This window comes from Artemia franciscana, chromosome 1 (assembly GCF_032884065.1).
Source record: "Artemia franciscana chromosome 1, ASM3288406v1, whole genome shotgun sequence".
NCBI classification, from domain to species: Eukaryota; Metazoa; Arthropoda; class Branchiopoda; order Anostraca; family Artemiidae; genus Artemia; species Artemia franciscana.
In genome coordinates this window covers 51,430,277-51,718,634 of record NC_088863.1, presented here as the reverse complement: position 1 = coordinate 51,718,634, position 288,358 = coordinate 51,430,277, and the positions used below count along the sequence as shown (strand labels likewise).

The 288,358-nt window shown below is 35.7% G+C and overlaps 5 protein-coding genes, 1 long non-coding RNA gene and 1 other non-coding gene across 15 annotated transcripts in view; 3 read left to right on the top strand and 4 right to left on the bottom strand.

Annotated features, from left to right (window-relative positions):
- Nucleotides 1-28,304, top strand: part of LOC136031160 (twitchin-like) — a 60,756-nt gene extending 32,452 nt beyond the window's left edge. Inside the window, exons 5-11 of the mRNA XM_065710499.1 lie at nucleotides 3,235-3,838; nucleotides 5,292-5,600; nucleotides 9,762-10,658; nucleotides 12,118-12,263; nucleotides 18,216-18,340; nucleotides 24,133-24,336; nucleotides 28,076-28,304. Coding sequence (XP_065566571.1) covers nucleotides 3,235-3,838; nucleotides 5,292-5,600; nucleotides 9,762-10,658; nucleotides 12,118-12,263; nucleotides 18,216-18,340; nucleotides 24,133-24,336; nucleotides 28,076-28,157 — 2,367 coding nt within the window. The 3' untranslated portion in view covers nucleotides 28,158-28,304. The remainder of the gene's footprint in view (nucleotides 1-3,234; nucleotides 3,839-5,291; nucleotides 5,601-9,761; nucleotides 10,659-12,117; nucleotides 12,264-18,215; nucleotides 18,341-24,132; nucleotides 24,337-28,075) is intronic.
- A 25,161-nt stretch (nucleotides 28,305-53,465) lies between these two features.
- LOC136031132 (NADH dehydrogenase [ubiquinone] 1 beta subcomplex subunit 10-like) lies at nucleotides 53,466-174,005 on the top strand. Of its 7 annotated transcripts, XR_010618439.1 has the most exons (5): nucleotides 53,466-53,595; nucleotides 62,392-62,557; nucleotides 101,009-101,147; nucleotides 110,389-110,525; nucleotides 120,269-120,477. XR_010618439.1 is itself a non-coding variant. In XM_065710455.1 (4 exons), the coding sequence occupies exons 2-4, from the start codon at nucleotides 62,520-62,522 to the stop codon at nucleotides 120,382-120,384; spliced, it is 291 nt and encodes a 96-aa protein (XP_065566527.1). In that variant the 5' UTR covers nucleotides 53,466-53,595; nucleotides 62,392-62,519; the 3' UTR covers nucleotides 120,385-120,477. The 7 variants fall into 7 exon arrangements, 3 of the variants coding, with proteins under 3 accessions (XP_065566527.1, XP_065566541.1, XP_065566535.1); XR_010618438.1 differs by lacking the exon at nucleotides 110,389-110,525; XM_065710455.1 differs by lacking the exon at nucleotides 101,009-101,147.
- Nucleotides 95,766-95,965, bottom strand: LOC136033821 (U2 spliceosomal RNA). Its single transcript, XR_010619028.1, has one exon. It is a non-coding gene; the product is annotated as a U2 spliceosomal RNA (small nuclear RNA).
- Nucleotides 174,006-174,841: 836 nt separating the features above from the next.
- LOC136031114 (early growth response protein 1-like) lies at nucleotides 174,842-220,812 on the top strand. Of its 3 annotated transcripts, none has more exons than XM_065710427.1 (3): nucleotides 174,842-175,258; nucleotides 193,888-194,037; nucleotides 214,745-220,812. In XM_065710427.1, the coding sequence occupies exons 1-3, from the start codon at nucleotides 174,979-174,981 to the stop codon at nucleotides 215,875-215,877; spliced, it is 1,563 nt and encodes a 520-aa protein (XP_065566499.1). In that variant the 5' UTR covers nucleotides 174,842-174,978; the 3' UTR covers nucleotides 215,878-220,812. The 3 variants fall into 3 exon arrangements, with proteins under 3 accessions (XP_065566499.1, XP_065566508.1, XP_065566515.1); XM_065710443.1 differs by lacking the exon at nucleotides 174,842-175,258 and adding an exon at nucleotides 184,781-184,927; XM_065710436.1 differs by lacking the exon at nucleotides 193,888-194,037.
- LOC136031110 (uncharacterized) lies at nucleotides 199,544-210,882 on the bottom strand. The gene is made up of 3 exons (XR_010618431.1): nucleotides 210,753-210,882; nucleotides 202,106-202,253; nucleotides 199,544-199,818 (listed from the first exon to the last, which is right to left on the bottom strand). It is a non-coding gene; the product is annotated as an uncharacterized LOC136031110 (long non-coding RNA).
- Nucleotides 220,813-233,455: 12,643 nt separating the features above from the next.
- LOC136033801 (uncharacterized) lies at nucleotides 233,456-234,145 on the bottom strand. The gene has a single exon (XM_065714751.1). The coding sequence runs from the start codon at nucleotides 234,143-234,145 to the stop codon at nucleotides 233,456-233,458; it is 690 nt and encodes a 229-aa protein (XP_065570823.1).
- A 26,991-nt stretch (nucleotides 234,146-261,136) lies between these two features.
- Nucleotides 261,137-261,589, bottom strand: LOC136033594 (uncharacterized). Its single transcript, XM_065714403.1, has one exon. The coding sequence runs from the start codon at nucleotides 261,587-261,589 to the stop codon at nucleotides 261,137-261,139; it is 453 nt and encodes a 150-aa protein (XP_065570475.1).
- Nucleotides 261,590-288,358: the final 26,769 nt, after the last annotated feature.

The following is a 288,358-nucleotide window of genomic DNA, read 5'->3' as shown; positions in this document are numbered from 1 at the left end:
TCCAGTTGAAAAGTGGGGTATTGTTAAAAGTATTAAGGGTTTAAAATCAAAATCTTTGGATATTGATGGGATTAGTGTTTTGAATCTTGTTCCGAATTCTTTTGAACTGGTATCTCATCTCCAACTGTTTTTTCAAATGTGTTTTAGTAGTTCGTGTGTGCCCGACTCGTTCTTATGCGGTAGCGTTACGTCACTTCTAAAAAAAGGAAAAGATCCGGTTTCTTGTAGTTCTTATAGGCCAATAACGGTAGCTTGTACTCTTAGCAAGCTTTTTGAACACCTCCTACTACCTTATATCACTAAGCTTGCTCTAAATGGTGATAATCAATTTGGTTTTAGATCGGGGCTAGGCTGTCAGCATGCTCACCGTGCTTTGACTTCTTTATTAAAAGATGCCCATCGCACTCGTCGTGTACTTCATTTCGCAACCCTAGACTTGTCTAAAGCATTTGACAGTGTTTGTAATACTCAAGCATGGACAGCATTATGCCAGAGAGGAGTAAATCCGTCGGTAATTCACGTGCTTTGTTTTTGGTACTCCCATTCTTACCTTCGCCTTAAGTCATTAGATAATTCTTATTTTGGTCATATCCCTGTTCGTTGCGGTGTAAGACAAGGGGGAGTTCTTTCGCCGTATTTTTTAACGCTTGTATTGAAAATGTACTATCAAAAATATCGACTACGTGCCTACTAGGACCATCTGATATCTCATATCTGGCTTATGCGGATGACCTTCTTCTGATTAGTCAAACTGAGTCTGGTCTTGCCCGTTCAGTGAAGTCAGTTACTTCTGGTTTCCGCGATATCGGCCTGTACCTAAATATTGACAAGTGCGAGTTTCTTGTTTTCAACGGTAATAATTGTTCAGATTCACTACACTGCAGTGGTTTTAGTATTCCTCGTGTTAAATCGTTTTGTTGGCTTGGTATAACAGTTTGCGATTCTATGAATGCTCTCCGGTCTCGTGCTGTCAAAGATATTAGTGATAAGCTGAGGCTCGGTTACTCTAAGATTGTAGCAAATCGTGGACACTATAGGAGAAGAGCGCTAACTCGGCTTTACTCAAATTTTTGCGATCATTCTGTACTCTTCTGTTCTGGTATTAGGCCACTTCTATTGACTGGTGATCTGAAACGTATTCGTGTAAATTATTACCGGTACTGCAAATTTCTTTTATATCTACCTCGTTCTTACCGGAATACAAAACTGGTTAAAAAGTTTTGTGCGACAGATATTACTGGTGCTTTCGAAAAATTATCTGCCAATCTAGCTATTGAAGCGATTTATAGGCTAGGATGTTTTCATCGCCTTTTCCGTCTTTTTTCTGTATGTGATTAAATTTGTTTCTTGTATTACTTTTGCTGTTTTTCTTTTGTATATTACTCCACTTAACCTCTGTTTTTGTAAAGTGGGTGATAAATAAATTATTATTATTATTATTATTATTATTATTATTATTATACAATAAAAATACAAGCACAAAAAAAAAAAAAAAAAATGGAACAAGACAAGGACATTTATCATATAGGAATTATAGAAGGAAAATTAAACATATAACTGAAAAAGAATTCAAAAACATTTTAGAATCTGGAAAATATATTAAATAAAGAGAAGAGAGACATATAAATTAGGGTAAAACAATAATAATAATAATAATAAAAAAACCCATTAAACTGGAAATATTAGACGAGAAACTGTATTTACAGAGAGGAATAGAGGTGCATCAGGAGGGATGGATTTCCATAGTAGAACTGATTGATAAATAGGAGACCTCTGAGCTGCTGTTGATGATCGTTTTTGTAAAATAAATCAGCGAGAATAACTTCGTAAAGAAGAAGAGTACCTAAATCTGGAAAATATATTAAATAAAGAGAAGAGAGACATATAAATTAGGGTAAAACAATAATAATAATAATAATAATAAAAAACCCATTAAACTGGAAATATTAGACGAGAAACTGTATTTACAGAGAGAAATAGAGGTACATCAGGAGGGATGGATTTCCATAGTAGAACTGATTGATAAATAGGAGACCTCCGAGCTGCTGTTGATGATCGTTTGTGTAAAATAAATCAGCGAGAATAACTTCGTAAAGAAGAAGAGTACCTACCTGAGTCTGTAAGTAAAAAAAAAGCTGCTGCAGAGACGGTGAAAGTGTACGTAGAAAAGCAGAATGCACTAAATAAAGATTACTTTTACCTACCGTACGATCCAGCAGAGCTATTCCAATATCATTATAAAGATCAGAAGAAGGGTAAAGCCGAGGGAAAAGAAAAGTAGCCTTCACTGCCCTATTTTGGGCACTTAGAAGGGAGCAAAGAAGAGATTTATTAATACTACCCCAGACAGAGCAGCAATAAGAAAGGTAAGGAAAACTAAAAGCATAATAAAGAGAAAGCATAGCATCTGGAAGAATAAATGAGTTAACCCGGTGTAACATAAAAGACTGGCGGAGGATGAGGGAACGGGTGTGAGTTATATGCGGTTCAAAAGAAAGAAAACAGTCAAGATACACACCAAGAAATTTCACCATAGTAGCTTGTGGTATAAAATCGTTCCCATAAGTCAAGGTGATTGGCTCCTGTACGTCTCTCATACGGTAAGGGGTCCTGAAATAAATAAATAAAGGCGTACTCTGTATTGTATTCGCCTCACAGAGAAAAGATCGTCGTCAAGGGTTAAATTAAAAAAAAAAACCTTATGAAAAAATAATTTATAACTTTGCCAGATGGTTTACGGAAAAGTATAAGGGTAACTCAAAAGTGTGAAAACTGATGCTAGTGTCAACTAAAAAAGCCCATTACCGCCATCTAGTGTTTTGTGACACTTGACATTTTTTTTTCAATGTAAAGTTTTTTCAGTGATTTTTTTTTTCAGTGTTAGTAAAGATAATTAATTTAATTTTTAGTTGGTGAAGTTACTTTATTGTTTAATTTCAGTTCCTGGCGAGAAAAAAAAGATTACAAACTAAAAAACTGTTAAGTGTCACCAAACGCTAGATGGTGTTGACAGTTTTTTTTTGCCGTCACTAATGCCTGTTTTTACTCTTATAAGTTACCCATACTCTTTTGTCTACGGGTGAAGTGTTCTGCTCAGTACTGAAGACTTGATGGCTCAATTTTCACATTGATCAAGATTTTTTCTACCTTTTCCTTCTTTAAAACTGGTATCATTTTGTATGTGTTTTATTCTAAAGTGCTTTGACTCACGAAACCATGTTTTTGTCGTTTTAGGGGAGTCGAACTGCACCACAGCTACGTGAAGCTGCCAAAGTTAACGCTACAACGAATACCTTAGAAGTCAAAACTGCAGATGTTTCTACAGATACAGCAGATCTAGAAGAAGCCAGGTTGGATAAATATTTGTGCCAGTCAGGCAGTCTTTCTTCTGCAAATCGAACCAATGCTGATAGTATGTGTTGTCGATTATTAGATGAAGTGACGTGTTCTCATCAATTGTCAAACCATCAAGTTGTTTTAAATAGTGTTAGTGATATTGAAACCAAAAAAAGTATGACGCTAACTGATATTAATTCAAGGAAAAATGATACACTCAATAATGTTAATCTTAGTGAAAGGACGTTTTCACCAGTCTATGATTTAGATCAACTAGGTAATAAGGAAAGTGATTTAATCATAGATTCGGAAATGGATAAATTACTTTGCATGAATGGGCTTAGAAAGCAGAATGACGAAATTAAAACTGAGCTTTTTACACCTTCAACTCCAAATTCAACTGTGAGATGGAAAAGAAGTTTATCGAAGGCTGCACGGCGCAATGGTGTAATGAAAAAACTGTTTATTGAAGAAAATAAAATATCCCCACCTGTGCCAAAAGGTATTTGGAAATTTAGTGGTTTCCCTCTAATTTTCTGTAGTTTTTAGTCGCCTGTTTCTTGCTGTATTTACTCAATGCCCTCTCTCATCAACATAAATTGTGATGTACATCCCTGAGTTATGTCGTTGAAAATTATATTCCAGTATGTGTACATTTAAGGCGACTTTAAAATTTTAGTGTGAAAATTTGTTTACCAGTGGGATATGAATCCATCACATCTTATATGTCATATAGGTGTCATGTAACTGCTTTATTATGTCGTGTCAAAAAAACATAAGATATTGCGAGAAACATGCTAAGCAAAGCACAACTAATAAAAAGTATAAAAGATTAATACAGCTAATGGTACTTGTTAATTGAACGAGACACAGTCAAGAATTACGCTTAGGTTAGATCTCAGAAAACCAGTTACATAGCAGCAAAGATAATTGATAGGTAATAGAATGTATCGGACTTGTATATTTTGGACTATATATTTGCACATTAGGGGTGGGGTGTGGGGGGTTATGTTATGTTACGACAAATTAGGGACGCTGTCCAAATACTTTTTATTTTATAAATTTATAAATAAAAACGGGTCCGGCATGTTTCCCCAGACAATCCCCCCCCCCCGGAAAATTCTCCTGGCACGTAAAATTGGGCAGCCAAAGGGAAAGTTAGACCAATAAAAACAGGGAAGAAAAGAAGGAACTCTTGAAATTTCTACCTATATTCAGAAATACAGGTAGACTATGTGGTGTAGAATGTCCTATTGGATTTATTTTTGTATTTTATATATTTCAGTTCTTATTTTCATATTTTTGGGGACTAGGGGTTGAGTTACCATAGAAGTGTAAGATAAAGGTTAAAAAAAATTATTTTGCTTGCTTATTTTAAATACCAAGGGAGCGAGCTTCACTCGGGGAAAACTGAACCGTCAGATTGACAGCTAATTTAACCAGACACAATCAACCATAAGCAGGTATGATTAACCCTTAGATTGATCTTTGATTCTGGTTAGCTAATTTCAGCCATCAGACGGTGAATGAAATTTATGTTTAGGGGGATGGGAGGGCAAAATTTTTTTTTCAAAGCCGTGATCTATCTGGATTGTTTTCACCCTGAAAATGTTAGTACGCCAATTCTCAGAACAAAATATATTTCTGTTGACGAGAAAAGTATATAATCACTCATATACAATTATTGCCCGTTTAATAAGATAGATATATTAAGATAATATACATCTTGAGATAATATATTAAGATAAACGTTCGGAAAAGGACATTTTACTTACCTGATATTTCTTGAAGGACTTGAAAAATACCCACGCGACGTGAAGAATTCTCACGCTTTTTCTGAGGACTAAGCCTACTTTGCAAATATAGTAGGATCCTCAAAATTGTTAGGCTAACAATTTCCAGCTCGTATTCTATCCTCCTCTGTATACAGCTAATGCTATATTTTGAATTTTCAGATGTACCGTCGCCACCTGGTATACCTCATGCATCCGAAGTTGGCGAAGATTATGTTAGTCTTTCTTGGAATAGCCCCAGTGACGATGGGGGTGCTCCTATCATAGGCTTTTGGATAGAAAAGTGTGAAATTGGCTCATTTGTCTGGGAAAGAATCAATACAACAGTATGTATAACGAATCAAATCACGATTTCTTGCCTTATGGAAGACAGAGAATATGATTTTCGTGTTTTGGCCGAGAATGAGCTCGGTACAAGCCTGCCATCTACGACGTTGTCGCCAGTGAGGATATTTGACCCCAAAGGTTCATGTATATATATGTTTATATATATTTTCACTAGAACTTTTTTACACCCCATTCCATTTAATGGTGGAAATGTCTTTATATACGATAAATGTTTTAACTTTTTATTTTTATAAATACCCTCGTAACAAAATGAATGTCTTGCTACCCGGTTGAAGTAGTTATTTAAATAGGAAAAAATAGCGATAATCAAACAATGAACTGGATAGTAAGACGCCTAATAAAAGAAAGTACTGCAATTAATGCAATAAAACCTAGTATTTAAACATCCAATACTATAATGTGAATAAATATTCCTAATAACAACAAGTCATTATGGCATAAAGTCGCGTCATTTTCTTGTCTCTACTTATTGCGAGGGTCATTGCTCCTCGAGGAAGATTTCCTTGTGACAGGCAGGTGTAGTGTAAGGAGGGTAGTGAAGGAGGGGCTATTGATGGCTATTACTGTACTATTGTGTTTTGATTCCCTCCCTACCAAGGCAGTTCTGAAAACATCAATCTTAGATAAAAACGAACTACTATGGAGGCTAAAAAAAACTATTACCACGCCATTTACCTATTTTGCATGTTTTTAAAATTTGTAAACCTTATTAGGAAGATTTGACCAATTCCCCTCCCATCCATAGAAAGGTCATGCTTGAATCACGTTCCATAGAATTATAGGTGCCGTCTTTATCGATTGTACTCTCACTGTTTTTAACAAAAATACTAATAATAATATTGGTTAAAGAAAATAACACAAACTTGGCAAAAGATGATATCATATCATAACCTCAAAAAATTGTATCATGTAGAATAGAGCAGTAAACGATAGTTCTACAGAATGGTATCACAAGATTTAATTATTGTAGGGGGAGGGGGGAACATTAGCTACTGATAGCTTACATAATCCTTTAGGGTTATTTTTTGGGGGGAGGGGGGGTGAGTGAGGGATTAATTTTAACAAGGCCACCATCAACCTTATAATAGTCCTGCTTTCTGAGGTTGCTGATTTTCAAATCGTCACCTTCTTTTCAATGAACTACCCACTGTAGAGTCAATTTAAACCCAGGACTATTTTTAATCATAATTCAGACTTTTTAACTACGTCTTTCAAATTACTAACCATCTTAGAAATACAAAAGGAAACAGATGGCACGAGACGCAACGTATCTTCGACGTTTTTAATACAAATGACGTCAAACAAAAACATTAACTTGTTAACTAGTTTAGCTAAGCATATGCTAGTTTAGCTAGGATATAGGCAGCGAATCCATAAAATACCCGTTCTCAGTTAACTCATCTGCTATTACAACTACAGTTAACTCATTTTGATATGTAACGGGGTAAATAATGTTTGACAGTCTTTAGTTCTAAAGGAAGGGCTGCTAAACTAGTTTTGTCTCTGTCAAATATTTTATATTACTATGCGGTAAATAAGGTTATCTTAAGAAACTTCCATACTTCTTTTCTTCATTGGCCCGTCAGTGTGGACTTTTAATCAATGTAAACTTGGCGTGCGAAACTAGTTTTGTGTCTGTCAAAGATTTTATATTAGATCTACGTTGTATGGGCAACGTGAGGTGTCAAGGCAACGTTTGTTTGGCTTCGCCGAGCAAAGTGCTGCGAGAGCAACACTTTGGTTTTGTTTCCTCGCTTCGATTAAACGCTGAAGTTGTTAATCTGTAAGGATCTTAAAATAAACAAGTCCACTACATGTCTTACCACTGAAACCAAATTGGTCTTACCATCAGATACACCGGAAACAAATAATAAGTACACCAACTAGCAAAAGTTGCGAACCGCTCATTGCCGAAGATGATTATGAGCTAACAGCCGACTGTTGCTTAAAACTCCCCTATGTGTCTCACAATTGGTATCGGCCTATTTTTGGTTTCAGTGTGTACCTTACTACTGACGTTGTCAACCCCTTTAAACTTTCAAACTGGTATTGATCAGCTCATCAAGAGCTATCGATTGCCGTCGAAAAAAAAAAATCTATCTGTCTTACTTCAAAAGTCGACTTTTTTGCCGTAGGCCAAGTTTCTAACGTCATCACTTAGAAAGGAGCAAAGGATAAACTCTAATTTCTTGAGCAATGAGAGAACTTTTAAAGTTTAAGAGGCACATCTGATACCATTTCTCTTATGCAATCCCAAGTGCGAAAAACCGAATGATAAACTCAGCTGAAATGACGAACAGAAATTGGTAGAAACAATAGATAACAGCACTTTCGGACCCGTGGGAAAATGCCACTCTTTTGTTTCTGTAAATTTTTCTATTTATCACTCAAAGAAGATATATTGGCTGTGGGGCCGGGTAACTGCCGCATATATTTAACATTTATAGATTTTAGTCTATCTTCAATTTGAAAGTGGTGCCTGCCTGCTTGCCTGCTAGAACGGAGTTTTCCACTCGAAAGCAGAAACACGGTTTGATAAAACGAAAGCTTGACTGCATAGCTTCAGATAGTTCTCTCTGACATAGGCTATAAAACTCCAATTCACTTCACACGCTATAGGCTCTGGCTCAAGGACAAGCAAAAACCATCCTTTTTCGCCCAAGGCAAGATTTCTACGAAGCTTTCCAAAATGCAAAGTCATATTTATCAATCCGGCCTAAGGTCCACATTTTTCCGTATAAACCGCAGAGGTTAGACCCTTACCACTTTTTAGGAATAAGCTGAAATCGGGGTTCTAGGAAAAAAAAAAAAAAAAAAAAAAAAAAAAAAAAAAAAAAAAAATCTCATACTTCTATTCATCGGGCGAAAAAAAAAACCAATCACTGTAAATTTAAGAAGATGTATCTTTTATTCGTTTCTATTATACTAATATCTGTTCACCATTAAATGGAAAGGGTTTCAAAAGCTCAATCTGTTGAATATCTGATATATTTGGAGATTTTTTTCAGGGTGTTTTTGTTGTTTTTAACGTACTAGACAAACTGATCTGATGTCAGCGTGTTGTCGAAAGTCTATTGGATCAATTCCTACGCTGATTGGGATTTTCTATTTGTACTTTTCTTTTACTACAGTTCTCATACATTTGCGAAACGCCCTAACTAGGGGGGGGGGGGGGAATAGAAATAAAATTCAACCAAAGTTCATTTTAATGCTTCTTAAATGTGTTTGGTGAAGCTCAAAGATCAGGAATGACCTTCTTAACTTTTGTTAGGCTTTCTTTTGTCACTTGTGTGGTATCATCCATTTTCATTTGCCGAGAAACTTGGGAACGAGTGCAAACTTATATTTCTTGAATGTGCTTGTCAAGGCTGTATCCAGGGGGGCTAGGGTTCCCCCCCCCCCCCCGAAATATTTGTCTGAGTCGTAAAAACGTAACAAAAATGCACACACACAAATTATTGGTGCGTTTTTTAATTTTTTTTTGTCTCACCTTCCTAAAAAAAATACCCCTCCCCATGAACAAAATGCTGGATACGGCCCTGATGCGCCTTGGCAAATTGGCTTGTCTTTAGTGCGATCATGATCAAAACAGTGAAAATGAAGGCAGATTCACTGTCAGTGAAACGTTTAAGAAAGCATGAATATTTTAGCACAAATCTCTGCTAAGTTATAATGTGAGGGGTACAAATAAACAACAACAAGATAAACCGCAAGAAGTGAAAGAAAACTTTGAAAATAAAAACAGTCTTAATAAGATTAAGTAAAAGATGTGGTAGAAAGAAATGAGAACTAAAAAGGCAAAGGTTAAAACTGAAGATTCTGCTATCAATCATACATGCTAGCCGGTATGATCATAGTGATGTTGCTTGGTCATTTACATCCTCTTTCAAGACTTACTCAAAATTAGCGAAAAACATGTCAATTGTGGTGCAAAGATAAGAAAATGCGCAATAAATCGTAAACATAAAGAATTAAGTAAGCGAAAAAGCTCCAGGCCGCATATTTTTAGAGTATTTTCCTATTGTTTCCTATTTCCTTAAATTATCACCAAATTGACTCCTGCGACTAAGAATAGATGTTGTGGGTAAAAGATAAAGTCGATTTTCCTTCTAAAGGAAAATGAATTTTCTTCTTATTTTCAATGAATTCTTATATTTTTTTCTAAATATTCCGTAATTACTGAGGATGGGGAAAGGACGACATAGCTTATATGCTGGTAGTGAAAATTTCGCCTAGAATCATTCAGTTTCAACTGTTGTATCAGTTTTTTTTTTTTTTTTTCAGTTTGTCCTCCGGAAGTAGCTCAACCGATGGTAGATTTTCTTGCACTAGGATGCAAGAATGTTAGTTTTACCTGTCAAATTCTTGGGCACCCCCCTCCTTTTATTACATGGCATAAAGGTGATAGAGAGCTCTGGGAAAGTGATAAATATAAAATTAAAAGTAATGATAATATATATTCTCTAGAAATAGACGACGTTTGCATAAAAGATGGAGATGAATATTCGTGTTGGGCTGTGAATAAGCGGGGCCAGACATCAACTAGTGCTCGTTTATTCGTTAGAGTTCCACCAAAAATCAGTTTGCCTCCAATATTCCGTGAAACCGCATATTTTAATAAAGGTGACAGTGTTGTTCTTGCTATTCCTTTTGCTGGGATCCCTGAGCCGATTATAACCTGGTTACGTGACAGTGAGCAAATTCTGAGTGACGTTTATTATGATGTAAAAACTCAAGACGGTAGCGCCATTCTGACGATTCGTGATGCTACCCCGTTTGATACAGCATCCTATAGAATGGTGGCTGAAAATGAACATGGAGTAGATTCTGTGACTGTTAAGATTCAGATTCGGGATAGACCAGATCCACCCTCCTCTCTCAAAGTTGAGGATGTCACGTATGATAGTCTCATTCTTAGCTGGCAACCGCCCTCTTGGGATGGTGGATCTGCTATTATGAATTATACTGTTGAGAAAAGGGACTCTCCAACATCGTCTTGGGAGTTGGCGTGCTCAACAGCTTTTCCCATCGCAAGCATAGAAGAGCTCAGTCCTTCACGAAGTTATCACTTTCGTGTTTATGCCGAAAATATTCATGGATCAAGTGATGCTAGCGAAATAGCTTCCACGGTCACATCAAAGTCAATGTCAGAAACTAGAGAGGTCGAAAAGGAAACGAAAGGTATTTATCAGGCTTATTACAGCTCACCATTATTTCTGTAGGCTCATTCGTATATACGCACGGGGGGTTGCAGTTTTTTTTTAGGGGATGTTAACCCCTAGTCTATAATAAAACCAATATCGCTAAGAAAAAGTGTTTTGCTCAGATTGAAGTTGTTTTTCTGCTTTAAATTGATTTATTTAAAGAACACCTAGTTTTTACAAATGTATACCTTTTATTTCCTAGGAGGCTGAGGGGGTGGGGTGTCAAAGCCTGATTTGGATTTTAGCATTTCTGTTTCATTGTTGGCCTAATCCCTCAGATACTAGGCTGATATGGATATGGCTTGAGTAGGAAACGTGTCTATAGAGACTATTTAAAGAGATAAAAAGGACTAAAAAGGCGAGGTTTAAGGCCTTAATTTTTCAAATTTCAGCCAGGCCCTTCAGAACCTGCTTGTTAGACATTCTCTCTTTACCTATCGCCTCCCCTCCCTTCGGCACAGTTATGCCTTCAACTGCGTGTAATAAATTTATGGAATGGGTTAACATTTACAATAAAGATCTCGTAAGTCAAAATATCCATACACGCAGGGTAATGTCTTCTTTAACAACTCGTTTGGTGCTATGACAAAAAGAATTTTTAGGCTGTAGCAGGAAATTTACGTGCTTAAGCAGGTGTATTATTCGCTAAGTTGGGTGAAGAGGGTGAGAACTCATTTGGTGGTGTGACTTCCATCAGGTGAACACAAGTGAAATTTTGGATAACAAAATTGAAATACCACGAGGGGGGGGCATCGGGGTTTTAGAAATGCCCCGGTGACACATGGCCCAAAACATCCGTGTGTTTTTTCTATCTAGTGCAGGAACACCCATATAAGCTGGGGGCAGAATCCTGATTAAACTGTGTTATAAGGATTTGACTTCACTTTCTTTTTCATTCATTATTTATATTTTTGTCAGTTGGAGTATCCTCTTGTATGTGATGCTTTAATATTTAGGTTTGTGTTCTTTTCCTTGTCTGCACATTTTTTGTGTGCTGAGCGATCTTTTAAAAGTATGTTTCAGTATAATATTTCAGTATTAACAATGGAATGATCTCTTTCCTTTTTCGTGCTTATCTTATTCGTGTTCGTTAAATTTAATGTGGTCCATTAGGTTCCCATGTGTAGCCTATTACTCACATTGTGCTCCTTTAAGTTTCGTCTGTGAATAATATATTTTTCTACAATGTTTTTTTTTTAGTTTTCGGTTGCGTAATTATGTGGTCCCAATAAGATACAATTGTAGGATAGTTTATTTGTGGGGTATGCAATCTCAAGGTTTTTGAATTCACATGGTAAATTCAAATGTTTGAATTTAGATTATTGATTACTCTATTAATACACTGAAACCAGAGTTATGAAAACGAGTCCGATGACTTGATGAGGTATATGGAAGACAACACTTTTTTCATCACAGAAAATTATTTTAACTTCTAGCATCTATTCTTCCAAAACAAGTGTGTTATATCGATTCAGAGATGATCCCAGAAGATTCTGATCTACTATTAGTTAAAGACTCTTACTATATTGCCTGTGTCCCCAAACAAGCTACAGTGGACTGTACGTTAGAATTCTCTGTTGAGGTAAGTCTTTTTGTGTTTATACAAGTTTCAATATTTTTTCTTTTAATATCATTTTGCCATTTCTTTAGAGCAGGGATGTGAATAATACAAGAACAACATTCCCACTAAAATTCACAAAATATAAAAAAGATGCATCTTCATGATTTTTTTATATTTTTTTTTATACCAAAACCAATTTTCAATTTTTTGGAGGATGTACGATGGCAAACAGTCATTTTAGAGTATTTGCGTTATTTTATCCTTCTTTTTGGTGTCTTGTCTCTTTTTGGTTATCATAATTTTTTTTATGATCTTTTACTGTAATTTTTTCATAATTCGGAACTGACATCTAGGATGGTCACTGCTGGTTTAAGAAGAAAGACACTAAATTCACAAGTGCATCAAAGCATTTTTTTTTCGTTTCTCAATTTAGTCTGTGATCCAGGTGCCTGTATCTTTCAAGGGAGGAACAAATTTGTTACAGTTGGTTTGGTAGTGATTTCTAGGGTAGGCTATTCAATGGTGCTGATTCCAAATATCGGGATGCACTGGTTCCCAAGCGTGTAGAACAGCTCGATTTGCCTATAAATACATTGTTGCACAGTTGTTTTTTTTTTCTGAAGCTCAGAAATTGACACCGGAATACAGCAAACTGTACTTATTCTGAATTATATAAAAAAGTACTTTTAGGTTATATTTTGTTTTTAGCTAGAACAAATCTAGCACAAAGAGCATACTCTTCAAATTGTTTGTATTATTTTTAATTTTGCTTAAAATTCTTCTAGAAAGCTCTAATTTTTTATTTTAGTTTCAGATGTTTAATATTATTTTGAAAAATTTGGTATATGTATGATGACAACATTCTATTTTTTAGGGATTTAAATATTTATTAAGTGTCATTTTAAATTGAATTAGTTTACTTATGTATATATATATATATATATATATATATATATATATATATATATATATATATATATATATATATATATATATTATACATACGTATTATATATAAATATATTATATAAATATAAATCTATATATATATATATTTATATATATATATATTATTTATATATATATATAGATATATATATGTATATATATATATATATATATATATATATATATATATATATATATATATATATATATATATATACATATATATATATATATATATATATATATATATATATTTTATATATTTATATATATACATATTGGAGTTATGCAAGAAGAACAGGGAGGTTTTAGAAAAGGTTATAGTACTACGGATAGAGTGTTTATTTTAAGTGGATTAATTGAAAGTATGGACCAGGAAAAAATAAGTTCTATATGGCATTTTTGGACTTAAAAAAAGCGTTTGAAAATGTCAATAGAGTTCTGCTTAGAAAAGCCTACATGATGTGGGGCTACCTTCATGTTTCATTCGTTTGGTTGTAAATATGTATTTTGAAACTAGTGCAATAGTAAGAGTATGTGGGTCGGGTATTTCGAGGCCTTTTAAAGTCAAGAAAGGAGTAAAGCAGGGCAGCGCCTTGTCACCTCGACTTTTTGGTCTTTTTATTAATGATATTGTTAATTTTTAGCAAAAAATGGGCTCCAACAGTGAGATTAGGTAATATAAACTTCTCAGTGTTGTTGTTTGTGGATGACATTGCTCTCGTGGCGAATTCGGCAAATATTTTACAGAAGCTCCTGGATTTAACAGAAGATTAAATAAAAAAAAACAAGTTTTTTTAACGGAAAGTAAGAAGCGACATTAAAACTTAAAACGAACAGAAATTACTTCGTATATGAAAGGAGATGCTTCCTCATCAACGCCCCGCTCTTTACGCTAAAGTTTGACTCTTCTTCTTAACTCTACTTTTTAAAACAGTAAAAAACTTTAGCTTAAAGAGCGGGGCGTTGATGAGGAAGCATCTCCTTTCATATACGAAGTAATTTCCGTTCGTTTTAAGTTTTAATGTCGCTTCTTACTTTCCGTTAAAAAAACTTGTTTTTTTTATTTAATTTCTGAACGTTTTTGAATCAATGCATGTTTTGATTTTGGCTCTCTGCAGATGAATAATTAAAACGAAATTTGCATATTTATTTTTTTTTGCTAAATGACTTTCTCATAGTTTTGATCGAATGATTTTGAGAAAAAAAGGAGCGGGGGGGGGAGGCCTAGTTGCCCTCCGATTTTTGGTTACTTAAAAAGGCAACAGGAACTTTTAATTTTTTTACGAATGTTTTTATTAGTAAAAGATATACGTAACTTACAAATTAGCTTACGTAGCGAACTTCTGTATTCTCATGTTTTTGTTACGTTTACAAAGGGATTCACCCCTTCGTCTGAACCTCGCTCTTTATACTAAAGCTTAAATTTTGTTCTAATTTCTTACTTAAGAATGACCCCTGAATCACAAAAGCCGTAGAATAAATAGTTGAAATTACTAAAAATACTTTAGCTTTAAAAGGAGCGAGGTATTAGGAGGAGGTGAACCCATCATATGCGTAATAATTTCTGTTCGTTTTAAATTTTAATGCTTCTCCTTACTTTCAGTTGAAAAAACTTGTTCAGATTTATTTTTTCATTGTATTTTTTTAAATAATGCTAGGTAATCTTGCGCTCCCTTCATGAAAATTTTCTTCCCCCATGACAAATTCCTCTAAGAAAAGTTCCCCCAACATATCCCCCTCTTATCAACTTCTCCCTCAACCTAAAAATCCCCCTGAAAACGTCTGTACACTTCCAAATAACCATTACTATATGTAAGCACTGGTCAAAGTTTGTAACTTGTGGCCCCTCCCACGGGGACTGAGGGGGAGTAAGTCGTCCCCAAAGACATAGTTCTAAGGTTGTTTGACTACGCTGAATAAAATGGCTATCACAGAATTTTGATCTGGTGACTTTGGGAAAATAATTACCGTGGGAGAGGGCCTAGGTGCCCTCCAATTTTTTGGTCACTTAAAAAGGGCACTAGAACTTTTCATTTCCGTTGGAATGAGCCCTCTCGCAAGGTTCTAGGACTACTGGGTCGATACGGTCACCCCTGGGGAAAAAAACAAAAAAAAACAAACAAATAAACACGCATCCGTGACCTGCCTTCTGGCAAAAAATACAAAATTCCACATTTTTGTAGATAGGAGCTTGAAACTTCTACAAGTTTCAAGCTCCTATTGATACGCTTTGAGGGTTCTCTGATACGCTGAATCTGATGGTGTGATTTGTGTTAAGATTCTATGACTTTTAGGGGTTGTTTTCCCCTATTTTCTAAAATAAGGCAAGTTTTCTCAGGCTCGTAACTTTTGATGGGTAAGACTAAACTTGATTAAAATTATATATTTAAAATCAGCATTAAAATGCGATTCTTTTGATGTAGCTATTGAGATCAAAATTCCACTTTTTAGAGTTTTGGTTACTATTGAGCCGGGTTGCTCCTTACTACAGTTCGTTACCACGAACTGTTTGATTATCTAAAGATGAAGGGCCTGCAGTTAAATGTTCTGAAATCAAAAGTGATTACATTTAATAAGAGGAATGGTAAATGTGAAAGTAAATTTTGGTTTAAGGGGGAGGAGATACAAGTTGTGGATAAAATTAAGTATCTTGGATATATTTTTCAAAGTAATGGAAGATGGAATTCTCAAATAAAGGAAACGTTAAACTAGGGAAGAGCAGCAATGTTTACGATTTTCCAGAATAATGTAATGGGAATAAAAAATTTGTCGTTACATTAAAGGGTCTTTTCATCGAGAATAATGCCCATTCTACATTACGGAGCAGAGATTTGAGGACATGAGAGAGCGGCTCAGATAGAGAGTATTCAATTAGGGTACTTTAAGAGATTGTTTGGGCTGCATAGAACAACTCATTCCCAGTTTTTAAATGGTGATTTAGGTATATGGCCACTAATCAATTACAGACTAGTCCCAATGATTAAATTTTGGTTGAAAGTCGTCCAGTTACCGAGTGACAGGTTGCTTAAGGCAGCTTATGAAGATTTACTCTCGCAGGGAGAAAAAGATCATGGCCACTAAAAATTGAAGACATTTTAGGCAAAACGGAGAATGAGATTAAGATAGTACTAGAGAATCAAATGATTCAAAAATGGAGTGAGGAGATAAAAAAAAAAAATCAGAAACATTAAAGTTTTATAAGGAGGTTAAGGTGGTTTATGGGCAAGAGTTCTACTTTAAGCTGAATTCACCAGCTAGATATTTGACGTTATGGATGCAGCTCAGGGCTAACTGTCTGCCAACTAGTGCAACATTTATAAAATATTCTAAAGAAAAATGTTTCAATGAAGACAGATATACTTGTTCGCTTTGCAGAGCTAAAGAGAATTATTTAGTGCATTGCTTAAGCCGGTGCCAGGGGCTCTCTACGATAAGGGAAGGGATATTTGGAAATAATAAGTTGATGCTTCCAGGTGTCTTAAATAGTATGTCGCCTCAGTTTATTTGTAGACTAGCAAGGTATCTGGAAATTTTGTAAAATAAAACAAAGATAATAATAAATAAATAATAAAAAAAAATCTCAGTATAAAGTAAATGTAATGTTTTATTTATGTCTTTTTCCGAGTGTTAAGCGTTCTTTTCAATGACCTTTTTTTTCAAGTATTAAGTACTAATATTAGATTAATGCAGTGTTTCATTTAAGCGTTTTATGATGATTGCTGATCAAAGTTTATGTTATTTGTGTCTTTCGTTTATGTTATTGTACTGTGTTCATGGCTGTATATTTGGCTTTAAAATACACTGATATATATATATATATATATATATATATATATATATATATATATATATATATATATATATATATATATATATATATATATATATATATATATATATATATATATATATATATATATATATATATATATATATATATATATAATTCAGTGGGTTTGGAATTGTCAGGGGAATTTTTCAGTGGTGGGAGGAGGAATGATTTTCTGCGGGACAAATTATCCACGGAGAATTTTTACAGAAGATATTCTCTATGGCGGAATTATGCTGCTTGGAATTAACTCCATGCTGAGGGAGGGTGATTTCTGGGAAAATATCCACAGAAGGAGATTTCCAGAGTGATTAGAAATAAACCACGAGAGGTCTTTTTCAAATGTATGTTAAATAAATTTTTTATCGCTAAATAATCCGCAAGAAATTTGATGGGGGGGGGGAGGATTCAGCTAGGGCGGAATTATCCGGGCAGAATTTTACGGGGGGGGGGGATTTTTGTGAGATTAACTTTCTGAGGAGGAGTCTCCTGTAAAGGGAAGAATTTTTCATGTAGGGGGAGGCAGATTTACTCGCAGTACTTTGAAAAACAATCAGAAATAAAATTTTAAAATGGCTAGTTTTTTTCAGCTCAAAGTAAGAAGGAACATTGAAACTCGAAACTACATAAATTATTCAGTATATGAGATCGCTGCCCCCCTCCTTGATACCTCACTCTTTACGCTGAAGTTTGACTGTTTGTCCCAATTTTTATAAGAACAACTTCTGAAACACAAGAGCCGTTTAATTAGAATAAGGAGCTTTTCTAAGAGTGCATAAAAATTTCAGCGTGAAGAGTATGGTATCAAGCAGGGGACAACCTCCTCATATACGGGAAATTTTCTGTTCCTTTTTGGAACATTCCTTTTTGGAATGTTGCTCCCTACTTTCAGCTTAAACATTCTTTTATTTAATTAATGAAAATTTCTACCTGTTGTTGCTTGTTTTCAGCTTGTGAATCCATCGAAATTTTTTTAATTGTTGTGGTATGTACCAATTTATATTCATGTAGTTATTAACAATAAAAAGTGTGTATTGTAAAAAAAAAATGTATTTTTTTGTCTCAGTGTCTTATAGTTGTAGTCTACAATATATGTACCAAATGAGGTTAGCTCTGCAAAGATGTCGCCCTTTACAGATATTAAAAAGTACCTTAATAGAAACGCTGATTTTAAAAGTGTTTATGTTTTTTAGGTTCCTACATCTAAAATTCATGTTTTTTTGCCTATTCATTCCATAGACGGAATTGAACCATTAAGTGAAGAAGTTTTCTTGAACAGACACGCAAAATACGATGCTGATGAGAAGAAACGAAAAAGGTTTGATTTGTCTATGATCTCCAATCCCTTACCTTAGTTCTTCCATGGCTAGGCGTAGCACATAGGGACATAGGATGATCTCCGATAGGAAATATAAAAATTAAATCTAATATGACTTTATGGGTCCTGTTTTCTTACTAGCTTCTAAAGTAGCTTGTTGGAAACCCATAGCGTTTACCTGGGTTGTTGTTCGAGTATTTTACATGTCAAATTAATATATTTTTGAGTTATATATTAAAAACAATAAGGTGCATTTGAGTTTATATTTTTAACAACTGTTAATTGAAAAAGTTTAGTTAACGACCAGAAACTACTAACATAAAGAAATACATGAATACCCAGCGCAGACTTTGAAAAACGGTTCTAGGTATTTACCCTAGAAACCTTTTAAGTGCTAAGGAAAGTGAAAGAGATACTTTTTTGGGGGGGGGGGAGGTACAAAAGAAACTTAAAAAAACGTATCAAAAATATAAGATTTATATCTACTCCCTTATGTGGTCTGGGAATATTTCTGGTTTACGCTGTTATTATGAAAGTAAAGAGCAACATGAAACCCCAAAATGAGCAGAACTTATTCCGTATCGGAGGGGAATAAGTACCTCTACTTTATTAGTACCTCCAGCTCATGGTTGCAGAAACTTCGAAGTGTGCTCATTAGATCAGAAATTGAGAATTTTATACCTTTTTTTAAGTCTAGTGATGGGAGACCAGCCACCCACGCCGGGTTGGCATTTTAAATCCCCTGTCTTGTAAATTTTTGACTAAAACAGAATTTTTTCAATTCACTTTTCAAACACAAGATGATATAACACACGAATTACGGCATTCATGGTAGGTTACAACCATAAATGACGTCATAATAAAACAGAAGATTATTATGTTAAATATTCCTTTTGGATGACGTCATGTTTCTAATAAAAAGGGATACAAAAAGTCTAGGGATCTCAGTACAATATTAGCACAACCTAGTGACGACTTAGATGAAGTAAATTTGGAATGAATCTTAAGGCGATAAGAAGAAATATTAAAAATAGAGTAGCAAGCTATAGCTCAGCGGAGATATTAGCAAGAGAAGCTACATTTAACGATGAAAACGACCCATCAACTGAATTGAAGGCTGAGCTGGCCCGACTTGCTCATGATTCTATTAAAATGCTCGAAATAATGAAAGTAATCAGAATTTGACTGGATGATTTCAATCATCCGCGGCATGCACACAAGACGATAAAATTACTCGATTACTTGTTTCGTTATGGTGGCAAAGGTGCTATTGAAATAACCAATGAGTGGTTTTTTCAATAACACCTTTAATTAGAACCAAGGCTGAGATATTGTTTCAGCAGCTCCAAGCATGGAGAAATAGGAATAAACTACTGCATTTGCAGTCGCTAATTAAATCTGAAGTGGACATTCAGTCGTCACACAAGAGTCTTGAAGTGAAGGTCGCCGAGTCTGAAACTTCAAGCAAGTGTGAATTTTCATCTGGACAAGAATTAATAAAAAAAAATGATCTTCAAAATACTTTTTTTTTTATCCTTTTCTATTCTTTTTTGTTGGTATCGATTAGACGATAATGGCGACAATAAAAACATTTGCAAAACACAAAGTGAAAATTTTGCAGATATAGTCAGTTTGGAGCGTAAAGTGAATAGTGAAAGTGATTTGAACTCTGCTCAAAAAACACCGAGAAAGGACATTGGTCACTTAGTGAAAAATATTGTTGAAGAATGGGCGATACATTGGACAAGACTGAACAAAGATGTACAGACCATGACTATATTAATATGTATGTATTGATTTGATCTTTATTAATGTATTATATGACAATTCGATTGAATGAATGAACATGAGTCAACGGTAGTCGATGTGGCTGGAGTATTAGAGAAGTGAAGAGGAAGGACAAGAAAAAGAGAGGCAAAATAAAAGTTACATGGGATGACGATCGAAAAAGCAGAATTGTCAGTTTAAAAAAGAAGTAAAAGAAAGCCAAATAGCTTACATTGAAGATGAGTTTAAATTCGATAATGAAGAGAGAAGTGGAAAACGAGGTGAAGAGTTATTGTAGAATCTGCAGTATATTTTGTTAAAAAATCAAAGAGCAAAGCTGACATTAGCAATGGACTTCAAACCAAGTTTCAAAACCAATTCAAAACCAAGTTTCAGCAAAACCATCGTTAAAAGATTTACCTGTTAGTAATTACGGCTGGAAAATTTTTTGTTAGTAGTGTGTTGGGTGGTCGGCGTTTACCCCCCTCCAGAAAATACCCCCCGCGGAAAACGCCCTCCGGAAGATACCCCCGGGAAATACCCCCGCGGAAAATACTCCCCGGTAAATACCCCCTCCCCAGTGGATAATAAGGCTTTTCAAATTTGAGAATTTTATTTGAGTTTTTTTTTTTATTTCCGTAGGAGAAGAAATCTTGATACTTGTGTATTATGCGCCACTCACTCAAGTTTGCGCCGTGTGTAAAACTCGAGAACAACCCGGTTTTTTCGCTAGTTTCTTCGTTTCTTTAGAAACAAATTTGGGCTATAGATTTGCACATTAGGGGAGGAGGGAGTAAAGTATAGCGGCTCTGCATGCAAAATATGCTTGGTACAATTATTATGCATATTATAAAGTAAGAATTGGTTTCTGACGCCCAACTGTCCAAATCCTTTACCCCCCCCCCTTATGTTCAAATATATAGCCCAAACTATATATATTTCCCATATATTTTGTCACTTGTCTTCGTCTTGTCTCGCGCTAAGCTGAAAGAAACTATCGAAGAAACCGGTTTGTTCTCGAGCTTTATACAGTGTGAACATGATTGAGTGGCGCATAATATACAAGTACCAAAATTCCTTGCCCCTACGGAAATAAAAAAAAAAAATCTCAAATAAAATCCTTAAATTTGGAAAGCCTTATTTTCCACATGGAGTATTTTACGGGGGGAGGGGGTATTTACCGGGAGGGTAGTATGCCTAGAACCAATATATAGACATAATAAAATTTCACGCATGCCTATCAAATAGTTCGTGGTAACGAAATGAATTAAGGAGCGACCCGGCTCAATAGTCAACAAAAATAAAAAAACGGAATTTTGATACTAAGAGAATCGCATTTTCATGCTGATTTTAAATATATAAGTTTCATCAAGTTTAGTCTTACCCATCAAAAGTTACGAGCCTGAGAAAATTTTGCCTTGTTTTCGAAAAAATATGGCAACATCCCCCTAAAAGTCATAGGATCTTAATAAAAACATCACCATCAGATTCAGCGTATCAGAAAACCCTATTGTAGGGGTTTCAAGCTCCTATCTGCAAAAATGTATAATTTTGTATTTTTTTTTTGCTAGAAGAAAGATCATGGATGCGCGTTTATTTAGGTTTAGGGGTCATCGCAGAGACCCAGTGGTCCTAGTATGTCGCGAGAGGGCTCATTCTAAGGGAAATTAAAAGTTCTAGTGCCCTTTTTAAGTGACAAAAAATGGAGGGCAACTAGACCCCTTCCCACGCTCATTTTTTCCCAAATTCACCGGATCAAAATTTTGAGATAGCTATTTTGTTTGGCATAATCGAAAAATCTAATAACAGTGTCTTTGAGGACGGCTTAATCCTTTACGGTTCCAGGGGGATTGGCTGCAATTTATCAACTTTGCCCATTGTTTACATATAGTATTGGTTATTGGGAAATATACAGACTTTTTCGTGGATGATTTTTCTGGTGGGGGGGGAGGGTAGGGGCTACGTGATAGGTTCTTTTCACGAAGGAATTTATCATGGGAAAAAGAATTTCCATGAAGAGGGTGCTGGATTTTCCAGTATTGTTTAAAAAAAAAAATCGGGAAATTAAATAAAAAAAACAAGTTTTTTCAACTGAAAGTAAGGAGCAACGTTATGACTTAAAACGAACAGAAATTATTACGTATATGAAGGGGCTCGTCATCTCCTCAAAACCTCGCTCTCTACGCTAAAGTATTTTTAGTAATTTCAAAAGAGCTATTTATTCTAATTAAACGGCTTGGGTAATCCAGGGGTCATTCTTAAAGAATTGGAACAAAATTTGTACTTTAGTGTAAAGAGCGAGGTATTGACGAGGGGACGAACCCCCTTATATACGTAATAAAAATATACGAATGTAGAAGTTCGTTACGTAGGTTAAGTCGTAAGTTACACATGTTTATTACTAATAGAAACAATCGTAAAAAACTTTAAAGTTCTAGTGGCCTTCTAAGTAATCAAAAAAATTGGAGGGCAACTAGGCCCCCTCCCCGCCCTTTTTTTCTCAAAATTGTTTGATCGAAACTTTGGGAAAGCCATTTAGCGAAAAAAAGCAAAAATTAATGTGCAAATTTCGTTTTAATTATTCATGTACGATGAGCCAAAATCAAACCTGCATTAATTCAAAAACGTTCAGAAATTAAACTTAAAAAAACAAGTTTTTTTTAACTCAAAGTAAGGAGTGATATTAAAACTTAAAATGAACAGAAAATATGTCGTATATGAAAGGGGCTGTCCCCTCCTCATCGCCCCGCTCTTTACGCTAAAGTTTGGCTCTTTGTCACAGTTCTACTTTTTAAAACAATAACAAACTTTAACAATAACAAACTTTTTTTTTATTTAATAGCACCAGGAACCGGTCAATTCTCACGTATCGTATTTAGAAAACTCCCCATTTGGATTGGTAAAAGTGGATGTCCAAGGATAGTCAGAATATCTTCAAATCTGATTTTGAAGTCATCATGCAGGGCAATTAAATCTTGAACGCATGTCTAAATATCCTCTTAAAGGCATTCTACCTGTGGCAAGTTTCAAAACGGGGAAAATGCGCTCCGACCAAAGTTTTGCTTCATTAATTTCAGTTTTCCACGAAAAGCTGAAATTACATTTTTTTTCTTTTTTTCATATATAGAGGTTGCCACCTCGTAATTATAGGTTAAAATCATTAATTTTTTGAAAAAAATACCTGTCAAATGTGTGATATCGGCTTTTACTTTGATCAGGTTTCCTTTTAAATCTATACCTTTACTTTCCAGATACTCTAAAACTGAATCAAAATTTAGTAAAATCTTTTTCAACTCGCACCTTTCGACAATCAGCCCACTTAAGTATGTACGGGCAATTTTTGGAAGTCTTGATCATTTTCATTGCACAATTGCGCAAAGCAACACATTCACTTTGTTGCTTCACATTTTGTTGACTACATTAATCACAAATACAATCTATCTCTCAAATTTTTTGCCACCTAAGTACTAAATATTGTCGAGAGATGATACAGCTAATTACGGTTAGCCTCTTTAGAAGTGACAGTTATTTTGATAAAAGAATTTTATCAGAAAGTATTTTCCTAATAAAAGGGCCAAAGGGTCCCAACAATACCCGAATAGTACTTTTTTTCACTTAGGCTAAGCTGATTATCTAAGAATGCAAACAGAAAAACCGGTTTTAAGCAGATCAAGCTTCTTGAGTGTGGTCAGGATAACATGCAAGTACCTAAAAGTTGTGTAAAAAACTATACAATGGATGAATGGATGATAGACTTATCTATCAACAAGTGAAATGACATAATTCCTATGCAATCTTAAAAAGGGCTTATGCCAGATTTCCCTCTCACTCACTTGGACTGTCTTGTATTGGCTTTCTATACAATTAGCCCATGGCTTGATGCCAGTAACTACTTGATTTACACTAAAATAAACGGAGCATGTAATGTTGTTATGTAACCAAGACTTAATTCTGCCTTTTTTGGTATTTGGCCCGTTCCCGGGAAATATTCATAAAACTATGGCTACATTTTATTTTATTTTCAGGTGGGACAATCAGCGCTTACGAGAACAGCTGGAATATGTTCGGCTCCGATCGAGATACGAGAGTGAAGAAGAGGATGCAGTAGGAAGTAAAGCTCAACCAGTGAAAACTTTTCTTCCAAACCTTGATCACGTTGAAAAAATTAATATCTATCCTAGTCTTCCAGTCAATTTGTTTGGCACACCCTTGCATAGATTAGAAAAAAGGTAAATTTTACAGTTACTGTTTTAACTCGGTGGTTCTTAAAATATTAAATGGTGTTTATTTTTGCTCATATTCACGTCATTGGTTAGCAGATGCAGGCTGTTCGAAAATGCAGAATGAAAAAAGAGAAAAATGGAAAAATGCTTTTCCTGGGTAAAAAATAAAAAGTCAATTTTGGTAAGATTGGTCACACCCTGCAGTAGCCATTATAGTTTGATATTCTTCACAACTTTTGATGCTTAAATTATTTTGTTTTGGTCTGAAAGAAGTTGATCGATTAGTTTTTATGCATTACTTATGCTGGATGCCATTTTTGTACGATAATCGACTACTGGATGGAGACTCTTTTTATTTACCTGTCTTCAATTTTCCCCATTTTCTTAGGAGGTATTTTGAGGGAACTATTCAGTGTAACCTCTGCCAGAGCAAAGTTGATGATAGCAGCCTATCTCTTGCAATTATAACCATTTGGAATTTGGATGGGAGAAATGCTTACCGAATAGCTGCACTTGGTTATTAATTACCATATAGGTCTCAACTTTTTTGAAAGGAATTTCTAGTCTATTCAGACTGTCGCCAAGTTTAGCAGCCTGTGAATGCCACCAAAAGCGTGGCAAACTACAAACATTTTTTCCTAAAACAGAATTAATGCCAAAAACACGGTGCTTAGTATCTTGTCGTAAGAAACGGACTTGCTGAATGTCATTCGGCTATTAAGAGGCCACCTTCTTTTTCGGTTTCCAGCTCATAACGTACTTTTAACAGCCTTAGTCATATGATCCAAGATTTAGATTCCCTAAGTAACAAATCTATTTGTTCAAACTGACTAACTATCAACAATTTTGTAAAAAAAATTAAATAAATAATTTACCTTGTGCTTCTAATTTTTGAACCTAGATAAAGTTCAATAAAATAGATAAAAGTTTGCTTTTTTACGATTTTAATTTGATTTCCTATTTCAGTTGAATAATTTGAATAAAATTTTATTGTTTTATATATTTTTTTTCTCACTGTTTCATGTTAACTCAATTCGTCACTAAAAAAAAAAACAAAAGAAAACTAATCTCTAATCCATGAACCCCAGAAACTAGGCTTGAACGGCAGAAAAGATAGAAACTGAGAAATAAATCCATTGTTTGTAGCAAAAGAAAATTAAAAAAAAAAAGGAGAAACAAGTAAATTTATAGCTTCCAATAGAAAAGAAACAAAATTGGAGAATAGGCGTGGTGAAGAATGAACAGCGGAGATGGTTCTAGAACATTTTTCTAGTTTAATTCGAAAGATGTAAAATACCAATATCAAATGGTTTGTAAGGAGCGACCTCTGAAAAAAAAACCTAAACTATGAAAAGCTAAAGTTTAATAAAACTATAGACACATCAAAAGAATCGGCTTTTCAAAATATGTAAAAATCCTCACGCCTAAGGCGTCTTACCGTAGGCTATTAACGTTATAAATGTGTAAAATTCTTCAAAGAAAAAGAGGAGAGAACAACCCCCAAAAAGCTTACACTCGAGATGAAAAAAAAAATTGGCAAATTTAAAGTTTTCCTATCTACATATACATTTATGGAAAAGCACGAAATTTAAAATTTTGTGTGATATTATTGGACTGGATGCTCGTACCCCATTTAATACTTTGTCTCTGCTTGATTATCTTTTTATTTATTTCTTTTCTGAGAGTTTAATCCACCTTCGTTCCGTGAGTTGATGAAAAGTGATGGGAAGTCTAGATTCAAAAAGCGAAAATTATTTACTGATTTTTTTTGTCGTTTTTTTTTCTAATGTGCATTAGTACAAAGCATTTGTTTTTTATGTCGCAATTTTATTGTTTTATCGTCTTGATTTTTCTTTTTTCTCAATTTTTAAAACAACTTGCGATCAAATATATCGTTGAATTTTTATCAGCTATAAATTTATGATGAGCTAGTCACAAACCAAAATATATTTTAACAGTTTCAAAAGTTGAGTGGTTAAGCTTCGTTGGAAAATGCCCACGTTAGAAAAAAAGGAGTTTCTAGTCAATGTATCTTAAAGTTAAAACATGTCACAGTAAAAGCTGAGATCGAGATTTTATAGTATGCGGCCTTCTCATTAAATCGTTCCTGTTCATCCTTAAAAGCTTATAATACCAGATGATAGTGTCACAAAAACGTTGCAAGAACAGTTTTTTTTTCAGGCAAATACGTGAGTAGTGCAGGGGGAGATTGCCCCACATGACTGGGCAACTCGTCTTCCACGGGAGATGAGTTGAATGAAAGGTAATGAAACTTGGAAATTTGACTATATTAGTGAGTTGTGGAGTCTGGAAAAGTGAATTGCTTATTGCTTTTTTATGGCACTTGGTATTAACCAAAGAGACATATAGCAATCGCAAATTCTGTCGGTCTGTCTGTCGGTCTTTCCCGGTTTTGCTACTTTAGGCACTTCCAGGTAAGCTAGGACGAAATTTGGCAGGCGTATCAGGAATCAGATCAGATTAAATTAGAAATTGTCGTTTCACCGATTCGACCATATGGGGGTGGGGGGTGGGGGGAAGGTTAAATCGGAAAAATTAGAAAAAAGGAGGTATTTTTAACGTCGATCTTAATGAAATTTGATGTTGGGAAGGATATCGTGTCTCAGAGCTCTTATTTTAAATCCCGATTGGATCTGGTGACATTAGGGGGAACCTAAAATTTTGGAAAACACTTAGCGTGGAGGGATTGGGATGGAACTTGATGGAAAAATAAGCACAAGTCCTAGATACGTGATTGAAATAACCGGAACGGATCCGCTCTCTTTGGAGGAGTTGGGGGGGGGGGGGGTTAATTCTAAAACATTAAAAAAATAAGGTATTTTTAACTTACGAAGAAATGATCGGATCTTTATGAAATTCCATATTTAGAAGGACCTCGTAAATCAGATCTCTTATTTTAAATCCTGACCGGATTTCTAATACCTTGTGCTTCTAATTTTTGAACCTAGATAAAGTTCAATAAAATAGATTAAAGTTTGCTTTTTTTTATTTTAATTTGATTTCCTATTTCAGTTGAATAATTTGAATATAATTTTATTGTTTTATATATTTTTTTCTCACTGTTTCATGTTAACTCAATTCGTCAATAAAAAAAAAAAACAAAAGAAAACTAATCTCTAATCCATGAACCCCAGAAACTAGGCTTGAACGGCAGAAAAGATAGAAACTGAGAAATAAATCCATGGTTTATAACAAAAGAAAATCAAAAAAAGGAGAAACAAGTAAATTTATAGCTTCCAATAGAAAAGAAATCAAATTGGAGAATAGGCGTGGTGAAGAATGAACAACGGAGATAGTTCTAGAACATTTTTCTAGTTTAATTCGAAAGATGTAAAATATCAATATCAAATGGTTTGTAAGGAGCGACCTCTGAAAAAAAAACCTAAACTATGAAAAGCTAAAGTTTAATAAAACTATAGACACATCAAAAGAATCGGCTTTTCAAAATATGTAAAAATCCTCACGCCTAAGGCGTCTTACCGTAGGCTATTAACGTTATAAATGTGTAAAATTCTTCAAAGAAAAAGAGGAGAGAACAACCCCCAAAAAGCTTACACTCGAGATGAAAAAAAGAAACTGGCAAATTTAAAGTTTTTCTATCTACAAATTCATTTATGGAAAAGCACGAAATTTAAAATTTTGTGTGATATTATTGGACTGGATGTTCGTACCCCATTTAATACTTTGTCTCTGCTTGATTATCTTTTTGTTTATTTCTTTTCAGAGAGTTTAGTCCACCTTCGTTCCCTGAGTTGACGAAAAGTGATGGGAAGTCTAGATTCAAAAAGCGAAAATTTATTTACTGATTTTTTTTTTTGTCGTTTTTTTTTCTAATGTGCATTAGTACAAAGCATTTGTTTTTTATGCCGCAATTTTATTGTTTTATCGTCTTGATTTTTCTTTTTTCTCAATTTTTAAAACAACTTGCGATCAAATATATCGTTGAATTTTTATCAGCTGTAAATTTATGATGAGCTAGTCACAAACCAAAATATATTTTAACAGTTTCAAAAGTTGAATGGTTAAGCTTCGTGGGAAAATGCCCACGTTAGAAAAAAAGGAGTTTCTAGTTAATGTATCTTAAGGTTAAAACATGTCACAGTAAAAGCTGAGATCGAGATTTTATAGTATGCGGCCTTCTCATTAAATCGTTCCTGTTCATCCTTAAAAGCTTATAATACCAGATAATAGTGTCACAAAAACGTTGCAAAAACATTTTTTTTTTCAGGCAAATACGTGAGTAGTGCAGGGGGAGATTGCCCCACACGACTGGGCAACTCGTCTTCCACGGGAGATGAGTTGAATGAAAGGTAATGAAACTTGGACATTTGATTATATTAGTTAGTTGTGGAGTCTGGAAAAGTGAATTGCTTATTGCTTTTTTATGGCACTTGGTATTAACCAAAGAGACATATAGCAATCGCAAATTTTGTCTTCTGTCTGTCGGTCTTTCCCGGTTTTGCTACTTTAGGCACTTCCAGGTAAGCTAGGACGATGAAATTTGGCAGGCGTATCAGGAACCAGATCAGATTAAATTGGAAATTGTCGTTTCCCTGATTCGACCATCCGGGGGGGAGTGGGGGGACGGTTAAATCGGAAAAATTAGAAAAAAGGAGGAATTTTTAACTTCGATCTTAATGAAATTTGATGTTGGGAAGGATATCGTGTCTCAGAGCTCTTATTTTGAATCCCGATTGGATCTGGTGACATTAGGGGGAACCTAAAATTTTGGAAAACACTTAGCGTGGAGGGATTGGGATGGAACTTGATGGGAAAAATAAGCACAAGTCCTAGATACGTGATTGAAATAACCGGAACGGATCCGCTCTCTTTGGGGGAGTTGGGGGGGAGGGGGTTAATTCTAAAACATTAAAAAAATGAGGTATTTTTAACTTACGAAGAAATGATCGGATCTTTATGAAATTCCATATATAGAAGGACCTCGTAAATCAGATCTCTTACTTTAAATCCTGACCGGATTCAGTGCCATTGGGGGGGGGGACCAGAAATCTTGGAAAACGCTTAAGGCGGAGAGATCAGGATGAAAGTTGTTGGGAAGAATAAGCACAAGTCCAAGATAAGTGACTGACATAATCGGACCGGATTCGCTCTCATTGGTGGATGGTAGGGGGGGGGGGGTAATTCGGAAAAATTAGAAAAAATTAGGTATTTGTAACTTAGGAACGGGTGATCAGATCTTAATGAAATTTGATATCTAGAAGGATTTTGTGCTTTAACCAGATCCGGTGACATTGAAGGGAGTTGGAGGGGGAAGCCGGAATTCTTGGAAACCGGAAATCTTGGAAAACGCTTAGAGTGGAGAGATCGGGATGAAACTTGATGGGAAGAATAAGCACAAGTTATAGATACGTTATTGACATAATTAGAACGGATCAGTTCTCTTTGGGAGAGCTGGGGGGGGGTGTTAATTCGGAAAAATTAGAAAAATTGAGTTATTTTTAACTTAAGAACGGGTGATCGGATCTTAATGAAATTTGATATTTAGAAGGAACTCATGTTTCAGAGCTCTTATTTCAAATCCCGACCAGATCTGTTGAGATTGGGGGGTGCTGGAGGGGGAAACCGGAAATCTCGGAAAATGCTTATAAATGTTGTAGATTCATGATTGACGTAACCGGGCTGGATCCGCTCTCTTTTGGGGAGTTAGGGGGTAGGATTCAGTGCTTTGGCGAGTTTAGTGCTTCTGGACGTGCTAGGACGATGAAAATTGGTAGGTGTGTCAGGGAGCTGCACAAATTGACTTGATAAAGTCGTTTTCCCTGATTCGACCATCTGGGGGACCGAAGGGAAAGGAAAAATTAGAAAAATTGAGGTATTTTTAACTTACGAGTGGGTGATCAGATCTTGATGGATTTTGACATTTAGAAGGACCTCGTGACTTAGAGCTCTTATTTTAAATCGCGACCGGCATTAAGCCTCTGATTTTCCTTTTAAAGCAATCTATTGATTCTTAGAATTTTGCTAGAGCTCATACCATATGAGCTCTTGGCTCTTCTGACCTCGTCACAAGTGTCATATGAGCTCTTAGCTCTTGTTTTATTCTATGTCGGAGGGCTATCTTAAGTAATGCACCCAAGCTTTCGTTCCACCTAGCCATGTTTCTGCTTTCAACTGGAAAGCTCTGCTGTATTTGGCAAGTAGGATGGCCCCAGATTCAAAAGGAAGTGAGACGAAAATCGAATGAAGTCCTTAAAATTCGTGACGGTTACCTAGCCTCATTCCCAAAGATAATAGAGCTTTCCCTGTCCTGTCTATGTAATGATATTAGAAAGTTTTGCCGCGGCAAGAAAATCAACTTTTGAACCAAGAGAGCTACATTTTTTAGCGCCAATTTATACTTTGTCATGAGCTGACCTATGTATATGACATCAGTTTCTTCATACAGAAGTTCTTTCATGTGCTACACCATTTTAAATTTTGAGGGGTAGACAGCTTGATTGTTATGGAACACATTAGAAAAAAATCTTGTTTAAATTTTAAGAAAAGGGAGGGACTTCTAAATAAAAATTGACTGTTGTGCCGTAGTTATCTTTCTGATGAAGGGATGACACCTTTTGCCAGCTGGTGTACTCATTATTCGTTTCTAAAGCATTTGAAGATACGAGCAATTTGGTTTCATATCCACGGGAAAGTGCGTGAAAGTGAGAATGGATTTGTTAGAGCAACGTCCTCTTCTTGGCTAAGGGACTAGAAGCTTCTCTATGCTATTTTACGTTTTATTTGATCAGAAAAATCATGAATACAATGACAAGTGAGGAAGTTTTAACTAGAATATGGTGTTGACAGCTGTCATCTTCATGATGAGGGGCTATGTACTGCTACAAATTGGTACAACTTTCTGTTATTTTTAACCCCGTCTATCTATAATAGTGTCATGGTTGCCCTCTTAGGGTAAACCTTAGTAAAGAGCAACTCTAGTCCATAGTAACCAAAAATTTAAAAACGTGTTTAAAAAAAAAATTAAGTGAGGAAGAGTCGTGATTTGAACCTGATTTAGGAATGGTAACTATTAATTCAATTAGCCTTAAAAACTAAATTCTATTGCGAAAACAAATTTTTGTTATTTAAAAATATAGCCTAGAATCCCCGCGATAATAGCTTCAAATTGAAATTAAAAACTGCACCATTGGGAACAACATAGCCGAGAATAGTATTTCGAGGTATTACAGTCCCCCATTTTAAGTAATATGAAAAATTATCTTAACCTCTGGAAAGGCCGTATCCAAGGGGGGGGGGGCTAGGGGGATTGAACCCGAAATATTCGACTCGTAAAAAGGTAACAAAAACGGATATAAACCAATTTTTTATGCGTTTTATTTGTGTACACCCCCCACTCCCGAAAAAAATTCTTGTGTAAAATATCCCCCGAAAAAAAATCCTGGATACGGCCCTGACCTCTGGTCAATATTTTTCTCATTTGTACCGTTTTTGCCTTTGATGCTAGAAACCTTGTTTTGTTTTTTCACCATTGGCAAGGAACAAAGAAGATACAGTTTTTTAGTGAATTGCTTTCTTGTAATAAGCTGTGTCTTCAATTTGAAACCCACTAAGCAAGCAGAAGGGTACGGCTTCCAAAGGGAGATATGCTGCTTGAACACATTGTCGCACATACTGAATAGCTTTATATTGATAAAATCCACCAAGCAATCGCGTTCCCCCTTCCATTTGAACCTGTATATTTGTAGCTAGTTGGCTATCATTTAAGTGTAAACTTGCAGCTGCTTTCTCTCCATAAGATTTCATATTGCTGTTCGAAAAGGTGAGGGATCGGTAGTTGACAGATCTCACAGCATTCCCCCTTTTCCATCACAAGGTTTAAACAATCTTTTATTCTTTTCTTTAAGATAATAGTTTGTCTACAAATTCGTGACCATGTTATTGAACAGACCTATGACAGCACTGAATAGCAAATTCAGTCTTTCTTGTGATGACTTTAAAAACTTCAAAGACTGTTTGAAAATTCTTTTTTCCTATTTCCACATCTAGATCTTCTTGTTCTGACGATCTCATTCCATGATTAGCCAGGTTGGCCACCTTTGCTACACAAGTCAGCCTCTTATCCAACACTTGTCAATATTTTTCTTTTATGTATTGTTTTCATTCTTAATGCTAGAGAAGTTCTTTGCTTTTACTATTAGAGAGGAGCGAAGAAGATTCAATATTTTGAGTGAACTAGCTCCATGTAATGTTTCTTTTTTTTGGAATTCCACCAACCAAGCAAAGGGGCGTGGTTTTCAAAGGTAGATATGCCACATGAACACATCGTCGCACATCCTGAATAGTACTTGGAATGTACCGAAGTACCAAACAGTCTTCCTTCTTGCAGTCGAATCTATATATTTGTCGCTAGTTGACCATCATTTAAAAGTGTAGAATTACACCTCCTTTCTCTTCATAAGTCAAATTTAAAACCGCCCAAATATACCACGAAGAGAAGTAAGGATAACGCCCCGGGTGCCTTTTAAAGACGAGAACGTAATCTTCACTGTATTGAAAACAATTTTTTTGTCAAAATATATGTTTTCATTTCTCACACTATCAAATACTAAAAATTACCATTATAACCAAGTTTATTGAAAAGAACAACTGAATGTAGATTGAAAGTCTAATATATGCTGTTTTCCATTCCTGAAAGTCTCAATAACTTTGGGTTTATAAAAGTTACAAGAGACAAAATATTTATAGTTTATTTTATTTTCAAGAAAGTACAAATTGCGTTCTGGTCTATAGAGCATTTTGATTTAGTTCAGTTACCACTCAAATTGTACTGATAATTTTAATTTAATACCTTTAGCTATTCCTGATACATCGTAGATATGCCCTTTATAAAAATTAGGTGTACATAGTGAATTTGATTTTATTTAGCATCCCCAAAAATATACCCTGAAGCTCCAATATAATAAACTGAGTTTTTCCTGAAATGTCGCCCCCTTTTTACAACCTCGATATACATAGTTTATTTTGATTTAGTTTTACATCTTCCTAAAATTTTCCGGAAAGTTTCAACTTAATATCTTATTATAATAATCGTAATTTATTGACACCCTCTGTACAAAAAATGCATCATTAAAAAAAAATACTCACGTAACAATTCAAAAAGAGAAAAAACATGAACTATAGGTCGAACACTAATGATATATACTTAGTTCAGAATGCACGCAAGAGGAAAATCAACAATTCTGTCCCAACGCTCTCGGAATTTGGTGGCGAGGATATCCATTTTTTCACATATTTCAAACACTCCATAGCGCCTTGAAATGTAACTGTTTCGTATCCAAATGGGTATACATAGAAAATATTTGCAAAACCGAAAAAATGCTGAACGGATATGTTTACGTTCACTCTGAGAAAATAATCGCCACACTGGTATTAGGAAAAATACATGCGGTGCAAAAAATGAATTGTATAGCCGACCCAGTGTTCGTTTATCAAATTGGCCTTTTACCCTAGCAAGCAACCCATAGGATTTTCTCAGTTTCTCCTTCAGCGAGTTTATAATAAGTGTTCTAGAACCTTTAATAGAGCTCCCAAATGGGAGACCAAGATACTTGAGTGAAGAAGATGCTAATACAGTAATAGGACAAACTTGAATAGCCGCGTTTGGGGATTGCTGGGAACCCGAACCGAAAACAAGAAATTCTGTTTTAGAAGTGGCAACTGAAAGTTCGATTCCGTTCAAAGCAGTGCAGACACTGTCTACGGCCTTCTGTAATCCTTGGAGGTCATCAGACAAAAGAAGACGTTCCTGAGATATTGCAAGTGTGCCATTTGACAACCTGGATGAACTTAAACTCTTTTGGTTAGTTATATAGTAGTTTTAATAGTAGTAGTCGTAGTAGCAGCAGCATTAGCAGTAGTAGTAGTAACACTAGTAGTACTAGCAGTAGCAGTACTAGGGACAGTAGTTGCAGTAATTCTATTAGTAGCAGTCGGAAGAAGTCGCAGTTACAGCTACAAGCAGTCGCAGACACGTCTCGTAGTTGTAGTATTCCATTCTTCTTTTTCTGAGATTTCTTTTTTCTCTTTGTTTTTTATCATGGCTGGCAAGTTGGGGTTTATATCTTTATGACCATGGTGCCTTTTGGTTGGTTTAACACCAAAAGGTGTTAAACCAACCTTTTGGTGTTAAACCAAAAGGTTTAACCTTTTGGTTAAAACATGTTCCTTCAACATGTCCTGAAACTGTTAATTTAATACTCTGAGCCGTTCCCAAGATATTGCTCATACACCATTTTGGCAAAATGACTGCACATAATGTCTTTTGATTTAGTTCATTTTCCCCCTAAACATTCTCTGAAAGTTTCACATTAGTCCCATTTGCCTCAGTAGTAGCAGTAGTAGTTGTAGTCAGGGGCGTAATTTGCTGTGGGACAGGGGGGCAACTTCCCCTTTTAGACCTTGTTCTGCCCCCCCCCCCCCCCCTAGATTCCAGCTGAAATAAACCTGCATAATTCAATCATCAACAGAAACAGATCTGTTTTTTTGCACATATTTGACAATTGTTCAAATGACAATTGTTTCTCACACGACAGTTTGTTTTTCATAAATTATTTTTAAATTTGTGATTACTATGGGATTATATTTATTCTTTACTAAGTCATTGTAATCATGGAAAGCGAGACTACTTTCCTATAATTCCATGGAAAAAAGTCTGATTTATTTTATTTGATAACATTTCTGAGGTATTGTCATAAGCCAATTACTTTGTCCTGTATTTCTGAAGGGGCGAACAGGTCAACTCTATGTCTGCGCTCAGACTCTTAGGGGCGATGAGGGGTCATCAGGATTTTTTCCATAGTAAAATACTTAAAAAATGCGCTATTTATTTATCATTAGATTTACTTGATGAATGACTTTTTGTTCAATAGAATTTCTGAAAAACTCACTTCAGTCGGGCTAAGAATTTTACCAATTTCCTTCCTTATTTGAACACCTCCTGATCATATATCCAGCTTCTGATTGTCAAGTTAATCCTCATTTACTCCTCATACGGTTACTAAGATGTGAGTGAATAAAGGGCGTGAAAATGAAACGAAATTATCTCAGTTCTATCACCTTTTGCCTTTCCATAAACTTGACGAAGGAAAATTGTGCTCCTTTGAGACAAATTAGTCATTTCTGCGAGATGGACTTGGGACATGGATATTTTTATACCCCAGGATATGTAAGTATTAATATCTTGTAACATCGATCATTTACGTTTGGTTCAGAATGAAATTAAATTTTCAGAACTTCTGTTTAATGAAAGTAAAGAGGGCCACTTAAGGTGAAGAAAAATTACCTTGTACATGAAAGGGACTACTGCTCCTCTTTACCCAGCTCCTGTCTCACGAACTAATGTCTTACCAGTGGCTGACTGAAAGCTCCTCATTGATCCTCGTTAGCTAATTTCAAGCATATTGTTTATTGCCTTTCTAGCATTTTGATCGAACCTTTCTTGTTCAAAACAAATACGAATCAATAAGCTCTATAATACTCATAACATTGTGAGAGAATGCTTTTAAGTACACAGCTTTGGTCTTATAGCATTACCTTGAGGTATTACTACTACTATTACTACAACTCACTGCAGCACTAAGCCACCTGAGGCCAATACACCTACGCACTTTCCTCTTCCATCCCAATATATTCAAAATCTCTCTATTCACATCCTTCCAGAAAGTTTGCATTTGACCTTTCCTTACGACATCCCCCCCCCGCTCCAACTGGGGACTACTTGCTTTTCGTTTGGCCCTAGACAGTTAGACAAAAAAGATACTCTTTGGCAATCTATCATCCTTCATCCGCAGAACGTGCTCTAGCCATCACAGCCTGTTTCTTATTATAGACCTAGAAAGCAGGATTGAACCACACCTTTTGTATAGCCTTTTGTTTGAGATTAAATAAAAAAACAAGTTTTTTTAAATGAAAGTAAGGAGCAACATCAAAACTTAAAACGAACAGAAATTACTCCGTATATGAAAGGGGCTTTTTCTCCTCAACGCATCGCTCTTTACGCTAAAGTTTGACTCTTTCTCTTGACTCTATTTTTAAAACAGTAAGAAACTTTAGCGTAAAGAGCGGGGCGTAGAGGAGGAAAAGCCCCTTTCATATACGGAGTAATTTCTCTTCGTTTTAAGTTTTGATGTTGCTCCTTACTTTCATTTAAAAAAACTTGTTTTTTTATTTAATTTCTGGACGTCTTTGATATGCATGTTTTAATCTTGGCTCTCCGCACATATATAATTAAAACGAAATTTGCGTATTAATTAATTGCAATTAATCGAAAGATTTCGAAAAAAAAGATCAAGGGAAGAGGAGGCCTAGTTGCCCTCCAATTTTTTGATTAGTTAAAAAAGCAACTAGAACTTTTAATTTTTTACAAACGTTTTCATTGGTAAAAAAAATATACGTTACTTACGAATTAATTTACGTAATGAACTTCTATATTTGTATGTTTTTATTACGTGTATGAGGGGGTTCCACCCTCGTCGATACCTCGCTCTTTAGCCTAAAGCTTAAATTTTGTCCCAATTCCTTAAGAATGAGTTCTGAATCACAAAGGCCGTAGAATAAATAGTTGAAATTACTAAAAATACTTTAGCGTAAAGAATGAGGAATAACGAGTAGGTAAGCCCCTCATTTGTTTTTTGTATAAACTATAACCCCTTAGTCAGCAAAGAATAGACTGAAGTATCAATTCAGTTGATTTGCATAAGCATTTTCCTCTTCTAGTCAATGTTGACTAAACCAATGAATGAATATAATATGACAGCTGATTGCATCCATAGTCCAGAGATAGTGCAGAGACACTAATTGGAGGGGAATTTGCGCCTCCTCTACATTTAGGAAAAAGGCACATTTTGATAACTCATTGACCAATAATGATTCTTAAGCATTTTCATCAAAAATATATAGAAGATCTAAGTTACCCATGCTGAATTTTCAAAAAAATGTTTTGTCCCCCCCCCTCAAACATTTTCATGGATTGGAACCACTGAGTGCCTTCATGCCCTCCATGTTGGATGCACATCGGATTTACCAAAGCATTTTTACTTTTTCTTAAGTAAAAGCTCTTTACTTAAAAAAAGTAAAGAGCTAAACAAGTGGAAATTTCCCAAGACGCTAGGGACTGGTGGGTTACCAATCATCGCAACTTTTCCCTCTTTGCGCTAGAGCTATGATGCTTTTTATTACATGGTTTAACCCCAAACTGATGAACTAATCATAAGAAATCTAGGTGCGTGTGTTCTAGAGTACACCCACATCGCTATTATTATTATTTTTTTTCAATTTTAGTTTGATCGAAAATCTGCGTCATTGAATTGTAAGTTTCTGAAAAGAGCTAAGGCTACAAATGGTTGAATGATGTTCGCTTAAGAATGGCAGGTTTAATCACTGAACTGGCCAGTTCAGGTTTATCCTCAATTGTGCATCCCTGGTTAGAAGCAACACCTAACTAACCTCTGTCTCTCTCTCTCTCTCTCTCTCTCTCTCTCTCTCTCTCTCTCTCTCCATACTATCTATCTGTCTCAAACTCAGTCTCCCCTCCTCTGTCTGTTAGCTTCCTTATTACAGAGGCTTCCACTCGTTTGTTCAACTCCTGGTGCTTCTAGTGACTTTCAAATAAAACACTGCTCCAATGCTGTTCGTCTGACTGGGCATTGTTGTCCAATATGTGGTGAGTATCTATAGACTGGTGATTCTTACTTTTCCTTTTGTGGCCACCCAAATTGTTTCTCTTTTGAGTATTCATTTTAGTCAGTTACCATTTTATGAGTTTGGATGAGCGTTTTGTCAAATTGGTTGAAAGAAAAGACAGGAAGCCAGAAAATTGAATTTTGTTTAGCCATAATTTGGTTTTAAAAGGACTATATTTAGAAAATAAAGTTTAAAACAAACAAAAATGTAGCATAAATAGTTTGAACCAAAAGATATTGTAATAAAATTAGCGTCAAATAAACATTGTGTGTGACAGTGCTGTTGACACTGGTTCCTCTAATATGACAATGTCGTGTTTCAAAATACCCGAGCCCATATAGGTTATTAGTGTATCTTTGAAGAGCCCTACGTAATAACTTAGTCTTTAGCTATTTTATTTGGCTGTATTCTTTTCTTTGTATCTTATTTAAGTTTCTATTAATTGTAATATTATTTAAAGGATGCTGAGATAATTACTTTCTATAATGTGGTATTAGGTTTTGACATTTATTATTAAATAGAAGGCTAAGAATAAATGTTGTGTTTAAATTTTTCTATATATACATATATATATATATATATATATATATATATATATATATATATATATATATATATATATATATATATATATATTGGGAGCGACTTACTCCCCCACATTCCCAGTGGGAGGGGCTACAAGTTACAAACTTTGACCAGTGCTTACATATAGTAATGGTTATTTGGAAGTGTACAGACGTTTTCAGGGGGATTTTTAGGTTGGGGGGGGGTTGAGAAGAGGGAGATATGTTGGGGGAACTTTCCTTGGAGGAATTTGTCGTGGGGGAAGAAAATTTTCATGAAGGGAGCACTGGATTTTTTAGTATTATTTAAAAAAAACAATGAAAAAATAAATATGAAAGAGTTTTTTGAACTGAAAGTAAGGAGAAGCATTAAAACTTAAAGCGAACAGAAATTATTACGCATATGATGGGCTCACCTCCTCCTAATACCCCGCTCTTTACGCTAAAGTATTTTTAGTAATTTCAACTATTTATTCTACGGCTTTTATGATTCAGGGGTCATTCTTAAGAAATTGGGACGAAATTTAAGCTTTAGTGTAAAGAGCGAGGTACTGACGAAGAGGGTGAACAAGAGGATACAGAAATTCGCTACGTAAGCTAATTTGTAAGTTACGTATATCTTTTACTAGTGAAAACATTCAAATTTAGTCTTTGTTATCTATCAAATTTAGTTTTTGTCATCAAAAGCTACGAGCCTGAGAAAATTTGCATCATTTTAGAAAATATGGGGAAACACCCTCTAAAAGTCATACAATCTTAACGAAAATCACACCATAAGATTCAGCGTATCAGAGAACTTTATTGTAGAAATTTCAAGCTCCTATCTACAAAAATGTGGAATTTCGCATTTTTTGCCAGAAGACAGATCACGGATGCGTGTTTATTTGTTTGTTTTTTTTCCCAGGGGTCATCGTATCGACCCAGGGATCCTAGAATCTTGCGAGAGGGCTCATTCTAACGGAAATTAAAAGTTCTAGTGCCCTTTTTATGTGACCAAAAAAATTGGAGGGCACCTAGGCCCCCACTCACGCTCATTTTTTCCCAAAAGTTACCGGATCAAAATTCTGAGATAGCCATTTTATTCACCGTAGTCGAAAAACCTTATAACTATCTCTTTGGGAGCAACTTACTCCCCCACATTCCCAGTGGGAGGGGCTACAAGTTACAAACTTTGACCAGTGCTTACATATAGTAATGGTTATTTGGAAGTGTACAGACGTTTTCAGGGGGATTTTTAGGTTGTGGGGGGGGTTGAGAAGAGGGAGATATGTATGGGGAACTTTCCTTGGAGGAATTTGTCGTGGGGGAAGAAAATTTTCATGTAGGGAGCACTGGATTTTTTAGTATTATTTAAAAAAAAATAATGAAAAAATAAATATGAAAAAGTTTTTTCAACTGAAAGTAAGGAGAAGCATTAAAACTTAAAGCGAACAGAAATTATTACGCATATGATGGGCTCACCTCCTCCTAATACCCCGCTCTTTACGCTAAAGTATTTTTAGTAATTTCAACTATTTATTCTACGGCTTTTATGATTCAAGGGTCATTCTTAAGAAATTGGGACAAAATTTAAGCTTTAGTGTAAAGAGCGAGGTACTGACGAAGAGGGTGAAACAGAAATTCGCTACGTAAGCTAATTTGTAAATTACGTATATCTTTTACTAGTGAAAACATTCAAATTTAGTCTTTATTATCTATCAAATTTAGTTTTTGTCATCAAAAGTTACGAGCCTGAGAAAATTTGCCTTATTTTGAAAAATAGGGGGAAACACCCCATAAAAGTCATAGAATCTCAACGAAAATCACACCATCGCATTCAGCATATCAGAGAACCCTACAACAAAAATCTCAAGCTCCTATCTACAAAAATGTGGAATTTCGTATTTTTTGCCAGAATACACATCACGGGTGCGTGTTTATTTGTTTTATTTGTTTTTGTTTTTTTTCCCCAGGGGTCATCGTATCGACCAAGTAGTCCTAGAATATTGCAAGAGGGCTCATTCTAACGGGAATGAAAAGTTCTAGTGGCCTTTTTAAGTGACCAAAAAATTGGAGGGCACCTAGGCCCCCTCCCACGCTCATTTTTTCCCAAAGTCAACGCATCAAAGTTTTGAGATAGCTATGTGCAAAGATTTGAGAGGGGGCTATGTGGGAGGATCTTTCCTTGGAGGAATATGTCATGGGGGAAGAGAAATTCAACGAAAAGGTCGTGGGATTTTCTAGCATTACTATAAAAAAAAACAATGAAAAAATAAACATGAAAAAGTTTTTTCAATTGAAAGTAAGGAGTAGCATTAAAACTTAAAACGAACAGAGATTATTACGCATAAAAGGGGTTCTAAAAATGCTTTAGCGTAAAGAGCGAGGTATTTAGGAGAAGATAAATACCTCGCTCTTCATGCTAAAGTATTTTTAGTAATTTCAACTATTTATTCTACGGCCTTTCTGATTCAGAGGTCATTCTTAAAGAATTGGAATAAAACTTAAGATTTAGCATAAAGAGCGAGGTATTAACGAGGGGACAAACCCCCTCACATACATATTAAAAATATAAGAATATAAAAGTTTGTTACGTAAGTTAATTCTTAAGTTACGTATATTTTTTACTAAAAAAACGTTCGTTAAAAATTAAAAGTTCTAGTTGCCTTTTTAAGTAACCGAAAAACTGGAGGGCGACTAGGCCTCCTTCCCCACCCCTTATTTCTCAATATCGTCTGATCGAAACTAAGAGAAAGCCATATAGACAAAAAAAAGAATTAATATGCAAATTTCATATTTATGTGCGGAGAGCCAAAATCAAACATGCATTAATTCAAAAACGTTCAGAAATTAAATATAAAAATAATTAGTTTTTTTAACTGAAAGTAAGGAGCGACATTAAAACCTAAAACGAACAGAAATTACTCCGTATATGAAATGGGTTGTCCCCTCCGCAATCCCTCGCTCTTTACGCCAAAGTTTGACTCTTTGCCACAGTTCTACTTTTTAAAACAATTAAAAACTTTAGCGTAAAGAGCAAGGGATTGCGGAGGGGACAACCCATTTCATATACGGAGTAATTTCTGTTCGTTTTAGGTTTTAATGTCGCTCCTTACTTTCAGTTAAAAAAACTAGTTTTTTTTATTTATACTTAAATAAGATTCAATGGTAATTTGTATAAGGAAATTGTGGGAATTCCCATGGGGTGGAATGCCAGCCCATTTATAGCTGACTTGTTTTTAAGTCAACTTGAATATAAATATATGATGGATAAGAATAATCCAAATAATTTAAAACATGTTTTGTCAAATTATAAAAGATGTTTATATAATATTTTGGTTTTAAACTGTGAGGAATTTATTGTTATTTCTAAAAATATATATCCATCAGAGCCGATTCTTGAACCTAGTCATGGCACAGGTCTAGAAGATCATTGCTTAGATTTGAATATTAATGTTTCTGATAATATTATATTCGGTTTTAAAATGTATAATAAAACGGATGATTTTGATTTTGAAGTGATTAATTTCCCGTTCCCTGAAAGTAATATACACTCAAATATCACATATTCAGCGTTTTACTCACAGTTACTTAGATATGCAAGGATTTATAGAATTATATTGATTTAAAAATTAATGTAAAATTTTAAGCCATAAATTAACTTGGCAATTTAAAAAATTTTGTTTTCATTATAACGAACTTATAATGAACGAACTTATTATAACATTATAACGAACTTATAATAAATACCGAAAGAATTATCTTGAAATACTTAGCGAAATCTTTGGTTGAGTTTGATTTTCCTTTTTACTGAGTTTGGCATGTCCTTAATTTTTGACAGTGGATTTCCGAAGGATTTTGCATATGTTGTATTTTCAAATGGTCTTAATTTGCCTTCATTTCCTTGAATTTTGTTTAATTCACATTCCCATCAATAGAGACGATTTGATATAGTGTAAAATTTTTAGTAATTTTTCAGTATTAGTATAGATTGTGGACAGGTATAATCATTTAGATTAACATAAATGCACGAGGGCCAAAACCAAGGTATGATAAGCTAGTCATAGTTACTTGGTTGTTTTACATCTGTTTTTTGCATAGGCATATATTTTGGGGATGGTACCTAGCACGGGTATACCATAGGGAATTTATAGTAGGCACACCACTTGCCTGGGTAGGGAATCTAAAGTGCCGAAACCCTATAGGCAAGTGTGTATTCTCCTGATGAACCATTGTGTTGGGTTGTCACCTCTGAATTATTTGTGTTTTTTTAAATGTTTTGCAGGGCATATTGTGGCTACTGTGTGCATACACCGTATGATGGAAAAATCAAATTGTTCAGGAGACGGTAAAAACTGAGTTTTTAGTCCGATGTTTTAGATAATTAAATAAAAAACAAGTTTTTTTTTTAACTGAAAGTAAGGAGCGACATTAAAACTTAAAACGAACAGAAATTACTCCGTACATGAAAGGGGTAAGGCAACTAGAACTTTTAATTTTTTACGAACGTTTTCATTAGTACAAAATATGCGTAACTTACGAATTTACTTACGTAACGAACTTCTGTATTCGTATGTTCTTATTACGAACATGAGGGGATTCACCACCTCGTCAATACCTCACTCTTTACACTAAAACTTGAATTTTGTCCCAATTCCTTAAGAATGACCCCTGAATCACAAAGGCCGTAGAATAAATGGTTGAAATTACTAAAAATACTTTGGCGTAAAGAGCGGTGTATTACGAAGAGGCGAACCCCTCATATGCGTAATAATTTATGTTCGTTTTAAACTTTAAGCTGCTCCTTACTTTCAGTTGAAAACACTTCATATTTATTTTTTTATTGTTTTTTTTTAAATAATTTTAGAAAGTCCTGCCCCCTTCATTGAAATTTTCTTCCCCCATGGCAAATTCCTCCATGGAAAGATCCTTCCACGTAACCCCCGCCCCTCAGCTTCCGTCCAAAACCAAAAAATCCCCTGAAAACGTCTGTACACTTCCCAATAGCCATTAGTATATGTAAACAATGGACAAAGTTTGTAGCTTGCAGCCCCTCCCACGGGGAGTGTGGGGAAGTAAGTCGTCCCCACAGACATAGTTATTAGGTTTTTCGACTGTATGTAACAACGCAAACAACTATATGTAACAAATGTAAACAATGGTCAAAGTTTGTAGCTTGCAGCCCCTCCCACGGGGACTGTGGGGAAATAAGTCGTCCCCAAAGACATATTTATTAGGTTTTTCGACTATGGTGAATAAAATGGCTATCTCAGAATTTTGACCCGGTGACCTTTGGGAAAAAATTAGCGTGGGAGGGGGCCTAGGTGCCCTCTAATTTTTTTTGTTACTAAAAAGGGCACTAGAACCTTTAATTTCCGTTAAAATCAGCTCTCTTGCGACATTCTTGGACCACTGAGTCGATACGATCACCCCTGGAAAAAAAAAACAAAAAAAATAAAAAATAAACACGCATCGGTTACCTGTCTTCTGGCAAAAAATGCGAAATTCCACATTTTTGTAGATATGAGCTTGAAACCTCTACACTAGGGTTCTCTGATACGCTGAATCTGACGGTGCGATTTTCATTAAGATTGTATTACTTTTAGGGGGTGTTATCCCCTATTTTCTAAAATACGGCAAATTTTCTCAGGCTCGTAACTTTTGATGGGTAGGACTAAACTTGATGAAACTTATATGTTTAAAATCAACATTAAAATGTAAGTCTTTTGATATAACTATTGATATCAATATTCCGTTTTTTAGAGTTTCGTTTACTATTGAGCCAGGTCGCTCCTTACTACAGTTCGTGGTATACCAAAAAATTTCAAATTCAAAAAAAAATCTTTTATGCGTAGATGTAAATTTTAACTACCATAAGCAATTTGAAATTGTATAAACACCTCATGCAAGGTGTTAAGGGCTCTGATTTCCTTTTAACGTTGTGTGATAACCAACTTTCTACAAAAATACAAATATACGAGGTGTGCATTAGCTTAAAAACTGTTTCAAGGTGTGCACAGGTTCTAAAGGGTTGGAAATCTGCTTACAAGGTAGCACGGGTATAATAACATTGTAGGCTATTGGCTACAGATTTAAGATAGGTTATTTTTATTTAAAATAGAATCATTCTGGGCGTGATAGGAAAAAAAATTCCTTGTAATCGAATATGATAAAGATGCATCACTTAACTTTAATACCCTTGTTGATAGCATGATTGTCTTTTGGCAACCACATTTAGCAGTCTCATGAGGTCATTTACTTTAAGTGCATCAAGTCTAAGAGTTCCTTCATGAAGTGGAAGTATTTGAAGTTTCGGCTCTTTCACAGCCTGTCTTGACAGAATGGTCCATTTTTCCGTATGTCTGAGCTTTTATTAAGGCCTAGCGGAAGTCCAAGCATTTTACTCCCTAGTCAATTCTTTTTTAGGGGTGGCAACTCGGTCAAAGACAAAGTTATCAGTTTTCTCTGTTGTTTCAACCAGATAAACATGAGAAGGTTGAACTTAAGGGGTTTTTCTCTCAAAATTACGATTAGGCGCAGGTTATCCTTAACAATTCTTCTTTTAATTATTTATACAACATAATTTTTTATATATATTTATTAACCGGCAGTCTGGTATCTGCACGCTACTTATTCTCCAGACTCTATTTAAACCGGTTACAACTATCTAATACTTCACTAAATCGCTCAGAAACAATCCGAGTGGTTAGTCTCTTGGTCTAATTTATGTATTCTCACGCGCTCCGAATACAGGTGCATCTAGTCTTTTGAGGGGAATTTTTTACTTCGTAACAAAAATATGTGGAGTATTTCAAGGGACTGCAGCCAGTAAGTATATATTATAGAAAGAATATATATTATAGAAATAATTATAGAAATTATTATTGAATAGAATATTCTCTGCTCTATTTTTTGATGCCCCACAACAACAGTGCCAAGTGTAGCAATCTAGAATGCAAACCCGAAACAGGTTTTATAATTATTTTGGAATTATAAAAAAAAATTGTCGGCTTTAAGATTTGATTAGATCAAAATATTCACCAGATTATTTTTTATATCTGTTAAAATAAAAACCGCCAAAATCACTAATTCAGGAACGTCAGGCAAACTCCAAATGTTTAACATGGGAGGTATAGGAAAATTCCTTGAGAGTCCGTCCTGCCTTAAACAGATTTATCGAGACTATTTATAGGCATCAGTCATGGTGATAGTCGGTATCTCTTTTTACATCCAGGTCCGTAAACAAGGTAATTCTTCAATCCTGTGTAGTCCTTGAAAAGCGTACGATTTACTTGTTTTACTCGGGAAGGATAATGGGTGTGTTCCAGGGACTTACTGTAGTAACCGAATGGTTACTATTTCCGTTCCTAGCGGGAAAATGGTTACTGCCCAACCCACTGGGAACGAGAATAGTTACTGCCAGCAGTAACCGCAGTAAGTGATTTTCTTACCGTGCTCAAAAGAATGGTTAGCGCAGTAAGTACATAATTCACCTTCTTCAATAAAAATCTCATTCAACAAAAAATAAATATGGACAAGAATGAAGTAATGGAATATGAAGTTATTTGCTTGGAAGAAGGTGGGACAGTGATTTTGCAAAAGAAAGAGGGATCTGACCCAGGTTAGTAAATCACCATATTTTCGGATCAACATTAAAGGACACCCTGAGTAGTAGGCTATCTATTAGCAAGTAGGTTAAATCAATGAAAAACTTATTATTTAATTTAAAGATTTCCATGTTTTCTGGCATATCCAGGCATAATTATTACCTTAAATTGCCATTTGGAATCATTCTAAGGATTGACTTCTTCCAGGTAACATTGAGGCTCCATTAAATTGCCACATGGTAGCATTTTAAGCATTAACTCCTTTTAGGCTCTGTAAACAGGCCTAGGTGAAGTATTACAGATAAGTTGAGGATTTATGGGCTGCCAAATCATTATTCTGAGACTGTCTTTAATCCTATTGAAGAAGTAGGCTAGAGTAGACTATTCAGAGTCTATTCCAAAGGATGGTAATTTTATCCAGTAAAATTCTAGTTGATTGACTTCTTGCTATCACTGAAATGGGTTAGGTTAGGAAAATGAAACTTTCAGGGATGGGTCTAAAGGCTAAAGTATGTCCTGGGAAGGTATTTCAAAGTACACATCTCTACTCATTCTTGCTCTAGAGGGCATTGACCTTTGATGACCTCCAAAAATATTTATAGCTGAAGTTACATGTTTCCCATTGATTCTGCCAATCTATCCCTCAACCTTTAACTCCCTGTTAATTGAAGCAACTGTAAACAAAGCAAGAATGGGGGAAAAGGTAACAGGTGACAGAATACATTGGAACTACATAATTTTGGCTATATATTTGCACATTAGGCAGGTTGGAGGTAAATTATAGTATAGAGATGCCTGCTTTTCCCTTGTGTATGTAGGCTAAGTAGAAGGTCACTTGTACCTGATTCTGTCTGTGTTGTTTTTAGTTGGGTGTGAAACATCCAAAGAAAGTTTCCTTTGAAAAGGAAAGGTGAGAATGCCCAAAAGTGAGATTGAATTTGTCAAAGCTTGGAGGTTTGCCCCTTCAGTCTGTTTAAAGGAAAATGGATTCATAATTGAAGCTTTGTTCATTTCAATCTTAAGGGTGACCTATATTTGTGACAATTCATTAAATGGTTGTAAAGGGGTTACTTTTGTTTATTCATTTGTCTTCTTTGTTTTCTAACAATTTTTTAATCTTTAAATTGATATCCATTTCTTACAAATTTTTATTGATACCAGAGGCTCATTTGCAAGTTTTCACCTACTTTGTAATCCCTGGTCTCACAATTACATTTAAATTTACTGAAGCTAGGAAACATAGAGCTACTATCTATTTAAAGAAAATTAATGGATATAAGTAGGTTGTATTGTATTTAAGCCCTAGGGCCATGGCAATTAAAGACAAATTAAAGAAGATTAACTTTAAAATACTGGATATTAAATAAGCATGATAGTCACAAAGAAAAACAAATAACAAAATTATACTTCTGTGTTCAGTTGCCAACCTGAGCAACAGTCATAAATTTTCTAAATCTTGCAGAACATTCACCCTAATTACATTCACAAGCTATCTCTCATGACCCACACTCTTGTCCATACATCCACATTTCAGGGAAATAGAAGGACCATCATACTGGTATTCTTCATTTTTACTTATATTTAATGGGTTTGAAAGAAAGTTTCTATGGCTAAGTCAGTAGGCCAGTAAAGGACCTGGTGGTCCTTTAGCCAGGTAGTGCAATAGGAAGCTAGGGACCAGTCAGCCTATGCTCTTGCATGCCCTTCCTTCTTACTGTCCCTAGATTTCCATCTGTACTCATTTAAAGTTCATTAAAAGGCCAATTCTAGAAACTCAATTTAAAACTCATTTAAAGGCCAATTCTAGCTGAGATTAGTCATATCACCAACCCCTATCCAAAACAAAATAAACTTACAATGCCAGGAATTAAACCTGTACCCCTTGGACAAAGCTTTCCAGTCCAGAGTGCCTACCACTTAGCAAGGAACACAAATTTGACCAGAGAATAATAATTATTTAAAAAAAAGTAGAATATTGAAAAAAAACTTGCTATAGTTGTCCCACTACTATCCTGTAAATGCCATAGGCCCATTTTATTTAGACAAATCAATTTAAGACAGGTATCAACAAAACTCCATCAGGGATTGTATATGCTTAAGATACAATCAAGCTATTTGAATGCTTAGTTATGTGATATTCTAGTCTTCAAATAATAAAAAAAGAGAAAAACTATGTGATCTATTTATTTTTCACTAGCTCATTTGAGCAAAATCATTTGTGACAGCCAAATGCCCATGGTTGGCTTAGAACCTCTCTAAATGCTATGAAACAGAAGGAATAAAAAAATTATACTAATCAGCATTAAACTGTCCCTTAAATTTAAACACGTTCATTTAATTCGAAAATGACGCTACTGCTAGTCAGCTTACTGTGCCGTTCCCACTGGCTCTACCGCAGTTAGAAATGGGCAGTTACCGCGCAGTTACTGCAGTTACTGAAAAACCGTCAGCTGGAACACACCCAATGATTACACCTACCCCATGTTCTTTTACTTGTCCAATGGGATTTCCACTTACCGCGGTTTAACCCCTAAAAGATAACAACAAATACTTATCTGGCCACGTGTCACTTGAAACGGCATGAAACATTTTTCACATGTAAAATAGCCTATATTATTGCTTTAATGCTATGTGAAGTTCTGACAAGGAAGAGGCTAGGGCTTCGGGCCTGTATCTAATTTTACAGGCAAATACACCTTCAGCAATTATTTTAGAGCTGGGTAGCCTAACACAGTTTGTGTGGCAAGAAGTTTAATTGTAAGATAGCAAATTGTGGTTGTCATTTGCCTCTTTTAGTCGTTCCATTCAAGATGCTTTGGATATTTTTTATTGTGATAAATTGTCTTAATGCTCTGAAAAGGGAAAAATATTTCAATTGCATAGGATAGGAAAATTTCAGTGGGCTAATCAATTTAAAGTCCTAAATTAGCCAGGGAAGTGTTTTTTTTCACTAAATAATCACCATCTTCTTTGAACCAATGATATAGCCCTGTTTTTGGTCCCCTTGAGCCAGTACCCAGTTCCTGATTGTCATTTATACTAAATTTCACTTTTTCTGTTACTCACTTCTTGTCAATATTACTAAGGGGTCATAGTTAAGCACTAGAGAAGTCATTGTTAATTAACATGTGCTTGTGTATATATAGCTTTTTGCTACTTATTCTTCTCTGGTTATATAATGCTTAATGTGGTATAAGCCAAGAGAAGGACCTGTAGACCTATAGAAGAAAACCTGTTAAAAAAAGATGATTCTTTGTACTTTACATAATAATTATAGCTAACACACCTTACATGCAGCCCTGCTCTACTTTATCCCCAACCCTCCTAAAGTGGAAATCTATAACTGAAATTACATATTTTCTATTGATTCTGCCAATCTATCCCTCAACCCTAGTACCTGTTAATAGAAGCAACTGTGGCAAAACAAGAACTGGAAAAACAAGTAAAAGGTGACAGAAAACATTGGAAATATGTAATTTGGGCTATATATTTGCAAATTAGGCATGTTAGGGATAAATTTAGCGTTGTTCATATTTTGACTTACAAACAAAGTGAATATACCACTTGATGCCTTTTTGTATGTTCTTTACAAATATAATAATTGCTTATATTGCTAGTTCAAGTTTAAGTACTTTTTGACCTTACTTAACCTAACAAATTTTGGCAGTGAATAACATGCATTATGTTGTCAAAAATGACCAAAAACGCATACTTTTATTGAAAATTTAGCATCAAAGAAGAAGAAAAACAGCATAATATTCTATAATTTATTAATCCAACTTAATTGTGGAAAATCAGTGCTCATAGATTATACAACATTTAAAAATGGATTAATAATGAAACATTACGTTTGAGACCAATGTTTTAAGCTTTTTTATACCCAAAAACTATTTGGGTATATTTTGGTCATTTTCAAGAGCTCAAAAACTTGCAATTGAAGCACTTATTATGTTTGTAAAGAACATAAAAAAGGCATCAAGGGGTATGTTCACTTTATTTGTAAATCAAAAATATGAACAACAAAAAATTTACCAATTATTAGTAAAGCTGCACGATTTTCCCCTGGGTATGTAGGCTAAGTGGAAGGTCACTTATACCTGATCCTGTCCCTACTGTTTTTACTTGGTTGAAAAAAATTCAAAGAAAGTTTCCATTGAAAAGGAAAGAGACCAAAAGTGAGATTGAATTTGTCATAGCTTGGAGGTTTGCCCCTTCAGTCTGTTTAAAGAAAACAGATTCATAATTGAAGCTTTGTTCATTTCAATCTTAGGGATGATCTACATTGGTTACACTTCATTAAATGGTTGTAAAGGGATACTTTTATTTATTTGTCTTGTTTGTTTTCTACACGATTTTTTTAAATATTTAAATTGATATACATCTGTTACAAATTAATTAGTCATACCACAGTTACATTTGCAAGTTTTGACCTACTTCGTAACCCTGATCTCAAAATTGTACAGAAGTTTATTGAAGCTAGGAAACATTGAACTCCTCTCTGTGTTAAGGGGGTTTGGTGAAATAGAATTTATGAGGGAAGTTGTTGCGTGTTTGCTTAAGGGGGGATTTTTGCTAGTGGTACTTGGGATTTTTCTAAATCTTGGTAGCTTAATTAATGTGAAATATGGGAGCTAAAATGCTAACAGAATAAAAAGTAACCTGGGAGACAGAATCATCTCAGTGATGTTCGAGGTCTCCTGAAATAGTATAGATTCCCTTGGGACCGTACCTGAAGACTAGAGGAACTGTACCTGATGCCCTAGTATTTAGACAAAAGATGATTAAAGACATTGAGTTTTATTTTCTTACTTGCATACAACTTTGGACAAAACACTTCCAATAATTTATAACATGAAAGGGTGCACGTGAACACTGGAACTTGACTATCATAAGACTCTCTTCCCCACTGCCTTTGTTGAGCTAATATAAGCCTAAGACGCGGTTTCTAAAACAAGAACTTGGCGGACAAGCTTGGTGACCTGGGCAGTTGACCTCTCCTGAAGATGTCGCAATACGACTGATATTCTCAATCGTGAAGCAACCAGTTTCCACTCCCAAGAGACAAAAAGGAAGTATTTTCTCTTTGAGTTCAAAGGTTCATATGAATCATTAATAGACTTGATTTTGATTGGTTGAAAAAAGAAACATTTCTACTCTTTGTTTGACTTGTGTTTAAAGGCACGTAGCCCATAAAGTATTGAATAACTGCTAAATTCCAGATGCAATAAGAATTAACTTTAAATCTTTTTCTAATTTGAAATTTACTAAAGGGGTATGAATGAGAAATTTAGTCCTGAATTTAAGAATTTCCAAGGGGGTATGAATTTTATAAAGGGGCGGGTGCTGGCCTATATGTTACATATCCCCTTTTCCGTTGTAAATTGATGCCCTCATCAATTAGATTAATCCCTATCTTTAAACATTGCATTTTTAATTTTTATTGTCTAAAAAAAATTTTGTTCTAATTCCATAACCTTATAATGATTATTTAAAATTTATAGAAATAATTTCCTACACCTTGTATATATCCTGCACCTAACACTTATAAAAAAAATTAAATAACTACAGCACTTGACATTAACTGTGTTTACACATGAATACGTGGTTCCAATTGTTTGTTATAATTTGAATTATAAACAATTTTATCTGTTATATTTAATTCTCAACTGATCTCAGGTATTTTAACAATAAAGTGTAAAATATACAACATTATATAAAAAATCACCACTAGTACTGTTATTTAATTTAAACTATTAATTCACTATTTGGCACTTTTAATTGTTCATCACTTATTATTTTGGTATATTATTTTCACACCAATCACAATTTCGTGTCCTTACCCTATTTTCTGATTGAACAAATATAATGTCATTTTCTAATCTATCACCTTTAAGTGTTTTTGTTGCTTAAAAATTTAGCAATTGTAAAATCTGTCTTGTTTTTACGCTTTTACAAAATGGGAAGCGCGGGACCAGGAACACCTATCCCCAGCAGTTTAAATACAAAAGTACCGCCGGTACTATGGCTCTTCCGTCCCGTTCCCGCTCTCTTCTGCATTTTAAGCGTTATTTTTATTGTCTTTAATTCAATCGACTGAGGTAGTATTTAAGACCTTACTTTGTAGTTGATTCCTAAGTTTATAAAATTAGGATTTAGGATGTTCTGTTCTAAATCTTCATCTAGGTCTGTGACTTTGCTGATATAGGGTTTCCACATTGAATTAGATTATCATCTATGGTGTCTTCGTGGTTATGTTGTGGTTGTACCCGCTGGCTGGATGTTACGTCTTCTCTAGTCTAGGGTGTTCAGTCAGAAAGATGAAAATGATTGTAGTACAATAGATGGCGCTATTTGAGGTGTTACTTGGGTGATAGCTGTCTGGTTGAATCAGATGTGTTTTTCTGGCATTCTTCGGCGGCTGATAAATCATGATAGGTGTTTTCCAGTTTTCGACCATGACGTATCTTCGGCCAATGTCAAGAGTATGCCAAATTCTGTAATAAAAAGTTTCCAAGCAGAATCATGTTGTCAACACATAAAATGATACTAACGATACGATACTATGAAGCATTATTATAACATAAAATTGCATAATAATAACATAAAATTGCATATAAGTAATATTATTTAAAAATTCAAAGGGAAATTGAATGTATAATAATTTTTGAGGTACATTCGAAGTAACGTGAGGTATATGAGGTTATATAGTAATTAAGAATATTTTTATGTGCATTACACTAATAGTATACCATTATGGTGACATGTAAATATAAAAACACTGAACAAAAGGGGTGGTTAAATATAAGATTACATAGAGGTCTTAATTTAATTTTTAATTAATTAATTAATTTTTAATTAATTCTTAATTAATTTTTTGTTTTTCTCATTAAGTTTTTCCATATATAAAACCTTTAGGTTAGTAAGGAAATAGGTAAGTGTGTTATTTTCAATTTGATCGAATAAAGAAAAAAAACGTATTTTTCCATTAGGTAGAAATACTTTCCAAACGCAATTACCTAGTCTGTTGAAGTTGTGCACTATAAATACGGCATCTTCGATAAATCTTTATTTTTGAAGCGCTTATTATTTAGGTAAGATCTGAACATTATTCAAGTTTTTTTTGTTAATTACGCGGATGCCATGTTACAGACAAGTATGGATGCGACTGGTCTTCCGGGTTTTTTCGTGTTGTCGTTGGCAATGACTTATATAAGAAAACTAGAATTTAATCCTTGATTGTTCATATAAATATTTTGGATGTGCGCGTTTAATTATCAGATGCATGTTTGACATCTTAGGGGTGACTAATTTAATCCTTGATTATTCATATATATATTCTGGATGTTTGCGTTTAATTATCAGATGCATGTCTGAAATCTTAGATATGATTTAGCGTAAGTTTTAATCCTTATTCTAATTTAATTTTTTTTAATTTACCCTTTATTATCTCGCCATTTTTTTTAAAAGTAGAATTTAGTTCTTTAAGGTAAGTTGAATTATCTCGTGGGGGGGGGGGTTGTCGAAGGTTTTATTTATTTACGTCATGAAATTTCACCTTGTTCTAAAAGTGGCTATTTTATTCATATTTATAGATCTTTTTGGATTCTGAAATAATTAGGAATATTCGATTTTACTGTTTATCGCGAGAATCGTTAAATTTATTTTATTTTTTATTTTTTTAAGAGTATGCAGGAACTATGGTTAATTTATTTGCTTAAGATTATGCACGTGAAATATAATTAAAGTTAAAAAGGATTAACTTTGATTATTTTTACAATTTTTGCTTACATTGCTTTATGCTTTTGCCAAGTTTGCTTAGGTATTGGGCCAATAATAAGCTATAAAACAGAGGAAATAAGCAGAGGTATAGTTACTGCATCTCATATTTTTTCTTTATATTAAAGAATTCTTATTTTTTTTTTCTTTTTCATATTATAGAATTCTTATTATTATTTTATTTTATTTTTTTTTGAGAAAGTTAGAGCACTACAGCCAATTTTTAGTTTTCAAACATATTGGTTTTCGAATTATTTCAGATTTCAATGACTTAAATAGACAGGTTTTGTTTGCGAATACCAGCGATAAGTTGTATGGGGTTAAAAGTGGTTAAAAATAAGAATCTCTATACCGACACCCTTTGTGTAACGATTATATAGCAAATGCGTGATTTAAATGTATATTTTTTTTAATTAGGGGTTTTCAATATCTGCGTTGGACTTTTCGAATTGGTTCAAAAGTTTGGCGTCCCTCAAACTTTACACAGTTTTTATCTAGTTTTTATCAGTTTTAAACTTGTTTTTTTATATTTAATCTCCTAGAAGGGCCAAGATCAGCCTTCTTGAAATCCTCACAATCCTCGTAAGTGAAATAAAAAAAGTTTTTTTTTAAATGAAAGTAAGGAGCAACATTAAAACTTAAAACGAACAGAAATTACTCCGTATATGAAAGGGGCTTTTCCTCCTCAACGGCCCGCTCTTATGCTAAAGTTTGACTCTTTCTCTTAACTCTATTTTCAAAACAGTAAGAAACTTTAGCGTAAAGAGCGGGCCGTTGAGGATGAAAAAGCCCCTTTCATATACTTAGTAATTTCTGTTCGTTTTAAGTTTTAATGTTGCTCCTTACTTTCATTTAAAAAACTTATTTTTTTATTTAATTTCTGGATGTTTTTGAATTAATGCATGTTTTGATCTTGGCTCTCCGCACATAAATAATTAAAACGAAATTTACATATCAATTAATTGCAATTCATCGGAAGATTTTGAGAAAAAGGAGCGAGGGAGAAGGCCTAGTTGCCCTCCAATTTTTTGATTACTTAAAAAAGCAACTACAACTTTACATTTTTTACAAAAGTTTTCATTGGTAAAAAATATACGTAACTTACGATTTAATTTATGTAACGAACTTCTATTTTGTATGTTGTTATTGCGTGTATGAGGGGGTTCAACCCTCTTCGATACCTCGCTCTTTACCCTAAAGCTTAAATTTTGTCCCAATTCCTTATGAATGACCTCTGAATCACAAAGGTCGTAGAATAAATAGTTGAAATTACTAAAAATACTTTAGCGTAAAGAGTGAGGTATAACGAAGAGATAAACCCTTCATATGTGTAATAATTTTTGTTCGTTTTAAGTTTTAATGCTGCTCAAAAACTTTTATATATTTTTTTATTGTTTTTTCAAATAATGCTAGAAAACCCTGCGCCCCTTCATTGAAATTCTCTTCCCCCATGACAAGTTTCTCCATGGAAATATCCTCCTACGTAACCCCGCCCTCATATCTCCCCCTAAACAAAAAAATCCCCCTGAAAACGTCTGTACACTTCCCAGTAACCATTACTATATATAAACACAGGTCAAAGTTTGTAACTTGCAGCCCCTCCCACAGGGACTGCGGGGGAGTAAGTTGTGCCTAAAGACATAGTTATTAGGTTTTTCGACTATGGTGAATAAAATGGCCATCTCAGAATTTTGATCCGGTGACTTTTGGGAAAAATGAGCGTTGGAGGGGGTCTAGGTGCCCTCCAATTTTTTTGGTCACTTAAAAAGGGCACTAGAACTTTTAATTTCCGTTAAAATGAGCCCTCTTGTGACGTTCTAGGACCACTCAGTCGATAAGAACACCCCTGGGAAAAAACCCAAAAAAAACAAAAAAACAAACAAAAAAACAAATAAACACGCATCCGTGATCTGTCTTCTGGCAAAAAATGCAAAATTCCACATTTTTGCAGATAGGAGCTTGAAGCTTCTACAATAAGGTTCTCTGATACGTTGAATCTGATTGTGTGATTTTAGTTAAGATTGCATAACTTTTAGGGGATGTTTTTCCCTATTTTCTGAAATGAGGAAAAATTTTCTCAGGCTCTTAACTTTTGCTGGGTATAATTGATCTTGATGAAACTTATATATTTAAAATCAGTATTAAAATGCGATTCTTTTGATGTAACTATTGGTATCAAAATTCAATTTTTCAGAATTTCGGTTACTATTGAGCCGGGTCACTTCTTACTACAGTTGGTTACCACGAACTGTTTGATAAGTGATAGCTATATTCTTTCTTTTGTTCCCAGAACTTTTTTGTCAAAAAGCTACCAAACAAACTCTGCCTCTCACTTTCAGCAATGGTTATTTACTTCCAATAACTGTACGTAAACTCAGACCATCTTTATTACAACGGATTTGTATTACTACATTTGTATTGAGATCCAGCTTTTAGGTCAGAATTTGAATCTGACCTAACTCAGATTCGAAAAAAATTTTTTTTAATCGAATTCTCTTTGCTTTGATCTGCCTTTGTTCTTTTTTTTTTAATGATGTTGAACTGTTCATCATTGAGCTGTCTATTTCTGAATCCCTGTTCCCTGTTTATTCTTTGAGTTTACATCAGTAAATAAAACTGTCTGTCAATTCATTCAGCAATTAGTTACTCTAATGCATTAAAAGCTCCATCTGTTTGCTATGGAAGTCAAAGATTAACACAGACTTTTGTAAGTGAAGCAGTGTATAATCTGACATCTGGAAGAACGAGTACAAGCAAGACAAAGACATAAGACTCATATGTTGTATTTTCAGTCCTGCTTGCTTCTTCCCTGACACCTACTCATTTCTGGCTGGCTTAGTTACGTTAGAGTTTGGAACCCATTCTGTCACTCTGCTGAAGTATTCTGCAATGACTCAACCTGATATTTAGTTAGAGTGTTCTGACGTTTTTAAGTTCTCGCTTTACTGTTTTTCTTTCTTCTTTGATCAAAACAAAAGTGTAATAGAACACCATTTTAAACAACAAATAATCTATAAGCACTGAGACCCTCTCGTTGGTAAGTGTGGCATATTAAATTCAAGGGTCTGAGCTCTTTTCCAAACGAAGCTGTCAGAGGGTCTTAGTATCTGTAGAGGGGTAGCATAGTATTATCAAAGTGGATATTGTAAAAGAATAGAATCCTAGTGCTCCAACACCTGGGTAATGTAACCTTCACTGGTCTTAAACCAGTAGACCATGAAATGACTATAATTTGCATCGCTGTAATAAGATGAGTTTTTTCATCAAAAAATATGGTACATAGATTGAACTACCAGGTGCTACTCTACCATGATGTGAAATGATGTGACTACAGTAAGGCATTATCTGCTAAGTGAAAGCCTTCAGATAAGAGATCACACAGTCTAAAGGCCATTGCAACGGCTGAGTGATTAATAAAAGGGCTGCATGCTAGTGAGCCCGTTGCTGGATAGAATCACTAAGCCACTGTGAAGTCACTGAATGCTGACAACACAGAATCAGATTGTTTTCAATGACTAGAAAACAAAAGACAACCGTCTAAAGTGTACTTAGACAAAAAGAGCGCGTTTTATTTACAAACCTCATCGATAGACCTGTTTTCTTCTTTCTAGTCCATTACGAGAGCTTATGGAATCAAACCCGAACTATTTGGACCAACAACTGACAGTAATAGTTGTCAATCTACCCTTTAAACATAGTTTAAATACATAATTCCGCAAAAGAAGATTAAAATTCCCCTACATAGCTTAAATAATGGTTTGAAATCTTGATTGACACAGGTATTGGAACTAACTTATATCACAGATTAATTTGAATCGTTTGCAATTACCTTAGACCTTAGCTCCTCGAGTGCCTCCAGAGGTAAAACGGGTGTCAGCGAATAGCCTCCAATCTTCCTTCAAGTGGACTGCTGCGTAGATGGCCTCCCACTCTAGGATAAGACTCGTCTGGTGAGCTCTTCTGTCATGCTTGCACGTTCTACAGAGCATGTTCTTTGGTCTTCCTCGGTGATCAATCCCCTCCGGTTTCCAATGGAGGTGTATTTTGGGATGTCTATGAGCTGCTGTACAAAGGATGCGTCCAAGGTATCAGCCTCTTAGTTGCCTTGCAACGGAGGCGATGTCTAGTTGGTATCTACGAGCACAATCCTCGTCGTTGCTAACATGATCTCTCCAGCTGATCCTTAGGATCTGACAAAGAGAGTTATTTTCAAAGGCAGTAAGATTCTTCTCCTGTTCTACAGTTCCTCTCCTGTATGACATTCCATACAGCAAGTTAAAAGAGAGAAGACATTACTCGGGAAAAGTCTAAGCTTCAGTTTCTTTAAGCACACTGAAATTATGGACTTCATTCTTAAATCCTGCTGTTGAAAATATTTGAAGGCAATATATTTGAAGAGCCTGATTTATGGGAAATTTTGATACCGTTTTTGTTTGCGTAGATTAAGTACTAGCTCTTCTTTTGTCCTGAGATCCAACATAGCGTGTGATCCAAACTTCATCCACCACCTGCACATTTTTTACCGCCCATACGGAGTTACACACGTCCCAGATTTCAGGGGGTATCTGATGAATAGCCCTTCCAAGTAGGGCTCGTGAACATTTAGCAACAAGGCAGAATATTTATTCAGTATCTGAGTACCCTGGAGAGTTTTGCTTGGTTGTTAGTTATTCCTGCACTATGATTAGGAGACAAGACTTGGCACACAAATTCTAACACCTACGTCATCTAACACCTAGCCTAACCATGAAAAAAAATAGTATGCTAGACTGCTTAAACAGAGGGATGAGTAAATTCCAGTTTTTTTTTACTACTAAAATCGTCAGCAATATGAGCTTTAACTTGCAAATCTATTATCGATATAAAGCAAAGCTTTAAACATTTTTCGCCATCATACGGATCGTAAGATCATAATTTCTTCTTGTATACGACGATGATGCCGGTGAAAGTACATGAAAAAATTGCCGGCACAACTCGTATCCTTGGCATAGAGAAGACTTGACTTGAAAACACAGCACGTATAAAGTGAAGCGTTCAGATAGGACTAAGCGCACATCTGTCTCAGTTCACCACAACTATGTGTTTACGGATTAGAATTATCAAATCTCTTACGAGATGTCCTTTTCTTTTTTGGCTAAAAAAGAATTAAAGATGGAATTTTATCCGTTGTCACCCGATAACGCAGCTTGAAAAACTGCATCGGACGGCTGTAGAAAGTGATTTTCGGTAAAAATCGATTATACAAGGTGTGCACGCAGCAGCCGCGATATGGTTCAATTTTAAGCGACTAGATCACATAATATGTAAAGAAACTTTCGATGATGCCATAATTTATTTGGATATTTGTTAATCGTTTGCACTAACCGGAGCGCTAATGCATCTTGAAGTCCCTCGTGCAAAATTTCTTCTGTCAATTTTTGAGAAGCTAGTTGTCAAGCATTTGTCTAAGTCTCAAGGTGAAAATTTCGTTCAAACTTATGTAGGGATTACATGCTTGAACAATTCATTTGCACATCTTCAAGTCATTTTTATATATCATGAAGATGCATCAAAAAGTATTATAGTGGCAAAAGAAATAGAATCTTTTTGAAAGAAGGTAGATATAGTTTAATATTGTTAGTGGGAAAGAACCCTAAAAAGGCTCAATGGTAGTTCGAAGTGCCACTATATCATCGAAAAATATAAACCTCTGCTTATCCCTGGAAAGCTTGAAGCTTAGACGTTAGAAGTTAGGAAAACTACGCACGCCATCTTCTGAGTTGTCGGCCACTCATCAGTTGAGGCAGTGTCACCCATTGGTGAAAAGTAACTATTCGATTTGATAAAATCTTCTTTGCAAATGTAACGAAAATTATTGACTCTAAATGTAGAGATATTTTAGCATGATTTCATGTAGAATAATCATGGCTGTTCCTTTAGGGGAAACAGTAAAGAATAAACTCTAGTCAATAGTAACTAAAATTTAAAAAATAACATTTGAAAATGACTTGTAGGTGAGGAATTGCTATTTGAAGCTGATTCAGGAATAGTAGCTATTATTTTAGTTAATAATAATTATAGAGGAAAGCTGATGTGTGGCTATTGGAAAAAATCGGATGACCCCCCCCCAAAAAAAAAATCTGAAGTAATGATAAACGAAATGAAACATTCAGAAATCTACGGATAGATGATGTGCAACAACGAGCTCAAAATGAATCACATATAAAAATGAGGCACGGCAACATCTGAGATAGGAAGCCAAGTAGTAGCTAGAATCACATCCGAATTTCTTAATTAAGTGTAAGAATTTCTTAACTATATTGAAATTGCTAATTTGTTCCCTATCGACTTAAAGCTAAAGAAAAACACAATATTTGTGTTAATGTGTAATTTCACTGGTTATATGTAATGAAATATGCCTCGTTGTTAGTGAATGATGCAACAACATAATTAAAGCAAGAATAATAACTAGGGGAAAAGCAGTAAAAAAGTTCACATTAATCTGCGGTTGGAAGACAAGTGACAGCGATATTCACATATATACAGGCCGGCCGTGTGCCGAATACCAGGGATCGCGCTGAGCTCGGTCTCCTGGTACTAAACTTATTTATGGCAAGAGAGGAAGCTAAACGAAAAAAAAGTATCAAAGCAGAGCAACTGAAGTATCTATTGCAAGAAAACCCCACGACGTGAGCTAACTTCTTTACTCGTTAGTTACTATGTTTTTTCGTTAACAAGCTATTTTAGCTATAGAGCTAATGGGAGAAGACAACTCTTATTATCTCTCTGTTGGACATGATCAGTGCACAAGATGCAAGGATATAAAATAGATAAAGCGGTTATCTATCTGGGTCAGCAAGGTTTTGGAAAAGGTCAATCATACATAACATTGGGCAGACCGCGTTCTTCAGAAGTATTATTTCTGTTTTCTTCATAATAAAGAACACTCCTTCCGACCCTTCGATTTTGTTTTTTGCATAAATTAATTTATTTAACCCAAATAGGCCATTTTCCTATTAAACATAGAACAGAACTTGGCGACGTTCTGAAGAGTAGGATAGAATACTCGGTTGTTGATGTTCAAGCAAATGTAGATGTTCATTCTAAGTTTTCACTACTACGTAAGTAGTAGAGTTTCACTACTTACAGACTTTGATTAGGCACGTGCCAGGTGTGAAGAAAGTTACATCAGGATAATTAACGTCTCTTGAATCCAGTGCTGGTTTCCATAGACTTAACAAGAAATAGTACCCGTATTTAACGAACTTAGCTGCACAAAGATAAATCCTTCATTTGGTAGAATTAAACGTCATTTCTTGCGTTGTGAGTGTTAAGCAGGAGGTACACCTCTTAAGCACTACCTTTTGTAGATTTTAGGTGCTCTCATTACTGGGAAATCAGTAGGAGCTGGTGGGGTTTCTTATATGGCCTCTTTAACCTGTGAAATGACACAGATTGACATGCCCAAGGCGTCACAAACTAGTCAAAAACCAACAAAATTACAGCTGCAATTGAAGGTGAGAAAAATATTAACTTACCCATAGATTCACGACGGACAGATTTACATGCCCAACGCCTCACAAACTAGTTGAAAACCACCAAGTTTACAGCTGCAATACATATTGAAAATATATCAGAAGAGGAAAGAGGGCTGATGGGTAAAACATTTTATACTTATCTTATAGAAGAACAAACAGAATTACATAATGTCATTCACTGTTTTGCTCACGGGACAAACTGCAAAAAGACCTGCTAAAGGATATATTGATCAGCTTCAAAGAGATGACGAGCGATTTATAAATGGTTACTATCCTGAATTGTCGTTAGCTTATCTAGCAAATATTTATGTATATTTTATTGGCCACTTGAGTACAAAATTACCGTATTACATCACCAATTATACAACAAAACGGAAAACAATGAAGGAGATACCATGTAGGTGGAAATGAACACTCTTTGAAAGAGTCTTAGTCAACGAACTATATGCTATTAGTTGAAGTCCGTAAAACTCGTGAAATTGGAGCAGTTGAAGTTACCAAGATGCTTCTTGGTACAAAGCTTCACTGTCTTTCATGTTAATTTTACTTTAAATTTTTTTTTTTAGGTAAGAGTGAAACAATGTAATTTTTTCTTTACTAGCACTTGCCATCAAAAATATGAAGTCTTTTTCCCTTGTGTGATACATATTTAAATGAAAAACAAGTTTTTTATCAAATGAAACTGTAGATTAAACAATTCGTAGTGACAAACTGTAAGTACAAATATATTTCAAAAATGAAATTTTAGTATTAAGATTAATAGAATTAATAATTACCTCAAACTGTTGATTTTCTATAATTTTTTCTCTATGGTTGGAAAATTTGACACCATGCAGTGTATTTCCCTGACAAATTAAATTTAAATTAACAAAGTTAATTTAAAAATGAATATTTTAGATATGGAAAATTGAAATATCTACTGTATCTATAAATTTAATGCACACTACTCAGAGATTGCTTATAGTGGATATTCTGGAGAAACTCTTCTATTGCTATTCTTTCTGCTGGTTCTTCTCTCTGTTTTCATGTATGGCGTCATGATGATTTTTATAAAGGCAAATAGGTAAGGTATTGTCTGTCTTTGAGCTTTTCTTTTATACTAATTTCAAGTCTCTTCTTGTATAATAGTACCGACATATGTTTATTTAAATCATTTTTTAATCAGAAACATTGGTTTTGAATGTTAAAGAATTCTTGTAAAGAGTTAGATATAAGTATAAAAAGCATGGGCTTGATGGAGGTGAATAAAGAGGATAAAAACTGCGATGTCCATTAATGTTCGGAAAAAAATATGGTGCTGCTATTTCAAAAATAACCCCCCCCCCCCTTAAAAAAAACCCAATAGGTTTAGTTCAAGAGATATGTAAACGAAAATGATATCGTTTAAGAATGGATTGCAAAGAGCTACATCGGTTGTCTTGAAAAAATTCAAAATTTTGTTCAAAGATTACAAGAAATTATCACCAGAAAACATTAAAGGGAGGATGTCTCTTTCTTTTCTCTTTTGTGAATGTTTAGAAATAGGTGAGTACAAGAAAAATTTGAATGAGGAGTAAAACTGGTTTAAAAACAAAATAGTAAAATGGTGTTATAATTCCGGAGCCGAAAGAATTATACAATGATTTTTTCTTCTTTTCACAATTTCATGGGCTTTAAGCTTCTTCACAGAATTATATTTAGTCCTAGTTTGGCATCACCTCTAATTATGTTTATGAGCGTTATTGTCTATCTGTGGTTCACAGTTAGGGTTGTGGATTCTAAAATAATGCTGACGCTCGAGTTGCTTCAGAAACATTTTGACGAGGCAATTATTTCCATGATCTAATAGTATTTGCTGTACTCTTCACTTGATGAGAGTTCCAGTAAGGTTATTTCCAGAATTAAAGGGAAAGATAAATAGTTTTCAAACCAATCACTCTAATGAAAAATAATACCAATAGTAGAATGCTCTTGTATGTTGTTGAAGGGAAAGGTATATGTCAATTCTAGAAAATAAAAAAAAAATATTTTAGGTTAAATGTTGTATTCTTTTAATTACAAATAAACACTAAATGTAGTGATTCCCTTTAAAATGAGCTGTTAAACAGCTCTCTATGAGTTCCAGTACCTAGCTAACAACACGAAATGTAAAAGGACACACAAGTGCTCCTCATGCAAAAAAGTTATTGTCCTTGGGGTTCAGGCAAAAAGACTGTAAGGTTCATATAGAAGGTTTTTGGCCAAGAAGACCCCAGCACTAAAATTTTCTAGCACTATAATTCGATTTGATTTCAAAATAATTAATTTGGGTTACTACTGGCCGAGGTTTGACGTTAACTAGGTTACAGCTGCCGCTGCAAGCACGATTAACTGTTCAGTTATTTTGCTTTAGAGTATAATAAGCTGGAATTCATTCTTTTACTCGCAAAACAATCTTGGATTATTTATCTATCAGAATAAATAAACAATATTTTTGATTACTTTCAAAACTTCTAGGGGATGGCCTTATTTATTTTTTTTCTCTTTTTTTTTGTAAGAAATTCATTTTGATATCCAATCTGTATTTAATATTTCACAATAATTTCGCCTATTTAATAAACTGTTGCAATTAGCCCTAACGCAGGACTGTTTTTGGGAAAAGATGTCCCTGATGGGTGGTATTCGTTGGTTGTCATTTTAGTGGCAACGACGGTGAGGCAAATCAGCTTATCCAGGATTTCATAAAAATTTGCTGCGTTTGGTAGTGTCCTGCTAGCAGTGGAGAAAAAAAAAACGGAAATCATCTTTCAATACAGCTGCTGAACAAACTCAAAACGCAATGTTTAAGCAATTCCTTTTCCCTCTGATAAATAAAAGAACATTTATGCTACAAATCACTTTTTCTTAAGTTATGAATACAATTATAGGTATCAGAAATGGTAGCTCTCCTGCGTTCGACAGGTCTTCAGCTCTTGAATTAAAAAATATCTTTTGGCGTAATTTTTCACCTTTTTTCTGCATACATTCAGTAGTATTTTGACAGAACGTTGCTTGAGCTACTCCTTGCTACAAGAAAGGAGATGTAACAAATATATGGATACGTTAAGATTGGTGTTCAAAAGCCTTTCCATGTTACCCCTATTTCTAGTAATATTAGTTCACAGGTTGAATGGTGTGAGGTGGCAGATAAATGCTCTACTCCAAACCCGACTTGCCCTTGGAAATCCATTCGGACATGTTTGCAGTAGCTCACTGAAACATGCGAGGTTTCAGAACTAGATCTGACTAGTTCTTATACTTGGTAAATTCCGTCAAATTATCTATTATATGCATTACTGAGACCAACCTCAGCCACAAGATGCCGAAGAGTGAGGTTACCATGAAATGGTACACACTCCTCAGGCGAGGTCAAGCATGCACTGATGGTGTGACTTATTTAGAAAAAGTTGCTCTCTATACACAGAGCCATCTACCATGCCCATATTTGAATTCTTCACACCTGGCAGGTGAAGAGGCTCGCTAGGCTAGGGTAACCATTTTAATTCAGTCTTTGATCATTGGGTTTATATAAAAACCCTTCAATTTGCAAGATTACTAGCAACCCTGAAAATTCTATTATTGAGGTTGGTTCAAGTCTGCAATCATTCTTCATGGAAATCTCATTTTCCATGGACCACGGTTTGTCTTAATCTGTTATGATTACCTGGTCTCCTTGAATATTGGCGCTCATAACTTAACAAGTAACCATGTTGCCGTCATTGTGCTTGGAAATCTTCTTATTCCTCCCCTAATAAAGCATAGATAAGAAATAATGGACGCAAAAGAGAAGGTTGAGATGCCTTTAGAAACGCATTTGCTTCCCTTTCCTCTTTGAAGAGCCCAAGAATGCTCAAGAAAAGTATTAGAAGATCATAGTTAACTGTATTGCAAGATATATCCCATCAAAGTGCATCCAGCAACGATAAGCCTTTTTCACTGTCCTCTGTAAAAAGGCCATCCGAGAAAAAAAACGGCACACAAGCGACAGCTACTTTCAAAAAAACAAAAAATAAAAATTGATTTCATAAAAGCCCGTAAAGATACAGTTTGCACGATTTGAAAATCGTAGGCTCAGTACAGAAATGAATTTGATGCTAACCATCAAAATTCTTTTGCTAAGAGATGCTAAAAAATTGCCAAAGAGGTTTTACCATCGTCTGAGGGAACTTTAATTCCATCCAAAAAATTAATGACAGGTTCTTACTAAGGCGTTTGCCGAATTCTCAAATCCAGGCGACGACGGTAAAGAAGTTACCAGCTTCCCTGATCCAGCCAATACTGACCTTGATCGTACGAACTATTCCACTCCTAAGATTCTTTCCATTCTGCAGCGTCTTGATGTGACCAAGTTCACGGGTCCTGGTAGCATACCTAATTTTGTCTTAATATCTTAGAATAATAAATTAGTCCGACCTTTATCATCACTTTTCTGGCTTTTTTTTTTAATATCTATAAACTTTCACCATATTTACAAATCTGCCCATTGCATTGATATACCTAAGTCAGACGGCGTTACAATGAGCGTAGGCTCATACAGGTCTATTATCCTCTTCTTCCGCATTATGAAGTAAACGAAAGCGTTTATAATCATGCACTTTGTTCCACTATCAACCTGGAGCTAAATGAATTTAAATTCAACCTAGAGAAAATGACTTTTCTGGAAACCGCTAATTAGAGTTTTACCGGAAGCGTTGAAGGCTTGACTGCTTATTGACACAACACCAGGAGTGGATCGAACTTCTAGCATCAGGTTGTTTTAATTTGACATTGCTAAGGCTTTTGACGAAGTATGGAAGCATGTCCTACCAAAAAGACTCCCGTATATGGTTTCAGATGACATTTATTAAAAGTAATTGAAACCTTTCTATCTGATCGTTTACTGCCGGGTTGTTCTTGACGAGTGCACTTCCACCGAACATACAATAATGGCAAGTGGTCCCAAGGGAAATACATTGCAACGTAAGCTTTTTGTTCAGAACATAAATTGCATGGGAGAAAGCCTTGTAATATCTCTGCATGACTTTGCAGACGACATCGTGATAAACATAATCATCCCAAAACATAAAGGCCAAATCCAAGCCTCTCTGCCTCTCAGTTTCGATGCATAAGAAATAAAGGAGATAAATATCTCCCAATCGAAAGTACCACGCATACACCCCAACTTCATCCTGATGGACGAAGCTACAACAAAGTCGACGAGCTTTGTCTCCTAGGAATCCACTTGTTTATAGGTCTCTCTTGGAGATTTCACCTTAATCAGATGAGGCTGTCTGTGCAAGAAAGCTGGGGATCACTCATCACTGCATAAATATTGTACTGCTCAATTCAATTATCCCACTTTACAAGGTTTTGCATCAAACCCATTGCCAAGTGGCGTACGGGTGCTCGCTGTATGCTGATACTCCATAAATTCTGTTGGAAACGCTTCAAAAGATCAAGAATATGACTAATACGGCAAGTTCGGTTGTTGTCATTGACTCTCTCCAGTCTTTTAGCAAGTGGATTAATGCAGCGTCAATGGCGGCTCTCTACGAGTACTTAAATTACCCTAATTCTTCAGAGCTTCCTCGCATTATCCCCCCCCCGTTTGTCCATCCGGCAAGACAAACACAAAGACAGACAATTCAGTCCAATTGTCTTAAGGTTAGAATAAGAAGATTTGAAGAATAGCTTCATTCGACTTTGCGCTCCAATTTGGAATATTCTTCCTAGGAAGTATTCCTGAATGTTTTTTCGACTCTTGTAAAAGATGGTTCAACGGTCATCTAAAACCTTACAAAACGACTAGTGGCAAATCAGATAAAAACTGTTCTGAAAATGAAGGCTGTGTGGATATGACTGTTGAAAGTCACCCCAAGGTCTCTGTCAGTAAATCTGCCCTGAGCATTAGCACTGATTCATCTGTAGTCACTATGCCACCTAGTGTGTCACCGCTGGACGAAAGACCTTGTTTAGAGTATATACGAAAACAATGGCGTCAATTGTCAATTTTCTCTCAGAATTTTATAAATCCTTTGTTTGGTAATGTTGCAGCTGAGATGAGTCTTTTTTAATTTAATAATATTGTAATTTTTGTCGGTTGGGGGAGGAGCACTCATCAATTTTTAATATTAAATCTAAACATAAAACTTTGTATAGTTTTGAATAGTCCCATGGGAAACTGCTTTCCCTCCAGGCCCACGAGGAAAAAAGCTTACTTAAGACCCTTTTCATGACTTTTTGATAGCTTTTTTTTGTCTCCACCCTTCACCTTTTACCCCTCCTGAAAGCTTGGCCCTTCGTTCTTGATCATTGACTCTTGATTTGCTCCCAAAGAACATCTGATTTGTTTTCTAGTCTCCACTCAATTATTGTTTTATTTGAAAATATACAAATTAACCCTTAACTGGAAGGAAGGGTTCTCTGTGAAATGTCATGATCATTGTCAAATATTTGAACGCCTCGAACTGCAACATTACAGCCGGCAGCTGGTTCGTGTCCATAGGCAGCTGGTTCATGTCATACAAGGGATCCCAACTCATCCAAAGGAAAAAAAGCAATCACTTCTGCTTTGTTAATCCAACTTTCATCAGCGGTTGAACACAAGAGTCGTACACCAGAGATCACCTTGACGTGTATCGCAACGGAAAGTGGAGTGGACTCTCTAGACCAAAAGTACAAGAAGCACGTGAAGATGGTCCACGGCGGTGTGGCTTACGATCATGGACAGAGCTGGAGTTAATAACAACGTCACTCTCAGATACTTAACACCCCAGAAAAATGACTTGACCTGAAGAAAAATGCAAATAAAGCTGAGACGGTCATTCATCGACCCGTATTTTAGGACCAGAGCAACCCTTCAAACGATCCCACGAGTACTGCATGATTTTATTGACAACCTTACGTAATTTTCAGCTGAGAATGATCCCAATGTGTCAATAAGGTTTCAATGACCGAAAAGCTCGTTGTATCATTTGCCCCAGTAGAAAGAACAGAAAATCCATCCATACTTGCAGTTCGTGCCAAAAAAATGTGTGCAAAGAACATGCCAAATACCTGTGTCCCAAGGGTAATTAATGGAAGGGTTTTTGTGGTTTAGCGTTTCAAACTGATGCATCAGAATGTGTTGTGAATGAAATTGCAATAAATTTAAAACAACACTTTTCTCGCATTTTTGATAACTGGGGCCCCACAGACGGATCCAACCCTACAGCTGGTGTGTAACTTTGTTTCATCTTTCCAGTTAAGAGTTAAACTAATTCCTTTGCTAAAGGTAAGAAACGTAAGGAAATTTTTCTGTTATTTTTTTTTCGTGGATATAATTGACTCGGTAGTAATATTCCTTAATGATTGTTCTTCAACGTAAATCCTACAAAAGAGTGCAAAAACTTGAAGTCCATTTTTACTTTTTAGACTGTTAGTAGCGCCCAAAATGTATTCTGGAAAAAGTGACAAGTGAGAAATAACAAGCTTAAGAGAATTAACTATAAACCAAAGTTTCATGAAATATAGAAGTAATAGATTATTTTTACTCGCTTCGACAAAACAAAACGAATTAAATATGCGATGCGGTAATCAGATTTGACAGTCTATACCGGCAGTGTAGGCGTAGATCTTTGTTTCATCGCTCTTGTACCTAGAAACACAACAGATTTCGAGACATTTTTTCCTCTTTTTGATTATTTACTTTGATAGTTTTCAGCTAAAACCTACATCAATTCTGTGTTATAAGCTAAATTAAGCAATTATTTGATACTTCGTGTAGGCTATCCCATAGGGCAGTGCCGAAGGAATTCAGACCTACAGAGATCTAAGAACCTAAAATCCTGATTATTGAATGGTATTACGCTTTTGTTGCTATTGAAACTAGTTCTAGTGGTTCCAATCAGGGGGGGGGTGTATTTGCCTCCTGGATTTCCCCCAGTCCCCTGATTTCAAAAATTGTCCCTCCTGGATTTCAAAGATATAACAAAGAGCGGACAGAAAATAAAAAGATTGGTCACATTAAACGCAAAGATAACAGATAAAAAAGTAAATAAATAAATAAATCTTAAAACAAGCAAAATTTAAATTGAATAATCGACCAAAGATTAAAACGAACAAAAATTACTACAAACAAGAGTTTGGCTGCTGCCCCCTCCCCTGAAGTAAAAGCTCAAAAGCCTGTTGCGCTATTTGTGTTGTATCGAAAACTATGCACACATTAAACAGTGTGTTTTGGTTTTTATAAATATAGACAACAAGTAAAAAAATAAATCAAATTAACCATTCAGGATTGAAAAGAACTGATGAAATAAACTGAATACCTAATGTATAGTGGTATTAGTTCCTGAAAATTTCGGCAATTCAAGATTTTATTCCACTATGTGTTTTTTTTAATCTTTAATGCTATAACATAGAAAAAAACTTTATAATAGATTTTTTTAAATAAAAAGTAAACGACGCAATAGGCTTTAGGACTTTTGTCAAACAATTCGTGGTAACGAACTGCAGTAAGGAGTGACTTGGTTCAATAGTAAACGAAACTCTAAAAAACAGAATTTTGATACGAAGAGATACATCAAAAGAATCGGATTCTTATGCTGATTTTGAGTATATAGTCTTACCCATCAAAAGTTACGAGCCTGAGAAAATTTGTCTTATTTTGAAAAGAGGGGGAAACACCTCCTAAAAGTCATAGAATATTAACAGAAATCACACCATCGTATTCAGTGTATAAGAGAACCCTACTGTACAGAAGACAGATCACGGGTGCGTGTTTATTTGTTTGTTTGTTTTGTTTTTTTCCCAGGGGTGATCGTATCGACCCAGTGGTCCTAGAACATCACAAGAGGGCTCATTCTAACGCAAATTAAAATATCGAGTGCCCTTTTCAAATGACTAGAAAATTGGAGGGCACCTAGGCCCCCTCCCACGCTCATTTTTCCCAAAGTCAACGAATCAAAATTTTGAGATAACCATTTTGTTCAGCATAGTCGAAAAACATAATAACTTTGTCTTTGGGGATGACTTACTCCCCTAAAGTCCCCGGGGGAGAGGCTGCAAGTTACAAACTTTGACCAGTGTTTTCATACAGTAGTGGTTATTGGGAAGTGTACAGACGTTTTCAGGGGATTTTTTTGGGGGGAGGGTGAGGGGAGTTGGCTACGTAGGAGGATCTTTCCTTGGAGGAATTTGTCATGGGGGAAGAGAAATTCCATGAAGGGGGCGCAAGATTTTCTAGTACTGTTTAGAAAAACAATTAAAAAATAAATATGAAAAAGTTTTTCAACTGAAAGTAAGGAGCAGCATTAAAACTTAAAACTAACATAAATTATTACGCATGTGAGGGTTCATCTCTTCCTAAATACCTCGCTCTTTACGCAAAAGTGTTTTTAGTAGTTTGAACTATTTATTCTACGGCCTTTGTGATTCAGGGGTCATTCTTAAAGAATTGGTACAAAATTTAAGCTCTAGTGTAAAGTGCGAGGTATTAAAGAGGGGGCAAACCTTGTCATATACGTAATTAAGATATACTAATATAGAAGTTCGTTACGTAAGTTAATTCGTAAGTTACATATATTTTTGACTAATAACAACGCTCGTAAAAATTAAAAGTTCTGGTAGCCGATTTAAGTAACGAAAATATTGGAGGGCAACTAGGCCTCTTTCCCCACCCTTTTTTCTCAAAATCGTCCGATCAAAACCAAGAGAAAGCCATTTAGCCAAAAAAATTAATATGCAAATTTTGTTTTAATTACTCATGTTCGCAGAGCCAAAATCGAACATGCATTAATTCAAAAACGTTCAGAAACTAAATTTTAAAAAAGTTTTTTTTTTAACTGCAAGCAGGGAGCGACATTTAAACTTAAAACGAACAGAAATTATTCCGTATATAAGGGGTTGTCCCCTCTTTAACGTCTCGCTCTTTGCGCTAAAGTTTGACTCTTTGTAGCAGTTCTACTTTTAAAACAATAAAAACTTTAGCGTAAAGAGCGAGAAATTGAGGAGGGGACAACTACTTTCATATACGGAATAATTTCTGTTCGTTTTAAGTTTTAATGTCGCTCCTTACTTGCAGTTAAAAAAAACTTGTTTTCTTATTTAATTATAGTTAAGGAATGAGTAAATAGACAGTAGCCAATTTCCTGTATGCAATAATTTTGTTCGTTTTTTTCAATTTAGTTTTCATTTCAAGTTCAAGTTCCTTTTATTATCAATATCCATCCATTTATAAACAAAAAATATTCCAAAGGGCTCAATGGCCTGTTATTTGGAAAAAAAACAACAACAAAACAAAATATAAATAACTATTAAATACATTCACACTTAAAATATATTTAGAGTCTACTCACCAATCCTCACCCGAGTACAACCGGCCTCCGCACCAACTACTTACAAAAAAAATTAAAAAACGTAATAAAAAAAAAAATATACATCGAGGATCCAACACTCACACCACCCAAATCTAAATAATTAAACAATATGAATAGCTGATCAATATTATAATTTAAATAATTCTTAATTAATTAAAACATTCTTCAACCGTTCAAAATTCGTTTTAAAATTTATTGATTCAGCTGTATCAGTATCTATTAACTTTAAGTTTGATATGATTATAAATTTTAGTTTTCGTGCTTTTACATCTTACATAATCATACAAATTATGCATACATTCATCATACAAATTATAGTTTTTCTTCAAATTATAGGGAAGGACAACTATCCTCCCCCCTTTCTCCCCTCCCCCGAAACGACGCCACTGATAGCCTATGTGTTCATAGTGTTTTAATTTAGTTCAACCTCTCCTTTAACTTTTCCTAAAATTTTCGTTTTAATAGCCTTAGCGTCAGTAGTAGTTGCAACAGTGGTAGTAGTTATAGTAGTAGCAGTAGTAGTAGCATTAGAAGTAGGATTAGTATGAGCAGTAGTAGCCTATAGTGCGCTTATAGCCTTTTGGTCAATTAATCTTCCCCTTTAATCATTCCCTGAGAAGGCTCCAACTTAATACCCTAATCCATTCCCGGAATAGGCCCTTTTATCAATCTCCATGCACAAAATGGGGTTTGATTTATGTCAAAATTTCCCTCAATATTCTCTCAGATTCTCGCCTTCATACCCTTTTTCTTCACAGTACTAGTATCATAGTAGTAGTGGTAGTTGGAGCAATAGTAGCAGTAGTAGTGCTGTTTTACTAGCAATAGTTGCAGTAATAGTGTTGTATTACTAGCAGTAGCATCAGTAGTAGCACCAGTAATTATAGCGGTAGTAGTTTGTAGATGTTTCCTTTAAGTCAATTGAACGACCCCCTCATGTTACCTTGGTAATTTCGGCTTGATACGCTAAGCTGTTCCAAAGATTATGCTGATAAGCCCTTTTGACAATCTGTATGAACGTAGTGTTTTTTATTTAGTTCAACTTCTCCTCAACATTTCCTCAAGTTTTCATTTTAAAATCCCCAGCGTTGGTCAATCGCTACAGAAGCAGGAGTTGTAGTGGTAGTAGTGGCTGATCATCCCTCATCATTTTCTAAAAATTCCAAATTAATACACTCAGTCACTCCTAAGCTATGCGATTATGGCAACCAGTATGCACATATCGTGTTTTGATTTAGTTAAACCCTCCCCTTTACATTCTCTGAAAGGTTCACCTGAATTCCCTTTCTCTCTTCGGCTACTAAAGGCCAAACATGCCCGCCTTTCTCAATAACAAATACTATAGAAAAGAATGGCAAATTCAACAACTTATAGCCCTTGCTCTGAGGGCTGTAGGGGGGGGGTTGACATCCACAAACCCATAGTTATTGAACCTTTCAACTATGCTAAATAGAATAGCTATCTAAACATTTTGCTTGGGTGTCTTTAGGCAATTGATGGGCGTGGGAGGGACCATTGGACCGCCAGTCTCTCTGGAAGCTCCTTCGCCACTATGGTATCCCTGACATCGTAGCAAATCTCATCATGGCGAGGTATGATGATACAACAAGTTGTGTGAAGACTGCAGAGGGAAATTCACGTAAATTTCCCATCCTCTCCGGGGTGAAACAAGGGGGCGTGCTATCTCCACTACTGTTCGAAGTCGTCATCGACTTCGTATTGAGGAGCGTCGACTCAACTGGGCTACGCCTAAATGATAACCCGCTGAGCGATCTAGATTTTGCTGACGATATTACCATGCTCGAAACCTGCAAATCACGGCTTCAAGCGCTGCTCACGAGCGTTCAACAAAAAGCAGAAGGTTTTGGACTCAATATCAGCGCCAGTAAAACCAAAGGCATGGCAACTGGTGGTTAACCTATGAGCATCAAATGTAATGACAAGGACTTGGAACAAGTGGTCCATTTCAAATATCTTGGCAGCACCATCGAGAACACGGGATCCAGAGCCAAAGAAGTCATCGCCCGAATTGGACAGGCTAGCAGCACCTTCAGCAGGTTCAAAAAAGTTTGGAGGTCGAGTACTTTCTCTCTCCTGCTTAAGCTCCACCTGTTCAACAGCATCGTCCTGCCCGTCCTCCTCTATGCGTCTAAAACATGGCATCTCAACTAAAAACAAGAGAGGATAATTCAGTCTTTTGAAAACATGTACGTAAACTTCTCGGCATCCACTGGACTCAGAACGTAGCGAACGAGCACATTAGAAATATCACAGGTCAACCGTCCCTCACTGAGACTATACGACGGCTTAGATGGAGCTACCTCAGACACGTGCTGCGCATGGATGATTCCAGGATACCCAAATCTACATTTTTCTGGTAACCTGAAGGCACCCGCCGCTGAGGAAGACCCAAAAATACACTCTGTCGTACCTATAGCAACTACATGTGGCACCTTCACGCCTCAATATAGCCGGAGTGGGAATATTTCATCGCAGCCTCAAGTTTCAGAGACGACTGGAGACTCTTCTTGGACGCCCTGGGTGCCTCTGGAGCTATAGGAGGATGTAAGGTAAGGTAAGGGAGGGGGCTGGTTACTCTCCAATCACTCTTGACTTTTAGAAAGAGCACCAGAACTTTCAATTTCTAATCGAATGCGATCCTTCCGAAGTTATTACGACAGCTCCTTCGATATGAAGTCCCTTGGTAAAAAAAAAGAAAAAAAAACAAAACATTGTGTCCATATTAAAAAAAAACATGTTATAAAAACAAACATGGTATCGTTCTTTACTTAGGCACCGCTATCTCGTTGTCTATGATATTTGAGCATCTCGAGACAAAGAGCACTACCCTAATTTATAGACTATAGAGCAACTATGGGGATCAGTGCCTTGTATTTGTTGTCTAATTTTTATTTGGCGTTTGTGAATAAATCTGAACTATTTTACCCACCAAACTAAAAAGTCACTTGAAAGACATGTTTTAACTTTCAACCATTCAGTGATTGATGTTAGAAAAAAAGGAGAAGATTAGGAAGAGTAACCGCAAAGTAAACTTAACCAAAGATTAAGAGTCATCTTCGAATCTTCAATCACCTTATGGACGTCTGATCCTCTTTTATTGTTCTCTGTTGACATATCCACTGGATTATTTGGGCACTGGATTTCAAAGGGACTAGACAATATTCATCTGTCAATCCCTGCTCTTGTACAGTCTTATAAAATGGATTCTCTTCTGTTCGTGAATCCTTTGTCAAAGCAGACAAGAACACAGGAGAAGAAAAATCCTGATGTAAGAAACCCACATTAGAAGCATTTAATTTATGTGTCTTGATGTAATTACCTTGAAGGGGAATAAACCTCCCAGGAAAATTTTGACCCACATATGTACTTTTTTTTCATAGCTTAATGTCAAATAAATTCATAATTTTAGCCTGTAAATTATTGCCTAGAATTTCTTTTTTTACAGGAATTAAGTAAATCTTTCTATTTTTTGGATTTTTGCCGTTGTTGTGTTATTGTTTTTACTGTGAAGTAGTTTTCTTTCGCTTATCAACATCCTGGTTTTAGCTGAAAACTATCAAAGCCAATAATCAAAAAGAGGAAAAAGTGTCTCGAAATCGGTTGCGTTTCTAGGCACAAGAGCGATGAAACAAAGTTCTACGCCTACACTGCCGGTACAGACTGTTAAATCTGACACCGCGCCGCATCTTCACTTCGTTTTTTTTTTTGGCGAAGCCAGTAAAAATAATCTATTACTTTTATGTTTCATGAAACTTCGGTTTATAGTTAATTCTCTTAAGCTTGTTATTTCTCTTCGTCCTATTTTACTCTCAGGCTGTTAATTTGTCACTGCTTTTTTTCGTCACTTTTTCCAAAACACTTTCTGAGCGCTACTAACAGTCTAAAAAGTAAAAACGGACTTCAAGTTTTTGCACTCTTTTGTAGGATTTACGTCGAAGAACAAACATTAAGGAATATTACTACCGAGTCAATTATATCCATGAAAAAATAACAGAAAAATTTCCTTAAGTTTCTTTATGAAAATTTTCTTAAGTTAAGTGTGCAACTTTTATTACTACCGAGTCAATTATATCCATGAAAAAATAACAGAAAAATTTCCTTAAGTTTCTTTATGAAAATTTTCTTAAGTTAAGTGTGTAACTTTTATGTGTAAAAGTTGCACACCAACTGTAGGGTGGTATCCGTCTGTGGGGCCCCAGTTATCTAAAATGCGTGAAAAGTGTTGTTTTAAATTTATTGCAATTTCATTCACAACACATTCTGATTCATCAGTTTGAAACGCTAAACCGCAAAAACCCTTCCATTATTTGCCCTTGGGACACAGGTATTTGGCGTGTTCTTTGCACACATTTTTCTGGCACGAACTGCAAGTATGGATGGATTTTCTGTCCTTTCTTCTGGGGCAAATGATACAACAACCTTATCGGTCATTGAAACCTTATTGACACATTGGGATCATTCTCAGCTGAAAATTACGTAAGGTTGTCAATAAAATCACGCAGTACTCGTGGGATCGTTTGAAGGGTTGCCCTGGTCCTAAAATACGGGTCGATGAATGACCGTCTCAGCTCTATATGCATTTTTCTTCAGGTCAAGTCATTTTTCTGGGATGTTAAGTATCTGAGAGTGACGTTGTCATTAACTCCAACTATGTCTATGATCGTAAGCGACACCACCGTGGACCATCTTCATGTGCCTCTCGTACTTTTGGTCTAGAGAGTCCACTCCACTTTCCGTTGCGATCCACGTCATGGTGATCTCTGGTTTACGATTCTTCTGCTCAATCGCTGATGAAAGTTGGATTAACAAAGCAGAAATGATTGTTTTTTTCCTTTGGATGAGTTGGGATCCCTTGTATGACATGAACCAGCTGCCTATGGACATGAACCAGCTGCCGGGTGTAATGTTGCAGTTCGAGCCGTTCAAATATTTGACAATGATCATAACATTTCATGGAGACCCCTTCCTGCCAGTTAAGAGTTTATTTGTATATTTTCAAAAAAAAACAAAAAATTGAGTGGGGACTAGAAAACAAATCAGACGTTCTTTGGAAGGAAATCAAGAGTCAATGATCAAGAACAAAGGGCCGAGCTTTCAGGAGGGGTAAAAGGTGAAGGGTGGAGACAAAAAAAATTATCAAAAAGACATGAAAAGAGTCTAAAGTAAGCTTTTTTCCACGTGGGCCTGGAGGGACAGCAGTTTCCCACGGGACTATTCAAAACTATAAAAAGTTTTAGGTTTAGATTTAATATTGAAAATTGATGAGTGCTCCTCCCCCCCCCAAACAAAAAAATTGCAATTTTATTAAATTATAAAAAGACTCACCTCAGCTGCAACATTACCAAACAACGGATTCATAAAATTCTGAGAGAAAGTTGACAGTTGACGCCATTGTTTTCGTATATACTCTAAACGTCAAGTGGTGACACACTAGGTGACATAGTGACTACAGATGAATCAGTGCTAATGCTCAGGGTAGATATACTAACAGAGACCTTGGGGTGACATTCAACAGTCATATCCACACAGCCTTCATTTTCAGAAAAGTTTTTGTCTGATTTGCCGTTATTCGTTTTGTAAGGTTTTAGATGACCGTTGAACCATCTTTTGGAAGAGTCGAAAAAACATTCAGGAATACTTCCTAGGAAGAATATTCCAAATTGGAGCGCAAAGTCGAATGAAGCTATTCTTCAAATGTTCTTATTCTAACCTTAAGATAATTGGACTGAATTGTCTGTCTTCGTGTTTGTCTTGCCGGATGGACAAACGGGGGGGGGGATAATGTGAGGAAGCTCTGAAGAATTAGGGGAATTTATGTTGAGAGACCTATAAACAAGTAGATTCCTAGGAGACGAAAATCGTCGACTTTGTTGTAGCTTCGTCCATAAGGATGAAGTTGGGGTGTATGCGTGGTACTTTCGATTAGGAGATATTTATCTCCTTTATTTCTTATGCATCGAAACTGAGAAGAAGAGAGGCTTGGATTGGGCCTTTATGTTTTGGGATGATTATGTTTATCATGATGTCGTCGGCAAAGTCATGCAGAGAGAATCCAAGGCTTTCTCCCATGCAATTTATGTTCTAAACAAAAAGCATAGGTTGCAATATATTTCTCTTGGGACCGCTTGCCATTATTGGATGTTCGGTGGAAGTGCACTCGTCAAGAACAACCCGCAGTAAACGATCAGATAGAAAGGTATCAATTACTTTTAATAAAAGTCACCTGAAACCATATACAGGAGTCTATTTAGTAGGCCATGCTGCCATACTTCGTCAAAAACCTTAGCAATGTCAAATTAAAACAACCTGATTCTAGAAGTTCGATCCACTCCTGGTGTTGTGTCAATAAGCAGTCAAGCCTTCAACGCTTCCGGTAAAACTCTAATTAGCGGTTTCCAGAAAAGTAATTTTCTCTAGGTAGACTTTAAATTCATTTAGCTCCAGGTTGATAGTGGAACAAAGTGCATGATTATAAACGCTTTCGTAAACTTCTTAATGCGGAAGAGGAGGATAATAGACCTGGATGAGCCTACGATCATTGTAACGCCGTCTGACTTAGGTATATCAATGCAATGGGCAAGATATTAAGACATAATTAGGTATGCTGCCAGGACCCGTAAACTTGGTCACATCAAGACGCTCCAGAATGGAAAGAATTTTAGGAGTGGAATAGTTCGCACGATCAAGGTCAGTATTGGCTGGATTAGGGAAGCTGGTAACTTCTTTACCGTCGTCGTCCGGATTTGAGAATTCGGCAAACGCCTTAGTAAAGAACCTGTCATTAATTTTTTGGATGGAATTAAAGTTCCCTTAGACGACGATAAAACCTCTTTGGCAATTTTTTAGCAGCTCTTAGCAAAAGAATTTTGATGGTTAGCATCAAATTCATTTTGTACTGAGCCTACGATTTTCGAATCATGCAAACTGTATCTTTACGGGCTTTTATGAAATCAATTTTTAATTTTTTTTTTTGAAAGTAGCTGTCGCTTGTGTGCCGTTTTTTTTTTTGCTCGGATGGCCTTTTTACAGAGGATACTGAAAAAGGCTTGTCGTTGCTGGATGCACTTTGATGGGATATATCTTGTAATACAGTTAACTATGATCTTCTAATACTTTTCTTGAGCATTCTTGGGCTCTTCAAAGAGGAAAGGGAAGCAAGTGCGTTTCTAAAGGCATCTCAAACTTCTCTTATTTCTCATCTATGCTTTATTAGGGGAGGAATAAGAAGATTTCCAAGGACAATGACGGCAACATGGTTACTTGTGAAGTTATGAGCGCCAATATTCAAGGAGACCAGGTGATCGTAAAAGATTAAGATAAACCGTGCTCCATGGAAAATGAGATTTCCATGAAGGATGATTGCAGACTTGAACCAACCTCAATAATAAAACTTTCATTTAGCAAAAAAAAAGAACAAAGAGATAGAAATATACATAACTCATTTAACACGAGGGTTTTAACTATGGGCAATAAAGCATTAATTTAAAACCCTTACCATTTTTTAAAATAGAGTTTTAATAAACAGTTTCAACTTGGACGAAATCTTAAAAATTTTCGAATCAAAATTTCACTTTTCTTAACAGCGTAGTGTATCTTTCAACTTTTAAAAGCTTGATGTATTTTGCTTAAATTATAAAAATTACAATTTTATCAGAAAAAGTCTGTTTCTTTATTTCCATTGCTACCATATCTATTTTTTACACAGTCGATGTCTACCTCAATATTTCGGTGAACGTTCATAATGGCTAGTCTTGTTAGTTTAGAGCTCTTCGTTAGTATTTCCTCTTCTATTCATCCTAAAACATTTGAATAAAGACAAAAATTGTCAGAAAAATATGAACTTTAGTAAGGATGCATGTAGGTATGTGCTTCAAACTAAGTATATGAGTCGAAATATCCATAAAAAAATAATTATGTGTTGGTTATTTTGTATTTGAAAGGTATAAGTTGGTGATTTAAATTCTCAGGGTTTCAAGCTGTGGTAGATTTCTAAATAATTTTGTTTTAATATTGAGATTTTTGGATATTCAGTTCAAATGTTTAAATCTCAATATGTCTATCGAGCAAAAAAAATACAACTTTGAAACTCTTTTAGCATTAGGCAATAAGAAATTCCTTTAGAAAGAAATTCTTTTGTTAGAAATTCTTTTAGCATTTAGCATTATGTAAGAGATTTGTCCTGTAAAATTTTTGATTTACTAACAACTATTTGTAGAAACATGATTGGATGGCATGTATCAAAATAAGTATAAACATCCTGAGCTGCATATGTAGCAGTTTATACAATTTTTGGACACATATATGAAACCTCTATAAAAAACATAGCTATATTTTGTGACTGTTTGGTATTGAGAAGGAGAGAAACTCTGAAGTAATATTCTTGTTGCATTCCATTTATGTGGTTAACTAAAGTTGTGTGAATTTTCACTTTTTTTCATCATTTTGTTTGTGAATATTAAAACAGAATGCTATTCTGCAAATTCAAACTGAGAATTCAGAGAAACATCTATACCAGCTTGATAAAAAAATAAACACATAATTATTTCCCTTCTTTTACAAACAATTTTTCAAAAATCTAGTTATCTTAAAAGATTACTCCAACCTTTGAAGGAGTATTTCGACTCATATACTTAGTTTTAAGTGGATACTTATATGAATGTTTATTAAAGTTCAGATATTTCTAAGGACTTTGGCCTTTATTTTAATGTTTTAGGATGAACAGAGGAGGCAATATGTCATATAATGCAAAGCTTTATATAGATGGAAATAGGCAGTAAAGTGGTCACCATTCGCTCACTGAAATCCAAAACGTAAACTAATAATATCTTCGCACTTCTAATAGTGCACTTCACATGCTCGTCTTTAATTTAATTTTGTGCATAATTTGGTCCTGGAAACTTCTAATGAGTTTTACCATCTCAGAAGTTCTGTTCATAACCATGATACAAGAAGATATAATAACTTGGTTGTGGAAATTGAAAGTAGTGTGAGATCTGGTTTTACTTTGAAATATCCTGGCCCTTTCATATAGAATTCACTTCCAGTGACAGTTAGGGTGGCTGAGCCCCCCCTCCACAGTTTAAAAGAAAAGTTAAAGGAGTATTTCCTGGAGAATTAGTTTTTTTCATTTTTATTTTAGTTTTTCTTTTTTGGAGGTGGGGGGTGTGAGTGGGCTATAGGTCTGGAGAGAGGAGCGGGTTGAAGGAGTTGTGGTGGATGAAGTGGCACTTTGATGGTGGTTTTTACCCTAGGGTTGTTTAAGAGAAGGTGATTGTCTTTTTTTTTATTATTATTATTATTATTATTATTATTATTACTGTTAATTTAGGATGCCTTTAGGAATGTTCATATAGTAAATCGCTATGCATTAGCAAAATTTTAAGTTTTCCCTAGCATAGTGATTTATATATGTAATTGTTTATATTTTTGTTTATTATGTTAATAAAAGTCAAAGTCAAGTCAAAAAAGTCAAAGTCAACAAATTAAAGATATCAATTTCTTTGCCTCTGTGCCAAAGAAAGACTTGAAAAAAAATTTTAACAGTAAAAGTAGTTTAAAGATTGTGACAGAAGAATTCTGAATTATCATTTCGATAGCCTAAAGAAGCTAGGATTTTAAATTTCCCCTCTTTGTTGTTATGAAATGAACACTTTTGCCGCCCAGTTGGCTTTTGTGGTAATATGGAAAGATTCCCTTGATAAATCTTAATTTAATTAAATACTTTTAGGCAGTATGCGTCATCAGTAATATCTGATAGAGACCAAACAAAGTAACTGAAACTTTATTTCAAACTTGTTTGCAAAAAGAAACAGTCTTAACAATTAAAAACTTATAAGTAACTCCCCAGCCCCCAAACCATCACTACGTTAAGGGGGCGCGCGCCCCCTGCACCCTCCACCTGGATCCATCACTGACACTAAGGATTTTCTATTCTTGTACTGCTTTGTTAATTAAATCATTTAAAAATTTACCATTTCTTAGCCTTCCAATCTATTTTATTTACAATTGCTTTGCATGGGCTTTCATATTATCATTACATTAAAGAGGCTAAGCTCTTGTATCTGGTTACCTAGACCTAATTATTTTTCTTTAGACTTCTTATTAGTTCCCTAGTTGGTTATTTCCTTATTATGGCCAGGTTTACTCAAACATAATTTGCCTAATTTATTTATTGTGTCAAGATCAGCACCCATGGTGTGTTGGCTAACAAGTGGGAGTTTTGCCAAAACTTAATTGTAGATGGATGTTATCTTACATTCTTTAAAATAGGGTAAATATATGACTGTTCATATTATTGACTTATCAATAAAGTGAATATACAACTCAATGCCTTTTTTATGCTCTTATGAATCTAATAATCGCTTCTATTGCAAATTCAAATTTAAGCACTTTTGACCTGACCTAACCTAACCTTATTATAAATAATTTTAGCACTGAGGAAATGTAGTATTATTTTGTCAAAAACAACTAAGAAAATGGTGCTAAGAAAACATAGTATTATTTTGTTGGAAAATAACTGATAACGCATACTTTAATTGAAAATTTGTCATTTTTAAGAGCTCAAAAAGTGCTTATGTTAAAATTTGTGATAGAAGCAATTATTATATTTGTAAAGAGCATAAAAAAGGTATCAAGTGGTATATTCACTTGAATGGTAAGGCAATAGTAGGAACAGTCATATATTTACCCAAAATAATACTACATTTTCTTAGTGCCAAAATTACTTATAATAAGGTTAGTTTAGGTCAAAAAGTGCTTAAACTTGAATTTCCAATAAAAGCTATTATTATATTTACAAAAGAATATTAAAGAAGGCATCAAATGGTAAGTTCACTTTATTGGTAAGTCAATAATATGAACTGTCATACATTTACCTTATTTTGTCAAAAATGACAAAGAAAACAGTACTGTGAAAATGTAGTATTATTTTATCAGGAAACAACTGATGGTAATTGTTTAGTTTCATCACAAGCTGTCTAAATTGGAAACTAAGCTGCAGAAGAGCATAGTTTCCATACTATAGCACTTAGAAATGCTAACTCTAGAAGCGCATCCATTTGTGGTTGACCCTCCTTCTCCATGGGGCAAACTAAAAATGAATAAAGTGGGCAGAGTTTTGGGTAAATTTATAGCAAACCATATAACTGGCTTTTGTTTAAAGTGAATATACCACTCAATGCCTTTTTTTGTGTTCTTTACGAATATAATAATCGCTTCTACCTCAAATTTATATTTCAGCACTTTTTGAGCTCTCAAAAATGATGAATTTTCAAAAAATTCTGACAGTTAATATAACTGACTTACCAATAAAGCGAACATACCACTTGATGCCTTTTTTTATGTTCTTTACGAATATAATAATTGCTTCTACCACAAATTTAAGCACTTTTTCAGCTCTTAAAAATGACGAATTTTCAATTAAAGTATAAGTTATCCATTGTTTCTGACAAAATAATACTACGTTTTCTCTGCACCATTTTTGACAAAATGATACTACATTTTCTCAGTGCAAAGAAGAAAAGGCCACAACATTGGTATAAATTAATTTATCCAAATTAATATTCGAAAATCAGTGCTTGTGGATTATATAACATTTAAAAAATGGATTTATAATGCAATAGTAAGTTTGAGATCAATGTTTCAATGTTTGAGACCAATGTTTTTAGCCTTTTTTATACCCCATATTTAAGTCATTTTTAAGAGCTCAAAAAGTGCTTAAATCTGAATTTGAGATAGAAGCGCTTATTGTATTTGTAAATAGCATTAAAAAAGGCATCAAGTGGTATATTCACTTTATACAAAAGCCAGTTATACAGTTTGCTATAATTTTACCGAGTTTTGAAGCTGAGGGAAAAGTTGGGGTTGTACAATATGAATGAAATTATATTTTAAATACTAATTCAAGTTATCACTGGTTATTTCTGCATAGTAGGAAGTCAAAAGATAATTAAAAAACTCACACATCCATTAATGTTCATATCCAAGATGGTTCACTTTCACTTTTGAGTTTAAACTAGCCAGCTGTTTGTGAGTAAAACAAATGTCAGATTTTGCTTACAGGTAAAATTACCTATAGAGCAAAGTGTATTAGTCCACGAGCCCTGCTGTCTACAGGGCTTATGGACTAATATGCTTTTCTCTATAGGTAATGTTACCTGTAAGCAAGCCCACATTAGGCATCTTTAATTTGCCCCATGGAGGAGGAGGGTCATCCAGAAATGGATGTGCTTCTAGAATTAGTCTAAGTTCTATAGTATGGCAACTATGCTGCCTTGAAGCATAGTTTCCAGTTTAGGCAGCTTGTGATGAAACTAAACAATTGCCCGACCAATAACTCATACTTTAATTGAAAATTCGTCATTTTTAAGAGCTCAAAATGTGCTTAAATTTGAATTTGCAATATAAGCAATTGTTATATTCGTAAAGAGCATAAAAAAAGACACTAATTGGTATGTTCACTTTATTGGTAAGTCAATAATATAAACTGTCATACATTTACTTATTTTGGATTTCCATTGGCTATACAATTTCTAACAGTCTATTTCATTGGGATTTTAAGCCTTACATTTTAGTGTGTGTAACACAGAGGTTATAATAAGTCATTTGCCATTAGGAGGGGAAATGAGAAGAGAGGTGCACTTCAAAATCCTCTTTCATGGTAATTTTGAGGCCCTTGATTTGCTCCTGGAAGTTTCATTTTCCTAGCCTAATTAAAGGAGACCTACTTTCCAAGATAGTAAGAAGCCCCTAATCTAGATTTCAAAAAATGGATATTTTAGGTTTAGAGCAAGAAGGAAAAAGACTTATGAGAAAGAATAAGAATTCTACCTTTAATTAAGTTTGTGGCTAAATGTGATGTGGCAAGGACATGTTCCGCTTTTTTTTTTACAATTTTTGTCATTTTGTAATTTTTTATTTCCAGTTCGTGGCATCTATTATAAATGTATGCTGTCGACAAGAAATATTTCAATAAATCAAAAGGGATTAAAGATCAATTTCAAATTTTTGATGTGTGTTTTGAAGTCTCTTTTTTACCCTCTCCCCAAAAAACAAAAGTCCTGTTTACGGCCCCCGGGGATTATACATCATTTTTACCTCCGTCCTCCCCTCATCTCTCACTTAGAACTCATTCTGTAATTATCTGAAGGCTCCTTGAGAGCTTGCTCCTTACTTTGAGTTGAAAAAAACTTGCTTTTTTTAAGTTTAATTTATCTGAAGGCTCAATGAGAGCTGGGATGTTTGGGGATTAAAATACAAGCTTTGAAGTATCTCCCTCCCTCCGTAACTACAAAACTATCTGAAAACCCCGTTGTAGAAGTTTAAGTGCCTTTTTACTTTTTGGAATTTGTCCATTGTTTACAGATAACTATCTGTTATTGGGAAGCATACGGATATTTTTCGCAGGGGATTTTTCTGTGGAGGGGAGATTATCTGGAGAAATTTTCTAAGCGGAGAAACTTTTTCGAAAGAATTACCCTGAATCCTTCAGTAAAATTCTATTTAGTTGTCTTTCTTCCTCTTTACATGCATAATTTTGCATTTGGAGAGAGTGTTACGGCAGAATTGTCCAGGGGAAATTCTCAGCGGGGACCAAATTTTCTGGCAAGATTTTTCCTTTGAAAAATGTGGCTAGTGTCCACAAAGATGCTGCAAGGTGACAACTCCATTCTTATTGTACAGAAAATGTTTCTGGTGTTTATTTTAATTCGTCATTGCTACTTTTCCCCCTACTCCCCCCTTAAAACCAACAATAAAGGTGTAGCCTGAATGTATACATGGGAACTAGAATGAATTAGACAACAATTCCCAAAAACTCATCTAGTTTTCATTTGATGGGTCAGTGAGGCTATGAAAACAGGCGATTAGAACTTCCTCTTTTTGGTAGCTTACCAAACGTTACCTTTGCTATCTTACAGTATTCCTACATTATGAAGCAAATCACTTTAGATAAAGGATAAAAATAAACGCTAGAAACATTTTTGTGCAATAAGAAGGGAGATGTCACCTTGCAGCACCCTTGTGGACATTACCTACATTTTACCACGAACAAATCTATTTAGACAATTTGATTCCCGTTGAAAGAAAATTCTTCCCAGAAATTTTCTCCCCAAGGGAAATTCCCCTGGACAATTTTTCATCCCCCTGCAGAAAAAAAAATCGCGAAAAATGTTCGTATGTATGTAAGAGCAAATACTATCCGTAAGCAATGGGCAAATTAAAAAACTCTAAAAGGCAATTAAATATCTGTAATACGGTTATTTGATTGTTTTGTAGTTAGTTAGGGAAGGAAATACCTCAAAGGGTGCATTTTAATGCCAAAAGAACCCAGCTTTCATTGAAGCTTCGGATAAATACCTAATTAGTTTTAAGGGAGAGACGAGGGGAGAGTGGAGGTAAAAATTGATATATAACCCTAAAGGGCCCTAACCAAGACTTTTGTTCAAGGAGGGTTATTATTTCAGGCGGGGAGGGGGGGGGGGGGTACAAAAACCTTTAAAATCGCATCAAAAATTCATAATTTATATTACCCCCCTATGATTTCTTAGAATATTTCTGCTCTGGGCTGCTATTAACATGGTTGCAGCTGGGGCTGCAATCCAGTAAAGAGCGAACCACAGCCCATAGTAACCAAAAGTTAAGAAACGTGTTTTGAAAAAAGCTGTCTAGTGAAAAAAATTGCCATCTAATAATGACTTAGGAATGGTAACTACTATTTCGATTGGTCTTAAAAGTAAAATTTTATTACGAAAAGAAATTGATGGTGACTTCGAAAAAAAGTTTAAAGCCCTCAAAAATGGCGTCAGATTAAAATGAAAAGTGTACCATTGGAATCAGCATGGTCGAAAAGCTTAAACGGGGAATATAAAGTCCCCCTCCTTGAACAACAAGGAAAATCCCTTTTTTGCATGGGTAGCACTGATCTGTCTCCCGTTTTTTTTTCTTTTTTTTTCAGCTGGCCTAGCGGACTACCAGAACATCATATGCTTAATGGCTCATTCAAAAGCTATTTCTCATATCTACGTGCTTTTTATAGATTACATAAAAAAAACTAGTTTTTTAACTGAAAGTAAGGAACGACATTAAAACTTAAAACGAACAGAAATTACTCCGTATGAAATGGGTTGTCCCCTCCGCAATCCCTCGCTCTTTACGCTAAAGCTTTTAATTGTTTTAAAAAGCAGAATTGTGGCAAAGAGTCAAACTTTAGCATAAAGAGCGAGGGATTGTGGAGGGGACAACCCATTTCATATACGGAGTAATTTCTGTTCGTTTTAAGTTTTAATGTCGCTCCTTACTTTCAGTTAAAAAAACTAGTTTCTTTATGTAATTTCTGAACGTTTTTGAATTAATGCATGTTTGATTTTGGCTCTCCACACACAAATTATTAAAATGAAATTTGCGTATTAATTCATTTTTTGGCTAAATGGCTTTCTCTTAGTTTTGATCAGGCAATTTTGAGAAATAAGGGATGGGGAAGGAGGCCTAGTTACCATGCAATTTTTCGGTTACATAAAAAGGCAACTATAAATTTTAATTTTTCACGAATTTTTTATTAGTAAAAAATATACGTAACTTAAGAACTAACTTAGGTAACAAACTTTTATATTCTTTAATTCTTATTACGTATATGAGGGGGTTTGTACCCTCGTTAATACCTCGTTCTTTACACTAAATCGTAAGTTTTGTCCCAATTCTTTAAGAATGACCCCTGAATCAGAAAGGCCGTAGAATAAATAGTTGAAATTACTAAAAATACTATAGCATAAAGAGCGAGGTATTTATCTCCTCCTAATACCTCACTCTTTATGCTAAAGTATTTTTAGAACCCCTCATATGCGTAATCATCTCTGTTCGTTTCAAGTTTCAATGCTGCTCTTTACTTTCAATTGAAAAAATCTTTTCCATGTTTATTTTTTCATTGTTTTTTTTAGTAATTTTAGAAAATCCTGCGCCCTTTTCATTGAATTTCTATTCCCCCATGATATATTTCTCCAAGGAAAGATCCACCCACATAGCCCCCTCCCCTAATACCCACCCCCAAAACCAAAAAAAAATCCCCTGAAAACGACTGTACACTTCCCAATAACCATTATTATATGTAAACACTGGTCGAAGTTTGTAACTTGCATCCCCTCCTCCAGGGACTGTGGGGGAGTAAGTCATTCCCCAAGACATAGTTATTATGGTTTTTGAATATGCAGAACAAAATGGCTATCTCAAAATTTTGATGTGTTGATTTAGAGAAAAATGAGCGTGGGAGGGGGCCTAGGTGCCCTCCAATTTTTTTGGTCACTAAAAAAGGGCACTAGAACTTTTCATTTCCGTTAGAATGAGCCCTCTTGCGACATTCTAGGACCACTTGGTCGATACGATGACCCCTGAAAAAAAAAAAAAAAAACACGCACCCGTGATTTGTCTTCCGGCAAAAAATGCGAAATCCCACATTTTTATAGATTGGACCTTGAAATTTTTTCTACAGGGTTCTCTGATACGCTGAATGCGATGGTGTGATTTTCGTTAAGATCATATGACTTTTAGGGGGTGTTTCCCCCTATTTTCCAAAATAAGGCAAATTTTCTCAGGCACGTAACTTTTGATGACAAAGACTAAATATGATGAAACTTATATGTTTAAAATCAGCATGAAAATCTGATTCTTTTGATATATCTTTTAGCATCGAAGCTCCGTTTTTTAGAGTTTCGTTTACTATTGAGCCGGGTCGCTCCTTACTACAGTTCGTTACCACGAACTGTTTGATTAAATAATTTTTATTCTCTTTACGAATATAATAATTGCTTCTACAATAAATTAAATAAAAAACAAGTTTTTTTTTAACGGAAAGTAAGGAGTGACATTAAAACTTAAAACAAACAGAAATTACTCCGTGTATGAAAGGGGCTGTTCCCTTCTCAACGCCCCGTTCTTTAGGCTAAAGTTTGACTCTTTCTCTCAATTCGACATTATTAAACAGTAAAAAGCTTTAGCGTAAAGAGCGGGGCGTTGAGGTTGGAACAGCCCCTTTCATACACGGAGTAATTTCTCTTCGTTTTAAGATTTAATGTCGCTCGTTACTTTCAGTAAAAAAAACTAGTTTCTTATTTTATTTCTGAACGTTTTTGAATTAATGCATGTTTGATTTTGGCTCTCTGCACATAAATTATTAAAATCAAATTTGCATATTAATTCTTTTTTTGGCTAAATGCCTTTTTCTTAGTTTTGATCAGACGATTTTGAGAAAAAAGGGGTGGAGGAGGAGGCCTAGTTGCCCTCCCATTTTTTGGTTACTTGAAAAGGTAACTAGAACTTTTAATTTTTAACGAACGTAACTTAACTTAAGAATTAACTTACGTAACGAACTATTAGATTCTTATATTTTTATTATGGATACAAGCGGGTTTGTCCCCTTGTTAATACCTCACTCTTTACACTAAAGCTTAAATTTTTTCCCAAATCTTTAAGAATGACCCCTGAATCAAAAAGGCCGTAAAATAAATAGTTGAAATTACTAAAAATACTTTAGCGTAAAGAGTGAGGTATTTAGGAGGAGCTAAACCCCTCATATGCGTAATAATCTCTGTTGGTTTTAAGTTTTAATGCTGCTCCTTACTTTCGGTTGAAAAAACTTTTTCATATTTATTTTTTCATTGTCTTTTTTATAATAATGCTAGAAAACCCAACGCCCCCTTCATTGAATTTCTCTTCCCCCATGACGTATTCCTCCAAGGAAAGGTCCTCCCATACAGCCTCCTCCCCTCAACCCCCAAATCCAAAATAATCCCCCTGAAAAACGTCTGTACACTTCCCAATAACCATTACTGTATTTTTTCCATTACTGTAATTTGACTGGTCAAAGTTTGTAACTTGCAACCCCTCCCCTGGGGACTTTTGGGGAGTAAGTCATCCCAAAGACATAGTAACTATGGTTTTCGACTATGCTGAACAAAATGGCTATTTTAAAATTTTGATCTGTTGACTTCGGGAAAAAAATGAGTGTGGGAGGGGGCCCAGGTGCCCTCCAATTTTTTTGGTCACTTAAAAAGGACACTAGAACTCTTCATTTCTGTTAGAATGAGCCCTCTTGTGACATTCTAGGGCCAATCGGTCGATACGATGACCGCTGGAAAAAAAAAACAACAAATAAACACGCACCGGTGATCGGTCTTCTGGCAAAAAATACGAAGTTCCACATTTTTGTTGATGGGAGCTTGAAACTTTTACAGTAGGGTTCTCTGATACGCCGAATGTGGTGGTGTGATTTTCGTTCAGATTCTATGATTTTTAGGAGGTGCTTACCCCTATTTTCCAAAATGAGGAAAATTTTCTCTGGCTCGTAACTTTTGATAACAAAGACTAAATTTGATGAAACTTATATATTTAAAATCAGCATAATAATCCGATTTTATGTATCTTTTAGTATCAAAATTCCGTTTTTTTGACACTTGGCATTAACCAAGTGACATATCGCAATCGCAAATTCTGACGGTCTGTCTGTCGGTCCCGGGTTTGCTACTTTAGGCACTTCCAGGTAAACTAGGACAATAAAAGTTGACAGGCGTATCAGGGACCGGACGAAATTAAATTAGAAATAGTCGTTTTCTCTATATGACCATCTGGGGAGAGTGGGGGGCCGGTTAATTTGGAAAAATAGAAAAAATGAAGTATTTTCATCTTACGAACGGTTGATCAGTTCTTAGTGAAACTTCATATTTGGAAGGATATCGTGTCTCAGAGCTCTTATTTAAAATTTCGACCGGATCTGGTTACATTGGGGGGGGGGGGGGAGTTGGGAGGAGGAAACCTAAAATCTTGGAAAACACATACAGTGGAGGGATCTGGATGAAACTTGGTGGGAAAAATACGCACAAGTCCTAGATACATGATTGACATAACTGGAACGGATCCACTGTCCTTGGGGTAGTTGGGGGGGGGGGTAATTCTGAAAAATTTGAAAAATTGAGGTATTTTCAACTTACGAACGAGTGATCGGATCTCAATGAAATTTAATATTTAGAAGGATATCGTGTCTCAAAGCTCTTATCTCAAATCCCGACCGGATCTCGTGATATTGGGGGCAGTTTGGGGGGGCCTAAAATAATGGAAAACGCTTAGAGTGGAGGGATCGCGATGAAACTTGGTGGGGAAAATAAGCAGAAGTCTTAGATACGTGATTGACATAATTGGAACGAACCCGCTCTTTTTGGGTGAATTGGGGGGGGGGTTAATTCTGAAAAATTAGAAAAAATGACGTATTTTTAATTTACGAAGGAGTGATCAGATCTTCATAAAACTTCATATTTAGAAGGACTTTGTAACTCAGATCTCTTATTTTAAATCTCAACCAGATCCAGCGTCATTGGGGCGGGGAACCGGAAATCTTAGAAAATACTTAAAGAGGAGAGATCAGGATGAAACTGAATTGGAAGAATAAAAATAAGTCTAAGATACGTGACTGACACAACCGGACCGGATCCGCTCTCTTTGGTGGAGTTGGAGGGGGGGGTGGTATTTCGGAAAAATGAGGTATTCGTTTCTTACGATTGGGTGATAAGATCTTAATGAAATTTGATATTTAGAAGGATCTTGCGCTTTAAAGCTCTTATTTTAAATTCTGACCCGATTCTGTGACATTGGGGGAGTTGGAGAGGGAAACCGGAATTCTTGGAAAACGTGAAAATTGGGGTATTTTTATCTTATCAATAGGTGATTGGATCTTAATGCAACTTGATATATAGAAGGATCTTATGTCTCAGACGCTCGATTTTCGACTCGAATTGGATCCGGGGACATAGGGGGGTGGAAGAGGGAAACAGAAATCTTGGAAAACGCTTAGAGTGTGGAGATCGGGATAAAACTTGATGGAAAGGATAAGCACAAGCTCTAGATACGTGATTGACATAATTGGAATGGATCCGTTCTCTTTCGAGGAGCTGGGGGGGGGGTGTTAATTTGGAAAAATTAGAAAAATTAAGGTATTTTTAGCTTAAGAACGGGTGACCGGATCTTAATGAAATTTGATATTTAGAAGGAATTCATGCCTCATAGCTCTTATTTCAAATCCCGTCCAGATCTTTTGACAGTGGGGGAAGCTGGAGGGGGAAATCGGAAATCTTAGAAAACGCTTAGAGTGGAGAAATCGGGATGAAGCTTGGAGGATAGAATATCCACATGCTGTAGATACGTAATTGACGTAACCGTAGTGGATTCGCTCTCTTTGGGGGAGTTGGGGGAAGGAATTCAGCACTTTGGCGAGTTTGGTGCTTCTGGACGTGCTAGGACGATCAAAATTGGTAGGCGTGTCAGGGAGCTGCACAAATTGACTTAAAAAAGTCGTTTTCCCAGATTTGACCATTTGGGGGGCTAAAAGGAGAGGAAAAATTAGAAAAAAGAGGTATTTATAATTTACGAGTGGGTGATCGGATCTTAATGAATTTGGATATTTAGAAGGACATCACGACTCAGAGCTCTTATTTTAAATCCCGACCGGCATTAAGCCTCTGATTTTCCTTTCAAATCAATCTATTGATTCTTAGAATTTTGTTAGAGCTGATACCATATCAGCTCTTGGGTCTTAGCTCTTCTGGCCTCGTCACAAGTGCCATAAGAGCTCTTAGCTCTTGTTTAGAGTTTCGTTTACTATTGAGCCGGGTCACTCCTTACTACAGTTCGTTACCACGAACTGTTTGATTCCACCATCTGCAAGTGCAATATCGCCCCGAAATTGCACTTTTTGTGACGAAGCTCAACTTTTGCGACCAGGGGGAGGGGAGGAAATAAAAATGCCTGATAAAGGAACTGAACTTTTGCCATTCTGATTCAAAGTCTGACGCATTAGTAACTGAACTACGGTGGCTGATGATCGAATTCAATCTATTTATTCTTGTAGGACCAAGTTTCTTAACTTACTAACCTTTCCCCAAAGACTATGGAGAGCTATGTCATCACCAAAAGCATAGTTATTGGACCTTATTCAGCAAATACGTTTGTAGTTGGCTATTATAAAACGTTGGATTAATAAAAGTTTCTATTATAAAGAGTCAGAGCACTAAACTATATTTGGAGAAGCTCAACTTTAGCGAACTGAAGGAGGGGAGTCGGTACGTCAAGGAATAGTTATTTGAAATTTTGACATTCAATTATTCGTTCTTCTAGGAATTTCTTCCTCTTAAAAACATTCGATATTTTAAAAATAATTTTACGAGCCCCAACGTCGGCTGACCGTCTTAAAGAGTTCATAGTGAATTCTCCCAACGGACTAATGAGACTTACTACAGGGGCTGGAAGGGGGAGTATACTGGAGGGGTTCTTATAATTCTCCAGTTAAGAGTTTTGAACCATAACCATTACAATGGTACCGTTTCATACTTCCGAGCTTTTCCACTTAAGAAGTGGCACCAAAAGTGCCGTCTTTATTGCTATATGGCACTTACGGATTGTAGAACTGATAAGTATTATTGAAAAAAATATGCGAGGGAGAGGCCCCCTCCCATATCCATTTTCTCTAAAAAATAGCCCCCCCGAGAGATTTTAGTTGCCCTTTAATATTTCACGTCACTTAAAAAGTGCACTAGAAGTTTTAGTTTCTGTTCAAATGCACTCTCTAAAAATCTTCTATGACTCTTATTTCGCTATGGTCAACTCTGGAAAAGAAAAAAATGAAAATAAACACGCAACCGTTATTTTTCTTCTGGCCAAAAAAAAACACAAAACACAATTCTACATTTTGCTATATAGAAGCTTGAAACTTGTACAGTAGAGTTCTCTGGTAGCAAAATCTGATTGTAAAACTTTTATTAAGACTTCTTAACTTTTAGGGGATGTTTAACCCCTTTTTCGAAAATAGTGCAAATTTTCTCAGGCTCTTAACTTTTGATGGGTAACAGTAAAAATAAATTTTATGATTTATGATCAATAACAAAATTCTTGATAAAATTATATATTTGAAATCAACATGATAAGACGATTCTTTTGATGTGTCTATAGATATGAAAATTCCGTTTTTTAGAGTTTTGGTTACTATATAGCTGAGTCGCTCCTCCCTGACAGCATGAACTGTTTGATACAGAATTAGTTCTAGCGGAGATACGAGGGGAGGGCGGAGGTAGAGACCGAGGTATAATCCCCAGGGCCTTAACCATATTTTTTTTGGGGTGGGTTGTTTTTCCATGGGGGGGGAATATAAAAAAAAAACTTTAAAACCCACATCAGAGTGAGAAATTGATATTTAATCCCTCTTGATTTCTGAGAATATTTCTGTACTACGCTGTTATTATGGATCCCTTCTCTTAGATCTATTGGATCTCTATAAAGATTAGCATCTTAATATTTCTTTATAGCCGCCAACGAAGCAGTTAGGTCAAGCCGTAATAAAACATCCCCATCAGGAATAGACTTCCGCATGTCAATTTCGACCAGCCTGTTGGTCAAAGTTGCGATAGATGAAGGGTTTTGACAAAAACTGGACGTAGCCATTGAAAAAACAAAGGAAACACATATGATTTTCTTATGTGGTAAGAAAGTCAATAATTAGATAGCTTAATTTAGATAACTAAGCTGTCTGAAACTGCATGTCATTTATAATTTTTTTTCTATCATCTTGAAATAGAGCTTTTTAGACATTAGAGTGCATGCAACAGTTTATTTTTATTTAATTACCAATGGTATTTTTGGAAAAAAACACTTCGTACCTATTTTTGGCCATTTTTAGGAAGCATAAACATGGAATTTCTCACTGAAAATACCAATTCCCGGGAAAGATATTGGGCGTTGTTTAAGATAGGAAAATAGCATCAGATCAAAATGGAGTTGATTTCTGTTGAATTATAGAAAACAACTAAGTTAATGACAATGTTCTTATGTTCTGCATGACTATTTTTCATACAGCCCCTTCTTTTGTGTTTAAAACACAAAATACCTTGACAAAGATAGACTGGGTATAAAAAGTTGGAGCTGTTCCAGCGTTTTGAGGTGGTTTGGGGACTCAAATAAACTACAACTTTCATTCAACTGGATGCCATCTATGAAGTTACACGTCTGCTGTATGAAGTCAATGAGTATTATAAACAACACTGGGGATACAATGCATCCCTGTCGAACGCCATAATTGACTTTGAACCACTCAGTCAGGTCCCAATTGTTGGTCCAAACAGCACTCATTTGTTCATCAGGTAAGTACCGTGTATACCCCCGATTTTTCGATATTTTTTTCTGTTATGTTTTTTTTTAGTTTTGTCAAACGTTAAGTAACTTATCAATATCGCTATCTTTATTGATGCTCAAGTAATGAGATTCTTGTCGCTTTAAAAAGAAAGATCGAAATTCAAAAAGGGTGTCATTATAATTAAAGTTGAGTGACAGTTTTGCAAGGTTGCCATTTTCCAAAAATAGAACCTGATTTGACCATTCAAAATCATTTGTGATTTTGACTACTCTTTCAAATCTACCTAGCCAAATTGGCTTTTTATTGTTCAATTCCTCAGTTTTGTCGTATTTGAAAATAGCAATGTCATATATCATTTTCCAATGCAACCGTCTTCATGGTTTGAATGTACATTTACCTTTCTGAGAAAAGAGTCTCACTCTGTTATCACATGACAGAATAGACTAAACTTAAATATCTGTGTTCTAGTGGCCATTTTACTGATTATAGCAACTATTTTATCGTTAACAGCCAAAGGGGGCTAGTCATTATTGCTGCTACTAACAACTCACCTCACCACCAAGCGGTTTGAGGCCAAAAATTCTTTCAGCAATTCTATTCGAATCTTAGTTTAATTAACATTTCAGTATTTGATAATTACGAACTTTTTTCAAAAAAGATGAATCAGGAATTCAATCCAGCTGGGGTGCTTTCTGTATCAGAGTTGAAATACTTGATAGTATAAATCAAATTGGGGGCATGAGCATCGGGTTTTTCCTGGACAGAATTGTACCGATCCCGGAGATACTGCAATACCGGGCCAACGTGTGAAATGAGCGAAACGGGCCCCGACATCCCTCCGATTTCCTAAAATTAGCTTAATATTCTGGGCCCCAATAAGAGGCCATATCAGAAATTAAGCTGATTAGAACAGATGCTATATTTTGATCTTAGATAAAAGGCCGACAGCCCAAGAACCAATAATTGCATAAGGGTTGTCAAAGGGTTTGTAAGAATACGAGTAACAAAGTTTGTCACAAATTTAGTTTCGATTACGATGTTCCAATAACATTTAATTAAGTTGTCAGTTTGTCTTTAGATTTTTCTAAGCAGTGTAAAAAATTCCTCACCATCTCAAAGTTCCTTTTAAAATTTCGGTTGTACACCGAAAATATTCTGATCAAGACTTTGAAAAAATTATAATCTTTGAAACTAGATTGCATATAAGTTATAGTCTAGCTCAGAGACTAAATTGGAAAAGACCAAGTCAGAGAAGGCTTCAATCAGAGATATATGATCTTGGCATTTTAGCTGACAATAAAATAAAAATAAAGTTTTTTAACTGAAAGTAATGAGCGACATTAAAACTTAATACGAACAGAAATTATTCTATATATGAAAGGGGCTGTCCCCTCGTCAACGCCCCAGCCTTTACGCTGAAGTTTTTGTTGTATTAAAAACTAGAATTTTGTCAGAAAGTCAAGCTTTAGCGTAAAGAGTGACGCGGTGAGGAGGAGACATCCCTTTTCATATACATAATAATTTCTGCAGAGGCGCCATTTGGGGGGGGGGGCAGGGCTGGGCAAATGCCCACCTTAGATTTTCCAGGGGGCCCAAGCTTCCACCACAAAGGGCCCTTTGCCGGCTATAATAATCCATTATGTCGAACATAATCCATTCTGTCCAGTTGATTTGAAATTACTGCATGCCTATTAACCAAAGAGCGTAATTACCTGATGACCCTTGGGGTAATTGCGCTATTTGATATTAATCATTGTAAACTTTGAAAGTAGATTAGATACATAATAAAATTCTTGAGTTCTGTCAAAATGCCCAGTTCCTAGATGATTATATATATATTATAAATTCTGATTTTTATAGTAATTCCTCTAAGTTGATAGATTAAAATAGGTCAGTTCCTGTCAAATGTTTCGATGTTTATTTCCTTGTCTTAGTGAATATAAGCCACCCTTTTAGATTACTCGAGTCAGTTCTTATTCTGTTTCTGTCCTCGTCTTATGTACATTTACTGTGTCATTTGTGTAAATAAACATTTTTATGCTCGACACATAAACCTTATGAAAGTTAGAGACGCTTGACATCCTCTACTGGTCGAACCCCAGATTGTAGGCCAACGCTACAATAAGACTCTAAAGACGAGAGCACAGAGAGAAGTAGAAGACTTTACATCATTAAGCCTATTAACTTTTTAGTTAGGTAAATATAAAGGTATTAATAGCCATTAGCATTAGAACTCAAAATATCACCAAGCATCTGAAACAATTTGTGACAACTTTGACGCTAGGAAAGAACTTCGTCCAATCTGGAAATCGGATTATTTCTTTGGCGGATGAAATGAAGCGAGAGCACTCCGAGACTTTAGAACGTCTACTAGCCAAATTTGACAGAAGGTTCACAGATAACTTGTCAGCACTGAGCACACTCGAAGCCTTGGATCCAAGCTTGACAAAGTTTATGGACACAGAGTTGCTCAAGCGTTTCTCTGCTCTTTACGCCGAGCTGGATATCGACGATATTCTTCTCGAATGTCAAGCTGGTATTGCCAAGCGTTTCTTGCTCGATGAGGAGAAAAAACCGGAAAACTTCCTAGACATTGTCGATCATCTTCAGGCATTACCAGTGGCTTACTCAGAAGTAACTAAAGTACTTCGTATTGCTGCCACACTTCCTGTGACAACAGCAAGCAATGAGCGTTTGTTTTCTCGCTTAGAAATCGTGAAAAACTACCTGCGTTATACAAAAGGAGACGATTGTCTCAGTCACCTCGTTTTGATGTTTGCAGAGTAGGAATTAGTAAAAAATTAGACCACAACCAGCTTGTTGATGATTTTACAAAGATGAAACCTCAGCGGTTCCCCTTGTTACCTTGAGTGTTGTAATATTTTATTTCTCTTCTTATGTTTTTCCTTTTTGTAAATATATTTGATCTGAAAGAACTCTGCTGAAGGAAAACCGAGATTTTGGTTGCAACCCTCAGCATGCTAATGAAGATTACTTTCATCGACGTATTGTCTACTTAAATAAAAAAGTTTTTTCGCTGAGGAACGCCAACCTGTAGTCTGGTTGAATTTTCCACTTTCAGTTTAATCACTTAACCTCGTTGATTGTGATCTTCGATGTTAGAATTAATCTTAGAGGTCAGTGTGGCTGAGTTCCAAATTCGGTTACAGTACATTTCCAAGCAACACACGGGTGCTGAAAATGCGTTTTTACTTAGAATATTCGATCGATGTGCTGCCAAAACCCGCATTTTTTCTTACGCGACACGAAGTGAGTCGGGGGGGGGGGGGGGCAAGATGGAGTTCATGCCCACCCTAAGATTTGGTCTAAATGGCGCCTCTGAATTTCTGTTTGTTTTAAGTTTTAATGTCACTCCGTACTTACAGTTTAAAAAAAATCATTTAATTTCTGAATGTTTTTCAAATAATGCAGGTCCAAATTTGGCTCACCGTACAAGAAAAATATAAAACAAAATTTGCATATTAATTTCGGCTTATTGTGTTGCGAGAGCAACACTTTAGTTTTGTCGTGTTTTTTTTCCTAGCCCCCCGATTTTAGCTTTTTCCTAGAAAGTGGTAAGGGTCTAACCTCTGCGGTTTTTACGGAAAGTGTGGACCTTAGGTCGGATTGATGAATATGACTTTGCATTTTGGAAAGCTTTGTAGAACCTTTTTCCTGGGGCCAAAAAGGATGGTTTTTGCTTGTGTTTGATCGGATTTCCAGGTGAATAATATTAATTGATAGGATATCTTTGGGGAACAATCGTTGTGGGAGGGGGCCAAGTTCCCTCCAATTTTTCGGTCACATAAAAAGGGCAATAGAAATTTGATATCCGTTCGAATGAACTGTCTCCCAGTCTTCTATGGCCATTGATTTAATAGGATCAACCCTGGAAAAAAAAACAACTAACAAACAGAAACAAATGAACACGCATCCGTGATCTTTCTTCTGCCAAAAAAACAACAAATTTCCATTTTTTTGTGGAAAAGAGCTTGAAACCTCAATGAGAGAGTTCTATGATACGCTGAATCGATGGTATAATTTTGTTTAGAACAATGGATTTGTTGAGGGTGCTTTTTCCCTTTTTCGGAAATAAGGCGAATTTTCTCCTAATCATAGCTCATGAGTGGTAACATTAAACTTAAAGACCTTTGCATATTTGTGATCAGCATAAAATTTCAATACGTCTGATGTTTCCGTTGTTATCAAAATTCTGGTTTTAGAGTTTCAGGTAATATCTGGCTGAGTTTATCCTTACTTTCTTTTTTTTTACCATGAAATCTTTGATAAAACGCACTGATCTTAGCATGACAAATTGTATCCCTCGAACTTTTCGAGCTTACGCTATTTAATTCATTTAAGAGAGTTTTTTTAAAGTTCTAGAACATGTCACGAAAAAAGCAATAATCTTCGATCTGTTGACTTTTTAGGAGTTTTTCCCCCTTTTTTGAAAATTGGGCTAATTTTCTCTGGCCATATAATATCCTTCATCTTTGTGAGATGTCTTAAATCAGGACCTTAATTGAATATTCAATCTTTTATTCGTGGAAATTGTGAGACCTGATAACACCGTTATTTCAGTCATCTTGGATCTCGGTTGGTCTTGTGATGGGCTTTTCGCAAAAGATTTTGAGTCTTCTTTGGTTATCTCATCTCTCCTTGTATTTGGCAGCAACAGAGAGGTAAACACTTGCATGTACGCTTTCCTTGAACGCTGTAAGGCTAAACTTTCACATCCTCTTTCGTTTAGACATGGATTGTTATTACACTAATGTTTTATATAGCAGTCATTAATGAAATTGCACACGGATATAGGTGTTTAGAAAGAATACTACATTGAACAGGTCTAGAAGAGGAATTATCAGACTGTGACTTGTCATCCTGAGTGCTTTTGAATGAAGTTTTCATCAATTTGTTCCATTATGCCACCAATTTTCGTTTTTCCCATTCAGATATATCACTTTGTCAAAATAATTGATGCACTTAAAGCAGGTATAGAAGATGAATGATCAGGCTGTGATTTGTCATCGTTGATGTTTTTGAATGAAGTTTTCTCCAATTTTTGCCATGTTTTTCCATTATGCTGCCAAATACGCTGCCTTGCTCCTATTCAGATATATCACCATGTCAGAATATCTTCACGCACTTAAAACAGGCCTAGAAGAGGAACTATCAATTGGAGTCATGTCATGTTTTTAAGAGTCGACAAAACTTCTGGGAGGGGGGTCAAACCCCATAACCCCGGAAATGTTTTATAAACCTTAAAGTTGATAGTTGGTATAAAAAGATATAATCCACCCCAAACAGACATAATTAACCTTCAGTTTGGCCCTGTTGAGCAAATTTAAGTTAGTATACGATTTAAGAAGAATATATTAATGGGGTTGGAAGGGAGCGACAAGGTTTCCTAAATTCGTAACCTATAATTTTCCAGTGTAATTGTTTTTCAATTATACTGAAAAATTTTGTATGCCAATTTTCAGAAGAAAAACAATATATTTCTTACTTTTGCCCTATTTGCGGAAGTTTGAATGAAAGTGTTTATCACTTGATGTACTACTGTGAGGAACTGACTTATTGGAGAATTGAAGTCTTTGGTAGCAAGAATTTCAGTTTTGAGTGGTTGGTGAGTGTGTGCTCGGATGAATGTTTTATGGGTGTCGCAAGTTTGGCACGATTCCTCTGTCTTACGATCCATCTAGGTTTCTGTATGATTATTTTAGGTTTTTTTGTAGTTTCTGTGTAATTCTTCTTGGTTTTATATATTTTGCCATGGACTTTAAGTGCAAATAAATTCTATTCTATAGTGCCGTCTTTGAAAAAAAAATGTATTTACGCATATACAGTTGTTGCTTGTTAAATAAGATGAATATATATTTTACAGGGAGTGGGATGACTGATAACTCTGGAACTTTTCTTCTTTTTTTTGGGGGGGGAGGGGAGGGGGCTTTGGGTTTATATCAATAGTTGTCCATGCTTCTAATTCTATATTGCTTTATTTCAGAGAGCATTGTAGAGCCAAGCCGAAAAAAGGACACTGTATGGTACCATTGTACTTTTAGAAGGGTCCCCACTATTGATGAGTGTTATACAGATGATTATATTTATCGCTATGAAGCTTATGAACAATTTAAAAGAAATAGGTATGCTTTATTAGATAGAAAAATATCGTTACTTTACTTATTGATGGATAACCTATGCTGAGAACGCATGGTATTTTCAATATCGATGAACTTGAATGTACATTGGTATAACTTAAGATAGTACCAGAAAAATTCTCTAGGACAGGGGGGAGGGATTATTTACATTTGCAATAAAACATTTTAGCATGTCTAGAAATCTACTTGTTTGCCTTGAGTCAAATTAACTGACCAATCTATGTCCATTAACAATAAAAGGAATTATTGGAAATAAATCGCAAAAGTAATAAACATAGATAATATCCGAATGTACTGTCTGGAACCTTTATTAATAAATTTTTTCTGTTTATTTATCCGCCTGTCATGTCCAGATGCACAGCAAAATTATGCAAAATTGACTTGGGTTTTACCATTTTCAGTTTATTTTGGATATATATATATATATATATATATATATATATATATATATATATATATATATATATATATATATATATATATATATATATATATATATATATATATATATATATATATATATATATATATATATATATATATATAACCTGTCAGAATATAGCTTCATGGCTAGTGCGATTTTTCTTATTACCTCTTAAAAAGAAACGAAAGAAAAACGTAGGTACATTACCGGATCGCTATAGGCTCCTTTTAAAAGGATACTTGAAAAGCAAATAGTTAGTAATTAATTAAGAAAATTAATAATGTATAATTGTAAAGACATTTTTAAACAATTTTGAATTCAAATTGGTGTTTAAGTCTCAAAATAATATGCAAAAATGGAAACTCTGCGTTCGGCTTGGTAAAACAGATTCCACTGCTGAATCAAGACAATGACAAAGCAAAAACATAATTTATTAATTCATATTCAGATTTCACAAATGACCGACCTCGGTATCATTTCTGAATGGTAACGGGCTTGAATTTTCTAAAATTCATTGGTTTTCAGCAACACAAGTTTGTTTTTGTTTTATCATATGTTGTACGCTAGGGTTTATTCCGGGTTAAGTAGATTCTAAATAGATGCAAGTGTCACTTTCACTTTAGTTTCTGGGGTATTTTATCATTTTATCATTTTCTGGGAATATCTTGTGGGTTTCGTTTGGGTATATGTCAGTTTGGGTATATATAGATAAGGGGAGTGATTTCATCAGTGCAGTTGAATTTCGAGTTCAGTTGAGTAAACTATGTTGAGTATATTTTGATGTATTTATGTTTCTAGTTTAGTTATGTAAAATAAAATATAGTAGTAGCCAAGCTCTCGCTTCCGTTCAGGCGTAGGATTGAGAACCAACCAAAGGTACTATATTACCAATAAGATTATAGTACATAATACATAAGTTGCTTCTCACAGGGCTGCCACAAAGTCCCTAAAGTCCCTGGAAGTCTCTAAATCTGGCTTTGATCCCTATTAGTCCCTAAATCAGTGCTCAGGTCCCTTAAGATTTTTTCCTGATCTACATTCTTTTATATTAGTTGAATATGTTATCTCTAAGTAATGGAAGCCACAAGGTATTGTATTTTAGTTATGGTTTCATGTAAGTCATTTTCAACATGTGGCCTTGTAATCATAATCCTGTTTCACGACTACCAGGGTTGCCAAAGGGACACTTTTAGTGCTTTTTTGACACTTTTTCACTCTGGATGACACCGTGCTACTATTGGGTGAAAAAAGGCAACTTTTTGGAAAAAAGGACACGTTTTGGCATTTTTTCAAAATCAACACCATATGTATTTATTTTCAGTTCTTTCTTAACTGCAACTGCTTTTAATTAGTGCTTTGTGTTTTTCAGGTTTGTGTTCGTCTTAGGGATTTTTTTAATCGTCTCTGCACTACTTTCCTTTTCAAAAGCACGAAAATTCAAACGTGGTGAAACATTTGACTTGCTCAAGAGAGTTTAGAAAAAGTTTTTTGATAAAAAACTGAAGCAAGCATATAACTGCTGGTTAGTAAAAGCTTAAGGTGTTTTATGACTTGTAGTCTACATGAGTATGCAAAGGTGCGGCCTGGATAGTAGTTAGTAGCAAACTATCTGATCCTGATCTGATTTGCTGCTGCTTAATCATTTTTTTGACAACGGTGAACCTCAGTTGATTTCCTGAATTAAGACATTAGGCTTTTAGTAAATATGCAGTTTAGGTCCACTTGCATTTGAGAGTGTGGACCCTGTTCCATATGGGTACAGTCTAACCCACTAGAAAATTCTCTGGTAACTGTCAAGAACATGTAATACCGTCATAGACTGAACATCACATCGAGTGTACCAAGTGCTAACTAACGAAATGTGCTTTTTGCCTAAAGTGATGAAAGGATACAAGAACGGCAGTTAAAATTGTTTCGCTTTACATGCTGTAACCTGGTGTACTGTTTAAAGAAGAAACAGAAGACTATTATTGAAACCAACCAAGCTTTCCAAGATTATGCACACAAAACAAGTTATGAAGCGTCTAAAATCGACCACAGATATGTAAACAAGCAGGTTGGCTGAAGGCAATGCTAACTTGATCAACTTGCGGTTTTTCTTCATTTCACAGTTTGATGCATCTCTACATGAGGGCATAGGCCAGATGTTCATTCTATGAGTATTGTAGATTCTATACCTATAAACCTAGTAGTTAACCAAGATGTGGTCACCCTTTTTTTAGCATATTGTTTACACAGTTATTTCAGTTAGGACAGCTTTTCAGCTTTAAGTAGTTGTGTAACCACTCAGTGTCTCAGTTGTGATTCTCTGATACCCCTAAACATAAGAAGTTCAAATGTGAAAAGACTCTTAATTGACCTCTTTATACCATTGTCATGAAGATGTGAAAAAGTGAGGTTTCTATTTTGCCAAGGAAGGCCTGCTAGTTCGACTGCAAAATCTGACATATTAACAGTATTTTTTTTCGTGGTTATTGCTGACCTAATGATACATTGGTTTTTCTCGTCTTTCTGACAATGGTTATAACAATTTATGACTCTTGTGCCATTGTTTAAATCTATCCTCAAGGCACATAATTTCATATCTAACCTTATGGACTATCTTAACAAATTTTTGTGAACTGGAAACATCACTATGTACTGTATAAACAGTCTTTGGGGATAAACTGAGTGTTAATTGACAGCCAATGTCTGGTGATCTGCCATTTTGCTTGGTAAGGTAAATACCTTGAACTTACAGTTCCAGTCTGGGGACACAATGATCCACACTTTGATAAAAAGCTGCAGATCGACATTGAAAGCCATCAAGAGCTTCGTGAAACTAGAAATCCTGAACAGAAGTTATGCTTTTGAGTTGCCTCTTGAGCCCCAAAACTACATCACACAGAAGCTTATCTGAATGAAAAAGGAGCATCAGGAAAAGCTGTTGAACAGTTTAGGCTGACATGCTTGGGATTCTACTTTGAACTGGTGAAGCAGATGAGAAGGCGGTCAATCATAAAGATAAGATGTTGCAAGCTCTCGAGTACTTAGACCCGAAAGTTGCCGTGAATGGAACTGTTGAAACGATTAGTCCTTTGACCAGCAGATTTAGCGAACTCCTGGGGGATAGTAAGAACGAGATAGAGTCTGCTAGAGACACTCTCAAAAACCAGTGGCTAAGCCTGCCAGATTTCAAAGAAGAAATGATCCTGAAGTCTGGTGGTGAAGAGTTAGTGTCCTCACCACCTTATATTTGAAAGCTCTTGTTAGACGTGAAGAATCCTGGCGGCACTCCCAAATTCTTTGAAATATCAAACTTTTTGTTGAACTTATGCGCGTTACCTCACTCAAGTCCTGGTGCCGAAAGACAGTTGTCTCAACCAAAAACATTAAAACTAAGTTGCGAAATCGGTTGGAAGTGAAAACTGTGGATTCCCTCATCCATATAAAACAGATGGTTACTCGTAGCGCTGCGTCAGTGGATCGGTGGCAGATTCCGCCAATAACACTTAACAACTTTTCGAGGTGGTATTGCAATGCTGACGACAAGGATGAGCAAATAGAGAATGAATCTGAACCTGACCTATTTGACTGACCAATCAGAAAACCAAATAACTGAAATCAGATTGCAGTAGCCGAAGTTTTTTTCTCCCAAATGGCTAACCACTAAAAATAGATTTTTTTTTAACGAAAGCTGAAGCTTTAAACAGATTTCTTGTAAAGGATTTCTGCATCAGAGTTTCTCTTCATATTCTCACATTCTTGAAACTTTATCTGTTCTTTCTTGAAAAACTTGGCCTTTTCTGAACCTAGGGTGTGGCTGGACCTCTGTATAACGCTTCTGAATTGAAATCCGATTCATTCTGTATCTGCTCACTTTTCGTAAGCCTTAATAACATGAAATGCAGCGTATGTGAAATCCAGCACATTCTTTCCCTTATAAAGGTCTTTTCATGCTGTCTAGGTTTTTCGGTTCAATCTATCTTGAGCCGCGAAGATAGTGAAGGGCTAGCGCAAAATATTTCGGATTTACTTAGACATTTGTTGTGCACCATTCTGCTTTTGATGAAAAGGATTGCGATTAAATAAGCCTTTCCATAGTCTCTTACAGACGCGGTCGACCTCTTTTCAGAAGAAAGAGATTGGGCAGAGAGAAACGGATTTTCCTCGAGAAATCATAGCTATTCCAAACACCAAAAGGTTTTATCTTTGGTTTTCTGTGCTTTTTCTTTTTTATTTCAACATTTGATTGAGCACATGTGATTTTTGTCTTGTCACTATTTGCAAAGAATTTGACATTTCTTTGTTTTTTGAAGAATAAATTAGCTTTATACAGAACAAGTGATATTTGTCTTGTCATTATTTCTCTCCTTATCAAGTTTGATCTCCTAGTTAATTGATCTCATGAATACATTAATGTTTGGATAAAATGACGATGTGGTTGTGTATTTTTGCGAGAGCAGCGTTACCCAACGCGTTGGCAAAAGCTAGGTGAAAAGGATGTAAAGCACGCTCCAAGCCAAGCGCCTTTCACTCGCTTTTCGATATCAGCCTGCAGGAAATGGTCGACAAGCTTTTGCAGAAGATCTCATATGCTACTGAAGGAAAAGAGGGAGCAAGGGCAATTAAGCCGTGTAGGCAGCGACAGACATCGTATCTGTGGTCTGCTGGTTCTAATCTTTTAAGCCCTGTCTTCATTATGGCATTTCCTGGCCGAGACGGCTGGGGTGGCTCACAGTGAAAACAGGTTTTATTGCCGTAGAGAGCAGACATTTTGCCTGAAAACGTAAAAACTAAACAATACATTTTGTCATTCATCTTAGTTGTACTCCAACTTTTCTTTACGTTCCTGTAACACTGCAAACGCAGTACAAATGATTCAGAATCTTCATGAAGTAAGACTGTGCTTTCGAATTTTTTACCAAAAACGACGAAAATGAAAACTGTCTTCCAAAAAGGGCAAAGCCAGCTTTGGTGCCGGAAAACGCCATAATAAAAACAGGGCTTTACTGAGTTTTTGGAAGGAGAATAACTAGTACAACCGAAGGCTCGAGAGAACCCGAGAAATTGTACTGAATTCTTTTTCTTCTTCGCGTATTAGGCGATTTGAGGTTTTACATGGGATTTTACTTATTTGAAGATCCGCTTTGCTTTTACTTGAAAAAGAAGAACGTAACTATGGCCCTGGAGTTGCGAAAAAGCTATTTAAAGCCTTTTTTGTCAACTTTTAAAGTATATTGGCTAATTTTCTAGGGGGACACTAAAAGTGTCCTTTTTTGTTCAATTGGACACTTTAGTCCCAAAAAGTTTTGGCAACCCTGACGACTACAGCGTTACTGTCTGAATGAAAGAGATTATAAAGTAGCGAAAAGGATTGACACACTTTGCCTCTGGTGTCACCTTAGGGCTTTTTTTATCCTAGTTTCAGGAGATTTAATTATTTTGTCGGTGTTATGCTAGATACGTGGGCCTACCTAGCCTTGAATTCTAAGGGGCTGATTATTATGTCAGTATTGTGCTAAATTCGTTTTTTTATCCTAGCTTCCAGGAGAGTTAATTATTTTGTCAGTTTTTTGCCAGATATATCGGCCAGCCTTGGATTTTAGGGAGTTGAGGGGTAATAGCCTCTTGGCATAACTGCTCTTAACTTCTCTTCTTTTTTCAGGTTTAACGGTTAACTGCTTATAACTGAATTTAAATGGGAAAGTGCAAATTTAAGAATGTTTGGCTTGAGGAGAAAGACGAAACAGGGCACCAGATGAAAGAGTGGTGCAGAGCAGTCCCAGGAGATGTACGCTTGTTCTACTGTGTCATTTGCAATTCATCACTTGCTTGTCAGAAAGGTTGTTACTCTCTACTGCAGCACTCTCGAACTGGAGAACATAAGAAAAACGTCAAGACTAAGCTGAAATCCGATCAACTTCGCTTGACTTCAGCCTCCAGCTGGGCCCTGGAATGTAATTAAACTGGGAATTACACTTACTCAGTAAATTTGCAAACAGTGATAGCTGAAATTACATGGGCTCCAAAGATGATTGAATCTGACAATTCTGGTAATTCGGCAGACAGAATAGCAGAATTCTTCAAGAGAATGTTCAAGGACCTAGTTCTTAATAATTTTTCCATCGGGTGAACCGTGTTTACATACCTTTTGAACGAACTGCTTGGACCACATTTTCAGAAGATTACATTGAAGAAAATTGGTAATAGTTATTATATGATAGAACTTGATGAAACTACCAACAGCGGAAGCAAAAAGTTGTTGCAAATTTGAACCCGTTTCTAGTCTGAAAAGATGAATCAGGTGGTAGAGAGGCATCTGAAGACTTGTTTCTTAGGTCATGCCACTGCAGAGGACCTAATATCGGAAATTCTGAACGCAATTGATGGTAGCAGTTTGTCCCTCTCTAAGCTGCTTACTTTGAGTAGTGACGGCCCGAATGTGAATAAAAAACTGTTCAGACTGATGGACAGTGAGAAACGTAAAGTAACAAATGGCGATAAACTTTCAGACATTGGCACCTGTAGAATCCACATTGTACACAACGCCTTTCGCAAAAGCCTAAACGAGGCTGGGGAGACTTGCTCTGATCTCATTATGAAGATGTATTACTTTTTTTCGTACGTGGCCTGCGCGGCTGGAAGACTATTCAAAATCCATCAGAAAACTGGCGTTCCTTGGTCGAACTTTGTCAAACATGTACCAAACCGATGGCTATCGATTGGTCCGCTGCTGCTAGGCTGATTGAGCAGTGGCCAGCTGTTGTCGAATATTTTACCGTATTCATTCCGAAGACAAATGCTAGTTTGGTGAGGTCGAACGTATATAAAGAGATTGTAGAACTCCTGAAGTAATCCACTTTGAAAGCAGAGTTTTAGTTCATTGTTGACAATTCTAGTCTTTTTACTCGGTTTGCTTTGAAGTTCCAGCGCAAAGAACCGTCGGTACATGAAATATTTATGAAACTGGAGCTTCTTGTTCGGAGGCTTGCTGGGCGTATCTTAAAAGCGAAAGCAGCTCAGAAATTATTAGAAGATTCGAGTCCAAGACTGTTCGAAGATGACGAAAATATGCTTCCTCTGTTGGAAGTTGCTGCCTCTCTAAGTGACTAAGTTCAGACCTGTCTGAGAGCTACTGACGAGCTATCAAAACATGTGTTTTTTCTGATTGTACAGAAGCATTACTCGTCAGCTGCAAAGTACATTTTAAAGTAAGCTTTGAACGAAGAATCTTTGTTGTTCTTGAAAAGCTTGTCTTTCTGGTACCCAAGCCAGTTTTCGAAGACAAATTCTACTCAGGATTTGTTGTATGTCGCCCGAAAACTGGCCATCCCAGTAAAAACTGAGCTGCTGCTAGACAAGTTTAAGCTAGTGCAGATGAGTGAGTTCCCATCTGCGCCGGCAAGGATAGATGAACGATGGAATAGACTCATTGAAGATGGGAAGTATCCAAATTCGGCTGTTGTGGCAAAGAATAAGTTGTTATTTCTCATGTTTTGACTAGTGTTGAGCGCAGTTTTTCACTGTCTGTGAGGATCCTCAGTGAGCAGAAAGCATCCATGAATGAGCGCACATAGAATTTCAAGTGTTTTGTTGCTGACTGGTATGCGTCGAGCTGGTGGGAGTGCTCAAAGGTTTGTATTATTGAAGATTTGATAAAGCTTGCCAAGTCAGCGTGGAAGAGCTATCAAATTTTACTGGAACGGGAGAAAGAGTTGAGAAAAAATGGCGAAGAAGAACGGCACAAGTTGGAAAGAGAAGAACAGCAGAAGCAGCAGCTAATCACTGAAATGTCGTCGAACAAAGAAATGATAAAGACTCTTGAGGAGACTTTGAAAGAGAAAAAGGAAGCATTCAGGACAATGCTATGGAAAAAGCAACTGATCAGATGCTTCAAGAAGCAAGGAACCAACTAAAGAAAGGAATTCAGAAGAACAATATGGTAGAAATCCAGCTTGCTCAGGCAATACTAGATGGATCATTAGCACTCCGCGATGAACAAAAAAAAAAAATTCCGCAGATCTTGAAAGCCCGCAGAAGGCAATCCAGAAGAAGAAGCAGCTGCTCATAACTAGTCTTTCGAAACAGTCAAAAAATTGAAAAATGTATTTCATCCGTTTTCATTTTTTTTACTTTACGTATATATCTCAAATAAATATAGAGAATCCAAATTAAAAACGAAAAGAAAGATTGAAAGGTGTTGTGGAAGGATAAATCTGCTCTATAACCCTTCTGGGATATGATGGAATTCCATATGAACTTTTTTTTAGCATCTCTGGCCTCTGATCCTAGCCATCAAAGGGTATACGGTACATCTGTATTGTAGGTTTGGTAGTAACGACCTTAGTTCCCTAAAAGTCCCTTTTTCGATTTTAAAAAGTCCCGAAGTCCCTATTTTGTGCTGCCAAATCTGTGGCAGCCCTGTTCTCAGTTCGTATTTTCTCAGCATTAAAAACTCGTCTGATAAAATAACAATAAGTTGACCTCTGTTTTGCTACTTTTCAACTAGTAGTATTTGCTACTTTTGTGTGGAACAGTGATAATTTTAGTCTAAGTAGATAGTACTAAGAATTTGACCAGACTCTAATCCTTGTCTGAAATTTTGACTCCTGGACACATATTGAATATTTATTGGCTAGTACAGTTTTTTTTTCATTTTCGGTACTAATCCTTTTTTTAGGTAGTGCATCAATTCTTCTCTTGAGTGGCTCAAACTAAACCATTTAATTTTTATTCTTATTTGTTTCTCACCTCCTCGCCTTTTCCCCCTTCCTGTCTATGTAGAATTTTCCTAATTTTAAATTTGATTGTTTCTTCCAGGCTGGTAGACCAGAACATATGCAATATTCTTAAAAACCGATTTACTGAATGCCTGCGCTCTGAACATCCTGACATTGGTAAATGTGATAAAATCAAAGAAGATTGGCAGGTTGCTGAGACCAACTACTTTTCAAAGTGTAGGTGTTGAAAGATTAAACCAGTTACAAAATTGATGCCTACGTTTTGTGGCCTTGCATGTTCAAACAATTGTTATGTTAAACAAGGTATTTTCAAAAACAAATTCCTGACGGATTTAGACTTGTATTTGGGCAAAGGAGAGTACTCTTCTTTAAAATTTATTAAATATCCAGTCAAAGTTCCCCTAGAAATCGCCATGTCTGCAGGGGAGTGTTGCTTCCCACCACTAAAATGGCTACGATTTTTATTATTAGTTTAGACTTTGTCTTTTGGAAAAATCGGCCCCTCGCCACCCCAAGAAAAAATCAAATAATAATTGGTGGGGTGGAGGTTCTCTCCAGATATCTAGTGACAGAAACTGCTGTCAAATTTTCACTCTATAGTTCTGCAATTTACTACTAAAGCAGGGATGAATATACATGGTCAGTAATCTAAGCCATAGGGGTAGGGGTTATTTTGGACCAAGCTGCTCCAATTTTTCCAGAAATCCGTTAGAAAAATATTAGTGGAGATCACGGGCGTGTCCAGGATTTTGGGTCCGGGAGAGGGGCTACAAAAAACTTTTAAAAACGCATCGAAATTTGTTTTTATGCATTTTGTCACATTTTTACGAGTCGAAAAAAATTTGGAGGGGTGTTCAAACCCCCTGAAATCTTCCCCCTGGATACGGCTTTGGTGGAATTCTTTAACCTATCTATTGAACCTTCATGTTTTTCATGCTTAATTTGAGATCTTATTGAAACGTTGAGCAAAAAAAAAAAAAACTTTCGAATACTAAAATCATTTTAAATAGATATGCTGAGCTGCTCTCTGCTATCTTTGTTGCCAGAAAAAAAACTTGAAAGTACAAATAAGCATAAATGAAAGTGGAACAAAGTATTAGAAACAAGAACAAAAGCAGACTGATAAAAAATGACAATTAAGAGGCGCAAAAGAAAGGTGGCTGAAGGCAAACAACTCAGAAAATTTAACAGAGAAATTAGACATTTAATTCTAAAATTTTCCGTATTTTCATTTTCGACCCAGGCTACAATATACTTTGTTCAGAAATAGTTGACTTTTCTTTAGACAAATTCGGAGATAAATCCAGATTGATTAAGGTACTATTCATAGGGCTCAAGGATATTCTCCATGAATCCTTATTATTTAACGCAAATTTCCTATGACTATAATTTACTATTTCGGTTTTCATTTTGGTTTGATTTTGGGGGAGGGATGTACTCGGTTTTCGTCATTGTTGTTTTTGGGTTTCATCCGGCTGGCGTGTCGTTGGGACTTCTTTGTAAGAGAGAGTCTTTGTTATTATCGTAATAATCATGAGGGAGCACTTCTTGGCACTACTATGGCACTTGTCATTTCTTGGCACTTCCTTGAAGTCCTTGGCTAGACCTTATTTCTCTTTTTCTAACCTCAACCCTAATGTCCTTATTCATATATCCTGATCTTACTATTTATGTCCTTCATAGTTGAATTCTTGTTCTTCTCCTGTGTTTGTTTCATTTTGAGAAGGAGTACTCACAAGACAAGTTTATTTTAGATCCATATATAAACAGTTCCAAAGTACCACCCAAAACTTAAAACCTTGCCCAATCTATTTTGTTCTTTCTAAAAACATAACATGTACAAGTTACTTAAGGGTATAATAAATTGTCTCAGAATACAACACATACTATTTTTTAGGTGGTTTATAAAAATACTATGATTATTGTATGAAGAGGCAATTCCAAATATAAACAACCCTGTTGCAGAAAAGAGTAGACCTAGCCCTTATCTAGATTCATATTGAAAGGCCTTGGGGTTCCCTCCAATTCTTGTAGCAGGATCAAGAGCTACTCTCGGTCAGCTCTTAACCGCTTTTTTGAAATATGTATATTTGTGTCCGTGCTCCTTATTAGATTTCGTTAACTATGGATTGGTCTCCAGGAATATCTACCTTCTTCGGCCTGGGAGCAGCTATTTGATAGAGTAGGATATTCTATTGATATCAATCATAGGATGGACGGCCTTTGAATGAGAAAAATTACAACTTAAGCACGTATTAACTATTTTTAGGCTATTTTATTTCTCGTGACGTTTATGGCAAACTTTAAGGGGAAACCTGTCAAACCAGATGCTGGGGATTCTCATCTTGCAGTCGTTATGGGTTTAAGCTCAAATAATTTATACAAGGAGTATCAAAGCTGCCATACACAAAAAATAAAAAATGAATATAGGTTTTTTGCTTTAAGCGTTAATAGCTAAGTGTTCATGCTTATTATTTTCAGAATAAAATTTTTTACCTTCAGATACTCTAGAGCAGTGATTCCCAACTGATTTTGGGTAGTGACCTCACCTAGGCATTTCTAAAATCCTGATGCCCCCCTCATGACGTTTAGATTTCGTCATCTTGTCAATCATCAATCATCTTGTCTTTTCGAGTTATCCTCTAGCTAAGTTTTATGCGAATGAAAATTTGTCTGTATGCAAAACCTTTCATATAATGCATCACGTCATTGCAATACTATAATGTATCTGTTTTGCTCTGTAAATGTATGTCAATGTGACGTCATTTACTTTTTTTTTTTAACTAAGACTCTAGAGAATTATCAGTCGAATGGTGTATATCCAGCCCATTACCCCACAAAATATTCCAATGTTCCACCGGTGAGGGGTTTGCCCAACGTTGAGAATCACGGCTCTAGAGTAAGCACATATACACGACATTATTTGGGGAGAAAGGGTAGATTTAATAAATTTGCATTCTTACTTAGTTCCTCCTGGGCTTTTTTGGCACATAGGCCATCAACGAGGTCTCGGTGTACATATTGCATGGCTACTGTATCTAGGATATCCTCCAGCTGGGGCGGTAGAATAATGTGTGCACATTGGAGATCGCCTCAGTCTTCCTCTCCGTCGACACCCATGTGACCGCCATTGCTATGCTTGGTTTGGATATCTTGATTTCTGCATCTGAAGGACGTGTCCAAGGTAACTCCAGATTTAATAAACGTGCAGGAAAAAAAACGCTGATGTTCTATTGTGATTTATGCTGTAAGGTTGTGTTTGAGCAGTCGTTCGTAAAGAATCTTGACAAAAGGTAAAACTTTAGCCCAAACAGCAGAGGGTTCAGGAGGAAAAGGAGGCAGCAGTTAAATTACGGAAACTATTATGATGATTTGAAAATACTTCTTATTCCTCCTTACTTACGGCTCTTGTGTTTGAGCACTGTTTCTTAAAGAACTGACACAAAAAATTAAATTTTAGCGTAAATATTGGGGATTTAAAAGGGGAGAACCCCCTTCAAGTGTGGAAGAATTTCTGTGCATTTTAAGTTTTAGTATCGCTTCTTACTTGTCTTTTTTAACAAGTTTTTTTCTAATTCAATTTCTGGTCCTTTTTTTTTTTAAATTGGGTCCAGGCCTATTCAAGGTATAGTGGGCGCAACTGCCCCTGAAGAAACCCCCCTGTGCTTGCTACTAAATTTTATAAATTAATACTTTCAACTTGATTGGAAATGTCCTAGATTGACAGCGTAAGATTTTTATTAAGATAAATACAGTTTATCTGACACCTAATTTCTTTTATGTAGTAATAAGCACCTTAGAAGCGCATGCATTAAGAATCATAAATGAATGGCTGAAGATTACATAAAACGAATTTAAAATGTGAGTTCAGTTCTTGGATCTAAGAACATAGTTACTAAAGTGTTTCCTTTTTTATGGTAAAATTTCTTAAACCAAGGATTTCTTTCAAGCTAGAAACAAGCTATGATTAAGATCAAAACATAGAAAGAAAAGGTGTCAAACATTTCAAAATATCTTAACTAAACTTTTAAGTACAGCAAAAGTCATATCAAACACTCCATTGTTCGTTCGCCCACCCTTTTTACATCTGAATCATTATATATACATCATATACCTTACAACGTTCGTCTTTGGGTGCAATAAGTACCAGAATTGAAATTAACACCAGTATGAACAACAATAGCAATTGCTTTGTCGTTATTTTGAAGTTGTTTGTCATTTGGATGCTGACTTAATAGTCTTAAGTAGACAGTCTTCATCCTGCCGGCTTTTGTTGTCTCTGTGGAGAGGTGCTGACTTTTTCGTTTTAAGTCGATAAGTCTCGTCGTTTTCATATTTACTTTCAACTCTTGCTGAACCAGGTACGAAAATAGAATTTCAGATACTCCTCGTCATTGGTTTGTCTTTTTAAAAATCGTCGTTTGTTCAGAGCTGCCGCTTTCTCATCCTGTTTACGTCTATTTTTTTTTCTCACTCAATTTTAAAGCGTCCTTGTTTTTCTTAAAAACAAGTTTTTTTTTGTTCTCTTGTTTCTCTTGTTCTCTGGTTTTTCTTATCCTCTTGTTTTTCTTTTTTTTTCTTATCCTCTTCTTTTCTTATACTGCCCTTTTTTGTCAGCTACTTATTCAGCTTGACTGTCATATTTTTCTTTATCTCCGAGTTTTTTCCTTCGATAGAGATACCAGATTTGGGATTTCGGTTTCTTCCTAACACGAAGGCCGTCTTATGAAGCAATTGGCCCGTTACTAAGAGATTCATTTGAAAAGATTCCTAGGTCTCAGAATGTACAATCAAATGACCATTCTCTTGACTTCTTTCGATTATTCCTTCATTATGATGTAAACAGAGAAAAAGTTCTCGTTCCGTGACTCCTTCTACATTTTTTTCCAATTATGACACAATTTATTCACAAAAAAAGCATGAAACCCAATAAAATGGGCTTCTATTGCCAGTCCACAAAAACATCCACTTATATCATTTCATTCGGGTTTCCATTTCACAACGAAACGAAAAATATGTAAAAAATGTTAAACATATAGAACTAAAAAATATAAATCATAAACCTGCAGGAAATGATGTCTCAACTGGTGACGGAAGCCAGAAATTTCAACAATATCCTTAATATATGATGGTGTCTGAGACCACAGCACCGGAAGAATATGATGAGCAGAGAAAGTATACCTCGCAAATACTCTAATCGGCCTTTTTCCTGTCTCGTTAGATGCCCATGGACATCAGGAGCTGTCTCAAACACATAACGAAGACACAATGGAGCAATATTATTCATAATGTCATGCATTAGTTGAAGGTCATAAAATAAGCACAAACCCGAAAAGGGTTAAATATGGAGTCGCGGATAAATATTTCTAACTAAGGCAAGTCTATCAATTCCATAAATAGCATGCACAGCTGAATTCTGGAAAACACGCAAAGGTTTCAGCTGAGAACAACAGTATAGCAAATAAGGATGGACTAATGAAAAGTATAAAAGACGCAAAACTTTCTCTTGAAACTGATGCTTTAGCTTCCTTATCATACCTATACTCCTTGCTGCTTTCGACGATATACACTGTACCTGATCTGAAAATCTTAATGTTTCATCAGTTATTACACTTAGGTATTTCACTAACTTCTGACGTCCTGTTGTCGAGTCTCCTACTGCAAGCTCTTGTAATCAGTGTTAATATGAAGGTTATCTGCCACAGACAACGAAACCCAGTTTGCTGTGATTTACTTTCAGTTTATTTATCCTTAGCCTTTCTCCACTTTTTCCATATCATTACTCAGTGTCTCCAAAAGCTGAGCTTCGGTGTGCTCCGCAGCTTAAACATTCGTATCATCAGCTAACAATACAAGAGATCTCTTAGGGTTATTCGTTTCGTCTCCATTTCCAACATTCGTTGTCAAATCACAGATTGATGGATGTTATTCATGTATATTGAGAAGAAAAAAGGGCCTAGAGGGAACCCATGGGGAACACCGCAACGAATATGGTAATCGCTTGATTTCATATCATTCAGTTGCACATACATAGAGTGGTAACTCATATATGCTGAAATAATTTTAAGAGCATTTCCTCTAATACCACATTTGTCCAACTTTTTCAGAAGAATCACTTGGTCCACTGTGTCAAACGCCTTCAAGATGTCTAGGAGTTTAGTCGCCACTTTCAACTTCCTATCCAAAGCACCATTAATCATAGATGTCAAATATGAACTGCATGCTCCGTACAATATCTTTCTCTGAAACCAAATTGATTGGTTTGCATAAAAGAAATCTTTCCTCTCCAAGAACTCAGCCATTCGTTTATATAATATTTTTTTGAAAAATGAAAGACGGAATAGGGAGTAGCGAAATAGGTTTATAATTGCTGAAATCTCTCGGTTACCACTTTTATGCAATGGCACTACTCTGGCATGTTTAAAATGATTAGGAAATTCAGCATCTTTAAGACAACCAATCGTTAAATCAATGTATCCCGGCCATATCACGGATAAAACATACTTCGCTTCTTTCAGAGACAACACATCCACTCTGGCTGCTTTAATTCACATATCACTCACAATTTCCGTCACCTCCTGCTGACTAGCTTTCCGAAGAAAAAGACTAGTATCACTATGGTCAGGAAAGTACTGCTCAAAAGAACTATCTTCTGGCCAGTTTTCAACTTGAATTTTTTTCCCAATTTCAGAAAAGTGCTGAGCCATTTCATCGGCAATTTGACTAGCGCCGCAATTTCCACTCATTTTTGGTAATAAAACTTTCTTTTCACCAATAGCTGATCAAACGTCTTAGCTGAGTTTCCATGGTTTTCTCAAAATTTGTTTTTAAAATATTCATGTTTCGCTTTTCGTAATAACTTATTTAGAGCAAAATGATGTTTCCTGTAGATTTCATGGTCAATATCACAATCACTTAAATCCTTATCATATAAAGTGGATGTCATTTATTTACAGAATTTACAATGTCTGCCGTCATCCATGGTTTCCTTGGAATATCCTTTTTTCAGCATGAGCTACCTTCACACAAGTTTCTTCAACAACTGAAACCATTCTCCTATACCACTTGTCTATTTTCTTGGCAGAAGAATGACGCTCATCTAGAGAGGTCCAGTTGGTTTTTTTCTTATTCAGATTTAAATTTAGGCAACGAATTCTGGTCAAAATACGTTCTAGCGTTTTGTGATCCGCGGGATTGTGTCAAAGTTCCCTGCAGCTGGCATGAAACCATGACGGCACAGTGAGGAGAGATGTCATTTACCAGCACACGCGGAGTACGAATCTTAAAATGCTGCTTCACATTTACGAAAATATTATCAAAAGTGTGGCACTAGTTACATTTATTCTCTTGCAAATGGTAATAGATGGGAATAAATTGTGATTCAACATACTATCACAAAAAAGACGATAATCAAGATCATCCTTATTTAAATCAACATCCCCATAAGTTCCCCATAATCACGCGTGAATAAATTGAAACCGGCAACTTTTCCAATTACTCCTCTAACTACTCCAAAAAACTGGAAAGGTGAGAAGATGGGGGCATATATAAAATAACTAAATAAATACTAGACTGCATCAGCCTTAGTTCCAGGACCATGTTGTCAAACACCATTTCACAACAAACAGACAAATCGACTTACCTTTACATCCAGGTTTGACCTCATGTAAGCACCCGATCCACCATACCTCCGCTGATTCTTATTTCTCACGAAAAAATAATAACCATTAATATCAAGCAGTGCTTCATTTGAAGACTTCAACCATTTTTCAGTCAATTCTAAAATTTGAATATCTCTACCATTTCGAACTAACTCAGACAAATATGACTGCAAGCTCGTTATCCTCCTACAATCAAGATGAAACATAAATCAATTCACTCTTATATTGAATACTTTGACCACACAATAACTCACTACAAAACATATACTTCGATAACTCAATCTTCTCCATACTAATATCATCGTCAAACCCTTCTCTCAACACAACATCTAACCTAGCATAAAAATCAACAGGGTTTCTCTCGAGTAGCTCGATTTTTTCCCTAATACTCACAACTACTTTCTTCACACAATCATTTTGGCAACCACAAGGCACTCATAAACAATAATACCTCAAAAAAAAAATAATTCCTTTTATTATCACACAACTATTCATTATATCCAGATTCCCAAGAACCTTGGGTAACACCATTGTTAGATCACATCTCATGGTTGTGCCAGACCTACATCATGTCGTCGATCAGTTACAACTAAATTTCAAAAAAAATAAAAATAACTTTTTACCCTCATTTCACTCCACCAAGAAAATTATTTGTACTGTCCAGTTTCCCTATCACCCCCGTCTCCACCGTAGTTACGTCCTAAAATCAGCAGCGTATTTAGCTTCGGTATTTCATCAAGGGAGAATTTTTCCAGCGTTGCATGTTGTTGACGGTTAACAGATAAAAAGGGTGAGACTTATTTCGTTACCCATGCTTCAAGGCCTTGTATTTCACATGTTTGCAATTTATCTCTGAATGTAAACAATTTTTTATGGTTTTCTCGCACAGATAGCGGAACATCATCAGTTAGATAAATATTCGACTGATTCGTGACTGTTTTATCACTAAGTTTCCGCGCATTTATTAAGATCTCTCGCTTAAGTTCCCTAGTTTTGCCTCAACTTTCAAAAACTTTTTTACCGAGTTAACTTCCATCACTGAGTATTAGGTATTCACACTCATTTCTAGTCTTTGTGAAATGATATCTTCAAACAGGGTTTTTGCATCCTTACTACTCTTTTCCACCATAGCCGAAACATTCCAAATTAGTATATTCTAATCGGTCTCCTTGCTTTGGACTTTCATAAGCACTAGCAATATAGTGCCCAATTGTGCCTTTACATTCAAATATCCATCATTCAAAACGTGCACTTGAAGCTTTAAATCCTCTGTAACTGATTGCACTCTATCCACCGGTGGCTTTAAGATGGCTACTTCTCTAACAGATTCCTAAGTCACAGTTTCCAGCTTAGAAATCTGATCCTCCGTTCCCTTCATACTCGTATTAAGGTCTGCATGGGTTTTAGCATTATCTTTAAATGTTGATAAAACTTCCGACAAGCTATCAGCCAAAGAATTCAAGGTAAAACCATCCAAAGACAAACCAGAAGATCTTGACTAATCCAAAAACCGCTCATCGTGTTTATGCTTCTTTCAGATCGTCTTAGATTCAAAACATATAACAGATACGTCTACCTTAATTGGTTCCTTTATTTACCCATGTGAAGCAACGTACTGTGATACACGCCACTAAATAAGCCACGGCTAACAAATATATTTCCAGGAGGATATCGAACACAGCTACCAACACATAAACAGTTAAATTTCACCACTATATTTGTCTTTATCCAGCTAAATTTACATAAAAAACGCTGGATCCGCCCCAGAACAGGTATCAAATAAGTCCACCGCAAAAGAGGTGATATTACTCCGAGTTCATTCAGGCAACTGTTAATCCCCAGATTAATAATAAGACAATATTGAACCCCAAACCTAATTGAAAATATCTCTCGTGCCCTTTATTGCCCCCCCCCCATAAAGTCCAATGTGAGTATGTCTTCAGAGTCAACTTAACTCCCACTATTATTTTGATTCTGTTGATTATCCATTGTTCGCAGATTAGTTCTACTAAGAAAAAACTCTTGAATATTATTTTTTAGGCATAGATTCCAGGGTTTCAAAAAGGCGTAATCCAGAAACGGCAGGGGTACTTGAGTAGGTCAAAAGATGCTATGTGCACCCGAATTTTAAATTTTAACAGGCTTTGGCAGTGGTATGGTATCATATTTAAACTGTATCTAAATTTTGTCCCACAAAAGTGGGATAGCCAAAATCTTGCAATAGTTTTAATTCAAACGGCTCCAAAATTGATTTTGAACACGGTTGCTTAAACTCTAATCATATACTTTTATTTTCAGACGGTGAAATTGGTGTTCGAGGCACAGTGATTGACGCTTTTATGAGAAAAAAACATAGAATGGCTTGGGAGAGACGACACGGGCCAATCGGCACAGGAATGAAAGAGTCTGTATAGGGCCATTTAAAATTGTTTCCTTGGTCCATGCTAGTATCGAAAGCTCAGTGCAACTGTGTAAATTTTGGCATAAATAAACTATATTAAACATCATCTGTTATAAGTCTCTTTAATTGCACTCTCAGAATTATTAGGAATTTTGAAAGTCTTTTCTTAGAGGCAGTGGGCATCTTGAAACCAAAATTTATGTTTAAAAGAGGTGGAGTGAGCTTACTGAAAGGCTTAAAAAAATTTGTAATAAAAAAATACACATACCTCCTTGATAGGTACCTAAATCCGAAATTTTTGTGACATGAGTAACAGGAGCTTTTCCAAGGGATGAAAGGCATGAAGCATTGGATAATAAATGTTTAAGGCTAGATATTAAGAGAAAACGTATTCTTATTTTATTTTGGGGACTGTCTGCTCTTTTTGCACATATTTTGGGAATTTTAGAACTTTATGGAGGCCTGCTGAGATTTTCAGTCAGAAACATCGAAAGAAACAATTACAATTTCGCTTCGTCGAAAAAACGGAATGGACGTTTCCTGCAATGTAGGAAAACACTGGATAATTATGAAAGTTATTTCCGAATCTTTATTTTTCAATACGGACCTCTGATAGTCGTCCGAGTTTCTACATTTTCTTCCGTTTACCTTCTCTGTAATCCAAAATTTGGGAGGAAAATATTGGCTATCATAGCACCGGTGGATATATTTTGTTGAGGCAGAACTGTTGCATTTTGCGCCATATTTAGGAATTGAACCTAGCCAAAATAGACGAGTAATGCAGCCTTTCCATTTTGTATTTTACAGACAAATTGGAAGCCTGGACAACCAGAAACGTAAGCAAATCAACCAATGAAAATCCGAGAAACTTTTTTTTTCTTTAAAAACAACATAGGTGAACAACTGACTCATTTGGCGGAAAAACACGACATAAGGATTGTATGCTCATAACTGTGTCTTCGTTAAGGACCTCCCCTTTAACGAGACCTAATCCTTTATGCAGAATAATCATGCAGAATATGCAGAATAATTGCAACGGGGAAAATGTTACAATTCGTAAAAATATGTAAAATGAAATCGGGGAAGTCACTCGGCGCTAAGTTGGGACTAAATGAAAGGTGTTTGAAATATCCCCTTTAAATTCCTCAAGAGGGTGCTGGATTGCAAGAACACTACTAGGACATAAATTGTAGGGAATCAAAACAATTCCAACAGCTATTATACCTCTCAAGGTCGTAGTCATGGGAGGGTTAGGACGTTTTACCCCTCCGCTCTCCTCCCGAAATGTTTGTTCGACTCGTAAAAATGCATAAAAATATATTTGATGTGTTTTTAAGTTTTTTAAAACCGTATTAAAAAAAAAACGCTACCCCCTCTCTCCCTCCGAAGAAAAATCCTGGATATAACCTTAATACCTCTGATTCTGTTTTAAATATGTAAGCGTTGAAAAGCTTCATTATAAGAAGCTGCAATAATATCTTCCGGTTGCAAAAAATTAAGATGAAATACCCTAAAGCATTTGCCATAACCTTTGTACTGTTGAACGTTAGTTTAAATTTTCGAGCTTGTTTTGAGAATTTATCTACATTTATTTTTGTGATTGTCTTCATTAAATCTTAAAATCAAATAATATGTACACAAATGCACTCTCTTCATGTCACGTTGTAGCAGCTGAGGTCGTAATGGAAAGTGAAACCTCGCTTTGTCCGCTCTGTACCGCCGGTAGCAGCAGGCGATGGAAGCGCAAGAACAATGTCAGCTCAAGACACAAATGCTTTGTCCTCGATATCTGAAAAGATAAACCGTGCTCCATTTCTGTGCAAGAAAGAGACTTCCACGTCACTTCCACTTTTTCTTTTGATTTGGCCAATATAGAAAACATCACACTTCTTAGACTTTCTCAGCTCGAATTTCACAAGAACAAAGTTTTCAGCTTGAGCATTTTCTATGTCAAAAGGCGCAAAGTCCTCTCCAAGCTCTCAACAGTGAAGAGACTCGTCGCTTGATGAATTGTTCAAGGCAGCCAAGCTGCAATAAAGCTCTGCTCCGTCGTTTTCGTCGTCGTCGCTACGGGCCACACTGTTCTTGCGCTTTTTCACGGATTGCTTCGGTGGTCTGATCTTTTTCTGCTTTTAGCTATAATCTCTTCCTTTTCAGGCGTGTCTGTTAAAATGCGAGTCCTGCCTCAACTCCGATTCCCGCGACCCAAAACAGAGCCCGCTTCAACTTGGGGGAAGGGTCTAACCTATCCCGGAGACCTAATCATGGAAGAACCCAGTGAGGATCCGGACTCGGAGTCAACCTGCGACAGAGGACTTGGCAAAACGGTTGTTGTATCTAGAGACTTGTCTGTCACCAGCGACGGTGCAAAAGCTCCCTCCGGAAATATATCACAATTGAAAGGGAATATCCCAGTGGCTCGGAACGCAGATACAATGTTCGACGCATTAAATTTCTCTAGAAAGGGAGCCCTGCTGAGCGGAACTACTTCATATATAGAAATATGCTGGCCGGGATGTAACTGGAGCCACTCACTGAAGCGCCCTTTTAGTGCATTCTTGAAAGGAGAAAGAACACCTACGCCGAGTCGTTGCAGTTTATGTTAAGAGTGAGGCTGAAATGTCAAAAGTGTCAAAAAATGTTCCTTACAGTGTTCGATCACCCTTATATCGAGATGGCTGTCATGGTTGTCCATTAGCAGGAGGATTGGATTCCGTTCTTGTTTGAACATACCGTTTTAAAAACATTGATAGCGTTTTTGTCTGAACATACCGTTTTAAAAACTTTGATAGGCTGACAACTTCATCATTTAACCGATATTGTAGAAACAAGCACAAACGGGAATGTAAAACAATGAGATAGTTTCGTAATAATTAATAGAATGTCATCTATGGTATTTTGATCCTGAAAAGTTAGGGATAGCATTATAATACCAACTAGATTCTATAAGATATTAAATAAAAAAAAAACAAGTTTTTTTAAATGAAAGTAAGGAGTGACATTAAAGCTTAAAACGAACAGAAATTACTCCGTATATGAAAGGGGCTTTTCCTCCTCAACGCTTCGCTCTTTACACTAAAGTTTGACTCTTTCTCTTAACTCTACTTCTTAAAACAGTAAAAAACTTTAGCGTAAAGAGTGGGACTTCCACAATGCACAAAAATGTGAATTTCCACATTTTTGTATTTAGGAGCTTAAAACTTCTACAATATGGTTCTCTAATACGTTTAATCTGATGGTGTGATTTTCGTTAAGATTGTATGACTTTTAAGGTTGTTATCCCCTATTTTCTAAAATGAGGCAAATTTTCTCAGGCTCGTAACTTTTTATAGGTAAGAGTAATCTTGATGACAGTTATATATTTAAAATCGGCATTAAATTCAATTTTTTTGATGTAACTATCGGTATCAAAATTCCATTTTTTAGAGTTTCGGTTACTATTGAGCCGGGTCGCTCCTTACTACAGTTCGTTACCACGAACTGTTTGATTGTTCCGAGTTTTCATCCGTCACGATGTTTACGATTGAAAAGGACATAGTTCAACTGGCTGCAAAGTCAATTTAGTCCCTTCTTTCGATACAATTTTGTTGTTATTTTTTTCAACGCTGAGGAGTAGCCTTTGATCATGTGATTACTGATCGATAGCGAAGAAACAAAACCAAAGTGTTGCTCTCGCAACACTTTAGTCGGCGAAGCCGGACAAAGATTACTGGAACACTTCACGTTGCCCGGGCAACGTAGGTCTAATTTCGTTCTGAGTTTCATTTATTTATTGATAGTGATTGATGGTTGTTTCACGCTCGGAAGATTATTTGACATTATTTTTGCTCATTCTTTGCTTAATGGAGCTCCTTACTTTTCTTTGAAAACTTGTCCTTTGGAAAAAAGTTTTTTACATTAATTTAAACAATGAGCAAATTGCCTAGCTTACAGCCCTTACGGCCGAATGACTGTAGGGGATTTGAAATCGCCAAAGGCATAATTGCTAGACCTTTCAACAATGCCTAAGAAAAAAGACGTCTCAAAATTCTGACTGGATGTTTTTCTAGGAAAACAATGGGCCTGGGGGGTGCCTTTAAATTACTTTTTACTCTTATAGCTTTCAATAAAATAACCCCTATCGAAAGTTATATCGGCCATCCATTCCAAAAGAATTTCATATGTCCCCAGGGCATAACTTGACAAATCTTGTCTCAGGGTTCTGGAGGGTATTAACCCTGGAGGCTTTTCTGCCTGATCTTTCGGCTATTTTTAATAGAAATGTAATCTTTCAACTCGAACAGACACGTATGAGAAGAAGAGGGCGTCGAGAGGGACGGGCTAGTTACTGTTCATTACTTTTGACTCTTAAATGGGAAATAAATCTTTCGATTTCCAATTAAATAAACCCTTTCTTAAAATTGCAACACCACCCCCTACAACTCTTGCTGTTGTTTCAAACGTAGAGGCCTTGTTATATGATCTTTAAACTATTTTGGACAAAATAGATATCTCAAAATTTTTATCGGATGTATTTGGGAAAAGAGGACGCGGGAGGAGCTAGTTGCCCTCCAATCACTTTTGACTCTTAAAAAGGACATATGATTACTAATTGAATCTGCCACCCCTTTAGACGACCACCTTCATAAGAACCTTAAATGTTAACAATAGATAACTAGCATAAATTATAGACCTTGCCCTGAGGGCCTTGTGGGACATATCATTCCAGATACCCCCATAATCTAGATTTTGGCTTATTATTCCTGTGTTGGACAGACTTCTTTTTACATATTTTTATACCTTCTCGACTTTCCCTGCAAAATTAATGTTAATACTCATTCTTTTCCTAAGACATTGTTTCTGTTTCATTTTGAAACTTTGGATGCAGTTACGCCCTTCAAAATTAGTTCAAAAGTGAGAGCAGAAGTAGAAATAGTGTTAGACCTAAAAGTTTCAACTTAATACCCTCGGTTGTTCTTTAGATATTACTGATACGTCTTACTGACAACTAGTATGCACATCATACCTTTTTATTTGGTTTTAAAGCAACAATAACTTTCAGGGAAAGTTTATATTTTATGCTCTATTCAAACCTTATGATACCCTCCCTAGATATCTTGACAGCCTGGTCTATTTTGACAACCTTGATTTAGTTATACTATTTTAATTTACTTCAATAATAGCAGTAATAGTAGCAGCAGTAGTAGTAGAAGTAGTAGCAGAAGTGGTAGTAAAACTGGTTTGCCCTAGAAGTTTCAGTTGAATATCCTAAGGCACTACTGGAATACTGCAAAAATACCCCTTTGATAATCCACGTGTACATAGTGTGTTTTGAATCAGCTCATAATCACCCTCACCTTTCCATAGAACTTTTACTAATACACTTAGCATTAGCAATTGTAGTAGTCCTAGTAGCATAATTAATAGTAGGAGCATTGTAAATGGTACTAGCAATGGAAGTAGTAGTACTAGCAGTAGTAACAGCAACTGTAGTCAAATTGTGCCTTTTTGGTCTAGTTCAACGTCACTTTCTCATTCCCTGATAGTTTAATCTTTTAACACTTAAGTGAGATATTGCTGATACACCCTTTTAATAGCCTACATACACAGTAAATATTTTGATTTAGCCCAACATTCCCTCAACAATCCCTGAAAGTTCCTCATTAATGCGATTACTCTTAGTGTTACTAGTACTAATAGTAATGGTAGTAGCGGTAATAGTATCCACAAAGCAGATTCTATGAATTCAATATACCCCTGAAAATACCAATACCCATAACAGTGGCGTTCTTAATAGAAGTATTAGTAGTAGTAGTAAACATATAGTACCTTCTGCCTGGTTCAACATCACCTTTAATTTTCAGCTTAATTATCTCATCTGTTTGTGGGATATAGCTGCTACCAGTTTTGGGAAATACTTAAGCAAAAGTACTTAAGTAATTACTTAAGTAAAAATCAGAGGACTTGTACTCTACTTAGGTAAAAAATCTCTAAAGTAATTAATACTTATGCTTAAGTAAAAGATTTAAGTACTAAAGGGTACTAAAGTACTCAAGTTCTTTCTTCACGGCACACAATAAACTATACCGGCATGACGCAGGGCCAATGCGACGAATTGAACTGCCTATATATTAGTGGATGAATGGATTTATTCTTTGAGAACAGCAGCTCCCGGCCCGGCGCGAAATTTCAAAAAAGGACACTATCACGGCGGAACTACCATATATATTGAACAGAAAGTTTTTTGTTATAAATTGGAAAATTCAGAAGGATGGTGCAGTATCTGCCAAATAATTCTGAATGGTCACATGCATGCAACAACGAATTTGTTGCAGTTAGTTTATTTTGTAGTTAGTTTATTTTGAATTTTCTTTTCTTTATTTATTAAATTTGTCTTTTGTTGCATTGATAAAAGTAAACCAGGAGGTTGTCAAAAGAAGAATGAAACAAAGATAAGAATGGGCTAACTTTATTTGTCACAAATCGGAAAGCTTGCTGACGTATGTGATGCTTTGAAAAAACCAAGGCTAACTTTTCGTGATGTTGAAATTCTTGAAGATTACATGAAAATTATGGAGCCAGTAGCAGTAGCACTGGACATTCTGCAGGTGGAGGAGAAATGCTACTTCAGTACTATTTATCATAGAATCAAAGCGCTTGAAAGGAAGCTCAAAAAGCTGAGAGATTTGGCGAAAATCAGCCAGCCTTTGGTACATGTTCTACTTGTGGGTCTCGAAAAAAGATTCCCCATGATCCTGGACGAGAGAGTTCTTCAAGCAAGAGACTATGTTATTGCCACTGCAAGTCATCCTTTCTTCAAATTAAATAAAAAAAAACTTAGTTTTTTTAACTGAAAGTAAGGAGCGACATTAAAACTTAAAACGAACAGAAATTACTCCGTATATGAAATGGGTTGTCCTCTCCGCAATCCTTCGCTCTTTACGCTAAAGTTCGACTCTTTGCCACAATTCTCCTTTTTAAAACAATTAAAAGCTTTAGCGTAAAGAGCGAGGGATTGCGGAGAGTATAACCCATTTCATATACGGAATAATTTCTGTTCGTTTTAAGTTTTAATGTCGCTCCTTACTTTCAGTTAAAAAAACTAAGTTTTTTTATTTAATTTCTGAACGTTTTTGAATTAATGCATGTTTGATTTTGGCTCTCCGCACATAAATTATTAAAATAAAATTTGTATATTAATTCTTTTTTTGGCTAAATGACTTTCTCTTAGTTTTGATCAGACGATTTTGAGAAATAAGGGGTGGGGAAGGAGGCCTAGTTGCCCTCCAATTTTTCGGTTACTTAGAAAGGCAACTAGAACTTTTAATTTTTAACGAACGTTTTTATTAGTAAAAAATATACGTAACTTAAGAAATAACTTACGTAACACACTTTTATATTCTTATATTTTATTATGTATACGAGGGGGTTTGTACCCTCGTTAATACCTCGCTCTTTACACTAAATCGTAAATTTTGTCCCAATTCTTTAAGAGTGACCCCTGAATTAGAAAGGCCGTAGAATAAATAATTGAAATTACTAAAAATACTTCAGCATAAAGAACCTCCTCCTAAATACCTCGCTCTTTATGCTAAAGTATTTTTAGAACCCCTTATATGCGAAATAATCTCTGTTCGTTTTAAGTTTCAATGCTACTCCTTACTTTCAATTAAAAAAATGTTTTCATGTTTATTTTTTCATTGTTTTTTTATAGTAATGTTAGAAAATCCTGCGCCCTTTTCATTGAATTTTTCTTCCCCCATGACATATTCCTCCAAGGAAAGATCCTCCCACGTAGCACCTTCCCCTCAACCCCACCCCCAAACCAAAAAAAATTCCCCTGAAAACGTCTGTACACTTCCCAATAACCATTACTGTATGTAAACACGGGTCAAAGTTTGTAACTTGCAGTCCCTCCCCCAGGGATTATGGGGGAGTAAATTCTTCCTAAAGACATAGTTATTATGGTTTTCAACTATGTGAAACAAAATGGCCATCTCAAAATTTTGATCCGTTGACTTTTGGATAGAAATGAGCGTGGGAGGGGGCCTAGGTGCCCTCCAATTTTTTCGGTCACTTAAAAAGGGCACTAGAACTTTTCATTTCCGTTAGAATGGGCCCTCTTGCGACATTCTAGGATCACTTGGTCGATACGATGACCCCTGGGAAAAAAAAAACAAATAAACACGCACCCGTGATTTGTCTTCTGGCAAAAAATACAAAATTCCACATTTTTGTAAATAGGAGCTTGAAACTTTTACAGTAGGGTTCTCTGATACGCTGAATCTGATGGTGTCATTTTCGTTAAGATCCTACGTTTTTTAGGGGATGTTTCCCCCTATTTTCCTAAATAAGGCAAATTTTCCCAGGCTCCTAACTTTTGATGGGTAAGACTAAACTTAATAAAACTTATATATTTGAAATCAGCATTAAAATGCAATTCTTTTGATGTAGCTATTGATATCAAAATTCAATTTTTTAGAGTTTTGGTTACTATTGAGCCGGGTCGCTCCTTACTACAGTTCGTTACCACGAACTGTTTGATTGAAGTGGTTTTCTGATAACCAGAAGGATGTAGCAGTTGAACTTTTGGTGGACGAAACGACCATTAAGCGTTTCCTGTTCATTCACCTTTTTATTCCGACCTAGCGAACAGTTCCCCGTAAGCATTTTTGAAGTTTGAACATGTTAGATAGGAGTTTTAGCGAAAGGTCGCCCTCTCTCAGAAATCATGTACAACAGGTGATGCGTGGAAAGTGTGGAGGAACTGTGCCAAGTATTTTGAGGAGTGCGCCAGACTCTTCAAGAACTGTGCGAAACATGGTTCGACTGTACCAAGTGTGGCAGGAGACGTGGTGTTCTGAAATGTACACCAAGGTAGCGGGAAGTCAGTGCACACTTGATACCTGTCTAACCGTATTACAAGTCACTCAGGGCCCTTGGATCGCACTTTTTGCAAATATGCCCTTCACAGAGCTAATTACTATCTAGTCTATACCAAGAGGCCTTACTCATGAAATTTAAGAAGGGTCTTCCATCATAAATCACATAAAACCAAGGACACAATTCTTCTTTTTTCTCAGGAGAAAGGAGGCAGAAAGATTAGCGATAACACAATTGTTCTAAAAATAAGCAAATTTCTATTTATATTCTATAGTTTTATTTGGCTTAAGGGGAGTGACGCTAGCCACCTGAGATCCAAATACAACGCCATAACTTTTAAAATGCCAACATTCCAATCGTAGTCATAACATTCCAATATTATCGTAGATTTTCCGAATTTGTATTTATCTTTTTTTCTTACTAAAAATGTTTTTCTCGTAATATTTCGTTATTTGGTTTAGGTCTACCACTTCCAGAAGCAAGGAAGTAATTACCAATATGTTTCTCATAGTTAATGGAGTGTGACATCGGAAATGATAATCTTAAAAACGAGTTAAAAATTTGAATTCAGTGTCTTGTTAAGAACCAAAGGTCAGCCACTGTTCTTTATCCAAACACATTTTACTTATAATACAAACAAATAGCCGCGTGAAAAATATTTTCAATGGAGTTAGGTATATTACACAGACCCTCAACCCCTTCTCTCCAGATCTCACCCCCCCCCACTGACCATTCCTAAAATTTCTCCCGAGGGATTTTACCGCCGAAAGTTTTTTCCCACATGCAAAATTGAGCAACCAAAGCGAAAGTCATGAAGAAATCATGAAGAAAAGAAGGAATTTTGTATCACTCTACCTATATTCCAAAACAGACATATAGGCAGAATATAGGGGTAGAGTATTATATTTATCATATTAATTAAAAACGCGTAAAACAGCCATAAATCAATATCAATAAATTAACGAAATCCAAAATGAACAGCAATCATAGGCAGCGCAGCAGTGTTGTGTAAATAAAAAGTGATTTGGGCACAATAATCTTTTTGGTTTTTATTTCACCGAGGTTCTTTGCAGGGACTCAGTTCAGTTTGACATGGAGTCAAAAGTGATTGCAGGGCAACCTGCCCCTTTTTCTCATATCTTTTTTCCTCAAAGATATCCGATCACAATGTTTTGATAGTCATATTATTCCCCATAATTGAAAGGTCCCATAACTATACCTCTTGGCACAGTAAAGAGGAAACTGGAGACAATAATAATAATAAGTTATTGTTGCCCTCTATCAAACAGTTCGTGGTAACGAACTGTAGTAAGGAGCGATCCGGCTCAATAGTAACCAAAACTCTAAAAAATTGAATTTTGATATCAATAGCTATATCAAAAGAATCGCATTTTAATGCTGATTTTAAATATATAAGTTTCATCAAGTTTAGTCTTAGCCATCAAAAGTTACGAGCCTGAGAAAATTTGCCTTATTTAGGAAAATAGGGGGAAACACCCCCTAAAAGTCGTAGGATCTTGACGAAAATGAAACCATCAGATTCAGCGTATCAGAGAACCCTACTGTAGAAGTTTCAAGCTCCTATCTACAAAAATGTGGAATTTTGCATTTTTTGCCCGAAGACAAATCACGGGTGCGTGTTTATTTGTTTGTTTTTTTTTTTTTTTTTTTTTTTTTCTTTTTCCCCAGGGGTCATCGTATCGACCAAGTGGTCCTAGAATGTAGCAAGAGGGCTCATTCTAACGGAAATGAAAAGTTCTAGTGCCCTTTTTAAGTGACCAAAAAAATTGGAGGGCATCTAGGCCCCCTCCCACGCTCATTTTTTTCCCAAAGTCAACGGATCAAAATTTTGAGATAGCCATTTTGTTTAACATAGTCGAAAATCATAATAACTATGTTTTTGGGGATGACTTACTCCCCCACAGTCCCTGGGGGAGGGGTTGCAAGTTACAAACTTCAACCAGTCTTTACATATAATAATGGTTATTGGAAAGTGTACAGACGTTTTCAGGGGGATTTTTTTGGTTTTGGGGGTAGGGTTGAGGGAGGGGGCTATGTGGGAGGATCTTTCCTTGGAGAAATATGCCATGGGGGAAAAAATTCAATGAAAAGGGCGCAGGACGAATCTGGTCATGTTAGAAAAAAACGTCAAATTAAGAGCTTAATATACAATGCTGGGTGTTCGGAGCCTCTCTATTATGGAGTATAATTTGAAAATAACACAACTATACGAGCGATAAAACATATATACCACAACCATAACTACTGCTAAGAGATAACACAACTATAAAGCGAAAACAGGTGAAAACTAACGGGAAAATAAACGAACTAAGAGGTGGAAGGGGCCCAGAGAAAAACTATAATCCTTTTTCAATTCTGAGCCTAACTTCCGCAAAGGAGTAATAATGTCAGAAGCCCCAAAATACCGAATTATTTTCTTTTCAAACAGTTCGTGGTAAGGAACTGTAGTAAGGGGCGACCCGGCTCAATAGTAAACGAAACTCTAAAAAACGGAATTTTGATGCTAAAAGATACATCAAAAGATTCGAATTTTTACGCTGATTCTAAATATTAAGTTTCAATTAATTTAGTCTTTGTCATCAAAAGTTACGAGCCTGAGAAAATTTGCCCTATTTTGGAAAAAAGGGGGAAACATCCATTAAAAGTCATAGAATCTTAACGAAAATCGCACTATCGCATTCGGTATATCAGAGAACTCTATAGCAAAAATTTCAAGCTCCTATCTAAAAAATGTGGAATTTTGTATTTTTTGCCAGAAGACAAATCACGGGTGCGTGTTTATTTATTTTTTTTTTTTTTTTTTTTTTTTATTCCCAGGGGTCATCTTATCGACCAAGTGGTCCTAGGATGTCGCAAGAGGGCTCATTCTAACGGAAATGAAAAGTTCTAGTGCCCTTTTTAAGTGACCAAAAAATTGGAGGGCAAATAGGCCCCCTCCCATGCTCATTTTTTTCCAAAAGTCAACAGATTAAAATTTTAAGACAGCCATTTTGTTCAGCATAGTCGAAAACCATAATAACTGTGTCTTTGGGAATGACTTACTCCCCCACAATCCCTGAGGGAGGGGCTGCAAGTTACAAACTTTGACCAGTGTTTACATATAGTAATGGTTATTGGGAAGTGTACAGACGTTTTCATGGGGATTTTTTGGTTTGGGGGGTGGGGTTGATGGGAGAGGGCTTTGTGGGAGGATCTTTCCTTTGAGGAATATGTCACGGGGGAAGAAAAATTCAATGAAAAGGGAGCAGGATTTTCTAGCATTACTATAAAAAAAACAATGAAAAAATAAACATGAAAACGTTTTTTCAAATGAAAGTAAGGAATAGCATTGAAATTTAAAACGAACAGAGATTATTACGCATATGAGGGGTTCTAATAATACTTTAGCATAAAGAGCGAGGTATTTAGGAGGAGATAGATACCTCGCTCTTGATGCTAAAATATTTTTAGTGATTTCAACTATTTATTCTACGGCCTTTTTGATTCAGGGGTCATTCTTAAAGAATTGGGACAAAACTTACGATTTAGTGTAAAGAGCGAGGTATTAACGAGGGTACAAACCCCCTCGTACACATAATAAAAATATAAGAATATAAAAGTTTGTTACGTAAGTTAATTCTTAAGTTACGTATATTTTTTACTAATAAAAACGTTCGTTGAATATTAAAAGTTCTAGTAGCCTTTTTAAGTAACCGAAAAATTGGAGGGCAGCAAGGCCTCCTTCCCCACCCCTTATTTCTCAAAATCGTCAGATCAAAACTAAGAGAAAGCCATTTAGCCAAAAAAAATTAATATACTAATTTCATTTCAATAATTTATGTGCGGAGAGCCAAAATCAAAAATGCATTAATTCAAAAACGTTCAGAAATTAAATAAAAAAAACTAGTTTTTTTAACTGAAAGTAAGGAGCGACATTAAAACTTAAAACGAACAGAAATTACTCCGTATATGAAATGGGTTGTCCCCTCCGCAGTCCCACGCTCTTTACGCTAAAGTTTTTCATTGTTTTAAAAAGTAGAATTGTGGCAAAGAGTCAAACTTCTTTGCAGGGACTCAGTTCAGTTTGACATGGAGTCAAAAGTGATTGCAGGGCAACCTGCCCCTTTTTCTCATATCTTTTTTCCTCAAAGATATCCGATCACAATGTTTTGATAGTCATATTATTCCCCATAATTGAAAGGTCCCATAACTATACCTCTTGGCACAGTAAAGAGGAAACTGGAGACAATAATAATAATAAGTTATTGTTGCCCTCTATTCATAAAAAGACGAACTAAGAGGAGTGTGAATAAAAAGAAAATTAAAAAAAAAACGAAAAAGACCTAGACAAAAACACGCACGAATACCAACAACTTATTTTTTGAACACTCATTCAACAAGGGTCAAATACTATGATACTTTATAACTTACGACACTAGGTATAAAAGACACTTATGGGACTAGATGGATAAAAGGCACATCAGTGGAAAATCAATCATTCTATTACAGCGGTCTGCAAATCAACGTGACAATTCATCCAACTTTTGACATACCACAGAAAAAAAAAATTCCCATCGGGAAATGTAACTATTATGAGTCCAAATCAAAAAATACTTCCAAAACCTGAAAAACAACGGTCGTAGGTGCTTTTTATCAGAAGTGGAGAAAACTATCCAAAGGGGGGGGGAAAACATCACATGTTGTTGTCGCAGAAACTTCGGAAGGGGCTTATTTGATTGGAAACTGAAATTTCTAGTGTCCTTTTTACCAGTCAAAAGTGACTGGAAGGCAATCAACCCCCTTCTTACGGAACTTTTCCCCAAGAACGTAGGGTAAAATTTTAATAGCCATTTAGTTCAACATAGCTGAAATGTCCAATAACTATGCCTCTGGGCACAGTAAGGGCGAAGCTTAAGTAGAGAGGGAAGTGGCGACAATAATAATAATAATAAACATAATAATGATAAGTTATCGTTACCCTCTGTACATAACAAAGACGAACTAAGAGGAGTGTGGACAATAAGAAGAAAAAACGAAAAGACACTGACAAAAATATGCACAAACATTTACACCTTATATTTTTAACATTCATTCAACAAGAGTTAAATGCTATGACACTTTATAAACTTATGGCACTAGGCAATTGATAAAAGACACACTAGTGGAAAATCTAACATTCTATTGCAGCGGTTGGCAAATGCGGTGCAGCAGTTAGTCAAAAACAACACATGTGGTTGTCGCAGTAACTTCGGAAGGGGCTTATTCAGCTGGAACTTAAAATTTCTAGTACCATTTATGAGAGTCAAAAGGGATTGAAGGGTAACCAGCCCCACCCTCACGCACCACTTTCCCCAAAGACATCAAATCAGAATTTTATGATAACCATGTCGTTCAGCATAGTTGAAAAGTTTATGGCTCTGGGAATGAAAACTCCTTTTATAACCCCTGGGACAAGAGCTGAAAGCTATGCAACTTGCCCATTGTTTGCATATACTGTTTATCAAACGATTCATGGTAATGAACGCAGAGCAACATGGCCCAATAGTAACTAAAACTCTAAAAAATGAAGTTTTTATAACAACTGATAGATCAAAAGAATTGGATTTTATATTGATTCCAAATATATACAGCACATCAAGTTCGGTGTTACCTATCCAACAAGGAAACAGGAGGAAACACGCCCCAAAAAATGAAGTGGTCTTAATGAAAATCACACAATCAGGTTCGGTGTCCCAGAGGACCGTGCTGCAAACGTTCAAGGTCCTATTATTTTTTGTTTTTGTTGTTTTTTTTTGGCCAGAAGATTGATCATGGTTGCGGGTTTAGTTATTTTACCTATTTTTCTCTCTCACAGGGTTGATCGCATCAAACCAGTGGTCCTAGAAAACCAGGAGAGGGCTCATTCGAATGAAAATAAAAAGTTCTAGTGGTGTTTTTAAGTGACCAGAAAGATTTGAGGGCAACCAGCTCCCTTCCCACACCCCAAGGACATCTGATCAAAATTTTGAGATAGCTGTTTGCTTTATCATAGCTGAAAGATCCGATAACTATGCCTATTAGAATGAAATGAACCCCCAGAGCCTCTGGAAAAAGGGATGTAAGTTGTGCGATTCACCCATAGTTTAAATGTGGCATATGGTATTAATAAATATGCATTTCTTTTTAGGGGGGTTGAGATTATTCTGCGAAGGGAGGTTTTCCTTAGAGATGAAAAAAGTCGAGGAGAAATTTTCTGGAGAAATTTTACACGGGTGGGGAGGGGAATCTCCTGTCACGATTTAAAAATGATCAGAAAAAATTGCTCTTTCAAAATGAAAGTAAGGAACTACCTCAAAACTTAAAACAAACAGAAATCATTCCGTATATGAGGTGGGATACCCCTTCCTCAAACCTTTCTCTTTCCGCTAAACTTTTAAAGTTCCTTAAAAATACTTCTCATTGAAATTCAAACAATCTTTGCCCTTGTGTTAAAACAATCTTTCTTAAAGAATTAGGACAAAAGGTCCAACTTAGAGCAAAGAGCGAGGAAGGGACAGTCACCATCACGTATAGAATAATTTCTGTTCGTTTGAGTTTTAACGTTACTCCTTACTTTTTGGTTTTAGAAATGAAAGAAATGTTTGACCATTGATGTCCAGAAAAAGAACAAGGCTATTCAAATGAAGCTTTCAGAGAATGTTGAGGGAAGTGTTGAACTAAATCAAAAGCCCTATGGAAAAGCAGGTTGCCAAAGCGAGTATCTCAGGAAAAGCTTATGGTATTAAATAGCACTTTCAGGAAATGATGAGGGGTATGATCATTTGCAACAAGGAAATGTGTACACGCTTATGATACTATTAATGCTATTACTAGTACTAGTACGGTACTTGATAAAATTTTTTAGATAGCTATTTGATTTAACATTGAAAGGTGCAATAACTATGCCTATTGGTATGAAATAACCTCCTAGAGACCCTGGAGAAAGGGCTGTAAGCTATGCAATTCACCCATTGTTTACATGTGATATTTTGTTGGTAAACATTTATAATATATTTTTTATGTTACACTAAAGCTAAAGGCATTACTGTAGAACTTTCAAGGAATGTTGGGGAGGATTTTGAACTAAATCGTAACACACTATGCAGATACAGGCTAATGAAAGGGTGTAACAACCAGTGTTGTACCAAGTACTTCTTTTTTTACTTAAGTAGAAGTACCAAGTACTCAGAGAAATTTTTACTTAAGTACAATTAATAAGTGCTTCTCTAAAAATCTCTTTAAGTAATAATTACTTTTTAAAAAGTACTTTAGCACTTAAGTACTCAAGTATTTCGATTTTACTTGAGTGTTTAAGTACTCAAGTACTAATGTTTTACTTACAGTAAATAACACGCAAAACACTTCTTTAATATCTGTTTCCTTTCCAAGTAGACAAGATAAGCAAGATTCTGACGAGAAATCGACCACTTGTCAGAAAAACCGACAGTTTTCATGAAAAAAGTCAACTAGTTTCACGAAAAGTCAAATTTTATTTCAGTTTAGATATAAAAAGAAAAGAATTTAAAAAGAACATTCATTATAGCTTCATCATAACTTAACTTAATTGTTTAGTTGCTCATAACAGCAGAAGCTTTTCAAACATACCATCTCCGAACATATTTCTTTTTTGGATTAAAAATTCCACCACCTACCGAAAAAAGTCGTTCTGCAGGTGAAGACGAAGGAATGATACAGTTGTACTTCTTGAAAACTTTCATTACCCTTGGGTACACTTTGAGCAGAGATAGTCCTTTTCGCCTCTCATTCAAATATGACAAAACCACCACCTTTACAGAGTTGGTTTCACGGCCACGGTTGACAGAATTATCACGAGTTGTTTCTTCATCACTAAGATTGAAGTATTCATCTCCAGACCAAAAGCTACCTTTATCAGCCTCTTCAGTACTTCTTATATCTTCGACCTTTTTCGTTTCGTCCAGCAAGAGTTCAACTGCTACATCCTTCTGGTTATCAGAAAACCACTTCAATTTGAAAAAAGGATGACTTGCAGTGGCAATAACATAGTCTTTTGCATGAAGAACTCTCTCGTCCAGGATCATGGGGAATCTTTTTTCGAGACCCATAAGTAGAACATGTACCAAAGGCTGGCTGATTTTCGCCAAATCTTTCAGCTTTTTGAGCTTCCTTTCAAGCGCTTTGATTCTATGATAAATAGTACCGAAGTAGCATTTCTCCTCCACCTGCAGAATGTCCAGTGCTACTGCTACTGGCTCCATAATTTTCATGTATTCTTCAAGAATTACAACATCACTAGAAGTTAGCCTTGGTTTTTTCAAAGCATCACATACGTCAGCAAGCTTTCCGATTTTGTGACAAGTAAAGTTAGCCAATTCTTATCTTTGTTTCATTCTTCTTTGGACTACCTCCTGGTTTACTTTTATCAATGCAACAAAAGACAAATTTAATAAATAAAGAAAAGAAAATTCAAAATAAACTAACTACAAAATAAACTAACTGCAACAAATTCGTTGTTGCATGCATGTGACCATTCAGAATTATTTGGCAGATACTGCACCATCCTTCTGAATTTTCCCATTTATAACAAAAAACTTTCTGTTCAATATATATGATAGTTCCGCCGTGATAGTGTCCTTTTTTAAAATTCCGCGCCGGGCTGGGAGCTGCTGTTCTCAAAGAATAAATTCATTCATCCACTAATATATAGGCAGTTCAATTCGTGGCATTGGCCCTGCGTCATGCCGGTATAGTTTATTCTGTGCCATGAAGAAAGAACTTGAGTACTTTTGTACCCTTAAGTACTTCAATCTTTTACTTAAGTATAAGTATTAATTACTTTAGAAATTTTTTACTTAAGTAGAGTACAAGTCCTGAGATTTTTACTTAAGTAATTACTTAAGTACTTTTACTTAGTATCTTCCAAAACTGGTAGCAGCTATATCCCACAAACAGATGAGATAATTAAGCTGAAAATTAAAGGTGATGTCGAACCAAGCAGAAGGTACTATATGTTTACTACTACTATTAATACTTCTACTAAGAACGCCACTATTAAGGGTATTGGTATTTTCAGGGGTATATTGAATTCATAAAATCTGCTTTATGGATATTATTACCGCTACTACCATTACTATTAGTACTAGTAACACTAAGAGTAATCGCATTAATGAGGAACTTTCAGGGATTGTTGAGGGAATGTTGGGCTAAATCAAAGTATTTACTGTGTATGTAGGCTATTAAAAGGGTGCATCAGAAATATCTCACTTAAGTGTTAAGATTAAACTATCTGGGAATGAGAAAGTGACGTTGAACTAGACCAAAAAGGCACAATTTGACTACAGTTGCTGTTACTACTGCTAGTACTACTACTTCCATTGCTAGTACCATTTACAATGCTCCTACTATTAATTATGCTACTAGGACTACTACAATTGCTAATGCTAAGTGTATTAGTAAAACTTCTATGGAAAGGTGAGGGTGATTATGAGCTGATTCAAAACACACTATGTACACGTGGATTATCAAAGGGGTGTTTTTGCTGTATTCCAGTAGCGCCTTAGGATATTCAACTGAAACTTCCAGGGCTACCAGTTTCACTACCACTTCTGCTACTACTTCTACTACTACTGCTGCTACTATTACTGCTATTATTGAAGTAAATTAAAATAGTATAAATGAATCAAAGTTGTCAAAATAGACCAGGCTGTCAAGACATCCAGGGAGGGTATCATAAGGTTTGAATAGAGCATAAAATATAAACTTTCCCTGAAAGTTATTGTTGCTTTAAAACTAAATCAAAAAGGTACTAAGTGCATACTAGTTGTCAGTAAGACGTATCAGTATATCTAACGAACAACCGAGGGTATTAAGTTGAAACTTTTAGGTCTAACACTATTTCTACTTCTGCCCTCACTTTTGAACTAATTTTGAAGGGCGTAAGTGCATCCAAAGTTTCAAAATGAAACAGAAACAATGTCTTAGGAAAAGAATGAGTATTAAGATTAATTTTGCAGGGAAAGTCGACAAGGTATAAAAATATATAAAAAAAGTCTGTCCAATACAGGAATAATAAGCCAAAATCTCGATTCTGGGGGTATCTGGAATGATACGCCCCACAAGGCCCTCGGGGCAAGGGCTATAAATTATGCTAGTTATCTATTGTTAACATTTAAGATTCATATGAAGGTGGTCGTCTAAAGTTCAGGGGTGGCAGATTCAATTATTAATCAAAAATCATAGTGTCCTTTTTAAGAGTCAAAAGTGATTGGAGGGCAACTGGTTCCTCCCGTGTCCTCTTTTCCCAAATACATCCGATAAAAATTTTGAGATAGCTATTTTGTCCAAAATAGTTTAAAGATCATATAACAAGGCCTCTACGGTTGAAACAACACGCAAGAGTTGTAAGGGGTGGTGTTGTAATTTTAAGAAAGGGTTCATTTAATTGGAAATCGAAAGATTTATTTCCCATTTAGGAGTCAAAAGTAATGAACAGTAACTAGCCCGTCCCTCTCGACACCCTCTTCTCCTCATACGTGTCTGTTGGAGTTGAAAGATAACATTTCTATTAAAAATAGCCGAAAAATCAGGCAGCAAAGCCTCCAGGGTTAATACCCTTCAGAACCCTGAGGCAAGATTTGTCAAGTTATGCCCTGGGGACATATGAAGTTCTTTTGGAATGGATGGCCGATATAACTTTGGATTGGGGTCATTCTCTCGAAAGTTATAAGAGTAAAAAGTAATTTAAAGGCACCCCCCAGGCCAATTGTTTTCCTAGAAAAACATCCAGTCAGAATTTTGAGACGTCTTTTTTCTTAGGCATTGTTGAAAGGTCTAGCAATTATGCCTTTGGCGATTTCAAATCCCCTACAGCCATTCGACCGTAAGGGCTGTAAGCTAGGCAATTTGCTCATTGTTTAAATTAATGTAAAAAACCTTTTTCCAAAGGACAAGTTTTCAAAGAAAAGTAAGGAGCTCCATTAAGCCAAGAGTGAGCAAAAATAATGTCAAATAATCTTCCGAGCGTAAAACAACCATCAATCACTATCAATAAATGAATGAAACTCAGAACGAAATTAGACCTACGTTGCCCGGGCAACGTGAAGTGTTGCGGTAATCTTTGTCCGGCTTCACCGACTAAAGTGTTGCGAGAGCAACACTTTGGTTTTGTTTCTTCGCTATCGATCAGTAATCACATGATCAAAGGCTATTCTTCAGCGTTGAAAAAAACAACAACAAAATTGTACACCCCTAAAAGTCATTAAATCTTAACGAAAATCACACCATCAGATTCAGCGTATTAGAAAACCACATTGTAGAAGTTTCAAGCTCCTATCTACAAAAATATGGAATTTCGCATTTTTTTTGCATTGTGGAATTCCCGCTCTTTATCCTAAAGTTTTTTACTGTTTTAAGAAGTAGAGTTAAGAGAAAGAGTCAAACTTTAGTGTAAAGAGCGAAGCGTTGAGGAAAAAAAGCCCCTTTCATATACGGAGTAATTTCTGTTCGTTTCAAGCTTTAATGTCGCTCCTTACTTTCATTTAAAAAAACTTGTTTTTCTTATTTAATATCTTATAGAATCTAGTTGGTATTATAATGCTATCCATAATTTTTCAGGATCAAAATACCATAGATGACATTCTATTAATGATTACGAAACTACCTCATTGTTTTACATTCCCGTTTGTGCTTGTTTCTTCACTATCAGTTAAATGATGAAGTTGTCAGCCTATCAAAGTTTTTAAAACGGTATGTTCAGACAAAAACGCTATCAATATGTTTAAAACGGTATGTTCAAACAAGAACGTAATCCAATCCTCCTGCTAATGGACAACCATGACAGCCATCTCGATATAAGGGTGATTGAACACTGTAAGGAACATTTTTTGACACTTTTGACATTTCCGCCTCACTGTTAACATAAACTGCAACCACTCGGCGTAGGTGTTCTTTCTCCTTTCAAGAATGCACTAAAAGGACGCTTCAGTGAGTGGCTCCAGTTACATCCCGGCCAGCATATTTCGATTTATGAAGTAGTTCCGCTCAGCAGGGCTCCCTTTCTAGAGAAATTTAAGGCGTCAAACATTGTATCTGCGTTCCGAGTCACTGGGATATTCCCTTTCAATTGTGATATATTTCCGGAGGGAGCTTTTGCACCGTCGCTGGTGACAGACAAGTTTCTAGATACAACAACCGTTTTGCCAAGTCCTCTGTCGCAGGCTGACTCTGAGTCCGGATCTTCACATGGTTCTTCCATGATTAGATCTCAGGGAGAAGCTAGACCCATCCCCCGAGTTGAAACGGGCTCTGTTTTGGGTCGCAGAAATCGGAATTGAGGAAGGACTCGCATTTTAACAGACACTCCTGAAAAGGAAGAGATTATAGCTAAAAAGCAGAAAAAGATCAGACCACCGAAGCAATCCGCGAAGAAGTGCAAGAACACTGTGGCCCGTAGCGACGACGACAAAAACGACGGAGCGGAGCTTTATTACAGCTTGGCTGCCTTGAATGATTCATCAAGCGACGAGTCTATTCACTGTTGAGAGCTTGGAAAGGACTTTGCGCCTTTTGACATAGAAAATGCTCAAGTTGAAAGCTTTGTTCTTGTGAAATTCGAGCTGAGAAAGTCTAAGAAGTGTGATGTTTTCTATATTAGCCAAATCAAAAGAAAAAGTGGAAGTTACGTGGAAGTCTCTTTCCTGCACAGAAATGGAGCACGGTTTGTCTTTTCAGATATCGAGGACAAAGCATTTGTGTCTTGAGCTGACATTGTTCTTGCGCTTCCATCGCCTGCTGCTACCGGCGGTACAGAGCGGACAAAGCGAGGTTTCACTTTCCATTACGACCTCAGCTGCTACAACGTGACATAAAGAGAGTGCATTTGTGACGACAATCACAAAAATAAATGTAGACAAATTCTAAAAACAAGCTTGAAAATTTAAACTAACGTTCAACAGTACAAAGGTTATGGCAAATGTTTCAGAGTAGTTCGTCTTAATTTTTTGCAACTGGAAGATATTATTGCAGCTTCTTATAATGAAGCTTTTCAACGCTTACAGATCCAAAACAGAATTAGAGGTATTAGGGTTATATCCAGGATTTTTCTTTGGAGGGAGAGAGGGGTAGCGTTATTTTTTCGAATACGGTTTTTTACAAAAGCTTAAAAAACACATCAAATATATTTTTATACATTTTCACGAGTCGAACAAACATTTCGGGAGGAGAGGGGAGGGGTAAAACGTCCTAACCCTCCCATGACTATGACCTTGAGAGGTATAATAGCTTTTAGAATTGTTTTGTTTCCCTACAATTTATGTCCTAGTAGTGTTCTTGTAATCCAGCACCCTTTTGAGGAATTTAAAGGGGATATTTCAAATACCTATCATTTAGTCCCAACTTAGCGCCAAGTGACTTCCGCGATTTCATTTTATGTATTTTTACGAATTGTAACATTTTCCCCGTTGCAATTACTCTGCATATTCTGCATAATTATTCTGCATAAAGGATTTGGTCTCGTTAAAGGGGAGGTCCCTAACGAAGACACAGTTTTGAGCATACAATCCTTATGTCGTGTTTTTCCGCCAAATGAGTCAGTTGTTCCCCTATGTTGTTTTTAAAGAAAAAAAAGTTTCTCAGATTTTCATTGGTTGATTTGCTTACGTTTCTGGTTACCCAGGCTTCCAATTTGTCTGTAAAATACAAAACGGAAAGGCTGCATTACTCGTCTATTTTGGCTAGGTTCAATTCCTAAATATGGCGCAAAATGTAACAGTTCTGCCTCAACAAAATATATCCACCGATGCTATGAGAGCCAATATTTTCCTCCCAAATTTTGAATTACAAAATAGACGAGAACAAACATTTCGGGAGGAGAGGGGAGGGGTAAAACGTCCTAACCCTCCCATGACTACGACCTTGAGAGGTATAATAGCTGTTCGAATTGTTTTGATTCCCTACAATTCATGTCCTAGTAGTGTTCTTGCAATCCAGCACCCTCTTGAGGAATTTAAAGGGGATATTTCAAGTACCTATCATTTAGTCCCAACCTAGCGCCGAGTGACTTCCCCGATTTCATTTTACATATTTTTACGAATTGTAACATTTTCCCCGTTCCAATTATTCTGCATATTCTGCATAATTATTCTGCATAAATGATTTGGTCTCGTTAAAGGGGAGGTTCCTAATGAAGACACTGTTTTGAGGATACAATCCTTATGTCGTGTTTTTCCGCCAAATGAGTCAGTTGTTCCCCTATGTTGTTTTTAAAGAAAAAAAAGTTTCTCAGATTTTCATTGGTTGATTTGCTTAAGTTTCTGGTTGCCCAGGCTTCCAATTTGTCTGTAAAATACAAAACGGAAAGGCTGCATTACTCGTCTATTTATGCTAGGTTCAATTCCTAAATATGGCGCAAAATGTAACAGTTCTGCCTCAACAAAATATATCCACCGGTGCTATGAGAGCCAATATTTTCCTCCCAAATTTTGAATTACAGAGAAGGTAAACGGGAGAAAATGTAGAAACTCGGACGACTATCGGTGGTCCGTATTGAAAAATAAAGATTCGGAAATAACTTTCATAATTATCCAGTGTTTTCCTACATTGCAGGAAACATCCATTCAGTTTTTTCGACGAAGTGAAATTGCAATTGTTTCTTTCGATGTTTCTGACTGAAAATCTCAGCATGCCTCCATAAAGTTCTAAAATTCCCAAAATATGTGCAAAAAGAGCAGACAGTCCCCAAAATAAAATAAGAATACGTTTTCTCTCAATATCTAGCCTTAAACATTTATTATCCAATGCTTCATGCTTTTCATCACTTGGAAAAGCTCCTGTTACTCATGTCACAAAAATTTCGGATTTAGGTACCTATCAAGGAGGTATGTGTATTTTTTTATTACAAATTTTTTTAAGTCATTCAGTAAGCTCACTCCACCTCTTTTAAACATAGATTTTGGTTTCAAGATACCCACTGCTTCTAAGAAAAGACTTTCAAAAATTCCTAATAATTCTGAGAGTGCAATTAAAGAGACTTATAACGGATGATGTTTAATATAGTTTATTTATGCCAAAATTTACACAGTTGCACTGAGCTTTCGATACTAGCATGGACCAAGGAAACAATTTTAAATGGCCCTATACAGACTCTTTCATTCCTGTGCCGATTGGCCCGTGTCGTCTCTCCCAAGCCATTCTATGTTTTTTTCTCATAAAAGCGTCAATCACTGTGCCTCGAACACCAATTTCACCGTCTGAAAATAAAAGTATATGATTAGAGTTTAAGTGACCGTGTTCAAAATCAATTTTGGAGCTGTTTGAATTAAAAACTATTGCAAAATTTTGAATTACTATTTCATGGCTATCCCACTTTTGTGGGACAAAATTTAGATACAGTTTAAATATGATACCATACCACTGCCAAAGCCTGTTAAAATTTAAAATTCGGGTGCACATAGCATCTTTTGACCTACTCAAGTACCCTTGCCGTTTCTGGATTACGCACTTATGAAACCCTGGAATCTATGCCTAAAAACAATATTCAAGAGTTTTTTTTTAGTGAAACTAATCTGCGAACAATGGATAATCAAGAGAATCAAAATAATAGTCGGAGTTAAGTTGACTCTGAAGGCATACTCACATTGGAATTTGGGGGGGGGGGGCAAAAAAGGGCACGAGAGATATTTTCAATTAGGTTTGGGGTTTAATGTTGTCTTATTATTAATCTGGGGATTAACAGTTGCCTGAATGAACTCGGAGTAATATCACCTCTTTTGCGGTGGACTTCTTTGATACCTGTTCTAGGGCGGATCCAGCGTTTTTTATGTAAATTTAGCTGGATAAAGACAAATATAGTGGTAAATTTCAACTGTTTATGTGTTGGTAGCTGTGTTCGATATCCTTCTGGAAATATAGCTGTTAGCCGTGGCTTATTTAGCGGCGTCTATCACAGTACGTTGCTTCACCTGGGTAAATAAAGGAACCAATTAAGGTAGACGTATCTGTTATATGTATTGAATCTAAGACGATCTGAAAGAAGCATAAACACGATGAGCGGTTTTTGGATTAGTCAAGATCTTCTGGTTTGTCTTTGGATGGTATTACCTTGAAGTCTTTGGCTGATAGCTTGTCGGAAGTTTTATCAACAGTTAAAGATAATGCTAAAACCCTTGCAGACCTTAATACGAGTATGAAGGGAACGGAGGATCAGATTTCTAAGCTGGAAACTGTGACTTAAGAATCTGTTAGAGAAGTAGCCATCTTAAAGCCACCGGTGGATAGAGTGTAATCAGTTACAGAGGATTTAAAGCTTCAAGTGCACGTTTTGAATGATGAATATTTGTAATGTAAAGGCACAGTTGGGCACTATATGGCTAGTGCTTATGAAAGTCGAAAGCAAGGAAACCGATTAGAATATACTAATTTGGAATGTTTCGGCTATGGTGGAAAAGAATAGTAAGGCTGCAAAAACCCTGTTTGAAGATATCATTTCACAAAGACTTGAAATGAGTGTGAATCCCGAATACTCAGTGATGGAAGTTAACTCGGTAAAAAAGATTTTGAAAGTTGAGGCAAAACTAGGGAACTTAAGTGAGAGATCTTAATGAATGCGCGGAAACTTTGTGATAAAACAGTCGCGAATCAGTCGAATATTTATCTAACTGATGATGTTCTGCTATCTGTGCAAGAAAACCATAGAAAATTGTTTACATTCCGAGATAAATTGCAAACATATGAAATACAAGGCCTTGAAGCATGGGTAACGAAATAAGTCTCACCCTATTTATGTGTTAACCGTCACCAACATGCAACTCTGGAAAAATTTTCCCTTTATGAAATACCGAAGCTAAATACGCCGCTGATATTAGGACGTAACTACGGTGGAGACGGGGGTGATTTGGAAACTGGACAGTAGAAATTGTTTTTTGGTGGAGTGAAATGAGGGTAAAAAGTTATTTTTATTTTTGTGAAATTCAGTTGTAAGTGATCGATGACATGATGTAGGTCTGGCGCATACATGAGATGTGATCTAACAATGGTGTTACCCAAGGTTTTTGGGAATCTGGATATAATGAATAGTTGTGTGATTATAAAAGGATTTTATTTTGTTTTGGAGGTATTATTGTTTATGAGTGCCTTCTGGTTGCCAAAATGATTGTGTAGAGAAAGTAGTTGTGAGTATTAGGGAAAAAACTGAGCTACTTGAGAGAAACGCTTTTGATTTTTATGCTAGGTTAGATGTTTTGTTGAGAGAAGGGTTTGATGATGATTAGTATGGAGAAGATTGAGTTATCGAAGTATATGTTTGGTAGTGAGTTAATGTGTGGTCAAAGTATTGATTTAAGAAGTGAGTTGATTTATGTTTCATCTTGATTGTAGGAGGATAACGAGCTTGCAGTCATATTTGTCTGAGTTAGTTCGAAATGGTAGATATATTCAAATTTTAGAATTGACTGAAACATGTTTGAATTCTTCAAATGAAGCAAAGATAATGATCTTTTCTATATTAGCCAAATCAAAACAAAAAGTGGAAGGGACGTGGAAGTTTCTTTCCCCCACAGAAATGGAGCACGGTTTGTCTTTTCAGATATCGAGGACAAAACATTTGTGTCTTCAGCTGACATTGTTCTTGCGCTTCCATCGCCTGCTGCTACCGGCGGTACAGAGCGGACAAAGCTAGGTTTCACTTTCCATTATGACCTCAGCTGCTACAACGTGACATAAAGAGAGTGCATTTGTGTACATATTACTTGATTTTAAGATTTTTATGTATCCAAATTTTAAACACATTGCATTTTATCGAAAATTGTGTGTTGTCTGAACCCACCTCAATACAATCCAAACTCACCCCACATGATGGGGTGACTTCGGACATTTATGAAACATGAATAATTTGAGCTTAGTGCTAAAAGACGAAAGACAAAAATCTACAAAAATTTTCGATGAAGCATCAACACGTTCTCTTCCATTTCAGCCAAGAATTGAACTAAAAAAGTGACTGAAGTAGAAGCCACAACCAACCCAAAATTTCTGTCTGAACCAACCCCAGCCTCCCCTACTTCAGGAAAATACGAGGTGTCGGGGTGGGGGAGCATTCACCCTTTGATCACTCTGAATCTTAAAAAGGGCACTAGAACTTCTGATTACCAATCCAATGAGTCCCCTCCGATGTTTATACGATCACCCTTTCTTTACATACCTTATACGCCCCCACGGCATAACATAAAATCCTTGTCCTGAGGGCTATTAGTGAAGGGCGTTCATCTTTAAAGACATAATTTCCGGACCTTTTAACTACGTTGAACAAAATGGCTATCTCAAAATTTTTAGATAGCCCTCCAGTTTTGGTTAGTTGCCCTCCAATCACTCTTTACTATTAAAAAGGGCACTAGCCCTTTCGATTTTCAGTCGAATGAGCTTTTTTCGAAGTCTCTACGACAACAAATAGCCATCTCAAAATTATTATCGGATGTATTTTGGGAAAAAAGAGGTGCGGGGGTGGGAGGTACCCACCCTCCCATCACCCTGAATCTCAAAAGATGCACTAAAACTTCTTATTAGTAATCCAATGAGCCCCTTCCGAAGTGTATACGATCACCCTTTCTATGTAAACCTTATAGGCCCCAAGGGCATAACTTATAACCCTTGCATTGAGAGCTCTGGGGGGGTTGTCATCCTCAAAGACATAATTTCAGGATGTTTCAGCTAAGTTTAACGAAATGGCTATTTAAAAATTTTGATTGGATGTGTTTGGAGAAATGGTGGACGTAGAAGTGGTGTTATTGGCCCTCCAATCATTTCTCCAATCGACTATTAAAAAGGGCAAAACCCCTTCCAATTTCCAATCAACTGGACCCTTTTCAAAATTTCTACGACAACTCCTTCGACACGAAGTGCCCTGGCCTAAAAGAAAAAATCAAAACAATAATAAAAATAAACAAATAATACATTGTGCCCATATCGCTCTTTACTTAGGCAGCGCTGTTGTGCTGCCTATGATATAGTATATTTCATTGAGACAGGTATGCATGTTTGGCCTCCACTTTCTAAAAAGATAAATTGCATTCAAATGAGCCTCTCAGAGAATGTTGAGGGAACGGTTGAACTAAGTCAAAACGCGTTATGTGCATACAGGTTGTCAAAAGGCGTAACTCACGAATGACCAAGTCTATTAATTTGCAAATTTCAGGGAATGGTAAGGGAGGTGATCAGGAAATAATCAATTCACCAAAAGGCAACATTTGCGTGCTTCTACTACTATTGCTACAACTACCACCACTGGTACTGCTACCACTACTAATACTACTACTACTACCACTACAAACATTACTGCTTCTGTAGTGAGTACTACCAATGCCGAGTATATTGAAATAAACCTCTTAGGAAACGTTTAAGGAAAAGTTGAACTAAATTAAAACAAACTCTGTGCAAACAGATTGCTGATATGGTTGTATTGACAATACTTTTGGAACGGCTTACCGTATCAAGAAGAGACTTCTGGGCGAAGAAGAGACTTCAAGAAGAATGTACCTACTGCTACTATTCTTACTACTACCGCTACTACTATGATTATAGTGCAGATAAGGCTAGGTATATGAAGGTGAAAACTCTACAGAATTCTGAGGGGAGTTCGAACTAAATCAGAACATACTATATGGATGCAGATTGTCAAAAGGGTGTATCCCAAGAGTGGATTTGTGTCTCAAGCTGGAGCTCTCATAGAATGCTCAAAGGCGAAGATGAATTGACAAAAAGTTAATAAGTGCACGCTGCTATTAACAATGCTACCACTCCTACTTTTACCAATATTACTACTACCAGCTACTCCAGCTACTATTTTAATCACAACAATGTTAAATACTTAGAGTATTAAGCTGGAAAGGGCGAGTATTAAGATGCAACACCAACACTGCTACTGCTTCTCTCACTACCACCACAAGTACAGCGATATTAGCACTATTAAGGTTAAGTCTATGAAGGTTAAAATTTGAGAGAATGTTGAGGGTAAATTTGATCAAAAAAAGACCCTATGTTTATTCAGGTTTTCAAAAGAGCTTCTCTCGTGAAATGGTTGTGTATTAAGTTGGAACTTTCAGAGAATACTTAAAAAGGAAAGCTAATTGACCAAAAGTCATATTACACACGCTTTTACAGGTACTATTACCATTGCTGCATTTACTACTTCTACCATAACTATTACTATCAGTCTAACTACTTTTACTACTGCTTTAACTACTTACAGCTATTATTACTATTGATCCAGTGTAAACAAGTAAATGAATATATAGGTTTTCAAAAGGACATACCGTAATGTCTTACCATAATTGCTACTATTACTCCAACTACTTTTACTACTGCTTTAGCTGCTTACAACTATTATTACTATTGCTCCAATTTCAATAAGAATAGGAATATATAGGTTTTCAAAAGGACATATCGCAATGTCTTAGCAATGGCTAATTGTATTAAGTTGAAGCTACCAGGATTTGATGAGAGGGCTGTTCAACTGACCGAAATGCAATATTTTAATACTTTTGCTACTACTACTACTAGTACTATTACTGTTAATACTACTGCTAGTACTACTAATACTACTACTGTGACTACTATTACAACTATACTTAAAGATATGAAGGTGGAATTTCCAGGGAATTGGGGGAGGAAGATGGACTGAATCACTACACACAATCTGTATGCAGGTTGTCAAAGGGCTAATCAGCAATACCTTACGAACGGTTTTGTTTGTGACATTAAAACTTATTTGGTGGGGGGGGGGGGGGTACTTAACTATCCAAAAAATAATGTTTGCATCCTAATGCTACTGCTTTTACTCATACTACTACAGCTATTACTACTGCTGCTCCAACAATTATTACTACTGCTACTACTAATAGTGCTACTAAAGCTAAGGCTAGTACTATTAATTAGACTGCTACTACTACTTCTTCTACTAAATATTGATACGGGTGCCACTACTACAGCTACTAAGGTTAAGGGTATTAAGGCAAAAATTTTGGGCAATATTGAAACTGTATTGAACTAAATTGAAACACCCAAACAGATTATTAATAGAATTTTTTAATGCTTCAGGAATGATTGGTGGTCTTAAGCTTTGATTTAAGAATTTGAAATTTTGGTTTGAAAAGTATACGCTATGTGTATACACTACGTGTATACTTTTAATACTACTTTTATCTTTACTATAGCTAATGACGCTAAGGCTATCAAGGTGAAACTCTTAGGAAACACTTAGGGGGAGTTACAATTAGACGAAAAGATTATGCGCATTAAGGTTTTCAAAAGGGCATAGAAGCAACATCATAGGCAGTGCTGCTCTATCATAGCTTGTAACATCATTGAAATTTGAAAGGAGCTAATTTGATTGTAATTAAAAGTGTCCTTTTGAAGAGTACCACTTACTTTATTCCACAAAGTAAGTTTTTCAAAGAAAAGTAAAGAACTTTGAAACGAATAAAAATTAGCATGAGTAGAGCTGAAAACCCCCCATGCCTTGTCAAGACGGGAACATAATTTGCACTCTACTGAAAAAAATGCAAATAAATTTGCATTATCAGTTTAATATACATATGCTGATATTTATTCCTTCAAGTCTTAAAAGTTTTCGATTTGTTAAAGTTAAAAAAGTTAAGAACATTAAAAATAATTTTTTTTGTGCTCAGGAATTTTTTCGACAGGATGAATAAATTTTCTGAGGAGGGGGAATCAAATCGAAAAAACACAAACTATATTGAAACATAGAACTTTTTCTTAAAAAAAAGTTTCAGGTCATGGTTCCAAAGCCATTCTACATTTCAATTTCATGTCTACCTCAAGTCATTAGACAAAAAGGGATCAAATTATCAACGATTACCATACGATTATCATAATATTAAATGCATATACATATTCTAATAATCAAAGATCACCTGCTTCGAAATAAAAAGCAAAAAAAAAACAAATGGGAGCCATGAATATTTTAATTAAGTCAAATAATTCTTATCAGAAATAACGAGCATTCACAATGCGAATGCTCTTTGTGTTTAATTCCACCGGGCTTGACGTAATTAAACATTGTTTCGTTATTAATAAACCATAACTTATGAACAAATTCGCGTAATAAACAGTAATATAAATACTAAATTAAAAAAAAAAACACAAACAAAAAAAACCTCTTAATTAGCTGTTGCCATTATGCTATGTATGAGCTGCTATTGTCTTTATATATGTATGAGCATACCTATTTGCCTTTAGCCCTTTCTGCCGTTCGTTTTTATTTCAAAAGGTAGAATTTTCCTTTTAATAAAAATTTCCAGAGAGAAGTAAAAAGTCTAATTAAAACCTAAGAGAAACAGAAATCAAGCTATGTAATAATTCAAACTTATAACCAACATAAATCACTACCAATAAATAAACAAAACCCAAAGGCAACAGAAATTAGAAGAATAGTAACATGAAAAATAAAGATGAGAGGTAATAGTATAGATGGTTAAATGAATTCTAGATCTGCTACATACTACTACAATTAACTCACTGCAGAACCAAGCCGCCTGAGAAGACGGCTTGGTGCACCCTCTTTACACCCTCCCAAGAATTTTTTATTATCCTTAGATCTTTCCTTACGACATTCTTCCAACCTGTTTGGGACAGCTTGTTTTTCCTCTGTCACTAGAAGGTTGGCTGACAAAGATAATCTTTTGCAATCTGTCATCCTTTATTGGCAGAATGTGTGCTGGTCACCTCATCCTTTCTCTCCTTATAGACCTAGAAAACGTGATTGAATCACATTTTCGTACAACTTACTGTTTGTTATACTGTCAGTTAGCCGGGTACCCAAAACTATCCTTAGGCAATTTATCTGAAAAATATCTAGCAGATGCTCTTCCGTTTTTTGGAGTGCCTACTTAATCATACTTGACCTCTGTCATCACAGCAGATTCCAATATTCTCATCTTGGTTTGCAAACTTGTCTTCCTACTCTTCCAAAGTTTTTCAACTCTGCAAAAACACCCTGGACGTTGGCTATTTTATTTTAAACATCTTCACTGCTCCTACCGCCTTTACTGGCTGGATTTTAAAATTTGACGCTTCTAGGCCAAAGCGTTTTTGCCCCTGCGATCTTGCTGAGATTTTCAGGGAAATCTCCGAAAATTCGGGGATAGTGGAAGCACTGCACAGAATGTAACTTTTGAGCTAAAAGTCTTCTAAAATAATATTTTACCATTATGATTAATTGCAATAATAGTTACAATTTCTGAAATTTTGCATTTTTGAAATTTTGGTTACTATGGGCCGTGGATCGCTTTTTACTAAATTGAACCTATTACTGCAGCCACGACGAGCAATCACAATTTCTCTCATCTTCTTAGTTGTGTTTTTTTTTTAGTTTTTTTTTGTAGTAATACCTTGCACAAAACGTAATCAAATTTTCCCTAAACTTCATCCTTTAAGTATTTTTTTAAGTTGTTCGGCTAAGCAAAACAAAAAAATAAATAACTTTATTCTTTGCATGCAAAATATAAATTTTGAGGAAAATTTCGGAATTTGACATTAAGAGTCTGTTGAAATCATGTGCATTAAAAAATGTAAATGGTGTTCTTTCTTGTGTTATTCAAGTTAAGGGTTGTAAATCTTGGCCTTTTCTGTTTTAGATTGCGATTTATGAAATCTCTTAGGAAAGTTTACTAGTCTAGCTCTGACTACTGAATTAAAAAAAAGTCTTTTGTTAGTTTACATAAATGTTACAGGTAAACATCAGATTTACCAAATTAATATAATTTTTGTTCAAAAACAAAAATTATATTAGAATCATCGCATATAAAACAGTAGTATAGGCCCTAACAGTTACTGCGACAAGGATAGGAAATTCAAGCCCCGCCCCCTCCCCAGCCCAATCCTCCAATCAACTGTCTTCTAGATGCAAGTGACGCAACATTGTGATGTCGCAAAGGTAGGTATTTACGAGCCTGTATAGGCCCTAACAGTTACTGCGACAAGGATAGGCAATTCAAGCCCTGCCCCCTCCCTAGCCCGATCCTCCAATCAACTGTCTTCTAGATGCAAGTGACGCAACATTGCGATGTCGCAAAGGTAGGTATTTACGAACCTGTATAGTCCGTAACAGTTACTGCGACAATGATAGGCAATTCAAGCCACCCCGATCCTCCAATCAACTGTCTTCTAGATGCAAGTGACGCAACATTGCGATGTCGCAAAGGTAGGTATTTACGAACCTGTATAGGCCCTAACAGTTACTGCGACAAGGATAGGAAATTCAAGCCCCGCCCCCTCCCCAGCCCAATCCTCCAATCAACTGTCTTCTAGATGCAAGTGACGCAACATTGCGATGTCGCAAAGGTAGGTATTTACGAGCCTGTATAGGCCCTAACAGTTACTGCGACAAGGATAGGCAATTCAAGCCCCGCCCCCTCCCTAGCCCAATCCTCCAATCAACTGTCTTCTAGATGCAAGTGACGCAACATTGCGATGTCGCAAAGGTAGGTATTTACGAACCTGGTGGTTATTACACAATATAGTCTAGGCTAGAAAATTTATGAATTTTAATTCTTTCAAAAATATTTCTAAGAGTAGGTCTAGGTTTTTTTTAGCTTCCAATATGGCATAAGTAGTTTGGAGGTGTAATTAAGCCTATACTAAATGATCCTCCATTTTCTACCCCTTTTCCCCATATTACTCTTAATTTCTAATGTGGAAGATGGATGGAATAATTTCAGAAAAACAATTTGTGAAGTTGCTGATGGTGTCCTAGGGAAGAGTGCTAAGACAGCAACTAGGAATATTAGTGAAAAAGCTTTAGGTTTAATAGAGAGTAGAAGGGGTTTGTATAAGAATTATCTGAGCAATAGGTCGTATGAAAACAAAAGGAATGTAAAGAAAGTGGAGAAAGCATTAAAATATGAACTAAGGAGATGTGAAATGGAGGCGATGGATAAAATTGCTGAGGATCTGGAAGATGCGGCTAGACGGCATAATAGTAAAATATTATACTGGCATGTTAATAAATTGAAAGGGAGTAGCCGATCCGGACTAGTCCCAGTTAAAGATAGAAATGGGGCCACAATTAGTGATAAGGAAAAAGTTAAAGAAAGATGGGTGGAACATTTTGAGAATGTGCTAAACCGAGATACAGTTGCAGGAAAAGATATAGATGAAAATGAAAAAGTTTGTGATACCTTGGATGTGAAGGAAGATTTGTTTAGTGAGGAAGAATTAGCGACAGTACTAGAAGGATTAAAAAATAATAAGGCCCCAGGTGCTGATAGTATGATTAATGAGTTCCTTAAATATGGTGGCTCTGAGGTTAGGAATAAGCTACTGAAGATTATGAACATGATTTTTGAAAAAGGGGAAGTACCCAATGATTTTAGGAAAACCTTAATTAAACCACTGTATAAGAAAGGTGACAAGAGTGAATGTCGGAATTATCGAGGCATTAGTCTGGTCTCTGTAGGTAGCAAATTACTGAGTAATATGATACTTTTTAGACTGAGACATGCTGTAGACAAAGTTTTAAGGGAAGAACAATGCGGTTTTAGAAAAGGTAGAGGATGTGTCGACCATGTTTTCACTCTTAGGTTAATAATTGAGAAGTCCCTTCGTTGTCAAACACCTTTGGTCCTTAGTTTTATCGATTATGAGCAAGCTTTCGATTCTGTTGATAGAACAGCGTTAACAAAGGTCTTATCGTTATATGGTATACCAGAAAAATACATTAAAGTGATTTGCGCTATGTACGAGAATAATACTGCTGCGGTTAAGGTAGGAAATGAGGTTAGCAACTGGTTTTGTATTAAATCAGGAGTTAAGCAGGGTTGTGTTCTATTCCCCTTTATATGGATCATTTTGATGGACTTTGTCTTAAGGAGCACAGTAAAGGCAATTGGAGACCATGGAATCAAATGGGGAGGAAGAACGCTCCTGGACTTAGATTATGCTGATGATTTAAGCATATTAGATGAAAGTGTGAGCAAAATGAATGAATTTTTAGAGGTTTTACGAGTTCAGGGTGCTAAAATAGGCTTGAAAATTAATGTTAAGAAGACTAAGTCACTAAGGTTAGGAATAAGTGAAGATGAACAGGTGACCTTAGGTAACGAAAAGATTGATCAGGTTGGGAGCTTCAGTTACCTTGGTAGTATTATTAGTAAAGATGGTGGGAGCAGTGAAGATGTTAAAAGTAGAATAGCTAAAGTTCAGGGTGTTTTTTCACAGTTAAAAAAAGTTTGGAATAATAGAAAGATAAGCCTACAAACCAAGATTAGAATATTGGAAGCTACAGTGATGACAGTGGTCAAATATGGCTCTGAAGCATGGACACTACGAAAAGCAGATGAAAATTTACTAGATGTTTTCCAGAGAAATTGCCTACGGATTGTTCTGGGTACCCGGCTGACTGACCGTATTTCAAACAGTAGGTTGTACGAAAAGTGTGGTTCAATCCCGCTTTCTGGGGCTATAATGAAAGAAAGGTTGAGATGGCTAGGCCACGTTCTACGGATGAAGGATGACAGATTACCGAAGATTGTCCTTTTTGGCCAACCGTCTGGGGCTACACGGAAAGCAGGTCGTCCTTGTCTGGGTTGGGAGGATGTCATAAATAAGGATTTAAAGGAAATGGGAACTTCCTGGGAGGGTGTAAAGAGGGAGGCTTTAAATAGATTAGGTTGGAGGAGGAGCGTGCGTAGCTGTGTTGGCCTCAGGCGGCTTGGTGCTGCAGTGAGTTATTAGTAGTAGTAGTAGTAGTATTCTTAATTAAAGACATGGAAAAATTACGTGTGACCCGATACAATTTTAAATTAAACTAGATTCTCCGCAGCTAGCGGTCAATCCCGACAATGCTTAATTGTAGTTCATAGGTTTGTTACAAAAGCTTGCAACCAAAACGTTGTTCATACGTTGGGTTTATTGTGAAATGTGAGCTTGCAAAAATTTTGTATTAGACTGAATACGAACATACCTATGGATAGATTGCATTCAAAAGAGGTAAGTTTTTTTACATTATGTTTTCTAGTATAGGTAAGTTTTAGAAAATTATACTGTACTTCAACTAGTACCTGTAGTTAAAGACATGCAAAGTCTGAATAGAGAAATCTACCTTGGCTAGATACAATTTGGACTATATTTTCTAGATTGGACTGTCATATCCAACTTTTCCTACCGGACTTGGGTTTGATCCTCCACCGAAAAAGTACGTAAAAGTTTCATTTTCCTAACCTAAACCCTTTCCATGATAGCAAGAAGTCAATTAACTAGAATTTTACCATACTTTGTTGACTCAAATGTCTAACTTTCTATAAACACATTTTTCAGTTTTAAAATTTTTTATTGAACCAAGCTGATCGATACAAAAATTTAATAAGAAAGCCATACTTGTTCACAATGCTTATCAATACAGAACGGAGACAATGCTTTAAAATCAACATTAAAGAATTTCACAATAATATTCTGACTTAAAAAATCATTCACAACGAATTAGGTGTAAAAATATTAACAATACTTTGAAAAGAATAACGACGTAAGCGTAAAAAGAATAAACACTAAAACATGAAATCCACAAGCCATAGTCATTGTATTTTGAATTTTTCTTCGATTCTGAGTCACTATTTCAAATTTGTCTACAAATTGTCCAATATTTTTCCATTCACAATTATTTCTTCTGTAGGTGTCAAAAACCTCAATCGTCTTCCGGGACATCACTAGTAAACCAACCCAATGGCCAAAAAGCAGCCTAGATGGGCTGGTATTCACCACGATGATTGTCGGGAAGCTGGTAAATGTAAGACGATCAAGAAAGTCGGAAGGTAAGCAGAAACTTTTGTATTGTTTAGCAACAATGTCCTTTTTTAAAACAGCTAGCACTTGATCTGTATTCATGGTGCAATTGGGAGAAATACAGTACCTGAATTGTCAATTTCCAAAAATGTCTATTGAAATCCGATAATTATAAGGCTAACAGACGCATCTGTAGCTTGTGAAAAAGTAACAGTTTCTCAAACTTTTCGGTTTTAATGATTTTATTTTATTTTGGCTTTAAAATATCTGTTATAAATTTTTATTTAAAAGTTTTGGTTTAGCAGCTTTAGTTTTAAGGTCTTACGAAGTTTTTTTTTTTTAATAATATTTTCAAAATTTGAATTTTAAACTTTTAATTTAAAGCTAGTAATACGGGACCCAGAGATCGAATCATGCTGCAACAATGCACTGCAGGGACAATGCAGGGACCTTAATAGTCAAGAAGCGTCGTTAATCTGATACAATACAATACAATTTAAAGGTAGTTTTTGAAATTTTAGTTTTAAATTGTCAGTTTTAAAGTTTTAAAGTTTTTATTTAAAGTTCCAGTTCGAAAGTTTAGCTTTGAATTATCAGTCTTAAGACCTAGGTTTCTTTTTCTCTTAATTTAAGTGGTAGTTTAAAAAAAAATTAATATAGTTTTACACTTAAAGTTTTAGTTTTAAAAGTTTAGAGATAGAGTTTGGTTTCAAATTATCAGATTTAGAGTTTAGATCTTAATTCTTTTGTTTTAGAAGTTTTAGTTTTAAATTTTAGATTTTAAGGTTTTAGCTTCAAAAGTTTTTTTTCTACGGTTTTACTTTTAAAGTTTTAAATTTATTACTTAAGTTTTAAAAATTGTTAGATTCAAAGTAATAGTTCTAAAAAGTTTTGATTTTTGGGTTTTCGTTTTAAAGTCTAAGCTTTAATATTTTACTTTTATAGTTCTTAAGCATTAATTTTAAACTATTTATTATTTTGAAGTTTTAGTTTTAAAGTTAAATCAATTTTTTTTTTAGTTTTATAGTTTTTGGGTTCAAATTATCAGTTCTAAGGTTTAGGTCTTAATTTTTTTTTTAAGCTTTAGCTTTGAAAGTTTTTTCCAGAAGTTTCGGTGTAAAAAGTTCAGTTTTAAAAGTTTTAAAATATTAGTTTTAATTTTAAAATTTTTAATATATTTTTCTAGATTTAATATTCGTTATATTTTTTCAGCTTGAGTTTTAAAAGTTTTATTTTTAAAGCAATAGTTCTTAAAAGTTTTTCGTTTTAAGGTTTTACCTTTAAAGTTTCAGTCTAAATGTTTTCATTTTTTCTAGCTTAAAAATATTTGTTAAAAACTTTATTTTTAAATTTTGGGTTTCAGTTTTAGTTTTAAGTTTTTGGCTGCAATTTTTTTTCGCTTTAAATTTTCAGTTTTAAGATTTTTATTTCAAAGTTTGAATTTTAAAGTTAGTTTTAGAAGTTTTGAGTTTACAAGTTTTAATTTTGAAAGATCTTTTTTTTTTTTTTTTAGTTTTGAAATTTTACTCCTAAGCTTTTATTTGAAGCTTCAGTTTTTAAATTTTAATTCAAAAAATTTTAGTTTTAGAGTAGTAATAGTCTTAAAAAGTGTTTTTGAGGGTTGGAAGGTTTTATTTTTAAAGTTTTAGTCTTATAATTTATTTTTAGGGCACTAAGGTTTTGCTTTTAAAATTTTAGTTTTAACAGTTCTAGTTTTAAACTTATTTTTAAAGGTTTTAGTTTTAAAAGCATTGGTTTTAAGGTTTTATTCAAAAAGTCTTTAAATTCAAATTATCACTTTTAAAGTTTAGGTCTTATATTATTCTGTTTTATAAGGTTTAGCTTTGAAAGCTTTTCCAAAATTTTCAGATTTAAAGTTTAAATCTTAATTTTTTTTTTATTTTGAAAGTTTCAGTTTTAAAGAATTTTATTTTAAAGTTAGTTTTAATGATTTTAGTTTTAATGTTTAGATTTTAGTTTTTTTTTCTCAAATTTTAAGTTTTAGCTTTAAAAGTTTTCTTTTCTAAGGTTTTATTTTTGAAGTTTTTAACTTAAAGGGTTAGTTATAAAAGTTTTCAGTTTTAAAGTAATAGTTTTAGAAAGTTTTTGGTTTTGAGGTTTTCGTGTTTGAGTCTAAGATATAATATTTTAATTTTTCAGTTCTTAAGTATTAGTTTTATACTTTGATTCTGAAGTTTTAGTTTTAAAGTTTAGTTTAAAAATTTTAGTTTAAAGTTATAATTTAGAGGTTTTTGTTTAAAAGTATTGGTTTTAAGGTTTTATTCACAAGGTTTTTATATTTTAATTATCAGTTTTAAAGTTTAGGTCTCATTTTTTTCATTTTACAAGTTTAAGCTTTGAAAGATTTTCAAAAAAGTTCGTAGATGAAGTTTGGTTTTAAAAGTTTTAAATTATCATTTTTAAAGTTTAAGCCTTAAATTTAGTTTTAATTTCAAAATTTTTATTTTATTTTTGTAGATTTAATATTCGTTATGTTTTTTAACTTCAAGTTTTTAAAGCTTTATTTTTAAAGCAATAGTTCATAAAAGTTTTCAGTTTTAAGGCTTTACCTTTAAAGTTTTAGTCATAATGTTTTTTTTTTCTGGATTTAAATTTTGTGCTAAAAACTTTTAATTTGAAGGTTCGGTTTGAAGTTTTACTTCCTAGGTTTTACCTGTAATTTTTTTGCTTTAAATTTCAAGTTTAAATTTTAAAGTTAGTTTTTAGAAGTTTAAATTTCATTTTGTCAGTTTTATAGTTCATGTCTTTAATTTCTTTTTAATTTAAAAGTTTTAGTCTTGAAAGCTCTTTTTTTTAGTTTTGAGTTTTTAAATTCCAGTTTAAAAATTTTTAGTTTTAGAGCAATAATCTTAAAAAGTTTTTGGAAGATTTTAAGATTTTAATTTTAATGTCTTACAGTTTCAGTTTTAAACTTTTGTTTTGAAGCTTTAGTTTGAAGTTTTCATTTTAAAGTCTTAGTGTTAATATTTTGTATTATAATTTTAGTTTAAACGTCTTAGCCTTAAAAACGTTTCAATCACAAAAAATTTGGTGAAGATTCCCACAAAGTGAATAATTCTAATAAAACATAAAATAGTCAATTTAGGTTAGTTTCAAGGTTTAAACCCTTTAAGTTAGGTTAGTTTACGACAGGTTGACGCGGCATGCCGCGTCAACCTGTCGTAAACTAACCTAACTTAAAGGGATAAAGACATTATACTACTATAGGGCCTATACTACTGTAAGACATTAAAATTAAAATCTTAAAATCTTCCAAAAACTTTTTAAGATTATTGCTCTAAAACTAAAAATTTTTAAACTGGAATTTAAAAACTCAAAACTAAAAAAAAGAGCTTTCAAGACTAAAACTTTTAAATTAAAAAGAAATTAAAGACATGAACTATAAAACTGACAAAATGAAATTTAAACTTCTAAAAACTAACTTTAAAATTTAAACTTAAAATTTAAAGCAAAAAAATTACAGGTAAAACCTAGGAAGTAAAACTTCAAACCGAACCTTCAAATTAAAAGTTTTTAGCACAAAATTTAAATCCAGAAAAAAAAAACATTATGACTAAAACTTTAAAGGTAAAGCTTTAAAACTGAAAACTTTTATGAACTATTGCTTTAAAAATAAAGCTTTAAAAACTTGAAGTTAAAAAACATAACGAATATTAAATCTACAAAAATAAAATAAAAATTTTGAAATTAAAACTAAATTTAAGGCTTAAACTTTAAAAATGATAATTTAAAACTTTTAAAACCAAACTTCATCTACTGAACTTTTTTGAAAATCTTTCAAAGCTTAAACTTGTAAAATGAAAAAAATGAGACCTAAACTTTAAAACTGATAATTAAAATATAAAAACCTTGTGAATAAAACCTTAAAACCAATACTTTTAAACAAAAACCTCTAAATTATAACTTTAAACTAAAATTTTTAAACTAAACTTTAAAACTAAAACTTCAGAATCAAAGTATAAAACTAATACTTAAGAACTGAAAAATTAAAATATTATATCTTAGACTCTAACACGAAAACCTCAAAACCAAAAACTTTCTAAAACTATTACTTTAAAACTGAAAACTTTTAAAACTAACCCTTTAAGTTTAAAACTTCAAAAATAAAACCTTAGAAAAGAAAACTTTTAAAGCTAAAACTTAAAATTTGAGAAAAAAAACTAAAATCTAAACATTAAAACTAAAATCATTAAAACTATAAACTTTAAAATAAAATTCTTTAAAACTGAAACTTTCAAAATAAAAAAAAAATTAAGATTTAAACTTTAAATCTGAAAATTTTGGAAAAGCTTTCAAAGCTAAACCTTATAAAACAGAATAATATAAGACCTAAACTTTAAAAGTGATAATTTGAATTTAAAGACTTTTTGAATAAAACCTTAAAACCAATGCTTTTAAAACTAAAACCTTTAAAAATAAGTTTAAAACTAGAACTGTTAAAACTAAAATTTTAAAAGCAAAACCTTAGTGCCCTAAAAATAAATTATAAGACTAAAACTTTAAAAATAAAACCTTCCAACCCTCAAAAACACTTTTTAAGACTATTACTACTCTAAAACTAAAATTTTTTGAATTAAAATTTAAAAACTGAAGCTTCAAATAAAAGCTTAGGAGTAAAATTTCAAAACTAAAAAAAAAAAAAAAAGATGTTTCAAAATTAAAACTTGTAAACTCAAAACTTCTAAAACTAACTTTAAAATTCAAACTTTGAAATAAAAATTTTAAAACTGAAAATTTAAAGCGAAAAAAAACTGCAGCCAAAAACTTAAAACTAAAACTGCAACCCAAAATTTTAAAATAAAGTTTTTAACAAATATTTTTAAGCTAGAAAAAAATGAAAACATTTAGACTGAAACTTTAAAGGTAAAACCTTAAAACGAAAAACTTTTAAGAACTATTGCTTTAAAAATAAAACTTTTAAAACTCAAGCTGAAAAAATATAACGAATATTAAATCTAGAAAAATATATTAAAAATTTTAAAATTAAAACTAATATTTTAAAACTTTTAAAACTGAACTTTTTACACCGAAACTTCTGGAAAAAACTTTCAAAGCTAAAGCTTAAAAAAAAATTAAGACCTAAACCTTAGAACTGATAATTTGAACCCAAAAACTATAAAACTAAAAAAAAATTGATTTAACTTTAAAACTAAAACTTCAAAATAATAAATAGTTTAAAATTAATGCTTAAGAACTATAAAAGTAAAATATTAAAGCTTAGACTTTAAAACGAAAACCCAAAAATCAAAACTTTTTAGAACTATTACTTTGAATCTAACAATTTTTAAAACTTAAGTAATAAATTTAAAACTTTAAAAGTAAAACCGTAGAAAAAAAACTTTTGAAGCTAAAACCTTAAAATCTAAAATTTAAAACTAGAACTTCTAAAACAAAAGAATTAAGATCTAAACTCTAAATCTGATAATTTGAAACCAAACTCTATCTCTAAACTTTAAAAACTAAAACTTTAAGTGTAAAACTATATTAATTTTTTTTTAAACTACCACTTAAATTAAGAGAAAAAGAAACCTAGGTCTTAAGACTGATAATTCAAAGCTAAACTTTCGAACTGGAACTTTAAATGAAAACTTTAAAACTTTAAAACTTACAATTTAAAACTAAAATTTCAAAAACTACCTTTAAATTGTATTGTATTGTATCAGATTAACGACGCTTCTTGACTAGTAAGGTCCCTGCATTGTCCCTGCAGTGCATTGTTGCAGCATGATTCGATCTCTGGGTCCCGTATTACTAGCTTTAAATTAAAAGTTTAAAATTAAAATTTTGAAAATATTATTAAAAAAAAAACTTCGTAAGACCTTAAAACTAAAGCTGCTAAGCCAAAACTTTTAAATAAAAATTTATAACAGAAATTTTAAAGCCAAAATAAAATAAAATCATTAAAACCGAAAAGTTTGAGAAACTGTTACTTTTTCACAAGCTACAGATGCGTCTGTTAGCCTTATAATTATCGGATTTCAATAGACATTTTTGGAAATTGACAATTCAGGTACTGTATTTCTCCCAATTGCACCATGAATACAGATCAAGTGCTAGCTGTTTTAAAAAAGGACATTGTTGCTAAACAATACAAAAGTTTCTGCTTACCTTCCGACTTTCTTGATCGTCTTACATTTACCAGCTTTCCGACAATCATCGTGGTGAATACCAGCCCATCTAGGCTGCTTTTTGGCCATTGGGTTGGTTTACTAGTGATGTCCCGGAAGACGATTGAGGTTTTTGACACCTACAGAAGAAATAATTGTGAATGGAAAAATATTGGACAATTTGTAGACAAATTTGAAATAGTGACTCAGAATCGAAGAAAAATTCAAAATACAATGACTATGGCTTGTGGATTTCATGTTTTAGTGTTTATTCTTTTACGCTTACGTCGTTATTCTTTTCAAAGTATTGTTAATATTTTTACACCTAATTCGTTGTGAATGATTTTTTAAGTGAGAATATTATTGTGAAATTCTTTAATGTTGATTTTAAAGCATTGTCTCCGTTCTGTATTGATAAGCATTGTGAACAAGTATGGCTTTCTTATTAAATTTTTGTATCGATCAGCTTGGTTCAATAAAAATTTTAAAACTGAAAAATGTGTTTATAGAAAGTTAGACATTTGAGTCAACAAAGTATGGTAAAATTCTAGTTAATTGACTTCTTGCTATCTTGGAAAGGGTTTAGGTTAGGAAAATGAAACTTTTACGTACTTTTTCGGTGGAGGATCAAACCCAAGTCCGGTAGGAAAAGTTGGATATGACAGTCCAATCTAGAAAATATAGTCCAAATTATATCTAGCCTAGGTAGATTTCTCTATTCAGACTTTGCAATTCTTTAACTACATGTACTAGTTGAAGTACAGTATAATTTTTTAAAACTTACCTATACTAGAAAACATAATTACACAATATAGTCTAGGCTAGTAAATTTTATGCTAGAAAAAATATTTCTAAGAGTAGGTCTAGGTTTTTCCTAGCTTCCAATATGGCATAAGTATTTAGGAGGTATAATTAAGCCTATACTAAATGATCCTCCATTCTCTACCCTTTTCCCCACATTACTCTTAATTTTTATGCCTTATTCGCGTATTCCTAATTAAAGACATGGAAAAATTACGTGTGACAAGATACAATTTTAAACTAAACTAGATTCTCCGCAGATAGCGGACGATCCCGGCAATCGTTCATACGTTTGTTTCAACACAGCTAGCGGTGAAAAGATTGCAACCAAAACGTTGTTCATACGTTGGATTTATTGTGAAATGTGGACTTGCAACAATTTTGTATTAGACTGTGAATACAAACACACAACTATGGATAGACTTTATTCAAAAGAGGTAAGTTTTTTTTTTTACATTATATTTTCTAGTATAGGTAGGTTTTAGAAAATTAGACTGTACTTCAACTAGTACCTGTAGTTAAAGACATGCAAAGTCTGAATAGAGAAATCTACCTAGGCTAGATACAATTTGGACTATATTTTCTAGATTGGACTTGCTAATCCAGCTTTTCATATCGGACTTGGGTTTGATCCTCCACCAGAAAAGTACGTAGAAGGTCCAGTTTTCAACCACTTATGTTTATACTTTGTTGTCTCAAATGTCCAACTTTCTATAAACACATTTTTCACTTTAAAACTTTTATTGAAAAAAGCTGATCGATACAAAAATTTAATAAGAAAGCGATACTTGTTCACAATGCTTATCAATACAGAACGGAGACAAAGCTTTAAAATCAACATTAAAGAATTTCACAATAATATTCTCACTTAAAAAATCATTCCACAACGAATTAGGTGTAAAAATATTAACAATACTTTGAAATGAATAACGACGTAAGCGTAAAAGAATAAACACTAATACATGAAATCCACAAGCCATAGTCATTGTATTTTGAATTTTTCTTCGATTCTGAGTCACTATTTCAAATCTGTCTACAAATTATCCAATATTTTTCCTTTCAGAATAATTTCTTCCGTAGGTGTCAAAAACCTCAATCGTCTTCCGGGACATCACTAGTAAACCAATCCAATGACCAAAAAGCAGCCTAGATGGACTGGTATTCACCACGATAATTGTCGGGAAGCTGGTAAATGTAAGACGATCAAGAAAGTCGGAAGGTAAGCAGAAACTTTTGTATTGTTTAGCAACAATGTCCTTTTTTAAAACAGCTAGCACTTGATTCGTATTCATGGTGCAATCGGGAGAAATACAGCTCCTGATTTGTCAATTTCCAAAAATGTCTCTTGAAATCCGATAATTATAAGGCTAACAGACGCATCTGTAGCTTGTGAAAAAGTGAGATCTAATCGAAGTGTTCCGTCTTTAATAAGAGATAGATCTGGAGTTCCAGAAATATCCAAGCATATAAGGGAAGAGTCACGTATCCATTTATCATAGGATAGTCCATTTTCAAAAGTTGTTTCGTCTCCTCCCAAAGTTCGCATGCTCATTTCATAAAGAAGTCTATAACTCTGATCAGAAAAGTTTAGTGAATAAATTGGCTGTCCATTCACTTTAAGATGCAGAGAAGATAGATGAAAAAGCTCAAATTTAAACGGGCTTGATTCGTAGCTTCCCAGCTGATTCGACGTTTTTACAAGGCCAAGAATAACTTTTGAAGGGAGATGTCCATATGTCGTCAATGAACTTTCAGCAAAAGAGAGACTTCCAGTTGGAATAATTCTAGCTGTAGGCATCAGTTTTGGAATCATAATTTTCAGATTACTTCCGCTTGCTTTGATCTTTTCTACTGCCAACGCTAGCGAGGATACAATTTTTACTTTTCGGATATGTAAAACTGCTTCACTTATTGTAAGTTTAACATCAGGAGCAGCTTTTTCGAGTTTTCGAAAAACGAATCTAGGCAATGATGGGGAAAACTTTATGTCAATTTTTAATCCAGGTGGTATAAACTGATTTAGTTGGAAGAAATCGTGCGATGGTCGCGCAGCAAGGTGTAAAGTTTCAGTGGCGAGTACCGCCAATTTAGGATCCAAAGTACCATCTTCTTTTGTGTAAAAACCATAGTTTGAACCACGCGATTTTTTGTACTGTTTGGCGTTAATAATGTATACGATGCGAATGAAGTGTAGGCACTTAACGAATTACCGCTCGATACAAGCGTATCATTGACAAATACTTGAATGTTTTGGAATAAAGTATTCCACGTTGTTTCATACTTTCCGTAATGTCACGTACTTTATTTTGTATATTTCTTTTCAAAGATGAACCAAAATCTTGTCCTTTTTCAAAGTCAGTGATTGTATTGCCAACAACATCAGACGCCACAGGAACAACAAATTTTCTTAAAAGAGGTATGGCAAATCGCATCATTTTTCCAAAAAATTGGCTAAAGGCACCATATCCAACCATAGGTGCAGCTTTTCCTTGATAGTAATCCATTCCACCTCCATTTTGTATTGTTTTCACAAAACAGTCTACAGAGGGACAAATAAATTGTCTACGGCTATTCATCTTTTCTAAATTCGACTGTTAGCGAGATTAGTCCTCTATTAATGGGTATGATGTTATTCTTTTCAGTTCTAAAACTAAAATGAACAATTTCAATGTTTTGTCTACTTATATCTAAATAAATAAGTGGCTGGAACGAATAGCTAATCACTTCCTCGTTTGTCGTTTTTCTCGGGAGAATTCTTAGGATGGGAGCAGATGTATTTCCAATACGTGAACGCTGAACAATGTCCGTATACACAAAGATTGAATTCCACTGGTAATAAAGTCCTGGGACTAATGGTCCTTCAATGCCATAAGTCTGGTGAAAATTATTATCCGGTTCTGGCTCAATAATGTTTTCTTTGTATCCAAGAACTTCTCGCAAACCATCACTAAGATAGCAGGATTCGCCGACTTTTAGTCCCAGTATATAGACTCGATCATATAGTTTATTGTAGTGAAAATTAACCGAGTCTTTGCCGGTATAAACCAAATTATTCATGTCTTTGATAATTTCCGGAATTGTATTGTACCGCTTATTCTTTGGAAGCGTTATTTTAGTGCCTAAACGTTTGCTTGGGTCTTTGCTATCACCAACAAATCGAAACAATTTGAAAAAATAGTCTTGATCTTGTCTCAAAGAATCGAAAGAGTTGGTTAAATGGAGGGATACCAAGGCCATTTTCCATCCTGATCCTTGAAGCACAATCGGGGGGTTAAGCTTTGTCAGGAAATCTGCAATCTTGTTTGTTTCGTCATAAACAGGGTCTGGGACGTCTGAACTAAATGAAACATAGAAGTATTCAATCGACATTTCTAGCTTGATCTGCGTTTATCCAAGTGTTGAAAGAGGTGGGGTATCCTAGCCAACTGACAAGCAACTGTTTAACTCCACGATATGTTCGCCGTTTAAGTACTTTATCTATAACGTATTCATCGGGCTCTTGAACTTTTTGTGGTTCACTCTGATAAAAACATCCGAGAACAGGCTCATCTGACAAATCCACTAATTTAAATGTGACTGGATCTGTGGATTGAACACTAGCAATTCGAAAAATTTCTTTGCTAAAATTAAACTGTCCTTTCTCAAAGATTCCTTTACCACGTAAGATTCTAACACTTTGTCCAACTTGTAATTGATTCCTAAGCCTTTTCTGCTTGCTTTCACTTTTTCCATACATAAAATCAGAAATATAAGGTGTATTTTGTAAGTTTACTTGATTCGGTGCTAAATTTCCAAGGCTACGATGCGGTGAATCATTATACTGAGAAACAATTAAGTCAAGTCTTGGTACAAAAGAAAATGTATTAAAATGAGTACAAAATGCACTTAGATGAGAACGAAGTGTACGTATGCTTCTTTCAACTATTGTAGCTTTCAGATGACTATGGGTATGATAGAGTTCAATTTGATACTTTTCAAGAGTCTTTTTCACACTTGGATTCAAAAATTCTTTTCCTCTATCGACGTGAATCTTTTTAAATGTCTGTTCAGAAAACACTTGCTCAAATTGTTTTGCAACTTCACTTCCATGCTTACTTTTCAATGGATTGACAAAAAGTTTGAGTGAAAAACATCAAAAATGACCATTAAAAACTTGTACAGTGCGTTATGCTTGGCACAAGATCCATCCAAAACTCATTATCTGCTTGAGCAATTTCAAAGGGGTAGAGTGCTATAGTTTTTCTAAAATGTTTCGGTCTAGTAGCTCTCCTATGCAAAGTATAGGACTCTTGCTTCTCCAAAAACTTTTGAGCTTCTTGTTGAGATGTATTTGCAGCCAATGCAAGACGGTGTGGTGAGGAAAGAGCACCAAACTTGCCAATATTTTCATAAACTTGCTTTAAATATTTTGCCATTTGCTTAGTAATGAAATCTGTGTTGGGCTTTTTGATGGTCGTCGATAATGACTTCTAAAAGTACCAGTCTTGAATCGTTGTCTCGATTTGATTGGTGACTGGCTTGGTGACTCGAGAACTGTAGAGTTGACACTTGCAAAAGATCCGTCACTTTCAGTGACTTGTTCTGAACTGATGCTTCTTAAATTTTGTACGTCTTTTAAAATGCCTTTATTTCTGATTAGACTGAGGGGGATATTGCTGTCAGCTAAAAAGTTTATAATGTTTGAATCAATAGCATATCGTGACTTCCTATTCGAAATCAGGTCCGTTAATAAATCTGTTGCATTATAGAGCTTATCGTGAATTTTTATATTGTTAAATCCACGTTCAATTTCAAATCCATCCAGTTCATGCAAGTGATGATATAATAATTGTGCAGACTGTTGGTAGGATACAGGGAACTTTTCAAAAAGACCTTCATACTCTTGTGTGCTCGCCTGTGGTGAAAAAGGTTCCGCCACGCCAGGACCGTGATTTTGATTTAGCGGCGCAGCGCACGGGCCCAGATTCTGATTTACCACGGTTGGGTCCCGTCGTGATACTAGCGGTCCGCTGGGTTGCGGTTCTGAGGGTAGGCTAGGTTTTGAAACAACATCCACTTTAATTGGTTTTGTCATATCACTTCGATACTTTTGAAGGCGAGACATTGCAGATTGAAATAAAAGTAATTTTTCAGAATCAGATATGGAATCGTTATTCAAGAAATCAGCCATCTCATATTCAAAGCGCTGCCTTGGCTGAATAGCTGTCTCCAGTGGAATGAGCTTGTACGGTCGAACTGCTGCCATTTCTGGTAAGTAGAGATCCAATTAAACTTCCAATAATTGGTAATGATACACCAAAAAAGCCACTTCCTTGTTGCACTAATTTCGAGCGCTTCTGTTTAATATTCTTCTTTTTAACTGATAAATCACGGATAATTTTACGATGTTGACAGCACCGTTTCGTTTGACATAATGGCATCGAAATGTTTGAATTGGTGATATTTAAACAAAGTTCTGAAAATGCTTTCACAATATCCTTGTCCAAATTTTGTAATAAAGCACGTCTTAGCTTGGGTTTAGCTTTAGCTAAAATCTCTACAAAAGGATTGAAATGAAGTTGCTTCATTCGTTCCATCTTCAAGACTAGTGTCACTTTTTCAATGCGTATGGTAGATATACTGTTGCTTCTTTTTCGAAAATGTTACTTGTTAGCATAAGATTTCTATCCTTGCTATTCAAATTTATAAATAAGTATCCAAAAGGTTTATCGGTTGCCATTTTATAGCTGTCCAATAAATAGCGAGAGTTTCCTGGGAACATTTGTTTCCCTAAAGCTGTAATAGAGGATTGATCTCGTGCTTGTCGAAATAATACAAATACATTTTTATTTAAGCTTATCGTTCGAATACTTTTTGTTTGTTGAAAAAGATTATGCAATACTAATATCACTGAAATGTTCATATGATGGGATTCGACTGTCCGTAAATCCAACAGCTTTTCAGAGTACTTTTCCATGTGCGTTGCAAGGTCATCAAAAATCACTAAAGAATTTGACTTGAGGTTCTCAAGAATCTCAAAGTTCTGAATAAAATGGACATATGGCATTTCTTCTTTTATTTTATCATAGATTGTCTGCCATATTCGATAACAATAGTAAATTTCTCTCGGAGGCTTTTCAAATAGTTTTTCGTTTTCTTTAATTAATTTAGATATGAAAACACTTTTCCCCGACATCGATGGGCCAGCAATAATCATCCGAAATGGTGTTTCAATTTTAAACATGTTGACTGATTGCTTTTCTTCTTTAAACTGACACTTTTCAAGATTATCCACTCCTCTTATAGATTATCTATATCCAGTTCTTTGAAGAGAAAAAAAAAGTGTTGGTTGTAAATGTCTTTTAGAAAGCTTTTGCAGTCTTCACAACAATGGATTAAAAGATTGTTCCGTTTTTGAATAATTGCTCGAATTTCTTGAGGTTTTCTTTCTTTTTTATCAATATAGTATAACACTGTGTTCTGTAAACAGTCACTGATTGCAACTTCAAAGTCACATATCCCGCTATGGCTACTATAGCCTGCTAATTTTGCATCCAACGTTAAAACGTCCAAAATTGTTGTTTTGCTGCATTTACATTCTCTTCCGTTTTCTAAGAGCCTTATCTGTAGCTCAGGTAAAGAATTGCATGAAATACACACTCGACTATTTAAAATGTTCCAATTGTTATAGTCCATAAATGTTTTACACTTGCATTTATATCTTACTATAAACTTCTGACATAGGATTTCTAAACACTCACAAAGAAAACTAACTGTAGTATACATATTTTCACTAGCACTTTCTATTCAATACTAAATTTGTTTTTGAAAATGTCAATCATATCTGAGATCACTTTATTTCTTCAATTTCGTAATGTCCAAGAGGAAGGGTAGTGATCCCATCATCAAAAATATATACTTTGTCCGAAACACCAGAGATGGTAGTACGGACAACTTCCATTGTATATAATTTCAACTTGAGAGATCTTATGGCGTTTGTTGTAGTTCTAATGACCCTTCCTTCAAAAACAGCTTCTTTAAATCTTTCCGCCGTTAGATATTTCTTCATCAGATGTTTTGATGTTCCTTTGGCAGCCTTCTTTAATTTCTCGTTCTGCGTTACAACACAATAGCATTTAGGCGAAGCGGCGATTAATTCTATGAACGTATCGCTTCCTAGTTCGTTTTTAAGTCTGCCAAATTCATTCTTCTTCTGGCTATTTACCAGATGGGGATATTTGACGGGGTCCCAATTGGAAAAGTCTATGATAGGTCGGAGGGTTGGGGATGTCAAATCGCCGACTAAATCCCTTGTAAATATCTTAATAAAGACTGAGTCGGTATCTGAGTAAGCTAAATAAATTCTACCAGAAAGAGGCCCACCATAATATGGAACTAAATTGTCACAAAATGTCTCAGCCATAATTTTCTTGGATATAGATAAGATGGCTGCACCAGCTGCAATATTTTTGTTCAGGAGGGCATGTCTCTTTTTTCTGAATATCAGCGCAAGATTCTCATTAACTATTGAGAAAGAAGATATATTACAGTCTCCAACCAGACGTCTTGTAGTTTTCAGATCTGTTGTAACTATACACGACGTCCTTTTTCGTACTTGCTCTACAGATTTCCCAAAAATAGTGTTGTTAAATAGCTTATAGAGCTCACTCTTCGTTTTAGATTTTGTTTGTGATCTTCTTTCCATAAAATGGTCAATATGGCAAAAAATGGCATAAAAATGGCAAAAGTGTCAAAGAAGAGAATTGAATAGCGGCGTTCTTGGTTATTTTCAAGGCTCCGGGACCAGCTAATTTTTAAGGTGAGAAATTTTTCGCTTGATTTAGCCAATGGTTCGTACTGTAAATTAAAACCTTCAATTTGTGAAAGGGCTTCCAAAACATGTTTTATGTCATAACTTAAATTATGGAACCCAACCGGAATATACTGCTTATGTCTTAAGACGGTGTTACATGTCGAGTGAGCTAGACATTCAAAATTCGGTCCTTTAATATGATGGCAGTGGTGTCTGACTGTTCTATCTCCTACTTTTTTCGGTTTTTCGATCAGGGGTTTTTCACATATACCACAATTAGTCTCTTGAAATTTATGACTATCTTTTTCAGTAATTATCATCTCGTGACAAGTATCATATATTTCGTCTAAGCAGTTTTGTGCGTCTTGAATGAGTAATATCATGCCGTCAATGTGGCAATTTGGACCATAGGTTTCTCGATATTTTTCAAGTTTTTTACCGTATTTGACGACGGCATGTGCGTACGCTGCTGGCCGGTGCTCTGAAATTATTCCTTTTCGAATAGGTTCGTCAACTTTTTTGATGATTGACTCGAAATCTGCAAAAATTCTATATTGAAATGGCATTTTATTGTAGAAATCCTTAAATTCAATTATTGCTTTTTCGCCCTTTGGCATAGATACTGTTTGTAAACCGTGAGGAGAGCAGGCTTCGATATGTTGGTTTAATTTATCCTCAGTCCTTGATGGTGACAGGCAGTATGGGCAATAGAATCGCGCTGTTTTTCCTGAAGATAGTAAACGACTTAGATTTACGATAGGCCAAAAATGTGCGTAGTCTGCATTATCTGACTCTCCGTACAGTAAATAGGCATAATATTTTACATTAGAATTAGATGGAGCACGAATTGGACAAATTGCTTTCTCTAGTTCATTATAATGTAATACGCATATCCCTACTGAGGCGGAGGCGTTTTCTTGCTCCCATTTTGAGATATCGTTGATTTTGATTGGCCATTTTCCCTCAAAACAGTTGAATGTAACAGTTGGAAAAATACCGGGTTCTCCATGACTTCCTTCTAGCCCATTCCTATTTAACTCTAGTAAATTAGACTGACTAGAATTGTCTTTTAAAACTTGATGTCCCGCTGCCAAGACCGACCATTTGAAACATTGTAATCCTTGGTCGAACCGCATTTGTAAAATTCCTTTTTTGCTAGCAAGGGCTTGCGGAACTGGAGGACCGTTCCGGCCAGCGGGAATGGGAAAATCCCCGTCAAATTTCGCAATATGAATGTCGAGACTCCGGATTCCCGTAAGTGAAAATCCACTCCCATTTTCTGCATACTTTTCCGCCGATTCATTGATTTTTGTGATGCATTTGTCAATTTCTGTATCTATATCCCCGCCTCTATTAAAACGTTCCATGTACGAAAGCAAAGGGACAGTTCTATCCTCTTCATCTTCCCGGCTAAAAATTGCATTAACTGCCAGTTGAGCTCTTACGCTAGTACGTTCTTCTTCTTGAATTTGCCGTATTATTCCACCGATAGTTTGGCGCAAAACATTGACTAGTTCGCCAGATCTTTGGGTCTTAAAGGCGACATTGGATTTAAAGGTATATGATCTCAAGTAATTGTGAAAGGCATGATCTTTCAATTCAAATTGAGCTCCTCCAAACTGATTAGAAGGACCCGGTTGATCTAAATCTACTTGTAAGAAGAGATCATCTTCGTTATCATTTAAAAAATTTTGGACTAGCGAGTCAACACTGTTCTGTGTGTCACTGCCATTAATTGAAACTCTCATCTTTTTCGCTGGTGGCTCTGAAAATCCAGAACCCTGACTACTTCCACTGTTTAAATTTTCACTTTCCATAATAAATCACTGAACACTTTCTTATCGTAAGCAAAACTGTAACTGATGCCGTAGTCTTTAACCTTCGCCTTTTATAGCTTTTGCTCAAGATTATGCAATATTGTGAAATTTGCGCAATATTGCGAAATCCCCCCTTTTCACAATTCTGATTGGAAAATCCAATGACCTATTGGAATGCTGAAATGTCAACAATTGCAAAACATGTCTAACCCTGCTTTCAATAACACCTTTGTTTACCGACCATCGGAATGTAGTTACCAAGATTGCCAAATAAAATGTAGTCCTCTTTTCCCGCAATACCTCTCTTAATTTCATCTCTACAAATCATAAATATTCTTTTTCTTTACAGGGTTCTCCTCCAGTATTCCTGAATTTCTCACAAGAAAACTATATTTATGTATATATTTTATTTAATTTGTATATTTTTTATTCTGTACAATAAATTTTTATATGTCTACTTCTTACTCCAGACTACTGATGCCATATTGGAAGCTTGGAAAAACCTAGACCTACTCTTAGAAATATTTTTTCTAGCAAAAAATTTACTAGCCTAGACTATATTGTGTAATAACCACCAGGTTCGTAAATACCTACCTTTGCGACATCGCAATGTTGCGTCACTTGCATCTAGAAGACAGTTGATTGGAGGATTGGGCTGGGGAAGGGGCGGGGCTTGAATTTCCTATCCTTGTCGCAGTAACTGTTAGGGCCTTAAAACGTACAATTAATATGAAAATAATCCCTAAGCCATGTTTACAGATCATATAGCATTTTGCATACACAGACAAATAGCTGTCGCTGATTGTGTTTTTGATGCTAGTTCACAAAAGCTCGCAGGGCCATTTGTGCAGCACAGTTTTGCAATTTATGGCATAGTTTCCGCCGTTCTTGGCACACATCTGCCACGCTTGCCCACCTGGTGGACGTGATTTCTGAAAATGGGCACCCCCTCGAATTGTACAGTCCTTCTGAATCGGTATGCTTGTTTTTTTTTAAAGTGGACTTGGCACAGAAAAGCCACTGATTAACAAATGCGTTACTTCCGCAAAGTATTGGCAGCATACCGTCATTTTGTATTCAAGAATAGTTTAAATACATAAGTATCTGGTTTGGACTATTTACGGAGTCCATTAGCAAAAAAGCGATTAGATTTTCCCAAATCAGAAGCAGACGTCACTGGTGACGACAATTCCCAAGCTTCGTCGGAGAAAAGGTTCCTGATTGGCTGGAGTATTGATCTCCAAGATTCGACATTTGCTTCATTCATAAAACATGTATGAAGACCAACTCTATTCTACTAGTTATCATTAAGCACATGGTATGAAAAGACATTTAAGTGTAATCTGTTCTTTTAAATTATTGGAGGATTGTCATCATAGAACCTAAGGATAATAATAACCAAAGCGATTCGGGTAGCAAAAGAAGGCAATATGTTAATTTTGGATCATTTTGGAACAATTTCACCTGCAGCCTTAGCTTCAGACCAAGTGCAATTAAGTTTATTTTGTTTTGACAATTTTAAGACTGAGGTAAGATCAGGACCGAGTTCACCTGAGCCTGCTGTAGTTAAGAGCACCCATACTAAGGTTGTTGAGCCAGTGGAGGACAGTTTGAATACTCCTTCTGTGACCACAAATCAAGAGTCGTCGATGTTCAACTTCTGTCAGTCTTTCCCGCAGCCTGAAAATGGACTGACAACCATTTCTGCTGGTAGGTCATCACGTCTTTATTTTCAGTTCCCTTCCGATAACCAATATTTTATTTATGTATTTAATTTTATTTATTTATGTATTTATGTATTTAAATAATAAGTAAAATGGAATGATCCACTAGGCTGGAATGATTCATTAGTTTTGCTTATTATTATTATTTTTTTTTTTTTTATATCGGATAAAATCATCGGGAATTTCGATTTGACAAGAGATTAAATCCGTAAACATTGTCTTATGTCTATTTATGACTATATCCGGCTATTTGGAATGATATCCCAGCTGACATTAGGGAGGCGGTACATATTGGGTCGTTTAAAGTAAAATTAAAAAAAAAACATTTATTGCGAGTGGGGAGTTATTTTTTTTATTTTATTTTTTTTAATGTAAATATTATTATTGTTAGCCTTTTTTTATGGATTTTCTGGTATTAAGGGTAATTGAGTGAGTGTTTTTATCCTTCTTTAATATTTGTTTTTTTAATTAATTAGGTTGAGAATTAGAGGATTGCAGCCGTCCAACATTGGACTGTTTGAGCCTTCCCCCGGCGGTTGTGTGTATTTATAGCTTTTGTAATTTAGTAGTTAATAAAGAGCTCATTAATTTAATTTAATTTTTAAATTAAAGCTTATTGGATAACCATGGGCTTGTTTTCTGTTAATTTTTTGTAAATAGAAAAATAGTTAGCAAGCAGGAAGAAAGGAGGGGGGGGTCATGTTTGAGCTATAATGTCTGGATATCGTAAAATTTTCCTGCAATGTTCATGTAGGCTAATTTACTTGTTTTCACCGTCTTGAACCAAACCCTAAGGACTACTGTCAGCCAAGAATAATCCTTTGAAAATAAATCATTTGTGATCCCTTTTATTATTTTAGCAATGTGTAGGTCAATAAAATAGTTGTGACAATTCATAGCAGCCATTCCGGGTACTGAAGCCACAATTATGCATGTAACGTTTCCTAGCCCTCTCCTGAAGATGTAGGCCTATTATTAGTTTATATACCACAGAGTAAATAAGAATTCATAACCTTGATGTTTGTTTGGGATTCTTAAGTTGGTCTACCGATCTTAAATAATTATATTAAAAGTAGAAATAAAATCAAGATACTTATCAAACAGTTCGTGGTAACGAACTGTAGTAAGGAGCGACCCGGCTCAATAGTAACCAAAACTCTAAAAAATGGAATTTTGATACCAATAGCTACATCAAAAGAATCGCATTTTAATGCTGGTTTTAAATATATAAGTTTCATCAAGTTTAGTCTTACCCATCAAAAGTTACGAGCCTGAGAAAATTTGCGTTATTTTAGAAAATAGGGGGAAACGCCCCCTAAAAGTCATAGAATCTTAACGAAAATCACACCATCAGATTCAGCGTATCAGAGAACCCTACTGTAGAAGTTTCGAGCTCCTATCTACAAAAATGTGGAATTTTGCATTTATTGCCAGAAGGCAGATCACGGATGCGTGTTTATTTGTTTTTTTTGTTTTTTTGTTTTTTTTTTTTCCCAGGGGTGATCGTATCGACCCAGTTGTCCTAGAATGTTGCAAGAGGGCTCATTCTAACGGAAATGAAAAGTTCTAGTGCCCTTTTCAAGTGACCAAAAAAATTGGAGGGCCCCTAGGCCCCCTCCCACGCTAATTATTTTCCCAAAGTCAACGGATCAAAATTCTGAGATAGCCATTTTATTCAGCGTAGTCGAAAAACCTTATAACTATGTCTGTGGGGACGACTTACTCCCCCACAGTCCCCGTGGGAGGGGCAACAAGTTACAAACTTTGACCTGTGCTTACATATAGTAATGGTTATTGGGAAGTATACAGGCGTTTTCAAGAGGATTTTTTTGGTTTGGGGGAGGGGTTGAGAAGAGGGGGACATGCTGGGGGAACTTTCCTTCGAGAATTTGTAATGGGAGAAGAAAATTTCCATGAAGGGAGAGCAGGATTTACTAGCATTATTAAAAAAAAAACAATTAAAAAATAAAAGTGAAAAAGCTTTTTCAGCTGGAAGTAAGGAACAGCAATAAAACTTAAAACAAACAGAAATTATTACCCATATGAGGGGCGCACCTCCTTCTAATACCTCGCTCTTTACGCTAAAGTATTTTCGGTAATTTCAACTACTTATTCTACGGCTTTTGTGATTCAGGGGGTCATTCTTAATGAATTGGGATAAAATTTAAGCTTTAGTGTAAAGAGCGAGGTACTGACGATGGGGCGAATCCCCTCATATATGTAATAAAAACATGAGAATACAAAAGTTCTTTACGTAAGCTAATTTATAAGTTACGTAAATCTTTTACCAATAAAAAGATTCGTAAAAAATTAAAAGTTTTAGTTGCCTTTTTAATTAACCAAAAAATCGGGGGGCAACTAGGCTTCGTCCCCCGCTCTTTTTTTCTCAAAATCATTCGATCAAAATTATGAGAAGGCCATTGAGCCAAAAAAAAAATATGCAAATTTCGTTTTGATTATTCCTCTGCGGAGAGCCAAAATCAAAACATGCATTGATTCAAAAACGTTCAGAAATTAAATAAAAAAAACAAGTTTTTTCAACTGATAGTAAGGAGTGACATCAAAACTTAAAACGCACAGAAATTACTTCGTATATGAAAGAGGCTGCTTCCTCATCAACGCCCCGCTCTTTACGCTTAAGTTTTTTACTGTTTTAGAAAGAAGAATTGAGAGAAAGAGTCAAACTTTAGCGTAAAGAGCGGGGCGTTGATGAGGAAGCAGCCTCTTTCATATACGAAGTAATTTCTGTGCGTTTTAAGTTTTGATGTCACTCCTTACTATCAGTTGAAAAAACTTGTTTTTTTTATTTAATACGTTATAGTGTCTATGTTAAGTTCTTCATCCATTGATGCGCTATGGCTATAGAACCGCTTTCTTCGCTAGTTTTTTTCAGCTTAGCATGAGACAAAGACTAGTGACAGATTAGGTGGGGAATATATAATTTGGGTTATATATTTTCACATTAGGGGTGGGATGGGGGTAAAGTATTGGACAGTGTGAATTTTGAAAACAATTCTTACTTCATAATATGCAGAATAGTTCTACCTAACACATCTTGCATGTAGACCCGCTGTAATTCCCCCCCCCCATTTTGCAAGCACTTAGCCCAATTTTTTTCTGAAGTATTATATTTTCATCATATTTTGTGATATTTCATTAAGATTAGTCAGAGAAATAGATTCTACTTAGATGAAGAACTTAACATAGGCGCTATAATATTAAGTACCAAAATCAATACTGATTAGGGCATCCATCTATCCAGTACTAATGAAATAAATAAATGACCATAACTGTACGGGTAAAATGTTTGAAAACCAATTTTTTTCTTTTCTCGTATGTTTTCTATTTGATTCTAATCTGTTCTTTGTGGAAAAATGGAAAAAATAGTAGAAAGTAAAACGCTTCAAATAACCTGCCAACTACCTATTTTTAAAAAAGCGAAAAAAGGAGGTTGATCACTCACTTAGGCAGTGATTTGTTTTTCCTCAAACCGCATAAATTTACAGTTGTATGAGTAATTTCATAAAACTGTCTCCTTTTTGCTGTTTTGGAGAGTTCTTTTATCGCTGAAAATTATGGTCAATATAGGTTCCTGAATCCCCCTTAGTTCAACAATTGTTTCAATGTTTAATTTGATTTGTTTAGAATCGAAATAACGTTAGTTATGCTTTAAAAACAATTATTTTGAAAAAAAAATCTACAAACAAGCCAAAAACCATACCCGTAGCTTATGCTAAGGGCGATTAAGTAGCACTCCATTCAGTTCTCCGTTTAATGTCTTTACATTTTCATTCATAAGAAACCTTGTATCGATCTAGGAAAGCTTTTTAAGGACGTCAGAAATTTAGAGGATATTGCTGACATCACTGGGAATAGATAAATTGCCCTGAAATGTGATTTTCATCAGGAGAAAATAGTGAAGCATCCGTACACTAAAAGGTCGAGACTTGAAACTTTGTCGTGGTGGACGCATAGAAACTTCATGTAGTCCCCTTCTGGGGGGGGGGCAAGGGTAGGAGTCTGAAAAGTAAAGTGTGTCATTTAAGAGAGTTGTTAAAAGTTACAAGAGAAAAAAATAAATATATCGTTTTAAGGGATTATATCCTGACGTTGGAAAAAGGGTACTCGAAACAAATGTTACTAGACCAAACATAAAAAACAAGAATAGTTATAAATAACTAAATAAAACAATAGCAAGAAAGTTGAAACTCTAAGAAGATATACGAGATATTTCAGATAGATGTCTGAAAAAAAAAAATCTTAGTAGAAGCCAATTTGTGATAAAGAAATTCAAATAAACAGGCAAGAGTTACTTTCTGCATAAGTAATTCTGATTGTGATAAAAATAAACTATGAAATATGACTAAACAACTAGGTTACATATGCTTTTTTACCAAAGGTAAAAAATAAATGTATCATGCATCATATACAAACACGTAATCAGATGGGGGGGGGTATGTTTCCCCTCTGAGACACCACGGCTTTTCTAGATTTCCCCATAATTATCTTTATTTCTTTTTGACAAATTTGTCTGTCTTCCCTTTTAAATAACTTAATTACTACACAGCTGATGGCATGCATGAAACTTGTTGTGATAGAAACGTGCAGTTTTGACTTGAAACCAAAGAGAGGGAGGGGTGCAATATATGTATCAATATGCAGCTCACAAGGTCACTTCATGAACGCTGTAAGCTAGAAGATGCACAATAAATAATTTTGGTAAATGGTAAGATACGAATTTTTGGCACTATGACATAAGTTTAATAGGGATAAAAAAAAATCTAAGTTCGTCACTGGCAGTGTAAAGCTATCCAAAAGGACTAGATAAATTTAAAAGCACCATATTTTCAATTAGAGATCCAAGTTTGTTTGAATTCAGCCGAATTTAAAATAGGCTTAGTTTGGGTTTTCCACCTGTTTTGAATTTACTACGCCGTTAACGTTAGGTCAGTATTCAGAACATAATTTAGTTTAGAGTATATCTTCACATATTTTGCAACCATGGTTGCGACAATAGCTGCAATCTAAGAAACAGCGAGCCACGGCCCACACCATGGCAACCAAAAATTTAAAAATATGTTTAAAAAAAGGTCTAGTGAGAATAATTTCCATCTTGTGGTTGATTTGGGAATCGTAAATATAATTTCGATTAATCTTGATGGTAAAATGTCGTTCTAAAAAACAAATTTACAGGAATTTTGTTAAGGATCCTAAGCCGCTCAAACACATATTTGAATCGAAATAAGAAAGAAACAGTGAAAACGCTACTGTCGAATACCCTATTCAGTACACTTACAGTTTCCCCCTTGAACAACAAGGAAAATCTCTCTTTTGCATGGGTAACACTCTTGTGTCCTCTTTTTTCTTTCTTTTTCTTTCTTCGCCGCTAGTGGGGCACTGAAACATCGTAGAGAAATGTTTAAGGGCTCATTTAAAAGCTAATTTTCAGTTTCTTCAATGAAAATGCCAATAGGGCCTTTTTCAATGAAAAGACACAAACAAAATTTCCAAAATTTAGTCATCGGTTAGAAACTAAGAGTGTAAGGTCATTTCCCTCAGTTGTCACCACTAAAACTAGGCCGCAGGCTACACCGTAGCGAGATTTTTAAAGACTCAGCTCAAAGCTACTGATCATTGCAGCGTGATTTTTGCTGATATATAGATGGAAAGATTATTAAAAAGCTGCATTGAGTTGTGAAAAAAATCTGAAATCTAGGTTATCTTCTTTTCTTTAATTTCTAGCTTGTAACAAACAGGTGAATTGAAACAGCAAATAGCATAAAGCAGATTCCTGTAGACAAGGCTGTATAGCGTAGTGAAAACAACCCGGTCTTGTGAACGTTATGACACAGGTTTAAATCTTGTATGAAGTTTTTTTTTTTTTTTTTAGGTAGATTCTCTTTCAAGAGCTGATTCATTTCTAATGAGAAGTTCTCCTAAAATGCTAAGTCAAAGAAGCCAAAATACTCAAAACACAAAATTCCGTAAAGTCTATTAAATACATATCCGAAATTTTTAAATAATTCCATAAATAACAGAATTTTTTATTTACAGCTACTTAAAGGTGCAAGGGATAACATATCCTAAGGACTCTTTATGTGACGAATCAAACAGTTCGTGGTAACGAACTGTAGTAAGGAGCGATCCGGCTCAATAGTAACCAAAACTCTAAAAAATTGAATTTTGATATCAATAGCTACATCAAAAGAATCGCATTTTAATGCTGATTTTAAATGTATAAGTTTCATCAAGTTTAGTCTTACCCATCAAAAGTTACGAGCCTGGGAAAATTTGCCTTATTTAGGAAAATAGGGGGAAACACCCCCTAAAAGTCGTAGGATCTTAACGAAAATGACACCATCAGATTCAGCGTATCAGAGAACCCTACTGTAGAAGTTTCAAGCTCCTATCTACAAAAATGTGGAATTTTGCATTTTTTGCCAGAAGACAAATCACGGGTGCGTGTTTATTTGTTTGTTTTTTTGTTTTTTTTTCCCCAGGGGTCATCGTATCGACCAAGTGGTCCTAGAATGTCGCAAGAGGGCTCATTCTAACGGAAATGAAAAGTTCTAGTGCCCTTTTTAAGTGACCAAAAAAATTGGAGGGCATCTAGGCCCCCTCCCACGCTCATTTTTTCCCAAAGTCAACGGATCAAAATTCTGAGATAGCCATTTTGTTCAGCATAGTCGAAAATCATAATAACTATGTATTTGGGGGTGACTTACTCCCCCACAGTTCCTGGGGGAGGGGCTGCAAGTTACAAACTTCAACCAGTTTTTACATATAATAATGGTTATTGGGAAGTGTACAGACGTTTTCAGGGGGATTTTTTTGGTTTTGGGGGTAGGGTTGAGGGAGGGGGCTATGTGGGAGGATCTTTCCTTGGAGAAATATGCCATGGGGGAAAAAATTCAATGAAAAGGGCGCAGGACGAATCTGGTCACGTTAGAAAAAAACGTCAAATTCAGAGCTTAATATACAATGCTGGGTGTTCGGAGCCTCTCTATTATGGAGTATAATTTGAAAATAACACAACTATACGAGCGATAAAACATATATACCACAACCATAACTCAACTAACGAAAGAACTGCTAAGAGATAACACAACTATAAAGCGAAAACAGGTGAAAACTAACGGGAAAATAAACGAACTAAGAGGTGGAAGGGGCCCAGAGGAAAAATATAATCCTTTTTCAATTTTGAGCCTAACTTCCGCAAAGGAGTAATAATGTCAGAAGCCCAGAAATACCGAATTATTTTCTTTTCAAACAGTTCGTGGTAAAGAACTGTAGTAAGGGGCGACCCGGCTCAATAGTAAACGGAACTCTAAAAAACGGAATTTTGATGCTAAAAGATACATCAAAAGAATCGAACTTTTACGCTGATTCTAAATATATAAGTTCCAATTAATTTAGTCTTTGTCATCAAAAGTTACGAGCCTGAGAATATTTGCCCTATTTTGGAAAAAAGGGGGAAACATCCCCTAAAAGTCATAGAATCTTAACGAAAATCACACTATCGCATTCGGCATATCAGAGAACTCTATAGCAAAAATTTCAAGCTCCTATCTAAAAAAATGTGGAATTTCATATTTTTTGCCAGAAGACAAATCACGGGTGCGTGTTTATTTGTTTGTTTGTTGTTGTTTTTTTCTTTTCCCCAGGGGTCATCGTATCGACCAGGTGGTCTTAGAGTGTCGCAAGAGGGCTCATTCTTACGGAAATGAAAAGTTCTAGTGCCCTTTTAAGTGATAAAAAAATTGGAGGGCAAATAGGCCCCCTCCCAGGCTAATTTTTTTCCAAAAGTCAACAGATTAAAATTTTAAGATAGCCATTTTGTTCCGCATAGTCGAAAACCATAATAACTATGTCTTTGGGAATGACTTACTCCCCCACAATTCCTGGGGGAGGGGCTGCAAGTTACAAACTTTGACCAGTGTTTACATATAGTAATGGTTATTGGGAAGTGTACAGACGTTTTAGCCAAAAAAAAAAATTAATATACAAATTTCATTTCAATAATTTATGTGCGGAGAGCCAAAATCAAACATGCATTAATTCAAAAACGTTCAGAAATTAAATAAAAAAAACTAGTTTTTTTAACTGAAAGTAAGGAGCGACATTAAAACTTAAAACAAACAGAAATTACTCCGTATATGACATGGGTTGTCCCCTCCGCAGTCCCACGCTCTTTACGCTAAAGTTTGATTCTTTGCCACAATTCTACTTTTTAAAACAATTAAAAACTTTAGCGTAAAGAGCGTGGGACTGCGGAGGGGACAACCCATTTCATATACGGAGTAATTTCTGTTCGTTTTAAGTTTTAATGTCGCTCCTTACTTTCAGTTAAAAAAACTAGTTTTTTTTATTTAATCCTAGTAAAGAGTGAATGGAAGGAAAGAGTGAAGTTGAAACTTAAAACAAACAAAAATTACTACTCTGCGGTTTTTTAAAAATATTTTGAAAAACTCTTTCAAACAAACTGATTCTTGATACTCCCTTATATCTGTAAAATGCTGAAAAACTAGCGCTTTACTGAAAACTAGGCTTTCTGAAGAATTTCTTTGAGAGTTAACATTGAATCGTGATTTTTACTCATTTCATAGCCGGTGAAAGACTATTGAGAACTTTATGAATAATTCTTTTATTTTCTGAATCTTATTTAAGAGTTTTTCTACTTCTATTCATTTTTCATTGTGTCGGTTTTGTGTTTTCAGCAAAGTACTAGTCTTTAAAATTTCTATTGTAATGTCTCGTGAGGGAAATATCACGAGCAAGTAAAATTAAACTAGTCTTCTAAGGTGTGTTTCCTAAACCACAAAGAAGTATTTATTGTTCGTTTTAAGCTTCAACATTGCTCTTTACTTTCATCAAAAAACTTTGTTATTCAAAATTAATTTTGTTATAAATTTCTGGTAGATCTTCGAGCTAATATTGATCGAAATTGACAAATGTGTCAAACGCTGACCGCAACTATTTTTTTATTGAGGTTTACATGGTCGAAACTTTTTATAGAAATTACGTTGTTTGTTTTTCTTCTTGTGGTGAATTTGAGCTTCCCTTTGCCACGAACATAAATTCGCATTCAGTCACATGACATTGACTTGAAAGCCCACGTTTTTGCCAACCTACGAGAGTGTGCAACATCTTGATCTTTCTTAGATTATTCTTAGAGTGCACACCCCTACCCATTTTCCTTTTTGTGCAAGTATCACTAGCATAAGTTAGCCTATATGTATAGTGTACGTAAAACTTCAGTAAATTTGGTTAACACGATAAATCATCTTTTTGTTATCTAAATTTTTGTGATGTGATGTAAACCTTTTTTCAATTTTAGACTTGGCATAAGGTTGTAAAACTGTTTGCTAAAAATTTGGAGTTTGGATCCATGACTTGGCACTGTGTATAGGTTACACGTCATATTATACATTTAAATACTGGTCCATCTTGATTCTTGTTATAGTTGGAATGTTGGCAACATTTTCAGTGTCTTAGTATTCCTCTTATAGTTTTCCATCCAGTTATCAATGGGAGGTGAAACTAGAATATTCTTGGATTGTAAACCAAAAAAATCCCTCCAATTGCTTTGCTATTATAGTAGTTTAGTGAATTCTTGACACAATGATAATAGACGAAAACTTTGGATTAGAGTTCGGTAAGTTAAGATTATTTAGTCAAGGATGAACTGGAACCAATAAATTATTGGGAGGGAGTGAATGTAGCATACAGTTTTTATGGCACTTAGTATTAACCAAGTGACATATAGCAATCGCAAATTGTATCGGTCTGTCTGTCGGTCCCGGTTTTGCTACTTTAGGCACTTTCAGGTAAGCTAGGACGATGAAATTTGGCAGACGTATCAGGGACTGGACCAGATTAAATTAGAAATAGTCATTTTTCGATTTCAGCATCTGGAGAGGGGGAGTGGGGGGCCCCTTAATTCGGAGAAAATAGAACAATTAAAGTATTTTTAACTTACGAACGGTTGATCAGATCTTAATGAAATTTGATGTTTGGAAGGATATCGTGTCTCAGAGCTGTTATTTTAAATTCCGACCGGATCTGGTGACATTGGAGGGGGGAGTTGGGAGGGGAAACCTAAAATCTTGGAAAACACTTAGAGTGGAGGGATCGGCATGAAACTTGGTGGGAAAAATAAGCACAAGTCCTAAATACATGATTGACATAACTGGTATGGATCCGCTCTCCTTGGGGTAGTTGGGGGGGGGGGTTAATTCTGAAAAATTAGAAAAAATGAGGTATTTTTAACTTATAAACGGGTGATTGAATCTCAATGAAATTTGATATTTAGAAGGATACCGTGTTTCAAAGCTCTTATTTTAAATCCCGACTGGATCTGGTGACATTGGGGGGAGTTTGGGGTGGGGGAGCCTAAAATCATGGAAAACGCTTAGATTGGAGGCATCGGGATGAAACTTGGTGGGAAAAATAAGCAGAAGTCATACATACGTGGTTTACGTAATTTGAACGGATCCGTTCTACTGGGGGGGGGGGGGTAATTTTGAAAAATTAGAAAAAATGACGTATTTTTAACTTACAAAGGAGTGGTCGGATCTTCATGAAACTTCATATTTAGAAGAAACTCGTACCTCAGATCTCTTATTTTAAATCTCAACCGGATCCAGCGTCATTAGGGGGGGGGAAGTTGGGGGGACTGGAAATCTTAGAAAATACTTAAAGCGGAGAGATCAGGATGGTTGGTGAATATGAAGATCATGAAGCTTGGTGAATAGAATAAGCAAATGTCCTTGATGCGTGATTGACGTAACCGTACTGGATTCGCTCTCTTTGGGGGATCTGGGGGGAGGGGTTCCGTGATTTGGCGAGTTTGGTGCTTCTGGACGTGCTAGGACGATGAAAATTAGTAGGCGTGTCAGGGAGCTGCACAAATTGACTTGATAAAGTCGTTTTCCCAGATTAGACCATCTGGGGGGGGCTAAAGGGAGAGGAACAATTAGAAAAAATTAGGTATTTATAACTTACGAGTGGGTGATCGGATCTTAATGAATTTTGATATTTAAAAGGACATCATGACTCAGAGCTCTTATTTTAAATCCTGACCGGCATTAAGCCTCTGATTTTCCTTTTAGATCAATCTATTGATTGTTAGAATTTTGTTAGAGCTCATATCATATGAGATCTTGGCTCTTAGCTCTTCTTGCCTCGTCACAAGTGCCATATGAGCTCTTAGCTCTTGTTTGTGTGGGCAAGAGAAGCAAAAATAAATAATGGAGTTATTTTGAAGTCATCAGATTTGATTCTAGATATAAAAAGATCGAAAGATATGACAAGAATAATGATTTGGCGAATACAGCTCTTAGATAGCTCATCGAACCGCTAGATTAACTGGAATGGAGTAAAGCATTTAAGAAGTGATTTCTTTAAGTTTGAAAATTCTCTTTAGAACTTTGAGACTAATAGGCAAAGCTTTTTTTCCTGTTGGGTTAATTTTTTATCTTCTGCCTTATATCTTAGATCCGCGTCTGCCTCCAGGGGCACCCAGGACGTTAAGAAAGAGCCGTCAATCTTTCCGCAGGTTTGCTGCTGACAGAATATCCTCCTTTTGCGGCTGGATTGAGGTGCTCAGGTTTTGCTGAGCTGTCTGGTATGTTCAGCGCATGGTGTATCTGGGTCTGCCTTTGCAGTGTGAACACGATGGTTGCTAGTGAAGCACTACACTCGGTAGCCGGGGATTGTCCAGTCATTTGGCGTATTGTCTGGCTTGAGACACCTCGTTTCCTAACCCGGCAAAAAAGAGAAGGGCTAGTTAATGAGCTCACACCTGTCTTAGTTCACAAAACTCGGAGCCATTGAAGCATTGACGATGAACTACAGCCTCAGTGTCTATCGCAGTGATTGGAGCTAAAGATTCCAATTAATACACAACAAATTAAACTTTTAAATAAGGTGAATATTCTAAACTACCTAGAGAATATTCTTCTGCAAGAGAACAACAATATGGCTGGCACGTAAAACAACAGTTGTGGCTGCATATATTTAGCAAAGCTTTTTAAGAGGCTTGAAGAAAGCTGATGTACAGAGGTTCTCTAGAGAGATTTTTAACAAAGATTCTCCTGCAATCTGGGGGGGGGGGTGTAGGAACTCTTCAAGATTGATCTAGATAATCTTTATTGCAAAAATCAAAAATATGTTGACTTAAATGCACTCTTTTTATATTTTTAGCCCCATCTCCCCTGAGGTTGGAATTATGTGCATAAATTATTTTAGACATATGAAGCTACATTGATAATTAATTATGACTAAGTTGTAATTAATAAACAGTTTAAATTACTATGAAAAAAAAATTAATTTACTATGAAGTCAGTTACATACGCAATACTTTTCCTTTGAAGGGAATTTGGGAAACTTTTAAGAATACAGTAAAATTCTCGAGATTTTCGAATAAGACAGACCCAAAGACACCTTACTAGCAAACGTCTATGTCCATTGTTATGGGTCCCTTTCACAAAACATATTTGGTATGTGCCCACTCTTTCAGATATTCTTTGATAAGATTGAATTAGCAACAGTATAGTTGTAATAGAAATCTGAATTTGTATATAGCTTTCCTGGCAATCCGTTAAATTTGTCAAAAGACAGAACTGGTATATTTATCATTCCTTAGATTTCACATCACTTTCTTTTCAAATTCCAAGGTTGTATGTTAGCATAAAAAGGATTACTTGTCTCGCAATCTGGGATTACTTACTCGCATCGCTTCCAAGTAAATGTCAACGAACAGGATTAATCTTCAACACTCTTGGCCGTGTATAACTCAAGCAACAGGTAAGCTATTCCCACTTCTCCTTCTAGAATGATGGATTGCCTCGGGGCTAATCCTGATCAATTATTGCATCATGGTTAACGAAACCTATATAGTTGAAATGTTTTCGTTGACATCTCATTTGAGCGTTAAGCTTTGGGTTGCACCAGAGCACTTTATACCATGTTGACGGTTAGATGGCAGCAGTGATTTGACTTGCCCAAAAATCACCGAAGTACTCGTAAAAAGTAGTAATTTGAGTTATCAAGTACAAGGATTTGCATGCAAAATTTAAACGGATGTACATATGCCAGTTTAAAATAACATGATCAGAACAGTCCGATTAGTTGTTTTGCTGATAGCTTTAATGCAACTCGGTCAAAATAGCTTCGGGTTTTCTTTTGTCTATGCTTGTTCAGGTACTCTGCCTTCTGTATGTACCCCAGCTCCAGGGTTACCGCCTCCAGTCAGTTATCACCATTTGTAGTGATTTTTTGTATTGCCTAAAGAAAAAACCACTAAATCAGCCCATAAATCACTGGATTATTGAAGAAAATCACTAAATCAACCAAATTTTCACTAAAATCTTTTTTTTTTACTGGGTGGCAACTATGACCCAGCTAGCATTTTTTTTTGTTCAGATTACGACAAGGGTATTTGTAAAATTTGGGTGGTGATAATCTCTGGCCTTAGACCCTCTTTTCCGCCAGTCTCTTCATGCCTGGGTGTCAATAGTAAACATATCGACGAGGATGTGGATGGTCATGAAGTATTTATTTTATGTTTTTTGAATAATAGTAAAATGAACTCTTCTGCTCCTAATCCTTTTCCGTCGCTATCCAATTTCAGGTATTTTCTTGGATCACTTTGTATAGAGTTAATGTTCTTGGAACCAGGGTCTGATATAGAAATTACAAAAATTGTTAAATTGAAGAATTCCTTCACCTGGCCCTGATAGCATTCTTGTTAAGGCAATTATGATGGGCCACGAAATGGCCCTTCTAACTATCGGACAATATCCCTATTGTCTGTGTTTAGCAATACTTTTGGGAGATGCTTGATGCTAACTCTCCTGCCCTTAATGTTTCTAAATCTAGCTTTTTCTCATGTATGTCAGGTTTGTTCTCAAATATCTGGAATTCATCTGTCGAAATGCCTATTCTGGAATTCACCTGTCTATTTGTATGTCAAAGAACTGCCATGTCCGTCTCATAGTCATCGTTTTTGATTAAAATTTATCTTTTCTAGAACACATTTTTCCTTGGGTAATTCTGAATTTTTTTTTCACAGTTTAATTCAGTCGTATGGTTCTAGTTATGCAGATGTTTACTTTTTCTTCTTTCCTCAAACCGCTTCCTAATTCTCATAATCCAGGAAACTGACCGTTCAATAGCTAAACCGGTACTTGGTATGGAAAAACTTTATATTCTTTCTTTTGCATCCTACACTTTTTTCCAGCTCCACTGTAATCTTCCAGGTTCTTCAAATTTACTTATCTTAATTGGTCGAACTAATAGTTCGACTCTGAGAAAGTTCAAATTCTGCAAACTCCAACAGAGAAATCTAATTTCAATTCCTTATTTGCATGTTATATCATATGGAACACCCTACCTGATTTGGCTCACAGATGCCAATCTTTTGGCACCTTCCAAGGACTTGCAAATGTTTTTAGTTTCTGCTTGTTTTTTTTTTTTTTGCATTGGCTGTTGGTTTAGTTTTGCTGAGTGATCAGAATCAATTTTGTAAACTGTTGAAGTCCTTCTTCCACCCCACCCCCTCCCTTTCACTTTTTCTCTCTTTCTCTCTCTCTCCCCCTTTCTTTCTTATCATCTTTCTCCCTCTCCCTCTCTTCTCCCTTGCTCTTTCTTTTTTTTACTGTTCATGAATTAGTGTTTCGATAATATATGCACCCCTCCCCCCTCTTTTACAGGCCACAAAGCATTTGCTGGTATCAGTGTATGCTATATATTTGAATATTATTTTTGTTGGAAATAGATCTTATCTTAAACCGCACTCTTTTTGCTTTCGATATGGTTTAGCGTTATTGACAAAGCCGATTAGGAACGCGGATATCAGACTGAAGCTAAAATCTGTCAGGGGCTGACAGATTTTGCCAAAAAATTGTGAATTTATTTTATTGTGGTTAAATGGAAGCTATGTTCAGACTGCACTATAGTCACACTTCTGGATAAAATCAAAATTACGCATGACTACAGCTCAACAATATACTAGGCTCCTAATTCTCTTAGTTTAACTGAGTTCTGAGTTGAACAGTGTTTAACTTTCAAATTTTAAAGTTATGACTAAAAAAGCAGAATTTATTTAAGATATAATTTTATTTTATTTTGTGAAAAGATGGAAGCTCAGAAATTCTGTTTTTCTTACCTATATGATCAAACAGTTCGTGGTAACGAACTGTAGTAAGGAGCGACCCAGCCCAATAGTAACCGAAACTCTAAATAACAGAGTTTTGATACCAACAGTTACATCAAAAGAATCGCATTTTAATGCTTATTTTAAATATATAAGTTTCATTAAGTTTAGTCTTACCCATGAAAAGTTACGAACCTGAGAAAATTTATCTTATTTTAGAAAATAGGAGGAAACACCCCCTAAAAGTCATAGAATAATAACAAAATCACACCATCAGATTCAGCTTATCAAAAAACCCAACTGCAGATGTTTCAAGCTCATATCAACAAAAATGTGGAATATTGTATTCCACATAAGGGGGTTCGTCTCCTCCACAATACCTTGCTCTTTACGCTAAAGTATTTTTAGTAATTTCAACTATTTATTCTAAGGCCTTTTTGGTTCAGGGGTCATTCATAAAGATTTGGGACAAAATTCAAGCTTTAGTGTAAAGAACGAGGTATTGGCGAGGGGGCAGAACCCCTGATATTCGTAATAAAAATACAAAAATAGTAGTTCGTTACGTAAGTTAATTCGTAAGGAACGTATGTTTATTACTAACAAAAAGGTTCGTAAAAAAATAAAAAAAAATCTAATTACATGGAGGGCAACTAGGCCTCCTCGCCTACCCCCTTTTTTTTCTATCAAAATCGTCCGATCCAAACTATGAGAAAGCCATTTAGCCAAAAAAAAATAATATGCAAATTTCGTCTAATTATTCATATGCGATGAGCCAAAATCAAGACATGCATTAATTAAGACACATTCAGAAATTGCAGTTCTTTGAACTGCAAGTAAGGAGCGACATTAAAACTTATAACGAACAGAAATTTTCTGTTTATAAAAGGGGTTGACCCCTCCTCAACGCCTCACTGTTAACGCTAAAGTTTTTTAATTGTTTTAAAAAGTGGAGTTGTGAGAAAGAGTAAAACTTTAGCGTAAAGAGCGGGGCGTTGAGGAGGGATCATTCTCTCTTATATACGGAATAGTTTATGTTTGTTCTAAGCTTTAATGTCGCTCCTTACTTGCAGTTAAAAAACCTTTTTTTTATTTAATTAGTATGAAAAACACACATCGAAAAGCATTAGTCGACAATACTTGTTTTTGACTCGTTTGAAAACACTTTGGTGTGGTTAATAATACCAGACATCAATGCCTTGAATATTTGGTTAGTGCAATCAGTGTTGTCAGACATTTGCACGTTCTTGGGGATGGTTGTGAATTGAACTTTACAAATTAGTGGTTTTTTCTAAGCAACTTTTATTGTTGCGCTTTCGGCTCATTTTTGCCCAAAAAGAGTGTATTCAGAACATTTACCCATTTATGGTCACAAAGCCTTATACCAAACATCTGACAACACCGTATACAATATGGTATTTTTCTTTTTGCGTCATCGAAAGGCCTTTATTTTTCTCGTCTTCTGATTATCAAACAGTTCGTGGTAACGAACTGCAGTAGGTAGCGACCCGGCTCAATAGTAACCAAAATTCTAACAAATAGAATTTTGATACCAATAGCTACATCAAAAGAATCGCATTTTAATGCTGATTTTAAATATGTTTCATCAAGTTTAGTCTTACCCAACAAAAGTTACGAGTCTGAGAAAATTTGTGTTATTTTAGGAAATAGGGGGAAACACCCCCTAAGCGTCATAGAATCTTAGCGAAAACCACACCATCAGATTCAGCGTATCAGAGAACCCTTGTGTAGAAGTTTCAATGTCCTATCTACAAAAATGTGGAATTTTGTATTTTTTGCCAGACGGCAGATCACGGATGCGTGTTTGTTTGTCTGTTTTTTTTCCCCAGGGGTGATCGTATCGACTCGGTTGTCCTAGAATGTTGCGAGAGGGCTCATTCTAACGGAAATGAGAAGTTCTAGTGCCCTTTTTAAGTGACCAAAAAAATTGGAGGACACCTAGGCCCCCTCCCATGCTAATTATTTTCCCAAAGTCAACGGATAAAAATTCTGAGATAGCCATTTTATTCAGCGTAGTCGAAAAACCTTATAACTATGTCTTTGGGGACGTTGGGAGAGGGGTTGAGAAGAGGGGAAAATGCTGGGGGAACTTTCCATCGAGGAATTTGTCATGGGGGAAGAAAATTTCCATGAAGGGAGCGCAGGATTTACTAGCATTACTTAAAAAAAATGAAAAAATAAATATGAAATTTTTTTTCAGCTGGAAGTAAGGAGCAGCATTAAAACTTAAAACGAACAGAAATTATTACCCATATGAGGGGCTCATCTCCTCCTAATACCTCCCTCTTTATGCTAAAGTATTTTTAGTAAATTCAACTATTTATTCTACGGTTCTTGTGATTCAGGGGTCATTCTTAATGAATTGGGACAAAACTTAAGCTTTAGTGTAAAGAGCGAGGTACTGACGAGGGGGCGAACCCCCTCATATATGTAATAAAAACATGAGAACACAAAGTTCTTTACGTAAGCTAATCTATAAGTTACGTATATCTTTTACTAATAAAAAGATTCGTAAAAAATTAAAAGTTCTAGTTGTCTTTTTAACTAACCGAAAATTGGAGGGCGACTAGACTTCCTCCCCCGCTTTTTTTCTCAAAATCATTCGATCAAAATTATGAGAAAGCCATTTAGCCAAAAAAAAAATATGCAAATTTCGTTTTAATTATTCCTCTGCGGAGAGCCAAAATCAAAACATGCATTGATTCAAAAACGTTCAGAAATTAAATAAAAAAAACAAGTTTTTTTAACTGAAAGTAAGGAGCGACATTAAAACTTAAAACGAAAAGAAATTACTTCGTATATGAAAGGAGCTGTTTCCTCATCAACGCCCCGCTCTTTACGCTAACGTTCTTTGCTGTTTTAAAAAGAAAAGTTGAGAGAAAGAGTCAAACTTTACCGTAAAGAGCGGGGCGTTGATGAGGAAGCAGCCCCTTTCATATACGAAGTAATTTCTTTTCGTTTTAAGTTTTAATGTCGCTCCTTACTTTCAGTTAAAAAAACTTGTTTTTTTATTTAATCCCATATAAACGTCAATAAATTATGAACCATATCCTGTTATTTAATATACAGCTAAATTTGGATATAAAGTTACATTTTCGTCTTAGATATTTTTATTCGATGGCGATTAACATATAGGCATGAAGAGTCACGTAGCCAAAGGGACTAGGCTGTATCATTTACACAATGATAAAACAAATTTCTCCGAAACTCCCATATCGAAACCTGAAGGTGTTATTTGATTTTTTTTGTCCTTAAATCTTAAAAAGTTGTTTCTTTCAAAAGACACTTCTCAAGTTGCCCATCGTAGAATGTCCTAATTTCTGATTTTGCTTTAGCAACCTTTGCTATCACTCATTTGCTGTTTCTGTTTGTCAATATTGTCTATGTACCTTCATTAATTAACGCTGTTTAACATTAGTTTTTTCAAAATTGTACCATAGGTACTCTAGAAGAGGCTTTAAGCTTCAGTGAGAATCTCCAGCATGCCATTGAAGATATTTCCGACAAATCAAATCCACCCAGCACGCGATGTAGCTCAGTAGCTTCAGTTGAAGAAAGCAAATTCGCATTAGATGATAGTCAATCTAGAAGTAAGAACCATTATTTTATACCTCTCCAACGGCGACAATTTCTTTTGGAACAACTGAGCCCCCCTCCTCCTCTGGCACACGTCTCTGGATAGACTACTGACTATTGAACCTCACCCCCGTGACCCCCAGAAAAAACTAGTTTAAACACTCTTTGAAGAGAGGAACTTGACTGCGACCTGCGTAAAGAAGAGGGATTAATTTTCTGTAAAAAGCATCCAAGAAACTAAAATAAAATTTGGAGAAGATGTTTTATAATGAATAAAAATTATAAATGCTGCTCCTATCAACAAAGTGTATTCAAAATGGTATGAATTCCTTCCTCTTGACAGTGACGTCTAATGAGGGGATTGCAGAGGGGCCTTTGTCCCCTATTTTTTAATATGTTTTTGGGGGATATATCTGTTGAAAATACCACTTTGGAAGTTTCATTGAAAAATATGAAAATACGAAAAAGTTTACCCCCCCCCCTCATAAATGTATAGAGAAATGCATCCCCCTAGATTTTCTTGAATGACGCCTCTATCCCCTCACACCAATCTCTGCATAGAAAGATCTACTGGAAAAACATAAATCCACTGCTGAAATTTTGCTCAACACTTCCTTTGTTCAAATATCTTTTTGAAATTTTGGTCGTTAATCGAAACGAATCGAAAACAGAAGTATTTGGTCTTTTGTGCAATTCTAACGTGAACATACTCTTTTAGGATTCTACCGAATGTGGCAGATTCAATGGTGCACAATTTCTTTGAAATGAAATTGTTGATTAATGGATAAAGCTAAAATTGCTTCACAACAATCTTTATCATATTCTGACATACATTATTGTACTAAATGAGTAAAATTATATATCTGGCCTATTTATTTATCAGTATTTTTGTCGAAAAAGGCTATATTCATTTTTCCAGAAATTTCGCATTCAACCATTTTTGGGTGTTAAAAAACGATCTAAACAGGTCATTACTTTGGTTTCATAAATAGTTTGCTGACTGAAAATATATACCCCGAGGTTGGAAATCTTGAGCATTAGTGGAAAAAGTATTAAAATGTAATTTGTTGTCGAAAGATTAGTTGCTTCCGAGCTTAGAGGCAAAGACGTTCCAGTTTGATAGCTGTGATGGGAGTCTTGGATTCTTAATTGCTTCGCATTTAATGCTACATATTGTGGCAGAAAAATTACACTAGGACTACTAATTTGTATGCAATGGGACTTAGCTTCTCTTGGGGTTTTGATAAGATTCGAAAACTAGATAATTGTTTGTTTTCCGCTGTAAAAAAAATTTAGATAGATTACGACTTTGGGAAAATTCGTTTGGGGGCTTAATTAATTTTAGAAAACATTTCTCATATGAATGACGTCACAAATACATTTTGTGCTCTAATGGTTTTACTTTTTACAGCGAATCAGTTTAAGTTTTTTTTTTACAAAAGAGATTTGAAAAAAAAAAACTAAAAAAACATTTATAAAAAACAGAAAACAAACTAAAAAAACTAAACAACTAAAAAACAAACTAAAAAAAATTATTTCTCACATGAATGACGTCACAAATACACAGACGTTCTATACTCTAATGGTTTTACTTTGTACAGCGAATCAGTTCAAGTTTTTTATGGCACTTGGTATTAACCAAGTGACATATAGCGATCGTAAATTCTGTCGGTCTGTCTGTCCCGGTTTTGCTAGTTTAGGCACTTCCAGGTAAGCTAGGATGGTGCAATTTGGCAGGCGTATCAGAGACCAGACCAGATTAAATTAGAAATAGTCGTTTCCTCGATTCGACCATCTGGGGGGGGGGGAGGATTGGGGGACGGTTAAATCGAAAAAATTAGAAATAAAGAGGTATTTTTAACTTACGAACGGGTGATCGGATCTGAATGAAATTTGATGTTGGGAAGGTTATAGTGTCTCAGAGCTCTTATTTTAAATCCCAACCGTATCCGGTAACATTGGGGGGAGTTAGGAAAACGCTTAGAGCCGAGAGATCGGGATGAAACTTGGTGGGAAAAATAATCACAAGTCCTAGATACGTGATTGACATAACCGAAATGGATCCACTCTCTTTGGGAAAGTTGGGGGAGGGTTAAATTTGAAAAATTAGAAAAAATGAGGTATTTTTAACTTACGAAGGAGTAATCAGATCTTAATGAAATTTGATGTTCGGAAGGAAATCTTGTCTCAGAGCTCTTATTTTAAATCTCGACTGGATCTGGTGAAATTGCGGGAGTTGGGGGGGGGACCTACAATTTTGGGAAACGCTTAGAGTGGAAGGATCGGGATGACACTAGGTGGGACAAATAATCACAAGTACTAGATACGTGATTGACATAACTGGAACGGATCCGCTCTCTTTGGGGGAGTGGGGGGAGGGTAAATTCTAAAACATAAGAAAAATGAGGTATTTTTAACTTACGAAGAAATGATCGGATCTTTATGAAATTTTATACTTAGAGGAACCTCGTAACTCACATCTCTTATTTTAAATCTTTACCAGATCCAGTGTCATTGGGGGGGGGGCCGAAAATCTTGGAAAATGCTGAAAGCAGAGAGATCAGGATGAAACTTGGTGGGAAGAATAAGTACTAGTCAAGATAAGTGACTGACATAACCGGAACGTATCCGCTCTCTTTAGTGGAGTTGGGGGGGGGGGTAATTCGAAAAAATTAGAAAAAATAACGTATTTGTAACTTACTAACGGGTGATCTGATCTTATTAAAATTTGATATTTAGAAGGATCTTGTGCTTTAGAACTCTCAATTTTCAATCCTGACCAGATCCAGTAACATTGGGGGAGCTGGTGGGGGAAACTGGAAATCTTGGAAAACGCTTATAAATGCCCTTGATTTGTGATTGACGTAACTGGACTGGATCCACTCTCTTTGGGTAAGTTAGGGGTATTGAATTCAGTGCTTTGGCGAGTTTGGTGCTTCTGGACGTGCTAGGACGATGAAAATTTGTAGCCGTGTCAGGGAGTTGCACATATTGACTTGATAAAGTCGTTTTCCCTGATTCGACCATCTGGGGGGTTGAAGGATTTTTAAAATTCTGCTAGAGCTCATCCCATACGAGCTCTTGGCTCTTCCGACCTCGTCACAAGTGCCATATGAGCACTTAGCTTGTTTACAAAAGAGATTAAAATAAAACCTCGATCCCCTGTTTCTTTGATTGTGCCCTGCAACTTTAGAAATCGTAGAGATATGTTTTGGCATATGCGTAGGTACAGATAATTCCTTTGAGGATAGATTAATGCGATATTAACAGAGGTATGGCCAATACAAGAAAATCGCGTATAATTAGCCACCATTTTCATTGAGAGGGGTTCTTATGGCAAATATCACCTAAACCCCCCTTTCTTCTGCATAGAAGAGCGTGTAACCTTGTCATTATCAATTTCTCTTTTAAATGAAAGAATTGAAATGCAACTTTCAACTCAAGACTATGTTAGACGAGAGGCTGCTAGCTTTAAAAAATGGTAAGTGTGAGGGAGGGTTCTATTTTTTGGTATTTCACAAGTTTGTTGGGGTTCTAATCGTGGCACAAGGAGTGGTACGGTTATGTGTGCCTAATTGCAGTGCAGAATTTGCTACGCGTGGTGGAATAAGTGGAGTTTTGTTTTGCAGAGTATGCTAAGCATTAACGCCCTTTAGAGACATGAATAGTACCTTACTATGACAAGACCTAAAAGGGCTTGAGTGGCCCTCTAATAAAAATCCTATCGTTTTTTTTTTTACACTAGCAAGCACAAAAGACGTATTTTAGAGTTATTTTATATATTATAGTAAAATATTTTAATTACATTTTTTTTTATTTTTAGTGTTATTTGAATATTTTAGTAAAAAAGTCAAATTTAAAATAACTGAATTTAAAATTAATAACAAATTTAAAATTTAAAATAACTGGTTTTTGATAATTTGAACATTGACAATGCACCTCAGAATTCAAGCAGAGTCAGACAAAAATATGTGGACACAGACATGTTTTAAAGTTTTGTCGTTTCTACAGGGATTGGGAGATATTAATAGGCTCAGTAGGCCTACCTTTTCTTGATGTATCTTTATACTGTTAACACTTGTAGTCATTTCGAAGGTACTATATGGCTCTTCTACAAATATTCACGGGAATAAATAAAAAGCTGAAATGGAAAAAGAATATAAATACGCTTTTTACGTTAATCACAGCCATGCAAATTTTCCCTTAGTCACGTGTAAGCTATTGATATCTGTCATGGCAATGTAAAATTTATGGTTCTTTAAAATTAGAGGACTTAGGTCCAAATGTCTATTCATATTTCAAACTTTGTTTTATTAGACATTAAAAAACTATAAGGTATAATTTAATTCAGCTGGCTTTGTATAATATTGTACTGCTTGAATAATTTATTAGCTTTTGGCAATTTTTCCTTGTTACGGGGCAATCAACTTAGGGTGAACCCTTATTTCAGCACAAGTTCTCCGCAATACCAATAATAAGAAGTTAAGATACTCTAAACGAACAGTTAGGTGTCCTTAAAAACCATTATTAAGGTAACCATCTAGCTTGTTATGTTTTCCTTCTTTCGAGACAATTTTTCCTTTCCTTCGCTTTTTACTTTCTCTAAATCGCTATGCATAAGCCATGTTAAAATTACACGTTTTCATCAGAGGCATAATTTGCTACGGGGCAGGAGACAGCTGCTCCCCGGACCCTATTTTGCCCCTCCTCCTCTTGAAATTTAATTTCTTCGAAATTCTTGAAAAAAACTAAAATAAGTCTGCATAATTTAAGCATCCACAAATACGGGTCGGTCTTCTTTAGTATATTTTTACCTTTATGGTACTAGGCCTACATGGCTTTTTTTTTTAGTTTTCACTGTCATTTTTCCATGATTTGGAAAAATTGGCTACAAGTTTGCCCCCCCCCTCCCAGGATTTTGACGAAATTACACCACTGCTTCCAATAAGAAATGCCAAGATTCATGAATTTCTCTGTTTTTTTTTTATCATTATTAAGATTTCAACGCCAGACTTGTGCAACAAAGGTACGAAATTTAAATGTCTTGAACTTCATTTGAAAAGCCAATATAAATGCTGATTTGTTCCGAACTAGTCTCTATGAATACTGCATCATTATTTTTTTTCGTCATATATTAGTCATACATATAAAAAAAAATGGTTTTTCCCAGTTTTTATATTTTTTAATTTAAAAAGATCATGCCTTAAGTCTATGCTCACATTGGCCATGCGTGGAAATTGTGCTTGAAAGCTTTTATTCATCTTCCTCACATAGTTTTTATTTACAAACGTGACCAAAGTGTTGCTCAAGCATAATTCTCTAGCAGTCTTCTTGTTCTTAGTGGCCAAAATTGTTGCTTGGTGGCAACAAATATCAATAAATGCTACCTTCGCTTGGTATGATAGTAGTATAGGCCGTAATAGTTCACACGACCAGGATAGGCTTTTTAAGCCCCGCCCCCTACATAACCCCAATCCTCCAATAAACTGTCTTCCAGATGCAAGTGATGCAACATTGCGATGTCGCAAAGGTAGGTATTTACAAACACCTGGTGGCTATTACACAATATAATCTAGGCTAGTAAATTTCTGAATTTTGATTCTTCTTATGCTAGAAAAAATTTCCTAAGAGTAGGTCTAGGTTTTTCCTAGCTTCCAATATGACATAAGTAGTTAAGAGTAAGAAGTAGACATATAATAATTTATTGTACACAATAAAAAATATACAAAATTAAATAAAATATTAACATAAACATAGTTTCCTTGTGAGAAATTCAAGATTGCTGGAGGAGAACCCTGTAAAGAAAAAGGATATTAATGATTTGTCCAAATTCAAATGAAATTAAGAGAGCTATTGCGGAAAAGTTGGTTACATTCTATTTGGCAATCTTGATAACTACATTCCGATGTTCGGAACAAAGGTGTTATCGAAAACAGGGTTAGACATGTTTTGCAATTGTTGACATTTCAATATTCCAATGATCCAATATGTCATTGGATTTTCCAATCAGAATTGGGAAAAATGGGATTTCCCAATATGGCATAATCTGGAGCGAAAGCTATAAAAGGCGAGGGTTTAAAGGTTATTGCATCATTTACAGTTTTGCTTACGATAAGAAAGTGTTCGGTGATTTATTATGTAAAGTGAAAATGTCAACTGTGGAAGTAGTCAGGGTTCTGGATTTTCCGAACCACTAGCGAAAAAGATAAGAGTTTCAATTAATGGTAGCGACACACAAACCAGTGTTGACTCGCTAGTCCAAAATTTTTAGGATTCTGACGAAGATGACCTCTTCTCACAAGTAGATTTAGATAAACCGGGCCCTTCTAATTAGTTTCGAGGGGCTCAATTTGAATTGAATGGTAGCGACACACAAACCAGGGTTGACTCGCTAGTCCAAAATGTTTTGGATTCTGACGAAGATGATCTCTTCTTACAAGTAGATTTAGATCAACCGGATCCTTCCAATCACTTTGGAGGAGCTCAATTTGAATTGAAAGATCCTGCCTTCCACAATTACTTAAGATCATATAGCTTTAAATCTAATGTCGCCTTTAAGACCCAAAGATCTGGCGAACTAGTCAATGTTTTGTGCCAAACTATCAGTGGAATAAAACGGCAATTTCAAGAAGAAGAACGTAATAGTGTAAGAGCTCAACTGGCAGTTAAGACGATTTTTAGCCAGGAAGACTGAAGAGGATAGGACTGCCCCTTTGCTTTCGTACATGGAACGTTTTTATAGAGGTGGGGATATAGATACAGGAATTAATAAATGCATCACAAAAATCAATGAATCGGCGGAGAAGTATGCAGAAAATGGAAGCAGATATTCAGTTACTGGGATCCAGAGTCTCGACATTCATATTGCGAAATTTGACGGGGATTTTCCCCATACCATCGGCCGGAAACGTCCTCCAGTCCCGCAAGCTCTTGCTAGCAAAAGAGCAATTTTACACATACGGTTCGACCAAGGATTGCAAAGTTTCAAATGGTCAGTCTTGGCAGCGGGATATCAAGTTTTAAAAGACTATTCTAGTCAGTCTAATTTACTAGAGTTAAATAGGAATGGGCTAGAAGGAAGTCATGGAGAACCGGGTAATTTTCAAACCGTTATAGTTGACTGTTTTGAGGAAAAATGGCCAATCAAAACCAACGGTATCTCAAAATGGGAGCAAGAAAAAGCCTCTGCCTCAGTAGGGATATGTGTATTACATTATAATGAACTAGAGAAAGTAATTTGTCCAATTCGTGCTCCGTCTAATTTTAATGTAAAATATTATACCTATTTAGTGTACGGAGAGTCGGAGGATGCAGACTAGGCTCATTTTTGGCCTATCGTAAATCTAAGCCGTTTACTATCTTCAGGAAAAATAGCGCGATTCTATGGCCCATACTGCCTTTCACCTTCAAGGACCGAGGATAAATTAAAAACCCATATAAACGCCTGCTCTCCTCACGGTTTACAAACAGTATCTATGCCAAAAGGCGAAAAAGCAGTAATCAAATTTAAGGATTTCTATAAGAAAATTTTTAATATAAGATTTTCGCAGATTTCGAGTCAATCATCAAAAAAGTTGAGGAACCTATTCGAAAAGGAATAATTTTGGAGCACAGGCCAGCAGCCAACGCACATGCCGTCGTCAAATACGGTAAAAAACTCGAGCAATACCAAGAAACCTATGGACCAACTTGCCATATTGACGGCATGATACTACTCATTCAAGACGCACAAAACTGCTTAGACAAAATATATGATACCTGTCACGAGATGATAATTACTGAAAATGATAGTCAAAAATTTCAAGAGACTAATTGTGGTATATGTGAAAAACCCTTGATCGAAAAACCGCAAAAAGTAGGAGATAGAACAGTCAGACAGCACTGCCATTATATTAAAGGACCGAATTTTGAATGTTTAGCTCACTCGAAATATAACACCGTTTTGAGACATAAGCTCTATATTCCAGTTGGGTTCCATAATTTAAGTTATGACATAAAACATGTTTTGGAAGCACTTTCACAGATTGAAGGTTTTAATCTACAGTACGAACCATTGGATAAATCAAGCGAAAAATTTCTCACCTTAAAAATTAGCTGGCCCTGGAGCTTTGAAAATAACCAAGAACACCGCTATTCAATTCTCTTCTTGGACACTTTTGCATTCCTGCCAAAATCCTTGGAAAATTTGATTGCTATACAAAAGGCTGAAGATCCACAGTCTTTCCAAATCCTACGACAGAAATTTTCAAATGATCATCAATACAATCTACTTACGCAAAAGGGTGTTATCCCGTATAGTATTATGGATGAATTTACCCGGTTTGAAGAATCAACTTTACCATCTCAAGCATCTTTTTATGTTGATCTCAACCAAAAGGATATAAGTACAGAAGAATACGCTCTTGCGCAAAAAGTTTGGGATGTCTTCGAGTACAAAAATTTGTGGCATTATTGCGGAGTTTATCTTGCATCAGACGTGTTAACTCTAGCTGATGTTTTTATGACCTTTGTTGAAGATATACTAGATCTTTATAGTTTATACTCAAATGCATATTATTCAACACCATCTTTAGCATACCAACTAATGCTGAAATTTGTAGCTCCACATGAAATCCACTTAATTGAAGATTTAGAAATTCATCTTAAGATTGAAAAAGCTATATATTATGGTCTGGTATTCCGTAATGATCGGTACATTCAATGTGACCCTACTCATCCTGATAATCTGAGCTACACTTTGTCTGTAGATAATAATGGACTATATGCAAACTGCATGTCAAATTATAAAATGCCCATTGGTGATTATAAAATTTTAGAATCTCAGAATTACCCCGACTTTTCTACTATAGAAGAGAATGGAGAGTATGGCTATTTTGTGACAGTTAGCAGAGAAATTCCATGAGAATTCCACAACTGTTATCAAAGGATGGCACACCCTATATCTAGGCAGAAAATCCGTTTTGAAGATTTGTCACCATACAACCAAAAACGCTTAAAGGAAGAAAAGATTCCATGGACGTCAACAAATAAATTGCTCGCATCTTTTGGCTACAAAAAGTAAATTACCCTACACCATACATACTTGAAATTCATACTCCATCATCATTTTCTTCTAGATAAGATCCATAGTGTAAATCAATTCAAACAGGAATTTCTTATGAAACCTTACATTGACCATTTTATGGAAAGAAGATTACAAAAAAAAAATCTAAAACAAAAAGTGAGCTCTATAAGCTATTTGTCAACACTATTTTTGGAAATCTGTAGAGCAAGTACGAAAAAGGACGTCGTATGCAGTTAAAACAGATCTGAAAACTACAAGATGTCGGGTTGGAGACTGTAATATATCTTCCTTCTCAATAATTAATGAGAATCTTGCGTTGATATTTAGAAAAAAGAGACATGCCCTCCTGAACAAAAATATTGCACCTGGTGCTGCCATCCTATCCATATCCAAGAAAATTATGGCTGAGACGTTTTGGGACAATCTAGTTCCATATTATCGTGGGCCTCTTTCTGGTAAGATTTATTTAGCTTATTCTGATACTGACTCAGTCTTTATTAAGGTATTTACAAAGGATTTAGTCGGTGATTTGACATTCCCAGCCCTCCAACCCATCATGGACTTCTCCAACTGGGACCCCATCAAATATCACCATCTGGTAAATAGCCAGAAGAAGAATGAATTTGGCAGGCTTGAAAACGAACTAGGAAGCGATACGTTCATAGAACTAATATCCGCTTCGCCTAAATGCTACTGTGTTGTAACGCAGAACGAGAAATTAAAGAAGGCTGCAAAAGGAACATCAAAACATCTGATGAAGAAATATCTAACGGCGGAAAGATTTAAAAAGCTGTTTTTGAAGGAAGGGTCATTAGAACTACAACAAATGCAATAAGATCTCTCAAGTTGAAATTATATACAATGGAAGTTTTCCGTTCTGCCATCTCTGGTGTTTCAGACAAAGTATATATTTTTGATGATGGGATCACTACCCTTCCTCTTGGACATTACAAAATTGAAGAAATGAGGTGATCTTAGATATGATTGAAAATTTGAAAAACAAATTTAGTATTGTATAGAAAGTACTAGTGAAAACATGTATACTACAGTTAGTTTTCTTTGTGACTGTTTAGAAATCCAAGGTCAGGATTTTATAGTAAGATATAAATGCAAGTGTAGAACATTTATGGACTATAATAATTGGAAAATTTTAAATAGTCGAGCGTGTATTTCATGCAATTTTGAAATACAACAATTTTGGACGTTTTAACGTTGGATGCAAAATTAGCAGGCTATAGTAGCCATAGTGGGATATGTGACTTTGAAGATGCAATTAGTAACTGTTTATAGAACACAGTGCTATACCATTTTGACAAAAAAGAAAGACATCCTCAAGAGGTTAGAGTAATTATTCAAAAACGGAACAAGCTTTTAATCAGTTGCTGTGAAGACTGCAAAAATGTCTAAAGGACATTTACAATCAACACTTTTTTTTTCTTTAGAGAACAGGATATAGATAATCTATAAGAGGAGTGGATAATCTTGAAAAGTGACAGTTTAAAGAAGAAAAGCAATCATTCAACATGTTTAAAATTGAAACACCATTTTGGATGATTATTGCTGGCCCATCGATGTCGGGGAAAAGTGTTTTCATATCTAAATTAATTCTAGAAAACGACAAACTATTTGAGAATCATCCAAGAGAAATTTACTATATTTATCGAACATGGCAGACAATATAAGATAAAATAAACAAAGAAATGCCATATGTCCATTTTATTCAGAACTTCGAGATTCTTGAGAACCTCAAGCCAAATTCTTTAGTGATTTTTGATGACCTTAAAACGCACATGGAAAATCATTCTGAAAAGCTGTTGGATTTAAGGACAGTTGAATCCCATCATATGAACATTTCAGTGATATTAGTATTGCACAATCTTTTTCAACAAACAAAAAGTATTTGAGCGATAAGTTTACATACAAATATCTTTGTAATATTTCGACAAGCACGAAATCAATCCTCTATTACAACTTTAGGGAAACAAATGTTCCCAGGAAACGCTCGCTATTTATTGGACAGCTATAAAATGGCAACCGATGAACCTTTTGAACACTTATTTATAAATTTGAATAGCAAGGATAGAAATCTTATGCTAACAAGTAGCATTTTCGAAAAAAAGCAACAGTATATCTACCAAACGCATTAAAAAAGTGACACTAATCTTGAAGATGGAACGAATGAAGCAACTTCATCCTTTTGTAGGGATTTTAGCTAAAGCTAAACCCATGCTAAGAGGTGCTCTATTACAGAATTTGGACAATGATATATTGAAAGCATTTTGAAAACTTTGTTTAAATATCACCAATTCAGACATTTCGATGCCATTATGTCAAAAGAAACGGTGCAGTCAACATCGTAAAATTATCCGTGGTTTATCAGTTAAAAAGAAGAATATTAAACAGAAGCGCTGGACATTAGTGCAACAAGGAAGTGTTTTTTTTGGTGTATTATTACTAATTATGCCGTACATGCTCATTCCACTGGAGACAGCTATTCAGCCAAGGCAGCACTTTGAATATGAGATGGCTGATTTCTTGAATAATGATTCCATATCTGGTTCTGAAAAATTACTTTGATTTCAATCTGAAATGTCTCGCCTTCAAAAGTATCGAAGTGATATGACAAAACCAATTATAGTGGACGTTTCAAAACCTAGCCTACCCTCAGAACTGCAACCCAGCTAGTATCACGACAGAACCCAACCGTGGTAAATCAGAATACGGGCCCGTGCCCTTCGCCAGTAAATCAAAATAATGGTCCGGGCACGGCGTAACCTTTTTCACCGTAGGCGAGCGCGCAAGAGTATGAAGGTCTTTTTGAGAAGCTCCCTGTATCCTACCGACAGTCTGCAGAATTATTATATCATCACTTGCATCAACTGGATGGATTTGAAAATGGACGTGAATTTAACGATATAAAAATTCACGATAAGCTCTATAATGCAACAGATCTATTAACGGAACTGGTTTCAAATAAGAGGTCACGATATACTATTGGTTCAAACATTTTAAACTTTTTGGCTGACAGCAATATCCTCCTTAGTATAATCAGAAATAAAGGTATTTTGAAAGACGTGCAAAATTTAAGAAAAATCAGTTCAGAACAAGTCACTGAAAGTGACTGATCTTTTGCAAGTGTCAACTCTACAGTTCTCGAGTCACCAAGCCAGTCACCAATCAAATCGGGACAACGATTCAAGACTGGTACTTTTAGAAGTCATTATCGACGACCATTAACAAGCCCAACACAGATTTCGTACTAATGAAATAGCAAAAAATTTAAAGCAAGTTTATGAAAATATTGGCAAGATTGGCGCTCTTTCCTCTCCACGCCGACTTGCATTGGCTGCAAGTACATCTCAATAAGAAGCTCAAAAGTTTTTGGAGAAGCAAGAGTCCTATACTTTGCATACGAGAGATGTTAGACCGAAACATTTTAAAAAAAACTATAGCACTCTACCCCTTTGAGATTGCTCAAGCAGATTTAATGAGTTTGGATGGATCTTTTGCCAAGAATAATGCACCGTACAAGTTTTTACTGGTCATTATTGATGTTTTTTTCACGCAAACTTTTTGTAAAGCCATTGAAAAGTAAGAATGGAAGTGAAGTTGCAAAACACGTGTAGCAAGTGTTTTCTGAACAGATATTTAAAATGATACAGACAGATAAGAGGAAAGGAATTTTTGAATCCGAGTGTGAAAAAGACTCTTGAAAAGTATCAAATTGAACTCTATCATACCCGTAGTCATCTGAAAGCTACAATAGCTGAAATAAGCATACGTACACTTCGTTCTCATCTAAGTGCATTTTGTACTCATTTTAATACATTTTCTTTTGTACCAAGACTTGACTTAATTGTTTTTTCAGTTTAATAATTTACCGCATCGTAGCCTTGGAAATTTAGCACCGAATCAAGTAAACTTGCAAAATACATCTTATATTTTCGATTTTATGTATGGAAAAAATGAAAGTAAGCAGAAAAAGCTTAAGAATCAATTACAAGTTGGACAAAGTGTTAGAATTTTACGTGGTAAAGGAATCTTTGAAAAAGGACAGTTTAATTTTAGGAAAGAAATTTTTCGAATTGCTGGCGTTCAATCCACAGATCCAGTCACTTTTAAATTTATGGATTTGTCAGATGAGCCTGTTCTTGGATGTTTTTATCAGAGTGAACTATAAAAAGTTCAAGAGCCCGATGAATCCTTTATAAATAAAGTACTTAAGCGGCGAATATATCGTGGAGTTGAACAGTTGCTTGTCAGTTGGCTAGGATACCTCACTTCTTTCTACACTTGGATAAACACAGATCAAGCTAGAAATTTCGATTGGATCTTTCTATGTTTCATTTAGTTCGGACGTCCCAGACCCTGTTTATGATCAGACCAACAAGATTACAGATTTCCTGACAAAGCTTAACCCCCCAATTGTGCATCAAGAATTAGGATGGAAAGTAGCCTTAGCGTCCCTCCATTTAACCAACTCTTTTGATTCTTTGAGACAAGTTCAAGACTATTTTTTCAAATTGTTTCGATTTGTTGATGATAGCAAAGACCCAAGAAAGCGTCTAAACAATAAAATAACGCTTCCAAAGAATAAGCGGTACAATACAATTCCGGAAATTATCAAAAACTTGAATAATTTGGTTTATACCGGCAAAGACTCGGTTAATTTTCACTACAATAAACTATACGAACGAGTCTTTATACTGTGACTAAAAGTCGGCGAATCCTGCTATCTCAGTGATGGTTTGCGAGAAGTTCTTGAATACAAAAAAAAAACATTATTGAGCCAGGGCCGGATAATAATTTTCACCAGACCTATCGCATTGGAGGACCATTAGTCCCAGGACTTTACTATCAGTGGAATTCAATCTTTGTGTACACGGACATTGTTCAGCGTTCACGTATTGGAAATACATCTGCTCCCTTCCTAAGAATTCTCCCGAAAAAACGACAAACGAGGAAGTGATTAGCTATTTGTTCCAGCCACTCATTTATTTAGATATAAGCAACGAAAACATTGAAACTGTTCATTTTAGTTTTAGAACTGAAAATAATAACATCATACCCATTAATAGAGGACTAATGTCGCTTACATTCGAATTCAGAAAAGATGAATAGCCGTAGGCAATTTGTTTGTCCCTGTGTAGACTCTTTTGTGAAAACAACACAAAATGGAGGTGGAATGGATTATTATGAAGGAAAAGCTACACCTATGGTTGGATCTGGTGCCTTTAGCCAATTTTTTGGAAAATTATGCGATTTGCCTTGCCTCTAATAAGAAGATTTGTTGTTCCTGCGGTGTCTGATGTTGTTGGCCCTACAATCACTGACTTAAAAGAAGGACAAGATTTTGGTTCATCCTTGAAAGAAAATATACGAAATAAAGTACGTGACATTAGGGAAAGTATGAAAAAACGTCGAATTGGTATAACTAGACCACGCAAACGAAAATTGATCAGTTTGCATCGATCCAAGGTGAAAGCAGACCTCTTGGAAAATTAAGCGCTCAAAAGCAGATTTTTTGGGGAAAAATAAGTTTCCTTCCAACCGAAGACAGTGTGCCCTCAGTTAGTTCGGCCATCAGCTATTTTCAAAGCCCAAAAGTTGATGTATCTGTCAAGTCTGCATATTTTGATCCAATCTACCCAGTAGTCCCTTTATCGGAAGGTTCACCTATTCACTTTCACTTTTCAAGCAACGAAAAAATTGTTCTGACACGTGAAACAGTATTTTACAGTTGAAAATCAAAGTTTTTAAATCAGATGGAAATTCTGTGACAGATAGCGACAAAGTTTCATACGATGATGGTGGCATTATGAATACTTTATTCCAAAAAATTCAAGTATTTGTCAATGATACGCTTGTATCACTTGTATACGCTTGTATACGCTTGTATCGAATGCCTACACTTCATTCGCATCGTATACATTATTAACGCCAAACAGTACAAAAAAGTCGCGTGGATATTACATAAAATGGATTTTACATAAAAGAAGATGATACTTTGGATGCTAAATTGGCGGTACTCACCACTGAAACTTTACACCTTGCTGCTCGACCATCGCACGATTTCTTCCAATTAAATCAGTTTATACCACCTGGATTAAAAATTGACTTAAAGTTTTTTCCATCATCGCCTAGATTCGTTTTTCGAAAACTCGAAAAAGCCTCTCCTGATGTTACACTTACAATAAGTGAAGCAGTTTTACATATCCGAAAAGTAATTATTGTATCCTCTCTCGCATTGGCAGTGGAAAAGGTCAAAGCAAGTGGAAGTAATCTGAAAATTTTGATTCCTAAACTGCTGCCTACAACGAGAATTATTCCAACTGGAAGTCTCTCTTTTGCTGAAAGTTCATTAAAGACATATGGATATCTCCCTTCAAAAGTTATTCTCGGCCTTGTAAAAACATCGAATCAGCTGAGAAGCTACGAATCCAGCCCGTTTAAATTTGAGCTTCTTCATTTATCTTCTCTGCATCTTATAGTGAATGGATAGACAATTTATTCACTAAGATTTTCTGATCAGAGTTACAGACTTCTTTACGAAATGAGCATGCGAACTTTGGTAGGAGACGAAACAACTTTTGAAAATGAACTATCATATGATAAATGGATATGCGATTCTGCCTTTATCTGCTTGGATATTTCTGGAACTCCAGATCTATCTCTTATTAAAGACGGAACACTTCGATTAGACCTCACTTTTTCACAAGCTAGAGATGCGTCTGTTAGCCTCATAAGTATCGGATTTCAAGAGACATTTTAAAAATTGGCAATTCAGGAGCAGTATTTCTTTCGATTGCACAATGAATACGGTTCAAGTGCTAGCTGTTTTAAAAAAAGGATATTGTTGCTAAATACTACAAAAGTTTCTGCTTACCTTCCGACTTTCTTGATCGTCTTGCAATTACCAGTTTCCCGACAATCATTGTGGTGATTACCAGTCCACCCAGGCTGCTTTTTGGCCATTGGGCTGGTTTACTAGTGATGACCCGAAAGACGATTGAGGTTTTTGACACCGACGGAAGAAATTATTCTGAATGGAAAAATATTGGAGAATTCGTAGACAGATTTGAAATAGTGACTCAGAATCGAAGAAAAATTTAAAATACAATGACTATGGCTTGTGGATTTCATGTTTAGTGTTTATTCTCTTACGTTTACGTCGTTATTCATTTCAAAGTATTGTTAATATTTTTACAACTAATTCGTTGTGGAATGATTCTTTAAGTGAGAATATTATTGTGAATATCTTTAATGTTGATTTTAAAGCTTTGTCTCCGTTCTGTATTGATAAGCATTGTGAACAAGTATCGCTTTCTTATTAAATTTTTGTATCTATCAGCTTTTTTCAATAAAAAAATTTTAAAGTCAAAAATGCGTTTATAGAAAGCTAGACGTTTGAGACAACAAAGTATAAACATAAATGGTTGAAAACTGGACCTTTTACGTACTTATCTGGTGGAGGCTCGAACCCAAGTCCGGTATGAAAAGTTGGATATGCTATTCCAATCTAGAAAATATAGTCCAAGCTTAATGTAGCCTAGATATATTTCTCTATTCAGACTTTGCAAGTCTTTAACTACAGGTACTAGTTGAAGTACAGTATAAGTTTCAAAAACCTACCTATACTAGAAAACATAATGTAAAAAAACTTACCTCTTTTGAATGCAATCTATCCATAGATGTGTGTTCGTATTCACAGTCCAATCCAAAATTGTTGCAAGCCACCTCTCCCAATAAGCCCAACGTATAGGAAACGATTTGGCCACAAGCTTCTGACCGCTTGCTGTGTTGAAACAAACGTATGAACATTTAGCATTGCCCGCAAGGATCGACCGCTAGCTGCGTAGAATCCAGGTTAATTTAAAACTGTATCGGGTCACACATAATTTTTCCATGTCTTAGTTCGGAATACGCGAATAAGAAATAAAAATTAAGAGTAATGGGGGTGGGGAAAAAGGGGTAGAGAATGGAGGATTATTTAGTGTAGGCTTAATTATACCTCCTAAATACTTATGCCATATTGGAAGCTAAGAAAAACCTAGAGCTACTCTTAGAAAATTTTTTCTAGCATAGAAAGAAGTAAAATTCATAAATTTACTAGCCTAGATTATATTGTGTAATAACCACCAGGTGTTTGTAAATACCTACCCTTGTGACATCGCAATGTTGCGTCACTTGCATCTGGAAGACAGTTCATTGGAGGATTGGGGTTGGGGAGGGGACGGGGCTTAAAAAGCCTATCCTGGTCGTGTGAACTGTTACGGCCTATACTACTTATTATTTGTTCTGTTCCTGAAAAAGAGCACTAGATATGCCAATGTCCTTTCCAATTGACCCTCTCCCAACATTTTATCGACACTTATTCGTAATCACCACCCCTGGCGAAAAAAGCGACACATAAGTGTTTCCCATGCAAACAAGAGCTAAGAGCTCAAATGGCACTTGTGACGAGGCCGGAAGAGCCAAGAGCTTATATGGTTTGAACTCTAGCAAAATTCTAAGAGTCAATAGATTGATTTAAAAGGAAAATCTGAGGCTCAGTGCCGGTTAGGACTTAGAATAAGAGCTCTGAGTCGCGAGGTCCTTCTAAATATCAAATTTCATTAAGATCCGATCACCCAATCGTAAGTTAAAAATGCCTCATTTTCTTCTAATTTTCCTCTACCTTTAGCCTCCCAGATAGTCGAATCGGAAAAAATGACTTTATCAAGTCAATTTGTGCAGTTCCCTGATACGCCTACCAATTTTCATCATCCTAGCACGTTCAGAAACACCAAACTCGCCAAAGCACTGATCCCCTCCCCTTAATTCCCCCCAAAGAGAGTGGATGCAGTCCGGTTAAATCAATAACGTATCTATGAAATTTGCTTATTCTACCCACCAAGTTTCATCCCGATCTCTCCACTCCAAGTGTTTTCCAAGATTTCCAGTTTCCCCCTCTGAGACATGAGTTCCTTCTAAATATCAAATTTCATTAAGGTCCGGTCACCTGTTCTTAAGTTAAAAATACCTCAATTTTTCTAATTTTTCCAAATTAACACCCCCCAGCTCCCCCAAAGAGGACGGATCCGTTCCAGTTGTGTCATTCACGTACCTATAACTTGTTCTTATTCTTCCCATTAAGTTTCATCCCAATCTCTCTACTCTAAGCGTTTTCTTAGATTTCCGGTTTCCAAGTTTTTTGTTTCCACCCTCAAACCCTCCAAGTCCCCGGATCCGATTCGAATTGAAAATGAAGCATCTGAGACATATGATCTTTCTGTATATCAAGTTTCATTAAGACCCGATCACCCACTCGTAAGATAAAGATACCTCAATTTTCATATTTTACAAGATTTTCGGTTACCCCCTCCAACTCCCCCCAATGTCATCGGATCTCATTGGGATTTAAAATAAGAGCTGTGACACACAAGATCCTACTAAATATCGAATTTCATTAAGATCTTATCACCCGCACGTAAGTTACAAATACCTCAATTTTTCAAATTTTTCCGAATTACCCCCCTTCCCCTCAACACCCCCAAAGAGATCGGATTCAATCCGGTTATGTCAGTCACGTATCTTAGACTTGTGCTTATTCTTCCTACCAAGTTTCATCCTGATCTCTCCACTCTAAGCCATTTCAAAGATTTTCGGCACCTCCCCCCATTCCTCCTAATGACACTGGATCCGGTCGGGATTTAACATAAGGGATCTGACTTATGAGTTCCTTCTAAATATAAAATTTCATTAAGATCCGATCACTCCTTCGTAACTTAAAAATACCTCATTTTTTCTAATTATTCGGATTTAACCCCCCCCCCCCCAACTCCTCCAAAGAGAGCGGATCCGTTCCGGTTATGTCAATCACGTATCCAGGACTTGTGCTTATTTTCCCTCCCAAGTTTCATCCCGATCCTTCTACTCTAAGCGTTTTCCAAGATTTTAGGTTTCCCCCTCCAACTCCTCCCAATGTCACCGGATCCAGTCGGGATTTGAAATAAGAGCTCTGAGATACGATATCCTTCCAAATATCAAATTTCGTTAAGGTCTGATCACTCGTCCGTAAGTCAAAAATACCTCATTTTTTCTAATTTTTCTGAATTAACTGGTAGATACCAAGTGCCATAAAAAGGGACTTTCCTTGTTGGCGGAGAGCTTATATTCTGCCGTGTTGCCTTTTCGATCATATTACTCCAATGAAGGATCTTTCATTTCACTCTAAAGCCGTTTTTGAGGGGTTTGGGTTCTTGGTTGCTACGAGCTGGGGTTCGCTCCTTATTAGATTGTTCCTATCGCTGAATAATCATAAAAACACCTCCAAAGTCATTTAATCAGTCTTGATTGAAGCAGGTCTCATATTTAAAAAAGAAAAATGGATGAAAAATCACCAGAAATCAGTGCAAAAAACCTGATATTAAACAGCTTTGGAGGTTTAGCTTTCGGTTGAAGATGTAGTGGTCTTTGAAGAACAACAGATGGTTAACAGATTTACCTCCCAAAGTTTAAAAAAATAATAACAGAGTAGTCTTGGGGAACAAGTTTCTTAGTTCTTTCGGAGGGATAGGGGATGTGAACGGGTTATAGGGCTGAAGGGAGGAGTGGGATGAAAGGATGGGGCGAATGGAGTTGTATTTTGACGCTGGGTGTTGCCCTAGGGGTGTCTGGGAGAAACCATCTGTATTTTTTCTTTTATTATTACTTTTTTTAATTAGTCTACGATGCTTCTGGAAATATTTATGTAGGCTTTTTTTCTTCTTTTTTCTCTTTTTTCTTATTAATTTAGGATGCCTCTAGGAATCTTTATTCAATTAATCGCTACGCGTTAGCACAATTTAAGCTTTACCCTAGCGCAGTGATTTATATCTGTAACAGTTTATATTTTGTTTATTATGTTAATAAAAGTCAAAAGTCAATGGCTCTGACGAAAATCTGGTACTGCCTTTAAAAGTTCGCAATTTTGAAGCAACGATAAGAAAAAATAGTGTATAATTGCAGTCTTCAGGTTTGAACATATATAAGATTGTTCCAGGGGGATGGGGGGGGGGTTATTATATTTCCTTGGTATTTTTAGCAAACTAGAAATGAGGTGCTAGATTTTAAGTTAGTTAATGCCAAAAGATGCTAAATAACGGAACTTCAAACTTAAATAATAGAACCTAAGCCGTGAAATTGAGGAATTGTCTACAATCTTAATTATATGTCGGCTGGGACATCCGTAAATTTAGGTCTATATTTATTCCGCAAATATTTATTTAAAATATTTTTTTAATTATATAAAATTATTTTAAATATATATTCCGCTATATTTATTCCGTAAATATACTATTCCGCAAGTTCTACTGCTAATGCGACAATGCAGAAAGAAAATTGTTTATATGCTATCTTTGTGTTCAAAATGTAAGGTTTATATGTAGTTCTAAATAATAATTTGCGGTAGATTAAGAGCATAGAAACCTGATTATTGCGACTGACAGTAAAATATAGTAATTTCACTGCATTTATTAAACATATTTAATCAGAAACGGCCATATTTCTTGTGCTTTAATAAGTCTTTAATCAAGTCAAACTTTTTCTGTACTGGAATAAATGAATATTGATCTGAAAATAGCTGATAATATGTTTTATGGCTTTTATCATTTCTAACTATTTTTCTTGTTTTATAGGCGAGCTTTCAGTACCTTTAGAAAACCCCAGATCTTATGATGACTTGCCTGACACGTACCAAATGCTAATGGCATACAAAGGCTCCTTCAACTCGACTCCCATAGCACAGGTGCTTCCTCCCACCGCTGCCAATTCTAGTCAAGTTGGAGATCTGCTTTCGCCAACTTCTTCCATTGCTACTTGGTTACTTTCCAGTGATAGAAACTTTGTCTCGACGTCTGTGCTGTCCATAATTAATCAGTTTCCCCAACCAGAGCCAATTCCTCAAGCTCCAGCACTACCAGAGATGCAAATGCATAGCCAGGAAATATCTCTGCCTTCTACTTCAAATCAAGTTTATACAGCGATGGATCAAATTGTTTATCAACCTCCTCCGCAAGCTTCATATGTTCAAAACCAGAGTAATTTAACACCTTCGTATACCCAAGAAGTAGTCAACCATGAAAGGTTTTTATGGAATTCTTTCAATCCAACAGGCGAATGTTCAGCCGAAGTACACGCAAGTAGTTCAAGTTCCCCGTGCACTACGTCACAATCCCCCTCATCTTTTCCCCCTTCATATAAATTGGAGACAGAATTTCCATCAGAGAGCTTTGAAATTCAGCCAGTTAGATTAGCAGAATTTTCCCCCTCCACTAGCAAAGGCCATGAGATTTTGACCCAAGTATATCAGCAACAACTTGTAAAATTAGTACCTGTAAAGTCACGTAAATATCCATTACGACCTAGTAAGACACCGCCTCATGAAAGGCCTTATGCTTGTCCAATTGAAGGGTGTGACAGGCGTTTCTCTAGAAGTGACGAATTAACAAGACATATCCGAATACACACAGGCCATAGACCATTTCAATGTCGTATTTGTATGAGAGGCTTTTCTAGGTCAGACCATCTCACAACCCATGTCCGAACTCATACAGGGGAAAAACCCTTTTCTTGTGATCTATGCGGGAGGAAGTTTGCGCGTTCTGATGAGAAAAAACGTCATACTAAAGTGCATTTAAAACAAAAGGTGAAAAAGGAGCCGAAATCCACGGAAGGTGCAACTAATTTACCCCCAGTATCTTCTATGTCCATTGTACAGCCGGCTATGACGCCCAGCTCATCACATCCGTCATCAAGCCCACAGACGTAAACATACAAATCGTAGAGCATGCTGTTATTGTGCATGCTTTGATTTATCTCAAAACTTTCCCTTCATTTTGTTATTTTACGTCATTATTGATTGTGATCTCACTTCCAAGTCGTGTAAACTTAAACATCCAGAACATGTGATCGCCTGGATTATTGCCCACTTGGAACAATCTCTAAGCTACGTCATTTTTTTTAATTATGATTGGTTAAATTTACGTAATGTATATGAGTAGCGTTTGGCACTTGATGATTGTAATCCTTCCTGTCTTGCGTCTTTTGATAGAGTGGAATTTAAATTATTTTATTTTTTGTTGTGATTATGGCACCTAGTTACCTGCAATTTCGCCAAAAGAGTGATAAGATCTAGGTAGTATATAGGCCTTAAGGAAAAATGAAGTGCAGTTTTGTTCTCATTTTGTACTTCGTCTAAAGCGACCCCTATACCAGCAACATTGTTGCCAATTACTCATCTCACTAGTAATTTTTATTTTACCCTCTGAATTTTTAATAGGTATTTCCATATATTAGTGAAACCAAACACGGATGGATTTTATTGAATTTATAACCCGACTATATCACCAGTGCAATATATCTCACTGTGAAGCAAGGACAGACCAAGCGATAACACCAAAGCTTTTCCTTTAGATCCAAAGTTATTTTAGCCATGTTGACTCAACAAAGACACTCCTAGGTATTGTGGGATTGCTTCAAAGATGGCACAGGGACACTAGGTGCGCACGAAAGGGTAGATCCACGTGAATATAAGCCCAATATACCCCCGTATGCCCAATATAGATACCAATAAGCCCAATACACTCCCGTACAGCCTCAACACAGAGCCGGATGGATTGAAGTCAAGTAACTCAAGCGCTAATAATGCTAAAGCAAAATGCCAACCAATGTTATTTCCTTATTAATGTTAGTGTTAAATCTAAGGCGGGGCTTAGAGCATGAGCTAATGTATAATGCTTTACAAGTATAGAGGTCGCTTAGCTCTGGTTGTGATACATTTCTTCTAATTAAACTGTTAATGCTGATTGTGAATATTTTTTGTATTTAGTTATATAGCCATTGTTCATATCTTTAAGGAAATATATTTTTATTTTATTAATTACATATTAACGAACTCCCCAATGATTACGAAGTTTAAATCAATTTCTGAAAGTTTTGATGATGATTTTGTAGAATGTGACAATACCTTCATTTTGAATATCGAGAAACATGCTATGTCTCTATTTTTATTTTAGTCTTCAGAAAACGGCTGATGAATATTGCATTCAGCTTAGAAACTATTAATGATATTATAGTACATTTTTTTTTTCAAGTTCGAATTCAGATATTGCAATCAATGTGTGTAGTATTATATCAGAGGAACGACGAAAGGAATGCAAATTCCTTTAAGCATGCAGTAAATTCGTAAGCACACAGCTCATTCTCTGTACCAGAAAGAGACAATGTCTAGGAAAAATTACATGAAAAAAACCGTTTTAAGGCACTGGGTATTTACCAAGTGACATATAACGATCGCAATTTCCGTCCGTCTGTCGGTCCCGGTTTTGCTAGTTCGGGCACTTCCAGATAAGCTAGGACGATGAAATTTGGCAGACGTATTAAAGACTAGACCAGGTTAAAATAGAAATAATCGTTTCCCCGTTTCAACCATCTGGGGGGGAAGTAGGGGGACGGTCAATTCAGAAAAAATAGAAAAAAGAGGTATTTTAACTTAGGAACAGGTGATCGGATCTTAATAAAATTTAATATTTGGAAGGACCTTGTAACTCAGACCTCTTATTTTTAATCCCGACTGGATCCGGTGACATTGGGGGAAGTTTGAGGGGGAAACTGGAAATCCAGGTAAACGCTTAGAGTGGAGAGATCGGGATGAAACTTTGTGGGAAGAATAAGAACAAGTCCTAAATACGTGATTGACAATACCAAACCAAATCCGCTCTCTTTGGGAGAGTTTGGGGGGCACATAATTCAGTAATTCGGAAAAATTAGAAAAAAATTAGGTATTTTAACTACAAACGGGTGATCTTGTGTCTCATGGCTCTTTTTTAAATCCTGATCGGATCTGGTGACATTGGGGGAAGTTGGAGGAGGAAACCGGAAATCTTGGAGAACGCTTAGAGTGGAGAGATCGGGATGAAACTTGGTGGGAAGAATAAGTACTGGATACGTGATTGACACAATTGGACCGGATCCGCTCTCTTTGGGGGGGTTGGGGGTATTTTCCAGTGATTTGGCGAGTTTGGTGCTTCTGGACGTGCTAGGAAAATGCAAACTTGTAGGCGTTTCAGGGACCTGCAGAAATTGACTTGATAACAGTTGCTTCCCAGATTCGACCATCTGGGGGGAGGGGGACTGGAAGGAGGGGAAATCGTGAAAGTGGAGGTATTTTTATCTTACAAATGAGTAATTGGATCTTAATGAAACTTCGGGACATGGGGGAGGAGGGGGGAAACCGAAATCTTGGAAAACTCTTACAGTGGAGAGATCGGGATGAAACTTGATGGGAAGAATAAGCACAAATTCTTGATACGTGGTTGACGTAACCAGATCGGATTCGCTCTCTTTGGGGGAGTTGGGGGGATTTCTAGTACTTTGGTGAGTTCGAGAATAAGTACAAGTTATAGATACGTAATTGACATAAGCGGACCGGATCTGATCTCTTTGGGGGAGCTGGAGGAATTTCTAGTGCTTTGGCAAGTTCGGTGATTCTTGAGGTCCTAAGACGATGAAATCGATAACTCTAGTACCGAGTCTAATCTTATGTTCCGACCTCGTCACAAGTGTCATATGAGCTCTTGGCTGTTGTTTATGATAGACATATATTTAGAACTGTCTCCTTCGGGGCTATTATAAAAAATCTGATTTATCAAACAGTTCGTGGTAACGAACTGTAGTAAGGAGCGACCCGGCTCAAAGGTAATTGAAACTAAAAACGGAATTTTGATGCCAATAGTTACATCAAAAGAATTGCATTTTAATGCTGATTTTAAATATATAAGTTTCATCAAGTTTAAACGTATCATTCAAAAGTTACGAGCCTGAAAAAAATTGCCTTATTTTAGGAAATAGGGGGATACACCCACTAAATGTCATAGAATATTAACAAAAGTCACACCATCAGATTCAGCGTATAAGAGAATCTTACTGTAGAAGTTTCAAGCTCCTATCTAAAAAAATTTGGAATTTTATATTTTTTGCCAGAAGATAGATCAAGGATTTGTTTGTTAGTTTGTTCGTTTTTTTCCCCAGGGGTGATCGTATCGACCTAATGGTCCTAGAATGTCGCAAAAGGGCTCTTTATAATAGAAACTATAAGTTCTAGTGCCCTTTTTAAGTGATCAAAAATTGGAGGGCATCTTGACCCCCTCCCACGCTCATTTTTTCCACAAAGTCACCGATACAACATTTAGAGTTAGCCATTCTGTTCAGCATAGTTGAAAACTTAATAACTATTTCATTGGGGACGACTTAACTCCCCAAAGTCCCCGGGGGAGGGGCTGCAAGTTACAAACTTTGACCTTTGTTTACATACAGTAATGGTTATAATGAAGTGTACAGACGTTTTCAGGGGGACTTTTTCGCGCTGGGGTGGGAATGGGTCGGGGGAGGAGGTTATATGGGAGGATCTTTCCATGGAGGAATTTATCATGAGGGAAGAGAATTTCCATGAAGGAGGTGCAGGATTCCCCACCATTATTAAAAAAAAACTATGAGAAAATAAATGATTTTTTCAACTGGAAGTAATGAGCAGCTTTAAAACTTAGAACGAACATAAAATATTACCCTTATAAGGGGATTCGTCCCCTCCACAATACCTTGCTCTTTACGCTAAAGCATTTTTTATAATTTCAACTATTTATTCTACGGCCTTTGTGATTCAGGGGTCATTCTTAAGGATTTGAGACAAAATTAAAGCTTTAGTGTAAAGAGCGAGGTATTGACAAGGGGGCAAAACCCCTCATATACTTAATAAAAATACACAAATATAGAAATTCGTTACATAAGCTAATTCGTAAGGTACGTATGTTTATTACTAAGAAAAACATTCCTAAAAAAAAATCTAGTTGCATTTTTAAGTAACTAAAAATCCATTAATTCAAGAACGTTAAGAAACCAAATAAAAAAGACAAGTTTTTTTTAACTGCAAGTAAGGAGCAACATTAAAGCTTAAGACGGACAGAAATTATTGCGTATATTACAGGATTCGTCCCCTCCTAAACGCCTCGCTCCTTACGCTCAAGTTTTATTCTTTTAAAAAGTAGAGTTGTGAGAAATAATCAAACTTTAGCGTAAAGAGCGAGACATTGAGGAGGGGACAATCCCTGTCATATACGGAATAATTTCTGTTCGTCTAAAGTTTTAATGTTACTCCTTACTTGCAGTTAAAAAAACTTTTTTTTAATTTAATTTGATTCCTAGAATCAAGGTTTCTTCAGATCCTGAAAATCTTGTGTAAAATCTGTTTTGTCTTTACCTTGAAATCATAATTTTATTTCCTGTTACACTCTGCAGTTCTGCGAGCGATTGCTGAGTCGAATTTACGTTGCAGAGCTGGAAAACAGACAAAAATCACAATATATTTTAATTTAATTATATATCTGATGAGGGGAGGACTAGTGTCCACACTGGTGATGTAGCAAACCTTTTTTTCATTCCCTTACGATGTACGTTTTATCAGTTTTGACAAATATCCCTCCAGAAAAAATGAGCGTGCGCGCTTACTTCACTTAACTTATTGATGTCTGTCCTTTTGCCTTCCTTTTTTTCTAGAGTCACTCTCAGAAGATACAAGTATCAGAATCTGGTTATTTTTCGTAGCTAACTAAAATGTATCTGAATAACATAGCTCACTTTATTTTTGAAAATACATACCTAGAAAGTTGAATTTTAGATATTCTGTAAGCTGTTCGGGAAATAATTATTTGCTAGAAATCTTATATATATATATATACATATATATATATATATATATATATATATATATATATACATATATATATATATATATATATATATATATATATATATATATATATACATATATATATATATATATATATATATATATATACATATATATATATATATATACATATATATAAATATATATATATATATATATATATATATATATATATATATATATATATATATATATATATATATATATATATACATATATATATATATATACATATATATATATATATATATATATATATATATATATATATATATATATATATATATATATATATATATATATATATATATATATATATATATATATTATAAGATATATATATATTCTTTGTTGTGTTAATGAGCTTTTGCGTCAGGGCATTAAAAGAAGAATATTCTACTTATGACATAATATAAATCTTGAAGTCAAGTGATGAACCTATATTTTAAGTGAATAACTGTGCAGTATTTTGAATATTAGACAAGGGCATTCGATGCTAGTTCTTGAATATGACTTATTCACCTAAAGTATTAACCTCCCGGGGTGGATCGACGCAGCGTTTTCAAGCTAAACACATATTGTATCGATAAGGGTGGATTTTGCACTAGCTTCTTAAGAAGGAATCCTTTCGAGATTAACTTACCATTTGTTTTGAACTTATTTTTTACACTGACTTATTTAAAGTTGAGAGATTGGCTCAATAAAGCATGACGATTTTCAATATTGGATTAATCGGGACGTGTCGGGACGAATTTGGAACACATCAAAGTTCAGTGGGACACCCGCTATAGGGACATCAGATCATCGAATTTCATTTGATATGCTGCTAAACGGTTTTGTCAAAGATAGTTTCTTCTTTTCGTGTATTCATTGATTAACAACGCTTCTCCAACATAGGACTTCCTGCTTCGTATATTAATTAATATGAGATTTTTTTTTTATTTCAAATTTTATATTTAATGTTTTACAAATTCCAAATGTATTGTATTTTCTGTAAAAAAAAAAAAAAAAAAAAAAAAAAACAGATTATCGTTTTCACTGTAAGTTAAAGTGTTGGCAGGAAACATTACGTCTTGCCAGCTCTCTACCTGGCGACTGGCGTAAGTTGAGACGTAATGGCAAAGTCTAAATATACTAAATTACGAAATGAAATTATGGACAGATACTGTACAAATGATGAATAAGAATAGATGGCAAAAGTCTTTAATTGCCTAATTTTGTTATTTCAGGAAGATACTGCGCGATTGCAATTTAGTTCTTCATCATGATTAGTTTAAAACAAATATTTTCACAAATTTTTCCTAAATGGTATCCAATTTCGAGAAAATTATGAGATCACTGCCATCATATTTTTGTTGGCTCATTATAAAGTGCGTTTCCGCTGTCCTTTTAAAAAATATTGATACTAATTTTACCAAAAATTTCGTTTCTGAATGCAAGCAAAATCGTGACTAGCATAGATAGCGAAATTCTCGAACAATATGAAACCTATATGAAAAAAAAAGCTCGATAGATTTTGAGCAAAAAATTCAAAAACTTAAATAAAAATTAAAGTTTGAATTCGATAGAAATCTTTCTTTATATTTGAAGGTTTTTTATTTAGGCTTCCCGCCCAATTAATATATTTTTGAGAAATGTTTTAATTATTTTTTTAGTTTACATTTTTGCTCCCACGAGTTAACAGGAAATTGTTAGAAACAATTGGTTCTGTAAAAACGGTAATTTGACATTTGAGTTATAGTCCTTCGTTTGAATCTGGTGATGAAGCAAGATAGCTGTGACCGGTGTTTTTTTCTCAGTTTATTTTTTCTATTTCTAAGTTTTATCTAACAATTTTACATAATAAAGCTTGGCCTTTTCAAGATGTATTTCTTTTTATAAAGGTTTTAGGTCAGCTTTGAATTGAAAAAAAGTTTCTTATGGAGAGAGAGAGAGAAGTTTATATTAAATACAAGACAATACAAAATACAATTCAAAATTGAATCACAATGTATATATGGTTGAGGTAGAATTTTATTGAGAGGTAGAGAGGTAGAAGTATTTAGAGATGAGAGAGGTGGAGGTAGAGTACTATGGAAGAGGCATGTACACAGGGATTATTTTAGAGGCAAGATTGGGAGAAAACGCCAAAAAAGGGAAATGAAAATTCATGTAATAACAGAAAGGCCGTAGAAACCTTCCAAGTTTTTGTTTCATACAATACGTTGTGTGAGCCAAAAAGTGAGAGATTACCGCCGAAACCGCCTTGGGTAGGTTAGAAATAAAGTCGGTGATTTGGTGCCAGGGTCAAGCCTTCTTGGCTGTAAATCAAGGAGAGAAGCTTCTTAATTTTGGAGCCCCAAAAATTTAATCGTATCTAAAAACAGAGATGCCACTTACTAATTTGGGTGATCAGGAATATCAACAAAGTAAAGTAGATGACATGATAGTACCTATATGTAGAGCACAGCACCAGTGGGACCAGGAATTGGTAAAACCGCTTTAATAGAAAAGCACGAGTCAGCATTACACAAAGAATAAGATGGGTGGCAAATCTCAGTTGATGCATTGCACACAAAGGTCTCTCCGCAAGATATAAAGCTGTTAGTCATAAGAATTAAACGCTCGTTTTTATAGAATTATATTTTTTTTTGGGTACCAGATTTAGTATTTTATCATCCCAACTTCAGATGCCCGTTTGGTCCTGGAAATTAAATCCAGAAGACCACCAAGTCGGGTATCGAAGGTACGATTTTTATTAAGTATTTCCCTTGTTGCACCTATGATCACAGAGTAGGCTGTTCTAAATTGTCCTAAATTTTTTCCTTTTGTCACATTCTAAAAAAAAAACAATTTCTTTTTTTTGGCGATTTCAATAGTTCCAGGTGACTTAAAAATGTCGGGCATTGTAAGTCAATATTCAAACTTTTATGTAAGATTTTTCCTGTACAGTTACTTCAGTCGAGCTCCCTTTCAAAGGTTTTCTGGACCTCCCTTATAAAACCATTCCAAATGAAGATGCACGCTTGACAAAGCTGCTCCTCATTCGGGATGCAATTCGTCATTGAGGCTCTAATTCAGATCAACTAAATGGTGCCAATAGGGTATTATGAACCCTCTGCAAAAATCAGTCATCCATATTTAGCAATAGCTTTAATGCATGGTTCCTAGAGAGGCACCATGCTGCAGCTAGATGGTATCAAGTTCTTATAATAAAAAATCTAATTCGAAAGAAACACAATGAAAAAAAGAAACGCATTGTTTAACAGCGAAAAAAAAAGAAGTACGGAGTTCAATAAGTAGTAAAATAAAGAACGGAAGATAATAATTTCTTAGTTTACTATATGGCTTATAATAGTCATAACGTTTAATTAACAATATAATGTTACAAGAACAGACACAACGTTTGATAACAGTCCAGCTGTTGACAGTAATGGTATTTTTGCCAACTATAAAAGTTTTTAATAAAGTCAGTGGGACACTTTTTAACAATGTGCAAAGTAAATCAATGTCAAATTAGTACTCCTGTAAAATCCAGAACACACTCGGGAAATGAAGTTAGGTTAATCACTATGAAAAATAACAAAACATAATGAAAATATAATACTTTGGTCTGTATAATAATATAACTTGGGCTATATATTTACACATTAAGGGGGAGTGGGGGATGAAGTAACTTCACCTAACGTAGTCTTATCCCCCTACTCTCCTAATGTGCAAATATACAGCCCAAATTATACAAGTCCTTAGCATTCCGTCATTTGTCTTTGTAGCTGAAAACCGGATTGTACGGGATTCTCTTATTAATTTTACCTATCAGAAGTTGTAATCATAATAAAATTTCCATGCTTTAAGAACAGAATAGAAGAAATGCCTCCACAAAATTTAACATGTCCAAGAGCCCTGAGTTGATGTTTCGAGTTTATATTTACCAAAATACGAAATTATGTATTTTTGAGCAAACATAAAATATTATAAGGAGGGTATTTAAAGTCATAAAATATTGTAAAAGGGGTATCTGTTCTGAAGCAGAAGTTTTGCGTGCCATTGTTCGTGATAGATGAGATCGCGCTACAGCAAGATGGCGATTTCCGACATTTTGTGCCGCAAAATATCATTTTATACCGAAAAGGGCCAGGATAGTATCGATCAAAAATTTCTGAGGTAGCCGATCATCTTAAAAATATCGATAAACATGTTTTCTAACCTCCTAGTATTAGAGGCTATGATGTAATAGCAAGTTCAACCCGAATAACTATGGATTTCACACAAAATAAACTGTTAATACAGACCTTTATCCACTAGCACTATAACGCTCAGAATTAAGAATTAAGCAGAGCTGAATATAATCGTAGACCAGTAAGGGGAATTATTATATGGGAAAAGAAATCCTAAATTGTAAACTTTCAACCCCTGAACTCCTTCAATTTTGCATAATATGGTTGAAATAAGATAGTTCAAACTATATATTTGAACTATCCAACATAATATGTTTGAACTATGGATAATGAGGGAGGTGAAAGTTAATCTTTAATTCTGACTCAGAAGAGCAGAGTTCAATTTTTATCATGATACCTCGAGAATGAAGGGGCTGATTTATTTAAGTTTAAATGTGTAAAGTGTAAAATTTGCGGTTAAAATGTTTTAAAAGGCAATCGGTAAAAAGCCACTTGCAATAATAAATCGGCTATATTTGTTACGATTTTGAATGCTTTTCAGGAAATTTATTTTAGTTTACATAAACAGAGTGGTTGAGAGAATGACACTCCCCCTATATCTAGGATAATATCTGCTCGTTTTAAGTTTTAATGAAGCTCTTCACTTTCATTTGTTTTAATTCGATGGAGTGAATTTAGTTTGATAACTTCAACGGACTAAAAAAAGAAAGAAAGAAACTGCTTAGACTGTTTAAAGGCTTACAGAATTTAAAAAGCTCGATAAGTAATATACAGCGCTATTTTAATGCAAATACAGCGCTATAAAAAATACAGCGCCATTTTAATACAAAGTTGCTAAAAGAAAATGTAAGGTTGTATAAGGGGTGTTGCAAAGAAAGAAATATTCTAGTTTACTCTATAGCTCGTAATAATTGTAAGTCTTGGCATAACTAAAATACCTCCTGAAAGTTAGAGAAACACTAAAGATTAATAAAAAAAATACCAAAGCTTCTTTTTCGGTCTGCTAGTGTTTTTTGCTCAAACTTCATGGACTTGTTGTGCCAAAATCCAGTTTTAGAAAATCTAACGAAAAGTGCCAAGAGATGAACGCTTCCAATTTACAAAAGAATCAAACAGTTCGTGGCAACGAACTGTAGTAAGGACCGACCCGGCTCAATAGTAACCAAAACTCCGAAAAACTGAATTTTGTTGGTAATTGTTACATCAAAAGAATTGCATTTTAATGCTGATTTTAAATATATAATTTTAATCAAGTTTAGTCTTACCCATCAAAAGTTACGAGCCTGAGAAAATTTGCCTTATTTTAGAAAATAGGGGAAAATACCCCTTAAAAGTCATAGAATCTTAACGACAATCACACCATCAGATTCAGCGTATCAGAAAACCATACTGTAGAAGCTTCAAGCTCCTATGTACAAAAATGTGGAATTTTGTATTTTTTGCCAGAAGGCAGATCATGGATGCGTGTTTGTTTGTTTGTTGTTTGTTTTTTTCCCCAGGGGTGATCGTATCGACCCAGTGGTCCTAGAATGTTGCAAGAGGGCTCATTCTAACGGAAATAAAAAGTTCTAGTGCCCTTTTTAAGTGAACAAAAAAATGGAGGGCACCTAGGCCCCCTCCCCCGCTAATCATTTTCCCAAAGTCATCGGATCAAAATTCTGAGATAGCCATTTTATTCAACATAGTCAAAAACCTTATAACTATGTCTTTGAGGACGACTTAATCCCCCACAGTCCCCGTGGGAGGGGTTACAAGTTATAAACTTTGACCTGTGCTTACATATAGTAATGGTTATTGGGAAGTGTACAGACGTTTTCAGAGGGATTTTTTTGGTTGGGGGAGTTGTTGAGAAGAGGGGGATATGTTGGGGGAACTTTCTATGGAGTAATTTGTCATGGAGGAAGAAAATTTCCATGAAGGGAGCGCAGGATTTTCTAGCATTATTTAAAAAAAAAACAATAAAAATATAAATATGAAAAAGTTTTTCATTTGAAAGTAAGGAGCAGCATTAAAACGAATAAAAATTACTACGCATATGAGGGGATTCGTCCCCTCCTCAATACCTTACTTTTTACGCTAAAGTATTTTCAGCAATTTCAACTATTTATTCTACGGCCTTTGTGATTCAGGAGTCATTCTTAAGGAATTGAGACAAAACTTAAGCTTTGTTGTAAAGAGCGAGGTACTGCTGAGGGGTTAAACTCCCTCATATACGTAATAAAAACATACGAATACGAAAGTTCGTTACGTAAGCTAATTCGTAATTCACGTATATCTTTTACTAATAAGAACGTTTGTAAAAAATTAAATGTTCTAGTTGCCTTTTTAAGTAACCAAAAAACTGAAGGGGGGCGAATAGGCCTCCTCCAACGCTGCTTTTTTCCCAAAATCATTCGATCAAAACTATGAGAAAGCCATTTAGCCAAAAAAATAAATATGCAAATTTCGTTTAATTATTCATCTGCGGAGAGCCAAAATCAAAACATGCAATAATTCAAAAACGTTCAGAAATTAAATAAAAAAACAAGTTTTTTTGACTGAAAGTAAGGAGCGACATTAAAACTTAAAACGAACAGAAATTACTTCGTATATGAAAGGGGCTGGTCCCTCGTCAACGCCCCGCTCTTTACGCTAAAGTTTGAAACTTTCTCTCAACTCTACTTTTTAAAACAGTAAAAAACTTTAGCGTAAAGAGCAGGGCGTTGAGGAGGGTGACCAGCCCCTTTCATATGCGAAGTAATTTCTGTTCGTTTTAAGTTTTAATGTCGCTCCTTACTTTCGGTTCAAAAAACTTGTTTTTTTTAATTTAATTTATATCAGAGGCAACGTTATACCATTGCCTATTGTAGAGGCCATGCGGCTCGAATCTTTTATTATTATTATTATTTTCCAGAGGCACTTCATATGGAAGGGATCGTCGTATAAACTTCAAAAGGGGCTCATTCGATTGGAAATCGAGAGTTTTAGTGCCCTTTTCAAGAATCAAAAGTGATCGGAGGGTAACTAGCCCTAATCACGGCCTTTTTCCTAAATAAATTCGATACAAATTTTGAGGTAGCCATTTTGTTAAAAATAATTCATACATCATATAACAAAAACTCTGGAGTTGACGAAACCCCCAAGATCCCAGGGGCAGGCGTTGTAAGTTTTGCCATGGGTCAAATATAGCTTTTATAGAAAGGATGCTCCTATGAACTTCAGAGAGGGCTCATTTGACTAGAAGTTAAGAGTTCTAGTTCATTTTCTCAGAATCAAAATAGATCGGATTGCAACTAGCCCCCCTCCCACGCCCCTTTTTCTCCAAATGCATTAGGTAAAAATTTGAGATAGCTGTTTTGTTAGAATAAGTTCAAAGGTCAGATAACAAAAACTTTGGTGTCGACGCAACCCCCCATGACCTGCGGTAACGCGTTTTAAGTTATACCCTGGGGGCATATAAGGTTCTTATGAAAGGAATGCTCGTATAGACTTCAGGGAGGGCTCGCTTGATTTGAAATTGAGAGTTATAGTTTGCTTTAAATAGTCAAAAATGATCAGAGGGCAGCTAGCCCCTTTCCTCCCCCAATCGCCTTTTTCCCCCAAATGCATCGGATAAATATTTTGAGATAGCCATTTTGTTAAAAATACTTCAAAGGTCAGATAAAAAATTCCAGTGACGACACAACCCCCCAGGGCCTGGGTGCAGGTGTTGTAAGTTATACCTATGGGGTATATATAGTTCTTGTGGAAGGGATGCCCGTATAAACTTCAGGGAAGGCTCGTTTGTTTGAAAACTGAAAGTTCTTTCCTTTTTAAGAGTCAAAAGAGATCGGAGGGCAACTACCCCCCCTCCCCTCCACGCCCTTTTTCTCCAAACCCATCCGTTACAAATTTTGAGGTAACCATTATTTTTCAAAGTAGTTAAAAAGTTAGATAACAAATTTCCGATGTCAACACAAACCCCTAGGGCCCGGGGGCAGGTGTTTTAAGTTACGTCCTGGGGGTATATATGGTTCTTATGAAAAAGATGTTTGTATAAACTTTAGAGAGGGCTCATTTGATTGGAGATTAAAAGTTCTAGTTCACTTTTTCACAGTCAAAACCGATCCGAGGGCAACTAGCCCTCCCGTCCTCAAGCTCTTTTTCCTTAAACCCATCCAGTTAAAATTTTGAAATAATCTTTTGCTAGAAATAGTTCAAAGATCAGATAAGAAAAACTCCTGAGTCGACGCAACCCCCCGGGGCCCTGGGGGAAGGCGTTGTAATTTATGCTCTGGGGGCTTATATGGTTCTTATGAAGGGGTGCTTGTATGAACTTCAGAGAGGGCTCATTTGATTAGAAATTGAAAGTTCTAGTTCACTTTTGATGAGTCAAAAGAGGTCCGATGGCAACTAGAACCCCCCCCCCCCCCCACGCACTAGTTTCTTTAAACCAATCCGAAAAGAACTTTGAGATAGCTATTTTTTTTAAATAATCATAAGCTCATAGAACGAAAACTCCATTGTCGACAAAACCCTCCAGGCCTGAGGGCAGGCGTTGTAAGTTATGCCCTGGGGGCGTATATGGTTCTTGTGGAGGGGCTGTTCGTATAAACTTCAAAGAGGGCACATTTGATTGGAAACTGAAAGTCCTAATTCACTTTTAAGAGTCAAAAGAGATCCGAGGGTAACTAGACCCTCTACTCCTTTTTTCCCCAAACCACTTTGATACAAATTTTGAGATAATAATTTTTTGAATAGTTCAAACATCAGAAAAAAAATCTTGGTCGACACCCCCCCTCCCAAAGCCCGAGGAAAAGTGTTTTAACTTATTACCCGGAGGCGTATAAGATTTTTATGTAAGGGATGGTTGCATGAACATCGAAGGTGGCTCGTTTGATTAGAAATTAAAAGTTATAGTTCACTTTTTAAGAGTCAAAAGAGATCCGAGCGCAGCTAGCCCCTCCCTAGCCATTTTTCCCCGATTCTATCCGATACAAATTTTGAGATAGCCATTTTTTTAAATAGGTGAAATATCAGATAACGAAACTCCGGGGTCGACACCCCCAGAGCCTGGAGGTAAGTGTTTTAAGTTATGCACCGGAGACGTATAAAATTTTATGTATAGGGTGGTCAGTTTAACTTCGAAGGTGACTTATTTCATGGGAAATTGAAAGTTCTATTTACCTTTTTATGAGTAAAAAATTATCGGAGGGTGTCCACCCCCCTGACAGAAACACCTTCTTTTCCCCAAATGCATCAAATGAAAATTTCGAGATAGCCAGTTTATTCGATATAGTCCAACAATAAGATAACAAAAACTTTATTGTCATATAACCCCTCCCCCTCCCCGCCAGAGCCGGGGGAAGGGCTGTAAAGCGGAGGCATATAAGGTTTTAGTGGAAGAGATGGCTTCATAAACTTTAGAGGCACTCAAATGCTTAGAAATTAAAAGTTCTCCTTTTAAAAGTCACAAGTGATCTGATGGCGACTTGCTCCCCATCCCTCCCAACCTTCTTTTCCCCAAATGCGCCCATTAGATTTTTTTATAACCATTCTGCTCAAAATAAACCAAAAATAATATAGCAAAAACTCTAGGGATAAACCCCCTGCCCCTAGAATCCGGAACCAAGTGCTGTAAAATGTGCCCTGGGGGCATATAAGGTTCTTATGGAGTGGATGGTGGTATAAACTTCGGATGAGACTTATTCGACTGTAAATAAATTTTTTAGTGCCATTCTCAAGAGTAAATGTGATCGGAGGGCATCTAGCCTCCCCCCAAGGCTCTTTTCCTCAAATGTATCCAATCAAAATTTTGAGATAGCTGTTTTGTTAAAAATAGTATAAAGATCAAATAACAAAACTTCGGGGTCGACACATTCCCTCGAAGCTCAGGGGCAAGTAATGTAAGCCTTTTCCCGAGGGAGTATAAGGTTTTATGAAAGGGGTGGTCGTATAAACTTCAGAGATGGCTCGTCTGATTGGAAATTGAAAGTTCTATTTAGCTTTTTAAGAGTCATCAAAAGTGATGGGAGGGTATCTACCTTCCTCCACCAGCGCCTTTTCCCCCAAATACATCCAATAAAAGTCCAAAAAGATAGCCATGTTATTTAAAATAGTCCAAATTTCAAAATACTATCAATTAAGGGCTTAGAAATCCTCCATACCACCAAAAAAAATGTAACTTATATTTGTTGTAAGTTCTTAAGAATCGAAAGTGATCAAAAAGTCACAAGGCCCCCCCCCCTCCTTGTGCCTTTTTCTCTCCTCTTGTGCATAACTTTGGAGGGCGCTCATTCAATCGGATATTGAGTGTTATATATGTTTTTTAAGAATCAAAAGTGATGAATGGCTAACTAGCCCACGCCCCACTTTCCCAAAGGGCATCTGCTCAAAATTTGGAGATAACCATTTTTTTCAAAATAGCTCAAAGGCCAAATAACTATGTTTCTGGGGGTTGACACCCCCCCCCCCTCCCCAGCCCCGGTGAAATGGCTCTAAGCTATGGAACTTAATTATCGTTACTTTGATATTTGTTTACTTTAATTCTTGGACTTAGTGGTTTACAGGGTAACTTCGATTTACGGCACAAGGGTTGTAAGTTGTGCAAGTTGCTTACTGTTACTTTGATGCTTTGATTCCTTTTATACTTTATTAACTTTGATCCTTTTGTACTTTGATATTTTGGTACTTTAATATTGTTAATTTGATGCTAGTTTTGATACTTTAATAAAAGTTTGATATTATAAAATCTTATTTTGAAATAAAGGAGTTTCTTAAAAACTTGAGAATTTTTGCAATCAAAAAACGAACAAAAACTAATTGAAAAAAATTATTTCCGAATTTTTTTTCCCAAATCCTTTCCAAAAGAATTGGGACTATGTAATTCTAATGAATGGTGTCTTCATTACAAACAAGAATTTGGCTACTGCCCATTTCTCAAACGGTGAAAGTATCATTCTCATAAATAACCAATTCTCTTACTTAGAAATATCATTTTCTTACTTAAGTGGCTACAAAGTGGTGCAAAATTAGTTTACCAAAATTAATTTGATTATAATAATTGGGAGAACAGAATTTAAAGACAAATGAGAGTTAGATTAAGGATTGGCTGTTAGACCGCGGTCGTCTTCAGGGAGTATGGGTTGCGTACTTATAACAAATGGTGTCTTCACCACAAACAAGAGTATGGCTACTGCCCGTTTCCCTAACGGCAAAAGTATCATTGTCTCACTTAAATAACCAATTCTATTACTTGGAACTATCATTCTCTTAGCCTACTTAAGTGGCAAAAATTTCTGTAAAATTAGTTTACCTTTTTTTTATTATAATAATTGGGAGAACAGAATTCAAACACAAGCGAGAACTGGATTAAGGATTGGTTGCTAGACCGCGGTCGTTTTCAGGGAGTAGGGGTTATGTACTTCTACTGAATGGTTTCTTCACTAGAAACAAGAGTATGGCTACTGACCGTTTCTCTAACGGTAAAAGTATAAGGCCTACTGCGTATATGGCGTTTTGCTAAAAGGAACAAATATTTTCTTTGTTCTTATTACGACATTAAAAAAAAAAAATGAAAATTGCTGTGAAACCAGACCAGGATATACAAATAGGCCCACTGAAGCTAAAAACGAGCAAAAATATTTTGCCATTGAGGCAGAAATGAGACCCAAAATGAACAGAAATTAAATAAACAATCATAGCAAAAAAGCATACAACAGGTACTAATATAAATAAAGTTGAATATGTAAATCAAACATAAAACGAACAAAAATATTTTGCTATTGAGGCATAAATGAAACCCAAACGAACAGAAGCAATCATAGCAAACAAACAAACAATAGTTACTAATATAAATGAGTAAATAAATCTTAAAACGAGTGAAACTTAAATTGAATATGCAAATCCAGCTTGAAACGAACAAAAATCTCTACAAAGAAGAGTTTCAGTTTTGCCTCTTTCTTTTACTGTAAAAGTCTACAACCTACTGCGTCATTGGCGCTTTACTGAAAACAAATTATACTACAAATATTTTCTTGTACTTATTACAACATTGAACATAAACATAGAAATTACAGTAAAATTAAATTTTGAACTGATCAGCTTTTAGCAATTAATATCATCATATGTCAAATATTTAGTTTAATTTTATTCGTTCTTTCCAAGACTGTTCAAGACAAATATGACTTCACTACACACAAGAGTTTGGATATTGCCCCTTTCCCTAACTGTTAAAGTCTAAAGCCTACTACGTTGTTGGTGCTTCAATGAAAATGAATTCTCTTTTCCAGTTATTGCAGTATTGAAAACGAAAATAAAATTACAGTGAAATAAAATCTTGAACTAATGATCTTTCAACAATTATCAGCATTATATATCAAATATTCAGTTTAATTTTTCAGTAGTTTTAATACTCTTCAAGACATATACAGTTTTCAGTTTTTATAGAGGCTGAGCCAGATTTACTGGCTTGACTTGACTTACTTGACTTAAGGCTCCTGCCACATGGGGTGCGGCGTAGAGAGCTTCGCAACTTGACTTCTCCAGGCGGACCGGTCTGCTGCTAAATGAGACGCCTCGTCGACAGCAATGTTGGCCATCACCAAGAATTTGTCGAGGCTGTCTTTCCACCTTGTCCGAGGTCTGCCCCTCGGGCGAGACCAGCCATGGGCTTTTGGGTCGAAGTCGTACACTATTCGGGCTGGCGTTGATGTCGGCATTCGTAGGAGGTGTCCGAACCATCTGAGAGACCTCTGCGCTATCTGGACGAAGAATGGCACCTGGGAGGTGAGAGTAAGCAACCTTGCGTTGCTTACAAAATCATCCCACCGGAATCCCTCGATCCGGCGAAGCTGTTTCGTCTGACAGACGTCTATCATTTTAAGGATGGTTGATTTGAGGGGCCAGGTTTCCGCCGCGTAGAGCAGGACGGAGCTTACGGATGCGTTATAGATTCGCATTTTCGTACGCCTTGAGATGTGCGGCATTCTGCATAGACTGTTGAGTCTACCGACGATGGAAGAGGCTTTCGATAATCGGCTGCATACCTCATCGTCTACGGAGCCATCATTGGACAGCACAGAGCCGAGGTAAGTGAAGTTTTTAACGACTTCGACAAGTGTTCCGCAGACAGTTATGGTATCAGGGTGCGAGACTGGACCTGGGGGTTCAATTGCCATAATCTTAGTTTTGAGCCAGTTGATTTTCAGCCCCACTTTTGCTGCCTCTTCCTTCAGGACTTCCAGAGCGTCGGTCAGCTGGTCGATTGAGTCGGCAACGAGAGCAAGATCGTCTGCGAAGTCCGCATCCGTCAGAAGCGATCTCCAAACTGCAGACCAAAGGGCAGGCGATTTGTAGTTCTTGTCATCACATAGTCTATCACACAATTGAACAATTCCGGGGCGGCGGCACACCCTTGGCGAACGCCAGTTTTGACATTGAATGTCGTGCTCCGTTTTCCGTTGACTTGGACGCAACTCTCGGTCTCTTCGTACAGCTTTTCAAAAAGCTTGCAGTATTTATCTGGTAGACCCGTCGATCTAAGTATTAGCCAAACAGAGTTGCGATCGACGGAGTCAAAAGCAGCTTTGAAGTCTACGAAGGCCACGTATGCGTTCCTCCTGAATTCTCTAGTTTTCTCAATTAACTGGCGCATAGTGAAGATTTGTTCGACAGTGGACCTCCCTGGCATAAATCCGGCCTGCTGAACTCTCCTTTTTCTTCGGAGGATACTCGTGCATCTGTCTAGCAGGGTCATGGCAAAGAGCTTTCCAGGGACTGAGAGAAGGGTTATACCTCTGTAATTAGAGCAGATGCTCTTGCTCCCCTTTCTCTTCCAAAGGGGCAGGATTATGCCAAGTCGCCAGTCCTTCGGGACCCATTCTGTGCGCCACACCACGGAAAACAGCATTTGCAGCCAAAGTAACATCGCCGGTCCAGCATACTTCAGGAGCTCAGCGGATACTCCGCATACGCCTGCCGCTTTGTTATTCTTTAGACGTTTCAAAGCAGAGTGGATTCCTGCTGTCGTGAAGGTAGTCTCTGGTTCGTTTGACGGCACTTCCTGAGTGCTGGTAGCTAGGCGTGCGAGTTCCTGGTCAGTCTGTGCTACAGCATCGGCATTGAGGAGACTTGAGAAGTGGTCTTTCCATCGACTGACCTGAGCGGCCTCATCACTAAGTGGCTGGCCGTCCGCAGAGACAACAGATGCAACTGAGGGGGCTTTGTCGCTTGTGAGGTCACGGAGGTGCTTGTAGAGGCTCCCGACGTCCCCTTTCATGGCTGCGCCCTCCAGCTCGTTTGCCTTCCTTTCCACAAACAGTTTCTTGTCTCGCTGTATCAGCTTGTTGCGGACACCATTGAGGCGCCTGTAGGTCGGCATGTCGCCCAGAAGCCTTGCCTTGCGTCTCTGCTCAATGACGTCAAGCGTATCGAACTGAACCCACGCTTTCTTAGCACGCTTCGCCCTTCCAATATTTGCGGTCGCTGACTCCAGGACATTCTTCTTAAACGAGATCCATGCGTCCTCAGAACTTTCAGATGGCAGGAGTGCGTCGAAGCGGTTCGAGACATCAATGGCATACTTGGACCGTATCTCTTGATCGGAGAGACGAGAGACATCAATCTTGGTCGGTCTAGGTTGCGAGCGCTGGGCTTGGAGTCTCAGTCGCATATTAGCTACAACGAGGCGATGGTCAGTGTTACCAATCTCGGCTGACCTGTACGTCCTGCAGTTACTAATCGAGGATCTCCATCTCTGTGAGACAAAGATATAGTCGATCATTTTTTTGGTACGGCCGTCGTTGCTGTACCATGTGTATTTGTGGATATCCTTCCTTGCGAACAGCGTGTTCGTAATGACAAGGTTATGCATGCTGCACAGTTGAAGGAGCCTTAGCCCATTGTCATTTAGAGGGTCCGGAATAACTGGTCCGATGACTTGCCGCCATAGGTCGTGGTTGTCGCTCACTGTTGCATTCATATCACCCAATGAATGAACAACAACTATATACCCAATATATACCCAATAAAAAAACAACTTTTTTTAACTAAAAGAAAGGAGTGGCACTAAAACTCAAAACAAACAGAAGTTATTCTGTATATGAAGGGGTTACCCCTCCTCAATACCTTTCTCTTTGTTTTAAAGTTCGCCTGTTTATCCCAGTTTTTTAAGAACGGTCCGTTTAATTAAGTTTTTTAAGAACACATGGGCCGTTTAATTAGAATAGGAAGCTTTCTCATAAGTCATAAAAACTTTGGCGCGAAGACAAAGGTATTGAGAAGGAGGCAACCTTTTCATATGCGGAATAATTTCCGTTCATTTTTAGTTTTAATGCCGCTCCTTACTTTCAGTTAAAAAAAAACTCGTTTTTCAAAATTTAATTCCTTATTAAAACGAGAAGCTTACTTATTCTTTTTCAATTAACATGGAGAAAGTAAAGAATGTTCTGGAAAGTATGCATTCCGAATATAACAGGCCTTATGAAAGCAGAATCTAACCTTAAGCTGGTTTCAGATAAAAGTTGAATTTCACTTTGTAACCATTCAGGTCGACCGATAAAAAGAACTAGTATTTTCATCGTTGAGCTCTGTTTGATTCAGTGTCGATTTAAAGAGAAAAATTTTCACATTCTCGGCTGGAAAAATTGTGTTTCAGAAGAACAAAAGTTATTTGCTCAAACTTATTGCTTCACATTCATTAAGTATTCAGTTGTTTTTTATAAATTTAATTAAAATGTTTGATTGTATGTGCCTCTCAATTTTCTTAGACGGCCAAGTTATTAAAAAAAAAAAAAAATCTCTTTTGAACAATTTTGCCGTGATGCAAGATTTCACCTTGAGTTTCTTCACTTTATGCCTAAATCATAATCGAAACTTATTTTAGAGTATTTCCAAGCAATGAGCCTCTATTCTATGCTATTCTTGAGTTGTTTTTCTTCTTTTTAATCTATGAATCACTTTCCTTTGCATCAAATGTTTTGTTAGTTTTTAGTCAAAGGTTACAATATTAAACCAATATTCTTAAATTTGCTTACTATAATAATAATGCTAAAAAATTATTTGCCTACTATCCACAAAACAATATAGCAGACCGAAAAAATAAAAACAATAAACCAAACAGACCAAGAGAAAGAAATACTTAAACTAATAGTGGAGAAAAACACCGTCTATTCAGTTTCACTTGTAGCACTGAAGTTTCGCGAATTCTTGTCCAGTGTTTAATCGTGTTCAAAATCCCAAACTTATCGAAACAAGAATTTTGGTGTCGGTTAGAAATAAACGGTACAAACTTTCCATACTAAAAAAAAATATTTCTTGATTTTGTCAGCATCCAACTCTGCAAGTTGGCTAGACACATCGGCGAGATTGGCACATCACGAACGGTAAAATGAGGTGGGCAGAGCGAACGATAAGATTAGATAAGTAGTTTCCTAGAGTACCACCCCCATTTTGCAAAAAGTCACGTGAGCACATTGAATGGGTGTATCTGTTTGCTTCTCAGTGGTTTGCCTGACCTTACCGATTGTTTCTTTAATCATTACGTCAAAATATTGCAGGTCTGACACAGCCTGAATTGTATGATTTCCAAAAGTAACAATGCAGTTTTTCGTCAAGTTGATTGCTGGAAACTTGCACTTATTGATATCAGCGAAAAGTCCAATAGATCGAAAATCATTTTGTTGTCGCTTCAGGTAATCTTGTAAGCTTGTTCTCAATCTACGGAGAAGAAGAACGCCGTCAATGTAGACTGGTACGCGAAGTAGAAGAGACGATGAGATACAGACTATTGTAGATTCCATTTTTGGAAATGACAGGGCTAAGAAAACTGTTTTGCCTCAGGCCTCTTAAAATTTTGATTCGTTCTGAAACCGTGCCTCTCTATTTCACAGACACTGTCAAATTTTCATACCAAAGTTTCGAATTTCAACAACACTCACACTTACGCCACTGTGCAATAGAGAGTCCACAGTTTGCATGTGATTAACACTATTATACGCTTTCGCTATGGCGTTGGCGCACATATAAAGAAGTGACTTGTTAACCAGTTAGCTCATTTATTAGAAGTCTATAAGCCTCTGGGCAAACAACGCATTTTTGGAGTCCAAGCTTGCTGTCTCCAAAAAATTCGGTCTCCAGCTCAGAAAAAAAAATATTAAGTTCAAATATTTTACTAAGGATGTAGGATATGCTGATCTGAAGTCTGTGAGATTTACAATCATTGAGGTCTTTTTATTTCTTTGCAACAGATGCTATGATCCGTCAATGTAGAATTGGGGTTATGTAATTCTAATGAATGGTGTCTTCATTACAAACAAGAATTTGGCTACTGCCCGTTTCTCAAACGGTGAAAGTATCATTCTCATAAATAACCAATTCTCTTACTTAGAAATATCATTTTCTTACTTAAGTGGCTACAAAGTGGTGCAAAATTAGTTTATCAAAATTAATTTGATTATAATAATTGGGAGAACAGAATTTAAAGACAAATGAGAGTTAGATTAAGGATTGGCTGTTAGACCGCGGTCGTCTTCAGGGAGTATGGGTTGCGTACTTATAACAAATGGTGTCTTCACCACAAACAAGAGTATGGCTACTGCCCGTTTCCCTAACGGCAAAAGTATCATTGTCTCACTTAAATAACCAATTCTATTACTTGGAACTATCATTCTCTTAGCCTACTTAAGTGGCAAAAATTTCTGTAAAATTAGTTTACCTTTTTTTTATTATAATAATTGGGAGAACAGAATTCAAACACAAGCGAGAACTGGATTAAGGATTGGTTGCTAGGCCGCGGTCGTTTTCAGGGAGTAGGGGTTATGTACTTCTACTGAATGGTTTCTTCACTAGAAACAAGAGTATGGCTACTGACCGTTTTTCTAACGGTAAAAGTATAAGGCCTATAAGTTCAAGTATAAGTTCAAATCTTTCACTAAGGATGTAGGATATGCTGATCTGAAGTCTGTGAGATTTACAATCATTGAGGTCTTTTTGTTTCTTTGCAACAGATGCTATGATCTGTTTCAGAAAACTGTTGAGCACAACGCTAATGGTGATGTAAATTGGGAGAAGAATTTTAAGCTGGAAATAGTTACATTCCGGTAAGTTTCTAAGATGCATTGTCGAAATAGCATCAGAGTCTATTCCATTATTTGCTTTAGGCAGGGGTTTTCTTATAGGAATTTTACCCTGTTCCGATGATATGGCAAAATGGAAAATTGCCCCCCAAAAAAAACTTTCAAGTCAGCTGGAAATCTCCTCTTCGAGCCTTTTACTTAATGCAAGATTCTCATTTACATTGAATAAAGTGTGATAAGAGTCTTAGTATTGTAATGTCAGAGGAGCATTAGGTGCTTTTTTGTCATGTCTAATTGGATTTTGCCAAGATATTTTGTTTCCGTAGAAGTGTTGTATGATAAGATGGTATTTTTCAGCTCAGCTGTGTGCTTTCATTTTGTGCTCCGTATCAACTCAACAACGGTCCAATTTAGTGGTCTTTCATGTGCAATCCAAATACTCGGCCTCTTTTTTGAGTGTTCATTTGCTGTTTGAAGCTCTAAAGACTTAGAATACATCGGTTTATCTGTGCTAATTTTGACACGCCCAATAGAAGCTAATGTCGATTCGGGAGCTCTCATGGCATAGACAATCTAGTGGTAGTATGTGCTGAGATCAATAGTGACAGATAGTTTGAAAGAATTGGAGTAGAGTAAGTGGAATGGTTACTTTGGCGCAGCTAATGATCGGGGTGACAGTGGTAGTATGCAAATCAACGTTGCATTTTTTAAAATTTTGCCTCTGAACTCACTACTAGAACTTCGGATACTTGTGTTCTGTGATGATTGTAGATGAAAAAATAGTTCAGGATGATCACTAGTCGGATCATCCATGGAAACCATGAAAGGGAGACAAGGAGTGGATCTGAACAAAAGGATGTGGTCAATATTAGTGGAATGTCCACTAGTATGAGGCTATATAGGATCGAAGGACTTTGGCCACATCTGATAGGAGGTGGAGAGGCGATTCAGACAAATTTCAGAAAAGATCCTGTCTTTAGTATAATCGTGGTTGAAGTCACAAGCCGTTACCTAGTTGCTCACACTTTGCTCATCCAAATGTCGCCGAAGTGCATCAGTTTCTTTTTAAAACTCTGTCGGATAGATAACGTTATTGTGATGAGTAGGTATGCATACATTGATAACTCAGTTACCATCCCTAATACACACAATAAGCTGCTGCTTATAATTGACAAATTATCCGATAGTTATTTCCTTGTGTACATGACAAGACCTCCGGACAGACCGTCTGGATTACGCAGGCTGTATCATAACGCCCTGTGATCTATTTAAGAAGTTTAGATTGAAACCAGAGGGCGTTTGTTCCTGAATAAATAGAACATCGTAAAGTGGAAGAAACTCATCCAGAGCCTTTTCTTTGTTGCAGCGTCCATTGACATGCAGGCTTAAAACTTTTAGAAGACTATTCATGGAGAACCCTAATTTCTCAAAGTCTCTCTCAGTTTCTGACATTTTAGCCTAAAACAAACATGTGGCTCATAACAAGAAAACCATTCAGGGTGTGTTACATGCCGATCCTACTCTTTACGGCTATAAAGAACGAAAGCTTAAGATGTCTAAACTCTATATCATGGATGAAGAATGCCAGATTGCCAAAGATTGTGATTCTTTCAAATGTGTCTGTTTGTGTAGCCTTTACTATTATACAAATATCGGAAACGTCACTAGTCAGTTGTTTTTTCAGCCTGATTTGTGTTTATATTTTGCTTAATTTACGAAAGAATTGATACAGAGTAAAATAAAATCTTTGAAAATCGGATTTACCTTTCGATCTGCTATACGAAGCTTTACGAAGACTGATCAGAGTTGCAATGATAGCCACAACCTAATACAGATTGAACCACGGCCCATTGTAAATATAAAATTAAAAATACATGTTTTTTCAATGCTTTGTAAAAAAAATACCATTTGCAGCTTATCCCGGAGTGGTAATTATTATTTAATTCAATATAATAGCAAAATGTTATTTTGAAGTAAATTACAGGAATTTTAGGAAAAACTAAAATCAACTAACTATAATATCAGATTGAAATGAAAAATACACAATTGGAATCACCATTGTTAAAAATCAAATAGAAAAAATTTACAGCCCTTACCTTGTGCAACAAAACAAATGATTTTTTTAATCAGATAGATTATACATGAAAATTCACAAAGGCAGCACTGATGTGTCCTCTGTTTGTTTTATTTTTCGTCTTCGTCGCTAGTGGGGCAATGAAACATCACTGGGAGATGTTTAAAGGCTCGAACACTAAAATCTGGGCCCTAGAATTCTGGAAAACTAGCCCTTTACTGAAAACTGATCTTACTTAAGGTTTTGAGAGAATTGAAATCGTATAATTAAATAAATTTATTTCGTTTTTTCCGCGGAGTGCTGTAGAGCTTTTCTTCTCATAATCGTGTTTTGTTGTGTTAATTCTGCCTTCAGTACAGCGCTTTTTTTCAGAATCCTACAAATTTAGGATGATATTATGGGTTTTTTCAACCAATATTGCAGATATGACTGTGTTGCGTAAACTGCACGTCAATAGTTTTGTTTGTTTAAGAACTATCTTCATTCTCTACACTCATCAGAAAAACATGGTCGGACAAAGTACGTTAGCCTCAAAGACCTTGGAAAACACTATCAAACATTATATTTTATAGATAAGATGGAACGACAGTGACAACTTTCACATTGCAATTTTAATTATCTTAATTATAAACATCTAATTTTTTAGGGTTTCCAAGCAAAAACTTGTTCCGAAAAAAGCTTTAAAAGTTCATTGCTGATTTCCTCTTAAATTGTGAAAATACATTCTTTCGTCTTAGCCGCGATGACATTTCAACTTGAAAATCGCTCAAACCTCAAACGCAATAAGTTTCTTTCTAATTGATTTCAATGTGAACCTGGCCTTATGAAAGGATTGGAATGTTGTATCAACAATGGGATTTCATATTGCCTAATTGAGGAAAAATGTCTTCGTGCGAGCAATTTTTTTGTTTGCTCCTGTTTTACACTAAGTTCTTTCAGAATAGAGTAAATTTCAACAAGCGCAGACGAGCGAAGGAAATTGGTATCTGATTTTCGGCTTTTATTTTTTATCTAAAGTGAAATTCATGAAGCTGTCACTGTAACTCCCGAAGGTTTTACCAGATATTTCACACTTGTGAGGTAATTGTAAAACTCTCTTTGTCAAGTTGTTCTCAAAGAAAAGACCAGGAGGGCAAAGTATTTCAATCATGTATAATACCTCCTATACTCTACCGCATTGCTGGTTTTAGGCCTGGGCAGGGGGCAGTTGCCCCCTTCCCCAATTTTCCCGACATCTGGCATTGGATTCAGTTTATTTTACATTTTTAAGCCCTTATGGCATACCTTTTCCCCTCTTAATCAGGGTATGTCAGTAGTCTGGCTTGATGAAAAAAAAATCATAGATGTAAAATTTGATGTTAAAACTATTGATTGCTAAAGGTAGATTCTTTTGTTTCATACGGCAGCTATGACTAACAGGGCTTTAGTCCAATACAGACACATTCGCTCCTTCTCCAGTCAATCTCTTAAAGTTTTTCTCTTAACCCCCTCCCATAATGTTCCACTAATATTCTTCCTTATCCCCTTTACCCTCATTTGGGGAGGACCTACTTTTTGTTGGTAGCAAAAAACACAATATCTGGTAATCTATCACTCTTCATCCGTAAAAAAATGTTTATTCAGCTGAAACTTCCTATCATTCTAGCCCCATGACTCCCAATATAGGACGCATGCCGCAGTGGTAGGGCATGGCAATATTTTGGCGGGTCATGGACAGGAAGTGCACCATTCAGCTGACTAATCCTCAGGACCTAAATTATGAAACAAACTTTTTCATATGAATCACGTCACTTTCAAATGCAATTAAAGAACAAAAAAGATACATGATAGTATTACAATAAGTTTATACATTGTATAAGAGGTGTCTTGTGGCACCAATTCCCGAAAATGTAGGGGAAGGGCAAGGTTTTTTTCCGTTTTTATGGAACTTGGTATCTACCAAGTGACAAATAATGATTAAAAATTCTGTCGATCGGTCTGTCGGTCTGTCTGTCGGTCTGTCTGTCCGGTTTTGCTAGTTTAGGCACTTCCAGGTAAGCTAGGACGATTAAAATTGGCAGGCGTACCAGGAACCAGATAAGATTAAATTAGAAATTGTCGTTTCCCTGATTTGACCATCTGGGGGGGGGAGTGGGGGACGGTTAAATCGGAAAAATTAGAAAAAAGGAGGTATTTTTAACTTACGAATGGTTGATTGGATCTTAATGAAATTTGATATTTAGAAGGATATCGTGTCTCAGAGTGGGGAGAGTTGGGGAGGGGAGCCTAAAATCTTGGAAAGCGCTTAGATTGGAGGAATCGGGATGAAACTTGGTGAGAAAAACAAACAGTAGTCCAAGATATGTCATTGACATAACTGGGACGGATCTGCTCTATTTGGGAGAGATGGGGGGGGGGAAGGGTAAATTCTGAAAAATTATAAAAAATGAGGTATTTTTAACTTACGAAGGAGTGATCGGATCTTCATGAAATTTCACATTTAGAAGGACCTCGTAACGTAGATCTCTTATTTTAAATCCCGACCGGATCCAGCATCATGGGGCGGTGTGTGTGAAGGATTTTCTGCAATAAACAATGACCGACTCAGTAATCTCATAATCATGGCAGTTGAAAAAGAGGAGACACTTATTAGTTGACAATTTATCCAAAAAGCAAAGCCACCGCTACAACCTGTTTAATCATATTTGCTCAGTCTTGTTCTGTTGTTTGAATATTGATTAAACAAGAGCTAAGAGCTCATATGGCACATGTGACGAGGTTGGAAGAGCCAAGAGCCAAGAGCTCATATGGTATGAGCTCTAGCAAAACTCAAAGAATCAATAGATTGATTTAAAAGGAAAAGCAGAGGGTTAATGCCGGTCAGGATTTAAAATAAGAGCTCTGAGTTACGATGTCCTTCTAAATATCAAAACTCATTAATATACGATCACCCACTCGTAAGTTATAAAACCTCATTTTTTCGAGTTTTTCCTCTCCCTTCAGCCCTCCAGATGGTCGAATCGGGGAAAACCACTTTATCAAGTCACTTTATGCAGCTCCCTGACACGCCTACCAATTTTCATCGTCCTAGCACAACCAGAAGTGCCAAACTCGCCAAAGTACTGAACCCCACCCTTAACTCGCCCAAAGAGAGCGGATCCATTACGGTTACGTAAATCACATATCTACGACATTTGCTTATTCTACCCACCAAGTTTCATTCTGATTTCTCCACTCTAATAGTTTTCCAAGATTTCCGGTTTCCCCTCCAACTCCCCCCAATGTCAACAGATCTGGTCGGGATTTGAAATAAAAGCTCTGAGAAATGAGTTCCCTCTAAATGTTAAATTTCATTAAGATCTGGTCACCCGTTCTTAAATTAAAAACACCTTAATTCTTCTAATTTTTCCAGATTAACACCCGCTAGTACCCCCCAAAGAGAACAGATCCGTTCCAACTATGCAAATCACGTATCTATAACTTGTTCTTATTCTTTCCACCAAGTTTCATCCCGATCTCTCCACTCTAAGTGTTTTCCAAGATTTCCGGTTTCCAAGATTTTTGTTTCCCCCTCCAACCCATATGTCTTCGGATCCGATTCGAATTGCAAACGGAGTATCTGAGACATAAGGTCTTTCTATATATTAAAATTCATTAAGATCCAATGACCCATTCGTAAGATAAAGATATCTCAATTTTCACGTTTTCCAAGAATTCCGCTTTTCCCCTCCAACTCCCCCAACGTCACCAGAGCTTGTCGGGATTTAAAATGAGAGCTCTGAAGCACAAGATCCTTCTAAATGTAAAATTTAATTAAGGTCTGATCACCCGTTCGTAAGTTACAAATACCTCATTTCTTCTAATTTTTCCGAATTACCCCCCCCCCCCCAACTCCACCAAAGAGTGCGGATCCAGTCCGGTTATATCAGTCACGTACCTTGGACTTGTGCTTATTCTTCCCACCAAGCTTCATCCTGATCTCTCCGCTTTAAGCGTTTTCCAAGATTTCCGATCCCTGATGTTGCGTTTACCGGTTCTTGAAGTTGAAAGGGTCTTTGAGACGATTAGATGTTGCTTGACTACTCTTTTTCCGAGCACTGGTTTTAGATTTTACAGATTTTGATTCCTGTATATTGTGTAAAGCCAAGAATTCGGTTATGTTTTGGCTAAAGTTTTTATTTGTTATCATTTCTCAGCTTTTGAAACGTCTCGCATGTCCCAGAAATCAGTGCAATCGCCTTAAAAATAAGCCAACTCTCTTTTTGAAGTCGTTCTAGCGAATAATTTACAATGACCAACACTTTTTCCATTATATTCAAAGTTGAGACAAGAGGCCAAGTTGATTTTTTCCAGTAGTCGTTTTGCTTCAGACGCTCCCTCACCGTCAGAACTATTAGAGACTGTGGCTATCAAAGCAACAATACACTTAAATCTGGCCTACACCTTGGAAATAGAGCAGCATGCGTAAAACTAGCGAGTTTTGACGGCCCTCTCGAGCTCCAAAACTTTTTGTCCTCTATTACAAAGGGGATTCCACAAATAGTTTATTTCAAGTGTTGCTGCATGATATAAATTTATTTAAAAAACTTTTTCCACAAGACAAGTTTTTCAAAGAAAAGTAAGGAGCTCCATTAAACCAGGAATGAACAAAAATAAAGTCAAATAATTTTCCAAGCGTAAAATTACCATAAATCAATATCAATAAATAAATGAAACTCAAAACGAACAGAAAGTACAATAAATAGTCGAGTCAAAATCAAAACGAGCAAAATTTAACATGAGTAAAGCTGATATCTCTTGCGCCTTCTCAAGACCAGAACACAATTTGCGCTTTACTGAGAAAAAACAAACAAACAAATGACCGTGGATTGTTAGTTAAATTGACATATACTGACATTTCTTCATTAAGGCTTTGATAATTTTTATTTATGAAAGTAAGAACGGTGAAAACATTTCAAAAGTATTTTGTTTTCAGTAAAGGGCAAATTGTGGTCTGGTCTTGAGAAGCCATAGGGTTTATTAGCCCTACTAATGTTATATTTTCTCGTTTTGAGTTTCACTCTGCTATTTATTGTAATTTCTCTTCGTTTTAAGTTTTAGAGCTTGATTTTATTGCTTCCTGGCCTGGCCTGAAGTTGACCTGGAAAATAAAACTTAATATCAGTCCCTAAAGATTCTATTTATGCTCTTTGACAACCTGGATAAATTTCCACTCTTTTTATTTATTTAAATTGTAAGTACAGAAGTAATAATATTAGTATCCCAAAAAAATTGTACTTAATACCTCCAGTCGTTCTCGATATATTGCTGAGGTGTCTTATTGGCAACCATTGGCAATACAGTGCCTTACGATTTATTTTTAAAGAAACATTTAGTTTTAAGCATCATGGGCCAATTGCATAACTGTGTGGGGTTGACATGCCTAATATCCCTAAAGACATAGTTGCTTGACCGTTCTACTATGCTGAACAAAAGGGCTGTCACAAAAAATTGACTGGATGCATTTAGAAAATGAATGGGCTTAAGAGAAGGGCTGCATGCCCTCCAATCTATTGTTACTCTTAAAAAGGGCACCAGACACTCGGGCTGTAATTGGAGTGCAAGGGGAGGCCTTCTCCTGTCATATATCTCTTAAAAAAATTTAAAAAAAGTAAAAACAAAGTCAAACATTTTAAATATACTTTATTTTCAATAAAGTGTAAATAATGTTCTGGTCTTACGTAGCAACGGGGGTTTTTAGCCCTGCTCATGTCAATTTATGCTCCTTTTGAGTTTAGCTCGGTTATTTATTTTATGATGTAAATCAACAAAGTACGTCCAAAATGTTTTTTTAACTTTAATAAATTAAAATTATTAAAACTTTAATGAATATATATCAGTATATTTATACTAAGAAGGTAGGGTGGTTGTCAAAGACATAATTTCCAGACCTTTAAACTACACTGAACATAATGGCTATCCCTAAATTTTGATTAGATGCGTCTTGAGGATTGATAGGCATGGGGGGTAGAGGGCTTGTTGTCCTCCAATCACTTTTGAATAATAAAAAGGTCACTAGCCTTTCCAACTTCCAATCGAATGAAAATTTTTCGAACCTTCTACGACAACAAATGGCCATATCCAAATTTTTATTCAAGTTCATGTTCTATTTATTTTCATAAAATAAGATGCTTTACGGGAGAATACGAGGTTAGGAGGGGTAGGGGTTATCCACCCTCTTATCATTCTGAATCTTAAAAGGGCACTAGAACTTCTGATTACCAATCCAACGAGGCCCCTCTGAAGTTTATACGATCACTCTTTCCATCTATACCTTATATGTCCTCCCTCAGAGCATAAATTACCTTGACCTGAGGGCTGTAGGGGGCTTATCATCCTCAAAGACATAATTACCGGTCCTTTCAATTACATTGAACAAAATGACCATCTCAAAATTTTGATTTGATGTGTTTGGGGAAATGGTGGGCAAGGGAAGGGGGTTAGTTACCCTCCAAACACTTTCGACTATTGAAAAGGGCACTGATGCTTTCAATTTCCAATGGAATGAGCTGTTTTCAAAGTTTCTACGACAAAAAATGGCCATCTCAAAATTTTTATCGCATGGATTTCGAGAAAATACGATGTATGGTGGGGGGTATCCATCTTCCGATCACTTTTAGTCTTAAAAAGGGCACTAGAAATTCTGTTTACGAATCCAATGAGCCCCCTTTAAATTTTTTATGATCGCCAATTCTATATATACCTTATCTGTCTTATATACCAGAGTACAGCTTACAACTCGCCCTAACGGCTTTGGAGGGGGGGTTGCCAACACATAGATTTTGGGCCTTTCGGTTATGTTGAACAAAATGGCTATCTACAAATTTTTATTTGATGTGCTTAGGAAAATGATGGGTGCGGGTGGGCGGTTAGGTGCCTTTCTATCACTTTTGACTATGAAAAGAGCACTGGCCCTTTCAATTTACAGTCGAATGAACCCTTTTTGAGCTTTTTGCGACAACAAATGACCATTTCAAAATTAAATCAGACTCATCGGATCGGAGCTAGTGCGCACTGGTGGATGCTATTGCTTATTTAGGATATTTGTTAGCCATTTTGTGCTGTTAGAACACTTGCCAGTAAGTCTCTGTTTAATGGATTTTTGATTTGGCTATTAGCCAATCTAGGAGAAATTATTGAATATTCTTATGATGTCTCTCACGAGATGTCGTACTTTGATTAGAAACACAATGAGCTCATGACGAAGATCCTTAGCCTGAAAAAGGGGATTGAGGCTTTGCGAAATGAGAATTTGGAGCTTAAAGAAGAAAATAAGGTTCTCAAAGCCCAAGTAATAAATATAAAAAAGTCTTGTCTTCATGTCGAACTTGTTTCAAAAAGACAGAACAATCTGCTTCACGGTATACCAAATGTTTATGGTAGTAACTCGGAAAAGGCTGCTCGTGAGTTTCTCGCTGAAATAGGAGTCAGTAACGCGAGTTCAGTGCCCTTCGTCAAGTGCTATCGTTTGGGTATTGGGTTATTTTCAAAATAACCCAATTGATGTTCTTAGTTTGATAAATAATTCAGTAGGTCAGTTAAATACCTGGCCTTGTTGGCCTGACCCAAACCTAACCTGGCCTTGCTGCTTATGTTTCGGAATATCTTCCTTACTTTGTTAGACGTGACCTGTCAAGAAATGAAGAAGGAATTTTTAGTCCATATTTATTGAGATTAAAACCCAAGCTGAAACTTTGATTGTTGGCAATATATACCGGTCTCCTAATTGGTCTGTTCCCTCTTTCCCTCAGACTTTTGATGAGGCTTTGGAAATAATCCAACTTCATTCAGGTAAACTTGTCATTATGGGTGACTTCAACCTTAATTTATGTGACTGGAGGTCATCCTCGTCCTTGGATGTTCTTTCAACAATGCTCGCTTGTGGAACATTACCTTCTGCATGCATTCCAACTTGCATAACTAACACTACCACTGCTTTTCTAGATAATATTTTTTCATCTTTAACCTTAGTACAGAATTCTGCATTGACGAGTGATATCTCAGACCATTTTACTGTTTTTTCCATGGATGATTTTTCCGATTCGTTACCTAGGAGGAACCGAGGAGCTGGTTATTCCTCTTTAAAATTTAATGATCAAGGTTTGCATATTCTTAGGCCACGGTTCACGTGTCGTTCATGCAGTATTTCTGAAAATGAATGTGACATAGATTCTTTGTTTGATTCGTTTTATGATTCTTTGAAAGAAGTTACCTTGGATACATGTGATGCACCCCGGCCAACTTCAGCGTCGAAAAGAACAACCCATTTGAATCCTGGGATGACTCCTGGACTCCTTAAAAGTTGGAAGAAGAAAAATAATCTTTGAAAGGCTTACAGGTCCTCTATGCTATTTTGCGTGATTCTCGGCTTCAACTTTTCAAAGTTTATAGAAGAGTTTACAATTGGCTCTGCCGAAAGGCTAAATCGTTATCTTATCATAGAAAATTTTCTGCGTGCGATAAAGACATTAGGACGACATGGTAAGTAATCAATTCTGGTATAAGGCCATCTTTTCTGCCTCCTTCTGCCCCTTCAAGTGTTGTGATTGACGGCAGAAATGTAGAGGGTGATCTAAAAGTTCATGATGCGTTTATTTCCTATTTTGCTAATATCGGCAAAACTACAGCCTCTTTTGTAAGTCCTCCTTCTTTTCTACCTTATTTTAGGTCTTACCTTGGACTGCGTTGTCCTAAATCAATGGCATTAGAACCTGTCTATGAAGCTGAAATAGCCAGAATTTTCAATGGTTTGAGGGGCTCTTCATCCTCTGGCCCAGACCGTATTCCGACTAAGGTTATCAAGTTCATTCTTCCTGTCATCGATTCTACCCTCATGAGAATCAATCTTTCTTTTGAAAATGGTATCTTCCCAAGTGCTCTAAAACGTACTCGTGTTATTATTCTTTTTAAAGGTGGATCAAGGAATAATCCTGCAAATTATTGTCCCATATCTCTTTTATCAGTGTTTAGTAAAATTTTTGAAAAAGCTATGCTTTCTCGACTTCTTGATTTTCTTAATTCTAAACACTTTTTTTATGATTTTCAGTTTGTTTTTAGGGCGAAGCACTAACTGAGCATGCATGTGCAACTCTTTTGAATTATCTAAATTCAGCTCTTGACTTTTTCTGGATGTTCAAAAAGCATTTGACTTATTAATACACAATTTTTTTTTTTTTAAACCGTCCCATATTGGTATAAGAGGGAATGTTTATTCATGAGAGAGAGAGAGAAAGATGGGTTTATTAATATAAATTACAAAACAAAACAAGCAAATGGCCCGAAGCAAAGCTTGTTTGGTCTTACAACCCCAATAAACATACAAATAAAAACAATACGAAAAAGAAGAAGAAAATAAAAAAGAAAATAAAAGAAAATGAAAAGAAATAGGAAAAGAAAAGAAGAAGAAAAAAATTCAGTTACCCTGCATTTCAATCGATACGGAATTACATTTCAAAAAAGAAAAACAATTAAACCACTTGACCAGTATCGCCTAAAACAAAACCAACATCTTGGCTCCACTTGAGTCCACTCAACTATCAAAACAATAAATTTTAAGGCAAAATAGCTTTAATTCCCGCCGAAATTCAACAAATCCATGCATGGGTTCCTAGATGCCTAATAGAAAATTGAGATCTATGGGTAATAGCAAGCGGACGACGGATTATATCGGACTGTCTCGTAAAATGTGTATGAATATCACTTCCTAATTCAAACATACTTTTAAAACATATCGGTAAACAATTTTGAAAATATAATATATAAACAGGCTTCGATAAAAAGTAATAAGTCCTGCTAAGGGCAAGATTTTGCAATCTATATTCCTCTTTTGTACTGAGTCTTTACAACCTACACCACATAACACTTGAAGTGCTTTATTCTGCAAAACTCGAAGATGATGGAGATGAGAAGGAAATGCACTACCCCAAACATTACAACAACATAGCAGATAAGGATGAATTAAGGAATAATATAGTGTTTTTAAAATATCTCTCGGGAAAATATACTTCAACTTTCTTAAAATACCAACCTTCCTAGCGAGTTTAAAACTAATATAATCTATATGTTCTCTAAAACTGAGACATTCATCAATTAAAACTCCTAGATATTTTGTACAATTTATTGTTAGAATACTCATATCAGCAATATTAAGTCTGTCTATCCAAGGGTAATAATTTGAGCTCCTACCATACAATAAAAAGTAAGATTTACTATAATTCAAATTTAACTTATTAAGCTTCATCAACTTTTGTACAAACTCCAGACAAGAACTAATACGACTCAGCAGCTGAATTCCTGTTTGTGCAGCCACAGTTATATGAGTGTCATCCGCAAAGCTGGGAACAATTACTTTTTCCCCGTCACATCCAACCTCAAGATCATACTAAATCATATTAAAAGCTCTATATAAATCATTTAATAGAATTAGAAATAACAGAGGACCAAGAACAGATCCTTGAAGTACTCCAAATTTAACATTACTGACTGAAGAAACATTATCTCCTAGTTGTACATATTGAGTTCTTTCTTTTAAAAACGAGGACAGTACTTCAAGAAATGGTACTCTAAAATCGTAATCTTCTAATTTTGCCATGAGTATAATATGGTCAACGCAGTCAAAAGCTTTTACAATATCAAAAAAAAACATAAGCGACTTTCATAAAATTATCCAATGCATCACTCACAGAAGTTGTCAACAAATAAAACAGCATGCTCAGTAGATAAACCCCTCCGAAAACCAAATTGACTTGGATTAAAAAATGGCTTACTCTCCAAAAATTCGACCATTCTTTTGGAGAATTCTTTTGGAGGGGGTGTATCCACCCTCTGACCATTAAGAACCTTAAAAAGGCCATTAGAACATCTAATTACCGATCCAATGAGTCCCCTCCAAAATTCCTGTTTGTGCAGCAACAGTTATATGAGTGTCATCCGCAAAGCTGGGAACAATTACTTTTTTCCCGTCACATCCAATCTCAAGATCATACTAAATCATATTAAAAGCTCTACATAAATCATTTATAAAAATTAGAAATAACAGGGGATCAAGAACAGATCCTTGAGGTACTCCAAGTTTAACATTACTAACTGAAGAAACATTATCTCCTAGTAGTACATATTGAGTTCTTTCTTTTGAAAACGAGGACAGTAATTCAAAAAATGGTCCTCTAAAACTGTAATTTTCTAATTTCGCAATGAGTAGAATATGGTCAACGCAGTCAAAAGCTTTTACAATATCGAGAAAAACAGAAGCGACTTTCATACCATTATCCAACGCATCACTCACAAAAGTTGTCAAAAGTGAAACAGCATGCTCAGTAGATAAACCCGTCCGAAAACCAAATTGACTTGGATTAAGAAATGACTTACTCTCCAAAAATTCAACGATTCTTTTAACTATTAATTTCTCAAGCAATCTGGATACTACTGGTAATAAAGAAACGGGCCTATAATTTTCTAGTACAATTTTATCGCCATCTTTATAGACAGGAATAACTTTTGAAATTTTAAAACAACTTAAAAACACTCCAGTCCTTAAACATTAATTAAATAAATACACTAAATGACCAGAAATAACAGGGTAAATATACTTTAAAGTTTTAACTGTTACAAAATCAGAGCCTGAAGCTCCAATTTTTAAATTTTTCAATGTTTCAGAAAGCTCAGAAGTATTGATTGGCTTCAAATATGCTGAAACATCACTTGCATTCGGTAAATATTTCTTAAAACTACCTTCACTCTCAGAAATAACTACACTTTGGACCAAATCCTTCCCCACATTAGCAAAATGACGGCAAATTCTATCAGCAATTGTACAATCATTATATATACGGTCAGGAAATATACCATCATTATTAGGACTTACGACAGATTTTATAATTTGCCATATTTTTCTAGGGTTACCTTTACAAGATGTAGGTTTATTACGATAGTAATCAGCTTTGGCTTTACGATGTAGTGTATTTAACTGGTTACTATAAACCCTATATTGTGCTTTATCACTTACACTATTACTAGCCGCACACATTTTGAACAAATACCTTCTTCTAATAATAGCCTTTAAAAGAGCTCGGGTGACTATGGTTTCTATCATATTTATCTGGTCGAGTCATCTCGGTTTCTCCGCACTGTGCTAACCCCTTTGGAATAGAGTTTGGCGTTCCACAAGGATCTGTCATTGGGCCGATACTTTTTTAAATCTACGTCAATGACCTTATTAATGCGGTTAAAAATTTAAAACCTACCATTTGCTGTCGTCTTTGTCAACCAGTATCCGTCACTAATTGTGACAGTAGTTTGTCCTTACCGGATACACTTATTGCTTTTGCTGATGACAGAACTCTTGACACAACTGGTAGAACTGAGTCTGATCTTCATTCAAAGATAATAGCCCTTTTTGAAAGAGCTGTGGTTTGATGTAAATTATCTTGCCTTAAATGTCGGAGAGTCATGTTCTCTCATTTTCTCCAGAGTCTCAAAGGCTTGCCCTGATTTAAATGAAATACACGTATCAAGAGGCTCTCTAAGTAGACCTAAGGATCGTTACATTCGATTCCTAGGCATATTGCTTGACGGAAATCTTTCCTTCAAGCATCATATTGACCTGATTAAAATGAAAGTCTCCAGGAGTCTTGGAATCCCTAGAAAGCTCAAATACATATTTCCAGGGTCGATTCTTATAATCTTGTTCTGTAGCCTAGTTCAAGTCTTATGTTTCAGATTGTTCTATTATTTAGATGTCAACTTTTCCCTGATCTCTAAAGCCACTTTCAAAACTTTATGATAAAGCAAGGACTCTTATTCAGGAAACTAACCAATTTTCACTTAAACCCTTGCTTGATTTGAAATCTCTCTATTTTCTTTCTTGTTCTTCTTTCATTTTTTTACAGTTGCACGGCCGTCTTCCTGTTGTCCTATGTAATAATATATATTTTGTTTCTGATTAATCGACTTATAATCTCCGCACTTCCTACAATTTACTGATTCTTCACACTTCATCAGTGAGTTCTGACTTCAACCCTCTGACAGCTTACAAAATGATCTGGAACACGCTCCCAGAGTTCGTGCGAAGCTGCCACTCATTTGATATGTTCAAAAATTATATTAGAGATTTTCTAGCTAGTAAATAATCTTTTTTTTTATTCCGGTTTCCCTTAGAGTTGATGTCTCTGGATTGAGTTGGATATTTAATTGAGTTGGTGAAATCATGTGCTACCCCTGCCTAGCTTGTCATTTTTGGGGATTATTAAGGTGGGCGACTCAATTTTTCTTTTTTTTTATTTTGTTTTTATTTTTGTATGTTGGTATTTTTTTCTCCCCTGTTCTTTCCCGGCCATGGAGCCTTTTGGAGGAGATTGTCTTGAATGAATTGTTTGTTTATAAAATTTATTGTTAAATAAAGAAAGAACTCATCACGGGGAGTTAAAAGCTGGGGGTGGGTATCCACCCTCTGACCATTAAGAATCTTAAAAAGGCCATTTGAACATCTAATTACCGATCCAATGAGTCCCCTCCGAAGTTTGTAGGATCACCCTTTCTATATATACCTTGTATGCCCCCTGGGCATAACTTACAACCCTTACCCTGAGGGCTATAGGAGGGTTATCATCCTCAAATACATAATTTTCGGACCTTTCAACTACGCTGAACAGAATGGTATCTCAAAATTTTGATTTGATATGTTTGAAGAAGTGGTGAGCGTGGAAGGGGGGTTAATTGCCCTCCAATCACTTTCGTCTATTAAAAAGGGCCCTAGCAGTTTTATCTACCATTCGAATGAGGTCTTTTATAAGTTTCTACACCAACAAATGGCCATCTCAAAATTTCTACCAGATACACTTCGGAAGAACACGAAAGTTGGGGGGGGGGTTGGTTTCCACCCTCTGATCACTCTGAATCTTAAAATTGGCACTAGAACATCTGATTTTCAATCAAATAAGGCAATTTCAGAGTTTTTACGACCACCTTTTCTACATATACTTTATATGCCCCCAAGACATAGCTTACATGGCTTTCTCGAAGGGCTGTGGAATGGTCCGAGGTTGTTATTCTCAAAGATATAGTTTTTGATCCTTTCAATTACGTTGAACAAAATGGCTATCTCAAATTTTTTATTGAATGTGTTTGGAGAAATGGTAGGAGTGGGAGGGTGGTTAGTTGCCCTGCAATCACTTTCGACTATAAAAAATTGCAATAGCCCTTTCAATTGCCCTTCCACCCTCTGAATACTCTTAATCTGAAAAAGGGCACTAAAACTTCTGATTAAGAATCCAATTAGTCCCCTCCGAAGTTTATACGATCACCCTTTCTATATAATGCCCCCAGGGCATAACTGACAACCCTTGCCCTGAAGAATGTGGAGGGGTTATCAACCTTAAATACATAATTTCCGGATCTTCCAACTATGTTGGACAAAATGGCTATTTCAATATTTTGATTGGATGGGTTTGGGGAAATGGTGGGCTTGAAAAGGGGGTTATTTTCCCTCCAACCCTTTTTGACTATTCAAAAGGACACTAGCCCTTTTAATTTCAAGTTGAAAGAGCCCTTTTTGAAGTTTCTACGACAACTCCTTCGATACGAAGTACTCTTTAAACAAAAAAAAAGAAAACGAAAAATTCAAAAATAAATAATTATACATTGTGCCCAAATTCGCTCTTTACTTAGGCAGCGAGATTACACTGTCTATGATACGTAAAGTCTTTGCACCACAGAAAAAATTTCCAAAAGTTCGCTGACGCTTTTCAGCTAATCAATCAAAAGTAAGTGTAATATTCGGTATGATAGTACAGAAAAACTGCATGAGGCACATTCTCCCTAAGCTTTGCTTGAAATTCGTTGGATTTTCCCTCTTATGACAAACACGCCGTCATAACATCGGGCAACACACAACATCAAATCTACAAAAAAAGTTTATATGGTTTCAGAAATCGAGATGGATGTGCTGTCGGCGTCTACTGACCTAGCAGCCGATTTATCACTCCACTACTTTTCTTTTTGAGGCAGGATCACTAATTATTCTTTTCTAGAAAAATGTTTTGTTTCGTCAAGAAGAATAATGTAGTAATTAGCTGACTTTATTTTACTTTAAATACCGTAAGAGGTTTTCTATCAGTGTAACTGCTTAATTTTCTTCAAAAGGTCTAAAATTTGACAATTAAACTAACCTAGAAGATGGGTAGGACATAAAGAGATGCAAACAATTGGTTAACATACAACTTACAGTTCTTCTGTAGAACTGATGACTGCAATAGTGACGAAATCGGCGCTGTAACTTGGGGTTCATGCTTTCACCGTATTTAGATATTTCCTCCAGCAGTTCAACGGAATTACCCCAGTTTGAAGATGTTTCAGACCCATCATGACCCCTCAAAGGAAGATCTTGGCGGCCAAAACAGCAAATAGTGCGAAAGAGGTACTTAATCCTGATCTTTATTTTTTTTTTTCTGAACCTCTTGAGATCTCGACCGACTAAACCCATTCACTACACATCTCAAAGAATCACTACTAAGTATCATAAATTCCACCCATGCTGATATGCAATTCCAATATCTTTTACTACCAACATGAAGGCTCAGTAGACCAGAACTCTCTTTCCACTTACAAAATTCCTTCTTGATGAAAGCCCTTTTGTCAGCAGTTTTTCCAGTCCATAGAGCCCCACTAGATAAATGGCAGCGAGCACAGCAAAACACAGAGCCCAAGTTTTGTGAGGATTCAATCCATTCGTAAGTCTTCAAGTAATGGGCACATATTTTCCTTCTGTTAGAAGTGGAAGCCAGATATCTCTCCAGAATAAGTTGAACTCGGTTGTAAACGAACAGAATATTCAGAGGATTCTCAACTCAGTTCTTAAATTGAAGGGGAGCGGCATTCGTGTGTGCACGGATCTTCCCCCCAAGCTAAACGCTACTCGAAATGAACTTCTTGTGAAAGCAAAGGATTTGAATTCTGAGCAAGTTCTGGTAATGGGCGATTTTAATAATAATTTATTGTTAGCTCAGACAAATAGACCGGGAATTTCTAATCATTTGCATAAAAAATCGCTTGAGTTTCTGTGCATGAACCTATCAAAATCACTTTTACCATCATGCAGGTCTGCGACCCAGGTTACAGAAGATACGGCTACTCTCATTGATAATATTTTTTCTACTATCCCCGTTACTCTTTCGCATATTATATTTACAGATGTTTCTGACCATTGTGTGGTAGTTGACTATGTTGGAATTAATCACAGACCAAAATTTTCGGAATTTAAACAAACTCGAAAAATTGATAAAGAAGGAATGGATAAATTGAGGAACCTTTTGTATTTAAATGAATGGACTGCAATTCTAGAATGTGAATGCCCTGAGATTTCTACGGCTCTGTTTTTAAAATATTTCCGTGAGTGCTTGGATGATGCATGTCCATTGAGGCGCATTAAAATAAAAAAATATGCACTCCCTAAAAAGCCATGGATCTCACGCTATTTCAATAAAAAATAAGCTATTTAAAATATCTATGTCATTCCCATCTACTAAAAATAAAGAAGAGTTTAAAAAGTATAAAAATGTCCTGACACAATTAATTCGGAAAGCAAAAGCTAGATATTTTGAAAAATCATTTGTAGAAGCTCGTGGGGATAAAAAACACACTTGGAGACTTACTAACTCTCTGTTGGGAAGGTCTCAGAAATCTTCATTTCCGAAGGAAATGTTACGTGGTGATGGTACTTTTTCTTCAGATGAGAAGGAAATAGTGAACTTGCTCAATGCTCATTTTGTAAGCATCGGAGAAAATACAGCTAATGCATCTCATGTTTCTCCAAATAATAATAATAATGATTTATTTAAAGATCACATGCCCCTTTCCTTTGATAAAAGCATGTTCCTTTCCCCGGTCACTGAAATTGAATTAAAACACATCATATCTAAAAGGAAGAACGGTTCATCTGAAGCTCTTGATGGATCTTCGACTAATTTGGTCAAAGAAATATTCCCAATTATATCACCGGTGTTACGCCACATTATTAATCTTATATTTGTAACTGGTGTCTATCCTTCAACATTTAAATCAGCAAGAATTGTGGCCCTACATAAAGGTGATGACCTGAAGCTTCCTGCTAATTATAGTCCTATATCGATACTCTCTGCTTTTTCAAAGGTTGTAGAGCGAGCACTGTATAACAGAATTTATTCTTTTTTTGAGAAATTTGATTACATTTCTAAACTTCAGTTTGGATTTAGAAAAGAGCATTGCACTGATCATCCTATGGCTATTAATGTCCAACATATTAGTGATTGTCTTAACCGTGGCGAAACGCCTGCATCTATATTTTTAGACATACAGAAAGCTTTTGATTCCATTTCTCATCCAATTCTTTTGTATAAGCTTTCGAATGCTGGTATTCGTGGTAATTGCCTTAAGTTACTTGAATCGTATCTTCATGGGAGGCAGCAGATACTTATATAGAATGGTGCTAGATCTGATTCTTTACAGCAGTCAGATAAGGTTGGTGTTCCCCAGGGATCCGTATTAGGACCTCTGCTTTTCCTAGTTTACATTAATGATTTGTGCTCAGCTACTGGAGTTTCTTCTATAGACACTCAGTTTGCTGACGACACTGCAGCAACCGTTTCTGGTAAATCTCGTGAAGAGCTGGTGGTCAATTTAACATCAACATATGATAGATTGTCTACTTGGCTCTCTGATAATAGACTACTTCTGAACAGAAAAAAGACGAAGTTTATTGTTTACAGCAGGACGGGTCACAAGTTTCCAGATATAGAATCAGTTTCCCTTTCTGCGAATGAACCTGAGTCTGTTATTGAAAGGGTTGTATCGATAAGATATTTGGGGGTTGTGTTTGATGAGAATTTGTCATGGAAAGAGCAAATTAATCAGGTTAGAGCAAAGTCTGCCCGTGGAGTTGGTATAATGTGCAGACTGAAAAACCTTCTTCCATATTGCGCTCTTAAATCCCTTTACTTTTCCCTTGTGCAATCCCATTGTGATTATGAATCTATTATTTTTTTTAACACTTTTAAAAGTAATGTTATCCCTTTACAGATTATCCAAAATAAAGCAGTTCGTATCCTTAAACCTTTTCTGCCATTGCCATCAAACTTCCCCTTAAAATCCACAACAGAGACCCTTTTTTCACTTCATAATATTCTTCCTGTTCGGCAAAGTATCCAATTTTTAAGAGTTATGTTTAAGATTAAAATTGAACGAGAAAAGCTTCCCAGATATTTTGCATCGATGGGTCTTATTTCTTCTCCTTTATCTTCACAAGTTTAAACCCGTGGTAAATATAATCTGCGGACTCCTAAGGTAGTTACAGGGAGGTCGCGTTTTTGCCTGAGGTATTTGATTCCTCTACATTGGGAAAGATTGAAAAATGAGATTGATTTTAATGTAAGCATAGATGCTATAAGACGGAAGTTGAAAAGAGTGCTGATTGAAAGTTATAAATCTAAATAATATGGAAAAATGTTTTTTTTTTGTTTTTTTTTCTAGGATGTTTATTATTTTTTTAAGTATTGGGTTGGTCTCCGGGTTTCACCCATGAAGCCTCCAGATGTCTTATGACTCACTTGGTTTTAAGTTGTAAATTGAATTGTGTCTCAAAATGGTGCGCGGAGGATAGAAATGGTATCGTACGGCACGGGATTTGTTTCTTATTTATTTTTGCCAAGACTGGTTAAGAGAACTATTTATTTTTAATTTTTGTGCATATTTAGTGTTGCTTAAAGGTAGCTCAGTTGCATTCAAGCTATACTCTCAGCATTGAGTTACCTAATATTTTGTATATATTGTTATAATAAAAGAACCTTGAACTTTGAACCTTGACCTGATTCATTTATTATTCCGCTTATTTCTGACATATTGTCACAGGTAGGTGAAATCATGTTCAGCAACTCGAAACTTTGACCACTTACACTTTTGGCAGTTTCTTGCACTAAAGTTTCCTTATTTTTCTTCCTGATTTTCATTGCAAAAAAATCTCTGCTCTTTTTGCTCATTGTTGATTACAGACTAACAACGATGAAAGAGACGAATCGACGAGCTGATGCCTAGTTTTTGACAGTAGTCAGAGATCATGACAGCGTCCGTAGTCAGAGATCATGACAGCGGGTAAGACAGAGGAGAGGAACTGTTTTATACATTTTAAAACAAGGTTGCCTACTATTGGTATATTTGAAATTTTCCAGGATGAGAACAGAAGTGACATTTCAAAACAAAGCTATTGAAAAGTAGCTATAAAAAGTAACAGTGCCTCTTAATGGCTCTGAAAAAAAAACATGGAGGTGAACAATATATGCAAGGGGTGAACAACAATACAAGGGTGAACTCACTAGATCGATATAGCACATGGTAAAAACACAAAATAGCTATTAAATAGAGGTAACAAGGTGTTTTTCCAAATATACGTGGACAAGCCCCCTGCCCTTCCCCTAATTGGAACCATTATGACATGTTAAGCTTCCCTTAGGTGAATAGAAATAAAATTTTGAATAACAAAATTCAAAAATCACGGATGGGGCATGAGGATTTTAGAATTCTATAAGTAAAGTGTGGTCCAATATTTTTTGGAAACCGCTGTTCCCAAACAATATCAATAGCCATAAAAAATAGGATCCTCATGTAACACATACCCCAAATGCATTTCTTGCAACGAACCACATGTTTGCTTAGGCTAAAATGTCAGAAACCGAGGGAAATTTTGAGAAATAAGAGTTACTCTTAAATAGAGATTAGTCAGCTTAAACTTTCTTTCATTCTAGCCGTAGAAAGTAGGATTGCCATGTAACACTTACCCTAAATGCATTTCTTGCGATGAATCAAATGTTCGCATTAGGCTAAAATGTCAGAAACTGAGAGAGACATTGGGAAATAAGAGTTACTCTTGAATTGGGATTAGTCAGCTTAAACTTTCTTTCATTCTATTACTACTACTACTACTACTACTACTACTACTACTACTAATACTATTACTACTACTATTACTACTACTACTGCTACTAATAATAATAACTCACCGCAGCACCAAGACACTTGAAGCCAAGACAGCTACGCACGGTCGTCCTCCAACCCAATCGATGCAAGGCCTCCTTCTTTACACCTTCCCAAGAAGTTCCCATTTTCTTTAAATCTTTGTTTATGACATCCTCATACTCCAGACGAGGACGACCGGCTTTCCATTTAACCTTGGACGGTTGGCCAAAAATAACAATCTTCGGCAATCTGTCATCATTTATCCGCAGAACGTGGCCTAGCCATCTCAACTTTCCTTTCATTATAGCCCTAGAAAGTGGGGTTGAACCAGATTTTTCGTACAGCCTGCTGTTTGACATACGGTCAGTCAGCCGTGTACCCAGAATAATCCGTAGGCAATTTCTCTGGAAAACATCTAGTAAATTTTCATCTGTTTTTCGGAGCGCCAATGCTTCTGAGCCATATTTGACCACTGTCATCACTTTAGCTTCAAATATTCTAATCTTGGTTTGCAGACTTATCTTCCCATTCTTCCAAGCTTTCTTAAACTGTGAAAAAACTCCATGAGCCTTGGCTATTCTACTATTAACATTTTCACTGCTCCCACCGTCTTTACTAATAATACTACCAAGGTAAGTGAAGCTGCCCACCTGACCCATGTTTCGTTACCCAACGTCACCTGTTCATCTTCATTTATTCCTAGCCCTAGTGACTTAGTCTTCTTGACATTAATTTTGAAACCTATTGTAACCCTGAACTTGCAAAACCTCTAAAAATTCATTCGTTTTGCTCACCTTTTCATCTACTATGCTTAAATCATCAGTATAATCTAAGTCCAGGAAAGTTTTCCTCCCCGTTTGATTCCTTTGTCTGCTTTGCTCCTTAAGAAAAAGTCCATCAAAATAATCCATATAAAGGGGGATAGAACACAACCCTGCTTAACTCCTGATTTAATACAAAAGCAGCTGCTAACCTTATTTCCTGCCTTAACCGCAGCAGTATTATTCTCGTACATAGCACAAATCAATTTAATGTATTTGTCTGGTATACCATATAAGGATAAGACCTTTGCAATAGCTTTCTTATCAACAGAATCGAATGCTTGCTCGTAATCCATAGAACTGAGGACTGAAGGTGTTTAACAACGAGGACACTTCTCAATTATTAACCTAAGAGTGAAAACTTGGTCAACACATCCTCTACATTTTCTGAAACCACACTGTTTTTCTCTTAAAACTTTGTCTACAGCATTTCTCAGTCTAGAAAGTATCATATTACTAAGTAATTTGCTACCTACAGAGATCAGACTAATGCGCCGACAATGACGACACTCACTCTTGTCACCTTTCTTATGCATTTGTTTAATTGAGGTTTTCCTAAAATCATTAGGTACTTCCCCTTTTTGAAAAATCATACTCATAATCTTCAGTAGCTTATTTCTAACCTCAGAGCCACCATATTTAAGAAACTCATTTATTACAATATCAGCACCTGGAACCTTATTATTTCTTAGTCCCTTTAGTACTGTCGCTGATTCTTCCTCTAAAAACAAATCTTCCTTCACATCCAAGGTATCACAAACTTGTTCATTTTCATCAATATCTGTTCCTGCAACTGTATCTCGGCTTAGCACATTTTCAAAATGATCCACCCATCTCTCCAAATCTTTCCTTATCACTAATTGTGGCCCCATTCCTATCTTTAACTCGTCCGGATTGACTAATCCCTCTCAATTTATTAATAAACCAGTATAATATTTTACTATTATGCCATCTAGCTGCATCTTCCAGATCCTCAGCAATTTTATCCTTGGCCTCCACTTCACATCTCCTTAGTTCATATTTTAATGCTTTCTCCCCTTTCTTTACATTCCTTTTTTTTCATATGATCTATCACTCACATAATTCTTGCACAAACCCATTCTACTCTCTATTAAACATAAAGCCTTTTTCACTAATATTCCTAGCTGCAGTCTTAACTTTCTTCCCTAAGACACCATCAGCAACTTCAAAAAATTTTAATAGAATTATTCCATCCATCTTCCACATTGTCAAATTTTAAACCCTCAAGTTTAGTATCCAACTGTTCTTGGAAAGTTTCTTTTAAGTTTTCATCCTTGAGTCTACCATCATCATGACTTACCGGGAGTTAGTTACTCCATAATTTTAGCTTTGAATTAACCTTAGACGCTACTAGATGGTGATCTTTACTTTTAACATCAATAACAGCACTCCGATATACCCTTGTACCTTGTATTAATCCTGCTAGTCTTCGGTTTACAATAACATAATGAATAAGGTTTGCTGTCTTACCTTCACGTGAATACCATGTCACCTTATGGGCCATTTTATGACCAAACACCGTATTGGTTACAACTAGGTTGTTATAACAACAAAATTGCAAACTTCTGTAGCCAGTGCTGTTTTCTTTACCTACACCAAATTAACCTAGGCTAAGATACCATCTATCCCTATTTCTACCGACCTGGGCATTAAAATCTCCTAGTAAAAACACCATATTTTCTATCTGATACCCTGTCTTTTTGCTCCTGTAACTGTAAGTGAAATTCATCTGAATCACTAGTATCTCTGTCAGTTGGTTCAACAGGGACATATACTACTTTAACTGATATCCTGAGCTTTGTAGTCATAAAATGAGCAATTAGTTTTCTGTTATTAAAAAGTTCCCAGCCTAAACAAGACTTAGAAGCTTCCATATTCATCATGAGCCCTCCTCCCTGCCTATGTACCCCATCCTTCCTGCCTCAGTAAACAAATTCTATGTCACATAATTTCATGCTTTCTATCTATGGATATGAGTTTCTGAAACTCCTAATAAGTCCAGCTCAAACTGTCTGAATTTGTCAGTCAAAATGTTGATACGATAGTCATTTTCGAACGTCATAACATGGCAAATTCCATTTTTTTTGTTGTTTAAATCATTGAAATTATTTTTGCCTCAGGAAAAGCAATGATCCCGGATACCAGTGTAGGGCCGGGACCACTCTATTTTCTCAAGTCTACACCGAAGTGCTTAAGCCGGCTTAGAACCGGACAGCAAGAGGTCCAAGGGACCTCCAGTATGGTTGAAGGCTTTATGAAAGCTTGGGCCCATCTTGGTCACATGGTTTTCGTTACTTAGCGATGCTCTTCTATCTACAAGGGTCAAAATCCTGCACAGACAGTCCCAAGCCTATTACCTCCGACTCATTATATATTCATCCTTACAGATATTATACTACTACGGGGATTCTAGACATAGAAAGTAGGATCGCCATGTAACACGTACGCCAAATACATTTCTTGTAACGAATCAAGTGTTCGCATTAGGCTAAAATGTCAGAAAATAAGAAAGACTTTGAGAAATAAGAGTTACTCTTGAATAGGGATTAGCCAGCTTAAACGTTCTTTCATTCTAGCCATAGAAAGTAGGATCGCCTCGTAACACGTACCCCAGATGCATTTCTTGCAACGAATCAAATGTTCACGTCAGGCCAAAATGTCAGAAACTGAGAAAGACTTTGAGAAACTAGAGTTACTCGTGAATAGTTTTCTAAAAGTTTTAAGCTTGCACGTCAGTGGGTCGTGCAATAATGAAAAGGCTCTGGATGATATCATTCCAATTTAGGATGTTCTATTTTTTAGGAGTTAATACTCTTTGAGTTGAATACATACTTCCTTAATAGACGGCTCATACTCGGTACTTTATCCCTGAACGTCGCGGTCAGACTGGAGGCCTTGCCATGTAAACAAGGTAAGAAGTGTCGGTTAAACTCTCAGTTAAAAGCAGCAATTTACTGTGTGTATTAGGGGGTGGGAACTGAGTTAATCGATGTATCCATGCCTACTGATTACAATAATTTATCTCTCTGACTTTTTCAAAAGCAACTGATACACTTCAGCGACATTTTGATGAGAATAGTGGCAGAAAATGGACAATGGCTGTGGGATCATTTCTGATATTTCTTCTGAATTGTCTCTCTGCCTCCTTTCAAGTGTGTCATTAGTCCCTTTATTCTTGACATTTCCTTTACTAGAGGATATACGACCAATATTGACCACGTCCTTTCTCAAAGATCCATTCACTATGCACGGATGATCTGATTAGGGACCCTCTTGAACTATCTTTTATCTAAAGTCATCTCAGAAGACAAATATCTGAACTTCTGGTAGGCAGGTCCAGAAGCAAAAATGGAATAAATGCAACGTTGAATTGTATTCTCCCACCGTCGCCACGAACCTAAGCTGCACCAAAGTGCAGCTTTAATTACCCTGCTCCATTCCTCCTAGATTGTCTACTACTCTTGATGTTGATGCTTACTACCGTCAGATTGTACATGCTATGAAAATCCTCGAATTGACAGTAATTCCTACTGGGCGTGTCAAAATTAGAAAAGGTAAAACGAAGTAATTTGAGTCTGTAGAGTAGTCTGTGTTTGTATTTATTGATTTTTGGGGGGATGTTTCTCCCTTCTTTGAAAACCATGCCTCCTTTTTGGGGTGTTTCTCCCTTTTTCGAAAATCAGGTTTCCTTTCCAACAAATCTCACAATCCATCAAAATCACTTTTTGTTCTAAAGCTTGTAGTTATCGATGGATAACATTAAATATGAGATTTATGCATTTGAATCCGTAAAGAAAACCCAATTCTTATCAATCGTTATCAAAATTCCATTTTTGAGTTTTGGTTAATACTGAACTGAGTCGCTCCTCAATTAAAGTTCCAAACTTTGAACTGTTTGATAAAACTTTTTTTTTATCAAAAAAAGATAGGGAAAAAATAGGGGATTTTGGAAAACCCCTAGTTTTGGGAAGCTATTGGTTCCTTTGTATGCACATAAAGGGCTTTAATAAATTTACAGGCGTCCTTTTTCTTCTATAAATTTACTTACTTGGATTTTTAGTGTTAGCAGCAAATTTTTGACAAAAGGAGGGAAGAACTTTTCAAACGCTTTGAGGTTCTCATTATAAAAATGGTTTTCTGTGAAAAAATGGGAGCTACTTTCACGTAAGTTTCCGTTATCAGTCGAAAGCAATTTGAATAAAGGACGTAACATATTTTAAGCATTATTATCGTCAAGATTGGGGTAGCAGCTTTCTAAGATTAGGGTAAAAGATTTTTTAACTACAGGCTTACAAAAAAGTGCATTAAAAATTCCTTCCTGAAAAGGTTTTACGAGGATGTAATGTTTGTACATAAATTTCTGAGCTTGAACTTCGTAGACACATAAATTCAGCTCATCTCTAAGTCAGGATGTATTCCCTTTAAAAGTATTAAATGTTTTTCAGCTCAAAAAGAAAATTAGCTTCTCGAAAGAATCCTTGAAAATTTCAATCTATTGCGGAAATCCAAACCATCCTGATTAATAAAACCTAGTTATTTCAAGAATTTTATTTTTCTACTGAAAAGTATATAAATATTAATAATTTTGATAATTTTTCGGACTTGAAGCACGAATCACAATTTCAACAAAAAAAGCTGGAATTCTTTTGACCGGCTTAAATTCCAGCAAAAAATTTTGTTGGGAATTAAATTTATTTCTTACAGTACACTTTTGCCGTGGACTGCGGATTTCTACCATGAAAAAGTGCAGCGTTTGTCGTATTATCTGGGAGAAATTTGTTTTTGAAATTTTCTGTTCTTGTTGAATAAATGAGTATTTATTTGGTATTTATTAATGCTTCAAAAACTGGAAAAGGGAACGGAATCCTGACAACTAGAAATGGGACTTCAGGTCTAGGAAATTAAATAACGCTAGTGATGGAAATCCAACGAAAGACCTGGAAATCTAAAAAACAAGACGGGAATCTAATAGGGATCATAAAATCCAACATGTTTTTTTTACTACAAAATTGAAAATTCAATAACTTAAGAGAAGATCCAACTAGTCTATTGTTCAACAAGTTGAAAATTAACTTTGGATATGTAAATCCAATATTTTTGTTTCTCAACAAATTGGTAATTCGAGAATAATCGGGAAATTCCAGTAAGGTATTAATACTGAATTCCGAGGATTTCCAGCTGCCGAATTTCTACATTTTTTGGTGATAAATATTTGTTAAATCTCAAATAATTATTTTCACCAGTTTAAAAGGGGCTATGACAATTTTTCTAATTGCTCTTTTCTAATTGTCCTGTCAAATTCTAAGTTGGAAGGGGGAACAAAACAATTTTTATGGAATCCCAACAGAAGCGTCTACGTTTTTTTTTCGTTTTATACCTTTTGTCTAACAGGCTTCACGGCTAATGATATTCAAGAAAATTTAAATTTATAATTGGACACTCCGAACAGTTTTCCGAAGTAGAATATTTATTTATATAAAAAATGTTATGTCTCCTCCTTGTTTTAAAAAGCTGAAAAAATAATTTTTTTAATTGATGTCACAAATTCAAATTTGTCCTTCGGTTCATATTGCAGGATCTGTATAATTCATTGCAAGACCCAAAGGCAAGCAGCAATCAGGTGATGGTAGTTTTGACTGAATTGACGCACAGCATAAGCAAAACTTAATCTGACAAATAAAAGCTCAGGTCTGTTGGCTTTTGCCTACTATCACTTTTATGTAGTTCAATGCGTCAAATACATATCTTGTTGAGGAAAAATCAAGATATTCAATATTTGTTCCATATTTAGATTATTATATGCGCGTAATGTATACTATATTCAATTTAGCAATGCCTGTTATAATATCTAAGGTTTTGATATGGCCAATTTTATGCAGACTTTATATGTAGGGAAATTTCGATGTGACATTTCTGTCAAATAAAGATGTACGAACCATCTAAGGGCGTGTAAAAAAACTATATCGGAAATATTATACTGCTTTGCATTTTCACAATTCCTTTTGGTCCAAAATTAAGAAGATAAGGAGTTTGAAGACTCCAAAACTAAGGGAGAACTTGCCTGAGGGGGCTTACTTTCTACATTTTTCAGTTTAAGATTGGAGAGTATATTTTATGACTTTGAACCACCCAAAAAATAATTTCTACATACATAAAAGACCTTAAATTTTTTCTTCACTAGTTGCCTTAAAAACATAAAATGTATTGTATATATTCTTGATGAAAGTCCAAAATTTTGAATTCAGTCCAAGGAAAGTTTCTTAACGAAGACTACAAAACTCAGACAAAATTTGTTTCCTTTTCTTCGGACCTATAGAAAGAAAAATGACACGATAGGTCAAACATTTTGTAATTAAAAATGTGTTTGAGAAATTCACGTTGTGGATTAGAACCAATATATAATTCGTGTCATTTATCTGGCCTCTTCTCTATAAACCTCTGGTGAATTCTCACATGAGAGTAGGCCTATATCTCTCTGGCAAACTTTCTGACGGTTTTTGCATCTTCTTTGGAGACCAACGGAAGCCCCTTTTAAAATTACACACAATTTCGACCCCACATCACATTGGTGGTTGCGTCAGACAAACACACCTTGGACCAGGCTGAAGGACAGTCTACAGACGTTTCTCAACATGTCCGACATAACTGCTGACGAGGCGATCCTCATAGCAGCAGATCGATCCACCTGGAGGGACAAAATTACTATACTTCCTACGCCACATACCATTTGCAGGAGCCTTAAGTTAAGTCATTTTCCTTATAATATTGGATATCATAGGCAGTGCAATAGCACTGCTTAAGTAAAGAGCGACGTGGCACAATGTATTATTTTTTTCACCAAATCACTTCGTATAGAAAAAGTTGTCATAGAAACTTCAAAATGAGCTCATCCAATTGGAAATAGAAAGGTCTAGTGCTCTATTTAAGTGTCGAAAGTGATTGGAAGACAAACGTTGCACTCCCATTTCCATCAATGCTCCAAAACATCTAATTAAAATATTAAGATATCTATTTTGCTCAGCAAAGTTGAAAGGTCCTGTAACTATCTTTTTTGGAATGTCAACCCTCCTCCTCCGCAGAGCCCTCGAGGCAATTCGTACATTTCTTTACAAATAGTATTTGTTACTGAGATAGGTGTACTAAAAATCTTTTGGTTAGAAAAGGGTTCAAAATATTTTTTTTCTCAAGAATTGGCTTGCCCGATAAAAGATCGGAATTTTTTCGTAAGAGATTAAAACTTGCAAATGTAGGCTTTTGGCCTTATGGTACCCTAATGTTTAGAAAAAGAAATAGGAAAAATTTGTTTTACCCAAATGCAGCTATAAAGAAAGAGATACAGGTAATTTAATTACAGGTTCATTTCCCAATACTATTTTCAAGTATAAACCTATTTTAGTTGAAAAAAAAATTCTCAAATGTAATTGAAAGGTGGCATTAAAACTTAAAAGGAACAGAAATCATTCCAAACATCATTGGGGCTGCTCTCTTCTCAATCCCCCGCTCTTTATGCTAAAGCCAAACAGTCCTTTTAAACATTTCCTACTTCAATTCAACTACCCTTGTGATTTAGCAGCTGTTCCTAAATTATTTGGACACATTGTGAAACTTTTGGGTAGAGTTGGGAATTAAGGAAGAGGCAGCCCCTCCGACATTTAGAATGATTTCTGTTTGTTTTGAGTTTTAATGTCGCTCTTTGCTTCTATTAGAGAAAACTCTTTTGCATTTAATTTGTGTTGCTTTTCATAGTTTACCCAGTTTAACCTAAAATTCTAAAAGGGCTACCTTTAAATTTGACTCTGTAAATTGAAATTTAATTTTTGCACACAATACTTCGAGACAAAGATATTATTTAGCGAGAGATTAATTTTATTCATCTAAACTAAATTATAATCCCATCAATTTGAGGGGAACTTAGGGCTCACACTGCATGCTTCTTTCAGAAAATTATCTAAGCTCTTAACTTTTAAAAGGTAATTTGAAACTGATTAGACTTTAGATAATAGAAGTTAGCATAAAAAGTTAACTCTTACAGAAGTTAAGTTACTATTAGCCCTGGTTGCTCCTGAATTTCGAGGCATCACTTTTTAATAAATATACTATTTTAGTCGTTCTATTGTCTTACTATTCCTTTTTTGTTATGGAGAGGAGAAACTCATTTAATGTATGTTCCGTGGTATTCAAATAGATCAGTTATTATAAATATAGCATTAGTTATAAAAATAGGAATTTAACTTCTTCCTTAAGCGGTTCTGTCTTGTCACTATCGACAAAATGTAAATTTTCTTACTTTTTTGTTACAGAAGAATGGTCAAGCAAGTCACCATTCAAAGTTTGTAGTCCTAGATTGGTTCATCCGAATGAATGCTTAGAAGTCTAGTGCTCCTTTCAAGAAATTAATTTCATAAAATTGATGTGTTTTGAAATAAATTCCATCAGAAGGACATGGTTCGCTCTTTTCTTCTGTTATAAAAACATTTTTTCTTAAATTAAAATTAGTTAGTATGAATGAATGACTCAATGGCTTCCCCAGATTCCGAAAAATATGTATTCGTATATCTGTTAAAATATTTCCTTTTCTACTTATTTTTGTTGGGAAAACGAAACAAAACTGACAGATATATTGGCAAAATAAACAAGCTTCTCCCTTAGATTTTGAATTATATATTTTAACCGACCCCCCCCTCCCCACCTTTCTAGGTTGATTTTACCATGAAGATAGGTTTTAATAGCTTCAGTAACAAATCAGTTTTTATTTGATACATAAGGAAATGTTCACTCAAATACATAATATACAATGATGCATAAGGGGAAGTAAGCCTCTAACATGAAATATAAACGATTCTGAATTCGAAAATAAATTTTTTTAAATCATTATTTTGCTACACAATATATTACTAAAACCTTTGGAATGTGTTTTAGTACATAATTAAATAAAAAAAACGAGTTTTTTAACTGAAAGTAAGGAGCGACACTAAAACTTAAAACGCACAGAAATTACTTCGTATATGAAAGAGGCTGCTTCCTCATCAACGCCCCGCTCTTTACGCTAAAGTTTGACTCTTTCTCTCAATTCTTCTTTTTAAAACAGTAAAAAACTTTAGCGTAAAGAGCGGGGCGTTGATGAGGAAGCAGCCTCTTTCATATACGAAGTAATTTCTGTGCGTTTTAAGTTTTAGTGTCGCTCCTTACTTTCAGTTAAAAAACTCGTTTTTTTTATTTAATTTCTGAACGTTTTTGAATCAATGCATGTTTTGATTTTGGCTCTCCGCAGAGGAATAATCAAAACGAAATTTGCATATTTTTTTTGGGGGGGGGGCTAAATGGCTTTCTCATAATATTGATCGAATGATTTTGAAAAAAAAGAGCGGGGGCGAAGCCTAGTCGCCCTCCGATTTTTTGGTTAATTAAAAAGGTAACTAGAACTTTTAATTTTTTACGAATCTTTTTATTGGTAAAAGATTTAATTTTATCCCAATTCATTAAGAATGACCCCTGAATCACAAAAGCCGTAGAATAAATAGTTGAAATTACTAAGAATACTTTAGCGTAAAGAGCTAGGTATCATAAGGAGGTGAGCCCCTTATATGGGTAATAATTTCTGTTTGTTTTAAGTTTTATTGCTGTTCCTTACTTCCAGCTGAAAAAGCTTTTTCACATTTATTTTTTAATTTTTTTTTTTTAAATAATGCTAGTAAATCCTGCTCTCCCTTCATGGAAGTTTTCTTCTCCCATGACAAATTCTCGATGGAAAGTTCCCCCAGCATATCCTTCTCTTCTCAACCCCTCCCCCCAACCAAAAAAATCCTCCTGAAAACGCCTGTATACTTCCCAATAACCATTACTATATGTAAGCACAGGTCAAAGTTTGTAACTTGTTGCCCCTCCCACGGGGACTGTGGGGGAGTAAGTCGTCCCCAAAGACATAGTTATAAGGTTTTTCGACTACGCTGAATAAAATGGCTATCTCAGAATTTTGATCCGTTGACTTTGGGAAAATAATTAGCGTGGGAGGGGGCCTAGGTGCCCTCCAATTTTTTTGGTCACTTAAAAAGGGCACTAGAACTTTTCATTTCCGTTAGAATGAGCCCTCTTGCAACATTCTAGGACAACTGGGTCGATACGATCACCCCTGGGGAAAAAAAAAACAAAAAAACAAAAAAACAAAAAACAAATAAACACGCATCCGTGATCTGCCTTCTGGCAAAAAATGCAAAATTCCACATTTTTGTAGATAGGAGCTCGAAACTTCTACAATAGGGTTCTCTGATACGCTGAATCTGATGGTGTGATTTTCGTTAAGATTCTGTGACTTTTAGGGGGTGTTTCCCCCTATTTTCTAAAATCACGCAAATTTTCTCAGGCTCGTAACTTTTGATGGGTAAGACTAAACTTGATGAAACTTATATATTTAAAACCAGCATTAAAATGCGATTCTTTTGATATAGCTATTGGTATCAAAATTCCATTTTTTAGAGTTTTGGTTTCTATTGAGCCGGGTCGCTCCTTACTACAGTTCGTTACCACGAACTGTTTGATAAGGCTTTCATAAATACGCAAGATATTATGTGATGTAAGGTTATTGATTTATTTTAAAAAAGAAATTTTATAAAAGAATAATTTGTTCAGCAAATGTTTTTAAGACAAGAGCTAGAATCAACCGATTGATTTAAAAGGAAAATCAGAGGCTTAATGCCGGTTGGAATTTATAATAAGAGCTCTGAGTCACGATATCCTTCTATATATCAAAATTCATTAAGATCCGATCACCCACTCTTCAGTAATACCTTATTTTTTATTTATTTTTCCTCTCCCTTCAGCCCCCAGATGGTCGAATCAGGGAAAACGACTTTATCAAGTCAATTTGTACAGCTCCCTGACACGCCTAACAATTTTCATCGTCCTAGCACGTCCCGAAGCACCAAACTCGCCAATACAATGAACCCCATCCCCTAACTCCCCAAAAGAGAGCGAATCCAGTACGATTACGTCAATCACGTATCTAAGACATTTTCTTATTCTACCCACCAAGCTTCATCCCGATTCTTCCGCTCTAAGCGTTTCCCAAGATTTCCGATCATCCCCTCGAACTCCCCCCAATGTCAATAGATCTTGGTCAGGATTTGAACGAAGAGCTCTGAGACACGAGTTCCTTCTAAACATCAAATTTGATTAGGATCCGATCACCCATTCTTCAATTGAAAGACCTCAATTTTTCTATTTTTCCAAATTAACACCCCTCAGCTCTTGACTTGTGTCACAGCTCAGAACTTGTGTTTATTCTTCCCATCAAGTTTCATCCCGATCTCGCCACTCTAAGCGTTTTCCAAGATTCCTGTATCTCCCTCCAGCCCCCTATGTCCCCGGAACCAGTTCGAGTCGAAAATGGAGCATCTGAAACATGAGATCCTTCTATATATCAAGTGTCATTAAGATCTGATCACTTATTCGTAAGATAAAGATACCCTAATTTTCACGTTTTCCGAGAATTCTGTTTCCCCCTCCAATTCCTCCAATGTCAAAAAATCTGGTCGTAATTTGAAATAAGAGCTCTAAAGAACAAGATCCTTCTAAGTATCAAATTTCACTAAGATCTGATCACACCTTCGTAAGTTACAAATATCTCATTTTTCTAGTTTTTCCGAATTATTTCCCCCCCCCTCCAACTCAACCAAAGAAAGCGGATCCGTTCCGATTATGTCAATCACGTATCTAGAACTTCTGCTTATTTTCTCCACCAAGTTTCATCCCGATCCCTCCACTCTAAGCGTTTTTCAAGATTTTAGGTTCCCTCCAATGTCACCAGATCCGGCCAGGATTTAAAATAAAAGCTTTAAGACACGATATCCTTCTAAAAATCAAATTTCATTGAGATATGATCACTCATTCGTAAGTTAAAAATACCTCATTTTTTCTGATTTTTCAGAATATACCCTCCCTTCCCAACTATCCCAAAGAGAGCAGATCTGTTCTGGTTGTTTCAATCACATATCTAGGACTGGTACTTATTTTTTCTACCAAGTTTTATCCCGATCCCGCCACTCTAAGCGTTTTCCAAGATTTTAGGCTCCCCCCATTCAAATCCCCCCTAATGTCACCAGCTCCGGTTGAGATTTAAAATAAGAGCTTAGAGACATGATATCCTTCCAAACATCAAATTTCATTGATATCTAATCACCGTTTGTAAGTTAAAAGTACCTCATTTTTTTCTAATTTTTTCGATTTAAGCGTCCCCCACTCCCCCCGAATGGTCAATTTGGGGAAACAATAATTTCTAATTCAATATGGTCTAGTTCCAGATACGCCTGCCAAATTTCAGATACGCCCTAAAGTAGCAAAACAGGGACCAACAGACCGACAGAATTTGCGATCGCTATATGTCACTTGGTAGATAGCAAGTGCCATAAAAAATTATGAATTGTTTGGAAGTTTGTAGATTAATGTTGTATTGTTCCTGAGAATTTTTGAAGAGCTCATAATAGGATCTGGCTAAAGCCAAAATCTCTAGTATGAAGATCGGAAAGTGTTCCAATTAATTGAACGCAGAATAAAGTAAAATTGTTGGAGGAACGTTTTAATACCCAACTGTACTATAGACTTAAGGCTTCGAACGCATACAGTTGTAGATATAACAGGCTTCCATTGAGTAGTCTAATGTTCTTGCTGCATAACAATGTGGCCTTTATGAAATATTTTCGCATTGAACTTCTCAAATTGCGCATGTCAATAAAGTAGAGGCATTTTGATTTCATAATAACAAGGCTAACACTGAACATATTTAAAGTTTAGACTTTTAATTAATAACTTCCATAGTCGGATTTAAGAATCTTTCAATGAAGATAGATAGAATTTTTCGGGCACCTTAGTTTCACATCAGTAGTCTAGGTCGCAATAGTTCACTCAACAAGGATAGGCTTTTCAAGCCCCGCCCCCTCCCCAACCTTATTGTCTAATGAACTGTATCCCAGTTGCAAGTGATGTAACATTCCAATGTCGCAAGGGTAGATATTTACGAAGACCTGCTGGCTATTACACAATTTAGACTAGACTAGTAAATTTATGAATTTTAATTCTTTCTATACTTGAAAAAATATTCTAAGAATAGGCTTAGGTTTTTCCTAGCTTCCAATATGGGATAGTAATTAGGAGTAAGAAGTAGACTTATGATGATTTATTGTGCACAAACAAAATATACAAATTAAATAAAATATATACATAAATATGGTTTCCTTGTGAGAAATTCAGGAATACTGGAGGAGAACCCTGTAAAGAAAAAGGATATTAACGATTTGTACAAATGCAAATGAAATTAAGAGAGCTATTGCGGAAAAAGCGGGGTATTGCGGGGTTACATTCTATTTGGTAATTTTGGTAATTAAATTCTGATGGTCGGCAAACAAAGGTGTTATTGAAAACAGGGTTAGACATGTTTTTCAATTGTTGACATTTCTGCATGCCAATGATCCAATAGGTTATTGGATTTTCCAATCAGAATTGGGAAAATGGGATTTCCCAATATTGCATAATCTGGAGCGAAAACTATTAAAGGCGAGGGTTTAAAGGTTATTGCGTCAGTTACAGTTTTGCTTAAGATAAGATAGTGTTCAGTGATTTATTATGGCCAGTGAAAATTTCAACAGTGGAAGTAGTCAGGGTTCTGGAACCACCAGACCACCAGCGAACCACCAGTGAAAAAGATAAGAGTTTCAATTAATGGTACCGACAACGATTGTTGACTCGCTAGTCCAAAATTTTTTGGATTCTAACGAAGATGATCTCTTCTTACAAGTTGATTTAGATCAACCGGGTCCTTCTAGTCAGTTTGGAGGGGCTCAATTTGAATTAAATGGTATAGACACGCAAACCAGTGATGACTCGCTAGTCCAAATTTTTTTGGATGCTGACGACGATGATCTCTTCTTACAAGTCAATTTAGATCAACCGCTTCCTTCCAATCAGTCTTGATAGCGGGACATCAAGTTTTAAAAGACAATTCTAGTCAGTCTAATTTACTAGAGTTAAATAGGAATGGGCTAGAAGGAAGTCATGGAGAACCCGGTATTTTTCCAACCGTTATATTCGACTGTTTAGAGGGAAAACGGCCAATCACAATCAACAATATCTCAAAATGGGAGCAAGAAAACACCTCCGCCTCAGTAGGGGTATGTATATTATATTAAAATGAACTAGAGAAAGCAATTTTTCCAATTCGTGCCCCACCTAATTTTAATGTAAAATGCTGTTTACCATCTTCAGGAAAAATTGGCGTAACGCAATTCTATTGACCATACTGCCTGTCACCATCAAGGACCGAGGATAAATTAAAAAAACCATATCGAAGCCTGCTCTCCTCACGATTTGCAAACAGTGTCTATGCCAAAGGGCGAAAGAGCAGTAATCAAATTTAAGGATTTCTATAGTCAAATGCCCTTCCAATATAGGATTTTTGGAGATATTGAGTCAATCATCAAAGAAGTTGAGAGAACATTCGAAAAGGAATACTTTCAGAGCACTGGCCATCAGCGTACGCACATGCCGTCGTCAAATACGGTAAAAAAAACTCGAGCAATACCGAGAAACCTATCAACCAACTTGCCACATTGACGGCATAATATTACTCATTCAAGACGGACAAAACTGCCTAGACAAAATATATGATGCCTGTCACGAAATGATAATTACTGAAGAAGATAGTCATAAATTTCAAGAGACCAATTGTGGTATATGCGAAAAATCCTTGATCGAAAAACCGAAAAAAGTAGGGGATAGAACAGTCAGACACCACTGCCACTATATTAAAGGACCGAATTTTGAATGTTTAGCTCACTCGACATGTAACACAATTTTAAGACATAAGCAGTTTATTCCGGCTGGGTTCCATAATTTATGTTATGACATAAAATATGTTTTAGAAGCATTTTCACAAATTGAAGGTTTCAATTTACAATACGAACCATTGGCTAAATCAAGTGAAAATTTTCTCATCTTAAAAATTAGCTGATCCTGGAGCCTTGAAAATAACCAAGAACGCCACTAGTCAATTCTCTTCTTTGACACTTTTGCATTCCTTCCGAAATATTTGGAAAATATGACTGCTATACAAAAGACTGAAGATCTACAGTCTTTCCAAATCCTACGACAGAAACTTTCAAATGATCATGAAAACAATCTACTTACGCAAAAGGGTGTTTTCCCGTATAGTTATATGGATGACTTTACTCGGTTTGAAGAATCAAGTCTACCATCTCAAACATCTTTTTATGATGATCTCAACCAAAAGGACATAAGTACAGAAGAAAACTCTCTTGCGCAGGAAGTTTGGGCTGTCTTCGAGTGAAAAAGCTTGTTGGATTATTGCGGAGTTTATCTTGCATAAGACGTGTTAACTCTAGTTGATTTATTTATGAAAATTGATGAAGATGTACTAGATTTTTATAGTTTAGACCCAAATTCATTTTTTTTAGCACCATCTTTAGCATACCAACTAAAGCTGAAATATGCAGTTCCACATAAAATCCACTTAATTGAATATTTAGAAATTCATCTTAAGATTAAAAAAGCTATATGTGGTGGGCTGGTATTCCATAATAACTGGTACATTCAATTTAACTTATCCTGATAATCCAAGCTACGGCTTGTGTTTAGATCATAATGGAGTATGTGCAAACTGCATGTCAAATTATAAAATGCCCATTGGTGATTATAAAATTTTAAAACCTTAGGATAACCCCGACTTTTCTACTATAGAAGAGAATGGAGATTATGGCCATTTTGTGACAGTTAGCGGAGAAATTCCACGAGAGTTCCACGACTATTATCAAATGACGTCACACCCTATTCCCAGGCAGAAAATCCGTTTTGAAGATTTGTCCCCATACAACCAAAAACGCACAAAGGAAGACAAGATTCCATGGACGTCAAGAAATAAATTGCTCGCATCTTTTGGCTTCAAAAAGGAAATTACTCTACACGATATATACTTGAAATTCATACTCAATCATCATTTTCGTCTAGATAAGATCCATAGTGTAATTCAATTCAAGCAGGAATGTTTATGAAACCGTATATTGACCATATTATGGAAAGAAGATCACAAACAACATCTTAAACGAAAATTGAGCTCTATAAGCTATTTAACAGTAATATTTTTGGGAAATATGTAGAGCAAGTACGAAAAAGGAAGTCGTGTATAGTTACAATAGGTCTGAAAACTACAAGACATCTGGTAGGAGACTGTAATATATCTTCTTTCTCAATAATCAATGAGAATCTTGCGTTGGTATTTAGAGAAAAGAGACATGGCCTCCTAAACAAAATTAGTGCAGCTAGTGCGGCCATCCTATCCATATCCAAGAGAATTATGGCTGAGACATTTTGCGATAATCTAGTTTCATATTAAGGTAGCCCTCTTTCTGGCAAAATTTATTTAGCTTATTCTGATACTGACTCAGTCTTTATTAAGGTCTTTACAAAGGATTTGGTGGGTGATTTGACATCCCCAGCTCTCCGACCCATCATGGACTTCTCCAACTGGGACCCGATCAAGTATCCGCATCTGGTGAATAGCCAGAAGAAGAATGAATTTGGCAGGCTTAAAAACGAACTAGGAAGCAATACATACATGGAACTAATCGCCCCTTCGCCTTAATGCTACTGTGTTGTAACGCAGAACAACAAATTTAAGAGGGCTGCCAAAGGAACATCAAAACATCTGATGAAGAAATATCTCACGGCGGAAAGATTTAAAGAACCTCTTTTTGAAGGAAGGGTCATTTGAACTACAATGAACGCCATAAGATTTCTCAAGTTGAAATTATATACAATGGAAGCTGTCCGTACTGCCATCTCTGGCGTTTTGGACAAAATATCTATTTTTAATGATGGGAGAACTACCCCTCCTCTTGGACATTACAAAATTGAAGAAATGAAGTGATATCAGATATGATTGAAAATTCCAAAAAAAAGTATTGTATAGAAAGTGCTAGTGAAATAATATATACTACAGTTAGTTTTCTCTGTGAGTGTTTAGAAATCCTATGTCAGGATTTTATAGTAAGATATAAACACAAGTGTAAAACATTTATGGATTATAACGATTGGAACATTTTAAATAATCGAGTATAGATTTCATGCAATTCTTTACCTGAGCTACGGATACGGCGTGTAGGAAACGAAAGAGAATGCTGATGCAGCAAAACAAAAATTTTGGACGTTTTAACGTCAGATGCAAAATTAGCAGGCCTTAGTAGCCATAGTGGGATATACGACTTTGAATATTCAATTAGTAACTGTCTACAGAATCAGCTGTTATACCATATTGATGAAAAAGAAAGACATCCTCAAGAGGTTAAAGCAATTATTCAAAAACGGAGCAAGCTTTTAATCCGTTGCTGTGAAGACCGCAAGAAATTTCTAAAGGACATTTAAAACCAACACTTTTTTTCTTCCGAAAACTGGATATGGATAATCTTTAATTGGAGTTGATAATCTTGAAAAGTGACAGTTTAAAGAAGAAATGCTATCAGTCAACATGTTTAAAATTGAAACACCATTTCGGATTATTACTGTCCAATCGATGTCGGGGAAAAGTGTTTTCATGTCTAAATTAATTCAGGAAAACGAAAAACAATTGGAGAAGCCTCCAAGAGACATTTACTATTGTTATCGAACATGGCAGACAATATATGAAAAAATTAAAGGAGAAATGTCATATGTCGATTTTATTCAGAATTTAGAGATTCTTGAGAACCTTAATCCAAATTCTTTAGTGATTTTTGATGACCTTGCAACGCACATGGAAAAGCACTCTGAAAAGCTGTTTGATTTATGGACAGTCGAATCCCATCATATGAACATTTCAGTGATACTAGTATTGCACAATCTTTTCCAACAGACAAAAAGTATTCGAACGATAAGTTTAGATACAAATATATTTGTATTGTTTCGACAAGCACAAGATCAATCCTCTATTACAACTTTAGGGAAACAAATGTTCCCAAGAAACGCTCGCTATTACTGAACAGCTATAAGATGACAACCGATAAATCTTTTAAATATTCATATATAAATTTGAATAGCAAGGATAGAAGTCTTATGCTAACAAGTAACATTTTCGAAAAAGAAGCAACAGTATATCTACCACACGCATTGAAAAAGTGACACTTGTCTTGAAGATGGAACGAATGAAGCAACTTCATCATTCTGTAGAGATTTTAGTTAAAGCTAAACCAAAGCTAAGTCGTGGTGTGTTACAGAATTTGGACAAGGATATTGTGAAAGCATTTTCAGAACTTTGTTTAAATATCACCATTCAAACATTTCGATGCCATTTTGTCAAAAGAAACGGTGCAGTCAACATCGTAAAATTATCTGTGATTTATCAGTTAAAAAGAAGAATCTTAAACAGAAGCGTTGGAAATTATTACAACAAGGAAGTGGCTTTTTGGTGTATTTTTAACAACTATTGGAAGTTTAATTGGATTTCTACTTACCAGAAATTGCAGCAGTTCGACCGCACAAGCTTGTTCCACTGGAGACAGCTATTTAGCCAAGGCAGCGCTTTGAATATGTGATGGCTCATTTTTTGAATAATGAATCCATATGTGACTCTGAAAAATTACTTGTATTTCAATCTGCAATGTCTCACCTTCAAAAGTATCGAAGTGATATGACAAAACCAATTAATGTGAATTTTGTTTTAAAACTTAGCCTACTCTCAGAACCACAACCCAGTGGACCGCTAGCATCAAGATGGGACCCAACCGTGGTAAATCAGAATCCGGGCCCGTGCGCTGCGTCGATAAATCAAAATCACGGTCCGGGCGCGGCGGAACCTTTTTCACCGCAGACGAGCGCGCAAGAGTATGAAGTTCTTTTTTAGAAGCTCCCTGTATCCTAGAGACAATCTGGAGAATTTTTATATCATCACTTGCATGAACTGGATGGATTTGAAAATGGACGTGGATTTAACGATGTAAAGATACACGATAAGCTATATAATGCAACAGATTTTTTAACGGACCTGGTTTCAAATAGGAAGTCACGATATGCTATTAATTGAAACATTTTAAACTTTTTGGCTGACAGCAATATCCCGCTCAGTCTAATCAGAAATAAAGGCATTTTAAAAGACATGCAAAATTTAAGAAGAATCAGTTCAGAACAAGTCACTGAAAGTGACAGATCTTTTGTAATTGTCAACTCTATAGTTCTCGAGTCACCAAGTCAGTCACCAATCAAATCAGGACAACGAATCAAGACTGGTACTTTTAGAAGTCATTATCGACGACCATCGACAAGCCCAACACAAATTTCGTTACTAGGGAAATGGCAAAACTTTAAAGCAAGTTTATGAAAATATTGGCAAGTTTGGTGCTCTTTCCTCTCCTCGCCGTCTTGCAATGGCTGCAAATACATCTCAACAAGAAGCTAAAAAGTTTTTGGAGAAGCAAGATTCCTATACTTTTCATAAGAGAGCTGTTTGACCGAAACACTTTAGAAAAACTATAGCACTCTACTCCTTTGAGATTGCTCAAGCAGATTTAATGAGTTTGGATGGATCTTATGCCAAGCATAAAGCACCGTACAAGTTTTTACTGGTCATTATTGATTTTTCTTCACCGAAACTTTTTGTAAAGCTATTGAAAAGTAAGCATGAAAGTGAAGTTGCAAAACAATTGGAGCAAGTATTTTCTGAACAGACTTCAGAAAGATACAGACATATAGAGGAAAGGAATTTTTGAATCCAAGCGTGAAAAAGACTCTTGAAAAGTATCAAATTGAACTCTATCATACCCATAGTAATCTGAAAGCTACAATAGTTGAAAGAAGCATACGCACAATTCGTTCTCACCTAAATGCATTTTGTACTCATTTTAATACATTTTCTTTTGTACCAAGACTTGACTTAATTGTTTCTCAGTATAATAGTTCACCGCATCGTAGCCTTAGAAATTTAGCACCGAATCAAGTAAACTTGCAAAATACACCTTATGTTTTTGACTTTATGTATGAAAAAAAACGAAAGCAAGCAGTAAAAGTTTAGAAATCTATTAAAAGTTGGACAAAGTGTTAGAATTTCACGTGGTAAAGGAATCTTTGAGAAAGGACAGTTTAATTTTAGCAAAAAAAAATTTCCGAATTGCTAGCGTTCAATCCACAGATCCAGTCAAATTTAAATTTGTGGATTTGTCAGATGAGCCTGTTCTTGGATGTTTTTATCAGAGTGAACTACAAAACTTCAAGAGCCCGATGATTACGTTATAGATAAAGTACTTAAACGTCGAACATATCGTGGAGTTAAACAGTTGCTTGTCAGTTGGCTAGGATACCCCACCTCTTTCAACACTTGGATAAACGCAGATCAAGCTAGAAATGTCGATTGAATCCTTCTATGTTTCATTTAGTTCGGGCGTTCAAGACCCTGTTTATGATCAAACAAACAAGATTGTAGATTTCCTGCCAAAGCTTAACCCCTCAATTGTGCTTCAAGAATCAGGATGGAAAGTGACCCTAGTATCCCTCCATTTTACGAACTCTTTCGATTCTTTGAGACAAGATGAAGACTATTTTTTCAAAATTTTTTGATTTGTTGTTGATAGCAGAGACCCAAGCAAGCATCTAGGCACTAAAATAACGCTTCCAAAGAATAAGTGGTACAATAAAATTCCGGAAATTATCAAAGACAAGAATAATGTGGTTTGTAGTGGCAAAGACTTGGTCAATTTTCAATATAAAAACTATACAAAAGAGTCTATATACTGGGGCTAAAAGTCGGTGAATCCTGCTATCTTAGTGATGGTTTGCTAGAAGTTCTTGGATACAAGGAAAATATTATTGAGCCAGAACCGGACAGTAATTTTCATCAGACTTAGGGCATTGAAGGACCATTAGTCCCAGGACTTTACTATCAGTGGAATTCAATCTTTGTGTACATGGATATTGCTCAGCCTTCATGTATTGGAAATACATCTGCTCCCATCTTAAGAATTCTCCCGAGAAAAACGACACACGAGGAAGTGATTCGTCCCAGCCACTTATTTATTTAGATATAAGCAGACAGAACATTGAAATTTTTCATTTTAGTTTTAGAACTAAAAAGAATAACATCATACCCATTAATAGAGGACTTATTTCGCTCACAGTCGAATTTAGAAAAGATGAATAGCCGTAGACAATTTGTTTGTCCCTCTGTAGACTGTTTTGATTAAACGATTCAAAATGGAGGTGGAATGGTACCTTTAGTCAATTTTTTGGGAAAATGATGTGATTTGCCATGCCTCTTTTAAGATGATTTGTTGTTCCTGCGGCGTCTGATGTTGTTGGCAATACGATCACTGACTTTGAAAAAGGACGAGATTTTGGTTCATCCTTGAAATAAAATATACGAAATAAAATACGTGATATTACGGAAAGTATGAAACAACGTGAAAGTGGTATAAGTAGACCATGCAAACAAAAATTGATCAGTTTGCATCGATTTAAGTTTAAAGCAAGACCTCCTCGGAAAATTAAGCTCTGAAAAGCAGATTTTTTCGGCGAAAAATGAGTTTCCTTCCAACCGAAGACAGTGTGCAATCACTTAGTTCAGCCATTAGCTATTTTCAAAGCCCAAATGTTGATGTATCTGTCAAGTCTGCATATTTTGATCCAATCTACCCAGTAGTTCCTTTATCGGATGGTTCACCCATTCACTTTCGTTTTTCAAGCAACGAAGACTATTATTCTGACATGCAAAACACTATTTTAGAGTTAAAAGTCAAAGTTTTTAAATCAGATGGAAATCCAGTGACCGATAACGAAAAAGTTTCATACGATGATTGCGGCATTATGAATACTTTATTCCAAAACATTCAAATATTTGTCAATGATACGCTTGTATTGCGTGGTAATTTGTTAAGTGGTAATTTGTTTAACAGCACAAAAAGTCGCGTGGATCAAGTTATGGATTCTACACAAAAGAAGATGGTACTTTGGATGCTAAATTGGCAGTACTCGCCACTAAAACTTTATACCTTGCTGTGAGATCATCGCACAATTTCTTCCTATTAAATCAGTTTATACCACCAGGATTAAAAATTGACAGAAAGTTATTTCCCTCATTGCCCTGATTCGTTATATGAAAACTCGAAAAATCCGCTCCATATGTCACACTTGCAATAAGTGAAGCAGTTTTACATATCCGAAAAGTAAATATTGTATACTCATTAGCATTGGCAGTAGAAAAGGTCAAAGCAAGTGGAAGTAATCTGAAAATTATGATTCCAAAACTACTGTCTACAGCAAGAATTATTCCAACTGGAAGTCTCTCTTTTGCTGAAAGTTCATTGACGACATATGGACACCTCCTTTTAAAAGTTATTCTTGACCTTATAAAAGCCTCGAATCAGCTGGGAAGCCACGAATCCAGCCCGTTTAAATTTGAGCTTTTTCATTTATCTTCTCTGCATCTTAAAGTGAATGGACAGCCAATTTATTCACTAAGGTTTTCTGGTCAGAGCTACAGACTTCTTTACGAAATGAGCAAGCGAACTTTGGGAGGAGACGAAATAACTTTTGAAAATGGACTATCATATGATAAATGGATACGCGATTCTGCCCTTATCTGCTTGGATATTTCTGGAACTCCAGATCTATCTGTTATTAAAGACGTAGCACTTCGATTATACCTCACTTTTTCACAAGCTACAGATGCGTCTATTATCCTTTTAATTATCGTATTTCAAGAGATATTTTCGGAAACTGATAACTCTGGAGCAGTATTTCTCTCGATTCAACCATGAATACGGATCAAATACTAGCTGTTTTAAAAAAGGGCATTGTTGCTAAACAATAAAAAAAGTTTCTGCTTACCTTCCGACTTTCTTGATCGTCTTGCAATTACCAGCTTCCCGACAATCATTGTGGTGAATACCAGTCCATCTAGCCAGCTTTTTGGCCATTGGGTTGGTTTGCTAGTGATGAAACGGAAAACGATTGAGGTTTTTGACACCCACGGAAGAAACTATTCTGACTGGAAAAATATTGGAGAATTTGTAGATAGATTTGAGATAGTGACTCAGAATCGAAGAAAAATTCAAAATACAATGACTAATGCTTGTGGATTTCATGTTTTAGTTTTTATTCTTTTACGATTACGTCGTTATTCATTTCAAAGTATTGTTAATAGTTCTACACCTAATTTGTTGTGGAAAGGTTTTTTTAAGTGGGAATATCATTGGGAATTTCTTTAATGGTGATTTTAAAGCATTGTCTCCGTTCTGTGTTGATAAGCATTGTGAACAAGTATCGCTTTCTTATTAAATTGTTGTATCTATCAACTTTGTTCAATAAAAATTTTTGAAGTCAAAAATGCGTTTATAGAAAGTTAGACGTCTGAGACAACAAAGTGTAAACATAAGTGGTTAAACACTGGACCTTTTACTTACTTTTCTGGTTGAGGCTTGAGCCCAAGTCCATTATGAAAAGTTCGATATACTAGTCTAATCTAGAAAATATAGTCCAAGCTGTATCTAGCCTATGTAGATTTCTCTATTCAGACTTTGCAAGTCTTTAACGACGGGTAATAGTTGAAGTACATTATAATTTTCTAAAACCTACCTATACTAGAAAACATGATGTAAAAAAAAAACTTACTTCTTCTGAATACAATCTATCCATTGAATATTTCCATTCACCAGCTAGTCCAATATTGTGGCTAGACACATTTCCCAAGAAGTCAAACGTATGAACAACGATTTAAGCATATTGACCGCAAGCTTCTGACCGCTAGCTGTGTTGAAACCAGGTTAATGTAAAACAAACGTATGAAAAACGATTTAAGCTTATTGTCCGCAAGCTTCTGGCCTCTAGCTGTGTAGAAATCAGGTTAATTTAAACTGTATCGGGTCACGCGTAATTTTTCCACGCCTTTCATTAGGAATGCACGAATAAGAAACAAAAAATTAAGAGTAATGTGGGGGTGGTGGAAAAGGGGTAGAGAATGGAGGATCATTTAGTATTGGCTTAATTATACCTCCTAACTAGCTATACAATATTGCAACCTAGGAAAAACCTAAATCTATTCTTAGAATTTTTTTTAGCATAGAAAGAATTAAAATTCATAAATTTACTAGTTTAGTCTAAATTGTTTAACAACCACCTATCTTCATAAATACCTACCCTTGTGACAATGGAATGTTGTGTCACTTACAACTGGGATACAGTTCATTGGACAATACGGTTGGGGAGGGGCGGAGCTTGAAAAGCCTATCCTTGTCGTGTGAACTATTGCGACCTATACTACTCATTTCGTATTGAAACATCTTTTCAAAAATGATTTCACTAGCCAGTTATCGATCCCATATTTAAAATAGGATAACAATGATTCACCTTATTGTTTCTTTTGAAGGTATTTCTGAGAATCCGCTATTATTCCCAATAGTCTTGCTTTAGTTTTAGCGTGGGAGAGGGTACTTTGGCTTCAAATGGCAAGTTCTACTTCTACTAGTGAAAATAAAGGAATATAGAAATAAACACGGGAAAACAGCATATGAAAAAATGAAAGTAACACGGAAAAAACGCTGGAATGGATGATAAGTATACAAAATTCTTGGCTTGTGACATTTTGTGACAGCCCCGCTTTAATCCCTCTCAAAATTTAAATCTCTCTTAGAGCAAAGGGGTTATGTGTCATTTGCTAAAGTTTGCCTCATAGTCTATTATTATTACCGTATTTTACCAATGTCTGGGCCCTTTGAGGTGGGTGGGGAGCAATAGGGATGAATCATTTCTGAACACTAAATTCCACATTTCTTAAATGCTCACATATTTCTATGAAAATAGGATGTATTTTAACCATATACGTCCTTTTACGAAAACTAAATTCTAAGTTTCTTAAATGATCAAATGTATCTATAAAAATAAGATTTATTTCAACCATGTGTGTTTTTATTTCAAGAAAAATAAAATTTAATTTCGATTTCATGAAAACCGTACAAAAGGAGATCCCTCTCAAAGAAGGCATAGGTGCGCGATAAAGGAGCAACAATGCAAAGCGGCGAGAAAGTCGTCCCTTCAGGACTTGCTGCTTCCAAGCAAGTTGAAAATTCCGGCCCTTCCAGACCTGCATCCCCCAAGTATGCAGACACTGCGTCACTCCAGTCTCATTGCAGTGAAATTTATGGACCCTCTGTGCAAGACAACACCGATAATACTGGCCCTTTCGTAAGTGTAAATTCCTTGAGACCCAAATATATTTTCCGAAAAGCTTAATGATTTGGTGCAAACATTAAAATTTATGCACACAAGCTACGAGGCTAAGATGTCCGGCTAATATGAAATCCAGAGCCCTAGTTCAAAGCTGCTGTAGTTGACCCTCAAAATACAGCTAAGGTAACGCATTCTCTTCCATTTAATAAAGGGGCTGTTGAAGGCCTTGTCCGTTTGTTCTGAGGAAGCCCTTGTCCTAAAACAGGTTTTTCATCACGATGAAAATAATGAACTCTCTTTTAAGGGAAAATATTTACATCTACTCAAGGGATGAGAACCCTCAGATTAATAACGTATCCATTTTCACAGTTGATTATCATAATTGTTTCATGGGAAAATAAATTGTAATTCTCTCTTTCTAGGTTCCCATTGATGATCCAGCAATTGAGGATAACGATGTCGAACCAGATTGGATCGAGCAGTTACTGTTGGATTTCTATGGTGAGGAAGCAGCAATAATGGACAGCATTAATGCTGCTCCCTCCGTCAGTGTAATTTTTTAAGATTCATAATGTCAAGGGTAGAGGAAACTTGTTTCAAGCTTAATAACAGGATTTAAAACGAATAAAAGAAATTCTTATAGAAAATTGACCGGCAAAGATTAGAGTTGGAGGAATGGGGATAACTATTCCTAACTATTCCCAAATTTCTATTTTAACGCCTTTGCAGCCAATCTCGCCTTCAATCCGGAATTTCAAAACCATTTGCTAAATCAACTGACACCAATCGAGGTCAAGAGGCTTCTAGAGAAAGAGACATTGCTTACTCCCCACAGTGACCTTTAGGAGGGGGAGCAGGACAAATTAAATCTGGTCCACCCCCTAGTATTGCCTGGATTTTACTTCGTTAACTCCTCCTTAAGTAATGTTTTTGGTCTTAGGACTAAGTTTGGGGACCCCTTTAAAACACTTACTTCTAGTAGTATCCACTCGGATCCAACTGAAATAGTTTGCTCATATGTGGGCAAGATTCGGGCCCTTCTTGAAAAACAGATCCAGGGAAGGGGTTGGATGGAAAAGCATTAAAGGATCTATCGTGCAAAAAAACTTTCATTTAACTGAAAAGTCTGATGAGGTGTACAAACATGATATACAGACGGAAATTCAACGAACTTTACAGACTGGGCGAGTCACATTTTTAATAATGTAGATAGTTATAATG

Excerpts from the sequence above, each read along its gene's own strand:
- LOC136031132 (XM_065710455.1), top strand. The coding sequence starts at position 62,520 with ATGTATGGCGTCATGATGATTTTTATAAAGGCAAATAG. Across the intron at positions 62,558-110,388 it reads ATTTTTATAAAGGCAAATAG|GCTGGTAGACCAGAACATAT; the intron begins GTAAGGTATTGT and ends TGTTTCTTCCAG. Across the intron at positions 110,526-120,268 it reads GACCAACTACTTTTCAAAGT|ACGGTGAAATTGGTGTTCGA; the intron begins GTAGGTGTTGAA and ends TTTTATTTTCAG.
- LOC136033801 (XM_065714751.1), bottom strand. The coding sequence starts at position 234,145 with ATGGCAATTGAACCCCCAGGTCCAGTCTCGCACCCTGATACCATAACT.
- LOC136033594 (XM_065714403.1), bottom strand. The coding sequence starts at position 261,589 with ATGACAGTGGTCAAATATGGCTCAGAAGCATTGGCGCTCCGAAAAACA.
- LOC136031114 (XM_065710427.1), top strand. The coding sequence starts at position 174,979 with ATGTTAATTTTGGATCATTTTGGAACAATTTCACCTGCAGCCTTAGCT. Across the intron at positions 175,259-193,887 it reads ACTGACAACCATTTCTGCTG|GTACTCTAGAAGAGGCTTTA; the intron begins GTAGGTCATCAC and ends ATTGTACCATAG. Across the intron at positions 194,038-214,744 it reads AGATGATAGTCAATCTAGAA|GCGAGCTTTCAGTACCTTTA; the intron begins GTAAGAACCATT and ends CTTGTTTTATAG.